The sequence below is a fragment of the Halichoerus grypus genome, chromosome 4 (genome assembly GCF_964656455.1).
Source record: "Halichoerus grypus chromosome 4, mHalGry1.hap1.1, whole genome shotgun sequence".
Classification (NCBI taxonomy): Eukaryota; Metazoa; Chordata; class Mammalia; order Carnivora; family Phocidae; genus Halichoerus; species Halichoerus grypus.
Window position 1 is genome coordinate 60378906 of NC_135715.1, and position 267377 is coordinate 60646282.

A 267377-nucleotide genomic window follows, 5' to 3' on the forward strand; every position below is an offset into this window, starting at 1 on the left:
GCCTTTTCCCAGGTGGTAGGAAGAGGAAAGAGAAGCCAGAGCAGACATTTTTAAGTAGAAACCCAGAAACTGCATACATTATTCCCACTCATATCCTATTGACCCAAACTCAGTCGCATGGCCATGCGTAGCTGCAAAAGAGGCTGACCATTACAATTTTTTTTTTTTAATTTTATTATGTTATGTTAGTCACCATACATTATTAGTTTTTGATGTGGTGATCCACGATCCATTGTTTTCGTATAACACCCAGTGCTCCATGCAGTACGTGCCCTCCTTAATACCCATCACCAGGCTCACCCATCCCCCCACCCCACTCCTCTCTAAAACCCTGTTTGTTTCTCACAGTCCATAGTCTCTCATGGTTCATCTCTCCCTCCAATTCCCCCCCCCAATGTTTCCCTTTCTTCTCCTAATGTCCTCCATGTTATTCCTTATGTTCCACAAATAAGTGAGACCATATGATAATTGTCTGTCTCTGCTTAACTTATTTCACTTAGCATAATCTCCTCCAGTCCCATCCATGTTGATGTAAAAGTTGGGTATTCATCCTTTCTGATGGCTGAGTAATATTCCATTGTATATATGGACCACATCTTCTTTATCCATTCATCTGCTGAAGAGCATCTCGGCTCCTTCCACAGTTTGGCTATTGTGGACATTGCTGCTATGAACATTGGGGTGCATATGGCCCTTCTTTTCACTACATCTGTGTCTTTGGGGTAAATACCCAGTAGCGACCATTACAGTTTAGAGCTGGAGGCCATCTAGTGTAGGACTGGAGCCAAAATTCACCCAGCTCAATTACTAAGAGAAGGCAGCAAAATTGATATCAAAAGACATTTTATTTTAAGAGTATCCACAAGTATAGTTTAAGGTGTTTCTTGAGACTGGGCATCAGATTTCCTTAAAGTTAATCAATCTTTTAAGAAGAACAGACAATGTAAGGCTTTAAGTACTTATTTGAAGTAATTCTCACCTCGTTGAATAATTACTATTATCACTAATTCAACAACATAGATTGACTTGACCTCTGCATGTAAAGCAGGTGTCACGAATAGAAAAAAAAAGTGTGGTTCAGGGTCAGCACCCAAAATAAGAGACAAGAAATGTGAGCAGACCCAGCATCTGATGGTGCTTTCAATCTCTACTAAACCATGACGACATTAAAAAAAAAAAAAAAATGCCAGAAAAAGATGTAACTTAACACTAAGGAAAACAGAGTTCCCCAAATACAACAGAATTCAGAAATGGTGCCTGTGGAAGTGAAATATCCTATGGCAGGCACATCCCTCACCAGGCATCTGACTCATCATGCACTCACTTGTATCTGAAGTGAAAGGCCATTTACCTGAGGCTTAAAAACGAAAAAAGAATAAGAAATTTAGGCAGGAAATCCCAAAGGCAGAGACAGCTTGTGAAAGAGCTATCACTTTAAGCTCTATTCTTCTAGTTGCAAGAAATCATGAGCATATCAAGGGAAAACTTTCAAAGAGCCCATGAGTTGTCTTATATTAGCAAAATAATGCTGTGCTTCCCAGCACAAATCAGTGGTCCTCGGTGAAGTTAAAAGTCTGCTGGTGTCCAGATTTTAAGTAAAGGATCCAATTTAACAGAGGAAGCAATCCTGGTGCTATTAAACCCAATTTAATATTTATTTATACCCCAAGGGAGCAGGAGCACTAAGTAGTTGTCTCTCCTTGAGAGATATATTTGTAAGAGTGTTTTGTAAATTATAAATCATTCAAATGCTATAGAGACGTATGCACACATACCACATACATATTAATGTGCATTAATAGTCCCCAGGAGCACTGAGTAGTTTCCTCTGCTTGAAGGGTCTCTTGGAGATATTATATGTAATGGTGCTTTGTAAATGCTAAAGCCCAACACACATGTAACAAACTGGTAGTATCCTATTTGATTTTTTTTTTAATCAAGAAAGGCAGTATATCCTACATCGGGCCTCTGCACCAAGACCTGCCCATCAGAGGCACCATGCAAGAAAGGGACAGTGAGATGTACTAATGGAAGCCAACGCCCACACACCAAGGACTCTGAGATCCTGATGAAAACCAGGATCTTTTACTACTTTGATAAATAAGGCTCTTAAATATAGCCTAAGAAGCTAGGATTTGTTCCTTTTTGTGCTCTGACGGGCACGAGGAAAGGATAGTAAGGCTTTCTTTACTTCTCTGTTTAATGAGGTGTTACATTTACCCCCAAATTTAAGTGAACAATCAATAAAGCATTTAGCATCTTATAGACTCCTGGAGATCAACAGCAAATTAAATAATCCAAGATAATCATGTTTGATTAAACTGACTTATTGTTTCTAAGTCCAGGAGCTCCCTACCCTGCTACCAAAGCTGTGAAATGTAAGAGAAGGAAAAAAGTCTAGGAGACACATAATGAAGCACTTAAAGCACACTGTCACCAGACTGTCTCAGAAGTGACAGATATTGAGATGAAAAAAGGTTCAGAGTATCCTTGTAAACAGTCTTTCCCACAAAAATAATTACAATGAAAATTTCCAAGTAGTCAAAAAGATCAACACCAGACAGCAGTCCATGCATTTAATATTGCTTGACATGAAATCTGGTTCAGGTGCAACCAAGAGTACAAACCATCCCTTGGAGTTTGCTATGATAGCCCTTGACCCTGAACTCTATCACACTTCACTGTGGCAGGCTCTATATGTAAGGGCTCCACAAAGGCAGCTCCCTTGGGAGGCTCACTGAAGCCAGCTTGCCCCTTCACACTGCCTGACCACATGGGGCCAAATCACCAAACAAAGGGTCTGGCTCCTCAGCCTTCCTTCTGGGATCACTGAGACCCTGCTGGGCCCTCAACTTCTATATGTTTGAATCTTATCCAACTCAAACTCTTTCACACTATAACCTGAGATTCCTAAATCCACTTCCCGGCCTGATTCAGCCTTTGAGTCACACTCGGAGCTTGTACCAGCAGTACTAAGCAGTTCAATCCAGCCAAACATCACCTTGGCTCAACAGAGTGTATAATTATTGGACATGTTATTGCATTCTGCCTTTATCTTATATAAGTTACTGGAAAGTAAGAATTTAAATGTTGATATTGGTGCCATAGGAATGATCTTCACCAATATTGATGTTGGGGACTTTTCCTTCAACACCACTGCCTCTGCTCCCCCCGCCCACCAGTCATTAAGGAACCTAGCTTTCGTTTAGGGGTCCTGACAGTATCCTGGGTCATTAGAAAAGGGGTGGCCACATATGGAAGTCAAAATAGAATATGGATCTCAGGGCCAGAGCAGACATCACATGCACCTCATCCCAAATACTAATGGGAGGGACAATCATTACCTCTCCCTCAGCACAGGAGACATGTAAGGCTCCCTCAAAGGTCAGCGGAGACTGTACATGTATGGGGATAAAAGTGAATTCTCTGTACTTTCTGCCCAGTTTTGCTATAAATCTAAGATGCTCCAAGGAAATAAAATTTGTTGATTTTTTTAAAAAGTCACGGGGAGGGTCTATAGGCATCAGCTTGGCTCATATGGCTTCCCAGTGTGCACAGTGTACCAGTCCTGGGTCATCCCCCAATGCTAGCCACCTCCTCTCCTCTTCACATGGTTCCCTCAGTTTTGGTTCCCTCCATTTAGTCTTCACAGACCCCTAAAAGTATGCCACCACTGATGGTAGGCTGAAAAATGATCCCCAAAGATGTCCTAAACTCTGGACCCACTGAATACGTTGGGTTACATGCAAAAGGGAATTAAGATAGCAGCTGGAGTTAAGGTTGGAAACCAAATGAACTTAATACTGGGGTGGGCCCAATGTAGTCATAACGGGCCTTAAAAGTGGAAGAAGGAGGCAGAAGAGAATCAAAGGAAAAGTTGATGGCAGAAGCAGGGTCAGAGATGTGCTATGTTACTGGCTTTGAAGATGAAGGAAGGGGACCCATGAGTCAAAAAAGGGACAAAGGGACAGCTGGAAAGAAAACATTCTCTCTTAGAGCCTCCAGAGAGGAATACAGTCCCGACAACACCTTGACTTTAGCCCAGTGAGACCCATTTCAGACTTCTGAATTACAGAACTATAAGAAAATAAGTTTGTTGTTTCAAGCTGCTAAGTCTGGGGTGCTACAGCAGCGACAGGACATTAATACACCATCATTCAGTCATTCCTTTGCTCCTTTGCAACCATTTCTTTCCCTTTGATAATAATCCTTCTGAGCAATGTGCATGCTTCTCACCAACTGGTTGGGAGAGGCAAGTGGGTCACAGTGAGTAATACATAAAGAGATTCTCTTGGTTCTCTAGTGATATAAAGTAGAGGCATCATAAGTTTAATATACCTGGAAGGTTTGCCATGCCAAAACTGGTGAATGAAGATTCAATTCAAATCAGAAGTCTCAATCAAATGCTTACTCACTCTAATACACAGCCAGGCTGTATATTTCATCAGTGCTTATTGATATAAAACCTTCATTACTTAAAGAAATAGATGTACACTTCTTTAAGATAATAAAAGAACCCCTCCTTCTCCTTCCTCTTTCTCCCTCCCTCACTCCCTCAGTCTAAAAGCCAGCTTAATTAGGAAATACAAGAAGAATGCTCATAAGGTCAGGAACAAGACAACAAGATCATCCACTATAACCTTAATTATTTATTTAGCATTGTGCTAGGGTACTAGCTAATACAATCAACTAGTAGAAGAAAAATTGGAGGTATAAAAATTAGAATGGAGAAGATAACTATTGCAGATTATAAGACTGTTCACATGAAAAAACAAAAGAACCAAAACTGTTATAAACAAAAATTCAGAGGTTCCAGTCCAAGATGGCAACAGAGAAAGCTCCTGAACTCACCTCCTCCCATGGACACATCAAATCTACAGCTACACATTGAACAATTCCATCTGTAAAAAATCCAGAAACTAGCTCAGTGACTCCTACACATTCAACAAATGAGAAAAACCCAAACTGACATGAGTAGGGAACACTGAGACACACCCTCACCATAAACCCCACTCATGGCACAGCAACCTATAATTAGGAGGGAACACACAACTCCCAGCTTTTTCCTGAGTGAAGGGTTTGGACTCACATTTAGTCCTTTAGCTTTTAAGACTTTCACCTGAGGGATGGGCCCCCAAAACACCTAACTCTAAAAGCCAACACAATTTGCATCCACAGGACCCATAGGACTGCAACAAACAAACAGTTAATATGTTTGAAAGAACTCGCCATGCTTATCTCACACCCCAGGGCTCAGGACAGTGACAATAGACAGAAATGCCCATCTCTCAGTCTTTCCTGGAAATAACACTACTTGTTTACTTTAAAAGCTGCTGCTTGAGGGTCAGGCATATATCCAGGGACAGTCTGCAATACTCCCTGGAAATTGAGGAGGCTGGCAGAAACCATCTTCATACACTCTCTCCCCAGTTCTGGACTGCTGGTGTTAGCGTGAAGGGAACTTGTAAACACACCTGCTGCCCTTTTGTGGCTGCTGCCCAGAAGGTGCACCCTTTTATAGCCTGGCTGTGGTGACCAGTGGGACCGGAGTTCCAGATCCAACAAAATAGTAGCAAATAAACAAATACTTTTTAACCAGTTACACAGTGCTCAGTGCAGAGGAAAAAGACAGATATACCCAACATGCCTTTCCCTAAAAGAGATCTGTTTGCATACTTTAAAAGTTGCTGCTTGAAGGTCTGGCTTCCAATCAGACTGCATCTAAGTGTTAACTGAGATCCTCCTCTTGGAATACTGACAAACCTTGGAATACCCTCAACTATTGGGAGCCACTATTAACAAAGATGCAGCTTGGACAATCACAAAGTTTTGAGGGGTGGGGGGGAAGGAGAGATAAAGCCAGTTCATCTCCTACACAAGACCACTCCATCAAGACTGAGAAATGTGGTTGTTTTATGTAATGCACAGAAACCTATAGCGAGGGTTAAGAAAAATGAAGAAACAGAAGAATAAGTTACAAACAGAAGAAAAAATAAAACTCAAGAAACAAACCTTAAATGAAATGGAGACAAGTGATTTACCTGATAAAGAGTTCAAAATAATGGTCATAAGAGAATGAAGTCAAGAGAACAATGAATGAACAAAGTGAAAATTTCAAGAAAGAGTTAGAAAAAGTAAGCAATATCAACAGAAAATAAAGAGCTGAAGAATACAATAACTGAAGTGAAAAATTCAATGGAGAGGTTCAACAGCACACTAGATCAAGTAGAAAAAAAGAATCAGTGAACTCAAAGATAGGACAGTGGAATCCATCCAATCAGAGGAGCAAAAAGAAAAAAGAATGAAAAAGAATGAAGATATGTTAAGGGATTAGGGACACCATCAAGAGGACCAATATTCTCATTAGAGGGATCCCAAAAGGAGGGAGAGGAAAGAACAAAAAGGGTACTTGAAGAAATAATGGCTAAATCATTCCTGAGCCGGGGAAAGAGACATCCAGATACCAGAAACTCTAAATAAGATGAAACTAAAAGATCCACACAAGAAACATTATAATTCAACTGTCAAAAGTTAAAGACAAAGAAAGAATCTTAAAAGGTGCAAGAGAAAAAAATTTGTTACATGCAACAGAGCCCCCATAAAATTATCAGCAGCAGATCTTTCAGCAGAAATTTTGCATGCCAGAAGAGAGTGGCATGATGTAGTCAAAATGTTGAAAGAAAAACCCTGCCAATCAGTAATACTCCACCCAGCAAAACTGTCCATCAGAATTGAAGGAGAGTTTTCAAGACAAGCAAAAGTTGAAGGAGTCTGTCAGCACTATACCGCCTGACTAGAAATGTTAAAGGGACTTCAAGCTAATACAAAAGAATGCTGATTAGTAACAAAAAAATATATGAAAGTATAAATCTCACTGGCAAAAGTAAATATATGTTAAATTCAGAATACCCTAAGGTTGTAATGGTGGTGGGTAAATCACTTATAAATCTAGTATGAAGGATAAAAGACGAGAGTAGTTAAAATAAGTATAATTACAACAATTAGAGAATACACAAGGTAAAACAATGTAAATTGTGACATCAATAACACAAGGTATGAGGGGTGAAGTAAATATATAGGCTTTAGTATGTATTTGAACTTAAGTTATCACCTTAATATGTACTATTATAAATATGTTAAATGTAAGCTTTATGACAACCACAAAGCAAAGTCCTATGATACACAAAAGAGAAAGAGTAAAGTAGTTAAGCACACCACTACAGAAAATAAAATCACAAAAGCAGATACAAAAGAACAGAGGAAAAATGAAGAAATTATAAAATGGCCAGAAAGCAATTAACAAAATGGCAAAAGTAAGTCCATACCTATCTATTACTTTAATTGTAAAATAGACTAAATTTTCCAACCAAAATATACAGAGTGGCTGACTGGATTAAAACAAAACAAAACAAAACAAAACAAAACCACCACCTAACCATATGCTGCCTACAAGAGACTCACTTCAGATTTAAGACCACATATAGACTGAAAGTGAAGGGATGGAAAAAGATATTCCATGCATATAGAAACCAAAAGAAAGGGTTGGAAATACTTATAGCAGACAAAATAGACTTTAAGACAGAGTGTAATAAGAGACAAAGGTCATTATATAATGATAAAGGGGTCAAAGCAACATGAGGATAACATAAGTAAATATTTAACACTCAAAAGAAGAGCACCTAAATATATAAAGCCAATAGTAACAGACCAGAAGGGAGAAATAAACAGCATGTAATAACAGAGGACTTCAATACCCCATTTTCAACAACAGATAAATCATCCAAAGAAATTAATAAGAAAACACTGGATTTAAACTATACTTTAGACCAGATGGACCTAACAGATGTTTATGAAACATTCCATCCAACAGCAGCAGAATATTCATTCTTCTCAAGCACACATGAAATATTCTCCAGGATAGATCATACGTTAGGCCACAAAACAAGTCTCAATAAATTTAGGAAGACTGAAATCATATCAAACATTTATCCCCAACCACAATGGTATGAAACTAGAAATCAATTACAAGAAGATTGAAAAATTCATAGATTTGTGGAGATTAAATAGCATGCTACTGAACAACCAATAAATCAAAGAAATATTTGAACAGATAATTTAAAAAAATACCTTGAGACAAATGAGAATGGAAATACAACATACCAAAATTATGAAAGACTGCAAAAGCAGTTCTAAGAGGAAAGTTCATAGCAATAAATACCTACCCTAAGTTAAAAAGAAAAAGCTCAGGACACCTGGGTGGCTCAGTCAGTTAAGCATCTGCCTTTGGCTCAGGTCATGATCCCAGGGTCCTGGGATCGAGCCCTGCATTGGGGTCCCTGCTCAGCAGGGAAGCTGCTTCTCCCTCTGCCTTCTGCTCCCCCTGTTTCTGCACACACACACACACACACACTCTCTCTCTGGCAAATAAATAAAATCTTAAAGAAAAAAATAAGAAAAAGCTCAAATAAAAAAACCTAACTTTACACCTAGTTACACCTTTAAAGGACAAACTAACACCAAAGTTAGAAGGAAGAAAATGACAAAGATCAGAGCACAAATAAATGAGATACAGACTAAAAGACAAAAGAAAAAAAAAAAATCACTGAACTAAGAGTTTGTTTTTTAAAAGATAAAAAAATGAGACAAATATTTAACTAAATTTAAAAAGAGAGAGAAGACTCAAACTCAGAAATTAAAGAGGAAACATTACAACTGATACACATGTACAAAGGATAAAAAGATACATAAGAGACATGGAAAAATTATATGCCAACAATTAGGACAACCTAGAAGAAATGGATAAATTCCTAGAAATGTAAAGTTTACCAAGACTGTACCAGAAAGAAACAGAAAATGTAAATAGACCGATTACTAGTAAAGTGATTGAATCAGTAATCAAAAACCTCCCAAAAAATAAAAGTCCAGGACCAGATAGTTTTACTCATGAATTCTACCAAACATTTAAAGCAAAATTTTATACCAATCTTTTCCCAAACTCTTCTAAAAAATAGAAGAGGAGGAAATACTCCCAAACTCATTTTAAGAGGCCAGCATTACCCTGATTCCAAAACCAGAAAAGGACACTACAAAAAAGGAAAATTACAGATTAATATTTCTGATGAACACTCATGCAAACATCTTCAACAAAATATTAGCAAACCAAATAAAAAATACATTAAGAGGATCATACATCATTATCAAGTGGGATTTATTCCAGGAATGCAAGTATGGTTCAACATCCACAAAAATCAATGTGATAGGGCGCCTGGGTGGCTCAGTTGGTTAAGCGACTGCCTTCGGCTCAGGTCGTGATCCTGGAGTCCTTGGATCGAGTCCCGCATCGGGTTCCCTGCTCTGCAGGGAGTCTGCTTCTCCCTCTGACCCTCCCCCCTCTCATGTGCTCTCTCTCATTCTCTCTCTCTCTCAAATAAATAAAATCTTTTAAAAAAAATCAATGTGATACATCCTATTACTAGAACCATATGATTTTCTTTCATCTCATTAGATGTTGAAAAGGCATTAGATAAAATTCAACACATTCATGATGAAAACTCTGAAACTAAGTATAAAGGAATTCACCTCAACATAATAAAGTCCATAAATGGCAAGCCCACAGCTAATAACAGGAAAAAGCTAAAAACATGTCCTCTAAGATCAGGAATAAGACAAGGATGCCTACTCTTACTACTTTTATTTAACATAATACTGAAAGTCTTAGCTGGAGCAATCGGGAAGGAAAAGGACAAAAAGGCATCAGAATTGGAAGGAAAGAAGTAAAATTGTCACTATTTGCAGACGACATGATTTTATATATAGAAAATCTTAAAGACTCTACCAAAAAACTATTAGAGCTAATCAATGAATTCAGTAAAGTTGCAGGATACAAAACTAACATACAAAAACCAGTGGCATTTCTATATACTAACCACAAAGTATCTGAAAAAGAAAATGATCCCATTTATAGTAACATCAAAAAGAATAAAATATTTAGGAATAAATTTAGCCAAGGAGGGGAAAGATAACTATATTTAAAACTATAAAACAATGATGAAAGAAATTTAACAAGACACAAATAAATGGAAAGGTATCCCATATCATGGACTGGAAGAATTTTGTTAAAATGTCAATACTACCAAAAGTCATGTATAGATTTGATGCAATATCTATTAGGTTTCCAAATGCATTTTTTTTTACAGAGGTAGAAAAAATATCATAAAATTTGCATGGAACCACAAAATAACCCAAACAGCCAAAACAATCCTGAGAAACAAGGACAAACCTGGAGGCATCACACTTCCTCATTTCAAGCTAAACTATAAAGCTACAGTAATCAAAACAGTATGTTATTGGCATAAAAGACACACACACACACACACACACACACACACCCCAATAGAACAGAGAGCCCAGAAATTAACCCAAGCATATACAGTCAACTAATATTTGCCAAGGAAGCCAAGAATACTTCATGAAGAAAGGACAGTCTCTTCAATAAATGATGCCAGGAAAATTTGGATATCCACATATAAAAGAATGATACTAGATTCCTATCTTACACCATTCAAAAAAAAAAAAAAGACTCAAATTCGATTAAATTAAATAACTTAAGTGGTAAGACCTAAAATCATAAAACTACCAGAAGAAAACATAAGGAAAAAAAGCCACTTGACATGGCTATTGGCACTGATTTTGGGGGGATCTGAAAATTAAACTACAAGCAACAGAAGCAAAAATAAACCAGTGGGGGGCACCTGGGTGGCTCAGTTGGTTAAATGTCTTCCTTCAGCTCAGGTCATGATCCCAGTGTTCCTGGATTGAGTCCGACATCGGGCTCCCTGTTCAGCAGGGCGTCTGTTTCTCCCTCTACCTCTCCCCGTCAAATAAATAAAATCTTTAAAAAGAAAAATAAACAAGTGGGGCCACATCACACTAAAAAGCTTCTGCATGGTAAAAGAAATGATCAACAAAAATGAAAAGACAACCTATAGAATGGAAAAAAAATATTTGCAAGCCATTTATCTGATAAGGGGTTAATATCCAAAGTATACAGAAAACTCCTACAACTAAATGGCAAAAAAAAAAAAAAAAAAAAAGACCAAAAAACCCCCAAATAATGCAATTTAAAAATGGGCAAAGGGCCTAAATAGAAATCTGTCCAAAGAGGATATATGAATAGCCAACAGGTACATGAAAAGATGCTCAAGATCACCAATCACCACACAAATGCAAATCAAAACCACCATAAGACACCATCTCACACCTGTTAGTACGGCCATCATCGAAAAAACAAGAGATAACAAATCCTGGTGTGGATGTGGAGGAAAGGGAACCCTTGTACACCATTGGTCGGATTTTAAATTTGTATAGACACTATGGAAAACCATATTGAGGTTGCTCAAAAAATTAAAGAAAACTACCATATGATCCAGCAATCCCACTTATAAGAATATATTCAAAGGAGATGAAAACATTATATCAGAGATATCTGCACCTCCATGTTCATGACAGCATTCTTTACAATAGCCAAGGCATGGAAGCAAACTAAGTGCTCATCAATGAATGAATGGATCAAGAAGTTGTGGTATATATTAATATATACACACAATGTAATATTATTCCACCATTTCAAAAAAAGGAAATTCTGCCTTTGCAACAACATAGATGGCTTATTTAATTAAGCGTAATACCCTCAAGATCCATCAGAGAAGACAAAAACTGTATGTTCTCACTTATACATGGAATCTGAATTAAAAATATAACAAAACAAAATTCATAGATATCAGATATTAGGTTACTGGAGGCAGAGGGTGTAGGGAGGGGAAATTGGGTGAAGGTGGTCAAAATTTACAAACTTCCAGTTTTAAGTACTAGGGACGTAATATACAACGTGATGGCTATAGTTAATGCTGCTTATGGTATATATGAAAGTTAAGTGAGTAGATCCTAAGAGTTCTCATCACGAGATAATTTTTTTCTTTTTAATTCATATCTGTATAAGATAGAGGTTAACTAAACTTAACGTGATAATCATTTCATAATATATGTAAATCAAATCATTATGCTGTATACCTTAAACTTCTGCTATATGTCAATTATATCTCATTAAAACTGGGGGGAACCACAGTGAGATCACATTTTTTTTAAAAAGATTTTATTTATTTGACAGAGAGAGACACAGCAAGAGAGGAAACACAAGTTAGAGAGGGAACACAAGCAGGGAGAGTGTGAGAGGGAGAAGCAGGTTTCCCGCCGAGCAAGAAGCCCTATGCGGGCCTGGATCCCAGATTCCCTGGGATCATGACCTGAGCCGAAGGCAGACACTTAACCGACTGAGCCACCCAGGAGCCCCTGAGATATCACCTTATACCTGTTAGAATAACTATTATCAAAAAGACAATAGATAAAAAGCACTAGCAAGGATATGGAGAAATGGGAACCCTTGTGCACTATTGGTGGTAATATAAATTGATGCAGCTACTATGAAAACAGTTGCTGAAAAAATTAAAAATAGGTTCTGGGTTAAGATGGTGAGGTAGGAAGATCCTAAATGCCCTACCCTCACAGACACACCAAATCTATACCTATTTATAAAGTAATTCCTCCTGAAGAACTAAAGACGAACTGAACAGCTCCTACACACCAAAAGACAGACTACATAGAGAGCAGTAAGAGAGTCAGAGACACAGTAATGAAAGGAACCTCCACCCCAAGGCTGTGTACTGAGGGACCATGAACAGATTAGTCTGCCATGGGGCACAGAAAAAAAGCCACAGTATAAAAGAGCAAATATAGGGCGCCTGGGTGGCTCAGTCAGTTAAGCGTCCAACTCTTGATTTTGGCTCAGGTCATGATCTCAGGGTCATGAGATCAAGCCCTAGGTTGGGCCCCGCACTCAGCAGGGAATCTGCTTGAGATTCTCTCTCCCCCTCTGCCCCTCCCTGCTCTCATGCTCTCTTTCTAATAATTTATTTATATTATATATATATAATATTGCATATTTATATATATGCAATTAGACCAGCCCAAGAACCCAGTCAAATGGTGGGAGAGCTGCTTGTACTCTCTCCAGATGTGAGGGGCTGGTAAGTGCCATAATTTATGTTTTCCCTCCACCTTGATAACATGCACAGAAGCAGGGTCTGGGTGTCCTAGTGGGCCTACCACCTCAGTGAGCCCCAGGCCCATAGCCCACACCAATCCCAGCCATCCCACTGAGGTGGCCCCAGTGTAGGGCACACCAGGACACCCCTGATCAGCACTAAGTACAGCTCCAGCCATCTTGCCAACATGACAGGTGCAAAGCAGCTTGCAACACTCCAGGCCCATACCACTTCAGCTCCAGACGACTTGTCAGGGCACCCCCAGTGCAGACTGCCCCAAGACCTCCTGGCCAGCAGCCATCTTGGCTCCAGTTACCTCACCAAGGTGCCCCCTGCGTGGGGTGCCCTAGGACCTCCTTGCCTGCACCCACTCCAGCTTCAGCTGTCCAGCCAGGGTGTCCTCTGTATGGAGAGCCCCAGGACCTCCTCAGTCCATACCCACTTCAGCTTTAGCAGTCCTCCTAGGCCACCCTCTGCATAGAGAGCCCAAGAATTCCCTGCCTTGCACCTACTTCAGCGTCAGTTGTCCTGCCTGGGTGCCCTCTGTGCAGACAGCTCTGGGACCACCCCAGCCCATACCCACTTCAGCTCCAGCCATCCCACCAGGGTAGCCCCAGCACACAATTCCCCAAGGCCCCCAGCCCACACCAGCCACAGCTCCAGCTCCCCACTCAAAGCAACCAGATACACACAGTTTACACAGGGGATGATTATACACAAGACCATTCCTTCCAGTTTAGGAGAAGTAGTTGTTCTGCCTAATTCATAGGAACAAACACAAAGTCAAGCAAAATGAGACAGAGGAATATACTCCAAATGAAAGAATAAGAAAAGAACCTCACAAAAAGAACTAAATGAAACAGAGATAAGCAATATGTCTGATAAAGAATTCAATATAATGGTCATAAAGATGCCTACCAGACTGTAGAGAAGTAGATGAACTCCATGAGAATTTTAACAATGAGGTAGAATATATAAAAAGGAACCAAAGTTGAAGAATATAATAACTGAAATGAAAAATACACTAGAAGGAATCATAGATTAGAAGCCACAGAACAGATTAGCAGTTTATAAGATAGGAAAATGAAAAGCACCCAATCTGAACAGCAAAAATAAAAGACTTTAAAAAATTAGGAATAAAGATAAGGGATATCTTGAACAACATCAAATGGACAAACACTCACATTATAGGGGGTCCCAAAAGGAAAAGAGAGAAAGAAGGGGGCAGAAAGCTTATGTGAAGAAATAATAGCTGAAAACATCACTAACCTGAGAAAGGAATCAGACATCTAAGTTCAAAAAATAGAGTTCCAAACAAGATAAACCCAAGGAGGTCCACACTACAACATACAATAATTAAAATATCAAAAATTAAAGATAGAGAATTTTAAAAGCAACAAGAGAGAAGCAACTAGTTACATATAAGGGAAAACCCATGTCTATCAGCTGCTTTTAGCAAAAAATGTGTGAGCCAGAAGACATTGACATGATATACTCAAAATGCTGAAAGGAAAAAACCTACAACCAAGAACACTCTACCCAGCAAGAGCATCATTCAGAATTGAAGATAAAGAACTTCCCAAACAAAAGTTAAAGGAGTTCATCACCACTAAACAGGCCTCATGAGAAATGTTAAAAGGACTCTTAAGTGGAAAAGAAAGGGCTATACTTAGAAGAAAATTAAGAAAAAATTACATGAGTAAAAGCAATATAAAGGTAGTAGAGAAATCACTTATTAAGCTAGTGTGAAAGTTAAAGACCAAAGTAGTAAAATCAATTATATATTAAAAAATGAGTTAAGTGGGGTGCCTGGGTGGCTGAGTTGATTAAGCATCTGCCTTTGACTCAGGTCCTGACCCCAGGGTCCTGGGATCAAGCCCCACATCAGGCTCCCTGCTCAGTGGGAAGACTGCTTCTTCCTCTCCTGCTCACCCTGTTTGTGCTCTCTCTCTGTCAAATAAATAAAAATCCTTTAAAAAAAAATGTTTTTTAAAGGAGTTAAGCGACTCATAAAAGAAAAGATGTAAAATATGATGGCATATACACAAAATGTGGAGTGGGAAGTAAAATGAAGTGGTTTCAGAATAATAAGTGACCATCAACTTAATATAGACTGCTATATACTTAGGATGTTATACATGAATCTCATAACCACACACATACTACCCAAAAAAATGTATAATAGATACACAAAAATAAAGAGAAAGCCAAGCATAACACTATGGAAAGTCAATCACAAGGAAAGAGACTAAGAACTAAAAAAAAAAAAAAAAAAAAAAAAAACAGAATAACAATATAAACAATTAGCAAATTAGCAATAAGTACATACCTTCAATAATCACTTCAAATGTAAGTGGTCTAAACGCTCCAATAAAAAAACACAAGGTGACAGAATGGATTTAAAAAAAAATTATATATATATATATATATATAGAACTACAGCAGACTCACTTCAGACTTAAAGACATACATAGACTGAAAGTGAGAAGATGGAAAAAAATATTCCATGCATTTGGAAGTGGAAAAAAGAAAAGCCAATACTTGTATCAGACAAAAAAAAGAGTTTAAAACAAAGACTATAAAAAAGACATTACATAATGATAAAGGAATCAATCCAACAAGAGGATATAACAATTATAAATATCTATGCACCCAACATGGGAGCACCTAAATATATAATGCAAATATTAACAGACATAAAGGGAGAAATTGATAGTAACAGATTAATAGTAAGGGACTTTAACACCCCACTTACATCAATGAATAGATTATCCAGGCAAAAAATCAGTAACAAAACGGTGTTTAAATGACACTTTAGACCAGATGGACTTAACAGATACACACAGAACATTCCATCCCAAAACAACAAAATATACATTCTTCTCAAGTACACAGGGAACATTCTCCAGGATCTATCACATGTTAGGCTATGAAACAAGTCTCAATCAATTTAAGACTGAAATTATATCAAGCATATTTTTCAAATACAACAGTATGAAACTAGAAATCAATTACAAGAAAAGAAACAAACTGGGGCGCCTGGGTGGCTCAGTTGTTAAGCGTCTGCCTTCAGCTCAGGTCATGATCCCAGGGTCCTGGGATTGAGCCCCACATCAGACTCCCTGCTCGGCAGGAAGCCTGCTTCTCCCTCTCCCACTCCCCCTGCTTGTGTTCCTGCTCTCACTATCTCTCTCTCTGTCAAATAAATAAATAAAATCTTAAAAAAAAAAAAAACTGGAAAACACACAAACTGGTGGAGCTAAACAGCATGCTACTAAACAACTAATAGGGTCAACAAAGAAATCAAAGGGAATTTTTTAAAAAATACATGGAGACAAATAAAAATGAAAACACAATAGTACAAAATAATTGGGACATAGCAAAAGCAGTTCTAAGAGGGAAGCTTATAGCAATACAGGCCTATTTCAAGAAACAAACTCAATCTAATTTTATACCTAAATGAACTAGAAAAAGAAGAACAAACAAAGCCTAAAGTTAGAAAGAAATAAGATCAGAGCAGAAATAAAATAGAGACTTTAAAAAAAAAAAAAAAGAAAAGATCAATAAATGCAAGAGCTGGTTCTTTGAAAAGATAAAAAAAATTGTTAAACTTTTACCAGACTCATCAAGAAAAACAGAGAAAGGACTCAATATCAGAAATGAAAGAGGAAAAGCAACAAATAGCACAGAAATACAAAGCATATGGAAAAAAAAATGATATGCCAACAAGTTGGACAACCTAGAAGAAATGGATAAATTCCTAGAAACATATACCTTCCAAAACTGAAGCAGGAAGAAATAGAAAACCTGAACAGACCAATTAGTAACAAAATTGAATTTGTAATCAAAACTCACAACAAGCAAAATTCCAGGACGGAGTCTACCAAACTTTAAAGGAAGGGTTAATACCCATCTTCTCAAACTATTCCAAAAAAACAGAAGAGGAAGGAAAACTTCCAAATATATTCTATAAGGCAGCATTACCCTGATACCAACACCAGACAAAAACTACAGAAAATAAAAGGCCAGTATCCCTGGTGAATGTAATACAAAAATCCTCAAGAAAGTATTAGCAAAATGCATTCAACAATATATTAAAAGGATTATTCACCATGATCAAGTGGGATTTATCCCAGGGATGCAAGGATGGTTCAATATCCACAACATCAATTGACATGATTTACCACATTAACAAAACTAAGGATAAAAATCATGATCATCTCAATAGATGCAGAAAAAGCATTTGACAAAGTACAATATCCATTCATGACAAAAACTCTCAACACAGTGGGGTTAGAGAGAATATACCTCAACATAATAAAGGCCATAAATGACAAACCCACAGGTAACATCATACTCAATGGTGAAAAACTGAGTTTTACCTTGGAGATCAGGAACAAGACAATGCAGTCCACTCTCACCACTTTTATTCAACATACTACTGGAAGTCCTAGCCATAGCAATCAGATAAGAAAAAAAAAATGTATCCACATTGGTAAGAAAGAAGTAAAACTGTCACTATTTATAGATGACCTGATGCTATACATAGAAAACCCTAAAGATTTCACCAAAAAAAATTAGAAATAACAAATGGGGGCACCTTGGTGGCTCAGTCGGCTAAGTGTCTGACTTTGGCTCAGGTCATGATCTCCGGGTCCTGGGATTGAGCCTGTATAGGCTCCACCGTCAGTAGGAAGTCTGCTTCCTCCTCCCCCTCTGCCCCTGCCCCCACTCGTGCAGACTCTCTCACTCTAGCTCTCTCAAATAATTTTTAAAAAAAGAAATGAATTCAGTAAAGTTGCAGAATACAAAATTAATATACAGAAGTTGGTTGTGTTTCTATACACTAATAACAAAATAGAAGAGAAATTATGATAAAAACTGCACCAAAAGGAATAAAATACCTAGGAATAAACTCAACCAAGGAGGTAAAAGACTTTTACTTTGAAAACTATAAAACACTGATGAAAGAAATTGAAGAGGACACAAAACAAATGGGAAGCTATTCCATGCTCATGGAATAGAAGAATTAAAATTTCTAAAACGTCCATACTGGGACACCTGGGTGGCTCAGTGGGTTAAGTGTCTGCCTTCAGCTCAGGTCATGATCCCAGGGTCCTGGGTTCGAGCCCCTCATCGGGTTCCCTGCTCAGCAGGGGGCCTGCTTCTCCCTCTCCCTCAGTTGCTCCCCCTGCTTGTGTTCTCTCATGCTCTGTCAAATAATTAAAATCTTTAAAAAAAAATAAAATAAAATGTCCATAATACCCACTGCAATCTACAGATTCAATGCAATCCCTATCAAAATAACAATAGCATTTTTCACAGAACTATAATACTAAAATTTGTATGGAACCACAAAAGACCCTGAATAGTCAAAGCAATCTTGAAAAAGAGCAACAAAGCTGGAGCTAACACAATTCCAGATTTCAAGATATATGACAAAGCTGTGGTAATCAAAACAGTATGGTTCTGGCACAAAAACATAGACACATAGGTCAATGGAACCAAATAGACAGCCCAGAAATAAGCCCATGCTTATATGGTCAATTAATCTATCACAAAGGAAACAAGACTATATAATGGGGGAAAGACCATCTTTTTAACAAATGATGCTTGGACAGCTACATGCAAAAGAATGAACCAGGACCACTTCTTACATCATACACAAAAATAAACTTGAAATGGGTTAAGAACCTAAAGGTGAGACCTGAAACCATAAAACTCCCAGAAGACAATATAGGCAGTAATCTCTTGGACATTGGCCTCAGCAACATTTTTCTAGATATGTCTTCTCAGGCAAGGAAAACAAAGCAAAAACAAAAACAAAAAAAAACAAACTATTGGGACTACACCAAAATAAAAAACTTTTGCACAAAGGAAATCATCAACAAAATGAAAAGGCAACACACTGAATGGGAGAAGATATCGGCAAATGACATATCCAATAAGGGGTTAATAACCACAATATATAAAAACTGAACACACACACACACAAAAATAATAATCTGTTTAAAATATGGGCAGAGGACCTGAATAGACATTTTACCAAAGGAGACATACAAATGGCCAACAGACTCACGAAAAAATGTTCAGCATCACTAGTCATCGAGGAAATGCAAAGCAAAGCCACAGGAGATATCCACTTAACCTGACAGAATGGCTACTATCAGAAAGATAAGAAATAATAAGTGTTAACAAGAATGTAGAGAAAAATGAACCCTTGTGCACTGTTGATAAGAATGTAAACTTGTGTAGCCACTGTATTGAAGGGCCTCAAAAAATTAAAGATAGAAATACCACATGATCTAGTAATTGTACTACTGGGTATTTATCCGAATAAAAAAACACTAATTCAAAAGATACATGCACCTCTATGCTTATTGTAGCATTATTTACGATAGCCAAGATATGAAAGCAACCTGAATGTTCATCAATAGATAAATGGATAAAGAAGGTCTCTCATGCTCATTCTCCATTCTCTCTCCCCCCCGTGTGCGCGTGCGCGCTCTCTCTCTCACACACACATACACACAGGAATATTACTCAGCCATAAAAATGGAGATCTTGTCATTTACAACATGGATGAACCTAGCATAAGAAGGTATTATGCTAAGTGAAATAAGACAGAAAGAGACAAATATTATATAATTTCATTTATATGTGGAATCTACAAAACAAATGAACACACGGGCCAAAAAAAAAAAAAAGCAGAAACAGACCCATAACTACAGAGAACAAACGTGGTTGCGGGGGGGGGGGGGGGGATGGGCAAAAGAGGTGAAGGGGAGTGGGAGATACAGGCTTCTGGTTATTGAATGAGTAAGTCACGGGGATAAAAGGTAGAGAATAGGGAACATAGTCAATGGTACTGTAATGGTGGTGTATGGTGACAGATGGAAGCTACACCTGTGGTGAGCATAATGTATAGAGATGTCGAATCACTATGTTGTACACCTGAAACTAATGTAACATTGTGTGTCAACTATACTTCAATAAAAAGAATTAAAAATTGAACTACCATATGAGCCAGCAGTACCATTTCTAGATATATATATATATATATATATAAAATATAGTATATAAATTACTATCTCAAAGAGGTATCTATACCCCCAAGTTTAGTATAGCATTATTTAAAACAGCCAAGACACTAAAAAAATCCTCAGCTTTCAAACGCATATAAACCAAACTCACAGAAACAAAGAACAGATTAGCGGCTGCCAAAGTGGAAGGGCAGGCAGAGGGTTGGGGGGCGATGGGTAGAGGAATAGGTGAAGGTGGTCAAAAGGTACAAATTTGGGGCTCCTGGGTGGCTCAGTCGGTTAAGCATCTGCTTTCAGCTCAGGTCATAATCCCGGAGTCCTGGGATCAAGCCTCATGTTGGGCTCCCCACTCAGCAGGTAGTCTGCTTCTCCCCCCCACAACTTGTGCTCTCTCAAATGAATAGATACTAAAAAAAAAAAAAAATCTTTTAAAAAAAATAATAAAGGTACAAATTTCTAAGATTAAAAAATTTCTGGGGATATAATGTAAAGCATGGTAATAATACTTTACTATAGTGTATATTGAAAATTGCTAAGAAGAGTAGATCTTAAAAGTTAATACATGAGAAAATTTTAATTATGTTAGGTGATAGATGTATTAACTAATCTTATTCTGGTGATCACTTCACAATATATACATATGTCAAATCATTATGCTGTATACCTTTATACAATGTTTTATGACAATTATAGCTCAATAAAACCAGAAAAAAAGAATTCAGTAATGTGACTGGCTATAATATTTATATATAGGAATTTCTATACATAATGTAGATATAGTAATGAGCAATATTTATAGATAGCCTTCATGCATACAACCAATAATTAGAAGGTAAAATGGAAGAAAAATCCTATTTCCAACAGCAACAATAAAAAATTCCTAGACAAAAAGTTTAACTGAAAGAATTGTAAGATATAAAGAAAACTTTAAATCATAGAAAAGACTTGAACAGATGGAAAAGCCTAATATGTTCTTGGACAGGAAATCTCTAGATCATAAAGGTACCATAAGTTGTCCTGGTGTTAGTCCATAAATTTAACATGATTCCAATTAAATAGCAATAATACTTTTTAAGTGAACAGCTAATTCTAAAATTTATATGGTAAAGCATACCAACAAGAATGACCAGGAAAATAATGAGGGGAGGTCATCCCTATCAGATATTTGAACATAAGGCTACTAAATAATGTGATATTAGTGCATAAATAACCAACAGATCAGGACACTAACATGAAATTAACCCAAATACATAGAATTATTATATAACAAAAGTGAATCTCAAATCAATGTGGAAAAGATGATGGTAAATTAACTGGGTGGTCATCTGGGGAAAAAAGTTGGAGCCATTTATTTTATTTTACACCAAAACAAATTCTAGGTAGTTAAAGTACTTAAATGTAAAAAAAATAAAATATCATAAAAGCAGAAGAAATCACAGGAGAACTCTTTTGTAACCTCAGAACAAGGAAGGCCCAACTATGGCCAAAAACAACAAACCCAGAGCCAAAAAGAAAAAGCAGATAAATTCTATTATATAAAATTTAAGAATTTTCAAGACAAGAATCCTCATAAGTGAAGTCAAATGACAAGCTATGGGAAGGGCAAGAACCATCAGCAATTCGTACCTCAAAGGACTAATTTTCCTAATAAAAAAGAACTCCTACATGTCAACAACAAAAAATCACCAGAGCAAAAGAATACAATGAAACATATCAGGAGGAGTCCAAGTCACAATGGAATCAATGTTGCTTATCAGTGGACCTTAAAATTCGGGTGGGCCCAACTAATCACAAGGATCTTTAAAGGTGGAAGGAGGAGGCAGAAGAGAAAGTGACAATAGAAACAGGGTCAAAAGGATACATTTGTAATAAAAGAGCTACATTCATAGTAAAAGGAATGCACAGGGAAAACCACACTCCAAAACTATTTTTTTTTAAATCAGATTTGTAAAGATCAAAAAGTTAAGACAGACTTTGTTGGCAAGGAAGGGAGCAAAGAGGCATCAATCACATCCAGCAAGCAAGGGGGTACGAGCACAACTTCTGGGAATGACAGCCTGTGGATGACATTTCATAAAGGCCACCTGTATTTAATGCTATTAAATAGCAATTCTGATGCAAAGATGTTATCCTATAGGCATTCTTGCCTATGCATGAAAATAATGTATGCACTAAAACATTGTTTATAACAGAAAAAAATCACAAATGAATCAAGTGTCCATTAATAGGGTAGGAGTTAAATGAATTCTGTGTGAATGAATTCCACAGCGTAATATTCTGCAGCTGTAAGAAGGAATAAGGAAGATTTTACTGATATGGAACAATTCGTGAGATACAGTCTTAAATGAAAAAGCATGGAGCAGAATAATGCCTATCGTAGGCTTGTATTCACTTTTTTTTAAAGGGGGAAGGGGCGCCTGGGTGGCTCATTTGGTTAAGCATCTGACCTCGGCTCAGGCCATGATTTCAGCGTCCTGGGATTGGGTCTCCCTGTAGCCTCCTTGCTCAGTGGGGAGCCTGCTTCTCCCTCTGCCCCTCGTCCCACTCATGCTCGCACTCTGTCTCTCAAATAAATAAAGTCTTAAAAAATAAAAGGGTGGAAGACTATAACATACACACATGTATAGTAAAAAATTTAAAAATACGAGTATGATTTCTTATACATGTAATTGTTGGCTAACTAGAACCGAAACACTAGAGACCAGTACTATCTTGCCTCAGGAAAAATCGCACCTCTGGTTGTCTCAGGAAAGCAGATCTGGGTGTTGGGGACACAGGAATGGGACTGTATTTTGCATGTATTCACTTCTGTGCCGATTTTGCAACCTTATAATACCTTTTCTAAAAATACAATATAAAATTAAACACTGTGCCTAAAAAGAGAACATATCACTTGAGATTTTATTATTTTGGAGTCTAAAATCACCTGCTCTGCCTTTATATCTCCTATGACTACTGTTAATTTTCTCACATTCAATATGTTAGCAAGATTAACAAAGGAACACCTTGTATGAATGGGGAACAGCCCGCACGTTAGTGTCTCAGATTTTAGTCTCATTTCAAAAAAACAGGCATCTCCCTTTTTACAGAGAAATTTCCCTTCAGCCCTCCCCACAAGTGGGTTGCCTGAGAAGCACTCCTCATTTGTACCGGCCCTTTGCCAGCAACCTGTGCCCTGGTCAGATACTTGGATACATTTGCAAAAGAGATCTTAACCACAAGTTGTTAATTAACATGGGTGTCTCTTTCAACAGCAATTTCCCCTCATTCATTCCCCTCACTGGGCAACTGAAGAGGCTCCGAGGGGCGTCTGGGTGGCTCAGTCATTAAACATCTGCCTTCGGCTCAGGTCATGATCCCAGGGTCCTGGGATCGAGCCCCGCATCGGGCTCCCTGCTCCGCGGGAAGCCTGCTTCTCCCTCTCCCACTCCCCCTGCTTGTGTTCCCTCTCTCACTGTGTCTCTCTCTGTCAAATAAATAAATAAAATCTTAAAAAAAAAAAAAAAAAAAAAAAAAAAGAGGCTCCAAGCATTCTGGGGATAACGTTACTGGGGAGTTAAACTGAGGAGACATTTTGTTTGGGTCTCGTGGGATGGACTTGTGTTGTTCTGCAGTTCGTTCCATGTCTAGTTAAGTCCTGGTTGCTATTAACAGTGGTGACAATGGCTTCCAGGAAGGCCCCATCAGCCCACAGAGCCAGGAGTCTTACTGGCATTGGAACAGGTTTTCTTTGACACCCAACACCACAAACACTTGTGAGGTAGGGAGGAAACAAGGTTTGAAAGGGTTCCCAGCCAGAAGCTTGTCTGGGGGAAAATCCTTCCAATCCCCAGACATGTAAATTCTCTGGAAGCAGAGAATTCCGTTCACAGATGCTTCGTCAAAAGAGAAGTTCTCTCATAAGGAATATACTCAATAATATAATATATATAATTATAAATATACCACACTTTTCTTTCCTATGGGATTTATATGAAATAGAATTCATTAGAATGCCTGTGTCCATAACACACACACTTATAGCAATAACACAAATACTTTGTACTTCAGCATAGGAGGTCACATGTTTTATACATCCCAACCATCAATTAAAATTTTATTTGATAGGTCAACATCAATAAAACTAGAAAAAAAACTGATCAAGCATGCTAAAGTCTAGATTATCTTTCTTATGTATAAAAGATAATATGATTTAGTAGATCTTACAAAATCACTGTTACAGGAGGTAGACAAAAGTATGCAACCAAAAAACATGGGATAAAGTATTACAGAAAAAATGTAGGATAAAGTATTATAGAGGGTGTGTCAGGTACTTAGCTCATTAAAACATTAGGTTATTTTTCTGGATTTTGTGATTTGTGTGATTTGTCCGATATTTCCATTTTGCAATTTGTTGTAATTTCTTTCTTTATTCTAAGTATTAATTTGCTCATCTCATTTGTTTTCAATATTTTCTATCCTTTTTCTAAAAGGGGTTCCTACAAATTATGTAAGCTTTGGGCCCCAGAAAACGTGGACTCACACCTGGTATTCACAGTCAATCTAAAATTTTAATTTGCCCATCTGCCACAGGATGGTTAGAATTACGGGACAGCTCCCGTTTTTATCCCAAAGACTCTCACATCCAGATCAGCCAAGCAACCTGAATCTGCAAAAATGCTGGAAACAAAGCCCAGATCTTTAAATCCCCCATGAACTCCCTTCTCCGCCTTGGTCTCTTTGGGGTATAGGAAACAAAATATGTTTCCCCCCCAAAATCTGCATCCGCCTCACTCTGCTAATCCTCAAGTGCTATCACTCTCCCAACATGCTCAAGGCCTCGCTGCACTTCTCACTGCAGATCTTAAAAGCGGAGAATTAATTATAAGGCTTAATTCTCCCAGTGATAGAACTTCCACAGAGTGACACACTTTGCAGTCTCTGCTTCTGCGAGGCAGCCTTCAATTCCCAGGCTGCCGTGCTGCTTTAATTTTCTATGAGAGGCTTTTCCTACCTACTGGCTATTATGCAAAATCGAATCTTTCCTAGCAGGACTTTCCACCAGTTTGTTCTATTCAGCTACTGAAGGTTTGGGTTTAGCTATAACCTGAAATCTGTGAGAAGCCCTCGACCAATTTTTGGAGTTTTTTTTTTCCCCTGTGCATTTGGGGGGGAAAATTTCTCTATACGGCTGACAGTTATGGGAATGCACCATTCAATTTTCCCTTCCAGAAAGCTGTTGTTGCAGGCAACGTACTTGGCTGTCAGCTGCTGCACCTTCAGGATGCAAAGCAGTTCACAGGAAGCTAGACAAAGCCCTGCTCTCAGGGGTCCCCCTCCCCATCGCAGGATCCTCTACTGGGCAGTCATTGCTCTGGGGCTCCCTGTTGCCGGGCCAAGCCTTTCTCAGAGCTGCAGCAAACCCTCAAGCTCTCTTCTCCTCTCCTTCTTCTCCCAGGTGTCAGACCAGAATCCCAGTCCCAGGAGAGCTCCCCAACCTCCACTCGCTCTCTCCTTTATCCTTCATAGCTACTGCCCTCAATGAGTTTCCTGCAAATCCAATCTCATCTTAGCATCTGCTTCTCAAGGACTGATACACTACCCTAGAACACTTACATCAGGTGAGTAAGAGGGAAAGAAATTAATGCCATTTTGCTTTTGCAAAGAAAGAAGGAAAATAATATTTATGGGGCATCAACTAAATATCAGATATTACGAGGCATTTTAAAATACATTGTCTCATTTATTTATAAAGGTATCGTTATTCTCAGGTCTTAAAAAAAACTAAGTGAGATTCTGGTTAGTAAATTGCCTGCTGAAACCCTCAGTATTTAGTGTCAGCTCTGCTTAGGTTTCTAGAAGAATTCTAGATTTGGAGGATGTATATAGGTCACATACAGTTTTCATTAGCCTAGGGTAAGGGGTAATAAATGCCTTATGTCATAGGTTGAATGGAATGATCACTATTACCTGCAGCAGTCTCGCATGTTTCTATCATCTCTGCCCCTATCAGATCTGCCAGTTGGCCTTTCCCTCATCGATATGCCCACCACTCTTATTCTAAGATTCTCTGCCAAAGCTCAGACTGAATCTGAATCTACATGAGGGAGTTTCAATCCTCAAATCAGACAGCAAAAGTCCTACCAAATGGTAACTACGGAATATCATGAATGATTTTTTTAAATTGCTAAAACTCCCTAGACTTTCCATTTAAAAAGAATATACAGAAAAAGTCAAAAACTCTTAACAAAATCAATTGGAAGGAACGTACCTCGGCATAATATAGACCATATATAACAAGCCCACAGTTGACATCACATTCAGGGGTGAAAAGCTGAAAGCTTTTCCTCTAAGATCCAAAACAAGACAAGGATTCCCACTATAGCCACTTTTTTTTTTTTTAATTTTTTTAATAGAGGGAGAGAGGGGTGGGAGGAACAGAGAGACAATCTTAAGCAGGCTCCATGACCAGGGTGGAGCCCAATGTGGGGCTGGATCTCACAACCCCAAGATCATGACCTGAGTGGAAATCAAGAGTCAGATGCTCAAATGACTGAGCTGCCCAGGCGACCCAAGATTCCCACTATTGCCACTTTAATTCAACACAGTATTGGAAGTCCTAGCCAGAGCAATTAAGCAAGAAAAAGAAAAAAGTTACAAAATTGGAAAGGAAGAAGTAAAATTGTCACTGTTTACAGATAATATATTACATACAGAAAATCTTATTAGGACTAATAAATTCAATAAAGTTGCAGGAATCAAAATATGCAAAAAAAACTGTTGCATTTCTATACACCAATAATGAACTATCAGAAAGAGAAATTAAGAAAATAGTCCACTTTATGATTGCATCAAAAAGAATACCCTAGGAATAAATTTAACCAAGGAGGTGAAAGACTTGTATATTGAAATCTATAAAACATTAATGAAAGAAATTGAAGAAGACACAAATAAATGGAAGATACTCTGCTCATGGATTAGAGGAATGGTTAAAATGTCCATATCACTCAAAGCAATCTACAGATTCAATATAATCTATCAAAATCCCAATGACATTTTTAACAGAAATATAACTCACAATCTTAAAATTTGTATGGAACCATAAAAGACCCTGAATAGCCAAAGCAGTCTTGAAAGAAGAACAAAGCTGATGATGACATGCTCCCTGGTTTCAAACTATATTACAAAGCTATAGAAATTAAAACAGTATGGTACTGACATAAAAACAAACACATCAATGGCACAGAAGAGAGAGCCCAGAAATAAACCCATGCATATATGGTCAATTAATTATCAACAGTGGAGCCAAGAATATACAATAGGGAAAACACAGTCTCTTTAATAAATTGTATTGGGAGAGACACAAAACTCTTAACACAGAGAACTGATGGTTACCAGAGGGGAGGTGGTTGGAGGGGATGGGTTAAATAGATGAAAGGGATTAAGAGAACACTTGTCATGATGCACCCAGAGAAATGTATAGAATTGTTGAATCATATTGTACACCTGAAACTAATATAACACTAGGGAATTTAAATAAAATTTAAATAACTGGAATTTAAATAAACGTAAGAATAATAAATTGTGTTCGGAGAATTGGACAGCCACATGCAAAAGAATGAAACTGGACCCCTATCTTTCACCATACACAAAGATAAACTCAAAATGGACTAAAGACATGAACATAAGACCTGAAACCATAAAACTCCTAGAAGAAAGCACAGACAGTAAGCTTCTTGACATAGGTCTAGGCAATGATTTTTTGAATCTGACACCAAAAGCAATAAAAGCAAAAATAAGTAAGTGGGACTACAAACTAAAAAGCTTCTGCACAATTAAGGAAACCATCAACAAAATGAAAAGGCAACTTAGTGAATGGGAGAAAAGATTAGCAAATCATCTATCTGATAAGGGTCTAATATCAAAATATATAAAGAACTCATAAAACTCAATAGAAAAAAAATCTGACTAAAAATGGACAGAAGATCTGAGGAGACATTTTTCCAAAGAAGACATCCAGATGACCAACAGGCACATGAAAAGATGCTCAACTTTAATCATCAGGGAAATGCAAATCAAAACCATCATGAGATACCACCTCACACCTGTCAGAATGGCTATTATCAAAAAGACTAGAAATAAGTGTTGATGAGGATGTGGAAAAAAGGGAACTCTCATGCACCGTTGGCAGAATGCAAATCGATGCAGCCACTATGGAAAACAGTATAGAGTTTCCTCAAAAAATTAAATAGGGGGGAGGAGAAAGGTGGCAGAGGAGTAGGAGACCTGGATTTCATCTGGTCCCAGGAATTCAGCTGGATAGGGATCAAACCATTCTGAACACCTACGAACTCAATAGGAGATTGAAGAAAAGAATAGAAACAACTCGCTGAACAGAAAAGCGACCACTTTCTGGAAGGTAGGACATGCGGAGAAGTGAATCCGAGGTGATATTCGGGAGGATAGACGGCGGGGGAGGAGGCCTCTGTCGGCCACTTCTGGCAAGTGATAGAGCAGCAGAGCACAAAATCGGAACGTTTAGAAGTCTGCTCCGCTGAGGGACGTCGCTCCAGGGGCTAAGCGGGGGGTGGAACCCTCACTGGGACAGTGTGGTCTCAGGACCGTTGGGGTCACAGAAAGACCGGGGTGCCTGAGTGTGGCAGAGCTCCCAGGTATCAGCCGCCATTTTCACCCTCATCCTCCAAAGCTGTACAAAAAGCTTGCATGGAACAAAAGCTCTCAAGAGCAAACCAGAGCAGATTACTGAGCCCAGACCCAGCAAGGGCGGGGCAATTCCGCCTCCGGCAAAGACATTTGGGAACCACAGCAACAGGCCCCTCCCCCAGAAGATCAGCAAGAACAGCCAGCCAAGACCAAGTTTACTGATCAATGAGAACGGCAGAACTCCAGTGCTAGGGGAATACAGCACATAGAATTCATGGCTTTTTTCCCCATGATGCTTTAGTCTTTCAAAGTTTTTTTTTTTTTTTTTTTCTTTTACCCTTTTTCAAACATCTTATCAATCCCTTTTTTAAAAAATCTTTATTTTTCATTTTTAGAGTCATATTCTATCCCTTCATAGTAGTTAACCTTATTTTGGTATATATATCTATATATATATGTGTGTTGTTCTCTCTTTAAAATTTTGGGATACAGTTTCTTCTAACAGACCAAAATATACCCTAAATCTCTAGTGTGTGGCTTTGTTCTAACTCCTGCCTGATCACATTCTCTTCCCCCCGCCTTTTTAAAATCCTCTTCTTTTTTCAACCAACTTATCTTATCAATTCCTTTTATAAAATCTTTTATAATTTTCATCTTTACAGTCATATTCCGTCCCTTCATCGTATTTACCCTTATTTTTGTACATATATAAGTTTTTCCTTCTTTAAAAATTTGGGAGGCACTTTCTTCTAACAGACCAAAATACGCCCAAAATCTAGTGTGTGGCACTGATCTATGCACCAGCCTGATCATATTTTATCATATTCTGGTTTTTTTGTTTGTTTTGTTTTTGTTTGTTTTTATCTTTTTTTTTTTTTCTTTTTTTTTTTCTTTTCCTTTCTTTCCCCCCAGTTTCAGGTCTTTTCTGATTTGTTTAGTGTATATTTTCTGGGGTCATTGTTACCCTGTTAGCATTTTGTTCTCTCATTCATCTATTCTCCTCTGGACAAAATGACAAGACAGAAAAAATCACCTCAACAAAAAGAACAAGAGGCAGTACCGACTGCCAGGGACCTAATCAATACGGACATTAGTAAGATGTCGGAACTAGAGTTCAGAATGACGATTTTAAAGATAGTAGCTGGGCTTGAAAAAAACCATGGAAGATATTAGAGAAACCCTTTCTGGAGAAATAAAAGAACTAATATCTAACCAAGTTGAAATCAAAAAGGCTATTAATGAGGTGCAATCCAAAATGGAGGCTCTAACTGCTAGAATAAATGAGGCAGAAGAGTGAATTAGTGATATAAAGACCAAATGATGGAAAATAAAGAAGCTGAGAAAAAGAGAGATAAACAACTACTGGATCACAAGGGCAGAATTCGAGAGATAAGTGATACCATTAGATGAAACAACATTAGAATAATTGGGATCCCAGAAGAAGAAGAAAGAGAGAGAGGGCAGAAGGTATATTGGAGCAAATTATAGCAGAGAACTTCCCTAATTTGGGGAAGGAAACAGGCATCAAAATCCAGGAGGCACAGAGAACCCCCCCAGAAAATCAATAAAAATAGATCAACACCCCAACATCTAATAGTAAAACTTATGAGTCTCAGAGACAAAGAGAAAATCCTGAAAGCAGCTCAGGAGAAGAGATCTGTAACCTACAATGGTAGAAACATTAGATTGGCAACAGACTTATCCAGAGACCTGGCAGGCCAAAAAGGACTGGCATGATATAATCAGAGCACTAAATAAGAAAAATGTGCAGCCAAGAATACTATATCCAGCTAGGCTGTCACTGAAAATAGAAGGAGAGATAAAAAGCTTCCAGGACAAACAAAAACTAAAGGAATTTGCAAACACAAAACCAGCCCTACAAGAAATCTTGAAAGGGGTCCTCTAAGCAAAGAGAGAGCCTAAAAGTAACATAGACCAGAAAGGAACACAGACAATATACAGTAACAGTCACCTTACAGGCAATACAATGGCACTAAATTCATGTCTTTCAATAGTTACCCTGAATGTAAATGGGCTAAATTCCCCAATCAAAAGACACAGGCTATCAGATTGGATTAAAAAACAAGACCCATCGATATGCTGTCTGCAAGAGACTCATTTTAGACCCAAAGACACCCCCAGATTGAAAGTGAGGGGGTGGAAAACCATTTATCATGCTAATGGACACCAAAAGAAAGCTGGGGTGGCAATCCTTCTATCAGACAAATTAGACTTTAAACCAAAGACTGTAATAAGAGATGAGGAAGGACACTATATCCTACTTAAAGGGTCTATCCAACAAGAAGATCTAACAACTGTAAATATCTATGCCCCTAACATGGGAGCAGCCAATTATATAAGCCAATTAATAACAAAAGCAAAGAAACACATTGACAACAATACAATAATAGTGGGGGGGGGGGGGGGGACTTTAACACCCCCCTCGCTGAAATGGGCAGATCATCTAAGCAAAAGATCAACAAGGAAATAAAGACTTTAAATGACACACTGGACCAAATGGACTTCACAGACATATTCAGAACATTCCATCCCAAAGCAACAGAACACACATTCTTCTCCAGTGCCCATGAAACATTCTCCAGAATAGATCACATCCTAGGTCACAAATCAGGTCTCAACTGGTACCAAAAGATTGGGATCATTCCCTGCATATTTTCAGACCACAATGCTTTGAAACTAGAACTCAATCACAAGAGGAAAGTCGGAAAGAACTCAAATACATGGAGGCTAAAGAGCATCCTACTAAAGAATGAGTGGGCCAACCAGGAAATTAAAGAAGAATTTAAAAAATTCATGGAAACCAATGAAAATGAAAACACAACTGTTCAAAATCTTTGGGATGCAGAAAAGGCAGTCCTAACAGGAAAGTATATAGCAATACAAGCCTTTCTCAAGAAACAAGAAAGGTCTCAAATACACAACCTAACCCTACACCTAAAGGAGCTGGAGAAAGAACAGCAAATAAAGCCTAAACCCAGCAGGAGAAGAGAAATAATAAAGATCAGAGCAGAAATCAATGAAATAGAAACCAAAAGAACAGAACAGATCAACAAAACTAGGAGCTGGTTCTTTGAAAGAATTAACAAGATTGATAAACCCCTGGCCAGACTTATCAAAAAGAAAAGAGAAAGGACCCAAATAAATAAAATCATGAATGAAGGAGGAGAGGTCACAACCAACACCAAAGAAATACAAACAATTCTAAGAACATATTATGAGCAACTATATGCCAGCAAATTAGATTATCTGGAAGAAATGGATGTATTCCTAGAGATGTATCAACTACCAAAACTGAACCAGGAAGAAATAGAAAACCTGAACAGGCCTATAACCACTAAGGAAATTGAAGCAGTAATCAAAAATCTCCCAACAAACAAGAGCCCAAGGCCAGATGGCTTCCCACGGGAATTCAACCAAACATTTAAAGAAGAATTAATACCTATTTTTCTGAAATTGTTCCAAAAAATAGAACTGGAAGGAAAACTTCCAAACTCGTTTTATGAGACCACCATTACCTTGATCCCCAAACCAGACAAAGACCCCATCAAAAAGGAGAATTACAGACCAATATCCTTGATGAACATGGATGCAAAAATTCTTACCAAAATACTAGCCAAGAGGATACAACAGTACATTAAAAAGATTATTCACCACGACCAAGTGGGATTTATCCCTGGGCTGCAAGTTTGTTTCAACGTCTGCAAATCAATGTGATACAAGACATTAATAAAAGAAAGAACAAGAACCATATGATCCTCTCAATAGATGCAGAAAAAGCATTTGACAAAGTACAGCATCCTTTCTTGATCAAAACTCCTCAGAGTATAGGGATAGAGGGTACATACCTCAATATCATAAAAGCCATCTATGAAAAACCCACAGCGAATATCATTCTCAATGGGGAAAAACTGAGAGCTTTCCCCCTAAGGTCAGGAATGCAGCAGGGATGTCCACTATCACCAATGCTATTCAACATAGTACTAGAAGTCCTAGCCACAGCAATCAGACAAGAAGAAGAAATCAAAGGCATCCAAATCGGCAAAGAAGAAATCAAACTCTCACTCTTTGCAGATGATATGATACTTTATGTGGAAAACTCAAAAGACTCCACCCCAAAACTCCTAGAAGTCATAGAGGAATTCAGTAAAGTGGCAGGATATAAAATCAATGCACAGAAATCAGTGGCATTCCTATACACCAACAAGACAGAAGAAAGAGAAATTAAGGAGTCGATCCCATTTACAATTGCACCCAAAACCATAAGATACCTAGGAATAAATCTAACCAAAGAGGCAAAGAATCTGTAGTCAGAAAACTATAAAATACTCATGAAAGAAATTGAGGAAGACACAAAGAAATGGAAAAACATTCCATGCTCATGGATTGGAAGAAAAAATATTGTGAAGATGTCAATGCTACCTAGAGCAATCTACACATTCAATGCAATCCCTATCAAAATACCATCAACTTTTTTCAAAGAAATGGAACAAATAATCCTAAAATTTGTATGGAACCAGAAAAGACCTGAATAGCCAGAGGAATGTTGAAGAAGAAAAGCAAAGCTGGTGGCATCACAATTCCGACTTAAAGCTCTACTACAAAGCTGTAATCATCAAGACAGTATGGCACTGGCACAAAAACATAGATCAATGGAACAGAATAGAGAGCCCAGAAATGGACCCTCAACTCTATGGTCAACTAATCTTCGACAAAGCAGGAAAGAATGTCCAATGGAAAAAAGACAATCTCTTCAACAAATGGTGTTGGGAAAATTGGACAGCCACATGCAGAAGAATGAAACTGGACCATTTCCTTACACCACACACAAAAATAGACTCCAAATGGTTGAAAGACCTCAATGTGAGATAGGAGTCCATCAACATCCTAAAGGAGAACACAGGCAGCAACCTCTTCGACCTCAGCCACAGCAACTTCTTCCTAGAAACATGGCCAAAGACAAGGGAAGCAAGGGCAAAAATGAACTATTGGGACTTCATCAAGATAAAAAGCTTTTGCACAGCAAAAGAAATAGTCAACAAAACCAAAAGACAACCAACAGAATGGGAGAAGATATTTGCAAATGACATATCAGATAAAGGGCTAGTATCCAATATCTGTAAAGAACTTCTTGAACTCAACACCCAAGGAACAAATGATCCAATCAAGAAATGGGCAGAAGACATGAACGGACATTTTTCCAAAGAAGACATCCAAATGGCCAACAGACACATGAAAAAGTGTTCAACATCGCTCGGCATCAGGGAAATCCAAATCAAAACCTCAATGAGATACCACCTCACACCAGTCAGAATGGCTAAAATGAACAAGTCAGGAAACGACAGATGTTGGCAAGGATGCGGAGAAAGGGGACCCCTCCTACACTGTTGGTGGGAATGCAAGCTGGTGCAGCCACTCTGGAAAACAGTATGTTCCTCAGAAAGTTGAGAATAGAGCTACCCTATGACCCAGCAATTGCACTACTGGGTATTTACCCCAAAGATACAAATGTAGGGATCCGAAGGGGTACGTGTGCCCCGATGTTTATAGCAGCAATGTCCACAATAGCCAAACTGTGGAAAGAGCCAAGATGTCCATCAACAGATGAATGGATAAAGAAGATGTGGTGGAATATTATGCAGCCATCAAAAGGAATGAAATCTTGCCATTTGCAATGACGTGGATGGAACTGGAGGGTATTATGCTGAGCGAAATAAGTCAGTCAGAGAAAGACATATCATATGACCTCACTGATATGAGGAATTCTTAATCTCAGGAAACAAACTGAGGGTTGCTGGAGTGGTGGGGGGTGGGAGGGATGGGGTGGCTAGGTGATAGACATCGCAGAGGGTATGTGCTATGGTGAGCGCTGTGAATTGTGTAAGACTGTTGAATCACAGACCTGTACCTCTGAAACAAGTAATACATTATATGTTTAAAAAAAAAAAAAGAAGAAGATAGCAGGAGGGGAAAAATGAAGGGGGGGAATCAGAGGGGGAGACGAACCATGAGAGACTATGGACTCTGAGAAACTGAGGGTTCTAGAGGGGAGGTGGTGGGGGGGATGGGTTGGCCTGGTGATGGGTATTAAAGAGGGCACGTACTGAATGGAGCACTGGGTGTTATACGCAAACAATGAATCATGGAACACTATATCAAAAACTAATGATGTAATGTATGGTGATTAACATAATAAAAAATAAAAAAATAGAACTACCATATGATCCAGCAATTCTACTTATCAAAAAAAAAAAAAAAAGACCATGAAACTCAAAAAGATATATGGAACCCCATGTTTACTGAAGTATTATTTATAGTAGCCAAGATACAGAAACAACCGAAGTGTTCATCAATGAATGAATGGATAAACTGTGGCATATACACATACAATGGAATATTGCTCAGCCATGAAAGAATGAAATCTTGCTATTTGTGACAACATGTATTGACCTCAAGGGCATTATGCTAATTGAAGTCAAACAGGGAAAGACAAAAACTGTATGATCTAATATATGGAATTGAAATAAATAAATAGCCAAGCTCACTGATTGAGATAACAGATTGGAGATTGCCAGAGGCAGGGGGTGGGGATGGGAGAATAGGTAAACCTTTTTTTTTTTTATTGGGGGAGGGGATTATTTTAAGTCCTTTCTAAAAAGAATAAATAAGTAAAATGGTAAAATATATATATATACCTTAAAATGTTGGATAACTATATAAATTATGATAGCACCAATGCTGGAACCATGAAACCTCATTGGCTTAACCCAATAGAAGCTTGTGATCTGCTTATATAAAGTCCCACGGCAGGGGTGGCAAGGTGGGTGGGAGGGGTGTTAGCCACATGCAGTCAATCACTAACCCAGGTCAACAGTGGCTCTGCCATCTTGAATACATGGCATTTCCAAGGTTGCCTTGGGTGTCATCATCCAGGTAATATAAGAGGACAAAGTAGAGAAGCACTTGCTTCTACCTCACTCCTGCTCACATTACAGCCATTGACGAGCAGCAGTCCTGTGGCTGGCCTTGAATGCAAGGGAGGCTGCGGATGTCTTCCTGGCTGGACAAAAATGGGACACAATGGAAGGAAACTGTGAACGTGTGGGAGCAAGCTGGCCCTCTCTGCCCCAGCAAGCATTGCTAGCTAGAGTGACTACCATCTGTTTGTCTGGGACTCTCCCAGTTTTAGCATGAAGAGTCTCATGCCCAGGAAAATTCTCACTCCCACACAACCTGGGACAGCGATCACCCTATTGAAAATTCATTAACCATTTAAAATAATATCAATTTAGAAAATGGGGAAAAATTGCTTTTACACCCATTCAAGAGTTTTATAGATGGTACAAAAACCTGAACAGGGGATCAGAAGCAGTTTTTAACTTTTTTTTTTTTTTTTAGATTGAGAATTCATTAACAGCAAAAATACAAAATGGTAAGAATTCATGAAAACACTGACTAGCAATTAAGAGTCACAATTGCCTGAAAGCAATAACACTGGAAATAAAATAAAAACAAAATCTAAAACTATTGAAAAATCTTCAACATTCTATGAGTGGAATGCTTAGTAACACATAAAATACTGCCCCTCTGGTGAAATAAAATTATCAGTGTCTAGGGAGGAGAAGAAAAAAGGGCAATATTTATTCTTACTAATTCACCATTGCGGCCAATGCCTTGTTCTAAACAAGTTTCAGCCACTGTTTCCACATGTAGGTCTCACACCACATCATGATTCTCTGCAGAGAAACCCTCTCAAACTAACCTACCACAGGTGATCCGTGCCTTAGCTCCTTTAACAGCTCCCTCTGGTCTGCATTACCATTTCCCTCAAGTTCAGAGACAATGGGTTTCCTTCTGCCATACTCACCTCTCCTGTCCTCCATAATCTCTCCATCCAAAGGGCAACTCAAAGCAATGGAAGAAAAAGTCTGAGAAGACCCAGGTCCCCATCCTCCCCAGAAGGGAATGATGCTTCATCTATTGCCCCCACAGACATATCAGAGTTAATCGCTCCCTCCCACACACTTACGTCCTACTTTATTCAGCTGCTCCTGGGAGTGCCTTTCATGGCCACTGGGAACAATGCAACTTCTCCCTTGCTACTCGGACTTCCTTAGGAATTCCACATTGCATCTCATTCCTCTTAGGAGCACAAAAAAGTGTATAGCACTGACGTTTGATTTGAAATATTCCAGGAAGAGGGACACCTGGCTGGCTCAGTTGGTGGAGTGTGCGACTCTTGATCTCGGGGTCATGAGTTGAAGCCCCACAGTGGGTGTTGAGATTACTTAAAAATAAACTCTTTTAAAAAATATTACAGGAAGAATAGATCTGCAAAGTTAGTCTCTTGATAAAGGTGGAATTCTCTAGTGAGACCAGAACACGATAGCATTCGGGTTTAAACAATTTTGAATAGCAATTTCTGAGAAATTTGAGCTCTGGAGGGCTAGACAAACAAAATCAACAGATTCTGGCTTCCAGCTTTAGCTTTGGGGAACCATCAACTTTTCAATTTTGTCCGATCCCTGTCAGTTTTCAGAGCACCGACTCCAGCTAAATTCCCTGGGCGTCGAGGTTAGTTTGTTTAGGTCATTGCTGATTTAAAGAAAGTGAATGGGGCTGAACCAGCTTGTCACAGCTGTGAACCACAGCTGTGAATCCCCAGGGTGCTGAAATAACAGTACCGTGCGCTAATCCAAACTGCGCTTTTCCCAGGGTCTGTCATTACTGCAAAATGAGGTGAACTTGGTGGATGAAAGGCTCCAAGGCGGCTCCAAGGCTGTGGAGTTAGCAGTGATGCAAAAATCTCATCTAGGGCATAATGAGGGGTTGTGATCCAAGAAGAGGGCAACCACAGGGACCCGGCGGCCATACTAATACAGCCACTGTATAGACTACTGAATGTATCATTATATATATATACATACATACACACACACACACACACACACACAATGGCTGCTATATATACTACGATATACATACACTCTACATACGGTGTGTAGATATATGTGTGTAGACACACAAACCACGGCCACTGTAGTGACTCCCTGCTCTCCCGCCCCCTGTCCGGTGCTCAGCCCCCTACTCCCACCACACTGGCCTCTTTCAGCACCCTGGGTGTGTCATGTGTCACCTATTGCACAACCTTAGTACATGCCCTTCCCACTTCTTAATCGCTCTTCCACAAACATCCCTAACTCCTGCTAATCTTAGGGCCCCAGCTCAAATATCACGGCCTTGGAGAAGGCTGACCTCTCAAATTAGGTCAAGTCCCCCATCATAAGCTATTCTCCCCTTGCACAGCAGGTTTCACTGTTTATTCTGTATTGGGCTATTATTTTGAAATCATATATGTCCCCGCCAATAGACTGAGTTCCATAAGGAAAGGGATCTTGTCCAATTTGCTCACCTTTGCATCTCTGGAGCCTAGAATCATACCTAGCCATAGTAGGGGCTCAATTAATTTTGGTTGCATGGATGGATCTGGGTCTCATCATAAACCCAGCAAGACACGGTGTCGGTGGAGGACAGGAGCAGACACCTGCCGTGCAGACTTACTCCAGGTGCCATGGATGTACCTCTTGTCCTCAAGCCTGCAGTAGAATCACCTGGAGAGCTTGTTAAAATGCAGATTGCTGGGTGCCAGCCCCGGAGTTTCTGCTTCAGTAGGTCTGGATTGGAAATTTCCATTTCCAACAGGTTTCCAGGTGATGTTGAGGCTCCTGGTCCTGGGACCACATTTTAGGAACCCCTGTTCTAAGACATTGGGCAGTTTCCATATACACAGCCTGCTAGAAGCAGCCCGACAACTCCCATGCTCTTCTAAAAGGTGCTTCTGGAGTAACCACCACACCAGCTCTTGTCAATCTCACTCCTATTAGATCAGTGGTTCTCGACCTTTACTGGGTGGCCGAATTACCTGTGGGGATCCCCAAGCTCAAACCTCAGAGAGTAAGTGTCCATTGACTTGTGTGGGAACCTAACACCTAGAGTTACACATCTTCTTCAGGTGGTTTTTAAGTATAGCCAAGACTGAGAACCACTGATTGAGATCATGGCTGGCAAATTCAACCAAAAATTACAACTTACAGATGTCTAATAATCACTGAGGTTTTCCCAAGAACTGAATTGTGCCCCCTCACTGGACTAAAGCCCAGTACCAGTCAGCATTACCATGGGTAAAACAGAAGCCTAACTCTTACTCCAAAAACAGTAAGGGAAACTGTGCTTGAAGTCAGACTGGAGACCAGAGGGTAGAAGATCATTCATTCCTTCAGTTCTTTACCAGGGGATGACTATGCCAGGTAATGGATTAGGTGCTGGGAACACAATGATGAATGGAACTTACAGTTTCAGGCTAAGTTGCTGAAAACTTTCCAGGGAAGGGTCCACAAGACAGAGGCTGGGGACTGTGAACATCAGAAGAACAGAGAGACAAAAGAGAACAAGAGCCCATTTGGTCCAGAGAAGCAGTAAGAATGGAGAACACCTCCCTGGTGGTCTCCAGGGCTTGGGGTATCCACTATGATCCCAGCAAAGTGGAGATGCTGAATATAGGAACAGATGCACCGGACGCCTGAATGCAAACCTCGGAAAGGAAAAACACTTGATTGTGCCTGAGTGACCGGGCTTGGAAGTCTGCGATACTGCGTCTCAAGGGTTAGAAGTTTTGATATATTACTATATTACCATTGGATTGCATCTTGGTGGAGAATCAGCTATGCCCTGGGATCCCACCTTGACTAGGGGATTCCGCCCATTAGAGAAAATGGGCATACACGCACAAACATCATGCTAGCAAAATTGGAACAAAAATGTCACCAGTGTGTGGGCAAGCCCCCATACCTTTGACATGCAGGGCCCTCCAGAAGCAGCTGGTTGAGGTACTTAAGGCCAGATTGAAGCCTCCTGTTCCCCTGTCAAGTTATACCTTTGGGCAGCTCTAGATCCTGGACACTCGGAGGTCGGAGAAATGGCCATAGTCCCTGGGGACTCGGTACAATGCGGCTGAGTGGGAATCTGGTGGCCAAGAAGCACCCCAGGGGATTCGCAAGCTGTTGAAATTTGAGGAGCCTGATCTCTCCCACTGCTTCTCAAGCCTAGCCTCATCTGACAATCCCCGGAGGAATGGTTTTCACCACTAGGGAAGCCCAGGCCTCACCTGAGACTGCTTAACCCAAAGCTGTCAGGGTGGGACCACACAGTGGTATTCTGAGCCTGAAGAATGTTCCCAGGCTGGTGCCTCACTCCTTGGGAGAGGGGGCACAGGAGGGCCAGCCCTTTCTATTGTCCCAGGAGGCAGGCAGTCATCCTTCCCTCCAGGAGAAAGTGTACATCTTGGCTCTTAAAATCAACTTACTCATTCCTACTGCTGCAGAGTGGAGAAAGACAGGAGTGTTCGATCCCCACCCTTGCCTTGGGACAAAGCCCCCTCCCCTCCTCTCTGGCAAATGCTGCCCCTTCATATATTTATCCAGCAAACATTTGTGGAAGAAGAAGAACTCTAACATTTACTGAGCCCCTATCTGGGTCAGGCAGTGTTCTGGGGCTGAGACAGCGGAGAACAGGTGGGTGTGCTCATAGAAAACTTATTCTAGAGCTGAGAAACAGACGCAAACATATAAACAAATAAACACATTTCAGAGAAGTACCACAGTGACTCCCCCACGTCATTTGAAGGGGAGGGTTTCTGTGAGTTGGGTGGCCAGTAAAGGCCTTTTTTCTGACAACATGACATTTGAAGAGAAACCTGAATCATAAGACACTGGCTACCCTGGAGCCGAGAGTCCCAGGCAGGGGGACTAGCAAGCCGTGGGAAGACACCCAGGTGGAAATAGCTTGTATCCATGGAGCACGAAGAGGGCGAGGGCAAGGAGAAGGTAGGGGCCCGATCAGCCACCTGTATGTAGTAGGAAGCCACAGGAGAATGGAGGGCATAGGATTTGTGCCTTTTAACCATCACCCTGACTGCTATGCCAAGAATGGAATGCAAAGAGCAAGGGAGAAAGCAGAGGACTTGCGCAACTGTCCAGTCCAGGGCTAGTGGGCAGAGGCCCGCATGCGTGGTATCAGCAGCCTGCTGCTGTGTGCACCCAGTGAGGCCTCATGGGACGCCTCCTTGCAGAGATTTGGGGGCCTTACTCCTGGCTCCGTACCACAGCCTGGTTCTCTGGCCCTCCCAGAGATTTTGCGAGCTACCAAGATCCTTTATATAAATTCTAGTTCTACTCAAAGCAGCCAGGATTGGTTTCCGTTGCTTGCAACAAAGGACTCCAATGTGGCTAAGCGTATCTTGAGGTCAGTAACAAATCAGAAGTTCTTGTGTGGTAAATGCAAGTGATACACGGACATAATTCAATGCAGGATTTTGGAGGGCAGAAAAGTATGGTAACAGGATTTTTTAATAAGTTTGCCAGACAATACTGGTTTATGTCTGTTGATACCATAAAATTATTAAGCTCTCTCTTTCAGTCTCAAAAGCTGTCTGATTTGGAAGATAAGAATCCTCTTACTTATTGAGTCCTAGGGCATAACTTTGATTCTAGGCCCCCAAGTCAAAGTTTATTGAGAGGCCTCTATTTTAGATCCCACTCATGGAAACAAGCTCCTTTTACAAGCAAATGTCAGGGCGACATCTATGATAAGCCCTTTTTGGTAACCATTCCAATGATTTCACTATTGTGGGCTGAATTATGTCCCTCCAAAATGCATATGCCAAAACCCTAACCCCAGGACCCTAGAACGTGACTGTAGTTGGAGGTAATGAAGTTAAAATGAGGTCATTAGGGTAGACCCTAATCCAACCTGACTGGTGCCTTTACTAGAAGAGGAGATAGGACACACTCACAGACACATACAGAGGAGAGACCATTTGAAGACACAGGAAGACCGCCATCTGCAAGCCAAAGAGAAAGGCCTCAGGAGAAATCAACCACCATCTTGATCTCAGACTTCCGGCCTCCACAACCGTGGGAAAAATAAATGTCTGTGGTTTATGTAGTACTTTGGTTATGGCAGTCGGAACAGACGAACACACTCATGTAACGCAACACAGAACAGAATCCTCTCCAGCCCTCTACCTCGCACAGGACTTTCCATTGCCCTGACCTACAGTTAGCTCCACCCAGCTGAGGGACCCTCAGCTGCTCCAACTTGGGCCAGCTAATCTGCCCGGGCAGATAATCCAGACGAGTTAATCTTCAGTACCTGGCAGCCCACTTCTGTGCAATGACCAAGTAGGAAGAGTGAGGGGTTAATTGGGCTCCTTTAATCCATGCTGACTGGCTGTCTGTGTGTACAGGGCATGGAAGGTTAAAAAGTATTAAGAACCTTAACCATGAACTTGACTCATGCTCACTGTTACTGGAAAAGCAGGTTTCCAGGGCTACAGACTTGATGCCCAATCCTGTCCTCAAACATAATACTTGCTTTCATCTCTGTGTCCTGGAGCCAACTCGTGGATATGAAGTTTCTCAAAGAGAAAGGCTTGTCATAAGACCGGTCAGCTGTCTGATATCAAGGCCTTTTATGGGGATCAATCAACGGTTATTTATCAGTGACTCCTGGCACTGTGGGAATTTCAAAGAAATATTACACTTGGTTCCTGCCCTCAAAACAGAGACTGTATCGTTGGGATTGATGTGGCTTAAGAACTTCAAAAGTTAAGTAAAAAAGAAAGAACCGAGGAAGCAGAGACCAGAACAGATTCCTGAGTCTGTCCCCAGTTAGATGCAGGACTGAGACAAATTCTTCAACCAGAGTCTCCGGAGCCTTCTTTGCCAAATGGGAGGAAGAGCCCCTTCCTCACAGGCTTCTTGGAGGAGGACACCAAACAGTGTATGTGGAAAGCGTCCAACCAGCACCAGCGCCCAGCAGGTGCTCCTTTAAATAGAGGAAATCAACAAGTATTGGCCACACTTGCTATGACAGCGAGTAAGGGGATGCTCGTGGAAGCTAACATGAGAAGACTATTTTCTTACATTTGCCCAGTATTTACTGAGCACCTACTACATGCCAGAAACCCCGCTACAAGACCAGTCACAGGATGTCCCCAGCCGGCTGAACAAGCTATAAGCAGACACGTGTGGGATAGGGTGCGGGAGGGTGCGCTCACCTGAGCTTCTGTGAGGCTGACTCGTCAGACCATGCGCTGAAGAGATCCATCAGGCCATGTGTCCTTTCAACACACACACACACGCACAGTTTTTTTTGAAGTCCTCGCTTCGTTTTGAAATTCCACACTTTGCCTGTCATGGCACCAAGAGACCCACGTAGATTTAGATCCATTTTTCAGTTTCTGTAATGAGATGGGTTTTTGCTTTCTATTTCCTCCTCTCCCAAAAATGAAAACACGGAGGTCTAGGAGGATTCAACACAGGAAAACAGTCACAGAGGGGTAGTCTGTTGTTTGCTGAAGTCCTGAGCTTTAATATACCAATGTCCCGAAGCAGTAAGGGGTCACACGGTCTGTCACGGCCCCAGCAGCTGAGCCGGGGGATGAGGACGGTAGGTTTGAACCAGACCCAGCTGGAGTCCAAGCGGACGTCTGCCGCACTCAGCAAAGCAGGGAGAGAGTTGGGTCCCATCACCACTGTCCTGCTTCTGAGCAGTCCAATCTGGACAGACGAAATACCTAAAGTCACAGGGGGGTGACACCATAGCTCTCTGTGATCAGCCTGAGTTCAGGGAGGGCCCCAGGCAGAGACGGGGTGAAGGCTCATCGCTCAGGCCAGGCAGAGGACCCAGACATGGCTCTCGTTTCAGGGGTCCTGGACCAGAAGTCGTAAGCACAGGGGGCACATCACAGGAAGAGGGCAGCTGCTAACAGTAACAGTGGCCACCGTTAGTCCAGGACTTACTCTGTGCCAAGTGCTTTCTGCCAAGCATCTCATGTGAGCCTCACAGCAACCTCGAGGGGTAGTCCTTCCTTAACATTTGTTTTGTAGATGAGGCCCTGGAGGCTTGCAGAGGTTAAGAAGCAGCCCGAGATCTCAGTCAGGAGGCAGAAACCAGCAACCCAGCCCAGGTCTGACTCCAGGGGTACCGGTCTGTAAATCCACAGCCCACTTCCTAGAGGTAAAGCCCCCGGGCTTTCAGGAAATGAGGGGTCATACCCGCAACACCGTCAAGCTCCCAGGAGCAAGATGAACTCCAGGCCACACCCACTTGGAAAAGTGGGGGAGGAGAGAGAGAGAGATTCATCCTATTTATTGGCTCAGCCAACAGCGGCTTAAGGACCAGGTGGGACCACGTTCACCGGCGCCTCACCTTAGTTACTCCAGCTGATGAGGGTTGGGGGAGGCAGGGGTGAAGCACTAACAGCAAAATCAGATAAGAAATGAAAAATTCAGGGCCTACATTTCTTCTACCCCAAATATATAAAATAAACATTAGGATGGCAAGCCAAGTTTGCTACTGTCTCCCTGGATGTTCTGGCAAACAGATTACAAATGATCCCGTTTTTTCGGGGATGGTGTCTGTGAGGGATGCCACCTGGTTCAGGCACATCCGAATGTGATTCCAAAGCCCTCCAGCACTGGGTACCTCCAAGCATAGGGTGATGCTCCTGTGTCTTAGATTCCTGGGACCACAATAACAAAGTACCACAACTGAGTGGATCAGAACAACAGAAATGCATTGTCTCACGGTTATGGAGGCCAGGAGTCTGAGATCAAGCTATAGGCAGGGTGGGTTCCTTCGGAGAGCTGAGAGGGAGAATCTGCTCCACGCCTCTCTCCCAGCTTCTGATGGTTTGCGGGCAATCCTTGGCATTCTGTGGCTTGTAGAAGCCTCAGCCCGATCTCTGCCTTTATCTTCACGTGGCATTCTCCCTGTGCGTGCTGTCCCTAAATTCCGCCCCCTTTTATAAGGATACCAGTCAGATTAGATTAGGGAGCACCATAACAACCTCATTTTTCTTCATGACTTCTGCCAAGACCTTATCTCCAAACGAGTTCACATTCTGAGACACTAGGGGTTAGGACTTCAACATACCTTTTTGAGAGGGACACGGTTCAACCTCTGACACCACTTTTTACCAGAATTTTGAGAAGCCGATGCTTCTTGGACTCAGCTGCCCATTAGGTATTTAAAAATACCAACTACATACCTTGGCTAATTGAAATTGAATTTAAATTTTAAAAAATTTTTTTAAATACCAACATCTGGAGGCGCCTGGGTGGCTCAGTCGGTTGAGCGTCCGACTCTCGGTTTCAGCTCAGGTCATGATCTCAGGGTCCTGGGATCAAGTCCCCGTGTGGGGCTCCCTGCTCAGCGGGGAGTCTCCTTGATTCTCTATCCCTCTCCCTCTGCCTCCCCCCACTCGCTCCTCCTCTCTCTCGCTCTAAAATAAATAAATAAAATCTTTTAAAAAAACCCACATCTGGGCCCCACCCCCAGAGATTCTGATTCACGTGGGCTGGCATGGAGCCCAGGCATCTATTTTCTACAAGTATTTCCAGGTGATCCAAAAGCATGGCCAGGTTAGAGCACTTCTGTCCTGGGGTAAAACCAGGCAAGGAGCCCGAGACACGAGGGCCCTCCTGCACCTGGGTGAGCCGCGCAGCCGTCTCGCTGGTGGGAGCACCGTGCCCACAGCTGTCATGCTGGGGAGTGGCTGATTTGCCCGAGAAGAACACGGGATTGAAAATATCAGCATGCTTTTCAACAACCAAATAAAAAAGACATAACATAATCTTTCTCTTCGTGAGGACATATTTGCCTCAGCCTACCCTAAGGAGAATCCACTACTCGGTATTTACCCAAAGGATACAAAAATGATGATGATTTTTAGAGCAAGAAGATTGCCTGGCTGGCCAAAGAGCCAGGGGTTTTCAGTGAACCTGAATATGATAGAGAAAATTAAGGCTGACTCACTTTGCTGCAAGGTAAAACGGGAGATCACAGCCACATTTCCAGGACAGAGAAAAGCAATGAAATCTAGATTACTGTGACAAGCTCCTGAAACACCTACAGGCCTGATTGTATGCTAGTCAAAATAATTTTGTTCTATTTTTAAACACTGGTGAAATCAAAGCTAAATTAATATGGACTCAAATTTGAAGGGGGGAAGGCACCAACATCCATAATGAACTGACAAGCTAATTAATGTATCTGAATAGAGTAAGGAAACCATAGAAACAGATTGGAAATCATGTGGCTTTCATTCATATGAGGGAGAAGGCAATGAAATATTCTCGGGCAAATTAATTAAATGTATAATGCGCCCAGAATGCACAATGTTCCAGCTTCCTGCTGAGTTCTATGGTAGAGACTTATATTGCCTTCTGACCAATAAGAATTTCTAAAATGCATTCTGCAAATGCGTTTTAGAAGCAAGGCAAGAAAGACAAGCATGCAACTGGATCTTTGTTACTGGGCCTGAGTATATACAAGACCTTCAAATGCATTTGATCCTGGCAGGGTCTAGGTCACACTCACTGAGAGATGGTCACCCTGATGAGGAGCAGGCTTACCCTGACTGCTTCTTTCTCCGGCATGCTCTCCACCCAGCCACTAGCTGTGCAGGCTCATACTAGAGCCTGCCAGTAACCAGGCGCCATTGAGGCTGACGCTAGGACGCCCGGCTCCCGGCCAGGCAGGGGGTGGGCAGAGGCTTCTTTGCTCCCGTTCCATCATGTCTCTGCGGCACCTGCCGGCCTGGCCCAGTCCATTCCGAAAGCTCGCGCATGTCCAAGCTGAGGTTAGCAGATGATCTTGGAAGAACTGCAGATTTTATAAGACCAGGAATCTAGACAGAATTTGGCTAACCCAACTTTTAGACAAAGGTATCTGAAATTGACTTCGAAAAGTATGTTATTTTTGCTTTGCAAATTCACCTTGGCCAGTGAGTACTGACTAGTTAATGTTATTTATTTTGTTTATTTTGTTATAAATAACAAAAACCCACTTTAGGGGAAAAAAGGAATTTTTTGGAAGAATAATCTCAGAGAATTCTAAGGAGAGTTGAATAACTGGGGTTCAGAAAAGAGAACCATGACAGCTCCGGGCCCATAGCAGGAGATTCACAACCTTCACTTTGATGTTCTGCCCCATATGGCGCTCAGCTCCCACCCCGGGCCTTTGAGTCTCTCGGTCCTAATCACAGACAAACAGGTCAGTGTGGGTCAGGTGTGCGCCCTTGGCTGTCACGTGATCCAAACCTGGCTCCCAGAGTCCTGTCTCCAGGGAGCTACGAGGCTGCGGAGGGGGCTCGGCGACTACCCCAGGAGCTGTCTGCTGGCGGGCAGGGCTGCGGGAAGTCAAAGCAGAGTGCACCATAGGTGTTCACGCGGGGGGCGGGGGGGTCATAGGTGACCTCTCCCCCTGCCTGGTGTGTGCGGGCCCACTCCCCCGAATCCCGGCCTTCTCAGCAGCTCCCGCCGGAAGGCTGGGCCCATGCCTCCCAGGCAGAGCCAAGCGCTCCTCCCGCTGGCTCCCCCCGGGGCCTCGCTCCTGCCCCAATTACCCCCCAAACAAGCCTCCTAGGGAGTCACCTGCCGACTGTCTTGGCCCCTCCAGGCCATCCTCCACCCAGCTTCCACAGCACCCAGCTCGCACGCAGGTCTGACCAAGCTACCCCGCCGTGCAGAGGCTCGGGGGATGGACCGTGCTTTTGCCGGAAGGAAACAGGACCTCTGCCCAAACCGCGCCGCGCCTTGTCTAACACCACTTCCCCTCCCAGACCCGGTTCTGCCCGATGCTCTGCAACCCGGCGCTGCGCTGCGGCCCAGGCCTCGCTCTGGCCGTGCACCGGCCGCAGGTCGGAAACGGGCCGCGAGCACTGAGTCCCTCACCCTCGGACTCCATCGGACGCGTACCACATCTGGATTTCCCCGTTCCTCTCCAGCACCTAACCTGGTGCCTTAGCCTCAAATTGATGCTCAAAAGATAAGATTTGGGGAGTAATTAATTGGTAAAGGAGTGGATTTTTGTTACAGTTAACAAATTTCAGGTCTTTCTCTTCCACAAAATGCTAGGTTTTTGAGATAGGAGAGGGTGTCCTGGTCAGCTCATTTTCAGCGGATGGGCGCCGAGGAGTGTGGTGTGGAGCCCTGGAGCTCTGGGGACACACTGGAAGAAACGACACACTCTGACCTGGTGCAGACGGGCCTGCGTCCTTGAGGATGCGTCTTTGGAGCCCCTCGGCTAAGGCCAGCTAGAAGCGACCTACACTCTAGTGTTAAAATTCTACTGCTGTTCAGCTGGGGATTTTCCTGCAGTCACAGTCCTGGCTCCAGGAAACGGTGGCCTCTGCAAATACCTGGTCACAACTCACCTAGGGGGGTGTTTCAATGTCCCCTTTCTCCCTGCCTAGCTGGCAAGACCCAAGACTGGAGAGTCTGGCAAAAGGGGCCTTGATCCTCACCAGCTGGGTGACCTTGGTCAACACCCCATACTGGGCGAGAGCCCCCAGTTAATGCTCTCATTGTATCCTTTACTTTTCCTACCATAATAGTAATTATATTGCTTTTGATGTTCTTTGTGTTCTGACTATCCCCCCCACCCCCACCCCAACTGGGCTGTAAATCCCTCTGCAGACAAGGGCTGTGTATTTCATTGCTAACTCCCAGCACCCAGCACAGCGCCTGGCCTATGGGAGGTGCTCAGTAAATATTTGTTTACTGTAAGAAGTAAAAAGAGGAAGGAAGGAAAGAAAGGTGCGGGGGAGGGGCGGTCGGACAGAGAGAGAAAGCAGGTTAGAAGGGAGGAAGGTGGAAAGGAAGGAAATTTCTCTAACCTCAGTCTCCTTATCTATAAAAATGGGCCAATAATTCCTATCTCCCAAGATTGTTGTGAGGATTAGTAACTCTTTGTTCTCTCATGTGTCTTCCAGTGGTTTTTGTACACAGTCCTATTATAGAACTTAACATGGGTATTTATTTGCAAGTCTGTCTCCCCTTAGGGCACCTGGGTGGCTCAGTCATTAAGCGTCTGCCTTCAGCTCAGGTCCTGATCTCAGGGTCCTGGGATCGAGCCCCACATCGGGCTCCCTGCTCGGCGGGAAGCCTGCTTCTCCCTCTCCCACTCCCCCTGCTTGTGTTCCCTCTCTCGATGTCTCTCTCTCTGTTAAAAAATAAATAAAAAATCTTAAAAAAAAAAAAAAAGTCTGTCTCTCCTTAAACCATGTGCTTCTCCGGGGCACGGGCTGTTCGTGTGATCCCCGCACCAGGCCTGCTGGCGTTTCACACCTGCCCGCGTGCATCCCGCCCCTCGCAGGCAGGCAGGGGCCGTTGCGTACTTACCAGAAGGGGACCCTGGCAGAGATGGCAGCCCACGTGTCCACCCCCATCATCACCCAGTTCTGCAGCCACTTCTGGGCAGCCCCAGCTGCCTCCCTTAACAAGACTGAATGAATGCTCTTGTCAGGCCCACAGAGGGGAGCACATGGGGAGAAACAGAACCAGAGAGGCCAGTGAGGAACCAGGACACTGTTGCTCTCATGGTAGGAAGAAAAGGCCAGGACTCGAGGGCCCGCCTGCTAGTTTGCATAAATTTGCATCCCAGACTGAGCTGGTCCTCTCCTTCAAGTGCATTGCAGGGTCCAAGCTCTCCTATTCAGGGAGTTTGGCTGGCCTTACTCTCCCACAGGCATTTCAGGAGATAGTGTCCTGGCCGCCGCCGCTGGAGCTCAGCCCGCTCAGCCCAAGAGCTGTGGATACAACTGTCCCTAATGAGTGGAGGGACTACCTGTACTGGATAGATTGACTTCCCTATCGATGGCAGGTTTTGCCCTTGTCCAAACTAGTTTAGTTTCCCAGCTTTTACAGTAACTAACAGAGGGTCAATTGGTCCCCTCACAGACATGGGGAAAGATTTGGACATTTCAGAAATTGAGATTTGTTGCCTGTTGCATTTCCTGCAAGCATGTTAATTTTGTGTATCAACTTGACTGGGCCATGGGGTACCCAGATATTTGGTCAGACTTCCCAGATGTGTCTGTTTTGGGTGAGATTAGCATGTGAATGGGTAGACTGAGTAAGGCCATTTGCCCTCCCCAACATGGGTGGGCCTCATCCAATCAGTTGAAGGCCTGAGTAGAAGAAAAAAGCTGAGGAAGAGGGACCTCCTCCTGCCTGGCTGCTTGAGGTGGTCCTTCCTAGCCTTCAGACAAAAACTGAAACATCAGCAGTTTGGGAGTCTCGGGCCTGCCAGCCTTCAGCCTGGAATCTACACTATCAGCTCTCCTTGTTCTCAGGCCTTTGGACTCAGACTGGAACCACACATTGGCTCTCCTGGGTCTCCTGCTTGCCAACTGCAGATCTGGGGACTTGTCAGCCTCCGTAAGTGTGTGAGCCAATTTCTTATAATGATTTTATATATAAACACACACATCCTATTGGTTCTGTTTCTCTGGGAACCCTGGCTCGTGCACCTGCCTGGGACAACATAGTGGAGATTGTGGACAACCGACTTAAGCCCTCCCTCCTGCCTTTCTGCCGGAGAGCCTCCCCTCTTGGAGGCTGCTTGCACCCTCCTGAGTCCCAGTGTCCACATCCCCATGCTTCTCCCCTCCTCTCTCACACCTGCTCTCTGCAAACAGCCTCGTACTCTCTACTTTTGCAGATTTCCTCCTGCCTCTTCTCACTCTAGATGTGCACCTCTTACCATCCTCTGCCATGCTGGGCACCCTGCCAGGAATGCCCTTTTCTCTTCCTCTGAGCCCTGCAGGAATGGCCTTTTTCAGGCCACCCTTCACTCCGCCAGCAGGGTATGTTCCTCCCGTGGGGACCTTTGGCCTCTCTGGTCTCCCAGCTCCCTGCACAGGCCATGTGGTATCACAGTATTTAAAATCTGGTTCTTCAGGGGCGCCTGGGTGGCTCAGTCGGTTAAGCATCTGCCTTCAGCTCAGGTCATGATCTCAGCATCCTGGGATCAAGTCCCACATCGGGCTCCCTGCTCAGTGGGGAGTCTGCGTCTCCCTCTACCTCTCCCTCTGTGCTCGCTCTCTCTCTGTCAAATAAATAAAATCTTTTTAAAAATAAATAAAGTCAAGTTCTTCACTGGCTCTCTGCCCCCAGGCCCAGCTGCGCAAGGGCAGGGATGGTACCTTATTTAACTCTGTAACCCAGGACCTACCACAGTGTGTCGCACAGAGTAGGACCTCAGAATTCACTTGTCGAATCAACGACTGAACTCTTGAACACTGAAGTGAGAACCACGGATAAGACAGTGTACCCCTTCTACCTGGAACATTTCTATCTTGACTGAAGATACAGCAGTTCAGCCAAAGAAATTAACTCACCTGAGCTTTTGGGGGATTCCATAACTCTTAGAAAATAATGGCAATAAAGAATAAACTGAAAACTGCAGAGGCTCTAGCATAAGTGGGGGGTACATGGGTATTGTGGGTTAGACTGCAGATCCCAAAAAGATATGTTGAAGCTCCAGTCCCCAGTACCTGTGAGTGAGACTTCACTTGGAAGTAGGGTCTTTGCAGATGGAATCAAGTTAGAACGAGATTATATTTGATCAGGGTGGGCCCTAAATCTAATATGACTGGTGTCTTTATAAGAAGACCATGTGATGACGAGGCAGAAATCAGAGTGATGTGTCTATAAGCAAAGGAATGCCAAGGAAGCCTGCCGACCACCAGAATCGAGGAGAGAGGGTATGGAGCAGATTCTCCCTCAGAGCGTTTACAAGGAACCAAACCTGCCAACTGCTTGCTTTCCAACTTCCAGCCTCCAAAACTGTGAGACAATAAATTTCTGATATTCTAAGCCACTGAATGTGTGGCATTTTGTTACACCAGCCCTAGGAAATGAATACAGTGTGGGTGGTAATTTTTTGAGCGTGTACATGGAGGGAGGGTGGGTTAATGATTTGTCCACATCTCAAAATAATAGTAATTATTATTATAACTAGCCCTTATTGAGCACATTCTGTGTACTAAGCACTAGACGTACATGACCTCATATAATCCTTCATTTATTCTTCCTACCCGTCTGGGAGGTAGACACCATTATTATCTCCATCTTACACATTGAGGAAACTAAGGCTTAGCAAGGTGAGTAATCTGCCCAAGACGGGAGATCAGGTGACTCCAGCACCTATATCCCACACCCCCTCCTCCCAGTTTTCCAAAATATCCATGCAGTGGTTGACAGCCTTCCCCAGCAGCCAGCCCTGGAAGGCATCCTGTGGGACTGTCTGTATGTTTTGGCTGGCATGAAATAGAAGAAAGCCAGAGAGGTCGCGGGCCGCCACCGGCCACATCGCCCACGGTCCTGAGCTTGCCCTGGAGGTCCATCCAGTCAGCGCTCAAAGAAGCCGACTTCTAAAATTCACCCTCTGTGGACAAAAGTACCTGAAACCACACATCCCAACGAATGGCATTGCTGGAAAGTGAGCAAAGGTACATTATTTACCATTTGTGTGTTCAGGAGCCTCTCCCTGGCTGCCCAGGAAACAGCGATCTACCGGTGGTGTTAGCTCTTTCCTTTTGCCTGCAGACAATCCCCTCCAGACAGAGACCCCTCTTGAAGAGAAGAAATCCCAGCAGACTGGTGGCAAAAGCAGATTTTAATGGGCCCCACTCTTCTTGGGAGACAGAAGGGCTTTCAGAGCCAGGAAGCTATTCCAGTCAGGTTTAAACCTGGGTCCTGATACTTCCTAGAAGTCTCTGAGGGCAAATAACCTCTCTATGCCTCCATCTCTGGTCTGCAAAATGGGAACCAGAGCTGACATCTGCCTTCTAGGTATCGTGAGGATTCATGAGATACAGGCAAGGCTCTTACCCAGGGCCTGGAACATGGTAGGAGCTAAATAAACGGAAACCACTTTTCTTTGTTTTAATACTCCCACTCTCCTGGGCTTGGAGGATGCCAAGTCTGTCTTGACCTTCTTCCTGTTTTGATTGCCGGAGCCTGGCAAACCACGGAGTAGAGGGCATGAGAGCTCCTAGCCCCTGCCACCCCACCTCAACTGCCACTGAGTCAGGGGCCAGCATGCAGGGGCCAGCGTGCGGACCTGGGCACGCCCCTTGCACACACGTCTTCCCCGGGCCCTTCTTCCCGACCTCACCAGCATCAGCATTCCAGAGGAAGGAAGGAAAATCGAAATAACCAACTAACATCACTGGACCAGGGGAATCGCAGGTATTTTTAGTTCCCTTCTTTACATTTTTCTATTTTATTAAAATATTTCCACCATGACCAAGTGGCTGACAAGATGGTTATAAGGATTAAATGGGATAATGCTTGTAAAAGGCTCAGCACAGCACCTGTCAATAAAAGTTGGCTCTCATAAAAAAGTCTAACTCAAAGCAATAGTGTATTTGTATAGGACTTCATGATTTACAGATTCCTTTCATATACTTCATTTCATTTAGACACTCAGACCTCACTTGAGGTAGATTTATTACTCCTGCCTTACAGATTGGGCAACTGAGGCTCAACCACATTAGAAAGACTGGCCCCGAGAGATCTGCTGAGTAGCAGCATGGCAGAGCCAGCATTAAGCTGTGGGACCATGGTAATTATCCGGCTCATGGACTCGGTATGGCGGGCCATAGAGCAAAACTCCTGCTCACGGGGTCGTGGCTCCCATCCCTTTGGCTCACAGATAGCTCCCTGTGTCTCTCAGAGAAAGAAGTCCAACATTGCCCGGCCCTTATTCCTGACGCTGGGCTCCCTGCTCATTCCCGAGTCTATAAACCAGACATCAGCCCCTGACCCCAGCAAGCCCCCCCCTCCCCCGCCCAGCGGAATCAAGATAAGCCACAGGCCTGACAGGAACAGGAGGGAACCCGGTTTCCCCAACGTGACTGGCAGAACGCAGAGCCCTAGGGCTGGCCTGCGACAAGAGTCTGCCCCTGGCAGGCAGGCTGAAGCTCATAGCTTCCCTCCCTGGCCTTGTGTGCTGGCCCCTGGAGCCCGGGATGAGGAGCCAGGAGATCCCACATGACCATGGATCCACCTGGGAAACCAAGGGCAAAGTTTTTGAAGTATTTCTTTTTTCTCATTTGTATAATGGCTAAAACACCTGTTCTTCCTAGCTCATAAGAAAGAAGTTTTTGAGTAAAAGGTAAGATTTATGTAGTATTTGGAACTACTGAATGGTGGGGGGTGGGCAAGGTGTCTGTTAAAAGAGTCATTCTCTCATTCATTCATTCAACAAATATGTATTGAGCACCTTCCACATGCCGGAGGCTATTCTCCAAATCAGGAATATAGTCATGAATAAAAAAGAACTTCCCCCATCCCCACAGAGTACAGTGTCCAGAAAACCCAAACCCAAACCACTAGTACCTAAAACAATCAGATCACCGTTATTCTCCTAAGTATTTTGGGGACCATTTTTTTCACTGACATGTTCCCCAATGAAAGTGGCACCATGCTGCTTCTAGGATGAGAAGCTGGGTGTACTGGAAAATGCAAATGAATGTGTATTAAGGCAAATAATAGGTGGTGAGGGTAATCCACTGTCCAGTCTGGGATATGTGAAATGAATTTTGGTAAAGGATGTCCCATCCTATACTTTAGCAGGCATAGACAGAAACCTGTTTGCTGTGCTTAAAACTGATAAACAAGCTTTTCCACCAAAACATTATTCCTTTGCTTGTAAACACGTTTTTCTCAAAAGTAGTTAGAGTTGTAAACATCCTTCCTCCATTACAAATATATGACTACCTCCTTCAAGGGAGATAAACATCTGTTGTACCCCGAAGTCATAAACATGTGTCAGATAGTACAGAAAAATTATGGACTATACTAGGAAGTTGAATCAGCTTGCAAAGAATGTATACAGCCAATGATACCATGGCTTATGTAATTTGGGGTACGACCAATGCAGCTGATATAACTGCAAACCAACAGACCGCAAAGCGAGCCCAGTGTCCCCAGTCTCCCCAGCTGGCTTACAGTTCCGGCCGCCAAACCATGTGAGTGCTGACAAGTCCCTGCATCTCCTTGGCATGATCTGAGATGGTGGACCGGAGGGGACCATATGGGACTCATGGGACCATAAGAGACTCGTGCCTCAGGGGAAGATAGAGACCAAAACCTCTGATGGAGACCACTGGATGTGCTGGCTGAGATTGAGTGGTGGCCAAAGCAGAGAGTAAGATGGGCCAATCCAGAACATGCCCTCCACCCCCACCTCTCTTACTGGACTGCAGCGGCCCCTGAGCTTAGGGAAGAAAATAAATGCACGAACCCTATTGAAGTGGTGTATGTTTAGGATGGCCCTACTCCTTGACATCCTGAACCTAGGTTCTTGTTTTGACTTGAGGTGTAATTCCTCGGAATAAATCACCAGCCACATTATTATATGTATTGTCAAACCCAAAAAAGAGGTTGTAGGGAACCCACCGTGTGTGAAATCCCCCCACTTCTTCATCAACAACCAGGTTGGAACGCTGTTGGAGAGAGGATATTCCCAGGGACGATGCACGGGGCCTTTAAGGAGCTATATTGTTCCCAAGGTGTGTGACCTTGTGATAGACCTGACTTGTCTACCGACACCCCGACCCCTCACTCCCTCAGCTAAGGGGCCAGCAGGACTGATAGGCCCTCATCATCCTAAAGACTAAGCCACCAGCCTCCCACAAAGGGTCCACCTTGTGTCCGCAGCCCAGCACCCCCAGCCCCACATGCTGACCATAAGGCATTCCTGCCAGTGGCTTGCTGGGATCAGAGCTGGGGGCTGAATCTGTGCTTTTTTTGTCATTGCTATTCATACGAACATTATGTCTCTGGCTTGTGTGTCCAGAAACATTCCAGAACTGTGCCAGCATTTGAAGTTTCTTTGCTCTGCCCCCCTCCCCAGCACTCACAGGCTCTCCGATCCTCTGCTCTGCTGCCAACCAAACCATGTCCCTCTACCACCGTTATCACTGTTGTGTTGGAAATAGAAATAATGCTTTCAAACCTCACTCCCACACCCCACCTCCTCTCACCTCCTGATCTCCTGAAGGGGTGCATTAACTGAATGTGTGTGCTGGGAATTCTGCCTCTGCTTTTAAAATCCGCTCCTGGCATTGTCACTTCAGGGCCCCCGCAGCATCTCCGCAGCAGGCTGGAAGAAGGAGGGTGGCCTCCCGAGTCCCCACAGTGGGGGCTGCTCTGAGAGCTGAGCCCCCAAGTGTAGGACGCACAACCCACACCCCGCCATGCCAAGGGCTGCTTCTGATGGTAGAGCTTTCACAAAATGCTTGAAAACTTTCATTGTTGCTCTCTCCACCCCTCACCCCTACCTCTTCTTCCTTCTCTCCCCATCCCTCCCCAAAAAAGGTGATAATTTGCTTTAATGTGCAATTTGAACATAAAATGATAATTGATTGTGTTGATGGATCCCTGCGGCATCCTCCTCCCGGGCTCCTCCCTGGAGTCCTCGGGGTCTGCCTAGGGACCTCACAGCCCTCTGCTCCAACCCCAATGCCCCCCACCCCCTTTCAGGCAGAATTTGTCTGATGCCACAACTTTAAAGACTTACCAAACTCCCCCAGCCCACCGTTCTCGATCCCGCTCACATACCCTTGCACAGCTTCTGGGTAGCTCCTGATTTTTTTTCTCAGATGGCAGCTTCCGTGTGAGCAGCAGTGGACATTTCTGGACGTGCTGGACGATGTGCTGGGAATGAAGAGATCACAGCTGTGCAGCCTCCACAGCAGCGGCCGGCCAGGGCCCGGTGTCGTCACCCAGGAGCTCCCTCTCCAGGCTCAGGTTTCAGGGCCACCTAAGTGTGCCTGCAACCTGCCAGAGTGTCGTGGGTGTATAGTCATTGTGCGTAGGCAGCTTGCCCACTCGCCTGTCCGGCCGGGCCATCCAGTGGCCAGCGGAGTCCCGAGCTTGGTGGGTAGATCGATGGGAGGTCATGAGAGTTTTCAGAACCGAGCCAGAGGGTCCTTTTGAGACACTCCAGAGGTGACAAATACTTTTTCTCTACCATGGACTGAATGTTTATCCCGCTCAAATGCATACACTGCAGCCTCCATTCCCACTCTGACGGTATCTGGAGGTGGGGCTTTGGGGAGGTAATTAGGCCACGAGGGCGGTGCCTTCATGAATGGGCTGCGCGAAGAGACACTACCTAGATAATCTCTCTCCACCGTGTGAGGGTACGAGGAGAAGGCAAACTAGAATATAACCTCTCACCAGACACCAGATCTGCTGGTACCTTGCTCTTGAACTCTGCAGCCTCCAGAACTATGAGAAAGAAATGTCTGTTGTTGGAGCCACTCAGTGTGTGGTATTCTGTCATAGCAGCCCACGCTAAGACACGGACCAACTATGATAAATTAGAAGTGACTCCATCGAGTCCTTCTCTGAGACTTGTAGGTCAAGGCCAAGTGCATGGAAGGCTGTTGTAATAAGTCAGTGATGCCCGTGGCTCCCTGGGTGAAGGAGGAGAGGCATCTGCCATGGCTTGCAGCCTTTGGGTTGATTTTTCCCACTGACTACAACCTACCAATTCCCAAACAGTCAGTCATGCTGGCTCTGTGAGAAACAGCCTCACCTGTCCAGTGATCCTAGCCTGAGTGCTAGAGAGGAAGACACGGACTGATCCCAGCTCTCCCTTCTTTCCCCTATTCTTTCCCCTATTTCCTAAATCCAACTATACAAAAATTGCCAAAATTCTAATTATACTGAAATGTATGAGAAAGTAACATTAAAAGCAAGATATAAAGAACCAGAACATCCAAACACAGTTTGATGTGTTTTTTTTTTCTATTTTCAACCTTAGTTACTCTCTGCTTAATTTGCTCTGTTTTTAGGATTTTTCTCCAAGCTAAGTAATAATTGCTTTTAGCTTATCCCAAAACCTTATTTGGAACCAGTTTTTGAAGCAGAATTGATATTCACTCTGGTTCTGCTATCAAACTGCACTACATAGCAGCTGGGCTGGGCATTCGAGCTCATCAGTATGAACAGACCTACACATATAGCCCCAGCATTGCTCATGTCCCCAAACCCTCGCCATCCCTTTGTCTTATCACTTAGTCTCTTACTTCTAGTACACAGCATGTGGCTTCTTGTACCATATCTACACTTTGAACTTCTTATAACCACAAATGTCATTCTTTCCAATCAGAACCAAAGTATGGTAAGAAAAAACTCACCATGAAGCCCTCTAACACATGCCCCGTACTACCTCTAATTCAGTGACATCCATCCTCCGTTACATCCTGCGAGACCATGCCAACCACACATTGATCACATCATCTGCTTATTTTTGACCCTCGAACACATTTACCATTTTGCATTCTATAGATTTTTCAAAGAGAAAAAGTTGAAAACCAAGCCACACACTGGGAGAAAATATTTGAAGACCATATCCAAGTAAAGGACTTGTACCTAAGAGATACAAAGAAAGCGTAACCCTCAACGATAAGAAAACGAACAGACACACTGACAACACCAAATGCTGGCAAGGATGTGAAGCAACTGGAACTCTCATGCATTGCTGTTGGGAGTCCATAACGGTGCAGCCACTTTGGAAGACAGCTTGGTGGTTTCTTACAAAACTAAACAGACTCTTACCATACAATCCACGTTCATGCTCTCAAGCATTTACTCAGCTGAGTTGAAAACCTATGTCCACACCAATAACTGCACACGAATGTTTATAGCAACATTTACACAACTGCCAAAATTGGGAGCAATCAGGACATAAGTGAATGGATACATAAACTGTGGTACATTCATATGGTAGGAGATTATTCATCGATAAAAAGAAAAAAGTCATGAAGCCTCAAAAAGACATGGAGGAAGCTTCAACGCATTTTGCTAAGTGAAAGAAGTCAGTCTGAAAAGGTCCTGATTCCACTGTCTGATTCCATGTCCGTGTCCTTCTGGAAAAGGCAAAACAATAGAGACGGTGAAAAGACCAGTGGCTGTCAGGGGTTGGAGGTGGAAGATGTGGAGGGGGGACACATAGGCAGAGCACAGGGGATTTGTAGGGCAATGAAACTATTCTGGGGGCGGGTGCCTGGCTCAGTCAGTACAGCATGCAACTCTTGGCCTCCGGGTCGTGAACTGGAGCCCCACGTTGGGCGTAGAGCTTAGTTTAAAAAAAAAAGAAAAACTATTCTGCATATTACTACAATAGTGGACACACAACATTATACATTTGACAAAAGTCCTAGAACTATACAACACAAAGAGCAAATCTTGAAGTAAACCATGAACTTTAGTTAATAATAATACATCAATGATCACAAATAGATCACACCTATGCAACGTGTTAGTAAGTAGAGAAGCTAGGGCAGGGGGCAGGAAGTCAGTGGTGGGGGGGAGGGGAGAAGGGAGGAGTGGTGTGTTTTGAGGGGACGGTGTGGAGAAGGGGAGCTGTTGGATGAAGAGCTTTATGGGAACTCTTTTTACTTTCCACTCAATTTTTCTGGAAACCTAAACCTGCTTTTAAAAATAGCCTATTAATTTTTTTTTAAGTGGCAAAGTATAAAACCTGGGCATTTAATCAAGAATACATACAAGATCTCTATTTTTAAAACTTTAAAGTTTTATTAAAATAGTCTATTATAAAAGAGAATTTTAATAAATGGAAAAACACTCCATAGTCTTGGATGGGATGATTTAACATTAGTAAGACATTAATTCTTTCCAGATTAATCTATAGATTCAGTGTCATCATGATTAAATTTTAGTTGGATTTTTTTTGAGGTACTTAATAAACTTACTTTAATATTGATTTGGAGGAGGGGCGCCTGGGTGGCTCAGTTGGTTAAGCAACTGCCTTCGGCTCAGGTCATGATCCTGGAGTCTTGGGATCGAGTCCCGCATCAGGCTCCCTGCTCAGCGGGGAGTCTGCTTCTCCCTCTGACCCTCCCCCCTCTCATGCTCTATCTCATTCTCTCTCTCAAATAAATAAATAAAATCTTTAAAAAAAAAATACTGATTTGGAGGAATAAGTCTATGGAAAGCTGAACCAACCTTTAAAAAGAATAGTGAAAAGAAGGACCTTTCCCTATCACATAATAAGATGTATTTTAAAGCCATAGCATTGAAAACAATTTGATAAAGACAAATAGACCAAACAGAATGGAGTAGGGAGCTCAGAGATACACCCACGTGTATCTGGGGATCTAATATATGAGAAAAGGGGCACAACAAACCAATGGGGGAAAATGATTTGAACACATCAAAATTAAGGATTTTGTTTCGACGAAAGACGTCCTGGAGATAGTTAATAGATGCTGGGCAGAAAGGGAGAAGGTATTTACAATACTAACATTGACAAGGGATTTATACTATATATGTAAACGCAAATCAACAAGAAAAAAACCAACCACAATATAGAAAAATGGATAAAGTTATGAGTAGATAATTTCAGAAGAGAAAACAGATGAAAGCAATAAGCATACAACGAGGTACTCAGATCACTGGTGATCGCCCTAATGCAAATTAACAAAATGAGATACAATTTTGCACCTGTTACACTGGGAAACAAGGAGAGCTGGGAAGTATCAAGTATTGGCAGGGATATGGAGGGTGGAGGGGTACGGAGCGGTGTTACCTTCCAGCGCTTGGCCTGGAACTATGAGGCCAAATGAGAGACATGCATATTCTAAGACACGGAAATTCCCTTCCTGGGCATGCTTCCCCAGGAACTTCCCACGCAGCCCACAACAAGAGCACAGGTACAGGCCGTCCAGGGGCTGTCCGTGCTGGCGAGGACTGGAGACACCCGGGATGCTCACCTCCAAGAGATGGATAAAGCAAATGCGGTAGTTACACATGGGCTATTATCAGCAGTTGGAAGCAAGGATCAGATATATGCATAGAACCACGTGGACAGATCTTAAAAACATAGTGTCTGTTGAAATACATAAGGGAACATGAAATATGGAACATATAACCATGTGCATAAATCTAAAACGTATGTACACAAAACAACAATACATATTTCTTGAGAGCACATTCCTAAAAGGAAGCAAAAAAAAGGGGGGGAGACCTTGCGTGGACCAGTGTGATGGTGTGGCAGGAAATAAGGAGAAGGACTAGCTCAACCCTCTGCTTCTGAGGTCACGATACTGAATGACTTACTTTTTACAAGTTAGATAAAAATGAGCTTGGAATTTAAGTCCATTGTCCCCTGTTAAAATCTCCAACCTTTTTCTTACAAGACATCAAAAAAGATATTTTGGGATAAAACAGCATAGATTCACATCCTAGCCAATTACATGGTGATTCTCAAAGCCCCTTCCTGTGCGAGCAAGAATGTCACGTCAACGGTCTTTCTTTAGATGAGATGGGGGTTGGGCACATAATCCAAAGAACCTGATTTTTTCTGCTTATGAGGGACCATGCTGGGTGCTTTAGACACTGTCTCATTTAATGCTCACAGTGAGAGGTAGGTATTATAATGCCATTTGGCAGAATCAGTAACTAAAGTTCAGGGCAGTTCAGTAACATGCTGAAGGTCTATAGTTAGTAAGAAGCAATTCTTTTTTTTTTTTAAGTAGGCTCTACACCCAGCGTGGGGCTTGAACTCACGCCCCCGAAATCAAGAGCCGCAGGCTCTGCCGGCTGAGCCAGCCAGGCGTCCCAAGAAGCAATTACCTGCAGCCAGGCCTTTGTGCTGTCCACGCCGCACCATCCTGAAAGGCACTGGACGGCGGGAAGGTCCAGGGGCTCATTTTGAGTCCATGCACTGGGTACCTGTGAAGAACTTGAGGGCTGGGTGTCAGCTGTCACCTGTGACCTGGGGGAGCCCAGGCAGCCGCCTGCACCGTCTCCTTCCTGGAGGGACAGGTGGGGCCACCGGCCCGGGTTCCCCGGAAGGGCTTGCGTGTTTCGTCCAAGTCTGCAGCAGCGGGTGCGGGGTTCCCTCGCATTGCCCCGGCTGACTCTAGCAGTGCCCGGGGTTTCTTTATTGTGCCCCCGCGTCTCGATTTGGTCAGAGTGCTCTCTCGCCATGGCAAACTCCCTGAGGACAGAGACAAATGGGGACTGTCTCTGTACAACCCCACACAAGCAGCCCACACCACAAAGAGGAGATGTCCTTGTATTAATTATGTTCTCACAGGATTAAAATGCAAAATGCTTCTCTCCATCACGTTACTTTGGTAGACCTCTGGGTTTGAAAGCAATTTGTTTATGCCTGTAAGAAATCAGGTTGGGAAAAATTAAAGATTATAATTAAAGACGCTACACCTCATGCAGTCGCGCTACAGGCGATTCACCATAGCCTTCCTGGGGAATGTGGGCAGAGTGCATAAGGTTAGGAGCCAACAGAGTCTGGGCTGGCCACCCAACGGCCTGCAACCCCCTCGCCAAGAGGGATTTCAAGAGCCCTGACAGACACCAACAAGAGTGTGGCAAAGAGCGTGAACCTTGGAGTCAAGATCCCTGGTTCAAATCCAGCTTGACCTCTAACTGTGGGAATTTGGGCAAGCGTCTTAAGCTCTTTAAGCCTTACTTTTGTTATCTGCAAAATGGGTATAATAATACACTCCTCATAGGATTGTTATAAGGACTCACTGCAACTGTAAATGCGAAGTATATAACAGAATATCTGGAGCGCAGCCAATGCTCAGCAATGTTCACTATTTTTGTTGTTATAATGAATAAATATCTCCAAGGATGGAGGCTCCCTTAGCAGTGTCACCAACATCCTACAAGGTAGAAATGAGCATGATTACCTCTGCTAAAGTGGGCGGGAAACGCAGTGGCTTACCCAGGTTCACAGCTGAGAACACAAAAGAAAAATCCGTTGCAGTTCATCTTTCATTCATTCACACTTTGAAATGTTCAACCCATATAGGAAGTATTTCTTGTATGCTAAGTTTCCCTAGCATTTTTCCTTGAGAATATTTTTTAAAAGCAATTTAGAATGATACAGTCTTAGAGTTAGGAGTGGAATGTTCATGGAAGTCACGCAGACTGACCTTTTTCCAATGGGGGAAATCATATAAGCACCCCCCTAAGCCCACCACTGGTGAATACTGAATCAGCTTACGCTCAGGTAACTCAGCTATGGGGAACTCACGACATTGGGAGACAGTCCCTGCAAGTGACCCCCATCCTCCTTATGATCAGCCCTTTCTTCTTAACTCTTCTTAACTCTTAACTTCTTCTTAACTTAACCTAGGGACAAGCCTCTACGTCCCATGAAAGCTGGTTCACTGCTTCGTCCATAGGACCTAACACAGTGCCTTAGAACCTAGCAGGCAAGCAAGAGATATTTGTGGGATGTAGAAGGAAGGAAGGAAGGAAGGAAGGAAGGAAGGAAGGAAGGAAGGAAGGAAGGAACGAGGGAAGGACTACCGTGCTATGGTTTAGAGTCCAAAACATGCACGATACACTTCATCTAAATTAAACATTTGGGGAGATTTCAAGTAAAACAGTTATAGAACTATAACTATCCTAAGACCTAAAAACTATCCCAGGCTTGAGTGTCAGCAATAAAACTCTGCTTTAAAGTGAATTGCCCACTAGGGGCACCGGGGTGATTGAGTCGGTTAAGCATCTGACTCTAGGTCTTGATCTCAGAGTTGTGAGATCGAGCCCCACATGGGCCTCCACACTGGGCGTGGAGCCTGCTTGGAATTCTCTCTCTTCCTCTTCCTCTGCCCCTACCACCCCTAAAAAAAAAAAAAAAGTAGAAAAAGTAGGAAGGAAAAGAAAAAAAATCGCTTAAAAAAATTAAAGTGAATTGCCCACTAAAATAGATAAAAATAAATAAATAAACTGGCCACTGATTATGATGGTATGAGTAGTGGTCAGATGATAAACAGCCTCACATGCATTTTCAAATAGTAACAATTAATACATGCCTGAGAGATAATTACTAAGAATTTCATTCATTTCCAAATGTCTTTTTCTTTTCTTTAACTTGTAACAATTTATAGCCTATCATCTATTTTGAACTTAATACAATGCCTAAGACCCTAATAGAAATGTATGGAATTCTGAATTGGTCACAAGGACAGACTTTCGACAGAATCTGCTTATGCTTTCCCCCAATGAGCATTTACTCATGGACAACATAGTTTCTTTCTCAAATTAAGTCATCGGATTTATTAACTATTGTATCAAAGAAGAAAAAGACAGTTAATCGTGCCTATATTACGGATAAACAGGTGCCTTCACTTGTATTAGTAATAAATAAGGCACGTCACCCTGTTTCAATCTTATTATGCCATATCTTGGATTGTTTCCTTTTTCTCTTTTGCAGAATGTCCTTTGCTACAAGTTTCAAGTGCCCAATGACTGATGTATTGTTCTCTTCCCAGGAGGAGGGGAGAAGCGTTAGGTACCTGGTACCCAGCAAAAGCCGGGCCGGCAGAGTTATCAGCGGAATTCCTCAAAGTGACAGAGGGCTGGATGAGGGGTCCCTTGCTGGTACAACCAGGTCACAAGCCTAAGAAGGCTTGACGGGTGTGGCTGGCTCCCTCCCCAGGGCCTGCTCTGTTTCCGATCTGGGCTTTGCTGCCCCCGGGCCGTGCTCCTTCCCCTGGCTCTCTGCAGGACCTCAGGCTCCAGGAATTTGGACCGAGTGGTAGAGACATCGCCGGCAGAGACGGCCACTTCCAGCTTCCTCCCTGCGCTGTCTTGTGATTCAAAGCGGACTCTGCTCCACTTTTTAAAAAGGGCAGCCCGTTAATGCTGGAGACCCACATGAAGAGAAGCAAGCAAGGAGACCCAACAGTCTGAGGCAAGAGTCCGTGAGTAAGCAGCTCGTCCGTGGCGGACCATGGCGGGGATGTGGTCGTGGGGAGCCCAGGGGCACAGGAGCCTGATTGCTGAGTGTCCTTGTGGGAGGTCAGAGGAGCTGCATGATCACTGGGACTTGGTCATTTCACAAATGACCTGGGCTAGGACCTGCCTCCTCCAAACACACGGAAAGACACCCCCCCCACACAAACACACACAGTCTACCCCTACTGTACCAAGGCATCCAAACCCTGCATTTGTGCCTGGCTGCAGGGAAGATGCTTTTCCATCTTGCACTTTTATCCAAAGTACACATCGTTGAGCCCAGTGGCCTTATTTGCCAACTCCTCATAGGAAGGGACTTTGGACTGGGCTGCTCTCACGCCAATCCTGTCTGACACCAGAGTTAGATAACTTAGCAGAAATTGCTGAGGGCTGTATGTGTGCCATAGTCATTGAAAACCCCTTGGCCTTTCTCTTCTTTGCATTAATTTCCAGCTAGTGCCCTCTCTTCCTTGGGGGAGTACCATTCTTCGGTAGGAGCGATACTGCTATAATTCTCCTGTCTGTGAAAGCGCTTTTTTTATGACAATAGTTCACATCACAAGAATTCTGCTATTCTAGGCACAATTAGCTCATGTATCACTATTTTCATGTGCATTTATATCCTTAGTGTTTTATGTATCACTCATGGGAGACCAGGGCTTGAGTCATGTGTTTTCTTTCTTCTATATATGTACATAGTGATTCAACACTTCCACTCATCACCTGGTGCTCATCACAAGTGCCCTCCTTGATCCCCATCACCTAGTTCCCCCCTCCCCCCGGCGCCCTCCCCTCTGGGAACCATCAGTTCTCTATAATTAAGAGTCTGTTTCTTGGTTTGTCTTTTTCTCTCCCTTTTTTTCTTTTTGTTTTGTTTTGTTTCTTAAATTCCACATATGAGTGAAATCATACAGTATTTGTCTTTCTCTGACTGACTTATTTCGCTTAGCATTATACTCTCTAGCTCCATCCATGTTGTTGCAAATGGCAAAAATCTCATTCTTTTTATTACTGCATAATATTCCACTGTATATATACACCACCTCTTCTTTATCCATTCATCTGTTGATGGACACTGACCCATGTATTTTCTTTTTTTTTTTAAGATTTTTTATTTATTTATTCGAGAGAGAGAGAGTGAGCACAAGCTGGGGGAGCGGCCGAGGGAGAGGGAGAAGCAGGCTTCCCACTGAGCAGGGAGGTCGACTGTGGGGCTCAATCCCAGGACCCTGGGATCATGACCTGAGTCTAAGGCAGACGCTTAACCCACTGAGCCACCCAGGCCTCCCTAGACCATGTATTTTCTTAAATGATTCACCAAGTGCTTTAAATCTCATCCCCCCCTGTATTGGAAATACAGCTACCTTGTAAGACTATTGCAATGATTAACTGAGAAAATACAAAGTCTTTTGTAAAATACTATATAATTTTTTATTATTATTAATTATTATTATTCATGATAGACACGGCACAGCTCTAAGCTGGCTAAATACCAAGAAATAGGAGTAGGATATACTTCTTACATTTCTTTCCCAACCCAATGGTTTACTTCTGACCAGATGAGAGCCTTGGCCAAAGTCATACGTTTAGCCAGTGACAAAGCGCCTAAAATCCTTCCGGCTCACAGTGTGGCTTCACGGCGCGTGTTTCTAACGCAGACACAACAGATGCAGCGAAGCAGCGGGTGAGGGATGAGGCTGGGGGCAGGTGAGCAGCACTGCCCCGGCACGCCTCCCTCGGCCATTGTGAGCCCCGAACCCAGACCAGTTCTCTGCAGAAGGGGACTGTCTGCCTCACCCTGCATCTCCTCCCTCTGAGCTGCAGGAAGCCTCCCTGCCTCCATGCGGCTGGGCCTGTTCACGCTCTTCCTGCTTCACTCCTGCCTCCATGGAGGACAGGGCGACCTCCGCGAGGACCTGACCTTGCTGAACACCGAGCTCGCGCTTCGCCTCTACCAGGACGCGACAGCCCCTAGAGATGGAACCAACGTCGTCATCTCTCCTGCCGGCGTGTCGCTCCCTCTGGAGATCCTGCAGTTCGGAGCCCAAGGGAACACCGGCCAGCAGCTGGCACGAGCGCTGGGTTACGCTATCCACGGTAAGAGGGCTGCTCGCGCTCCTGTTCCCTCTGCTGCTCCCGCTCCCGCTCAGGCTTCCTCGGGGGGTGGGGGATCTCCGAATGCAGCGGCTGGCACTGGCCGACCGCCAGGAGAGAAGGGTGACCACAGGCAGCCTGCGAACTTCGGATCGTGGTCCCCTGGATGATCGTTCGGTTTCCCTTCCAACCTCAGTTTCATTTCACTAGCCCTTCTGCAGAGCCTACCAGGTGCCAGGAAGTGTCCAAAGCACCTTGTAATTTAAAGTAATTTAATTAATTGTCACAACAACATAATTGCCGTTCTGTCTTCTGATGCTCGGAGAAACCAGACACAATAGCTAGATAGATGATGAAATTATACCTCATCCCTATTTTAGAGATGAGCAAATAGACACCGAGAGTTTGAGCAACTTGCCCAGCGTCACATAGCTAGTAAGTAGCAGACTTGAGACTCAAGCCCAGGTTGTCTAGTTCCAGAGCCCATGGCCTTGAGCCACCTGCTTTCATAAATCTGTGTTTTCTAGCCAGTGCGATCGCTACCAACATAACTCCGTGATTGTGTAGTTTCGAGCAGCTCTGTCAGCAGCGGCCCGAGTCTTGTGAACTCCGGGTCAGCCATACCTAGCCTACACTCGGGGCCTCTGGCTCCATGCCTGGCCCCAGGGCCCACCTACCAGCTCCATGCTACCCCAGACACTCCTGCACATAGCTTTGGCTTCTCAATCTTAGAATAAGATATCAATAAAAAAGGATGGGAGTTGCAACTGTATAAGTTAGTATGTTCTAGAAAGTATAAGAACTGATACCCACACAGCCTCGGTGAGAGCTTCCTTTGAGCTAGAATCTTGAGGTGGCAAGTAAGATGTGGGGCCACTAGACACAGCTGTACATCCCATCCCCCACCACCCATGCCCTGTCCCCTGCCAAAACAGCTCTCATGATCCTGCCGGCCAGCTTCATTTTCCTCAGCAAGAATATCACAGAAACGCACACATCCACGGACGCATTCTTCAGCCACATTAGATTCAGTACAGTGCGATCCATCAAGCACTCCTGAGCTCCTGTTGCACGAGCTGGTGCTGTGCCAGGAGCTCAGCATCCAGAGTGACAAGGAAAGCTCTGAACACAGCAGCTCAGTCTCATAGGAACGATGCACATAGAAATACCGCCCTAATGCGGTGCAGTAAGTGTATTTATTTGGAATAAGCACGGGGAGGGAAGGATTTATCCCACTGGCAGCTCAGGAAGGCTCCCCAGAAGACATGGGATCTGAGCTGAGTTATGAAGAATAAATAGGCGTGTGAAAGAGAGACAGGCATTTCAGTCCTAAAACAGAGTCTCACAAAAGTCAGGATTAAGGGACAGAGAGAAATGCAAGTGTAGCTATACCGCTGCGAAAGGGAACTGATTATAGTCCTTTCTCCGTTGTCAGGTATGGTCATGGTACCTGGCTAACCCAATAGGGTGATTAACAGGGTGCCATAGACCCCATTCGAGAATTATCAAATGTCAAGAATGCTTAATAGTCAAACCCCGTGGAACATAATCCCACCCTTTTTCTTACTCACAGGCTGCTTTATTATCTTACAGAGCCATGGTTAATTTTTATGAACAGGGATGTGCCACTTCTAGAGTTCCAGTTAATAGAGTACCCCTGTACTTTGGTTTGCCCCAACCTAGCTCAGAGAACCATGTGCACTGTTTAAAATAACCCGTCAACGCCCACTACCTGCCCGAACCCAGGCTTCCTTTTAAAAGTCAATGCAGACCAATAAAATGTATAAAAAGCAGCCTCAAGCACATTCCAGGGTCTTGGGGCATTGTTCCGGTTTAATCAACAGAAAGACCTATTCATGTTTGCAGTGGGGCACATCAGCATTGTCTTGTTCTCACTGCGTTTCCAGCCAATACGTGACAACCAGGAGCTTTGCTAGGATTCCTACCTGCTGGTCATATAAGCACAGCATGAGACTCAGAACGGACCCCAGCGGTATCCCTAAAAAGCACCTTTGTTTTCACCACACAAAACACCCAATTTCCTGATGTTCCGAGTTCGAGGGAGTTCTGGTGCTTTTCTAGATAAATTGATAAAGAACACTTCATAGCTTTCTATTAAGCACAAGAATAATGCCAGGAACAGAAGCCTCAGAAATGAAGGTGGCCTGGCTCTTGGGAAAAAACTCTGTTTGATGATGGTATGGATTTCACTTTTCCAGTCATTATATCATTTGATCCTCATAGAAACCACATACATTAATAATCCCCATTTTATAAATGAAACCAGATATTAACGATTTGGCAAGACTCGGCAGGTGGCAGAGCCAGAATTCAAGTCCCAGAGTCTTTGACCCCAAATCCTATGTTCTTTCCACAATTCCTCCACCCCACTCTAAGCCCCTGAGCAGATGCATAAAGATATCAAGTACCTTGCCTTTTTTAATTTTTAATCAGAGCCATCCCCATTATTCCCTTGGCCCAACCAAACCTTTTGACATCATCCTCAACTTAGCCCTCTTGTAATTTTCTGGCAAGTAAAACATTAGCATCACTAAGTTTGTAGTTTGAGAATTTTATATTCCTTAACCTTACGAAGTCAGGTCCCACCAGATTCCGTGTCACATTCGGGAAGTTCAGGTCAGCAAATTGACTCAAAAGGAAGGCCGTCTCCACACGGGTCTCACAAATGAGTTAAAAGCCTCATCTGTAGCAAGGGAAATTCATGAGAAAATGCCATTTCTTCTTCTAGCACTTTCCTCCCTCTCTGTGGCCATCCGAGAGGCCCTCTCTTCAATCACACCGCGCTCACCACATTCCTGATCTAGGGCAGTGCCCAAAACTTTCCTTCCTTCCGCCTTCTTCCCTCTCTCATCGTTCTGTGAGATCTACCTAGCCTGCCCTCCAGCGAGAAAGATGCTCTCCGGAGGGGGAGGGAGAGGAGTTAAGCCAGCAGTGACGCGATTCTCTTTCAAAGAACTGTAAGGGAGGTGCCGTTGTCATGGCTCACATCACCAGTCCTTCTTGCCCCATCACGGCCACGGGCCTGGGACACTCACAGTCATACAGCAGAATGGGCGGCTTTGTGCTCCAGAGCCTCACAAGAGGAAGCGGCTCTCCAGACCAAAGCAGGGTGTCCCGTCCCTTCCCCGACGGGCAGGAGGGCGGTGAAGGGCCACGTCCAACCACCCAGTGACACCGAGCAAGCTTATTAATTTGTCCGAGCCCAGCTCCTTCACCTAGAAATGGGAGTCACAATAGCAGTGAATTCACAGGCTCGTTGAGAGGATTGAATGTGACCGTGAATGTAGCCCAGAGTCTGTGAACACCGTATTTCCTATACTGACACGTATATTCCACAGCATCTAGGAAAGCTCTTCTCCTGTGCAAATGGGCAGGGACACACTAGGCTCAGGTGGAGAAAAGCTTTCTCCAGCCAATTAACTCTGCTACTTTAACATTTCTAGCTAAAAGAACAGCTGGTCCCCTGGCCCAGATTGGGTGAGAGGACAGAGAGGAGGTCACCCTACACTATGGACCAGCGAAATGTCTCACTTTGTCCCAGCAGATGGTCAACATTTTACAGGGACATGATTTTATAAATACATATGACCTTCCTCAGTGAGGAAAATCTGGCAATAAGTATTTTTTTTCATTCATTTCTTTTCTCCTTAAAAGAAAAGCACTGGAGTTAGGCTGCAATTCACGAGGTATACAACCCGAGTCTGTTTTTTGCAGTTGTGGATTCTAAGAAGTAGCTTTGGTCATGAGAGTTTTCTGGGCAAGTGAAATCTGTCTACAGCTGCGATCTGTAGCCCGGTGGCGGGGGCCCTGGCCAGGGTGTATTCTGGGGGCCTGTGCCCCTCCGGAGAACTTTGGCCAAGCAACTTGGGGGTCTGCTGCCATCCCCCGGCCTGGCCTCTGACACATGACGGGTGTTGGAGTGGAGGGACCCCACACCGCGTCAGAGACTCCTTCCAACAGGTGCCCTGGGAGGGCCAGAGAAGGGCAGTGTAGGAGGAAGGGGCAAAACATGTGTCTCCCAGGGCCGATTTGTGGCTAGCCACAGGGCTGTGCCTAGGAGGAAGGGAGGCAAGGAGGACAAGCGAAGGGCCTTGTTCCAGAGGAAGCCTGCACAGGAAGGGGAGCTGACTGCTGGAAAAGCCCAGCTTCCATGTCTCAGGGGCGGCCTGGGATACTCCTAGGGGAGACTAAAGGCCACAGCTTGTAAATAATATCATGAAAAAGAAATCCACTATGGATTATGGAAAGAAGGAAGCAATCTCCCGTGTAAGTAGTAAATAAATAGAAGTCCAGCCGCCATCCAAGAAGGTGGAAACTATGGACTCTCTCAAATGCTTATTATTTCCTCAACATTCTTGCAGGTTTTTGCTGACATTAATAGCATCAGCTGTCCACTGGGTCTTAGGGAGATGGGGGATGGGAGGCGTTCTTACCTTTCCTCTGTGTTTCTCAAATCGAAAGCAGAGTGCTGAAAGAGGCCCCATCTAAATGTCCCTTGGGCTTGCGACCTGCAGTTGTGGGAACGGATCTAAGGCCCTGTACAAGATATATTGACAATTTAACACCGTGACCACCGTCTGTCCTTGTTATTTATGGTGCTTTCCATAAATCCACTTACTTCTTAAATATTTGCAGCCCCATCGCCCTGCACACCTGACCTGCAGTTTTCCCAGCCCTCTGTACTCTCAACATGTCTGCTCCACATGTCTGACTCAAGAAGTTAAGGAGGAATAGCCTCTGGGATGTTGGTAGTGATTTTCTATTTGTCTTAATCACAGCTTGATTTCTCTCAGATCTTGCATGGCTTTCCCCCCAGCTTTTAATCTGTGGATCCAGGCCAATTCCTGAGCAATTTAGTTATGACTTCCCCAAATCGGCTGTAATTGGTCGATGAACCTCTGAGACAAAAGAGTGGTGTGGCTGAGGCCCCATTTCAGTGCACTGCGCAAAGAGAGATGGCGCTAACTCCTTACCTACACTCACCACTGTCAATTTATCCCAACACCTTTTTCACAGACCAAAGGGTGAAAGAGTTCTTACGCACTGTGTACGCCACACTACTCAACTCCGGTCAAGGCACCAAGATGGAGCTGGCCTGCACCCTTTTTGTGCAAGCAGGAACGCCACTCTCCCCCTGCTTTGTGGAGCACATCTCCCAGTGGGCCAACAGCAGCATAGAGCCAGCCCACCTCAGTGAACTGAACGGCACCAGCAGCCAGGCCAATGAATGGGCCTCCGGGAAGATCAAAGGTAAAAGAAACCATTCACCTTGGAGAGGCTAATGTCAGAGGGCTATAGACATAGGTACCAGGCCTTGCTGGTCAGAAGCCACGTGGATGGATACTCAGGTCACCCTCAGTTGCAGCAGAAGTTTGTCCTCTTGGGAGACGCTACCCTTAAATGATGTGCTCTAGAAAGCCTCCTTCTGCCCATCCCCCTACACGCACGCACAGAAGGGGGCTCTTCAGAGCCTCCTACCTCCAGGGGAGCCCTGCAGGCTTTGTTCTAAGCACCTGTTCCCTTAAGGTGAATCTCTGACACCTCCCCCCCGCAGCTCTGCTGTCATCTACAATTACCATCCTGTGACAGCAAAATATAGTAGGAGCCAAAGAAATTCTTGGAATTTAGCTTAAGGAAATAATTCAAGAGAAGAAAAAGTTATACGTAATAAGGCACTTAACCCAGTGTTATTGAAGAGAAAGACTTAGAAATAACCTAACTGCCCAGCAGTTAGGGATGATTCCTTGAGTTATAGGACCTGTGTATCATGCAAGTGGAATTACTAAAGATGGTGAAAATTTATTACATTTACTGAGGTTCCATTTACTGATTTAGCACTTTTCTAAGTACTCCATATTCATTATGTCTGTTCACCTTCACAGCAATCCCAGGAGATAGGTGCTGCTATTGTCCCCAGTTTACAGAGAGAGGAACTGAGGCACAGAGCCAGGATCCCAACCCAGGCAGTCTGCCTCTAGCATTCCGTATAATTACAAAAGTTACACAGAAATAGGGAGAATGTTCACGATATATCAATTTATCAATAACTCCCTCTCTGTCAGTTTTCTCCAGTGTTTCACAATGTCTTTTCAGTGTACTTAAAAGTGTTTAATTCATTGTGCTGTGGGGCGGGGATGGGGCCAGGCCACACAGCTGCGGTCAACCCCCCCGGTGATTGTCCTCCGTGGAAGAGGGGCAGCCAGGGAAGAGCCTGGAGTCTGGGGCCGGGCTGCTTGGGTTCAGATCCAAGGTCTCTGTCTTGAGCAGCTAGGTGGTGGTGGCTTTGCCACTCACAAGTATGCGACCTGGGACAGCTTCTCCAAGCTTTGGTGCCCCCTCTGAAAAACTGGGAATAACAATTGAACTGGTGGGAGGAGTCAGGGAGGGTTAGTTAAAGGATTTCGAACAGAGCACACCATGTGTTTTTATTAATAAAGGGCTGGGGCAACAACCATCCCCGAGCCTGTTGTCTTCTCTCTGGTAATGCATGGAATTTAAAGACCGTGCCCTGGATGTGACTGGCTGAGCAAAGACTCTGCCAGAGATGAGGCCCAGCGGCTGGGGTGGTGGGGTGGGCGGGAAGGGCAGTGGGGAGACCATGCAGCAGCCCGACCACAACACTCAGTGCCTCCCGGGCCGGAGGTGTGCGCGCCGAAGGCCCCTCGGGAAATGCCCCACTGGGACCTACCAGAGCCTCCCAATCCACTTTGCAAAGGATAAAAGCATGGTCTTCAGCAATAGCTAGTTACAAACACCACAGTTCCCCAACTGATGACACCAACAAGCAGGCTACAAGCCCAACCTCAGGGATGCCCGGGAACCCGCTGGGACAGGTGCGCCAGTCTCAGCAACACAGTCGCTCTCCGGCTTGCAGGTGACGACGCAGGTGGCCCTACGTGGGAGCGCGGCGGCGGTGGCGGGGCATTTGCTCAGTTGGCACTAGTGAGCACCATGTCCTTCCAAAGCACTTGGCGACAGAGGTTCTCCTCCACGGACACTCAGCTCCTGCCTTTCACCGGCGCCCAGGGCCTCGTCCTCCAGGTCCCCATGATGTACCAAATGGCCGAGGTCAACTACGGTGAGCTCCTTCCCCACTCGCGGGGCCGTCTTAAGTGAGAGGAACACGGGAGCAATGTGGGCCATGTCTGCTCTAGAAGGACTCGCACTGTTTCTCTGCCTTTCCTCTGCTGTGAGGTGGGTGCGGGGCAAGGAGAGCCCAGGGGGCAGGAAGACCCAGAGGACAATGAGGAAGCAGGGGTAGGGGAGAGAAATCAAATCTCACGCTTGACATTTCCCTCTGCACCTAGTAAGTAAGAGGCGTTAGTGTAAAACCAAAAATGTTTGGACCAGACCACCCCCACCCCCACAGGCACCCCCATAAAATGAACAGCCACTTCACGGTTTGGCGCTGAGAAAGGGCGGAAGATTGAGTCCAGTCTAGAAAGCTTTTGAGAGCGCACCCCCGTGGACCTGACATCCGTCATTGCACCTGCCCGCCCTGCCTGGGTGGTCACTCTTCCCAGCCCACTGGGGTGCAGGTGCGCGGAGTGCCGAGCCAGTGCCAGGAGCCCCCACCCTGCAGGCTGGCCCGCAGCGTGGACGCCTCCATTGAGCCCCAGCAAGGCAAGAGGAGAAGAGGAGAAGAGGAGAAGGGACCCAGCCACCTGTCCCCACACACCTCTCTCGAAGCCCTCATTTGCAGGCTCAGCCCTTCCAGCTGGGGGACTAATTCCAGTGAGACAGTGTTTTAGGAACTCCGGCATTTAGAAAACGTGCTATGATCCTGCTTTGATTCCATGCAGGACGCATTGTGAGTGCTCATCACAATTTAATCATTTGTTTATTCAACCAGTAATTATTAGCTGAGGTCAAGTAAGATGAGAGTGGAAGAACGTCGATTGGATAAGTAAATATGTATTTATGACTATTATAGTTCTTGTTCCCAATGTTTTCCCCGTTGCTGCTGTGACCCATGCTGGTTGATCTGTCAGCTGCATAACATTTCCCAATTTTATGTGAAATCTGGGCTTAAAGCTTTTGTTGAAAGAAAGATCTGGCACAAAGAGCCTGGGTCCCCACATGGCCACAAAAGGCCAGGATTGGAATGGCTTCCCCTCTAAGATGGGCTGCCTGGGTGGCTCAGTTGGTTAAGCGTCTGCCTTCAGCTCAGGTAATGATCTCAGGGTCCTGGGATCGAGCCCCAAGTCGGGCTCCCTCAGCCAGGGAGTCTGTTTCTCTCTCTCCCTTTCCCCCGCTCATGCTCTCTCTTGCTTGTTCTTTCTCTTAAATAAAATCTTTTTTAAAAAAAATGAATTTAAAAACAAACAAACAATAAAGACGATAGATGGCTCTCCCATGTGCCATCATCCCCACCGTGCCTGGCCACTGCAGGCCCTGTGACTCAAGACCTATAAGGGTATCTTAGAAATTCTAGGTCTTAAGATCAGAAAAGGTGAAGTCTTTGGCCTCAACTGCTTCCTGAGGGTGAGGTAGACACCTGTTAATAAAATGTATTGTTTCCAGTTCTGTGAGATGGCCCTTCCCCGGCTCCTGGGACAGAACTAATACCCCACCCTCCTCTCCTAAACCCCCAGGCCAGTTCCAGGACCATGCAGGCCATCAGGTGAGGGTGCTAGAGTTGCCTTACCTGGGAAGTTCAGTGAGTCTGCTCCTGGTTCTGCCACGTGACAAAGACACCCCACTGAGCCTCATTGAGCCACACCTCACAGCCAGCATTCTCCGCATCTGGACCTCCAGCCTCAGGAGAGCCAGAATGGACGTGTTCCTGCCCAGGTGAGTGGCTGCATCGTCCTTATGGGGTGCTCAGCAGCCTAATCCAGTTGGCCAGGCCTGGATTAGAGAACCCAGGTGGTCTCACTCTGGAGTCTGTCCTTAACCACTGGGCCCACTTGTCTAATGGACCCCTAGAGGTTAGGCCAAGGAGGAGTGACCCTAGAGTTGGGGTCCAGGTTAGAGTCTCTACTGACTAGCTCATGATGCAGACGGAACAGAATTAATTTCCTGGGGACTTCTCAAGAGAAGATACTCTGCCTTAACTGGACCAGACTGGAACCCCCAGGCTTTATGCTACAACCAGTTCTCTGAGCAGTGAAAGAACAGTGCAGTTACCTGGGAGGAATGTGCCCCAAATCTGATCACATCCTAACAGTATACAACATTTTTCCAAAACAAAAAAGGCAAGATAGTTTATGTAATTGAGCAAATACCAAAGTAATTCTGATCAGAAGGCAAATTAAGGTATAAAAAATTCAAGACTTTTAGTCTCTGTGCTGAAGGTTCTCATTCTTTCTCAATAGAGTTTAGCTTTTCTTTAAGAAAACCCAATAGGTACAAATACAAATTGTCAAAAAGTTAAGTGATGGTTCTAGATTTTGCTTTTCCAAAGCAAAACTTATTTGCAAAGCTCATTACTTGACAAAGAATTCCTTATTGAACTTCTTTAAATGATAAGCTTCTCTGGTACATTTGAAATCAGAGTAAACTTGTAATTAATTTGTAGACCAGCATTAAACAAGGAATGTTGTCCGAGGGCTCGGGATGTGGATTCTTCGCGCTTCTTCCTGCTGGCCACTTTGGCCTCCTCTGCTGACCAGGCCCTCAGCAGCAAGGAGCCAGTGGTCTTGGCAGTGCTCCTTCGAGGAATTAAAAATAAGCGCAGACACTGAAATAAAAACACACAAAGAGAGACCCCAGTGAGTTAAGGGCCAAGGTCTAAAGTGGGATCTGGCATAACCAGGGCAGAAGGTAACTCTAAGATAAAGACTGTGTCTCTCCAAACCAAATATCTGGACCCCAAATGAAAGCACAAAGACGGGATATTTCAACAGATCTTCTCTAGCATGGAACAGAAGCAGCACTAATCTTTCTGTTATGTTTGAGAGAAGCTCGGGGAAGGAAGAGGAGCTTTCAATGTGAAAAGTAGAGAGAAAGTGCAACCCAGTGCAGGAATTTGCAATCTTTTCAGAATGAGGAGACAGATGGCTGGCCTCATCCTGGAGTGGCTGCTGTGAGGAAGAGGCCCCAGCAAGATGCCCAGCTCCTCTGAGAGCCCTCCACTGTCTCTGAGTCCACCTTCAGAGGAATGATCCGAAAAACCCCGAAGACAGGGACAGGATGGGATGGCAGAGATCATAACAACACAGTCTTAGTCAGCACTTGACCTTATCCTAATAGATTTCTTTTTTACCTCCCTAAGACTATCGAGCCTGCCGTCCAAGAAGGATAGAAGGTTTTAGCAAAATGAGGCTGTTTCACAAGCAAAACTCACCAAGTAAAGAAACAGCTTCAAACCCTTGAAGGAATAAATAGAGAAAGAATTAAAACTAGGTTTTAGGTCTAAATTTGGGTACAAAACTTTGGACCATGGTAGACACAAGTCAAGTTTTGGGCAAGAACTTACCCCTAGTTCTGCAAATCATTCATTCATCATTTAATATGATCTGCTTTACCGCCAGCCTGCGTTTTTCATTTAGCAAGGGCAAAAACTTTTGCACACTGTGAGTAGCAGTGCAAAAATCATGTGGCAGTGAGGTGTGCCTTTGGGTTAAGCATCACCAAAGAGTGTATTAGTAGATTCTGGATAGAATGATGATGTCTAGCTTCCAAAGTAATATTTTATTTATGAAGAAATGAAATAAAATATATAGGGACAATTAGTCTTGGTATGATATTAGCATACCAAAAGAATAATCAAGAAAGCCAATTTATATCCATAATAATGTAATGCCCCACAAGAAAGACTAATAATGTCAAATATATATTTGTTTAATGAATAAGACACTTGGTTATTAGATCGACATAGTAGGAAGCTAAGCATGAGCATTTTTTTCTGATAATAGAAGTGACATAGGATTTTTTTATTGAAGTATAATTAACGTACAGTGTTATAGAGTATCAGGTGTACAGTATAATGAATCAGCAATTCTTAGTGCTCATCATGATAAATGTACTTTTAATCCCCATCACATATTTCACCCATTCACCCATCCTCCACCCACCTCCCCTCTGGCAACCACTAGTTTGTTCTCTGTGTTTAAGAGCCTGTTTTTTGTATGTGTCTCTTTTTCTCTTTGTTTGTTTGTTATAAATATTTTAAAAATCCATCAGATCTCATATCTTCAGAAGTTTTGGCCTTCCTTTCAAAAAGCTACTAATCATCATCTGTGTGGATTGTGTTTTTCTATGGGCATTTTCTTTCTTTTTTAAAAAACTGAGATATAATTCACATAACCATAAAATTCATTCTTTTAAAATGTACAATTCAGAGGTTTTTAATATATTGGCAAAGTTGTGCAACCATCACCACTATTTAATTCCAGAACATTTTCTTTACCTCAAAAGGAAACTCCATGCCCATTAGCAGTCCCTCCACATTCCTTCTCCTCACTAGTGTCCTAGGCAACCACTAATCTACTTTTGCTCTCAATTGACTTATCTATACTGTATATTTCATATAAATGAAATCGTACAACATGTAGCCTTCTGAGTCTGGCGGCTCTCACTTAGCATGTTTTTAAGGTTCATCCTTGTCATAGTATGCATCAGTATTTCATTCTTTTTTATGGCGGAATAATTTTCCATTGTATGGATATACTACATTTTGCTTTATCCATTCATTGGTCTATAGACATTTAAGTGCCTGGAAACTTTCTGGCTTGTTTTCACTTTTTGGCTTCTGAAACACATTCATGTGTACATTTTTGTGTGGGTATAGGTTTTCAGGTATCTTGGTTATATACCCAGGAATGGAAATACTGAGTCATGTGTTAACTCTACTTTTTACATCTTGAGGACCTACCAGACAGTTTTCCAAGGGGCTATACCATTTTACATTCCCACCAGCAATTTTGAGGTTCCAGTTTCTCCACACCCTTGTCAACACTTGTTATTGTCCATCTTTTTTGGTAAGTCCCTCTTCATGTGGGACGTGTGGCAGTGCAGAGTTTCAGTTTGGTATGATGAGAATTTCCAGAGTGGATAGTGGTGGTTGGACAGCAATGTGAATATACTTAACGTTACTGAATAATGCCCTTAAAATGGTAAAATTTTATGTGGTGTATATTTTACCACAGTTCTTTTTAAAGTCCCTCTGAATGGAGGGAAGGGTTAAAAAGTAGGGATGTTATAGAATTTACATTCGGGAACTATATAGTTATTCTTAGTTACGTTAGTTAGGATGCATTCACCTCCTCTGCCCTCCAGCAATGCCCTCCTCTGTGTTTTGGCTTCTCCCTCAGGCTGGAGGCAAGATGGCTGAAACCTGTCTGACCTCACAACAGTGTGTAACAACAGCTATAGGAGAAGAAAACCCCCATCTTTTTATTGTAACCATCCTAGTTGGTGTGAGGTGGTTTCTCATGGTGACTTTCATTTGCATTTCCCTAATAACCGATGACGTCAAGCATATTTTCATGTGCTTTCTGGCCATTTACATATCTTTTCTGAAGAAATACTTATTTGAATCTTTTCTCCACTTTTAAATTGGTTGTCTTTTTATTGCTGAGTTGTAACAGTGCTTTATATATTCCAGATACTGGTCCCTTACCAGATTTATAATTTGCAAATATTTTCTCCCATTTTGTGGGTTATCTTTTCACTTTCTTGATGGTGTCCTTTGAAGCACAAAAGTTTTTAATTTTAACGAAGTTCAGTTAATGTATTTTTTCTTTTATTTCTTATGCTTCTTTTGATGTCATTTCTAAGAAACCATTACCTAACCAAGGTCACAAAGATCTATGTTTGTGCTTTTTCTAGGAATTTTATAGTTTTAGCTCTTATATTTTGAGTTAATTTTTGTATGTATTATGAGGTAGAAGTCCAATTTCATTCTTTGCACGTGGTTATCTAGTTGTCCCAGCACCATTAATTGAAAAGACTATTCTTTCTCCCATTGAATTTTCTCGGTACCTTGGTTGAAATTAATTGACTATAAATGAATGGGTTTATTTCAATGGGTTTACTTTCAATTCTATTCTATAGGCACAAATGTCTATACTTTAACCACTATGACACAATGTCGTGATTACTATAATGTTTAGAAATCAGGAAGTGTTAGCCCTTCAACTTTGTTCTTTTTTCAAGATTGTTTTGGCTATTCTGAGTCCCATACATTTTCGTATGAATTTTAGGATCAGCTTATCAGTTTCTGCAAAAAAGGCAGCTGAGATTTTGATGATGATTGTGTTTAATCTGTACATCAGTTTGAGAATATTGCTAACAATATTAACTGTTCCAATCTGTAAACACTGGACTTTTTTCATTTTATTTATGTCTTCCTTAGTTTCTTTTGATTATATTTTTTAGTTTTCAGTGTACAAGTTTTGCATTTCTTTTGTTAAAATTATTTCTAAGTATTTTATTCCTTTTGATGCTATTATAAATTTTATTTGCAGATTATTCATTGCTAATATAAAAAAACACAGTTGACTTTTGTACCTTGATCTCATATCCTCCCACCCTGATGAACTCATTTATTAATTCTAAGAATTTTTTCATTCTGTGTGTGTATTCCTTAAGATTTTCTGTATACAAGACCAAGTCATCTGTGAATAGAGATAGGTTTATTTCTTCCTTTCTAATCCAGATGCATTTTCTTTTTCTTGCATAATTGCCCTCCACACCCTTCAGGACAATGTTAAATAGAAATGGTGGACATCCTTCTCTTATTTCTGATCTTAGGAGGAAAGCATTCAGTCTTCACCATTAAGTATGATGCTAGCTGGGAGTTTTCTGTAGAGGCTCTTTTTCAGACTGAAAAATTTCCCTTCTATCCCAAGTTTATTAAGTGATTTTTGTTTTCATGAAAGGGTGTTGGATTTTTTTCATATGCTTTTCTGCATTGATTGAGATAATCATGTGGCCTTTGTCCTTTATTCTGTTAACCTGGTGTTTTACACTGATTGATTTTCATATGTTGAACCCACCTTGCATTCCTGGGATAAATCCCACTTGGTCATGGTGGGATTTATATGTTGCTGCATTCAATTTTCTAGTATTTTGTTGAGGATTTTGCATCTATATTCATAAGGGATATTAGTCTGTAGTTTTCTTTACTCATGATATCATTGTCTGGTTTTGGTAAAGGGCAATTTTTTTACTCGAGATATTTTTGTAGCATTTCTTCTGGGCTGGCCTTCATAGCCATACAAGAAAAAAAAATCACTCTCACCTTTTATGGTCATACCTCACTTTTACTATTATCTTTAGTTACTAAAAATGATATTACCCAGTTTTATCACCTACCATAATCACCATATTTGGCTTCAAACATCCCTGAGCTTTTTCTCAATATCCCCGAGAAACAAAAACACCACAGCGGGAACAATAAGTGCATGAGGTGTGCTGGGCATTGTTGAGCACTTTACAAGAATTATTTCACTTAATCTTCACAAAGCTATAACTAAGCACTACTATTATGCTCATATCACAAATAAGGAAATAGAGGCAAAGAGAGGTCAAGTAACTTGCCCCACTTCCCTCAGTTAGTAAGAGGCCACGCCAGGATCCAAATCCTGGCACTGCACTCCCAAGTCCATGCTCTTAACCAATATGTTTCAGCAGTAAGAGTTTTCAAGGTGGATGTGTTTTAAGAATTTAAGAAAATTTCAGAAGAGGTGGTGCAAAATATTTTTTTGAGAATGTCAGCATAGTTGGAGAAGGCGTAAAACCTTTTTGGGAAACTATTCTAAAACATATATTTATGAGAAAACATGATACTTCTGTTTAAAATATTAGTCACATTGTCTTGTATGGCAATGAAGATCTTTGATATTAAATGGTCTTGTCTGGTATTTTTACTTTCCTACAAGTTCTGCATAGTTGATAGAAAAAGATCATCTAAATTCCATTTCAAACTTTTTTATTTTCAAAGAAAAATAGTGTGAGCAATCCTTTAAAAGGATCCTTCAACAGTAAAATTTTAAATGCCTTGCCCTTGAAGAAATATTACAAAGTTGGTGTGTTGATTCTTCCTGCTCACAGGACTTATTAGGAAAACCAAAGCTTTAACTTGCATTCCTTCCCTCCTGTGCATCAAAGACACACACTGCACACAGCAAACACAAAAATATGTCTTATAAAATATGAACATATTAAATGAGACCGTCTATTAATTGTCAATTAATCAACAGCTTCTTTTCTGCACCTACTATGTGAGATGCCTCACGAGATGGGAGGTAGCAAAGAGTAGACGCCAGCCGCACATGCTCTGCACTCAGACAGCCTTGCTTTGTGTTGAGTTCCACCACGTATTCATTACGTCATCTTGGGCAAGTGTCTTAATCTCTTTAGGCTTCAGTTTTCTCATCTGTAAAATGAGGATAATAATAACATAGTTATGTGAAGATGAAATTAGATAATCCACATAAAACACTTGTCATAGTGTCTAGCACTATTAGGAAATAAAACATTGACTGGGATAGCCTCTCTTCTCAAGTAGTTTATAATGTCATAAATAACAGTAATAGGAAGCAGACTATTCCATACACCAAAAGAGCAGGACAAACAAAGTGTTAATGGGGCCTTAGCAACCAAAGGACACAAAACAGCTGGAGAGGAAAGGAGAGGATAACAATTGAATTGAGCTTAGAGGAAATGGTAGTCATGGTAGTAACTCAAAGGCAATCAAAGGAGATGGCGTGGAAAGAACAGCAAAAGCAAAGGTTTAGAGGTGGGAGCGAGCCCTGTGTGGTCAGACTAGTCAGGGGGTAGGGTTTATGAGAAGGAGCAATGAAAAATAAAGCTGGAAATGAGGCTGGAGATCCCTGACTTCCAAGTTAGGGAGTTTGGCAGTCATGTGTTGTATATGAAAATATTTTAAATGAGATTTTTAAATGAAAGTTGATGGTTTGTTTTTGTTTTTTAGATTCAGGATCCAAAATCATTTCAATTTAAAAAGCATTTTAAAGTCTTGGGGAGTCACTGATCTTTTTGATCCATTCAAAGCTAACTTGAAAGGAATTTCAGGTAACACTTCTTTTTTCAAGCTTTTTGGCATTGTGCTTGGGGGCAGCTTTGTCATACTTTGATTAAGGGATTTTCATCTACAGAGGCTTCAATGGTACGGTCAGAGTTAACATTATTTAAAAGAATAAAGAAAACTTTGCTTTATATAAGAATATGTTGCTTCAGAAAACAGCCAAATTTGGGTTGGACTTTATGGGGGAGGAGTGTTTCTTGAGACCTCTAAGCACTGTTTTTGGGGACCACCTTCAGGGTGAGGTCAATGGCCATAGAACACAATATAACTCACTCTCCCTCTGCCTATCATGACTGGGAGCATGCCAGAGAGAGTGGTGCAATAATAGAGCTCTTCATTCTGACCTCCCACTGTCATGCCAGCCTCACAGTCACGCTTTGTTTCTACCTCTTCCCTCTCCCTCCCTCCTTGTACCATTTCTGTCCTCTTCTCATAAACTAACCTTGAAACTTTCCCTCACCCATCCAACTTCCTTTCTTCAAATTACTCATGTACCTGTAATCTTGCCCTAAAGTGTTCTCCTTTCCCAAGTCCGTATTAAATTTCTTTGCCCCTACTAGACACTAATCAATAGGAGCTGTATTTGCTTATGATCTGAGAGGGAACTTACATCAAATATTAAAAAAGAATGGAATGCCAAAACCTTATGTTCCAGAATCTTCTCAGAAGCCATTAGTTAAACTATTGCTAACTCCAAAGGCTCAGGTTTGTTTCTGCTCTGGATAGTAATACATTATCTGTATGAAGATGATACTGTAGCAGGTATTTCAATTGGCCTTGAGGCTTTCTTTGCCTGATGAGCATCAGAATCTCCATTTTAAATGCTAGAACCTCATCACACAGAGTTTTCTAAAGCTTTGCTCAAAATCTTATTAAGCAATCACATACACACACACACACACACACACACACACACACAGAGGAATTTGGTCCATAAAATCAGTCTTGGCTTGTGCTTTAGATGTAACCAGACAAACTAAATGGCAGTTACTTATCAAATAAAGCACAAGAGAAAGGATCTATTCTAGAGTGTTTAAAACCCACCAGCGCTGTACTCATTACCTAAACATGCAAAGAGATAAGCAAAGCAATAGTCACGTTTGGGTACAGCGCCCCCAACAATGCTTGGTGCACAATGGATAGCCAATAAATATTGTTGACTTGGTTGAATGACTCAACCAGAAATTTTCCCTGGTGACACAGGCATAATCTGACACTGTAGGGAAAAGAGGAAGACTAGAGTGAAAGGATCAGAGGTCAAGGAAAGAGGAAGGGATAAAGAACTTGAGTGAGCTCTATCTTTAATAATGTGCAAAATTCAATCACAGTGTCTTTCTTGTGACTCCAGAGCTAGGCTAGAGAATTTCTGTTGTTGATGATGATACTATTCATCCTTTGATCATTCTAGTTCAAAACTTTGGGGCCATTCTTGACCTTTTCTTCCACACCACTACATTCAGTTAATCACTGTGACTCACTGATTGTTCCTTTATAGTTCTTAATCTCTCTGCCTTTGTGTCCTGGAAGTACATCTCAAAATGCCATTAATCCTATGTCCTCAAATAGGACTGAGCTTGACCCACCCACAGCATGCAGCTCCCCCACTGATGAAGACTTCCAAGACCCATAAGCTCTCTTGACAAGCTATAACAAGCAATCTAGTTTAGAAAGAACACTTGTTCATACTTTTTTATAATGCAGTTAAAGTCTATGTAGATTTGTTCAAACCAGCAGAAATACAGGCTCATGGATCTAACTTGTTAAATAATTATCGAGCAGTTAGCATGTGCCAAGTGTGAAGCTTGAATTCATGTCTCTTACTGATAAAACACATCAGCCTTATCTCCCATAAAGTTCTGTTCCTCTACACAGGGCTCACCATGCAATGACCCAATCCTTGTTTTTGTAAATAAAATTTTAATGAAACAGCCACTCCCATTTATTTACAGATCATCTATGGCTGCTTTCTTGCTACAATGGCAGAATTAGGCAGTTGCAACAGACACCATATGGCCTGCAGTTCTAAAATATTTAATATCTTGCCCTTTACCGATAAAGTTTGCCAACTACAGTATTGCTTTCCAATGCCCTTCTTTAAACATCATCAAGAGACTAGTCCTTCTGTGCCTAAGTGGGCTGTTGACTTAATTATGGAGGCATGGTGACTGAATCTAACAAATAGTTTCATCATTCCTAAAATGAGGTAGCTACCACCCACCTCACATCTTACTTATGGAAATAAAATTCTTTTAACATATAGCAAAGCATCAACAGAGAGCTTGCCAGAAAATAAGTCATCAGAAAATGCTGTCTCCCTTCTTACAATTAATAAGAGGTTACCAAGCAGTTTTGTACTATTGATAGAAGCTCAAACCACAGGGAACATTTGGCCTTTTCTTTCCATTTGGTTCCAATGCCCAGAATTATTTTACTCAAGTTCTTCCCCATTTAAAAGTGACTCGTCTCTTCCTTCATGGCATCAAATCCTTTCCTGCTGCCTGAAAAAACTTGTTCAGTATCATCTCAAGGCCCAATTGAGCCCAGGTTATAGTTTTTCTCCCCAGACATCCCTTGACACTACATGTTATAAAGCTTTTAAGAGTAATTCCAGTTTCACTTACACAAAAGTTACCAGCTGGAGATATACTTCTTGAGCAACCAGAAGGATCAGCAGGCTTTGATACAAACTCATGCTTCCTAATCCAAGAAATACTTCTTTTGCATAAAGTTAAAACTTCAAAGAAACTATCTTATTCTGGACTTTTATAAATGAATAATTAGTTTCCAATCTCTGCTCAGTGAGAACTACAAGCTCCGAGTTACTACAACTTAAATGAGCAAACCACACATAGTTGTTTGGTTACATACTGAAGTTAATTTATGCCACACCAGATGACTGATCAGACCTGCAATAGATCATCAAGATGGTGAGATAAGTCATCCCCAACTTCAGTCCCCCTCCTAAGAAGACCAACTAGCCACTGTCCATAGACAAGTCACCACTGTGGAAATCCCAGCACCCAGATGTGAAGCTGAAGCACCCCTCTGAACCACAGAGACTGAGAAGGACCATATTAGAATGGTAAGAGGAGCAGCTACACTTGGACTGCATCACCCCTCCTCCAGGCTGACACAGCACTGCACCAAGAGTATCCTCTCAGGCCTACTATAATTTCTTCAGTGAGAAAAGAAAATCAAGGTGGACGTCCAACTCTTCCAGGGTCGCAGGACACTTTCTGGAAGACCCATTCAGGTCTTGCCTCCTGGGGACAACTTAGGAATCAGATAGAGATGGAGAAGTGGGAGGCAAGGCTTACATTAACCAGCACTCAAACCTTGGCAGACCCAGTTCCTGCCTGTAGCAGTACCCAAGCAAAGACTCCAGCCAGGAGGAATGCCCCTCTGCAAGGCAAGGCTGGTGGCCCCATCTAGCCAGAGAGCTTGGTTGGCAGTTCTGCCCAATTTGGGTCCATAGTCAGTGGACCATACTACCCCTCTACCTTTCAGGAAAGCAAATTCACCGCCCTACCCAACTGCTAGGCATAGTCTCAAGTCCCATCCATTGAGGAAGCCTGACAAGAGAACCCAGCTAGCTGAGAAGCCCATCCTACAGCTCTGCTTGGGCAGAGAGCCTGGCCAGCTGCCCTGCCCAACTGTTGAGCATATACCCTACCTCCACATAACCAATGAGTCTGAAGAATGACCTTGGGCAGCCTTGTAGCCCAGCCCACAGTGCTGCCAAGTCACAGAGCCCAGCCTGTAGCCCCACCCAACTTCAGGGCACAGCTGGCAGCCCCACCTGAACATGGAGCCCAATCAGCAGCACCATCCAGTTGGGAAGCACAGCATAAGACTGCCTGACCAGGAGAGATTGTAGAGTCCCTCTCATAGTTACCCAATCATGGTGTCCAACCAGTGGCACCACCCTGTCAGGGGACACAGCCTACAACCTCATCAACCAAGAGTTGATTGCAGACTTAGGGGCTCAACCTGACAGTGAAAAGGCTGAGTCACTAGCTCTGACATAGCCAGAAGGTCCACCTGAACAGTGAGCCCACCCGAGCAGCCCTGCTTGAATACGGAACCCAACCAGCAGTCCCATCCAGCCATAGAACCCAGGCAGCAGCACCCCACTGCAAACTCAGAGAAAATAGAGAGGCTGGCCCACACAGAGATGATGATAGTAAGCCCAACCTGCCCACAAATTCTACCAGCTGACTGGTAAAGATGTTTCCTTACCAAAGCAAAACTGTAAAGCCTGGAAAAGGAGACTGCTTACTGAAATGCACAGATACCAATACAAAGAAGCAAGGACCATGAAAAATTAGAAAAATATACCATCCAAAGAAATGAATAAAGCTCCAATAGCTACCCTAAAAATATGGAGATGTATGAGCTGCCTGACAAAGAATTCAGAACAATCCTCTTAAAGAAGTTCAGCAGACTACAAGAGCATAGAGACAACTAAACAATATTAGAAAAACAATGCATGAACAAAATAAAAAGTTCAAGAAAGAAATAGAAACCATCAAAACAAAACAAAACCAAGAAACCCAAACAAACAGAGATCCTAAAGCTAAAGAATAAAATGACTGCACTGAAGAATTCAATAGAGAGCTTTAACAAGACTCAGCCAAACAGAGGAAACAATCAACTAGAAGATAAATCATTTCAAATTATCTAGTCAGAGGAACAAAAAGAAAAAAAAAAGAATGAAAAAGTGAAGAAAGCCTGTGGGAATTGGGGACCCACAAAACAAAAAATATACTCATTATGGGAATCCCAAAAGATTAAAGAAAAAAAAGGGAAAGTCTACTTAAAGCAATAATGGCCAAAAACATTCCAAAAATGGGGAGAGAAATGGGCTCCCAGATTCATGAGGCCCAAGGAATCCCAATAGGTTGAACCCAAAAAGGGCTACACCAAGACACATTATAATTAAATTGTCAAAAGTTAAAGAAAGAATTTTAAAAGCAGCAAGAGAAGAAACAAGCAACCTACAAGGGAACCCACATAAGATGAGCAATGGATTTCTCAACAGAAACTACAGGCCAGGACAGAGTGGAACGACATATACAAAATTTTGAAAGAAAAAAACTGCCAATCAAGAATACTATACCTGGCAAAGTTGTCCTTCACAAGTGAAGCAGAGATAAAACTTTTCCAAACCAACAAAAGCTAAGGGAATTTATTACCACTAGACCTGCCTTACAAGATATGCTAAAGGACATTCTTCAAGCTGAAATAAGGATGCTAATTAACACTGAAAAAATGTATGAATATGTAAAAATCTCTAGTAATGGTAAATATATAGTCAAAATCAGATTCTCTAATATTGTAATAGTGGTACATAATTACAACTAATCAACAAATTCAGTAAAGTTGTAGGATAAAAAATGAACATACAAATATGAGTTGTGTTTCTTTACACTAACAACAAACTATCTGAAAAAGAAATAAAGAAAACAACTCCACTTACAACTGTATCAGAAACAATAAAATACTTAGGAATAAATTTAACCAAGTGAGGTGAAATATCTCTACATTGAAAACTACAACACACTGATGAAAGAAATCGAAAAAGACACACATAGATGGGAAAACATCCTCTGTTTATGGATTGGAAGAATTAATATTGGTAAAGGGTCTATACTACTGAAATCAATCCTCAGATTCAATGCACTCCCTATCAAAATTCCAATGGCATTCTCCACAGAAATAGAAAAAAACAACTCTAAAATTTGTATGGAACCACAAAAGACCCCAAATAGCCAAAACAATCCTGAGAAAGAACAAAGCTGGAGGCATCACACTTCCTGAGTTCAAACTCTATTACAAAGCTATAGTAATCAAAACAGTATGGTACTGGCATAAAAACAGACATGTAGGCAAATGGGATAGAATCAAGACCCCAGAACTAAATCCATGCATATACAGTCAACTAATATTTGACAAAGAAGCCAATAATACTCCATGGGGAAAAGATAGTCTTTTCAATGAATGGTGTTGGGGAAACTGGATGGTCACATGCAAAAGAATGAAACTGGACCCATATCTTACAACACTCACAAAAATTAACTCAAAATGGATTAAAGACTTAAAATGTCTGAAGCCATAAAACTCTTAGAAGAAACTTTGGAGAAAAGTTCCTTGAAATTGGTCTTGGCAATCATTTTTTGGATCTGACACCAAAAGTATTAGCAACAAAAGCAAAAATAAACAAGTGGGACTACATCAAACTAAAAGTGTCTTCATAGCAAAAGAAATAACAAAATGAAAAGGAAACCTACAGAATGGGAGAAAATATTTGTAAACCACATATCTAAGGGATTAATATCCAAAATATATAAGGAACTCATACAACCTAATTGCAGATAATAATAACAATCTGATTTTTAAATGGACAGAGGATCTGAATAAACGTTTTTCCAAATAAGATATGCAAATAACCAACAGGTACATGAAAAGGTGCTGATCATCACTAATCATCAGAGAAAAGCAAATCAAAAGCACAGCGAGATATCACGTCATACCTGTTAGAATGGCTATTATCAAAAAGACAAGAGATAACAAATGTTGGCAAGGATGTGGAGAAAAGGAACTTTGTACACTGTTCACGGGAATTTAAATCAGTCCAACCATTATGGAAAGCCCTATGGAGGTTTCTTAAAAAATAAAAGTAGAACTACCACATTATCCAACAATTCTACTTCTGAGTATGTACCCAAAGGAAATTAAATCACTATCAAAGAAATAACTGGACCCCCATGTTGATAGCAGCATTATGTACAATAGCCTAAGATATGAAAAAAAACTAAGTGTCTATCAGCAGATGAATAGATAGAGAAGCTGTGGTATGTATATTTTGATGGAATATTTAGCTATAAAAAAGAAGGAAATCCTGCTATTTGCAACAACATAGAAAAACCTTGAGGGCATTATGCTAAGTGAAATAAATCAGAGAGAAAGACACTGTATGATCTCACTTCATGTGGAATCTAAAAAAATCAAACTCACAGAAACACAGAGTAGACTGATAGTTGCCAGGAGCAGGGAGGGGGCGGAGTTGGGGGGTTGGGTGAAGGTGGTCAAAGGTACAAACTTCCAGTTATAAGTTCTAGGGATGTAATGTACAGCATGGAGACTATAATTAACAATGCTGTATTATATATATGAAAGTTGCGAAGACAATAGATCTTACAATACACACAAAAATTGTAACTATGTGAGGTGATGGAGGTGTTAACTAATCTTATTGTGGTGATCATTTTGCAATATATACATATATCAAATCATCACATTATACACCTTAAACTTACACAATGTTATATCAATTATATCTCAAAAAGCTGGGGTGGCAGGGAGAAGTGGGCTTGAGGAGAAGAATAGAGAAAGCAACTGACCACAGCCTGGCTTCAGAGGCCATTTCAAATTCTTTTTAGCACTCTCTCTATATATCCGGGGCTGGGTGCTATGTGACACACTCCATCTGTTACAACTAAGTGATAAGAAGATGAGAAAGATAAACTAGAAGCAGATTCTGGCAATAACTGTTTTAAAGCCACTAAATTTGCCAATAGTAAGTAATAATAATTGGAAAGACAAATGACACAGCAAATAATGTTTATCCTGCATTTTGAGAAGCTGAGGATTAGATGTTGGGACATTGATTTACATTTTGCAAATCTTGTGTTTACACATTGTCATTATGAAGACTCTTAAACCTTTTGAGAGTATGATCTACCACACACAAAAAATGATGGTCTCCACTAACAAAGGGGAAAGAGGCACTGAAACAATCATTTGGATAAAACTTGCCAAAGACCCATTCTCTGTTGTACCCCTATGATTCTAGAGATACCAACCAACATTTCCTTACAAGTGAAATCAGATTAAAGAACATTAAGGCAGCTCTTTTTAAGGGGAAATGAAACAAAGGTACAATGTGAGGAGTGTCTATTATTCATTCATCCAACATTTACTGAACGCAATTATGTACCAAGCATTATTATGCTAGTTAGGCAAAGTAAAAAATATTTGAAATTAATAAAACAGCTTCTGCCTTCTAGGAGCTAACAATCTAAAAAGAAAGGTTGACACGAATACTTGTAGATATTACGGAAGAGTGGAGAGTATGCCAGGAAGGAGGGTAAGAAGAATCTTAACACTTTGCTTTGGATATTGAAATGTAAGATAGGAGCAAATGGATTTATGATGGGCTACAGTTTTCCAGAATGCTAATCTGGTAAATCTAGAGACAGGAGATGTTGCAGGTCGTTCCATGGTTAAACATTACATATTATAGTCCTACTGTAGAGATTCACTACAAACATTAGCATATAAGCAGCTCTAAGAAGTCCACTACTAAAAACAAAAACACAAAACTATTCAACCTGCATTTCCCGTTTTAATTAATCATGGATCCCTTTTTATAGCATAGCACCTATAAACAATCTTGGGATTGTTGTTGTATGACTCTCAATGGCACTAAGTAGCTGCCAGCACAGCAGAAAATGAACCCAAAGCAGGAGAATCCCTTTGTGCTTGGATTCTTCTACCTCGCTTTCATTAGTTGCATAACATTTCAATAGCCAGTTGACAAAAGTAAGCAAATAGATCTGTAATACAAGATCAAGCAAGAAGAGAAACACAAACCTACAATGACTCCTGAATTCTTATTTTGATCACAAATGTTGGTCTTCTGAAATGTTTAACTCTCCCCAGAGATAAAATTTAAGAGAGGTGTGGATGCTGGGGCAAGACAGGCCGTGGGTCTTGGCTCAATGGCCCTGCATGTAACTATCAATTATTGGACCACTCCTGTAGTGTGATGGAGAAAAGCTGTTTAAATGAAACTCCTCAAGAAATTGTAATAGCCAAGCCTATCTAACTGAAGACTCATTCGTACCATTTGGTCTTATTTTTCACATTGTGTCAAAGTGCCTAGACTCTAACACAACCACATTTCCTGTATCTTAGCTGGTAGAGAGTTTCATAGTGAACCTCTGCTGACTTCACGGACACTGATTTGAAATGTTCAGATACCACACCACAGTAATGAGGTCACAGATAAGTAAAACCTCATGGCCATCAGAGAACCATTATTTATCCACAAAATTCTAATTTGAGCACTGCATCTCATTCAGTTTGCTCAATGAGCTAGTGAAACTATGAATTAGAGAGAAGTTTCTTTTCTAAAAGATCCTACAGAAAAAGACCAACTACTAAAATCAGATCCTTCACTGGTTTTAGGATAAATGATACCAGATGAAAGTTTCCATTGATTTTTCCCTTCCTATGGCCCTTGTCTGGTCCCCTTCAATGATGCTGGAAAATAACTGTTTCTTACAACAAATATAGCCAACTCACAATTTCCTGTGTACCTTATTGCTGCATATCCTATACTTGGCTGGTTTTATTCTCTCACGACATTCATTTGCATCTCCTTGTATGTGCATGAAAAATGCAAAACAATCAGTCTAAGATGAAACAAAGAAGCCCTCTCAAAATACATGTATATTGAAATGATTATTTTAAGACTCATGTCACAGATCCCTTTCCAGTGGCATGCTAGAGTTGACTAAAATACAAGGTGGTGTTTTTTTGTGGCGGGGTGGGGTGGAAATGGGTGCTGCACTGTCAGAAAACCTGCAAATGCCCAATTTCTATTTCTTATCAAGTGTGTGACCTCAGATCACTTAACAGCTCATTCTCAAATGAAAGGGTAGGTATAACTAGCTAAACTTTCTGCTAGTTCTAAAGACTCTTATTTTCCTTTGTTATTAGGTCACGTACCACATCACCGTGGAGAGTAGTTCAAAAATGATTAATGGTTAAATTACAAAGAGCTATCAATTCCTCTAACTTAATCATTCATATTCCCGTTTGCTAAGCTTCTTTGAAACTGTTAGCACACAACTATTACAGTTCTAACCTCTTACCATCTTTGCAGACTTGCCCCCAGGGGGCAAATTAATTGCATGACTGAATGCAGTCATGTAGTATTAGACACATTTTTAGTACATTGAGTTATGCCTTTTAAGGTCCACAGTACAAACCTGTAACTGTCATTTAAAAGTGGCTCTTAAAATGCAGTCCAAGAAAGAATTCAAGGGACATCATCCCAGAAGCTGGCTGAAAAATGCAGATTCTTGGACTCCAGAATCCATTTTGACATGTACACTGACAATTCTTACACCACCAAAGTTTAAAAAAGACTGGCTTAAGGAAAGATTTTGATATTAACTAGAAATTATTTTTGAAAACTACTGAAAAAACAGGGCACAGCTCTATTAATTTGGGGGGGGATTATTTATTAAATTCACCAAATCTGAGGTTTTAAAAGTTACATAAAATATTGCAGCTTAAGAATTTTCCAAATCTCTCCCTAGCTATTGTAAGCAGCATGAGACTGTAATTAAGTTAAGTGCATTCTTTAAAAATACACTCAAATCCTTAAGCTAAATGCATTAAAAATGGAAATAAGCAATTCACATTTTTATTTCCTGGGATTAGGCCAAGATGGCTTTTATGTTTCTGAAGCAATCCACAAAGCCAAGATTGAGGTTTCAGAGGAAGGCACCAAGGCATCTGCAGCCGCAGGTATGTTCATAAAGGGGTCAGCAGCACTCAGTCACACTGCTTGCCCTTATCTGCCTTTGTCAGATTTATCCAGTTCAATCTTCACATTTCTAAACCTTCCCAGTAAAAAACCCCAAGTCCAGATGTGGTATAGCATTTTTTAAAAAAGAAATGTTAACACAGAGCAAAGTTTGAAAACTGATGGGAGAAGAGAAATCCATTTTGAAAAGGATTTGTCCCATCATCCCCATAAACAAGGAATGGAATCCTTCTGAAAATTACCTTTAGTAAGGAATTTATTCCATGAAGTATTTTGAAAATGGGACACAAGGTTGGCTAAATGACATCTTCTTAATTTTCCCATTTGTACCCCCATCATAACACTAAACAATGAAATATCATTAGGATGCTTTTATTTCTTCAAAAATCAAGGGATATAGCTGACTTCATATCCAATTTTAATAGTGACTTTCCTCAAATGAATAGAAAATGCAATGGGATTCTTCTATTCTCTCTCCTGCAGCTCTGTTGTTACTGAAAAGGTCTCGGATTCCTTTTTTTAAAGCAGATCGACCATTCTTCTTTTTGCTGAGAGAACCCGACACAGGTAGGACAGTATTTTTTTGATAGAATTCAGATAAATATGTATCAGCATCTCTCTAGCAACGTGTGTCCACTGTGGCCTAGAACAAGCATTCCTTCTAGCTAGTTTCTATGGCTTCAGAAGCTTCCCAGTTTCTTGTCGCGTATCCTGAGAAAGGGGAGTATTCCATAACTACCAAGGAAACTAATATCCTCCATGTAGTTTTTGACTTCTCCTTCAGCTCATTTTTAGTTGATGTGGATTTTTAAAAATTCAGGCTTCTACTTCTGGGGAGACTTAGAAAGATCATGAAAGTAAAATAAATGATACATCTTGATTTTCCCCCAGTTGTTGCCTTGCTTTCTCATCACTGTAGGACAAAAGATAGTTCCTTCAGGGCACCAGCATATCCAAGTAGTCTTCTGACTCAGCAACCCCCGTATTCTAGTGAATGCACCTGGATTTCTAGTTTTTCTCTTGATCTTTCTCACACTTGCTGAAATGCCACAAAAATCAAGTGTTTGCCCTAGTACTTCTAAGACCCACTATACAATCTCATCAGAATCCAAAGATGGTATGGTACAGGCAAAGCCTGAACACATCAGAAGGACAAGCAGAGGTCCTTTCAGCTTCAACAATGAACAAAGTACTCAAATTATTCCTCTCAATGTTCCCCCTCCCCCCGACAATTATTTATCAGCCTGGGAAGGAAAAGAGATTCTCAGTAAAGAGTTGTTGGCAAGTTGAAACAATGTGTTAAAAAGAAATAGGATGGAACAAGACTAACAAAATCAAGCAAAAGTGGATCTACTTTAACTAAACATCAGGCATTATTTTTATTTATGGAGAGAAAAAAAGTCAAAAGTTAGAATAATGAGAATTACGCATAGGTTTTACACAAATTGTTAAGGAAATACTGTCAACATCATTTTATCTGAGAATCATTTGCATACTGCTGTAACTTGTGCTAGAAATCAAAGGAACACTTTTGTGACAAAAAGGATGAAGATAATCATTCACTAGGAAATAATCTATTTTGGGATTATTTGGGGAGAAAAAGTCCATCAACAGAATATATTCTCCTAGGATTTCACCATGATCATTCCAACCCCATGTTTATTAGATGAAATTGTCACTTATCACTCAGAACAGGCAACAGAGAGCCCTCTCTTGGAAAGGATACATGTCAAAAAAATGAAAGATGAAAAAAACGACAGGTTCTACTTCCTCAAGAAACAGAGACAGGACTATAAACGTGAACAGAAAGGTCATTGTCAAAAGCTGATAGCCAATAAAAGATGATGACAGTTAAAAGAGAACGATTTCTCTTTTGGAATTCAACTGCATAAAAATGACGTAAAACCTTTGAACTAGTAAAGGACACACCACTATTTCAATGATCGGAGTTTTCACAACTGCCTCAATAAACAATGAAAATAAAAGGCTAATCCAAAACCAGTTCCATAATCCGCCACACATCTAAATATAGTCCTTGTGAGTTTACTCTTTCTGGGAGGTATTTGCCCACATGATTCAAGGTGGCTACTCTTCTGGTGAGAGAGTGGTATCAAAGAGATAGAAATCAGTCTCAGCCTTCATTACACCAAATTGACAAATCTTACTGTTTAGGGCAAATAATGAATCCATTGACAAATGGGACACATTTGGGAACATTAAGAAAAACGATCTTAATCTCAAGATTACACTGTTGGAGAATATCACTTGTCCAGCCTAAAGCCACCCAGTGATCTAAAGGACCTAAGAGGCATGATATTCCCCTGAAATATACTCCCTCCCTCCCCTTTGCTTACAAGAATTCTATAGTATTTTACTAATTTACTAATATGCCCAGTTTCTTAAAATGTAAAAAACCTGCAAGATGGGATATTAAGCTTGAGTTTCGATTGGTTTCAAACCTTGTGACTAGGTTTTGGATGAGGCAGGCCATAGAGTATGATGGCAGAGAGATTAAGGACAGAAAGAGGAGACTGAACAAACTGTTTCTCTTCCCAACTCCTTCTAGGGTTCATCCCAAAAAATGTAATAAAGGTGAAGGGTTTAAAGGATCATTACCTCATCAGCAATCTGTAAAAGGGAAATAAGAACTTCCTGATAAGGAAAGCTGCTAAACATTGGAAAAGACTGAATCCCTTTCCTAAATATTCTTGTTAAGTATGAACTTTTATCTGAATAGACTTGTAATCCCTTCTATTAATCACAGAATCAAAATATACATAAAGACAATTTAAGACCAGACAGTATATTCTGGATTTTGTGTAGCTCTTGAATTTAGCAGTGACTGCAGGTAATTACCTTAACAATTCCATCTATTAAATGATATCCTGCTTTAAAGGTATTTGTGGAGGTAAAAAAGGTTTAAAGAATTGCATATGAAAATACTATGTAACATTACATTAAATGCCTCTTTTTCTCAACAGGATTTGTCTTCAGCATTGGGAGAGTTTCAAATCCCCTAGACTAAATTAAGAGATCTCAAGCATGTTCTCCACTTTCATCTATGCTTTTCTTCATAAAAAGTTACAATTGCATTCTGCTATACCCTTGAAATTTTAAAAAGCCTCTGCTAAAGTGTAAAAAGATAAGGGTATGTGATTTTCAAATATTATGAAACTAAAAGTCCATCAATTTTACTATAATTTTATAAATTTATTTTGCCCTCTCTTAATCTAAATGTATTTTAACCTTCATTTCTACCCAAAAGCACTACAAGGCACAGCAGTGATCTATGAAAGGTGAGTGAGTGAGTCTGGTCATAGGGTCATGTCCTCAGTGAAGACACGTGAGGTCATGTTGGACTGAGAGTGGACAGTGAACAGTGTTGGTTGTTCCTTATCCTGGATAAGTCAGGGGAAATGCACAATGAGCGAAGTCATCTTAAATGTTTGCTTTCCATTTAGCCTCTAAACAAAATGGAGTTTATATGTATAAGAATAGCAGAGGAGAACAAAGAGATCCCCTTTGAACCCCCAATTTGTTGTGGGACTTTTGTAAGCATGGCGTCAAGCTGCTAAAGACTAGACATTTCAGAGTATGTGATGCCCCCCAAACTTACAACTCCCTAACTAACAGCTTCAACTTAGTGCCATCCAAAATCCTAGTGAGAAAAGAAAAAAGTGTTGGGATTAAAGAAACCAGTATTAAAGATTTTTGCTTTTAAACAGCTTTTAAAGTGTCTGCCTATTTGCCCCAGATACCGTCATTTCTATTATCTAGGCAGAAATGGGAATATGTTGGTGTGGCCAACAAAATCTAAGAACATAGAGTAAGAAGACAATGCAGGTTATGTAACAGGTAATTACAGTTAGCTTTAACAAATATGAACTTCAAGTGGTGTATTTTTCCAATGCTCAAAAAGCAAGGCCTTTAAAATTCCATTACCCTTAAGATGGTTTTAAATGATTTTAAATGTGATTATTTCCTAAACCACACAAGAGTAAAATAGAGCATTTATTGATGGAATAACAAAAGTGCTTTTCTTAAATATTCTTCAAAATACATTTGTACAACTTACAATAATATATCCAAAATAACTGTATATACAAAACATTACCTAGTTTTAATGTATGTGCTTTTTTCCCCAAAAATTACAAAGTAACTTCTTTTTTATTTTTTTTTGGCAAAGTTCAACCTTAACAGAGGTGACAATTTTAAAGGTTGGTTTAAGAAAATAGAACCTGAGGGAAATTGACACGCAAGAGTCAATGACAAGCAAGAGATCTGGAGGAATATTTTTAGTTTGTTAAATAAAAATGTGTTTTAGAGTGATATTTTTCACATTACAAAAATAAACCAAAATGAAGAAAAGGTCACTGTAAAATGATGGAAAAAGGATCTGTAGACTTGCTCTTAGTATTTCAAATAGCCAACAATGCATGTCAAAAAATGAATGCAAGATCACAACAGTCTTGTATTTACTTTGTATTTGGAGAAGATAGTGAAATAAGTGGCCACATTCTGTTTTCTTTTAATTGCTATTAATATGGTTGATCTGATTGGCTCTTCGATGAATTTCATCCAAGAAGTTCTCCAGTTGTTCTATTAGCATTCGTTTTTTAAACCTGTATAAAAAAAAATAAGTAATAGCGCTCTCAATTTCTTTTTAATGGATATAGATCAGTATAATTTTGTTTCGTTTTGTTTTTCAAAGACAGAAACTGCCTTGGGAAGATTTTTCAAAGGAAAATGAAAATGAAAAAACAACTTTATGATATATAAAATTCACTGGAAAATAAGCAAATTATTTTATCAGTGCAGAATTACAGTTTGTTCCTAAAACAAATAATCCAGGCCCAGGTACAACAGAAGCAAGTTATCTGTTCTACATCCAAAAAGAAAAACAAAAAACCCCTAACATTTACAATGGTTACAAATATTCCAACAAAATTTGGACTCCCAAAGCAATGACTCCAATAGCTTCTGATGCTTTTTAAAAGTTGAATGTTGAAAGGAATGTGAAAAAAGTATGAATATAATCCCCACAAAACAGAAGAAGAAATGAATAGTTGGATGGTAGCATTAAAAAACCCTTGAGTTCTACTATTATAATTTGAAAGCTAGCAAATCAAGGATAATTAGATATCTGTGATATAGGTTATAGCAAACATTTAAAGTTCAAGTGGTGACTTGAAATTTTTTTCACTAATACGTAGAATAAAATTGCATCCATCTACATAAATACTCATACTGCTGATGCTTTTTAGAATATCCAAAAATGCTGTCCAATCTATACCCACTTCCTCTCTACTTGTAAATTCATAGGAATAACCACCACAATATTACACATCTCTCTAAAAGGTGGCAGAAGTAGAGGGCAGGCACCAGGAATATAGCTAAATCCATGATGAAGTTTGAGTTGATAGAATGTTACATAAAGAAAAGAATAGGTTAAATACTCAAAATAAATAACATGAAAAGTTATGGTCTTATCTTGAACCTTCAAAGTGGCCTATGCTCTAGCCACTCCAAAAAAAAGGAAAAAAATTAACTGCTCTATCTAAAAATACCTTTATGCGTAGCATGGAAGAAACTGGGGGACTATTGGAGGGTCGGTATATTTAGAAGGTCAGATAACACTAAGTTTTCTTAGAATACTAAAGAAGTCTTAAAGGAAAAATAAATGTTTCTGTACTCCCTAAACTCATACAACTATGCTTTCCAGTTAATTGCACTTCATAGTTACCCTTCATAATCTTGATCCACATTCTTTGTATTAAAGTACATAATCCTGGGCTACTGAAGCAATCAGAATAAGGCCCATTTGTCCAACTCTGCTCCCCTTAATTACATGTTTTCCTACGTACAAATGAACTGCATCCAAATATTGTCTTTCAAGGTTATTTCTAATCAATGATTAATATTAACTATAGTCCAAATATACAAAGGAGAAAAATTAAAGGCTATTAAATATAAAGACCCCCAAAAAGCCACAGAGTAGGATAAATGAGAATTATGCAAGTATCTGTAATCTGTAGGGAGAAAAGGTCCATAATTGGTGAAGAATCTGTATGGCTGTTTTTTGCGTGAATTCTTTCAATAAACTAAAAAAAAAGAAGAAGAACTTATATACACATGGGTGTGTCATATATATGCATGATACCATAAGTACAAAATAGAGATTATTAAAATACTGACTGTAATCTGGGGACTCATTTCATAATCATTTCAAAATGTGCAATAGATTATTTACCTTGATGCTTCTTTAATGACATTTTGTAAAAATATTAGTCTTGTTTGTAAACTGCCTTGCACATGCTTCAGTAACGTGAAGATTCTTTCATATTCTTAAAACAAGAGAAGCAAAAAGAAAAAATTAAGTGGCTTTTCTACACACTCTTATTCAATATTTTTCTACCGCAGTTTACTATATCAAGATATACTACAGAAACCAAGACATTCTTTGTAAAATTTTCACCACTAAGAATTTTATAATACATATATTTCATCATATATCAGCAAAGATAAAATAACATGTAAAACTGCATTCTTGGTAAAAGTTCCCATGAAGATATCAAACATAAAGCTTAGAAAAATAAGTGAAGAGCTTTCTGATAGTGCCACTGAAAAAGAAGCAAGGCGCCTCCATCCTTGTAATTCAAATTCTAAACTACAGTTCCCATGGTAGGGAGGGGCAGATGGGGGAGGGGGTAGATGGGTACGAGTGCTATTTCAGTTTCAAGTTTTCACCTAAAACCCTGCCAAGGACTATAAGCCCCTAAATGGCAAGGGCTGTCTTACCCACTTCTGAACCACCCGTGGGTCACTGTATCATCACAGCAGGTGATTTGTCAACATCTTTTGAATGAATGCCAATAATATTGAAATTTTATCCCACAAAGTTCTTTAGTATTCACGTAACAGACAGATTTTATAACTTCTGTTTTTTGGCCTAAACACATCCCTGGTCACTATCATAGTTTAAACCTTAAAGGCAGTGGTAGACACTATGCCAGGAACTTCACAGATATGAAGTCATCTAATACTCACTCCATCTTTTTGGGTTTGCTGCTACATTCAATTGCAGTTGCTATGTAGAAAAATACTCAGGACTCCAGGTTCCTGTCATGGTAGGAACTATGTGCAATTTATCTATGTGTTCTTTAAGCTCTGCTCTCAGTCCCTCCTGCTTACCATAACTACACTATAATACTTTGGATGTAGTAGATATTTAGTGTTTGTAGGTTGAATAAAGAACCAAATCTTATATAGCTGTATATATAAGGAATATATAATAGATCAGATGATCTAGAATCAGATCTATGTTTTTAGTTAATTTGACTTCTTTGAGCACACACAGAAGTCAAATACGAGGTGTGCCTCTAATTATACTTACTTCTTCCTGGCTTTCGGATCTCTTTCATTATTTGTGCTTTTAGTTCAGTGTTGACCTCTTCATGGCTTCTGCAATGCATCAATTTCTTTCCTTTGTTGAGTGAAGATGCTGGTATATTCTCTTCAGGACACTGTTCTTTATCTCTTGGTTCCTCATGATTTTCTAAAAATCCACCAACAGTGAGGTCATTAGTTCCTAAATGGTCATGACCAAGAGCCTCTGTATGATTGGTTGGTCGTTCCAGTAAATTGGCTGGGGAAGAAGGTGAAAATTCAGCATCCATAGCATTTGGTGTAATATCTGATGAAAGTTGGTCTGCAACGTGATTTTCAACCACATCATCTATTGTCGAATCATTAGTGGCTTCTGAAACTAAAAACAAAGATAAGAAAAAAAAATGACGTGAGCCAGTTTCAAAGAACACAGTAAAAAAAAAAAGCTACAAATAATATTACAGCAAATCACAACTAATCTCCTTGACAGATGCAAATTAACAAATAATATGATATGATCTTAAGCTCTGCCAAAGAGATGGTGGATTTCAATGTGAAACATTTATAGTATTTACAAAATCTGTACAACTTTTGCCCTTGAGAAAAAAATAAAAGATACTTGCAAGCAACTTTTAGTTCTCTGCTTTATTTTATGGCGATTTTACTGAACAAGTAGATTTCTAATACTTTAGGGAAACATATAGAGAGCCTTAGCTCATTCCAACCAACCTCTGCCTTATACACGTACTATCATTTAGAGGCAAAAGTAAACACAGGAAGTCCAAACTGCTCAATACTCTGCAGGGAACACACCGTCAAACTGGTCACTTGATAGCACACTCTTTTCTTATAACCACCCAGCCAGTCTTTGTTACTTGAGCAACACAGAACAGCCTGGTGCCCACAGCAGCTCATCAGATTACTAGACTTAAAAAAAAAAGCTTGCAAACTCTGGCCCCCCACAGAAAGCAGCTAAATTAGAAGTTCCCAGACTGCTCACCAAACCTCCAGGACACCAGCTAAAGTCATCTCTACTTCCCTCATTTACTGTCCAAAAGGTAAACACATTCCCACAAAAATCCCTTAGACTTCTGACTCCCTCCCTAAATCCCCTTCCATGATTTGCAAATTTTCCTGAATATTCTCTACAACAACTCCTGCTTTAACTGAAACCCAGCTCTCTGGCCAAGAAACTGCTCCTCTTTTCAGACTTGAAGTGAAATTACTTTCTCTCAAACACTCTCCACAGACTTAAAATAAGGATGTGGAGTCACTGACTCCTTCACCTTCTAGTGCCACTTTAAGATACTTTCTCCATGCACTCCTGTAACACTCTTGCTCTTCCGAGGCTCAACTATGCCACTCTGCTCATTCTCTCTCTCCTTATCACTAGCTTTATTGATCTCTAAGGTACACCTCTGTGGTCACACCTGGTTCACAGATTTCCTTATACCCCCATGTCCCTTGGGCATTGTCCTAGTCATTACTACTCAAATACAAGCAGTATTAGCACCACCATCAGAGAGTTTGCTAGAAATGATGATCTTGAGCCCTCCTCCAAACAATGAATTAGAATCTGCAGTTTAACTAGATCCTCTGGTGATTCAATTACACACTAAAGTTTGAGAAGTACTGTAGTATGTGACACTTCAATGTCTATGCAGATCACCTGCCAAATACATGGCCTCTCAATTCTTTAATTTCTCATCTTGTTTGCCTCGCAAATCAAACACAAACCCATGGATAGAGGAGTATAAGCCTTATCTTTGCAGGACCCCCGCTGTTTTTCTTAACTCAGCCAGACTCTTATTCCAGCAACTCCTCCATTTTCTCCCTCCTATTCATCAGATCCTACCTCCTAGATGCCTCTTTTTTATCTATCCAACTTACATCCCATAATGTATTACTTTTTAACAGTGTCCTAAATTCTCTTTATATTGTCCTCCCATGATACCTGCCAGGCAAAACTCCAAATGTGACGACTCTCTATCTGCTTGCTCTAGACACCTGCATTTGGAATGATGAGCACTACTGGAGAAATATGATCCAGCTCTGCAGAGTTATCACCATCACCAGCCAAGTATTCCTGGATCTTAGCACTACCTAGCAATCTTATTACAACCTTCTCTCCCTCTCCCACTAAAGACCATTCTAACCTTCTCCACTCTCTTAACATCTCTGACTTTCCCAAATCTCTCCTTCCCTCTCGGTAGTGTATGTCGCCTACTTCACAGGGGAAAGAAAAGCAGAGCCGTGAAACAGGAACTTCTCTACTTCCCACTGTTAAACTTGTGCCCACATCCATTCTGCTTCAGTGGAAGCCGCACTCTTTCATCTGGGCTCTGGACCATTCCCTTCTGCCTTCCCAGTGATTTTGTGCTGATTATGCTTTCTCTCGTCTTCATTTTCAACCTCTATCTATTGGTTCCATCACACCAGCATTTAAACATGCTCAACTCTGTCATCTTAAAGACAAAGCAAAGTCACCATCTTTAACCCCATGACTTCTTCCAGCTATCATTCTCTTTTCCCATCTCCCCAAGGCAGCTAAACTTCTTTGTTTTTTACAATTATATATACATACACAAAAATTTTATTTTATTTATCTTATTATGTTATGTTAGTCACCATACATCATTAGTTTTTGATGCAGTGTTCCATGATTCACTATTTGCGTATGACACCCAGTGCTCATTACAACTCGTGCCCTCCTTAATATCCATCCCCAGGCTAACCCATCCCCCCACCCCCTCCCCTCTGAAACCCTCAGATTGTTTCCCGGAATCCATAGTCTCTCATGGTTCATCTCCCTCGCTGATTCCCCCCACCTTCAGTTTTACCCTTCCTTCCCCTAATGTCCTCCGTGCTATTCCTTATGTTTCACATATAAGTGAAACCATACGATAACTGTCTTTCTCTGCTTGACTTATTTCACTTAGCATAATCCCCTCCAGTTCCATCCATGTCAATGCAAATGATGGGTATTCATCCTTTCTGATGGCTGAGTAATATTCCATTATATATACGGACCACATCTTCTTTATCCATTCATCTGTTGAAGGGCATCTCGGCTCCTTCCACAGTTTGGCTATTGCGGACATTGCTGCTATAAACATTGGGGTGCATATGGCCCTTCTTTTTACTACATCTGTATCTTTGGGGTAAATACCCAGTAGTGCAATTGCTGGGTCATAGGGTAGCTCTATTTTTAACTTTTTGAGGAACCTCCATACTGTTTTCCAAAGTGGCTGTACCAACTTGCATTCCCACCAACAATGTAAGAGGGTTCCCCTTTCTCCACATCCTCTCCCACATTTGTTGTTTCCTGCCTTGTTAATTTTTGCCATTCTAACTGGTGTAAGGTGGTATCTCAATGTGGTTTTGATTTGAATTTCCCTAATAGTTAATGATGTTGAACATTTTTTCATGTGTCTGTTAGCTATTTGTATGTCTTTGGAGAAGTGTCTGTTCATGTCTTCTGCCCATTTTTTGACTGGGTTATTTGTGTTCTGGGTGTTGAGTTTGAGGAGTTCTTTATAGATCTTGGATACCAGCCCTTTATCTGTAATGTCATTTGCAAATATCTTCTCCCATTCTGTGGGTTGCCTCTTAGTTTTGTTGACTGTTTCCTTTGCCGTGCAGAAGCTTTTTATCTTGAAGTCCCAAAAGCTCATTTTCGCTTTTGTTTCCCTTGCCTTTGGAGACATGTCATGTCCTGTCTCACATTGAGGTCTTTCATCCATTTAGAGTTTATCTTTGTGTATGGTGTAAGAGAATGGTTGAGTTTCATTCTTCTGTATATAGCTGTCCAATTTTCCCCACAGCTGAACTTCTTAAACTGGTTATTTACATTCATTGTCTCCATTTTCTCATCTTTCACTCCTCAACCCACTTCTTTATAGTGTTCTGTCCCCTTTACTCCACCAGAATTGGCTCTTGCTAAGGTAGCCAAAGACCAATAGAACTTTCCAATCCTCTTGACCGATCTGTTTAAGTATCTGAGACTACCAACCACTCAATTCTCTTTCCCTTTAGCTCTCATGACACCAAATTCTTCTCATCTCCTATTTCTTGGATTCTTCTTTCTCAAGTCTCCTTTTTTGAACCTTGTTTCTCTCCTTAACTTTGGCACTTTCAAAGTTCTGTTCTAGGCTGCTGCTTCTCATTGTTTCCCTTGGTGTGATTTAATTCACTCCAATGGAGGTTAAGACTGCCTCCTGCATCTCCCTCTTTTTCCCCCGTCTCTTCTTCGGCGGTCTAAACTAAAATACCCATCTTCTACCCCAGGATCTCCACGTGGCTATTTAATGGGCGCTTCTAAACTCACTCATCCTCTCTTCTTCCACTCCACCCTGTCACCCTTGTCTACCCAGCATCTCTCAACTCCTCTCTTGCCCTGGCTCCAATATCCAGTCCGTCATCACCATGTCTTTACTGGTATTTCCAAGTATTTCTCAAATACACGTTCTCCAAACTCCACTGCCAGGTCATTAGCTCTTCCCTGGGTTTCCTAACTAGTTTCTGTGCATCCATAATAATTACTTAACAACATCAAATATCCTATCAATGTCCACAATGTCTTATACATTTTCTATTTGTAGGGAAAGTTCGATTTTATTTGTTTCAGGGTCCAAATCAGGCCCTGTACAATGTAATTGGTTTATATGTCTTTTAACTACCTTTTTAACCTATAAAATCCTTCTATAACCTCTCTTTTTTTCTATGCATTTTTTTCTGGAAACATATAGACCCCATTTTCTTTGTCCTACAGTTCCCCACAATCCAGATTATGCCAATTGTAGCCTGTTTTGTCATTTAATATGTTTCTCTATCCTTTGCATTTCCTATAAATTGGTAGTTAGATCTAGAGGCTTGATCAGATTAAGGTTCAATTTCTTTCTTTCTTTCTTTTTTTTTTGGCAAGACACTATATAATTCTATCAGGAAGTATAGAATATTTGGTTTCTCTCCAGTTAAGATGTTATAGACTACAAATAATCACTACCTATAATTAATGCAATCATTAATTCACTAAGGGTTCCCCTAAATCCATTCTTGTTCTTCCCTAACAATATTCCACACAATACAGTTGGCCTGGTCTTTATAAAATGCTAATCAGATCAGGTCACTCGCTCTTCAAAACCTTTCAAAGATTCTCATTGTCCTTAAAGTCTAGAATCTTTACAATGGCCTCCAGGGCCCTCCATGATCTGGCCTCAGCCTATCTTTCATTTCTTACCTTATCTCATTCCCAACACCTTTGCTATACTAGGCTTCTTTCAGTTCCCTTAATCCCTTCTCTTTAGTGTATATGTTTGCACATATTCTTCTTTACCACCACTGTAGCATATAGTAGCATGCAGCAAACTGCTTAGCACTACTACTAAATGCACAGCTTTAGTGAAACAACTCCCATTCACCCTTCAAATGTTGGCTTAAACATAACTTCCTCAGTAAAGGGTCTTGACCCCACAAACTAAATAAGTTAAATCCTCTTACCACATGCTTCCAAAACATACTTGACTTCCCCTTTATAACATTCATCACACTTCTAATGAAACATTCAATGACTATCTTTCCTTACTCATTATAAATGAAGGCAGAGATCACTATTGTCTCATTCACTGCTATACTTCAATGCCTAGCACTGTTTACAATAGCATACGTATTTAACAATTAGTTGTTGAATTAACCTGAAATTGAAAAACATCATTCTGTGGATACTGATAATGCCCCTCTAATAACTTATTTTGAAAAACTTAAGACTTGTAAATGATATTTAGATCATGCTAGCTATAATAAAGCATAATAAATATATGAAATGTCCAACAAATGTTCATTAAAAAGACATATAAAATGATTACATGCTAATTAGCAGAAACAAGTATCTTCTCTAAACACTCTTGGGCTTTATCAATCAGTATTTTCTATAGTCTATTAAAAAATCTCTTCCCCCACAAAGAAACAAAAGCAGCAAATAATGTTTTTTTTTTTTTAAACTCTTACTTTTATGAAGAGGAAGGGGTTTAATAAGATCTGGCTGTGCTTGAGTCATAGGTACAGGTGGTCCTTTTCCTCCAATATGATTGTTCACAACTGGATTCTGTTGTCTGCCTCTTAGTAGTGGAGACATACAGCGACGTCTTTTAGGGATCCCTTGCATATTTGGTTCTCCAGGTCGTTTATGTTTATTTTGAGGTCCAGCCACAAATTCATCTGCTTCATCTATCATCATACCCTATAACAAAAAAGAATATAATTTCCCTGGATTTACATACAGTCTTTAAACGGCACAACTAATTCCAATCCCCATTAGAGCAACTATTTTATAAGTATGTTGACATTTATTAGTCTACCAAGAAAAGTAGCTTACTTTAGTTAAATTAAGAACTGTTAAATCCACAAATGAATTATACAATGGAACATTTCAAGTTTACCTTTTTATCTAGCTTAAAAGGGTTGCCAAACGTATGCAACCTCCGAGGCTGATCAGGATCAAGTTCTCTTAGTGGAGAAGGTACTTGCTTGAGGTATTCCTGGTAATTCCCCATTTGTGCTATAGGAACACTGTGCACTTGATCTTTTCAAATAGAAGAGAGTAACAACAAAAGTTAGCCTCACTAAAACAACACTGTTTAATTATCAAGTAATGTCTTCTTACATATGAACGCTACCTGGTGTTATTCTAGGAAGTCTTCCCTTATGATATGTGCTAAATTAGTGTGTTGTCACTATAAATATTGTGACAAAAATGAAGTCTTTTTGAGATTTTTAAAATAAAATTTAAGGGTGCCTGGGTGGCTCAGATGGTTAAGCGTCTGCCTTCGGCTAAGGTCATGATCCCAGGGTCCTAGGATCGAGTCCCACATCGGGCTCCCTGCTCCTTGGGAGCCTGCTTCTCCCTCTGCCTCTCTCTCTCTGTCTCTCATGAATAAATAAATAAAAAATCTTTAAAAAAAAAAAAAAAAAGTAAAAATTTGAAAGAATTGATTTTATCTTCTAAACAAAGCAAAAATATTGCAGTTTATTTGAGTGTGCAAAATAAGCAATATGTGTTAACATTACCATGAAAAGGAATGTCTCTTCTACTCTATTCCAATTAAGCAGAATTTAATTATAGCAAAATTTACAGAAAAGATATATCACACAGATAATCCTCTTTATATAAAGCTATGGTTGGAATGCTTACATCAGAGATGGCCAAGAGTTAAATTCTCATCTGACTTGATATGTAGTATATGCCACGGATACAGCTGAAGGAACAGGACATGTACTGACCAACCAAGTTAAAACACCAGATACCAGGTTATCACAAGAAAATGATTTTGTGTGTGTGTGAATGCATGACCAAAGCCTTTAAAAAAGAAACTAAGCTGCTAACAAAGATTGTCACCTCTGGGGAATAGAATTTGGGACAACAGTGATGATAGAAAAAGTGTCGAGAATGGGGGATGACTCACTTCTTACTTCATTTGTTTGAATTTACAAAGAAAATATAATACTACTATAGTAATTCTTTAAATGCTACATTATCATACCATGCTTTTTTAATATAAAGAAAGAAATTCACCAAAGAAATACCATTATTTAAAACCATGATCTAACCTTCATCCTGTCCTTTAAGAAATCTGCGGGTGCTCTTCAAAAGATTAGATCTCATTCGTGTTAAGTGATCCAAAAGATTCCGCCTTGGTATGTCATACGCATTTCTAAATGTCTGTGGCTTCAAATCCTGTTGAAAAACATTCAAAGACAAAATTTATTTTTATTTTTTTTAATTTTTTTTTATTTAAACTTTTTTTTTTAAATTAATTTATTTGACAGAAAGAGACACAGCAAGCGGGGTAACGCAAGCAGGGGGAGTGGGAGAGGGAGAAGCAGGCTTCCCGCTGAGCAGGGAGCCCGATGCGGGGCTCGATCCCAGGACCCTGGGACCATGACCTGAGCCAAAGGCAGACACTCAACTGACTGAGCCACCCAGGCGCCCCCAAAATTTATTTTTAAATATAGAATTAAAAGAGACTAAAATCTCTAGCCTGAAGTACAGGTTTGGAAATAAGATATACAAGTCTCATTAGCTTTAAAAATAGAATAAAGAATTATGATGCAGTCTTAATGTACTGTTTTGGGAACCCGAAGATTAAAATTGAGTTCAACCAAATAAATTCACATCTTTCAAGATGTTATTATATATTCTGGCCAAGGGAAGTAAGTATCTTATAAAACGAATTTCCAAATTTTAAAGACTCTGAAGGTTTAAAGAAACATAGCTTTGATGTATAATTCACATACAATAAATTAACCCATTTAAGGTATACAGTTTGATGGAGTGTCAGTAAATTTACAGTTGTGAAACCATCACCACAATCCAGTTTAAAAACACTTCGATCATCCCAGAAAAGTTCTTTGTGCCCATTTGTAGTCAATCCATTTTCCTATCCCCAGGCATCCACTGATCTGCTTCCTGTCGCCCTACATTCCATTTTATAAATGGAATTTTGCTATATCAAATCTTTTCTATCTGACTTTTTTCACTAAGGATGATGTTTTGAGATTCATCCATGTTTTTAATGTTATCAGCAGTCTGTTCTTTTTTTACTGCAGAGTAGTATTCCTTCTATGGATATAGCCTATTTTTATCCATTTTCCAGTTGATGAACAATAGTTTTCAGCTTTTGGCGATTATGAATAATGCTGCTATGAACATTTGCATACAAATCCATTATATGGACATATATCCTCATTTCTCTCATGTAGATAATAAATTCATGGTTATATAGTAAGTAGAGCCATTCTAGTGGGTGGGAAGTGGGATCACATTATAGTTTTAATTTGCATTTCCCTAACGGCCATTAAGGTACAGCATCTTTTTACATGTGTTCGAATTTGTGTATCTTATTTGGTGAAGTATCTGTTCAAAGATTTTGCCCATTTTTTATTAGATGTTTATTTTTTTTATCACTGAGCTGTAGTTCTTTATAAATTTTGATACAAATGCTTTGTTCTATATACACTCTTCTCCCAGGCTGTAGCTTGCCTGTTCATTTTACAAAGTTTCTTTTGTAGACAAAAATTTAAATTTTAATGAACTTTAATTTATCAAGTTTTGTGTGTGTGCTTTTTGTGTTATATTTGAAAAATCTCCGATGACCCCTGACCCAATGTCATAAAGACTTTCTCCTGTTTTCTTCTAGTAGTTTATAGTTTTAGGTTTTACATTTAAGACCATGAGTGCTTCAAGTAATGTGAGATAATGGTCAAGTTTATTACTTTGAATATGGGTGTCCAACTGTTCCATCACTATTTCTAAAGACATGTCTTCTTACCCACTGAATTATTTTGGCACCTCTGTTAAAAATTAGTCAATCAGAGAAGACATATATCATGATCTCACTGATATGAGGAATTCTTAATCTCAGGAAACAAACTGAGGGTTGCTGGAGTGGTGGGGGGTGGGAGGGATGGGGTGGCTGGGTAATGGACACTGGGGAGGGTATGTGCTATGGTGAGCGCTGTGAATTGTGTAAGACTGATGAATCACAGACCTGTACCTCTGAAACTAATAATACATTGTATGTTAAAAAAAAAAAAAAAGAAGATAGTAGAAAGGGAAAAATGAGGGGGGGGAATCGGAGGGGGAGACGAACCATGAGAGACTATGGACTCTGAGAAACAGAGGGTTCTAGAGGCAAGGGGGTAGGGGATGGGTTAGTGAAGGGTATTAAAGAGGGCACATACTGAATGGAGCACTGGGTGTTATAAGCAAACAATGAATCATGGAACACTACATCAAAAACTAATGATGTAATGTATGGTGATTAACACAACATAATAAAAAAAATTGACTGCATGTGTGAGGGCCTACTTCTATACTCTCTTCTGTTCTACTGATCTATATGCTTACCCATACGCCAACAACACAACATGCTGATGATCACTACAACTTTACAGTAACTTTCAAAATTAGATAGTACAAGTATTCTAACTTTATTATTTTGTAAAATTGTTTTATCTATTCTAGGACATTGAAATTTCCATATAAATTTTAGATCACCTTGTCTCTACAAAAAAGGCTACTAGGATGAAGATCTTTTTAATAATGAATATTCATAAAGCATTTTAGGATCATGCTATGTACCCAAGGTCATCAGTATAAATACCAAACTGCAGTGAACTCTAAGACTAGCTATGTAACTTCAGGCAATCTTTAAGCCTCTGTTTTCTTTCTTGCCTTTTTTTTTTTTTTAAAGTAATCTCTACACCCAAAATGGGGCTCAAACTCATGACCCCAAGATCCAGAGTCACATGCTCTACCAACTGAGTGAGCCAGGCACCCCATCTGTTTTCTCATCTATAAAATGAATGGGTTGGTTTACTCATCAGTCCACGTATTCATCCATTCAGCATGCACAATGTTTGTTTTAATTCTAAAATTCAATGATTCAAGAATCATTATTCTTCAGAGGCATTCAAGTACTTCTGAAGTTTGGGCAAACTAAGTAACAGTTAATGGAAAATCTGATTTATTTAACAATACAATAGAATATAACTAGAACAGTACTAAATTCACATAACTATTACCTTATTGAGCAAAGCAACTTGGAACCCAGTGTATTCTTTCATATTAAGGTCTAGCAGTCTGTGAGGAACATCCTCTGAAATTCCCTGGAGCAAGTGTTGAAAATCTTTCCTATAAGCCATTGATAAACCATGTGATCGGCTTCGGACTTTAATTCCAGTTTCCTGTACTACTTTTTTGCCTACAGATCCGATGACTCGATCAGATTCTATTTTAGCCTAAAGTAAAAATAAATAAGATTTAGTCTTGACATAATCTAAATTAGTAAATTAAATACTAATAGTTTTGGTCTTCTATAAATTAAGTATGTGTGCAATTATAAACTCAAGTAGCATATAGGTTATGTCAAGTTCTTGGTAAACTGAAGATAGTTTAAATAAAAATGTCTTACAGTTTTAAATCATTACAATTATAACCTTTTGGAGCAGGGCAAACAAAAACAATTTCAATTTATTTTTATGTACTAATACCCACTACACTTAAACCATGAAATATAAATGCATCCTAAATAAAAATATGGATTTCCAATTCAGAGGTCATATAAAATTAGAAAAAAAAAAATCTCATCAGTATTTATCTAAAGACACTATTATTACCACATAACTAAATGTTCATAGGTATAACAAATAATGATGTATTTTTTCACTGGAAAACAAGTAGCAATATTTTGACTCTATCCAACCTACATCTCAATGAGCAGTTAAAGTACAGATGGCAGAAGTACTGGAAAAATAATGTATTTTATATGGTATTAATATCTTGGCAGTCTAACTGTATACTGCTTGACCACCAGAGTATCTATTAATGTGATTTATGCTCAAAATGACAAAATTCAGTGTTTTTTACAAATATTTCAAAAGAAACTCCCATTTTTGAAAGAGAAAAACTACAGGTTTTAAAACATAAAGCAAAAGAAACTGATTTTTGTCTAAGAAAAACAACTTTCTAACATAAATTTCTCAAAAGAAAACATGAATGTTCACAGGTAGAAAGTCTAGGACCACAATAATGAAGCCATTTCCATAAACTAGGAATTATTATTTCAAATTAACATTCCGAAACACAGCATACCATGTACTTGAGACTGAATTATGCTAATATATATGTGGCTTTAAAACGTAATGTATTAAAATACAATGTAATTCCATTAGGACCATCAGAACTAACATCTGGCCTGTTAAGCATCTTAGCCAAAACCATTCAAAATACTTAATGGCTCTATTTCTTAACATTACCTGTTGACTCAATTTTTTGAGGTATGAAATGACACTGTAACTAAGTCCATATTCCATACTGTCTGCTATTAGGTTAGGTGCTCCCATCATTCTAACAGCTTTCTTCAAAGGCTATAGGAAAAGAGAAAACATCACTCAATCCTAAGCTTGTCAAAAATGTAAGACTACATGTATTGTCAGTTTTGAAGATTTCTTCAAAAAAATTTCTCCTTTTTTTCAATAAGAGAGTAACATAATCATATTTGTATTTCAGTAAAATGTTTGCCAGTGGTACGAAAGGTAGCTTGAAATACTTAAAAAGGATTAGAGGCTATACTTTAACAGTACCTGGGACAAGAAAGGGTAAAGTCCTAGACTCCTTAGTACCACTGGAGATACTAAGTTTGGAAGAAATGGGCAGGAGACATATCACAGAGGTAGATTTGATAGAAATTAAGAAGTGAAAAGGAGGCAAGAAAAATGGAAGATTTCTACCTTGGGTAACTGTGTGGGTTATGGCTCAACCATTCACTAGCTTTGTGGCCCTGGACCAGGTTATATAGCCTCTCTAGGTCTAAAGTTTCTCATTTGAAAAGGACAATAGTATCTGCTTCAAAGGGTTGTCATGGGATTAAATGAATTAATACATGTAAAGCACATATAAAAGCACTGAGTACACAGTAGGCATTCAGTAAGTGTTAATCATTACTACTGTTATTATTAGCTGAACTGAAAAAATAGAAACAAGCTCTGAAGGAAAAACCAGTCTAATATTTACTGTGGATGTGGTATAGTGAAATAATTTTCAACTGTAAGGAGATTCCACCATTTGTGCAATGAAAGATGTCACTAGCAGGATAGTCTAGTATGTGTGAGTGGGATGCAGTCAGAAAAGGATGACAGACATTCACTGACATCAGAAAGTGTATAAGCACTGGTGTCAAACTGGAATCAAATCTCAGCTCTGATATTTAAAATCCATATAGCTTTGCCTAAATCCTGCAGGTTGCTATGAAACGTAAATGAGTCAACATGTTTAACAGTACATATTCAGTGTTTCTTCCTTTTCACTCTTACATGGCAGGCACTATGTGCTAGACACACAACTTATCTCTTACAACTAAAAAATATGATTTTCAAAGCTCAATAAATTAATGCTCTTAGTAGAGACCATTTAGAAAGATTAGATACAGTCAAATGCTATAATATTCCTGCATTAAAAGTAAAAGTAATGTTTAAAAATGCTTTTAACATTGGTCTCCTTAAGAAATTACTTTTCATACAATAAATAATGTATTTAATAATATTGGTCTTATCTACTATGATACACGAGGTTTTAAGTGCAGGTGACCTCTGAACAACATGAGGGTTAGAAGTGCCTACCCCACACAATCGAAAATCCACGTGTAACTTTTGTCTCCCCAAAACTTAACTACTAGCCTGCTACTGACTGGAAGCCTAATAACATAATCAATTTTTGTATGTAATATGTATTATATATATACTATATTCTCACAATAATACCTAGGTTTCTCTTAATTTTTTTTTTAACATTTCTAGGCTATATGGCTCATCTGCAAGTTTTTCAAATTGCCACAAATCTCAAAAAAATCCTCCTTTGTATTTATGTGAAAAAATCCACATATAAGTGGACCCATGCACTTCAAACCTGTGTTGTTCAAGGGTCAACTGTAATCACAAACTCATGGTTCTAAAAATATATGATTCTCTGAGAATATATACTTATCTACCTAAAAACATGTTTCTGGAGACCTAGGGAATAATGCAACAAAAACCATTCTGTACCCTTAAAGAAAAATAGTTATAAAAGTGCAATTTAAGACAAACCATAAGAGACTCTTAATCTCAGGAAACAAACTAAGGGTTGCTGGAGTGGAGGGGGGTGGGAGAGATGGGGTGGCTGGGTGATGGACACTGGGGAGGGTATGTGCTATGGGGAGCGCTGTGAACTGTGTAAGACTGATGAATCACAGACCTGTACCCCTGAAACAAATAATACATTGTATGTTAATAAAAAAAAAAAACCCTGCAATTTAACAAGGGAGTACAACAACTGGAGCTATTCTAAAAGCCAGGCTGCCTGGGATTAAATTCCAGTCTCCCACACCTTAGCTATGTAGCCTTGGACAAATTATTTAATCAGTTAGTGCCTTAGTTTCCTCATCTGTGAAATAGGAATGATGATTTCTATCTCATAGGGTTACTATATAAATTAAATGAGGTTAATAGAACATTATATCAAAAACTAATGACTACTATATGTTGGCTAACTGAATTTAAATTAAAAAAGAAAAGAAAAAAGAAGAGAAGAAAAATAAATTAAATGAGGCTAATACATGTAAAATGCTTAGCATAATATCAGGCCTAATGTATACATCATATATACATCATCATGATCATTATCATTGTTATCATCATTACTATACAAATCACTGAAACCTTTCTTTCCCATTACGTCTATACTGGTCATTTGAACACTCAATTTTCATGACATTTGTATATTCTGTACATTCTGTAATAGCAACAAATAGAAGTTTTAATACCTACAGTAAACTATAAGCATAAAGTAAAATTTTAGAACAAGTTCTATTTTTAACAATAACATTCTTACCCCAAGATAGTAGGGAGGCATTGTCTTCAAATAACTTTCAAACGACTGTCTCCATTTCAATGTTGGTTTTGCTTTATGTACTTTAAACAAGTCATCTATAAATGTATAATGTGAACAAACTATCATCATCCATTGTTTCCACACATGAAAATCAAGTCAAATACATTTCATTTTTAAAGTCAGCTTTCTTATTTGTAAGAAAGTAACATCAGACATTAAAAAACAAAATTAAAAGGGGCAGAATTTTTGGTTCTGCCCAAATTTTGAGTAGTAATACCATTTTAAACATAAAAAGATGCCAATCATGTATTTCATGTAATAATATTTCATGTAACAATAAAGGCAGAATCAGAAAATACACTAGAAAATCTATACACTATCTAGACTTAGACATAAAACAGATTTGAGGACAGAAGCAAAGTATGCACAATGTTTTCTATAAAATATACCTAATACTTTGACTATAACTTTTAAATCTGATGTGGTTCCCTGGAGGGAAAGATGTCTTCTCCAATAGTTAAAATTATAACTCAAAATTATAGCCAGAGGGTCCCCAGAAACTAACTTTAGGCTTTTATTATATTGTTTTGGAATAAATTCATTCATTTAGAAAAATATTTGCCAAATGAAAATTAAAGTACAGGTAAATGCTTAGAAAATATACTCAGATTTATAAATATATGCTTCTACAAAATGTCTAGTTTACCAAATACAAAGCCTATATTACCAATTCTAACCATGTAAGAAATCTAACTTGTAGAAAACTTAGAATATTTAAAATTTAAAACACTGTATCTTCAGTAGTTTATACAATCAAAGGTGTTTTGACAATGACTTTTAATTTACCACAGACATACACAGGTTGCTACAAAACCACCTAAGATAGGCTCAATATTTCAGAGTATTAAAAACAGTTCCATTAATTTCCACAAGACATGAGAACTTACAAAGAGATGTTCCCAAACTTTGTTTTTAGGAAAATTTGTACGTATGCTGAGCCACAGAGAATGCAACAAGAATGACTTACCTAAAAGGGGAAGGAGGACTGGGTAATTGTAAGGCATCACAAATAAGTTGACACAGTTCAGTGCTGTACTGGCTTTCAAGTAACCAAAGGGATGACCAAGTTCACTATATTTTGCACTATTGCTCACATATACCTGTTAAAAGGGAGTGGTTAAGACTTCATATTTAATGACCTTTACAAAATGTTTTATAAATCACTGATTTAACTTTTTTAAAAGAATATCCAACTTTTAAGTCACTATAGTTTTTCAGCTCACCTGCCAACATGTTTGAGGAGATTTCCTTTCCAGGATAAACTGAGTCAGTGGTGAAGGTTCCAACTCATATTTGTCAAATGGCAATTTGTCAATAACCATCGGTTCACAGTCTGTACAGGAAAACTTCACTACAGGATGAGACGTACGAGGTGGCTAGAGGGGAAAGTCTTATTATTACTACTTACACAAAATACCAGAAACAAACTCATTTTCAGTATCCCTCACTTCACTATCAAAATTTACTCAGTTCCTCAATTTTGCTAGTAGAGTTTAATTTACTACTGAAAGTGCTATTAAAGCTGAAAGAAAATACTTAAAAATGTAATGCTTAAATTTTACATTCACAAGAAAAAGACAAAACATTTTAAAATGTATACAGAATAAAAATATTTTTAGGTCTTAAAATCAAATTTATCAGAAAAGTGCAAAATTTTGGAATTAAGTACTCATTAATTGTTACATCTAAGAAATAACAAAAGTATAGAAACCTTTCTAAGTTCTCAATTATAGCAATTTAATTTCTTGTATGGAGCAATACCTTCCAAACTGATTAGACACATTGTTCAGTAAAAGTTTTTGAATATATATTAGGACATATATACATTTACTTATAAATTATTTGTAAATTAATTTATAGGTATATAATAAAATATATACAAAAATACTAAAAATAGGACAAAAAGGGGTGCCTGGGTGGCTCAGTCATTAAGCATCTGTCTTCGGCTCAGGTCATGATCCCACGGTCCTGGGATCGAGCCCCTCATCAGGCTCCCTGCTCGGCAGAAAGCCTGCTTCTCCCTCCCCCACTCCCCCTGCTTGTGTTCCTGCTCTCGCTATCTCTCTGTCAAATAAATAAATAAAATCTTAAAAAAAAAAAAATAGAAAAAGATAAACATAAATAGAAGTTCTGTTTTCCTTGGTTATCTCTGTGGTATATACATACTACCTTGGACAAATGATCTAAAGATAGAAAAAACACAATACTTTAAGGGGGAAAAAAAGGCATGTTATTCTATTCCCTGCTCCCCCCCAATAATCTCCTTCCAAAAAATCTCACTGATTGAAGGTTGATGAAAGAAATATGAGCTATGAGGAAATAATTTGAAATTTTACTGCTATAAAAGATTCTTATTACTCCATTACTACCTATACCCTGGTGGCTCCCAAATCCAGTGTCAGGACCAAATCTCCCTCACTTCTCTTATGTTCCAGCTGTCTACTAAACAGAACCAGAACCTTCTATAAGTCCCTCAAACACATTATTATGCAATTCATTATTTCTTCCCCAACTACAAAACCTGTTTTAAAAACCTAGGTGTTGGGGCGCCTGGGTGGCTCAGTCTGCTAAGCATCTGCCTTTGGCTCAGGTCATGATCCCAGAGTCCCGGGATGGAGCCCTGCATTGCGGGGGGGGGGGGGGGGGGGGGGCGGTCCCTGCTCAGCGGGGAGTCTGCTTCTCCCTCTGCCCCTCACCCCACTCGTGCTCTCTCTCTCATACTCTCTCTCAAATAAATAAATTCTTTAAAACAAACAAACAAACAAAAACAACCTAGGTGTTATCCTTAGTATCTCCTCCTTACCCTCATTATTTAACTGTCACAAAGACCTAGATAAAATCTCACAAATTCTTAAGCCACTAGGCAGAACACATAAACTTGGCAGGTGCTTAGTATTTACTTACTGCCTTCTGTCAATAATAAATTCTCATCTCTCTAAAAAGTTCTATCTTCTATTTCTTAGTACTCTAATTGATGCCTTCATCATTTCTCAGACTAGACTAGTACAACTGCTTATTTTTAATTAACCTCTCTAATTAGCTCCCTCCAATCAATCCCATAGCCATGAGATATAAATATGATCATGTAATTTCCCTCTCTAAAATTATTTGGTAAAAGTAGCAACCAATCACCTAAAAATAGGACCCAGACTCTTTTCTTTAAATATCACATACAAAGATCCTTGATGATCTGGTCCCTATCTGCCTTTCAACTAACACACCATGATACACCCTGTGCTCCAGCCATGCCAAACCACTTGCAGTTACCCAAGTAGATCAGCTTCTTTTCATGCCCCTGGTTTCGTGTTATCCCTGGCTGCTCTATTGTTTTCTCCCTTGCATATTACAAAGTTTTGAAGTCTGAACTGGCAAGTAAGACATCTAAGAGATTTCCTTCCTGACACCCTTTCTTGCCCTGTACCCCAAATACATACCAGGCAGTTAGGCACCACCTCCTCTGGGCTCTGCTCCATGCAGCTAGTACAGTTACCACACTGTTTTGTATTATGCTCACAAGTCTGACCCTCCTATGGAATGGTAAGATTCCAGAAGTAAGCACTATGTTTTATCATCTTGTGCTCCTGAATCTCACATGTACCTGACACATATCTTATTGAATCAGTCCATGAAACTCACTTATATTTTTGAATGAAAATATTGAGATCCAAGAGGAAAAACGCGTGCTAGTGGGGGAGGATGTCTTCTAGAACTTGGCAAAGAAAATTTTGCATTTATCACTTCATTTAATCCCCCAAACAATCCCATGAGATAGCTGTTATCTCCATTTAACTGATGGGAAATTGAGGTTTGGAGAAGATAACTGACCAAAACATAGCTAATAACTGGTGGAGCCATGATTGAAATTCAGAACCAGTGTCTAACAAATCACATTTAATTTCAGTATCACTACCTTGTATTTGAATACCATTATTATTAAAAATTCATTTCCCCTCTAATATCCTTTAATTAATTTTGCCAGTTTTCCAATATTGTCTCTTCCTTTATGATTCTCTCTTCCATCATCTTAATTCATTCTCTTAAAATCTCTTAAATGAATCCTAGCAATAGCCCTCTAGATAACCTGCTTACCATCCAACTCATCTCCTAATTTTACTGCAGATGAAAACCACTAGATTAAATTTCCTAAAGCAGCACTCTGTTAAAAACATCTTCACTTATTCTGTGAACCCCATCACAGTGAGAAAAGATCAAATTCCTTAACCTTGCATTTAAAGTCATGAGCAATTGTCCCACACACATATTATGATCCACCTATACTCAGCTGTTTCTCATTCCTCTAAATACACCTTGTTCTTTCTTACTTCCATACTTTTTTCTCATACTGTTTCCTCCCACAACTGAAATCCTACCCACACTTCAAAATCTAACAATTTGCAATAGACCCCTAGAGCAATATTAACAGATAATGCTTGTGACACTGGTTTTGGATTTCTTTCTATTAGGACTCAACAAGTACTATACATACTACTATAGGTGTTAAATACAACAGAATGAATAACCAACAAGACAGTATTTCGTACAAATATGATATCTATTCTATGAAAGTCTCTACTTTCTCAGAAGAGAAAGTAAAACGACTAAAGAAATTAAGCACTTCTCTACAAAGGCCGGATTTTAAAACTATGATGATTCAATCAGAAAAAAAGAAAAGGAATAAAAAAGATACTTCTTATAAGGCCTTAATTTCATGTACTACTTCACTAAATCCCTAAATAGAGGAAATATTGCTTTATAGACCTTGTATAGAGCAAAAGTAAATATTGCCCTGAAAAGTCGATATAGGTTTAAAGTTTAAAGGTTTCAAGTCGTGCACTGCAGGTGGGAATGCAAACTGGTGCAGCCACTGTGGAAAACAGTATGGAGGTTCCTCAAAAAGTTAAAAATAGAACTCCTCTACCATCTAGTAATTGCGTGGGTATTTACCCAAAGAACACAAAAACACTAATTCTAAGGGATACACGTACCCCTATGTTTATAGCAGGGAGCCTGATGGCGGGGCTCAATCTCAGCACCCTGGAATCATGACCTAAGCCGAAGGCAGACGCTTAACGACTGAGCCACGCAGGCGTCCCAACCTCACTATTTCTAAAAATAATTCATATAAACAAGACCAGAAAGTCATTTCTACTTAAAACTTCCAGAATGAAAACACTGGACATAACATAAAACCATGAAAGTCAACATGAATTTCTAAGACTACGTCCTAAAAGATTACAAACAATTGGAATTATTTTCTAAACTTTCATTTAAATTCTAAATTGCGTCCTAGAGACAAATCCTTATGTTACATTAATATTTAGAGACCGAAGAGAAACTCTTGTTACATTATGATTCTGTACCCAGATGCCAATAATAAAAACATAAGCACAGTATTAGATTCTAAAGGAAACTGACACCTTTTTTCTATTACTTCATAATGAACAATACTAAATCACATAATAACTTACCATAGCTCTTTGAACATCTGTCTAATTCCTGTAAATTAGCCACACCTTTGATAGCAGTACTTAAAACTACTATGAAAAGCAGTTAAATGGTTACTATTACAAGGTCACAGTCATTTTGGTACTTACTAGTGTTGGAGAATTCTGATCTGGCCAAAAAGATTCTGGAACAGGCCAATGACCTATAGGAACCCCAGTTTTAGGATTTGGTCTGACATATATGAGTTTGTGACAGCTATGCCAAGGCTGTGATCCAAAAGGTCTTGATATATCTGGCTGCCCATCTGTAGCAAAGAAATTAAGACAAAGAAAGTTAAGTATCATTAAGGAAAAAAACCATAAAAAGTTAAATTATATCCATTGTTACTTAATCTAATAAAAATGTCCGAATACTTGTTCAATTCTGAATTTTCCAATTTCTTTTGAATGGTTCTACTATCATGACTACTTAACATTTAGATTAAAATTCACGAACTAGTAAAGTCTGTAAATTCCAACTATGAATTCAACAGTTGAAAGGAAGTCCCACAGTATCCTTTGCTTGCCCATTCAGAAAAGGTAAAACCTACTTTATGGTAGATACTTGTTTAATGAATGATGTGTTTTCCCTATCAGATGATAAGGGCAAACACCCAATCTCTTCATCATCATACTTGGCTTAGTAAATACTAGGTAAGTATTGCTAAATGAAGATTTCTTTAAAATCATTTTTAACTAAAGCCTAATTAACTAAAATAATTTTAATATGCAAATCCAGATTCGAGGCATCTACCTTCAACCTAAAATAATTCTAGCAAAATAGCAACTGTCTTCAACAGTTCAGTAAACATTTACTTGATACCTAACTCTAAGCCAAATATTAAAATAATTTAAGAATAAATATACATTCCGTGTCTAAGATTCAATTAAAGAAAAAGCTTATTTTTTTAAAACAGACACAGTGACACAATTTATGTAACTTTACCATTTTCTGCTCCTTCCCTATTATCCCCCTCTGAGAGTACCCAGTTTTTTTTATCCTTATGACCTTTCTCTTTTCTCAATTACCCACTCTAGTGGATCACCTCGGCCAACTGTCATTAATGACTTTGTAATTATTGTTATAAGCTATGTCATACTATGCAGAGGATCTCAAATGTAAGCTGTCCAGTGGTTCTAGGGCAACCCCTTATACTCTCTAGCTAATATAAATAGTTCAGGATCACAGAATATTAAAATAAAGTCAGGTGGGACTTAACTATGAGTTAACAGAATCCAACTTAATGGCAAAGGCTGGTTCCTCATTTTTGTAACCACACAAACCATTTATTTGTTTCTGACCAGTTTGATACTTAGAAAAAATGTAGCTAAGGGATTAAACACCTAGGATTGAACACTCTTGTGAATTAAGGGACACATGATAGGCATATATGCTGGAGAGAGGCAAAGTGGCCTTACTAAAAAGGAAATATGAGGCTGCTGATCTGTAAATGCCTAATAAGGTTTTTGGCTCCTATAAAATTTCAGGCTATGACAATCAATATAAAAAAGTGATGCTAGTGAACCACTATCAGTTTATCTCCACTTTCCTGTTTAATCTTCCCTCTTTATCAATAGCCATTTTGTCATCTTAATAATTTGGCCTTGTCAATCTTAAAGCCAAATCATAGTAATTTTTCAGTTCTAGTTCAATGTTAAAGTTTAGAATGTCTATAAGAAAAGTACAATGGGCGCCTGGGTGGCTCAGTTGGTTAAGCGACTGCCTTCGGCTCAGGTCATGGTCCTGGAGTCCCAGGATCGAGTCCCACATCGGGCTCCCTGCTCAGCAGGGAGTCTGCTTCTCCCTCTGACCCTCCTCCCTCTCCTGCTCTCTGTCTCTCATTCTCTCTCTCTCAAATAAATAAATAAAATCTTTAAAAAAAAAAAAAAAAAAGAAAAGAAAAGTACAATAATACCTTCTACAGGTGAAGGATCTGGTCCTGCTTTTTCAAAGTTTATTACCACCCCACTTTGCACTTTCTGCACCAAGGACTCCAGACACTGATTAAGCATTCTTGGAGAACATACAGAGTATGAGCGGCCTGAGACAGAAAGAATAAAGTTAGTTGCAGAAATTTCTACCTTTAGCAAGACAGAACCATAGTTGGGTTTCTGACACTATTAACAAAAGTTCAATGGCAAAGTTTGGCCTTATTTCATTATCTTATGGAAAAATAAACAAAAATAGTTATTTTCAATCAACCAACAATTCCATTTTATGACAGTATGTACATTTTTTCTTCTAAATGTAGATATACAGAAAACAGAAATTTGGTCTGAACAATGAAAAAAACTCACATTACATATATATTTATATATGTATATTATATATGTATATTATGCAAAATATAACTTAAAATATATATATAAAATTATCTCCAACTATTACCCAATATAGTTTATCTTTAATACACATACATAACATCTAATAACTAACCTTCAAAATCTTACTCCTGCTTAACAAAAGTATTATCACTAAGAGTAATGCTAAAGCACATGGCAGATACTCAATTAATTGGCCTACTGGAAATTACTGCATATTTGACATATTTGCACTTTAACACAGATGGTAGCATGTGCCTTTCCTGAATTTCCTTTGGCTTGCATACCTGGGAATTAACCTATCTTAAATGAATTATCCTTTTGTATATTTTAACCTATAGGATTTTTAGTACAGAGCATTAAAATGCTAGTGGTTAAAAAAACATACTAGTGAAAAGATCTCTTTAACAGGGATTTTCCATAAATGTATCTAGACCTGCGCTGTCCCATACTGTAATCACTGGCCACATATGGCTATTGAGAACTTGAAATATGGCTAATCCAAATTGAGATGTGTAACTATAAAATATATAACTGATTTTCTAACGTTAATACAAAAAAATGTAAACTATTTCAGTAATTTTTATATATCAGTTTCATGTTGAAATATTTTGTACTTAATGACTTAAACAAAAGATATTGAAGTTAATTTCACCTTTTTAATGTGATTACTATGATATTTATAATTACATATGTAACTTGTATCATATTTCTGTCATGGGCACTGGTCCAAACCAATGCTGAGAACCTTCACAACTAAAACAGTCTGCTCAAACATCTTACAATGTTACTTGCAATAAGCTCGATATGGAAAATTCCTACACTTTTTTTCCAATTCCACCAGTTATTTCCAAACACAGCTATATCATTATATTTGACATATCAAATTACTCATATCAGTTTATACCTGACATGTGATTTGTTAAAGGCTACTCAGAAAAGAAACCATTAGGCAGTGGTGTGATTCAAGTCATCAGCGTCAGCTATACTTAGAAAAACAAGTATCAAATAACAAACAACTTACCTGTATACAATAATAGTAGTCATAATCATAAAAATACCTACCAATTACTAAGTGTCTACGTGCCTGGCACTATTCTAATTACTTTATCATATTAGTTTATTTAATTTATTTAATCCTAGCAACAAGTATGGGTTACTTTCTCCATGTTATAAATGAGAAACCTAAAGCATGGAGAGGTTAATCTATCCAAGTTAATACAATAGTACACCCAAGACTCAAACCTTTACTGGGTATTAGAAACTTTAATCTGGGTATACTTTGTTCCCTGGAAATCATGATGTTAATTTGAAATCAGAATGTTAATCTGCTGTTAATTTAAAACAGAATGCCTATATGGAATCCCACTTATTTGAAAGAATTGGTAAATTATTTTTTTCTGAGTCAAAACATATACATAAAGCAATACATATAAAGATTAATCATCTCGATACACAAAGTTTAGAAGATTATATAAAGGTTGAATTATCTTATTTCTTGAAATTTAAGCATATTCCTAAGAAGTCATTAAAAAACAAAAATTTAAAAGTGTAAAATTGTAGCAATTCTTTCTGCTCCTCTAACCTGTGTTATCATCAATTAATTAAGAAAATATGAGCGGGACGCCTGGGTGGCTCAGTTGGTTAAGCGACTGCCTTCGGCTCAGGTCATGATCCTGGAGTCCCGGGATCGAGTCCCGCATCAGGCTCCCTGCTCGGCAGGGAGTCTGCTTCTCCCTCTGACCCTCCTCCCTCTCATGCTCTCTGTCTCTCATTCTCTCTCTCTCAAATAAATAAATAAATAAATCTTTAAAAAAAAAAAAAAAAAAGAAAATATGAGCATAGGAGTTATAATCTTAGTATAAAAAAGAATTACAAAGATGCTTTATGAAAATTAAAGAAAAAATAAACTTGAGCCACTTGGCAAATAATAAAAATTAATTCTTTTGAAAATTAAAGAGGAAATAGCAAATTTTGCCATTTTTACAAAGTGAGCCTATATCCTATGTAATATTTCTTTTATCCTCTAGATCAAAACTCGTTCCTTATAATGTCTGACTCTTTGTATTGAAGCACAGTTTCTACAATCACTGCTTGCAAGCACACACCTTCAAGTCAAGAAGCTGGCTCACTTACTGTTATGTAGAGTCCACAAAAAAAATCAAACTAAATATAGTGAGTCTAAAGGCAGAAGTGGAAAAAAAAAAAAATTCCCACAGAAGTCTACTACACCAACATTTTAGTAAAACGGCGAAGAGGCAAAAAGAACATTTCTAATAAGTTGGGCAACAACCCTTATAGAGGCTAAGAAAGTTAAATTTATTTACTCTAGATGTCTTACAATTCTTATAAAATGCTTTCTATCTTCAAGACTTCCACCATCATATCCATTAGGCATTTTTTGCTTTGCTATCCCTGCACCTCCTCCAAACGTGCTTCTCCCCAGTGTCCCCATCTCAGTCCATGTCACAGCTATTCACCTTCAGTTATTCAGGCCAAGTGAGTCATCTAAAAATCATCATTGATTCATTCTGCTCTCACTGCCCTCATCCTTAGTTCTCCCTTGATCAGACCACCTCTCACCACCCCCAAATCCAACACTTAAAACCAAAGTGCTATCATTGCTTACTAGCCTTTTGGCCTCTATTCTTGCTACTTTACAGTATATTCTCATCTAGCACCTGAAGTGATCTTTCAGAAAAAGAAATCAGATGTCACCTCCTATAAAAAGCCCTCCAATGGCTTCTCATCACACTTGGAAAATAAAAAATATTTACTATAGCCTAAAAGGCTATTCAGTATTTGACCTTTGCCTACCACTCTAAACCCACCTATTACCCTCTACTCCTCCCTTATGTAAGCTCCAGCCATATCAGCATTCCTGTTGCTCACAAAAATATAGAGTGTGTTCCTTCCCTTATTATTTTCTTTGCGTAGATCTTTGTATGGTTTACTCCATTATTCAGATCTCTGCTTGTATGTTAAGTAGACTTACTGTGGTGATCATTTCACAGTATATACAAATGTCAAATCATTATGCTATACACCTGCAAGTAATATGCTTTAGGTCAGTTCCACCACAATAAAGACTCAGTAAACACGATGTAACAACAATTTTAGAGGGATTAATATTTTTAAGACACAACTAAGTATGATTAATCCCTAGTAAAACAAGTGGCTTTAACTTCAAGATTAGAGATGTGTAATTTATAAGAGAATAAATGTTTTATTTATTTAAACAAATATAATAATCTCCAAAGATAAGGAATATATTAAATTGAATCAAACTAGTATAAGCATATCTTTTAGGTTTATGGTTTAAAAAAAAAAAGTCACCTCCTGAAAGACCTTCCAAGAACATTCATTCTCTGCCTCAGGTTACTCTCTACACCCTTACCCTACTTCTTCACAGTAAGTAGCACTCTCTAAAATACTATTATTTATTCATTTTATGATTTTATCTGTCACAAAGTCCAAAAAGTAACCTTTGTTTATTGTTCCTGCTACATTCCCAGCATCAAAAACAGTTACATAGAGTGGATACTCATTAATTACCTGATGATGAAAGAAAAATGCTTACAATTACAATTATACAACTTTTTTAGAGTATATATAGAAAACATATTAATGATTTTGGCAACACAGGCACATTTTTTTCCAACTTTTCCTTAGTGAACATGAATTATTCAATAATGGGAAAAATAAATGTACACACACTACTCTTATCATTAAGTTAAAAAATGCACATGAATTGTTAGTAGTGATTACATATTTGGATAGTGCAATACCAATGGATCTTAGCTTTTCTGTTTTTCTAGTGTTTTATCCTCAAAACTTTCTTTAGTAAACATTCTTTTAAAATAATAAAAAAGAACACATATTATTCAGATCTATGAAAAGGTGAGTGGCATTTGAACAGCTTCTCATTATTCCTATAGCAAGAGCAAGAAAAGAGGCAAATAAGCCACTACATCAGGAGAGATTCAGGATGTGTACTGAGGGAGCTTCCTAATTTCTTGACCAAAGTTTCTGGGTCATTGAAAGATATTACCAAGGGTGACTTCAGAATCTTCTCCTCTGGAGATGTTCCTTTCCAAGAATAAACAAAATAGCTTTAGTACATTACTGCCTAAAGGCAAGGATATTAACCACTACATGACGTCTCAGGTTCACTGCAACCCTCTCTGATTATACCACTCACTTCATTTCACACTCTGAATATTCTTGATCCTAGAAGACAAAAGTTATAGTACATACAGTCCCATAACTTTATCAATTCTGAGTTCAAAGTAATGTATAATAAAATTCTGAGTTCAAACTAATTAGTGTATAATAAAAAATTTCCAAGGCAAGAGCGTAAATAAATTACAACTTCAAGGCCTTCAATCTGTTAATTAAAAACCCTAGAGCTAAAAAAAAAAAAAATCAGAATTTAAGCAAGTGGGCCAGTCCAAGGCTGAAAACTAAAATTTTCTGAATACAAATGTCAATCTACCCACAGAAACAATGAGGACTGTCATTGAAAAATATCATCCATGCACAAGGAATTGTTAACAGTGAATTTTCAAATTTAGATAGATGGCTTTTCCCCTTAAAAATGTATGTATATACCTTTTTTTAATAAATTAAACTGTGAAGGAATTACAAGAGTTCACCAGAAAGTACTTCTATAAATAGGAACATTTAATAATGTGAAAAATAACTTCCTAACTTAGTTACTTCACATACCTGTGTAGGGTACCCTTTCTGAGAATTTTAGAAGAAAGGCACCCGAAATTTAATTAAACCTTAGATTTTCCTTTAAGTTACACGGCTGGCTATCATGGAGTCTCAATAGAGACTGTGTCTAGACACTAAGGCCATGGGCCCCTGACACAAGTGAAATAGTGGTATGCCAGATTTGGACATTTTAGTAGAGTCTTAGGTGAGTACTAAAGTAAATTCCTTAGGTAAAAACTAAAATGCTCCATGAAAGCAAGAATACCATTGCCTGTCATATTCACTACTGCAGTCTTAAAGCATGGAACAGTGCTTGGTACACAGTAGACACTCAATACATATCCGTATGAATTTAACCCATCTGCTGACCAATTCTACATTACAGAAGTTCTGAGTCTATTTATATATTCTCTTTCAAGAGTATCCTTATTGTTCACTTAACATAGTGACTACCTGAACTAGCTGGATAAGACCTCACTACCTGTTCCTCTAACCTACTATTCTAGCTTCCTCTTTGCCTCTAGGGAAAATTGTGCTTAACCAAGGAATTAATCATTACACGGTTAATGGGATGATTTTCAAAATTCTGTTCATTTTTCAGAGAAAATAATTTTACTGCATACATGAACCATTGGTAATCTTTATAGATAAGGCAGAAGTTTAACAATTTCAAATACCAGCACTTTCTATATGGGTAGAAAGAAATACCATTCATTTCAGATCCAATAGTATTAAATCCACTCAAATCAGATCATAGATGTTCGTCGATATAGTTTTAAAACCATATATGTCTACTAATTCCTAACATTAACTTGTTGAACAAAAACAAACATGAAGTGTTTGAAATGTACATTTTAGAACATTCGGATAAACTCTGCCTTAAGTCACTGAATTACTGCCAGCAAAGAAACTTACCGCCTGTCACTTCACACATTGGTGTGATCGCAGAGTCATCTAAAGGCACACCTGTCAACTGTTCTGATTCTACTGACATGGTGCCAGGCAACCGCAACACTAGTGCAAAGAGTCTCTGATCCCAACGAAAAGGTTCCTTGGTCAATTCACTTCCAGGCAAAGGAGAATTAAGAGGTAAATGGAGCTGAAAATAAGGGGGGAAAAAATAAGATTCCACATGCTGTTTTTCCCAAAAGGCCACATTAATTACACATATATTAAAACTATATATCATCAGTCTCCTATCACTCAAAAAACAAGCTCAAAAACAAACGCTTATAAAGATACGGCTAAAATAAGCACCTGAGAGGTTGTTACTTCAATTTTCTTAAGCTTTTACTCTAAAGACCTCGATTAAAAACATCTACTTATTGTAATGCTTTTTAGGTTTCTATTCAACTAAGCACCAGGTGCTGGACTGCTTCCAAATAAATCATTTCATTTAATCATTAAAACAAGCCTATAATAAATATCTTATTATTCCTATTTTCTACATTAAAAAAATGTCTCAGAGAGAAAAAGTGATTTGGCCTCCTGGGTCCAAGTCAGTACTTTTTCTGTTACATCACAGCAGCCTCAAACATCTCCAGTTAATAATTTTAATTAGGCTTCATTTTTTGACAAAACATATATTCCCAAAGCATCTGCATAAAAGTAAATTTTGTCACTCTAATTATATATTAAATATATTAAAGATAATGATTCTTACCACATCTGAGTAAAGGTAGAGGGCTTTTTATTTTTCCATGTGTTTTTTAATAGATGTTATTCCCCAAACCCATCAGACCTGCTAAATTAGAATCTTGGATTCTTAAGAATCTTAGAAGACATTGAAGTGATTCTAACGGGCACCTCTGCACCAAGTAAGTAACAGAGGACCAAGAGAATCCACACACGAATCTTAGCATAACTAAATGGGGACAACCAGAAAGATGTGTATGAAGAAGTGATGCAACAGCAGGTGTATAGCACTGAAAGGAAAGAAAAGGGGAAAGGGAAGGAAAGGTTGAACTGAAGCTCATCAAGCCTTTTGTTCTAGCTGCCTAGACACAGGATCAAGTTAAATACCACCACAAGAAGCAGTAAGTCAAATCCAGCAAGTGGGACATCCTACAGGGCGGATGACCTGGCTTCTCCAATAAATCAATGGCATGAAAAAGCAAAGAGTGGGGAGTGGGGAGTGTTGGCGGAACATTACAGAATAAGAGACAAAGAAATCAAAAGCAAAGATTTTTTGAGAAAATTGAGAAAATATGGAATATACGTTACTGGAATTATTAATATTTTAAGTGTGATAATGACATGGTGCCCAGGAAAACAAGAATCTTCATCACTTGTACAATTCTTAAAAATAAGAATAAGGCCCAGGATTACCATATTCAGGGATTTATTTAGAGTTTTCTCTAAGGTACAGAAAATACTTTAAAATCATCACTTCCAAATTAATTGCCAAAGTTTATACTGCTTTGGTCATACAGCAAACATAATTGTATTGCTTATGACCTTTCTATTTCTCACCTCAAAGATTTCTGCACTTGATAAATTAGGGATTAGTCATTCCACACTGACTTAAGACTCAAGTTTCTTTATGAGTTACATTAAACCATTTAAAAAAAAATCAGATTCTACTCTCGGAAGAGAACTCCTAGTGAAGCTCTGCTAAACTGGCACCTCTCTGAGAGATTCATGCCAAGAGAATATGCTGCAAGATCGAAATCAGCCAAGGTTTTGTGACCATGGCCGGGGGTCACGAGCTTTTCCTCTGGCACTGATCCTGCTTAAGGCAGAAGTCAGAGGCAGTAAGGATGGAATGTTGAAGAAATCTGGGCCAGGATATTCTGTGAGGAAGGTTCTCTAACCTCAAAGGCTCCGTGACACTTGGAAAACAGTTCAGGAACTCCAAGCCCTTGCTGGTATTACCACACCCTGCCAGAAGATAAAGAGGAAAACACTGTCTCCATCATCTCCTTTACTCCAGCCCCGCCACCTCTGTACCTGGGAAGCACAACTACCAAGTGTTTGGTCATGTTCTAAGATCACAAAAAAAATGAAAGCATAAGTAAGCACTGGAGGAAGAGGGTTTTGAACTGTTAAAATAGTTACTTTGGGATATAATCAATACATGGAACTGTCTCCAGAACCCACTGGATAACAGCACTGCATAGACCTCATATATAAGCAGTGGATAGGACAAAGACCGACCCCAAACTGTACACACATACACACACAACTAATCAGATAATAATTTCTCTCTCTCTCTTTTCCACTTACAGACAGACAGACACAGACACACACACACACACACACAAATCAGATAATGATAAGCATCTACAAGGGAGACAATATACAACAAAATAGCTGGCCTTTGTGGAATGCCAGATCTGGAAAGTATTTCAAGTAAAATAAACAAAACAACCAAGAATGGTCACAAGCAAATTTTATACATAGTCTTATCATTTTTATAAACTTGTCAAATTTTTATTTATTTTTCTATTTATCATTTCCCCCTCCCCATATCACTACTACCCCCTCTCATCAACAGAAGAGGAAAAAAAAATCCCCTATAGCTGAAATGTGCTAGTAATATTGGAAGGAGCAATGGTAGGCAAACAGGGACAGGAAAAAGATAAAGAGCCTGAAGGAAAAATATTCTTAAGAAGGTTCAATTACTCCAAATCTAAAGTCTACAACTGAAATTCTAGCAGCATGTTAAAGTCACAAATGGAAGTTTTTCTGAATATATGGACTTTGAGAATCAAGACAAACTGCACATAAATCAAGAAATAAATATAAAATTAACCACAGGAAAAATGTGCAAAAATACAAATAGGTAATTCCCGAAAGAGAAAAATGGAAGAAAAAATACCTAAGGAAATCCATATGGCCAGACAATACAAATTAAAATATTAGGGATATATCATTTTGCACCCATCACACTAGCAAAATTTTAAGGGTTGACAAAAGTGGTGACGTGTGTGTGTGTGTGTGTGTGTGTGTGTGTGTGTATAGCAATGGAAACTTTCCATCATTCTTACATAAAATCATTTTAGAAAACAATTTGATAATATCTGATAAGCTGAAGATTAGCATACACTAGGACCCAGTAATGCCATCTCTAGTTATATATCTAAAAGAAACTCTCATATATGTTTACAAGAAACCATGTAAAAGAATACTGTCTACAGCATTATTTGAAACAGGAAAACAGGAAACAACCTAGAACTCCAATAAGGGAATCAATAAATAAACTGTGGTCTCTTTATAAATCAGAGTTGAAATGAATAAACTCAACCTCTAAGATCCAACATGGATAGATTTCAAAACAGTATTTTTTGAATATAACATACAATTCATGCATGCATACATAAAAGAACATAAATCATAAATGTACAGCTTGATGAATTTTCACAAGATGAATGTCCTTGTGTAATTAGCATTTTTATCAAGAAACAGAAACTTACTAATTTATGCCCCTCCAGTCATTATCCCTCTCCAACTGATCAGTTTTTCCTGATTTTGAACTTTACATAAATGGAATTACAGAATATGTTCTCTTTGGCTTATGGCTTCTTCCATTCAATATTACAGGGTTGAGATTCATACTGTTGCATATTTAAGTGTAGATCATTCATTTCCATTGCCATATAGCATGTGAGTGTAAAAAACAGAAAGAGAGGGAGAGAGAGATGGACAAAGGAACAGAGACAGAATATGTACTGCAGTTTATTTTTTTGTTGATAAGCATTTGGGTTGTTTCTAGTTTCCTTCTAGTATGACTAGTACAACTAGGAAATTATGGCATGTCTTTATGAAAAACCTAAATACGCATTTCTGTTGGTATACACTGAGGAGCAAAAGTGCTCTTGTGTGAAGTGCCTGTTAAGTCATCTGCCTACTTTTTAAAAAATTGAGTTACCTTTTTTTATTGATTTGAAAAATTAATAATATATTCTGGATGAGTCCCTTGTTAGATATATGTACTGCAAATGTCTTTTCCCACTTTGTGACCTCTTTTACTATTTTAGTGGTATCTTTTGATAAAGTGAATTTATCTTAATACATTTTTTCTTCCATGGTTAGTACTTTTTGTGCCCTCAAAGATCATGAAAATTTCTTCTAAAAGTTTTATTATCTTACCACTTATATTTAAACCTGAAATTGAGTCTGTTCTATGAGCTAGAAGCAGAGGTAGATTTTTTTCTCAAATGGATACCCAACTGACATACTATTGAAAAAAAAAATTCTTTCTCCACTGTTCTAAAATATCACCTTTTTTCTTATATTGGGGGACACTACAAGTGTGAGTCTATTTGTGAATCAAAACAATATCAGATGAAAAGAAAGCCGAGATGCAAAATGACATACATAGAAAAAAGCAGCTGTATGCACTGTTAAACATTTACTTAATCTAGTTATATATATGTATAACATGTACATGTAGTAAAAGTGAGAAAAATGAACTAAAAAGCTATAGACCGAATTCAGGATGGGGTAGGGTGGGGAAGAGGGAAGAAAGTTAACATTGAGTAGGGGAACAAAGGAAACTACAGCTTAATGATCTGCAGTGTTCCGTTTCATTTACTAAATTTTTAAAAATCTACAACAAAAAAGAACAAAACTCGGCAAATATGTAGAAATTTTGTATCATTTATTCTTATCCAGAATATCTGAATATGTTAATATGAAGATAACTGTCAAAAGCAAATAAAGTGTTCATTCAAGTAGTTAACTATTATGTTTTATACAAAATCAAAGATAAGAAAACTTCATATATGCCTCACCTTTATAAAGTAGATTAGATTATAATCACACACCCCAAAGGTCCCACATTTTTAAGGACTCCAACAAAGAGTTCTCCTTGATCAGCTATTAAAATATACTGGAAGAGGGCAGAATACTCCCTGAAAATTATGCATGCTCCTTTTTTCAGTCATCATTTTTTATTCACCTACCAAATATTAGGCATGTTTAGGTCCTGGGTATTTAAAGATGCATAATAAAATGTGGTCCCACCACTCAAAGAGCTCAAAGGAAAGGGATCATGTTCCTAAAGGAATTTTTTTTAGAGGTGTGTTGGAGGATAAGCTAACCAGAAAACAACAATACTGGCTATGAAGATATTTACTGGCTTATTTCTGAACACTTGGCAGGAAAATAGTTTTATAAAACTTAATTGCAAGAAACTTTAGTACAAGAGTATTCAAAAGTTAAGTATCTAAACTGATGATGCTAAAAAAATTAGTCATTAACAACACTTACATAGTAGTTACTACTATACGGCATTGTTCTAAACCATATATATAATTCATATATATATAATATATATACATATATTAATTCATTATATTATATATTATATATTAATTCATTTAACCCACAAAAATAAACAAATGAGACAAGCACCATACAATCCTATTTACAAATGATAAAAACAGAGGCACAAAGAATTCCAATAACTTTCTGAAAAGTACACAGTAAATAGTAAGGAGACAGAATTCAAACCCAGCTGGTCTGGCCCTTGATTCTGTGCTCTTAACCACTTCATTATACTGCCTAATCATTACTGAAACCATCATCTACATTTTTAAAAATCAAGTATTGAGATAACCATATAAAAAAACTAATTTATTAAATGGAAAAAAGAAAACTTTAATTATGAAAATAATGACTTTTATAAAAAATTTTAAATCATCCCTTTAAAAATCTAGTGATTTTTAAGCCAGTAATTAGTATATTTTACAAATAATTTAGATTGTTTTATAAAACATCCTATGCTTTCCCCCTAGTTACTTCTTTATCCAATGTAAAGAGGTAGTAATATATATTCTCCCTCCTGCTGTTCTCTCCTAATTCCCAAGTACATGAGTAATAACAACAATAAAAATAAGCAAGAATAATAGCTAGGATATTGAGCACTTACTATGTGCCAAGCACAATTCTATGAGCTTTTCATATATTTAATAAACCAACAGGATAGGTACTATTATTATTCCCATTTTAGAGGTAAGTTGTTAGTATAAGATTCCATGTCAGAAGATATAAGTTTGGAGGATATATACTCAAATAATCCCTGCTACATAATCAAGTTTAGACCATGTAAGGACTGCAAATTTTAAGAACTGGCTAAATCATATGCAATTCAATAATACAGTAATTTTCCCATAATCATGACATTATTGGTCTTTATTAGGGTCTTCATAAGACGATACTTGGCAAAACTTCAGTCTAATGGACTTATTAATAAGCAAAGAAAATTATTGTTTATACTAACAAAGTTTTCTTTTTACTTGTATACAATTGAAGTTTTCTATATTATTTAATTTTATTGTATTTTTTTTTAAGATTTTCTTTATTTTAGAGAGAAGAGTGTGAACAGGGGGAGGAGCAGAGGGACAGGGTGAGGGAGATAATCTCCAGCAGACTCCACACTGAGCGCAGAGTCTAACTCGGGGCTTGATCCCACCACCCCAAGATTCATGACCTAAGTTGAAACCAAGAGTCAGACCCTCAACTGACCCACCAGGTGCCCCTCCAAATTATTTTAAATGATTCATTTCATTGATATCACCATTCCAGACATTCTTTGTAATTATCTTGGTAGTTGACAGAAAAGGAAATGTAACTCCAACTTAAATTCAGGAAAACTGTCCTATTTTTCCTTCTTTCTTTTGGAGATCTCTTACTGCCTTTTCACCTTTGAGTCTTTCCTGAACTTCTTATTAAAAAAGAATAAAATTTGGGGCGCCTGGGTGGCTCAGTCGTTAAGCGTCTGCCTTCGGCTCAGGTCATGATCCCAGGGTCCTGGGATCGAGCCCCGCATCGGGCTCCCTGCTCAGCGGGAAGCCTGCTTCTCCCTCTCCCGCTCCCCCTGCTTGTGTTCCCTCTCTCGCTGTGTCTCTCTCTGTCAAATAAATAAAATCTTAAAAAAAAAAAAATTTATAAAAAAAAAAAGAATAAAATTTATTTCTCCATATGTATAAAAAGTAAATGGCAAATTAGGTATGTGATAGTCTATCATTAGGCTTGCTCAAACTTTATATTATAAAAGTGCAATTTCTCCTTCATTCAACTGCTTTGTTTTTGATTATGGTTCAAATCCTAATTAGTTGTGACTGTGCTAAGAATGGACTAAGGCTCAACTTAAATTTTAATTATTCTGTTATTCACTGAGCACCTGTCAAGATTTGGCATTCTGTCAAGATTTAATAAGGACTATACCAAGCCAAATAATATTTGAGATGTTCTACGTAGCTCACTTTAAGAGAAACTATTATAAAACCTTAGATGACCAAAATTCTTACACATTACTACTTATTTTTTAGACCTGCAGAATGCAAAAAATAAAAGTCAGCAAATAGTAAAAAAAAAAAAAAAAAAAAAAAAAAGACAAAAGAAATTTATTTTTAAAACATCTTTAATTCAGGAACTAAGCAGATTTCTCCTGGTACACAACCTAACTGGCTCCTTCCTAAATGATGGCCACACCAGAGCCAACCATGACAGTCAAGACTGACTGATCTGTACCAACACTTACGAGGTTTCCCTTGCACTTGGATGTTCTGCCAACTGGTTCTATTACAGAAGTAATTCAAATAGTAAGTCCTTTAATAATCATACTTCCCACCTTCTGTTTTCATGACCTATTTACACCTGGCACCTATTTACCTATCCCACCAGTTTGAGAGAGGGCAGGAAGAAGGATCTCATTCTTTCCTGTGCCCCACCCCCAACCATAGTATTTGTCAAATGAAATAAATGAGGTCCTTCCCATTCCCACAGCTGAAGAAAAGTACAAGAGTAAGAGTGGCAGAATAAGAGCTGCAGTCAGAGCACCTCTCAGTCCTGCCAATAAGACCTGCGCTCCCCGCAAACACACATACAGATGTGGATGCAAACACACAAACATGGATTCTATGGTAATGTTTGTGGGTGGGTCACAAAACCAGGTAGTCTTATCTTCAAGAGCTGGGAGGATTACTCTCTTACAATGTATGTACTTAATCTCTATGACCCTTGTATGCACCTACATAGAGGACACAAAGACATGAGCTGCAAACCTGACACCCAGAGTAGGGGGTGGCGAAACAACCATTCCATATGCTGAAGGCATAACAAGTACTCGGCCTAGCTCAGTGTACAATACTCATAACAAGAATTTACATATGGACATACTCCCACTGAGGCCTACACAGAATATAACCCCCAAATTCTTGCGTTATTTAGAGATACAAAGAACATAACCATATATTATTTCTTGCAAAATTTTTTATCTCATACACCTAACCATCACTTTTCTTTATAGTTAATACACTGGCCTAGTACCAATGAACTTGGCACAGTATCAAAGTACTTAGGTCATTATTAGTCTCTAATTTTTAATTGTTATCAGGTGAGGCCTTTTTAAAAAAATAAGAATGGAAATCACAAATCAAGCTATAACTCAGAAACCACTTAATGAAAGGCAACACATAAAACACTGTAATGTCCTATCTTCAAGAACATGTAAATAAATAACTGCAATATCTTATGATATGTACAAAGTAACAGTATGTATGACTAGAGAAGGAATAAGTGATTATCTGGGGGATGAGCCAGGGAAGGCTCACCGAAAAGCAGCATCTGAGTAAGTTAGGAAAATGAAAAGTTTACTAAGAATCTAGAACCTTTTGCAGATTGGGGGGTGGCATGTGCAGAGTGAAGATCATAATCAAAAATACAGGAGACAAGAAATAAAAAAACAAGTACTAGGATGAAAAACTAAATTAAAATTCAAAGCTGCTGGAGAGTAAAGTACAAAGAAGGAGAAAAACTGAAGATTTTAAGAAAGCCTTTAAGAATAGGTAAGGTTTTAGGGGCGGCTGGGTGGCTCAGTCGGTTATAAGCATCAGACTCTTCGTTTTGGCTCAGGGTCATGAGAGAGACTGAGAGAGACATGATCTCAGTGTCCTGAGAGAAACTGAGCCCCATTTTGGACTCTGCTCAGCGGGGAGTCTGCCTCCCCTCTCCTTTTCCGTCTGCCCCCACCCTGCTTGTGCACTCCCTTCTCTCTCTCTCAAATAAATAAATCTTAAAAAAAAAAAAAAAAGAATGGGTAAGGTTTTAATATGGGGGAGATAGAGGAACAACATTCAGGAAAAGAGAGATTATGAGGGGAAAAACCAGAAGTGTTCAGGAAATTAGTAGCCTATTTTGGGTCAAGTTTAGAGAAAATATAAAAGAATGATAAGGAATTTTTTCTTCATCTACTAGTCATTCCCTAGTCTTTTCAGTCCATTAAAACAATTCCCACATGAAGTCACCATGATCTTTTTTTGGTCACTGTGGTAAATGACAAGTAAGAGAAGTGTTCCAGGCCTAAGTCTTAATAGGCCTCACAGCTTCACTATCACCCCCTTGGGAGCCAGCCGCCTCATGAAGAAGCTTGAACTTGACCACTGACTGATGAGACATCATATGGAGATAGAAGCCACAGGGACAAGCACCAAAGCGCCCAGGCAACAATGAGCACCAAAGCCCCAGCCTTATAAAAAAGGCCATCTTCAATGTTCCAGACCCAGTTAAGCACCCAGCTGAATGAAGTCAACCCACAGAATCTTGAGAAACAGTAAAATGGTTTCAAGCCTCTAAGATTTATGATGATGTGTTACACAGAAATAGATAATGGTGCCATTAAATCTAGTGGAGATTTTTCACAGTTAGCTTCCCAGCAGCATTCAAAACTATTTACCATTCTTTAGAAAGACACTCCTCCTTTGGCTTTCACACTGGAATATTCTCATGGTTTTCCTCCTCTTCTCTCGCTGTTCAGTCTTCTACCCTCACTCACAACCCAGACTCAACCTTCAATACCATTAACTGCTACAGATCCTCAAGGCTTAGTTTTAAGCCTTGGCCAATCTATATTTTAAACCCTCAACCCCTGCCCACAGCTTCATTTACTATCTATACTCAGATAATATGAAACATTTTTATATGTCCCGCCTAGATCTTTCTTCTGAGCACCAAATATTCTTCTGCCTACTTGACATTTCCCTTGAATGGCTCAAAGGTACCTTAAACTCAACATTCAAAACTGAAGTCATGATTTTCCTCCACCTAAAATGATACTCTTTCAACATTTCCTAGCTCAGTGAATGGTACCATAATCTCTCCAGTATTGCAAGAAGTCATTCTCCCTCTTCCTTATCACACCCCCAAATGTAATATAATGTACGTCAGCAAATTTGGTTGATTTAACCTTACAAATATCTCTTAAAATGACTACTTCTATCTCTTCTACCATCACCAAGCTCCTTGGCCAAGCTATTGGCAGAACTAATGCAACAATGCCTAACTGGTCTTCCAACATCCATTTGTCTTCCCCTCCTCCACCCTGTATCTCCAAATAAAACCCTTGGATGACCTCCTATTGCTTTTATATTAATAACAACATTACTTGGCATTGCTTTAAGACCTTTATGTAGTCAAGCCAACCTTCTTTTCCATTTTATACAATGATCCCTTTTCTTTTATGCACTAAGTCACATTAGCTTTTTTCTAGTCTTGTTCTCAAAACATACTCCCTTTGGGGGGCACCTGGGTGGCTCAGTCAGTTAAATGTCCGCTTTTTGCCCAGGTCATGATCTCGGGGTCCTGGGATCGAGCCCCAGCAGGGAGCCCGCTTCTCCCTCTCCCTCTGCCCCTCCCCCTGCTTTTGTACTTTCTGTCAAATAAATAAATCTTAAAAAAAAAAAATACTCCCTTTGGGAATAGAGTCTTTGCACAGTCCCTCTGCCTGATATGATCATCCTTCCCACTTTTTGTGTAGTAAATCTTACTCATTTCTTCAGATCTTAGCTTTCCCTGACCTCCTTGACTAGATCTAGTGTGCCCTTATTGTAAGCTCTTATAGCAGATATTCCTCCTTCTGCAGGATATATAATTCCTCCTTCTGCAGGATATATAATTTATTTTTATCTATGTGATATTTTTATTAACGTTTGTCTTCTCAACTAGACTAATGGCGGCAGAGCTCCTGTTTGTTTTTACTCACCATTTGATCCTTAGAGCCTAGCACAGTGTCTGGCTCACAGAAGAAACTCAATAAATATGGCTAAATGAATAAATGATGTATGGATAAATAAGGTGACTGGCTAAGTTGTAAAGGGCGCTAAGGAATCTAGTGAACGATAGAAAGCAATGAAACATTTTTAACAATAGAATAACACGCTCAAGTGGTGTGCTTTAGAATCATTACTGCCATGGTATGACAGGCTGAAAAAAACCAAGACAACTTAAGGAACTAATAGTTTAAGAAAAGCACCAGGGTGACTGATGGCAAAAGGAATAGAAATGAGAGGAAGAAACAGGTTAATGAAAGCAAAAAGCAAGGGACTGATACCAAAAACAATTATAGACAAAAAAATATAGAATATGCTATGTCCTAGGCCCTGACACTTTCTCTACCTCTACTATTAAAGTGATGATATAACATACTCAAAATGGTAACAAAGTACTTAATATATGAAGCATAATTTTTTGTAAAAACTAAGTTTCAAATACACACACACCACCAGAAAAGAGTATTTTTCTCAAAAGATGTACAATAACATATAACTACTCACAACTGTTAATATCCCAAATTATAAATTGTTAATAATATCTCAAAGCATAAAGAATCCAACATTAAAACTGTAATAAATTGTAAAGTATTAGATCAGATGTTTAATTTAAAGCATGCTGATAAAGAAACTTTAAAAATAAAAAATAGTGGGACGCCTGGGTGGCTCAATCAGTTAAGCATCTGCCTTTGGCTCAGGTCATGATCTCAGGGTCCTGGGATCAAGTCCCGCATTGGGCTCCTTGCTCAGCAGGGAGCTTGCTTCTCCTTCTGCCTGCAGCTTCCCCTGCTTGTGCTCTCTCTCTGACAAATAAATAAAAAAATAAAAATAAAATAAAATAAAATAGTAAGAGCTTTCTGAATCATTTTGAGAGCTATTATTTTCTAGGTAACTGAGAACACTTAACACTTCAAGTATGAAAACTTATCAAAAAACTTCCCACAGCATGTTACATATGTCCCTATCTTCTGGAAGCAGACTGTACCCTTAAAAATAACAATAACTTTTCTTGATAATTCCAAGAAGCAGAGAAAGACAAAGCTTAAAGACTTCTTGTTCATACCAAATATTGCCTCAAGTCACACAGCAAGTTAACAAGCTGACAATTCATCATTTGCTGAACTCTGAACTAGGGTTTCAATTAAACATCCTGCTTGAATCATCTCATTTAATCTTCCAATACACCTATTACTTATAACTTATGACTCTAAAGCATATTATCAATTTAACATATTTCTTTGGTTCCCCAAAATTTAACATTAAATGTATATAAAAATTTTTCCAACAGCACACAATTAACCATGTAGCTTCATATCCCTTTTTTCTTCCATATCACAGAGTTTGAGTTTGAGTATCACAGACTTTTAAGTCTTCTCCACACTGGGTCTAGAGGTTCTTCTGAATCCCTTTTGTAAGAAGAACATGAGAGTCATATTTTATAGCTTGTGCTTATGAACTTGACCTCACTAGCACCTTCAGTTTGAAAAGTATAATTTCAAGGTATATTAAAGACTAGCAGTGTTTCACTTGCATTTCCATTTGATTAACCTCAGAATATTTTTGTATTCTTTTTATTTCAGTTATAAATTACTAGATGACATAATGCTTTGGTTGACTTTGGCCAAGTGTTTTGATTCCTCAGTAACAATTCTTCATAATCAGGGAAAGTTTTACTTCTCAGAAATTTGGCAATTTCAACTGCCTTTATTCGCACTGCCTTTATACAGTAGGTAATCTATTGTATATATCATATTTTTAAAATTTCATTGTTAATTCACTATACAGCAATAAATTCTTTAAAAATTTTCAAGCAAGCGGGGCGCCTGGGTGGCTCAGTCGTTATGCGTCTGCCTTCGGCTCAGGTCATGATCCCAGAGTCCTGGGATCGAGCCCCGCATCGGGTTCCCTGCTCGGCAGAAAGCCTGCTTCTCCCTCTCCCACTCCCCCTGCTTGTGTTCCCTCTCTCGCTCTGTCTCTCTCTCTCAAATAAAATAAACAAAATCTTTAAAAAAAAAAAATTTCAAGCAAGAACTAGGAATCCAAATTTTTGTTAAATTTCTATGAAACTTCTAGTTAAAAATATGTAGCAATCAGATGTAATGTATGAACCACGTTTGGATTCTGGTTCAAATAACTGTCGACATTTGTGAGACAATTAGGGAAACTGGAATACAAATTAGGTATCAGACTATTATTTATTGGACCCCTTAAAATTTCTGTGAAGCTATAGAGATAAATTAAAAATAAAATTAATTTAACTTAATTATTTAAAAATTAACTATTTTTATTTTTTTTAAACAATTTTATTTATTTGAGAGAGAGGGAAAGAGAGCACAAGCAGAGGGAAGAAGCAGAGGGAGAGGGAAAAGCAGGCTTCCCGCAGAGCAGGGAGCCCCATGCGGGGCTTGATCCCAGGACCCTGGGATCATGACCTGAGCTGAAGTAGACGCTTAACAACTGAGCCACCCAGGTGCCCCCAAAATTAACTATTTTTAAAAATTAAATTTAGCGGCACCTGGCTGACCCAGTGTCAGGGTTGTGAGTTCAAGCCCCACATTGGGCGTAGGGTTTACTTTAAAAAAAAATTAAATTTAAATTCAACAAAATGTTAAAATACATTCAAGTTTCATTAGGCTATAGAACATTGCTGATGTAAACAGATACATATAGATGTCCTTAGATGTCAAAGATGCATACAGAAGTATTTGTGAGTGAAATGATACAGTGTTTGTAATTTGCTTTAAAATATTCCTGGGGCACTAAAATATTCCTGGCTCAGTCAGTTAAGTGTCCAACTCTTGGTTTCGGCTCAGGTCATGAACTCAGGGTTGTAAGATCAAGTGCCATGTGCAACTCTGCACTCCATGAGGAGTCTACTTGAGATTTCTTTTCCCCTCCCTCTCCCTCCCATCTGCTCCTTCCCCTGCTCACACATGTGAGGTCTCTCTCTCTCTGTAGGATAATATATTCCCCCTAAAAATGGTAGTAGGGGCAGAACAGATAAAAACAAGACCAACAAAATCTGTGTAACAACTGAAGCTGGATAAGGGTTCTTGAGGTTTATTATTTTATTTTCCCTACTTTTGTATATATTTGAAAATTCTACAATAGGAGTTTTTAAAAATTGGACATATGTGAGTAAACACAATTAAAAATGCAAGTAATTAAAAGCCTTTGTGAAAAGAAAATGAGAATGGGAAGGAATTCTTGCCTTTATTACTAGCCCTTCTGTAAATGTAATTATTAGTCAAATGTTCACATTTAACTAAAACATTTTAACTCTTTAAAATAGAATATAAAAATTTCACCTGACATGAGGTGCTAGCAAAGTAAACAGTTTGGCCAGAGTGATAGCTAAATGGCCCACACCTATGTCTAAAATTTGCACTGACAGACATTACCAGATACAAGTCCATCACAGGTTACCTCCCTGCTGAGAACTAACACATTTCTCCTGACTTCAGAAAAGCTGAAGAGGGTAGAGAATGGGTAGATAATGTTTCTTAGAATCAAATAAACAGAATAATCATTTGGGAGTAGGAGGAGGGTAAAGAAACCTTGACACAAAGAGATTGATACATTTGTCCAAATTATTGAGGGTTTGGGAAAAACCAAGATTTAAACCCATGTTCTCCCATTTTGCTACATCCTGTTACTTATCTGGATTCCCATTTAATGTTTACACTGTGCCATATTCAGTCACCTTACTGACATCTGTTTTTCTGCTTGACTTTGTAACAAATAGTTCAGATTACTGCTTCCTGGGTTCCTACTGCTTGCTTACTTACATCACAACTTTTGTGTATCAGCTTCCTCATTTACAGACTATATAACAAGGATACACACACAAATATATATACATACACATAAACAATATAACATACATTGTTTATGTGTATGTATATATACATATGTGTATATGTGTATACATATGTATATATGTACATATGACAATGTAACAATGTAAAAAAATTTTATATCAATGTATTTCACTATATTAACAAGATTAAAAAAGAAAAGTCATATGATGATCTGAACATATGCATTAAAAACATCTGACATTTCAATACCCATTCACAATTAAAAAAAAAACACCTCAACAGACTGGGAACAAAAGAAAATTTCCACAATCCGATAAAAAGAGTATACAAAAAACCTACAGTTAACATCACACGTACATGGTGAACATCACACTTACATCACTTCCTACCCCATCCCCCAAGATTAGGAACAAGGCAAAGATGTCCATTCTCAACATTAAGGCAAGAAAAGGAAATAAAAAGCAGACAGATACTGAAAACGTATAAGTAAAACATTCTATATTTACAAACATGATTCTGTATGCAAAAGATTCCCAAAAATCTAGAAAAAGCTATTACAGGATAAGTGAATTTAGGAAAATCAGAGATTATGAGGTCAAAATACAGAAATCAACTCTATTTCTATGTGCAAGCAAAAGTCAGGAATTGAAAGTAAAAAAGACCAATTTACAATAGCATCAAAATATATGTGCAAAACATACAGTAAAATCTACAAACATCACTGAGAAAAGTTAGACTTAAAAAATCTGAGATTACCATCTCCATGGATTAGAATAACTAATAATGTAAGGTGTTGACTTTTCCCAAATTAACTTATAGATTCAGTGTAATTCCAATCAAAATTGCAGTAGGTGGGGTGTCTGGCTAGCTCAGTCAGTAGAGCATGTGACTCTTGATCTTGGGGTCATAAGTTCAAGCCCCTTGTTGGGCTTGGAGCTTGCTTAAACAAAATTGCAGCAGCCTCTCTTGTAAAAAAAATTATCAAGCTAATTCTAAATTGCTATAGCTAAACAAACTCAAAAGACCTAGCATAGACAACACAATTTTGGAAAAGAACAAGTTGGAGACTTAAACTGACTGACTTCAAGACTTACAAAACTTACAGACAGTGCTGTACTGGCAAAAGACAGACATAGAAATCAACAAAACAGAACAGAAAACTCAGAAGTGGCCAACTGACTTTCAACAAAGATGCCACAGCAATGCAATGGGGAAAGGATTATCTTTTTAACAAATAGTGCTGATACGATTAATGATGTATCAAAAAATGAATCTCAATACTTTCCTCCCATGAGACATAAAAATTCTAATGAATCATGACCCTAAAAGTAAGAGCTCACCCTATAAAATTCCTTCTAGAAAATATAGGAGAAAAATCTTAGTAACATTGGGTTAGGCAAAAATTTCTGAAACAAGATACAGAAAGCACAAACCATAAAAGAAAAAAATTAATTTAAAACATTTGCCCTTCAAAAGATATTGTAAAGAAGGAAAAGGCAAACCACAGACTGAGAGAAAATATTTGAAAAACATATATCCAATAAAGGACTTGTATCCAGAATATGTAGAAGATTCTTAAAACTCAGAAATAACAAGACAATCTAATAAAAAATGGGCAACAGATGAGAACATTCAGTTCACCAAAGAAGACATACAGATGGCATATAAATACATGAAAAGATGTTCAACACCATTAGTCATTAGGGAATGCAATCTAAAACCAAAATGAGATAACACCACACACCCACTATGTTGTCTAAAATTTAAAAGACTGAAAAAATTCAAGTGTTGGAAGGATGTAGAGCAACTAGAACTCTCATATATTCCTGGTGGGAATGCAAAACTAGTACAGCCACCCTAGTAAACAGTTTGGCAGTTTCTTATAAAGTTAGATATACACTTATCATATCACCCACCAACTGCACTCCTATGTATATGCCCAAGAGAAATGAAAACTTATGTCCACAAAAGGTCCTGTCTGCCAATGTACACAGTGACTTTATTCATAATGGTTAAAAAAAAGGAAAAAACCTAAATGTTCTATCTGGTGACAGGATAAGCAAACTGTAGTATAGCCGTACGCTGGAATATTACCCAACAATCAAAAGAACAAACCACTGATCTATGCAACAGTGTGGATGAATCTCAAAAGCATTAAGCTAAGTGAAAAAAGCCAGACACAACAGACTACACACTCTATGATTCCATTTATATGACATTCTAGAAAAGACAAAACTAGATAGATAGATAGACACAGTGACAGAAAGCAGACCAGCTGTTTCCAGATGATGACAGAAATTAACTGCAAAGGGGCAAAGCACAAGAAAATTTTTTTGGAGTGATAAATGTAGTTTATATCATGAATGTGCTTTTGACATGATGTTTATTTACTTTTGTCAAAACTCATCAAGTTTTATACTTGAAAGTACTATATTTTATTGTATATACATTATGGTTAAACAAAAAGGACAATAAAAACAACAACAAAGGAAATATAAGCCAATACAAATTGAATACCATATATTCAGTGGCGAAAAAAAAAAAAGGGAAAGAAAGAAAAGGTTCTAGAATACGTACACAATTTAGTTTGCAGTCTGGTGCCTTATACTATACCATTCTGCCTCCTTTCTAAGAGTGCTTCTCTAAATATCCAAGTGAGAATACTCATCCTCCGTCTTTTCCATGGAACAGAAAGGATGTGTGCACATATGCATTCGCGTGCATGTACACACACACACAACTCCTATAGGAGTACTAGACTTATCTCTTAGGTCGATATCCTGTATCCTGTTCTCTCCCACTTAAGACAACATAACAAAATGAAAGCATCAGAGTGTCTTCACTACAAGGAATACCTGAGGTACTTTAAACTCTTATTAACAATAAGATATTGGGTACACATTTCATAAGATGGCTGAGAAATGGATCCAAGCAAACTACAGTACAAGCAAATTCATTCTTTAATTTACTCTTCCAATAAAAATTTATGAAGACTTAATGCTGTCAGTGAATGAATAAGTGGCAAAAATCTGCAGAGAATTAAGTGTTATTAATTTTAATGAAATTAGGTCAATTAGTAGTTCCTAAGCTATAGTAGAGCTAGGGATAACATAACACTTATGACGTAACTGCAGAAAAATAATATATGTACATAATCAAATGCTAAATTTTGTGGTATTTATAAATGCTGTAAAAATTCATTCATGGTATGAGTATCAACTGAGTGACTATTCTCTGCCAGGCGCTGGGGTTACAGTGGTAAGCAGAACATAGGATAGTCCTTCCCCTGGTGGGGCAGGAAGGCTGGTCGACATTAACCAGGTAGGCACAGATTACTATGTAACAGACATTATGCTAAATGCTATGAAGGAAAAAGGGCTTTCTTTCTATTCTTTCTTTTTTTAAAGGTCAAAACAAAATCCTATGCTCCAGTCTTAACTAATGGAGATCACACTCCCCAGCTAGTCTCTTGTCCTGATACTTCTGCAAAAACTTCTATATCACATTAAAATCCCGCCTTTCCGGAAAACACCAGTGTTGCCTTCATGAGCAAGTCTTCTCCGATCCCTACAAGAATTAGTGTTTCTCCTTTCTGTAATGTGACAGAGAATAATAAAAACAGCAAAATTTCTTAAGCACTTATTATCTCATGTAATCATTAAAACAACCATGAGATATAGTTATTATTATCCCCATTTTAAAGTTGAGGCTTCAAACAAGAGAGAATTAGGTTACACCTGTAATTAGCTGCAAAGCCACAAATCCAACTTAGGTCTTTATAACATAAACACATTCTTTAACCAGTACATTTTAAATGCCTACTTTAAATTTTAATTGGAAATACAAGTGTGAATTCATGACCTATTTTCTCTTTTGGGGGGGAAAAATGTATTTCCTAACTCTGTCCACTTTTAAAAGGCCTCAAAACAATGACGAATTCAATAGCCCACCTCTAAAACCATAGGTTATGATCTCCATATACATATACCATTTCCTAATATACAGAACATGATATGATTCCAGGTCTGGGGCAGAAATGCACAAAATAAACTTAGAACAAGCAGCATATTAGAAAGTAGTTTCCAAAGCTTTTAAAATAAAATTAATTTCTTTACATTTTATTTCAGAAACTGCTCACTACTTCTTAAAATCTAATCTCTCTTCTTACCAATCAAAACCCCCAATTTTAGCTAGACACATGGCCACCCAAGAAGAGGTTACATTCCCCCTCTGCTTCACAGTAAGTGTGGACAAGTTCTGGTTGATGGACTCCGACTGGAGCTGCCATATACAAGTTTTAGGTCATGCTCATAATAGGTGGCTGCCGCCTGCCCTCTACATTCTTTACTCCTTCCCACAGGCTGAAATTCAGTTGTAGTGTTGAACTAGGTAGAGTATGTTGTAAAACCAGTATCAACCATTCAGATAAAAGTAAAGTCAAAGCGACAAAGTAGAAGGAACCTGGGGCCCGGGCAACAGTTTGGAGCAGGACCAAGCTACCTCCCAGACCACTAACCAATTCTGTCTCTGATGTGAGAGAAAAGGCTTTCCATCTTTTTAAGCCACTATTACTTTTGTCCAATTACAGCAGCCAAACCAATATCCTAAAAAATAAACTTGCCAGAAGATTTTCAGAATTCTTGAAGGTTCAACTAGATGCTCGTCAATTTGTTTTGCTCTGTGGCAGAAAATATGCATTCAAAGAGGCACTATATATGCATTAAACGCAGGGAAGCACACATTCTAAATCAAACTAATTCTAAATGCCTTTGTAATTTAAGAAATAGAAAGTTGGCACCTCCAGGATCAAGTCCCCACTCTAGTCCCAATTACTCAGATTTGCTTAGATAATGTAGATGGGCAAAAGCTTCAAATAAAATGTTAACATTTCTGGTGAAACTGACTATTTCTTAAATCTCCTTTCTGAAATGTAACACAGCCTTAACTCTTCCTCAGAACAAACAGCAACAACAACAAACCTACATAACTAGGATCAGGCCCTTAGATTCATTTTGGTTTCCTCCTTCCTCCAATAATGTAATAGTTCTAAGACTCAAGATTTAGTCCTTCAACTTCCTTTCTCTCCCTAAGGTTTTACCCTTCAACAATCATAATCCTCAATTATTTTTCTGATTATTTCCAAGTGCAGTTTAAAATCCCAAAATACCGAAACTGAAATTATCTGGTTGAGAAAGAAAGCTGGTATCTGGTATATGAAAGAAAGCTACCTATCCTAGCATTTGCTGCTTGGGATTAAAGAACCAATGCACTCTGTTACAGCATCTTTATATTTCTTCCTAATAGGAGAAGTTTGGTTTTTTTTTTTGAAGATTTTATTTATTTGACAGAGAGAGACATAGCGAGAGAGGGAACACAAGCAGGGAGAGTGGGAGAGGGAGAAGCAGGCTCCTGGCTGTGCAGGGAGCCCAATGTGGGGCTCGATCCAAGGACCCTGGGATCATGACCTGAGCCGAAGGCAGACGCCTAATGACTGAGCCACCCAGGTGCCCCTATGAGAGTTTTGTTAAAAAGGAAAGGTTTACTAAATGCCACTAAATTGGTCATTTTAAAATGATTAATTTTATGTTATGTGAATTTCACCTCAATAAAACAATATACAAACCTTAGCAAAAGCCAAGCCCTTTACCAATCCAGTTAAAGAAAACTCCAAGAAAGAACAACACAGACAAAGATGGAAGTAGGACAGAAAAGAAAAATTAAGAATGATGATGATGATGGTGATTATAATGGATACAATTCAGAAGTCAGAATAGAGACACAGATGTGGGGAAAAAAATTGTTAAAGAAATAACTTAAAGGGTAGAAGTTTCCAAATTGAAGGGCCTGCCAGGAGGCCACCACAACATCTAGTGGAAGTGAGAGAAGTTAACAAGTAAGAGAATGAATATAAACTGGGTAAGAGTGGTAAGAATTAAGCCCTAGAAATACAAAGAAGAAAATGCAACTAAATGCCTAAAAGCTTTACAGAAGGTAGCACTTGACCAGTGTCTTAACAAATACTGAGTAGGTTCTAGGAAGAGAAAGGTGGGAAGAGGTAGGAAGCATCCCAGAATTATGGAACAGGCACCGGTAAATAAGAGTGTGATGGAGTCAATGAACAACGGGGACACTTTCTTGTTGGTGAAGCACTCAGTTGCAGTGTAAACCAAATAAACCATGGTTTTATCATAAAGGGCCTTTTATATGCCCAGAAAGGGGAGTATAGATATCCCGAGGTAGGAAATAAAAGCAAAAGGGAGAATGCCTAAGTAGCATCAAAACTCAATAAGATAAAGGCAGGTGGGAGTGGGCAAAATGGGTGAAGGGGGTCAACAGGTACAAACTTCCAGTTATAAAATAAAGAAGTCATGGGGATGTCATGGACAGCATGGTGACTGCTGTTAATACTGAATTGCATATTTGAAAGTTGCTAAGAGAGTAGATCTTAAAAGTCTCATCGCAGGAAGAAAAATTTTCTGTGTAGTAATCAATGTTAACTAGACTTTATTGCAGGGATCATTTCATACTATATACAAAATATCAAATCATTATGTTGTACATCCAAAACTAATATATGTCAATTATTATCTCAATAAAATATATACACGCCCCCCCCAGCAGCAGTGCTCTAAGAGTGTAACACCATTCGCATGCCTAACAATTACTGAGGACCCTAAAGAGCTTTTGTTTATGTGGGTTATATCTATCTACTGATGCTTACCATATCAAAAATTAAAAGAAAGTTAAAAGATGATGGCTAACAAAACAAATTTTGGAAATCTGTTTACGGGGATGGAAATCTGTATATACTGATGGATGAAGCTGTGGGAATAAATGAAATTGCCTAAAAAGGAACATGGCAAATATACAAGCCAAAAAACAAAAAACAAACAAAAAAAACCCTAAGATTAAACCAGTCACAGGGTTAAGGGGACAGTCATAAAGCAAGATCAAGGATTAAATGGAACCAAAAGCCAAATGAAAGCCAGGAGAGTGTAAACCAGAAGCCACCTTTAAGAAAGAGTGTTCAAGGGGCTCCTGGGTGGCTCAGTCCTTAAGCGTCTGCCTTCGGCTCAGGTCATGGTCCCGGGGTCCTGGGATCGAGCCCCACATCGGGCTCCCCACTCAGCGGGAAGCCTGCTTCTCCTTCTCCCACTCCCCCTGCTTGTGTTCCTTCTCTCTCTGTGTCTCTCGCTGTGTCTCTGTCAAATAAATAAAATCTTAAAAAAAAAAAAGAGTGTTCAATAATGCTGGCAAAAGCTCACAAAAGAAAAAAATTAAAAACCAATGACTGAATCTGGAAGACGATGAAGTCATTGCTGACCTTATTAAGAATGGCACAATCAGAAGCTAGATTGTAATAGATTAAGGAATAAAAAAGGAGGTAGGGAAGTCAAGGAGAATCAAAAATAATTTCTTAAATTTGCTATGAAAGGAATAAAGAAATTTAAGAAAGTCAGTAGAAAAGGAAATAGAAAAAGGGTATGTGAGGGTAAAATAAGAGCTTTTCCATTTCATTTTTTTTTGGAATGGCTGAACCAGGGAGGCAGAGTTACACAACCATCACCGCTAATTTCAGAACATTTCCATCACCCAAAAGAGAAACCCCATTCACACTGGCATCAATTCTCACCCTTAACTCCTAGCAACCACTGTAAGTTTCTGTTTCCATGGATTTGCCTATTCGGAGATTTCATATGAATGGAATTATGCAGTGACTGGCCTTTTGTATCTGGCTTATTTCACTTAGCATGTTTTTCAAGCTTCGGCCATGTTGTAGTGTGTGTCAGAATTTCATTCCCTTTTAAGGCTAAGTAACATTCCATTGTGTGATATACCACATTTTGTTCATTCGTTCATCAGTTTCTACTTTTTAGTTATTATAAATAATGCTGATAAGACATTTTATGTGGATATATTATCATTTCTGTTGGGTATATACCAAGAAGTGGAATTTGGGTGCCATTCGTTAACTCTATGTTCAACTTCATGAGGAAGTACCAAACTATTTCCATAGTAGCTGCATCACTTTACATTCCCACCAGAATGTATGAGGGTTCTAGTTTCTCTACATTCTCACCAACATTTGTTATTATCCATCTTTTTTATTATAACCATTATAGTAGGTATAAAGTTGTATCCCACTATAAAGTGGTTTTGATTTGCATTTCCCTAATGACTCATGATGGTAAACATCTTTTCATGTGCTTAAAGGTCATTTGCATGTCGTCTTTAGAGAAATATCATTTCTAATCCATTGCCTATATTTTAATTGGGTTGTCTTTTTATTTTTGTGTTTTAACAGTTCTTTTTATATTCTGGATACTAGGCCCTTATGAGATATATGATTTACAAATATTTTCTCCTATTCCATTACAGTCTTTTCTTGATAGTATCCTTTAAATCACAAATATTTTTAATTTTGATGAAGTCAAATTTTTCTAATTTTTCTTCGGATGTATTTCTACTGTCATATCTAAGAAACCACTGCCTAATCCAAAGCCATAAGGTTTTAGTCTGTATGCTTTCTTCCAAGAGTTTCAACTCTCACAATTACACTGCCCATCCATTTTTATTTCATTTTTGTATATGGTATCAGGTAAGAGTCCAACTTCACTCTCCTGCATAAGGATATTTAGTTGTCCACTATCACTTGTTGAAAACATCATTTTTTAGGGGCGCCTGGGTGGCTCAGTCGTTATGCGTCTGCCTTCGGCTCAGGTCATGACCCCAGGGTCCTGGGATCAAGCCCCGCATCGGGCTCCCTGCTCCGCGGGAAGCCTGCTTCTCCCTCTCCCACTCCCCCTGCTTGTGTTCCCTCTCTCGCTGTGTCTCTCTCTGTCAAATAAATAAATAAAATCTTAAAAAAAAAAAAAAAGAATGTAAGAGATCTCATTTATAAAAAAAAAAAAAAAAAAAGAAAACATCATTTTTTCCCCCATTAAATTCTTGGCTCCCTTGTTGAACATCAAATGACCATAAATGTATGGGTTTATTTCTGAACTCTCAATTTATCCACTGATCTAGATGTTTATCCTTATGCAGTACTGTACGGTTTTTTGTTTTGTTTTTAAATCCCACACTAGAATGTGAGGAGCAATAAACTTGAAGTAAAAATAAAAAACCAGGGGCGCCTGGGTGGCTCAGTTGGTTAGGCGACTGCCTTTGGCTCAGGTCATGATCCTGGAGTCCCGGGGAGTCTGCTCGGCGGGGAGCTCGGCGGGGAGTCTGCTTCTCCCTCTGACCCTCCCCCCTCTCATGTACACTTTCTCTCTCTCTCATTCTCTCTCTCTCAAATAAATAAATAAATCTTTAAAAAATAAATAAATAAATAAAAAATAAAAAACCAACAGACTAGTCAGGCCATGCCTCTCAATTGAGAATCAGCTAGATTCATTTCTTCACTCTCACAGAATTGGGAATTAAGTGAGATGTGAAATTACCCTGAAACAATAAAAAGTAACAAAATTAAGTCTTATTACTTATCTTCTCAATGCTTACATTCAAACTCATAAATTATTTTGGCAACCAAGAATAAAAGAAACATAGTAAGAATCTGCCTCTAAGAAATAGTGGCTAGCGTATAGTAAGCCCTCAATAAATTATTGTAATTAACCATTTTCCAATTGCTTTGTATTCTTTTCATTCATTCTCAATGACTATTAAGATTATGGAAAACCAACTGATAAATTAAAATCATCATACTTCAAGTTCTTTCTTTAGCAATTGCTTCCTTGAAAAAAAAAAATCAAGTACCTGTCCCTTAGGCTATTTCTAGTTTTTTTATATTATCCAATACAAGCATTTAAGGCAGTTCTCCTCATGATATTGAATAAGGAAAGTAAAATTAAGAAATTATTAAACTCAAAGCAGATTCTATAAAATTTAGTAATAATCTGATTTATTTAGTTGGTAGTCCTTACAGTTCCTTAGTTATATGTATATCCTTTAAATTTTAAAAACGAGGTTTTTTGGTTCTAGTAGTTTAACAGCAAAATCAGTTGAGAAAAGAGCAACTAAATTACTTAGCAGTCAACGATATGAAAATAATTTCTTTCACAAAGTTTTACTCCAATAAATTTCAATGGTGAAGTCTATGTATTGAAAAATAATTATTCACCATAAAATTCACCCATTTTAAAAGTGCCCAATTATTTTTAGTAAATTTACAGAGTTGCACAACCATCACCACCATTTAGTTTTAGAACATTTCCAAACCTCAGAAAGATCCCTCGTGCCCATTTGTAGTCAGTCCCCAGTCCAACCCAGGCAACCACTAATCTACTTTATGGATGATCCATAAAAATGGAATCATATCATACATGGTCTTTTGATCTAGCATAATGTTTTGGAGGTTCATTCATATTAAAGCATGTCAGTAGTCCATTTCCTTTTATTGCTAAATAGTATTCCAAGTTTCTTTATTTTATATCAGGTATTAAACGACCCACAAACCATTTATCCTCTTTTATAAGGTTAAAAAAAAAAAAATTGCCAAAATTACCTACTCCTTGTATATTCCACACTGTCGCTACCATCTTTCTAAAATCCAAATCTGATCACTTTCTCCTATACTAAAATCTCTTCAGTGGTTATTACCATCAACCTCTAATACAGTCTATATCCCCTGGCAGAGCATACACAAGGGGCCATGCCATCCATCCAGTCTCATTTCCTCCTTCTTTACTGAACATTCCGCCAACTAGCAGTACTGAGGTGTAGATGGTTCCCCGACTCTCTTCTTTCACTTTTATGCCTTTGCACTCATCTACTTCCCAACCTGAATTAATCTTTCGAAGTCCAACTTGAGACATTTCCTAGCACCAGCCTCACTTTCTCAGCAGCTTCTGCTGTGATCAGTTTACTTCTTATACCATGCCACAACTGTTTACCTCTCTCTTAGCAAACTCATGCTCCCAGTATCCAACCTTCTGCCTGAACATCACTGGTGTTTAGTAAGTATTTGTTCAATTAAACTGAATATATTCTGACCACTACCATTCTTCTGTTCACTTCATTAAGGAAGATCAACTGCACTCTAATAAAACTCATGGTGAAAAGGGGCTGAAAGTAGTCTAACACAATTCAAGGTCTAGGGCACTGATCTACAAAATAGGGTATACTTCAGGGGTCAGCAAACTATGGCCCAGCAGCCAAATCCAGCACTTGGCTTGTTTTGGTAAATAAAATTTTATTGACAACAGCCACACTCATTCATTTAACACATTGTCCATGGCTGCTTCTGCCCTACAGCAGTGGAACGGAGTAGTTCTAACTGACCAGGTGAGCTGAAAAGCCTACAATATTTACTACCTGGCCCTTTAAGTCTGCAGACTCCTGGTATACATCAGGATGTGAGGGAAGAAAGTTATCAGAACTTCCTTTGTTTAATTTTTTCATCTCTTTTAAAATTTCTATTTTTGTAGATGTTTTCTAATATTAATATACAGGTATGTGTGTGTATATAACTATACATATATAATATCTAAACATAAAAATGGACAAAAATTGGAGATACTGCATGCCCATATTATATTTTTTTTCTAATACAGGAAGCTCAACAACAACAACAACAACAACAAAAACAAAAATAAAACTATTAAGTCTTAGGACAAATTTTAGAATTTACTTAAAAATTTGGCAACCAAAGTTATTACATGAACAACTGGGTTCTGTAAGTGCTTCAAAGCACAGAGAAAGAAGCCTAGAATTAAGCTTTTTCCAAAACAAAATGCTCAAAACATCTCTAAAAACTCTTTTTATTGAGCTAAAAATGTTATTCAAATAATGCAACAGTCCTAATATTCTTCAAGTTGAATGCAATAATAAATAAACTGCTTCAAAGGTGGTTATGTTTTTTAAAAAATTATTATAACAGACAAATCAAATGCAAATTTGTCCTTCAGAATCCTGAAGTCCAATTGCCTGATAAACAATACATGACAAATATATAAACTAAGAGATTACCTCACTAGTTAATTTTTTTTTAATCCATCTGTACTTATAATGCAATTCTGTAACCAAAATGTTCCTTAGCTATGAAAGTAAGCTGTTTCCCTTTAAGACAACCGATCCTAATCTAAGGTTCTGAAGGGCCCAGGAAATACCAAATTCCTCCCCTTACAGATCTTAATGTTAAGAGGTTATTAGTTTCTAATAACTCAAAAGTTGGGGTCTGGTCATCACCATCAACAAATTTATAAACTAATTTACCAAATGAACCTGGATTTGTCAGGTTAGGGTTATCATTCTATGTTGAATTATATTCTCCAACAAATAGTCACAGCCCCCAGAGAGAACTACACTCTACTCTGCTCACCTTTAAGGCTTTTTCTGAGGCCTTCCGAGATGACTAGCATCAGACTTTTGAGGAAGGCTAGCCATTAGACAAGGCTTTTCCCCACGATCTGACTGCTTGAAGTGACATCCAGGATCAGGTCGATCCTGTATCCAGGAATCATGACCCTCCCTGAGGCACCAGTCATCATGAGACAGTCAGTGCACTTTGGCACTTCTTGAAAACCACTGGGCTGCTCCTTTAGCTGAAAGGAAAAAAAACATCAAAACCACAACAAACAAAACAAAGGGGGAAAAATCAGTAATTCAACCTGAAAAGACAGAGCGTGGGGAAAAATAAACCAAAACAGCCTTGTCTAGATCAAAATGTAGCCTTGCCTTGATGTAAAGATCATAGTTCCAGTCACTGCACAAAGTTTATTCCTGTTACACAAATCTAAAAATTTTTAAATCTATTTTATTACATCTGAAAAGAACGATTGAAAATGGAAGTTTACATTAAAAAAAACTATTTATGGAATACAGCTAAATAACTATAATGAAGGTATTTATAAAAGACTAGCAGCCTATGGCTTATGTAAGTGTGCCTCACCAGGAGACGAAGTACTCATTTTTCATGCTCTCAAATTGTAATCTGACTTAGAGAGGCATAAAATATATCTAACAGGCTGACTTTAACTGAGTTTAACTGGCAGAAAACTGCTAATGCAGTTAAAGCTGATCTACAACTATTCTTAAATTACATACTAATGAACAGAAAAGAAATTGGGCTTGCATCCTCCTTAACTGACTTGACGCTAGTATAAAGTGTCCCCACACACACAATGCTCTTGTCCCAGCATTCTGAATTTCAATGTTCATGCTAACTTGAATAATTTTAAATGTTCACATCACTATGACCTTAAATTTAAAAACTTAAAAACCTGATAAATAAGTAATAAGATGACTTAAAGCTTATTTGTTTAATCTGCTTCAAAATAAAACTATCAACATCCAGAGATAAAATTCTGCTTATTTCTGTTTTTAAGTACAAAATACTTTTCCTAGGACATAATGTTAAAAGACAAAAAGTCTTTGAGCTATTGTTTTAAAAGTTGGCTCATAATTCCTTTAAAACACTGGTACCCTAAAGATGATACTTTATCAAAGAATTATTTTATATTCCTTTCTACTATGTATCCAATATCCCCATTTCAGTTAAAACTACCAACATCTACACAGATCTCAGGTTGGAAACTTCGAAATACTACTAAACTGTCTTTCTCTTTTTTTACTTGTTTGAGAATATGATTAAAGCTACAAACCTCCGTCCCCCAGAAGAATGTGCATAATTGCACAAACAGGCAATGTCTAGATTAAGTTTTCAGGGAATTCACAGAACCCTCTGAAGCTCAAGCCTGGACCCTGGTTCAGAAACCCTGTCAAACACTGCTTTTTTTTTTCTCCCACCTTACCATCTCTAAAGACCTGCCTAGTTAGCATATGTTTCAAATCTCTCACATTTCTGCCTTTCTGTCCAGCACTGGCTTAGTTTTAGACATCCCGTGTTTTTCCTGGATTATTCCACGTAGTTTGTGAATTCTTCCCAGTTTACCATCCTTCAACCTATTTTCTTTCGCCTTGCTTGCAGAGTAAGCTTCCTAATGCAAATCTGATCACGTAACTCACCTGATTACCAAGCACCTTCAATACCTCCTCTGCAAATGTTAACAAAATGATGTCCATTCTCCTTAGGGTGGTTATCTTCTGGACGCTACCTACATTTCAAGCAATCACTCCCCCCTGCCTATGCTTTCCATACTCCACTCACATAATTTATAGTCTCCCCATACACTGCTTTTATGACTTCATACTTTTGCACACTATTCCCTCCTGAAATGTCATGGCTCAATTTCTTATTCATCTCTCAAAACTTATCTCCCCTGGTTATGCTCTCTCAAAAACTTCTATTTAGGGCGCCTGGGTGGCTCAGTTGGTTAAGGGACTGCCTTTAGCTCAGGTCATGATCCCGGAGTCCTGGGGCTGAGTCCCACATCAGGCTCCCAGCTCAGCAGGGAACCTGCTTCTCCCTCTGACCCTATCCCCTCTCATGCTGTTTCTCTCTCTCTCTCTCAAATAAATAAATAAATAAATAAATAAAATCTTTAAAAAAAAAAAAAGCTTCTATTTATGTCTGCCATGAGATTTATCTCGTGTATACAAATGCTTATTTACTTGCCTATCTTCAAACACGTTTTCTAGGGGCAAGAGCCTTGCTTAATTTCACCTTTGGTGTCCCCAGTACCTAGAACATAGTAGTACTAAATATAAATGTATTGTGTGCCATTATTCTTGTACACAAACCAAAGTTACTATGCCTCACCAAAAAAAAAAAAAAAAGATTAATGAATTAATCTAAAATATACTTTAAGAATTCAAAATCAAAACAATTCATTACAGAAGGGTATTTCATCGGAACTCTCTAGAAAACAAGAATTAAGTGTAACGATCACCAATTCTTTATAAATTGCCCTCATCTGGGTCAAGTATGTTGTGTGTATGTATATATGTGTGTGTGTAAATACATATAAAAAAATTTTTTTTTAAATAATACTAGTTATGGACATCCAAACCAGGAATTAAGCACAATAAGGGGGCGCCTGGGTGGCTCAGTCAGTTAAGCGTCCGACTTTTGATTTCTGCTCAGGTCATGATCTCAGGGTTGTGAGATTCACCCCACCTTGGGCTCCGCGCTGGGCAAGGAGCCTGCTTAGATTTTCTCTCCCTCTCTCCAGCCATCCCCACCACTCACTCTCTTTCAATCCCTCTCTTTCTCTTCAAAAAAAAACACAATAAGGATAACAGAATATTATGCCATCCTTTGGATAAAAACTTCTTAAGCCAAGGATAGCAAGCACGTGACAAATAGTATGAATTAATTACTTCCCTTTTCTTACCCTCTCCTGCTCTGCCTCATCTCATACTCAGGGCCAAAGAGTCCTCCTCAATTCAGCATACTATAAAAGCAATAAATACAGACTAACTGCAGTTGGCAAGAAGTTAGTATTTCAAGGGTATCCAATAATCGATTCTAAGCCATATCAAACACAATATTCACAGAAGACCTATTGCATATTCCTTGGAAACCCATTCCCAAGTTTAATAATTCCAAAAGTTGTTTTATCTTACACAAAATATTTTGCTGGCATTGAAAGTAAAAAATGGTTGTTTTGCTACAGTTGTTCATTTTCAAATGTATATTTTATAATTTAAAATATATATATTTACAGTCACATTGTGTTCTAAAACTATGGTTTTCAAATCTGTGTATCAAAATAAACTGGGACATTTTCAAAAATACAGATTCCCAGATCCCTGTCCAGATCAACTGAATTCCAGAATTAGAACTGAGCCATATATATTTTATAAAACACCCAAGATGATTTTGATGCAACCATCTGAAAACTAATGTTCTAAACATCATAATAGTCTATACATGGAAGAGCTACAATCAGAAGAATAATAGAAACATCTCCAAATAAAATTTTCCTTTTATGTATAGGGTCTCTGATTGCTTACTGGTTCTGACAGGCTAATAAAGGAAGGGTGAAATTGCTTCAGCCTCTGAATAAAAACTACTTCAATATATCTTACCACAGAATTCTAGATAATAGATTAGTTATTGTAGCCATACAGCTTCATTAAAGAGTGGTCAGCCAGCATTTTTAAAAAATTATTCTATTGCAGTGCTTGGATAGAGGCAATCCTTAAAGAGTTTTTCTTTCCACATGACCTTGAAAAAAGATATATCCAATAATAGTATTGCAAATGTGTTGCTGAAATTCACTATAGGTTATTAAATTGAAACATTTCATCAACTTCTTTATTATAATTTACATATTTTCAATATACTAATAATAGCAGATGTATACATTTCTATAGCACACCAGGAATTATAAATCCAGGTGTTGAGAGAACAGTGCCCCATGAATGGGTATAAAATAGAAAATGCAAATGATCTGCAACCAACAAATTTCTTATTAAATGTTTTGGAAAGCTGAATTGACAGAAACTAACATATACAGTAATGTGGTACATATGTACAGAACATTTTAACCACAAATTAGTAAGACAGGAGCTAATCTTGACATTGCTACTGAGCCCCTGGTAATATCAATATGAAAAGGCACCACTGCTACGGGATAAACATGACAACTCAAAAATGCATTTACACACAGATCTGTCTGATATTCTATCATACTACGATGACATTCCTCAAGATTCCTTAGAGGTCTTTTTAAAAAAGAAAAAAGAAAGAAAAAGTTACTCCAAAATTCTAAGTGTACTGGGAAAAAAACAACTATTTTAAATGTGCATTTAAAAGTCTTGAGTGACACAATTAAAATAGTTTTGACAGCTTTTGACACATATTTTTAGTGACTTTACTAAAACAAAAACATTTTATGGAGGGAGAGATGAGGTTCTGAATTATTTCAGGTACTAGAAACAGAACTCAAAAAATTTTTGGATTGCCTTGATCATACAGATCACAAAGAGTTAAATATAAACTATAATTATAGGTCCTACAGATTATCCTTATAAAAGGTAAAACCATTTACACTGCAAAGAATGATCCAGAAAAATCACTAGTACCAATCCACATCTCAAAGACTGAAGAGACTGCTGCATCAACTTTTGAGAACTGAAAAGTTGAAAGATAAGACCCTAATCTGTAGCCACTTGAACACATAGCTGAGATTACTCCCACACTTTCTTTCTACAAACACATGACCTTTCTGAATTATTTGCCAAGAGAATCGCCTCTCGGCCTTTTGGCTAAGATCAAGTGTGAATATTTGCCAAGAAGTTATAAAAGTAGTTGTCCTAAGTTGTCTTAAAAGGCTGGGAAAGCTCATAAGAAGGCAAAACTTTTATTGTCAAAAGCCAACATTTTATTTTTTACTGCAAATATCTTCTCCAAAATGTTAGCCTCCAGGGCAATCATATCACTGATAAAGAGATGCAGAAACATTCTTCAGCATATAGAAATCTCAATATTTGAAAGATAATACTACTACTAGCACTTTCAAGGAAGAGAAAAATAACTGCTACACTACCCTGGAATGTCATTCATCGCCAAGAAGGTACTGGCAGGATCTCTTCTGGCTACTTTATTGAGCAATATAGTTAGCCATGTGTTCCTGGAATCACAGTAAGAATAGTTTTCCATCGCAAAACAGTGCTAGAGAGGATCTTTGCAGAGAATTAAAACCAGAAAAAAATTTTTTCAGTAACTCTAATTACAATTTTGTAATTCTACCAAAACATCTGATACATCAGTAAGACATGATGAATGGTACTGTGAGTAATTGGCCATAGTGCACTATCAACATCAAGGACTACTACTATGAGGGTAAGCAATATAATTTTCTTGTGTATCAGAATTCAAAGTCCCATCTAACTCCACCTCAAATGTGAAAATATTGCAAACCACCAGTTTTATCAAATAACTACATTTAAAAAGAAAAAAAAGAGGCAAAAATACACACATACTCTTCCAACACAGCAGTCACCAAAAGTCCTACAGTTATCCAAAAATACAACACTAGAAATAAACTCATGACAACTCAGACAATTGCCTGGACTTTCATTAAATGAAGCCAAAAAAGATAATTAAAGTCATGAAATAAGGTAAAAAGATGATATACAGCTCAAGATTTTTGCCTCCAATACAAAGCTATTATTCTCCTACCTCCTCACACACTGCTAAGTGATGAGCTGTCATAGAGGAAATGTTATCCCTATCTTATTTTGACAAATAAGTTATAAGAAATTGGGTCATTCTGTCCTGAACAGACTTAGCCAGGTCAAGAGACAATATGGCACCAAGTTTTTCCATGAACTATTTTCTAGGATCAAAACAATTTTATACCAGGCTTCTTTATAAATTTCACAGATACAGGCTAAGAGCCACATCCTAATACTAAATAAATCATCCACAAGTCCTTGAATTTAATCAAAATTAGAATGACCATAAAAATTCACATTACACAGGATTTGACACATACACAAAACAGATAATATTAACCCTCCCCCTCCCTCTTCAGTGCTCCCATACACTTAGTATATATCTCTATATTATAATTTACAAAATCCATTTAATAGGCAATCTCCCTGTTAAGACTGTGAACTTAAAAACCAGAAATCGGGGCGCCTGGGTGGCTCAGATGGTTAAGCATCTGCCTTCGGCTCAGGTCATGATTCCAGGGTCCTGGGATCGAGCCCCACATCAGGCTCCTGGCTCAGCAGGGAGCCTGCTTCTCCTTCCTCTGCCTCTCTCCCTGCTCATGCTCTCTCTCTCTGTATCTCTGTGTCTCAAATGAATAAATAAAATCTTAAAAATAAATAAATAAATAAATAAATAAATAAAATAAAAACCAGAAATCTACCCTGTTCATCTTTGTTATCCTCATTGACTAGAAATAAATGCCCTGGTCATAACAGTCATTCAGTGAACACTGAGTGAACAAGAATGTAACACCTACATAACAACTGTATAGAAAGCTGAAGTAGACAAACAGGAAATCAGGTAAATAGAAGATAAATTTTAAGACAACAAAAAAACAGAATCAAATACAGAGGCCATGAGATACAACAGGGAAAAAAGCACTGGTCTGGAGGTGTTGGGATCTCTTTGGAATTCACATCAATTCTAACCAAGATTTTGGCAATAAAAAATGCTATAACCTTAAGCAAATCACTTTCCTCCCTGGATTTCAATATCCTCATTTGTAAAATAAAACGTAAGACTACATGAGTTCTATGTTGCCTTATGTGCCAAAAGGATGATTTTAAAACAGCAGAAACATGTATTCCTGAAAAACAGCACCAACACATCAGATATAATACCCCATGTGAGTTAGTATAACTCTTAAGCAAAGGGTATCATTCAGGTAGGATGCACAATTCCATAAATATTAGTAAGAGATCACATCAATAGCAGCCAGGGCCAACCAAAAATTATATACATACACACCTAATGTGGAAATCACTGATACATTCACTCATTCAATAAATCTAAAAAAGAATCAAGTTTTGCCAAAGGCAAAGGTTAAGAGATCTGAAGAGAAAGAGACGAAATGCAAAATTCTGTTTGTTATTCCCTAGAAATAATGACAACATAGAGCATATGTAGCATGCATGTGCACGCATACATACATACAAAAGAGCAAAACAAAAAGGATTTTTACGCTTTTTATTATTTGAAAGGCTCCTTAAAATGAATCACATAATTTATTTGGGCTAGAACAGACCAACAGTTACCCAATATTTTAGCAAAAAGTAAGCTTCAATTATATGCACATCTGGGGTACATTCTCTCTGCCCCACAAGAGAAGTCCCGTTGGGATATTAAGAACCAAATATGCAAAGGATCAAAGACATTCTTAACCTTGAAAACCAAAACAATTCACAGACCTTTCAACTACATTACCATAATAAACTTTTACCTTAAAACAAATGAATCTTCCACCTCAGATAATAATAATCAATTTTCATCTTGAAATCTACCAGACTCAATACAGTAATATCTATAATCAATATTTTTTAATATAAGCTCTGTTCTTAGTACTAGGCTAACTATCATAGAAGACTAAGAGAACTAAAAGGTTAAGATGCTTTCCCCAAGAAAATCCCAATCTTTCTTACTTAATTGCAATCTTACTTAGTTACAGATTACTGTAAGCACATATAGTCCCACTTCCCCAATATCCCTCCCAAAAACCCGGGAAGAAAGGTGAACAATTCCAATATCCATTTACATTTCAAAATATGTTTAAGTTAAAGGAGTTCCTACAAGACAAATATTACAAACAAAACAGATCCAGATATATGGGAAGAAAATATACTGTACCCCAAAGATCATTTCTACAAAGGCAGCAAGACAAAGCACCCTGAATGAATAATCTCACATGTAGGAATATCTTACAACAAAACACAGAGTATTTTTTCAGTCGTCATAACTACAAATTAGAATCATTAAGGATAAAAAAACAAAACAAACCATCAAAAGACTTCATTTATACAAAATAAAGTTGAAGAAATTAATTATTATGTGTTCTAGCAATAATACTTTATCAATACCTCAATCTTCCTGTCAAATTTTTCAAAAGGAAGGTAAAGTGGGAAAAATCAACTTTAAAGTTTCAAATTTAAACTTAAACAACATTTCTACTGCTTGTTCATATATATAATTAATGTCTATCTGTTCCTGACAGTGGCAGGACATAATTGACTATACATATGTCAACCTAGTTCAAGAAAGCCCAGAAACCCCTGAGGTTCAGCTATGTAGCATTCCAATGCTATTAATTATGTATAGACTATTAATTATTTAATTATGAATTTTAATCTACATAAATTTTTCAGCTCTATCTCCATGAATTAAACCCTAAATTCCCTTTAATATCAATTGCTCAAACAAAACAATTCTGGTTCTCTTCCAACAAATCAAGATCAGGTAATTAACAACTCTACTGGTCCCATTGCTTCACGAAAGAACAATATTATGCTCATTTCTTTACAGCCTAGCAAGCACTTTGACACACATTATTTCATTTCAGTCTTCCAACAACCCTATGAGGTAAGGCAAAAATTACCATTTTATTTCATAGAAAAGGAAAGAGATTTGGATAAGTTAGGTAACTGGTACAAAGTTCACTGCTAGAAAGGAGGTGAACAAAGACCAGAACGCACATGTCCTGACTCCATGTCCAAGTAACATTCCACAACATCACACAAATGAAAGCTTTTCTAAAAATCACTGAACTTAAAAACTATACTTTTCCTACTTAATCAAACCCTTTGTAAATATAAGAATTAAGATTCTAAAGCAAATGCAAACAGTAAAAAGGATAGTCTAAACCACCTCCTATCTATATAAACATATTTTGAAAAACAAATACAGTTGATCCTTCAACAACTTGGGTTTGAACTGCACAGGTCCACTTATATGCAGATTTTTTTTTTGATAGAGTATAGTACTATAAATGTATTCTCTTTTCCTTATGATTTTCCTAACAACTTTTCTCTAACTTACTTTATTGTAAGAATACAGTATATAATGCATATAACATACAAAATATGTACTGACTGTTTATGCTATTGGTAAAGCTTCCCATCAATAGCAGCCTAGTTGTAGTTAAGTCTTGCAACAGTCAAAAGCTATACACAAATTTTCAACTGCAACAGCACCCCTAAACCCCACAGAGTTCAAGGGTCAACTGTATAAGGCTCAAAAGCAGTTCAAATACTACAGTAAAAAGAGCCTGAAGTTAAAATAAATCTATTATATTCACCCTATCACACCACACACAACCAACTCTGCATAATGCATACTAGCAGAGAATGGGTGAGGTTAGCTAGATATTATTTACTATAATGACTTGAAAAAAATTGTCTAAAAACCTTCACTTTTCCTAGTCTTAACCTTCTCTTGGCTTTGCTCCAGTCTAGTCTAGGAGTCTCCACAGTAGAGTGACAATCCACTGAAATATGGGAATTATTAGAGCACTGTGCCCATTTTTTTCAACCTAAAAATAAGATTTCCTTTTCACTAAATAATGTACTATATGAACTGATACTACCCCCCTGACATAAACTCAAAAATACACATATAATTGGAAATTGGGGGTAGGCTCAAAAGTTTTTCACAAAAGGGATTCCTATTCAAGAAAATCTGGAGATCACTGCTACAAACAGAGAAGTAGGTAAGTCGTAGAAGACAAGCTCTCGACTGGATCAAATAATCAAATCTATTTAAGGTGTTCAATATCCTACAGTACATACACAAAGAACAATTCTTCATCTGCAACTGCATAATCTATGCTGACAGGGATATAACTTACCTCATCCTGGACTCCACTGGTAGTAGTCAGCTTGCTCCCATCAGTAATCGTAATAATTATTGCTGGCTCCAAGAAAAAAGGGTTTCGTCCCTAAAGTCAAAAAACACATCAATCATATTAAGGTCTAGACATCAGCTCAATTTTTCTGAGTAAAAAGTCAATTCTTAGAACACTGTATAAATCCACCTTTCTTCTCAAGTTTTATGCATAGTATATACTTTTTGTACATTAAAAAAAGGTTCCGAAAGAAACATACACTAAACAGAAGTTAACCTTAAAGGAATGGGGTTAGGTAGTGGAAAAGATTTTTCACTTCTTTCTACATTTTTGTATTGTTTTAATTTTTATGGTGAGCATTTATATTTATGTAACTAACTAAAAGTACTTAATTTTTTAATAGGGACCCTACAGTTCAATTCATATTGAGATATTAAAAATTAAAATAGACACTATTTTTCTGAGAAACTTCTTAGAGATAAAGGCAAAATAGGTGAACATTACAAGGAAATACAATTTATGCTTGTAATCAAAGTGTCTAACCAAGTGACTGGATATATGGATGGAAGAGCTCTAAAATCCATTCCACGGGAACACTAGGGCTACTCTAAGCTTAGCAAAAATTAATGAGAGTCCAATTTGAAAAATTAAAAAGGTTACTTAAACTGCTTGGCAAGAGAAGGTACAAAAACAACAGTAGCAAAGGCAATGGAAGACAGTGGCACAAAACTCACTGCTCTGTATGTAGGGTGAAATAACTTCAGTAACTTCCATTCAAATCTCTGGCTAAGTTACTCTGAGTACTACGGTCAATTCTAGGGGATGCATTTTGTGAGAGAATGAGATAAACATAAGCTTATCTTTTACGTATAAATGGCTCTCATTTAAGATATTAAGCGCATTCATTAAGCACATTTAAGACAAAATTATGACCAAAGGATAAAAGTTCAACAGGGTAAACCTTGTGTTTGTTTGAAATCAAAGGTATCAAACTCTCTGCTACTAACACTGTTCAAGAAAGAAAGGACAGAATGAAGTTTTGCTGAATATGTCACAGAACAGCATATGACAAATTTTAATGTGCATATGGATCACTTGGAAATCTTGTTAAAATGCAGGTTCTAATTCAGCAAGTCTGGGATGAAGACAAAGGTTCCACATTTCTAACAAGATTGTAGTCTAGGAGATGCTAATGTCCATAGACCATATTTGGAATAGCAAAGGTGTAGAAGGGTTATATACATGTAATACTCTATGGTTCAATAAACTTCCCTTACATTTATATAACTCTCAATCACTAGCATATTACAGCACATACTTTGTTAAATGCGTTTACAAACACTTTTCACATACACAAACTGTGATTACAACTAATTTTCATAAAGTGGGAGCGGAGATTTGGTAGTTGAAAACTTCTTGATCAAGTTACACAACTTGTAGGTAGCATATACATTTTTCAAACTGGTGTCCAGGAGCTAACCATCCCAGATGGAGAAAACGTCCTCTGGTCAAATTAAAATATGGTGGATGTAACCTCTAGATTTCAAATGCATAGTAGCATCCAAATGTTACAGAAGACTTGCAGGGGGGAAAAAAAAAACATGAATTTACCCTTCCTCCTTCTCTACAACATTCATGGTAAATGGAACACATTTTGTGAAACATTATACTGTCACATCATTCATCTCCAACATAATAATAAATTCTATGCAGGTCTTCTCACGGACCTAGAGATACGCAATGTTCATTCTAACCTCTGAGCTTCGAGTGGCTCCCTCAAATAAAATGTCTTTTCTTTTCGCTGCCCACAGCCCATCCAATTCCTAATCATTCTTCAAGACCAAATTAAAGTCCTCATCTTTTTCCACGAAGGCTTCCCTGATTAGCCTGCCCTTAAAAAATTAGTTCTTTCTCATCAAATTCTAATAGTGGCAACTTTCAGACTCAATAAAAATACAGATACAGTAGAATATTTCTTCAAATAAAGTTGGATTTGGAGTGGTTTCATGGAGTACATTTTGAATACTACTCCCTACAGCATTTATCCTCTCCAAATTATTTTTAACTTAATACATAACACCTTGCACAATAATGTGAATATACTCAACACTACTGAATACACTCAAAAATGGTTAAGATAGTAAACTGTTATGTGTTTTTACTACGGTTCTTTAAAAATACACCATCTTGTATTGTTTGCTATGGTTTCAGGTGTTTGAATCAACTGAAGGCAAGGATCATGTTATATTTCTTCCTCAGCACTGAGCACAAAATACCTGAGCATTGGGCACTTAAATACTCACTGATTCACCAACTGTAGTTTAATACAAAACTACCGAAGTTCATGGAACCATTTAGAATTAATCAAACTTCAACAAGCTTTGAAAGAAATATAGATATGTTACCTTTACCTCAATACAAATACCTTTTCTAACTTATGAATTTGCTAGGATACAAGGATACACTACCTGCCTTCTATATCTGTTTTGCCATCTGCTAATCATTTATTCCTGTTTGTCATTCAAATAATTACTGAGTGGCTACCATATATCAGGCACTGTGTTAGGTGCATGATACATAATCTCCAACCTCACAAATAATAAATGTACATTTAACAAAAACTTTCTTCTGGTCTCTACAAATTCCACTGCAGATCAAAAATTGGCAAAGGGAGATAAAAAAGACCAAGATGTCCTCATATCTTCAGTATTATTGTATCTTGCTTCCACCCTTAAGCTAAAACTACTCTGTATAACTTGCTGCCTTTCAAAAAACAAATCAGTAAATCTCTTAAAGCCACCACAACATGGACCAAATACTTGCAACAGTGTTTCTGTATCACCTCTACATTTTAACCTAACTAAAATTTTCTTCCATATTTCCTGAATGAAAGTGTGACATCCATCAATTCTTATTCCTATGTAAGCACACTGAGAATTATCCTCCAGAGGCCAGAAAGTTAGTCACATCTATAATTAAAGAACAATGATCTATGATATATTAGGAACTTCATGGATGGGTGGCTTAGTAGGTTGAGTCTGCCTTCGGCTCAGGTCATGATCCCAGGGTCCTGGGATGGCGTCCAACATCAGGGTTCCCTGCTCAGCGGGAAGTTTGCTTCTCCCTCTCCCCTCACCTGCCACTTTCCCTGTTTACACACACACGCACTCTCCTTCTGTCAAATAAATTAATTTAATTTTAAAAGAAAAAAGAACTTTATGATGATGTCCATCCAAAAACTAATACTTTCTTAAGGACCGTAATATCTAAAGATCAAGTTAAAACGAATTAAAATTTAGCCAAGTCTTTGAGGTATTAAAAATTAAGCTAAATTCGAACATCAAAATAAAAGTTACTTTTTCCTTGACAACAAGCTTTTAGTTGAAACTTTACTAGAGTGATACATATAATACTTTCCACAGAGGCTAGGCCTGAAATTACTAGAATAATCAGGTACTTGATAATAACAATAAAACAGTTGTATTATCTCATTTAACCCTAAAAACTTGGTGAGGTAAAATATTCACTGAGATTAAATAATATAATCCAAAGTCAGCCAGCTGGTAACTGACACAGCCAAAACCTTATTCCAACTCTAAATATCATCATCTGAAAGTCCTGTTGGTAGCAACTAAATTCTCTTGGATACAGTTCTACACCAACCTGGACTGTGCCATATTCACACAACAATGAATGGTGTTACAATCAGTTTGGCTTTATTTAATATATTCTGTCTGCAGCAAAATTAACTAGAGGAGAACTATTTCTTTCCTTAGTTTCCTGTTGTTTTGTAATGTCTTACCCACCAATTTTTCTATATATAAATCAGTACACCTCCCCCCAACAAAAACACTGAAGCAAAATGCAATATATATCAACATCTACTTTTGAAAACTAAATAATTTCAGCCAACTTTCAAAAAGCATATATACGAAAGCAAGATAAAACAACATTAAGTTCTTTAATGGCTTTAAATTTTGGAAAATTCAGACAGAGATCAAAGGTAGAGAAAAGTAAAGAAAAATATGACCATCCTCATTTCACCTATTTATTTAACCCTAACATGCCTAAGATCCCTTCCTCTCTGACATAAGTTTAGTCAAGAATCACACTAAGGAAAGCAATAGGGGTATGTTAACTAAAAAAAAAAAATCACACTAAGAAAAGCAATAGGATTAGTCATGATAAAAATTAGAATAATGACTTAATGAGTGTATATACAAAAGGGCGTTTTTTATTTCTTCAGGAACAAATTATCCCTACCTCTATATATAAATGTTAGAATTAATAATTTAAGCGTAAATTTCTAAATCACCTGCAGAAAATGATCCGATGATGTTGCTCCAACAAAGTTTTCTCCTCCCCTGCCTTTGGTAGTGCACTTATTCTTGGCAGAAGCACAAGAAATAATTGACATCTTTCTCTCACAACAGTTTTACCCAAGAAATTAAAACACATTTCTGGCTGTCTACCAGTATCACAAGATTTTTTGCATGTTTTATAAAGAATAATTTAACATTTCAAAGGTCTAAAAGTTGTGATTTAATCATTGCAATATAATGCCATTAGCCATTTGGTGCCAAGTCAACATAGTTTAATAATTCCCAAATCTTTAAGAATAAATATGGTACATTTTTATTCTTAGCAAGTATGTTTATAAAGTCACTCGATTTGGAGATGACTGTCCATATTAGAATATCCCTCAAAATTCACCTTGATCATAAAGTTATAAACAGCCTCTATCTTAGTTATAAAATCTCCCCACAAAATAATATTAAGCTCTGCTACGACAAAGCCAACCAGTAGAGGGACTAAAAGTTTACTTTTGTCATTAGCAGAATTAAAATCAGATGGTTCTCTCAGAGCTGTGGCTCTTTGGCAAAAAGAAATCTAAACATGTCCCTTGAGAATATAGCGCAAGGTATAATATTCTACCTCTAGAGCTATTTACTAATGGAAATCTTGTCATTTAGAAAACTGATTTATAAAAAAAGAAAGAAAAGAAAATTGATTTTAATGCTGGCCAAAAATCTCAAGTAAAATTTTTGCTAAAGATAAAATAAAGCAAAAATGTTCAGTTCTCTCAATAATTTAATATTATCATGGTATTAAACAAAACAATTAAGGTATAAAAATCTCAGTAAGGAAATTTAAAGAATTAAAGTAAGTAGATCTTATCTGCTAGCATCTATTTCATTTTTGCAAAAAAAAAAATAGTTTTTGAAAATTTTTAAATTTTCCGAAAAGTTTTGAAAATATAAAAATAAGGCTAACTTTCCCCCAAATACAAACTAACCTGGTTCTCAGAATCAGTATTTTTACTTTTACCCAATTAATTTAAAATGTAGTAGGGGGAGGGGCACAGGAATTTTACTGTACCCTTAAACGGGTCTTAACTATTCTCTTCTGAAGCAAAAGCAAGCCACCCCCGAGCATTCAGTAATACCTTCTGTGGCCACCTCTGCTGTAGTACCAACGGGCTCATTTTCTTTCGGTGCCATCATGTTACCAGTCCTTAGAACACCCTCATAAGGATAGCCAAGTGCCTGTCAAAGCTACTTTTCCCATGGGCTGAAGGGAAAATGTGCACCCACAGTCAGCCCTCCAGCTCTCCTGTGTTGGGATCTTCAGCTAACCGACAGCTACTCTGGTCTAGTTATTTTGCCATATTCCAGGAAATGTACAGCCAAAAGAAATCAACAGAAGTGATGTTAAGATGTATAACATCTTAAACTAGGCTAAAAGTTATCACCTAGCAAGAAAATAAAAAACTTCCAGAAATAGCCTGTGCTTTTTTACAATAAAACTTCCTTTTCAAGTTAAGTAACATCAACAACAAGCAAATATGTTAGAAGAAGGAAAGAGTTCCCCGGAGAAATAAGTACTACATTAGTAAAGGTTCTCATGCATACACTGGACAAGGACTAACTAGGACTGCTGTTAAAAATTTTTGTAATGATGCTTAAGTTGCTAAACTAGATCTTTAGGTCTCCTATTTACATCTTTGTAAAATCTACATAAATAAAAACATGAAGCTGGAATCATCTATCCTATTTTCCTCTATTACCATATCTAATAAAGAGGTAACAATGCATGAACCTCTAAAATATGACAAACCACTTCATTTTCATTTAGAAATTTTGACACTCCCTATATGTCAAAATTCAGATTCTATAGAGAAAATGGAAAATATAGAAACATTAAGGATAATATTTACCTACTTTAAGCTTCCTTCTAAAAGAAAAGTAGCTTAGAATGGAATTCACACCCAAAGATTTCTTAGTCATAATACTGATAATAAACACAATTACAACTATATACAACTGAGAAGCTTTTAATACATACTTCATAATACAAGTGAACTGGTATAAATTACATTTTGTTCAGTATTGCTCAACTTCAGACAACTGCATACCACAACCAGAATTTTTTCAGTATCTGCTTATTATCTGTACTAATATTTATATACTTATTATTTTTCCTTAAGTCAGTTCCATTTTTTTATTTTTGCCTCAAACTATAGCAATAAGATCTATGAAATCATAGTTTTGATGTGCTAATTATATCTTCTATTCAATAATTATCATTAATATGATTTAGCTTTTTTTAAAAGGTAGGGAGGTTCATTACAGGGATGAATACACAGCTGGTTAAACATTCCAAACAAAATATAATAATTATTTAAGTCAACAAAGGCCTGACAGGCTTACATTTAAATCAATATTCCAAGGCCAGAATTATAATTTTATGTTTGTTTTAGAATTCATTAAGATTATTACGTAAAATGCATAAATGAGTCTTTTGATGAAAAAAGTCTAAAATATTCATCTTAGGAAATTAGTGCTTGTAAAATAGTATCATTGGATACATAGGAAAGATCTCTGAAAGATACATAACAAACTGATTAACCATGGCTACCTCTGAAGAACGGAAGCAACTGTATAACTTTCTTTAATACTTGAACTTTTTAACCATGTGCATTTATTACATATTCAAAACAAGTACTCTTCTTCAAAATTAAAATGTGCTTAGTAACCAAAAATAAAACCTTAAAAATCTGCTACTATATAAAAACCTACCATTTTAGAATATATTAAGGTCTAGAACTATAGAAAAACATGTTAAAATTCCACATTAAAAGATATATATTTTTAGTTTCAAGTAATTCCATTATACAATTGTGTACCGATACAGTTCCTTTATCTAACCATGTAATTCCTTATGTTAAAAATATTAACAGCATTAAAAACAGATGGAGTAAGACTTAGGCAAAAGTGGGGGGGGGGGGGCGTCTGGGTGGCTCAGTCGTTAAGTGTCTGCCATCGGCTCAGGTCATGATCCCAGGGTCCTTGGATCGAGCCCCGCATCAGGCTCCCTGCATCGGGGTCCCTGATCCAGGGAAAGTCTGCTTCTCCCTCCCCCACTCCCCCTGCTTGTGTTCCCTCTCTCGCTGTGTCTCTCTCTGTCAAATAAATAAAATCTTAAAAAAAAAAAAAGTAGAAGGGAATTCCATATATTTATTTTAATAAAATGACTAAGGAGCAATATCCTGGAATTTGATTTAAATAATAAACCGAACAGTTACCATGTAAGAAATATTGTGAGAACTGAAGAATAGCGTGACTTTATGAATATAATTAATGTTAAGGAAACTCAGTAACATAAAGGGCTAAGAATTACTGCATCAAAAATAATATAAATTCAGTATATTTGAAATATTATTTAATAATTTCACAGAATTTGAGTTTTACATTTGAACAGGAGTCTAAAGTTTGAATAAGAGTATCCTAACAAATAAATAATTGGTTTTGGCAATATTTTAAAAAGTAATAGCAGTAGTGTTTATACTGGCATAAACAGAGTAATGAGGATATATCAGAAATATAATCTTAAGAAATACTAACATTCAGAATAAAGAACCCAACATACCCAGAGGAAATGGACTGGGTAATGACAATTTGGGGAAAAATTATTCCAGCAAAGCATGTAATAGTAAACATGTTGCAAACAAGGCAGAAAAAGTAAAAAATGAAAGCCAGGATGAAAACATATTTTCAAAGACAGATGAAGTTATATAACAATAATACTGAAAATTAATTTGACCTCATTAAACACACAGATCTACCTATACCATTTAGACTAATCATCTCCTTGGGGTGTTGATTACCACCAAACCTACAGATTTGGTCTGGTTAAATCATATCTTTAACCATTAGGGCTACTTCCTTCTAAACATCTACATATATGGTCTCAAAAGAATCATTCACACACACAATAGCCCTCCTACAAACCAGATGGACTTCAACCATAGTGTTCTACATAAGTACCTTCACAACTACAACTGAAAATGAAGAGGAACAGCCTAATAAATGTTTCATGTCAGCAAAGTTAGCAATAAAGCATTAAATTTAATAAAGGAAAAAAATTCGTGATAAGCACTTGGAAAAACTGACAGTCTATTTTTTCCCATGTGCTATAGCTGAAGGCCAACTTGAAAATAATTTAATTGGATAAATCATAATTCAAGATTAGTTTTAAGGGGTCCTGCTTTGTAAAATACATGATTTTTCATTTGCTAGGAAAGGTAACCCAATTTCAGAAGTTTTTTTAGAAGGAAACATTAAAATTTCTCCAAATCCATTACACAGGTATTTGTACTTGAGTAAAACAGTTTCTAGAAATCCATTCTTCCTAGACTGTGACAAACATTTATTGATGCTTGTGCTAAGTCCCTTCCCAAGTGTTTACAACAGGTTTTAAATTTTCAAAATAAATGACATTTTTAGGAAACAAAAAACTAACCCCATAATATTTGGGCTTCCTGCCAAAAAGTTTTTTATAAGCCCTTCTAACTATACATACAAATCCACCAAGGTTTTATCTGAATAATGAATCTCATAAAAAAGCAGATGTCATATATGGATGACTGGACAGTTGTTACATATTTTTGATAACTGCTATAAGCTCACTAAAATGGAAGCTCTAAGAATAACTCTTTTTTTATTACATTAAAGATTTACATTGAGTATAATGTTATTTGGGATTAGACATTGTCCATACTGGATTAACAATAAAATTTATATACAAAGACCTTTTACTCTTTCTATTACCTGATTTAGGCCCAATTTTCTGGATGCAATCTCTTGATTTTTCTTTCTAACTTACTGCTTTGAGAAACGGATTGACAACTAAAACTGTACAACAAAAATTCAAAATTTTACATTAGTTGTTACCTGCCGAAGTATATGTATGGCCAGGAACTATCACAACTCAGGCATTATCAGAGGCCACAAAGACATCGTTTTGGATAATCCAAAAGTACCGTATAGCCTATCGTCGGCTTGCAGATGGAGCCTTTGTAACAACACTCACTGGGGTTTGCAGCCTAACCTCTCACAGAACACTGCATACTCAAACATCTTCAATTCCTGTGATTAAAAATAATCTATTGGTTTTTTATAATAATATAATAATTTATTTCAGAGTAATTGCTGGGATACTTCTGGCGTTCAAACTCCAAAATAACCAGAAGACTTTGTTGATGTTTCCTAATATCTAACTAGGTTCACTAGCTTTAAGACAAAGGGAAAGTTTTCCTTTAACATGCCAGCAACAACGCTGCCATTTACTAGTTACAAAGTGCATTACTAATAGCTAACACTACAATTTCTTCTTCTCACATACTCAAAACTGTTTTCATTTCTATAGTAGTTTTTTACATGATATAATCCTTCCAAGGACCTTTACCATGAGTCCCTCAGCTTATCTAGGCAAAACTAATGGGTAGAAAATGTTAAAATGTCATACCCTTTTAAGGCACAGATTAATAAAGCAAGAGTGTGTAGGGACTAGAATAAGTCTTGATAAGATATCACTAGACTGATATAAATTTGTCCTACGGTTACAACTAATCCTCTTAATTATAAGATTCTTAAGTTAAACTATTTTTTTATGTGCAACTATCTCTCACTATACCAATAATCGAATTTCAAATTGCATATGCTCTAAAAAAGAACTATTATCACATAAAAATAATCCTTTCTAGGCTTTTCCTGTTTTTCCCACATAAACCTACATTACAAATAATAAATCGAATCATATATTTCACATTTGACCTTTCTTCTGCACAAGAACATCCTCCTCCAACCTCTATCCCAACCATCACCAACTTAAACTCTAAAATATACAAAGCCCTAGAAATGCACTCATCTAAATTTCCTCAAAGATTAAAACCTTCTTGCTTTGAAAATTAGAACTTGTCTGGTTTATTAAATCATTCATGTTACCAAACTGGTTTTGGACAAGAAACAGAGATTTGGGGGGGCCCTGGGTGGTGCAGTTGGTTAAGCGTCCAACTCTTGGTTTCAGCTCAGGTCCTGATCTCAGGGTCATGATACTGAGCCCCACATCAGCTTGGAGTCTGCTGGAGAGACTCTCCCTCTCTCTCTCTCTGCCCCTCCTGCTCATGCGCTCCCTCCAAATAAATAAATCTTTAAAAAGAAAGAAAGAAAAAGAGATTTTGGAGAAAAGGCTTTTTAAAACCAAGGGAAAATATTTTTGGAGCCATCTATGGAGCTCAATTCAAAGTCAAAACCATTATGTTTCTTAAGGCACAAAATTTTACTTTCGTTAGAACTACTCAATAGCTAATTCTAACTTCTTATACTGCATATATGTTGGGTTGCAGAACTTTTCCCAAAGGTTTCAGATTAGAAAGCTTTTATCCAGTTAAGTGTTTAACATAACATTGGGATGACAATAATCATCATCATCTGAGTTTCTACCATGAGCCAAACAGACATTTTGCTAGATGATTAACAAATATTTCTGGTTCTTATAAAAATTCTCAAGATTGCTATTATCACCATTTTGTGGGTAAGAAATCTGAAGCTCAGGGAAGTTAAGCGGACTTGTCAATACAACCTAAGCTAGGGCGCCTGAATGGCTCAGTTGGTTAAGCGACCGCCTCTGGCTCAGGTCATGATCCTGGAGTCCTAGATCGAGTCCCGCATCAGGCTCCCTGCTCAGCAGGGAGTCTGCTTCTCCCTCTGACCCTCCACCCCCCCTCATGTTCTCTCTCTCATTCTCTCTCAAATAAATAAATAAAATCTTAAAAAAAAAAAAAAAATACAACCTAAGCTAGTAAGTAGCAGGACCAGGCACAGCCAGTTCTAATGAAGTGGTTCTTTCCATATCACCACACTGCCTGTCCTGAAAATAGCTAGATAAAATACTCTTATGTGCCCACAATTCCAATTTTTGAAATTCACAAAAATGGTAATAGGTGTTATAATAAATTATGTTGTGTATCACTTAATCTTCACCATAATCCTGCAGCATAGATCCTTTCATCTCATTTTCCTAATGGCAAAACTGAAGCAGAGAGGTTACATGGAACTCATGGGTAGAGTGGGAACTGATAGAACCAAACCATTTTCTGAATCTTGAAACACAAGGCTTAGAGGTTTTCAAAATTATCTTACATCAAAGGAAACATGATGGTTAACTAATTACAAATCTTACAAACTAGATAAAAAATTATATTGTAACGCTCATACTAGCTGGCATACTACACTGGAAAAGCCAACTAATCAACTGACTAGGTTAATAACTCTGTATGAACCCACTATATCAGAAACTTAATAAACTATGAAATACAAAATTAAGAAGTATCATTAAATATATACATATATTAGTATTTAGGCCTTAAAATAACAGTGGTGTAAAATCTTGTCAACTATCCCCCACATTCATATTCTTACTTTTTTCCAAAGAAGAGAGTGGGAAGAAAATCCAACTGCATGTAACAGTATTTCCATACAGTGTTACAAGGCTAAACATAACACACTGACAAAATGAAACTCCTGGTTTTCACAGAGGAATTGAAAGAAAGCATATTCCATTAAAGAAATACAAACATACCCCCAAAAGGGATTCAGATCTACTGGTTATACTTTCAAATAAAATTTGTTCTTGGGGCGCCTGGGTGGCTCAGTCATTAGGCGTCTGCCTTCAGCTCAGGTCATGATCCCAGGGTCCTGGGATCGAGCCCCGCATCGGGCTCCCTGCTCGGTGGAGAGTCTGCTTCTCCCTCTCCCACCCCCTCTGCTTGTGTTCCCTCTCTCACTGTGACTGTCTCTGTCAATAAATGGAATCTTTAAAAAAAAAAAAAAAAAATTTGTTCTTAAGTAACATATAAGTTACTAATAAAATCTGCATCATAATTGTTCCATAACCAATTTCAATCTTTTAAAATACTTCATAAGTGTGAAGAAACAAAGCCTTTACTTTCTGGCCTTTACTTTATGTATAAAATGAGCCTGGGGCGCCTGGGTGGCTCAGTCGTTAAGCGTCTGCCTTCGGCTTGGGTCATGATCCCAGGGTCCTGGGATCAAACCCCGCGTCGGGCTCTCCGCTGGGCGGAAAGCCTGCTTCCCCCTCTCCCACTCCCCCTGCTTGTGTTCCCTCTCTCGCTGTGTTTCTCTCTGTCAAATAAATAAATAAAATCTTTAAAAAAATAAAAAAATAAAATGAGCCTTTATTTTCTTTATGTAAAAAATGAGGAAGATGGAGTAAACTTCTAGCATGACTTTCAATTCTAAAGTCCCATAAAATAATAGTCACAATAAAATACATATAAAGGTCTAATGAAAACTTCTGTCAGTAGATGCAAAAGTTCAATTTTGTTCTCAAGAGTGTATATAAAAATTCACTAAGCTTCACATTTAGATTTGTGTATCTAAGTTATACCTCAATAAAAAGGCTGGGGGAAGAAGAATCAGGGAATAAAGACAAACTAAAACAGAAATAAAAAAAACTTCAGTATTTTGTTTATGGTCTGGGGACCATGCTTAAATTAAGAAAAGTAATAATAAGGCTAAACAAAATATATAAGGACAATACTTTTTTAAAATGAAAGAAAACAGGTTTGGTATATGTGAGCACTGATCAACCAAACAAAAAAAAAAGGCCACCAAGATGATTTTACATAGATTAAAAACTTGAGTAAAGGGTTGTATTAGTTAAAAATAATTTTAAAATATTTAAGAAATTTCAAGTTATAAAATATTGTACAATCTCTTTGGAGAAATCCATGACATGAACATGGCTAAATAATCCTTTCACTAATTCTAACCACAAATGACCTTAAATCAACTTAAAATACTTGAATAAATGAAATTCTTTCATCCAAATATTACATTTGTTCCTGGCCTTTTAATTTCCAGCTGTACATAATTTAATATATAATTATTAACATTCTCTTGCATGAAGGGAAAATAAAATTCTCTTTGAAGAAGCAAAACCTATTATTTTTTGCCTTTCATACTTATTACTTCTTTTCAATAATTTGTAATTAAGAATGCAATAATGTCCCTTGGATATTTTCTCATTTTCTTTTGAAAGATCATGACAGAGTAGTTTTTTGATACTTTAGAAAACAGAGACTTAGGTTATAAAATTATGAAGAAAAATGATAGCAAGTGTTGTCAAAGAAAATAAAATCTGGGTCTTAAAATTTTTCATTTAAACTACCACCTTTAAAACTAATGCTCAATAGGAAATAAATCATATCCACTTTTACGCTACTTTGAGCTCAAATCTTCTTATTAAAATATCCCTTGATACACCCAACAGATGTGCTCCTCAAAGGTCTCTTGCAAACAAACTTGTGTAAATCTCATCTTAAACACACTAGGGGGAGCTCCCCATTTGAAAGAATCCTAAAACATGTGCTTTTTGTCCTGTGTGAAGGTTCCTTCTCTAACTTGTATTCCTGCAAAAAAATGACTTTGACTTATCTGAATCTTACATCTAGTTTTCATTTAATGCATTTTTAAAAAACACCATCCCTATACTTCGTCATATTTACCGATTGCCATTAAGACAACTCTAGCCAAGTTACGGCATTTACTTTTCACACTGCTTCCTCAGGAAGCAATACAAAGCCCAAGGGAAAAAAATATACACTTAATATGCTGTAAGATTTCAAAGCATGTAATAAAAATCCACTTTAAAAATCTCTAAATTCTTACAATTTCACATTTAAAGCTGAAAAATAATGAACTAGAGGTAAATAAACTAATCTATTGAGGGGAAAAAGTATGCTTTGTGTCTCCTGGGCATGTCACAATTTTGAAAGTATATTTTAATATACCATCCCATTTAAACCTCCAATCAATTCTAGAATAAGAGGACAATGGCTTCATTATTAGGAATCTGGAATATGAAGAAGCAGAGGCACAGGGTGCTCAAGTGACTATCCAATGTTACATAGTAACTTAATATCAAGGTCAGGACTGGGATTTCAATTTTCACATTTCTGGCTATTGCACTTCTTTTACACAGTTAAATACAGATGGAGAAAAAACTTTTAAGCAAGTTTGACTGTAAAGTCCTCTATCTGCCAATAAGAATTATTGGCCAATAAAAATTATTGAATATAATTTTAAGAGGTTTATAAGTTCAAGGGACTAGCCAAGGCCTTTCAATGGGGAAAGGACAGTCTCTTCAACAAATGGTGTTAGGAATACTAGATGTTCATAGACAAAAGAATGAAGTTGGACCCTTACCATACACCACATATAAAAATTAATTCAAAATGGATTAAAGACTTAAACGCAAGACCTAAACTAAAACTCCTAAAAGAAAATAGAGGGGGAAGAAAGCTTCAGAGACATTGGGTTTGGCAATTTCTTGCATATGACACCAAAAGCACAGGCAACAAAAAAAATAAAACTGGACTACATCAATAATTAAAACTCCTGTCATCAAAGTACACAATCAAGAGTGAAAAAACCCATGAAATGGGAGAAAAATTTGCAAATCACATATCTGGTAAGGGGTTAATATCCAAAATACTTAAAAGAACTCCTACAATTCAATAACAAAAACCAAATAACTCAATTAAAAAATGAGCAAAAGACTTAAACAGACATTTCTCCAAAGCCAATATACAAATGGCCAACCAGCATATGAATGGATGCTCAATATAATTAGGCAAATGCAAATAAACCAGTGAGCTATCACCTCACACCTATTATGATGGCCAAAATCAGAAAAACAGAAAACAGCATTGACAAGGATCTAGAGAAATTGGAATTCTTGTTCACTGTTAGTGGGAATATAAAACACTGCAACCACTATGGAAAATAGGAATTTTTCAAAAATTTAAAAATAAAATTACAGGATCCAGCAATTCCACTTCAGGGTATATATTCAAAAGAATTGAAAGCAGGATCTCAAAGAGACATTTGCACACCATGTTCATAGCAGCATTATTCATTCACAATAACCAAGAGGTGGAAGCAACCCAAGTGTCCATTATGGATGAATGGATATGCAAAATGTGGTATACACATAGAATAGAATAGAATATTATTCAGCCTTAAAAAGGAATGAAATCCTGGCATAAGCTAACACAGGAATGAATGGTGAGGACATTTATGTTAAGTGAAATAAGCCAATCACAAAAACAAACACTGTATGATTCTACTTATGTGAGGTATCTCTAAAGTACTCAAATTTGTAGAGATATAAAATAGAATGGTGGTTGCCAGGAGCTGGGGAGAGGAAAAAAAGGAGTTATGCTTAACAGGTTCAAGTTGCAGATATGAAAAAGTTCTGGAGACTGTGAATGTGAATATACTTAATACTACCAAATTGTACACTTAAAAATGGCTAAGATGGGGGTCACCTGGCTGGCTCAGTTGGAAGATCATGCAACTCTTAATCTCTCTGGGTTGTGAGTTTGAGCCCCACCTTGGGTGTAGAGATTACTTAAAAAAATAATTAAAAAAAAAAAAACACAAAGGGTTAAGGTGGTCAATTTGATATTATGTATTCTTTAGCACCATTTAAAAATTAGAAAAAGTTCAGGGCCTTAAAAAATTTACAAAATACCATTTACCATTGTTTCCAGTTAATACTCAGCACAGTAGTATGTCCAAGTATTATAATCTACTTTCTTCTGACAACATGTCTGTAGCTCAATAAATATAAAACTACTGTTAATACATTTGTTAATAACCTAAGGGAAACAAAAAACCCAAACAGGAATCAAGTTTTCAGTACTTTACCTACCAACATTAAAAGAAAGCCTGGGGGCGTCTGGGTGGCTCAGTTGGTTAAGCGACTGCCTTTGGGTCAGGTCATGATCCTGGAGTCCTGGGCTCCCTGCTCAGTGGGGAGTCTGCTTCTCCCTCTGACCCTCCCCCTTTTCATGTGCTCTCTCTCATTCTCTCTCTCTCAAATAAATAAAATCTTTAAGAAATAAAAGAAAAAAAATAAAGCCTGTATTTTGTAGAGTACTAAATAGATACTGCTTGCATAAAAGGAACAAAGTAGCATTATTAAAGCTCTACCTGAATTTGCTAAATTCACAAACACTTCTTTATACTGAAGAATAAAGTTGGTTAAAATTATTCTCCCTAAGATTCATTCAACTTGATCTTGTCTTAAAAGCCACTGTTTTTTTTTTGTTTTGTTTTTTTTTAAAGATTTTATTTATTTATTTCACAGAGAGATAGAGGGAGAGAACAAGCAGGCAGAGAGGCAGGCAGAGGGAGAGGGAGAAGCAGGCTCCCCGGCGAGCAGGGAGCCCGATGCGGGGCTCGATCCCAGGACCCTGGGATCATGACCTGAGCCGAAGGCAGCCGCTTAACCAACTGAGCCACCCAGGCGCCCCAAAAGCCACTGTTTTTTAATGAGGTTAAAACTTGGCATTGAAAATCCTTAAAAAATTAAACACATATTGTATCTCCTTTTAGGAACTGCTCAAGGATTGTCTTCATCAAGGGCTCAGGGTAGTAGGTTAGGAACCGTTCTAAGTCCTTTCAATTCTTTTGAATATATACCCTGGAGTGGCTCTCAAAAGATCAGCATTATTCGAAACCCTGATGAACACATGTGAAAAATACATGTGTCACATTCTGCTGCAATGATACGCAATTTAATGAGGTGTTGCTATAATTTCTAAGGAAAAGATTGACTAGAAGCTACACAATTGTTCCATGATTGTAGAAATATCAGCAAATGGTACTGATTATCAAAATTAAATATCTAGAAGGATTTCTATACACAAGGGCAAGGAAGTTTTTACTGGGATGTCCAAAGTGCTTGAAGAAAACGTTCACCAAGAGTCATTTTTTCTCAGCTACTTTCACCTTACGGCCGTCCTGCAAATTCTGTTAGTATCCTAATTACTAATACCTCAAAGAGGTTTTATTTTTAGTTATACTAACTAAATTAACACATGCAATATAGACATTAAAAATACTCTTGGGATTAGTTATGGAAAATCACATATGTTTATGTATGTTCAGGGAGTAGGTGTGGGGGTATCTGAATAAATATATATGTACCCACATTTAGATATTTAAGAAAATTATTTGGAAACTTACATAAATGTTTTTAGATGCTCTATAAAAACAATACCCTCTGTCCCTTTCATCTAGCTCACCTTATCTCATTTCCTTCAGTAATAAGATTATAATACAAGTATTTAGTACTGTGGGCTCTACATATCCTTGCATAGAATGTGAAAGGGAAGTTACTATGTAAAAACACTGAGGTTACAGAATAAAGGTATTGCACAGAAAAGAGGCAAACACAAAGTACTCTTAGAAAGAAAACACATGAGCTATATTTAGTATTAAATATTTCAGACATCCAAAATTCTTGATAATCTATCCTTTTTTGAGTAAGAAACATTTAATATTTAAGTCAGCAAGATAAAGTCTTAAGAAAAATACCTGTGGGAAGATGTTTTCTTCTAATTAAACACCTTACTCAATCATTTTCATTTGAAAATTGTGGCTTCCTCAATTATTTTAATGCTAGTGTCATTTTTATGTGCCAATTCAGGACATAAGCACTAGTATTACTCCATGCATCCTTAGTTATTCATCAAATAAACTGAGAAGCATTTATCCCTCCCCCTTCTTGAATTAATAAAACCTAACATGCAAAAACAGCCTAATCCCCAGGCTCTTCTCTTGGTCAAAGTGATAACAGCACAGCAGGACCACCTTCAACCTCAAATATTTTGTAAGCTTTACAGACAAAAACTTAACTGGGAAAAGGAAAATACAGGTTTAAATTACAAATGTCCTCAGCCTCTCCATGAAAATCAGCTTTTCTAAGGAAGCATCCTAAGAAATATTTTTAATAGGTGGTAAGAGGTAAATGCCTTGCCCACTCATAAAATGTGATGCAGGGAAACAGGAAATTAATAGTTCTTCTATACACTGACAACCTGACAACCAAATAAGAATAACCAAATAATAGAAAGTTTCAAATTTGTCTTTGAACTCAAAAATACTTAGATCAAAACGTTAACCAATAAGCCTGTATAGCACTACATATAACAAAGGAATATAAAAGGAAAATAAATCCATTTTATAGGAACAAACTGAAAAGTTCATGGCAAACCTACCTAAATTACAAATGTTGCAAAATAAAACAGAGAAGAAAAACAAAGATTTATGTGGTAAGAAAATATATATTTACTGAATTAAGCAATGGAGGTACAATTCAGTAGAAATAGAACAAAGTGAATCTGAACTGCACGTACTTTAAATGCCATGGGATTTATATTCAACCTCCAAAAATGTTTAGGTGCTGAATAGTTAGCACTAAGTAAAACATAAACATTTCTAAAACAAGTGAACAATTCTGCTTCTTCCTATATAATACAACCAAAAGTTGTAGTCACAGGAAGAATTTCCCTGAAATTTGTCAAACTCATGAAAATTGTGGCTCATGGAGCTTGGGAAAAGCACAAAATGTATTCCTAAATGTATCCTTGTGGCAATAATGTTTCTGCACTCACTACAACCTAAACATTGAACTTGGGTTTAACATTCCTTTGTTATGTGTAACATTACACATTTATCAGTATCTTTTATTTTCCTGGCCAGCAATCTCAAAAGTTGTAATGGACTACCTTGCATTATTTCATAGTGAACCATAATGGAGTGGGGGCGGTGGGGGAACAGAGAGAATAAAGAGAATTCTTTTCCAAAAGTCTGGAGTCCAAAAATAATAACCACCTCTGGACCTGCGATTTAATTCAGAAATGAATTCAGAATTCTTTCTGCATAGATGCTTATTGTAGATGCTTCAACTGCTGAGAAATCTTAATGTACTCAGTTATTTGCACTCCAGTGAAAATCTTACCTTTCAGAATAGCTATAAAATATGGTTAAAATAAACCCTGATAAAACAAACAGAAAAATTTCTTCTGACGTTTTTAGTAATATAGAAATGATGACCACTAATCAACTAGTGTCTGTAAGTCACTGCAGTAGTTGCACAACTGCCTGTGGGTAGAGTATCACAGAAACTGAGTGTGGTGAAGCAGGATGTTTTCCCCTTTTAGAACGTGAGTGAACTTCAAGGGATTAACACCAAATTCATGTCAATTCTATAGCACAAAATTCAGACCCATAATTCTGAATACAAATACATTTTAAGGAGAAAAAAAATGAGGGCTTTAAAACCATATACGTAAGGTCAGTTTCACTTTTGTATTATGTGCATATACTGTACTTTAATCTGAAATGTTTCATACTTGTATTTCATGTTATATAGGTTTTGGACTTGACTGTGTTTTTTCCACAGAAAGAAAAATCAACTGTTTTTCCACCTTAATATTCAACCTACCTGCCCATAGTTGTCTATGCCAGTTACTAATCTATTTAAATTTAATAAATCAAAAGCTGTCCTTAAGGATTGGCCAAGAGTCGTAAGTCCTTCAGCCTGAAGGTTTTTCAGTTCATTCATAAACGTTGCATGGTTTTCTTTCCATCCGGCCTGAAAAGAAAAATGTAAGAGTTTTTTTTTCATCCTTTAAAGCCATGTACACACAGACAGCCGTTACAATCTGCCGTTCACCAAGGAGCTGCTTCACTTTACAGTATGGTTTGGTTAAGGTGTTAATACCGTAGTATCACTGCCGAGGAAAACTCTCTTCAAAGGTGGCCAAGAAAAAAACCTGCTTGCTTACAGCTATTGGTGGCTAACAGCCTTAATACTTTCTAACTTCCCTGGGAAATTTACTTCCTAACCTACTACCCAAAATTTGGGCATGCAAAGGTACTAGTGGAAAGCAGAAGTGAGCAGGACTTCTGAAGTTAACCTAGAGCTGGCCCGCTGGCCCGCGGCCCTGGGAGGAAAAATCCGAGCACCTAGCCCCGCAGCCCCCGCAGCCGGCTCGCTCGCCACCCCGGGCAAGAGCGGCGAGCCCCGGGCCGAGTCCCCTTTAATGCAAACCCGGGCTCGGCGCGGCCGGGCCCGGCTGTCACTCGGGCTAACTTGAATAAATATCCCCCACAGTTCATTGCTGCCGCTCACGCCGCGGAGGGGAAATGTCGGCCATGTTGATCGCAGCGCCCGCCGCCGCCGCCGCCGCCACCGCCGGGCCGGGCTGGGGAGGGGACGGCGGTGGCCCAGCGACTCCGCGCCGCGCCAGGACGCTCCGGAGCGGGGGAGGGGGTGGGAGCCCGCAGGGGAAAAGACCTCAGCGCCTGGAGCACAGCGGGTGGGGGAGGGGAGCATAATGAAGGGTGAATGGGGGGGCGGGGAGGGCGAGCGAGGAAGGAACAGGGAAGGGAAGGGGGAGGGCGAGAGCTGTTACCTTGATAGCATAGGGCGGCTCTTCGAAAGTGACCAGCATATACCTGTCTCCTCTGCTGGCAGGGTCCCGGGCACGGAGCTGCGGGAGAACGGGTGGGGGACGGGAGGAGGAACAGGGCGGACGAGAGGAAAGCACAGAGGCGAGGTTACCAGGCGAAGGGGCGCCCAGCGGCCCCGCCGTTCCCCCCCCCCACAGTACCGCACACGCAGCGGCCACCCCTCCACACTGCCCCCCACACACAGATCGGCCCCCACACACCGCCCGGGCCCGGGCCGAGCCCGGCTTGCAGCGCCCGCCCGCTCGCCCGCGCGGTGGGGGAGGGGGACCCCGAGCCCGGCAGCTCCCGCAGTCAGGTCCCCGACACCTCCGCCTCGCCGCCCCCGGCCGCCCTCCCCCCCCCCACCCCTGCCGCCCGCGGGCCGCCGGGCCCCGGTCTCCGCCCGGGCTCGGTCAGTCGGTACCTTCATGAAGGTCTCTACCGCGCCTTTGGCCGTGTCCAGGTAGGTGGTGCCCAGATGGCTGCGCTGGTTCATAGAGGCAGACGTGTCTATCAGGAACAGTAAGATGGGCATAGTGCTGGCCGGGGACACCGGGGCCCGAGGTGGTGGAGAAAGAGGAGATGGTAGAGGTGGAGGCGCCGGTGGCGGCGGCAGCGACCGCCGCTACGCGGGGCGGGGGAGCGCGGCCCCCGGGAGGAAAACACCGTCTGGGTCTTTCCTTCGGCTGCGGGGAGTTTCTCCCCCGATAGTTGAGAGGAAACTCCCCAGACCCAGTCCTCCCCGTCGTACCCCCGCCTCCGCCTCCTCCTGCCTGCCTGCCCGCTGGGGCGGGCGCCCGGCCGTCTGTCTGTCGGTCGGTCGGTCCGTCCCCCCCTCCTCGGGGGTCCCGTCCCCACTCCCGGCCCCTGTGTGTGTCCCAGCGGGAGACGGGCCTGGCTCCCCACCCCACCCCCGGTGCAGGGAGTGGGGACCTGGGAGCTGGCGGAGAGGGGAGTGGGCTGAGGGGAGATTGGCCCTGGGGCTGTTGGGAGAAGTTTCAGGGACTCCCTCCGCACCCCGGCGGTGTCACCACTTTCTCAGCCCCTCTCGCTACTGAAGCGCTTTTCTCTCTCACACTCCGGTTTTAACTCGGGCAGGGTCTGCAGAGGCTCCGCCCCCTGACACGTCCTCGAGCCACGTGACGCACCGCCCCGCTGTTCTATTGGCTAAGCCCAAGCTTCTTATTAGCATATTCAAACAGCTCAGGGGCGGGGGAAGCTTGTAGGCCGGCTCCGGGAACAGTTATTGAGCACGCGCGGAGGCGGGGAGTCGGGTGCGCGCGCGAGCGAGCGCCAGGGACGAGCAGGCGGGCCAGCAGACGCGGAGGCGGGCTCCGGGAAGGGGCGGGGACGCACCGCGGAAAGACCGCGGGGTGGGGGCGGGGGACGCGGCGGCGCGCGCAAGAGCGGCCGCGACTGTGAGTCTGCGCGTCAGTGCCGCTGGCCTCTCCTTGCCTTTTGGAGGTGATAGGGGTCGGGGGGAAAGGAAATGGAGCCTGGCCTGAGATCCCCTTGCGAGTTCGCTTTATCGAACCCCCTCCCCGGTGGGCAAGTGAGGAGGGGATGAGTAAAGTAATCAGATACCCGATCAGAAGGGGTCAGGCCCCGCGCTCTTCCTCCCGCGGAGAGCTCCGGCGCTGCGGTCGCCGGAGGAGGTTCCTTGGGCCTGGGAGGGCCTGCCCCACGGCGGGCGGGCCCGGGGCTGGGGGGAGGGGAAGTGAGAGGTTGTTTGTGACCGGGGACTAATCTCCGCCAGTCCCACCGCTCCGGGTGAGGAGTGGGGACGAGGGTTCAGCTTCGCCCGCAGTCTCCCTCGGCCTTGGGGAGCGACCTAGGGTGAGGGCTGGACCCGGAGCAGACCAGGAGTTCTCCTGGTGGAGGACCCAACAAAAAGAGAACTAACCCTCTATTTTCCTAACTTAGCCCTAAAAGGGCATGAGGGAAGACTCAAATATCGATAAACAGTTTGTTGCCCTTTTTATTCTCAGGGAAAAATAACCGATCCTATCCAAAGAAATACCTCTCTCAAGCCATGTTTTTTCTTAGGGCCCAAGAATGTCAATTTCAGAGCTAAAAGTGACCTTAGAAAACTGAGAACACTTAACTCGTTTTTATATGGAAAAACTGATTGCAGCTTGCCCAGGTGACACACACAGTGGGTTCCCCATAAACCCTGCCAGTGCTCTTTCCTTTCACTACATGCTGTCTCTAAGACTGGTTCCAAATACAGTATGAGGGAGGACGTTCTTGGTTAAAAGAACCCCTGTCACCATGCCCGAAGTAATGAATCCTCTCCTAAATGTCCGAGGAAAACTGTTCACTCAAATATACTAGTTGAAAAACTGAAGACAGTACCTGAACTACAAATTGTGTTCGAGACATAGAACCCTTATAAAGACTATGGAGATCTCTATAGGGCCTCTCCTGCTAGCATTGCATTTTGATTTATTTTTTTTATACTGAAATTCTTAATTATTTGCTGCCTGATAATTTAATGAAATTGTTCCTACTAAGCTTAACACAAAAGAGACATGTTTTATGGCACTTTTTTAAAAATCTTGAGTTTACATTGCATAACTTGGACTTTTCCTAATACTTAGGACAACCTCTGAACTTCTTGTTAATTTATAGTGGGGCTATTTCAGTAATAAACTGTTCTGTGAGTATGTACCATAGAAGAGTGACATATTTTTAAGAGATTTGGACTACAAAATAAGATGGAATACAGGTCTTATATCCAATGTTGCTGAGGATTGGTGGAGTTAAAAAACGATTAAAATGTGTGCCCTGCCTTCAAAGAGCTTATGGTTTTTCTAGAAGAATATTACATATATATTATCAGCTACTACAAGGCAGAGAGTGATTAGATACTAAATAATTCAGAAAAGAGAAAAATGTATTACCCTTGGGTGATGAACATTCTCCAGGGACAGTATATTCATGTTCCTTAAAGCTGTGTTTCTCAAACTGAGATCCTAGATCTGGAGATTAGATCAGAGTTCTTTGATACTTGAAAATTTGTGTTATCATCTTAATGACAATATACAAATTGTTTTACCAGTTATAAAGACAAAATTTTTCTTCCAAAGTTATAATTTGCAACTGAAAGATTTTCATGGAATTGGTCTTCAGTTTTCTGTATCTGTGCTTTTCAAACTGGTCCACAGACCCCTGCCTATCCAAACATGTATTCTCTAGAATGACAAGAATTTCCTTTGCATTACTCAGGTTTGAGAAACACTGCTTCAAAGGATTGGTAGGATTTGGATATGTGAGTAAAGGAAGAGGAAGCTGCTGGTGAAAAAGTCCTTTTAAGACATTGAAAATATAGTGAAGAAAGGAGGTTAGCACAGCATTGCCAATGGCTTCCTGGGGAACAGTGAAGTTCAGCTAGGCTGGAGCACTAGGAATGTGAAGAATAGAGTAAGATCCAGAAAGGTAGGTCAGATCTAGACAGGAGAGGGCCTTTATTCCAGACTACGGATTTTTTTCCCATATAATTACTAAGTACAAAGCAGTGTTTGAAGGGAATCAAACTCGACTACTAAAGTAGAGGACCATGCATTAATAATGACCTTCCCTGTTACAGTTATTTGAAATTTCCAATAGAGACATCATGGCTCTTCCCTGACTCAATGGAGTTGGCAGATTGTCATAAGTGGAGGTGCATGGTAGAGACAGGGTTAGATGCAAAAATCAGGGGAGCCAAGTCCAGTGAGCCAACCTGGAGCATATAACCAGAACCTGTGCTTATTATGGCACCTGAGATTGAAGGCCAGGTTTCCAGTTTAGAAGCCCAGAAGTGCTCCAAGGCATGGCCCTGAGGCAGAACAGGAAAGAAATCAGGACATAAAAAGGCAGCAAATCAAGAGGCAATCAGAAACCAGGAAGCATTGACGAGTGGTCCCTAGACAAAATTGTGAAATAGGCCAAGTTTATTCTTAGTGACTCTGGGTGACAATGAAGCTCTTGGTTGATGATGGCTTAAAGCAGTAGTGGAGATGCACATCAGCATTGCCCGCAGAGTTGAAAAATAATAAGTGTACCAAATCCTCATACCCAGAGGAAAGGGATTCAGTAGAATTGGGATGGGCCTTGGTCATCTCATTTTTTAAAAAGCTCTTCAGGTGAATCTTATAAATAAGAGTGATTAAGAACTATATGCTTCAAGCATAAAAATAATGTATATGTCTACATCTAGTAGTAATAACTTTAAAAATTCACATACCCTTAGAGATACTACATTTCTTAAAAGAACTTCTAAAATAAATCTGCAAACTAAAGCGGAAAAAAACTATAAATGTGACACCGTATAGGTAACTGGATTTGTATCATATGCTTATTTAAATTGCTTGAATTCAACCATTTTTGACGAAAACTAAAAAGAGAAAACTAAATAGTGTCAGAGATTTCCACTGTTCCCTTCAGTGAGTTTAGGCCTCAAAATAAGCATGAAATGGGAAATATGAATCTCTTCTTCACTCAATCTCTGTGATTCTAGAAAGATTCTGGTTATAGGCAGGCTTATTTTTCTGAAACATGGCCCCTAAATGCAAGCCAACTATTTCATCAGACTCAACTGAAAAAACAGTGAGCTCTTGCAATGCTAGAGGGAAAATGAGTTGAAGTAGTGTGTGCTAAACCCTGTGCTGTTGCAGTCTAGGGGATTAGGGAAGATTTCCCTGGGAGGACATTGGTCAGAAGAGGTATGTGGGAGAAAATTTGCTCTTTGTTGCTGTTTTTAAAGGAGCTCTGCCTAAATGCTATGGCTCCCATCTAAAAGGGAATGCATAAATTATATGAAAGCCTCTGAAGGAGTGGTGACTCTGGCTTAAACAATAGCCTAAATTGTGGAAATGGGACTATTTTAACAATTAAGAACTGATGAATTAGATTCATTTGTAGGAGCCAACCAGAGCCCTTTAAATTATTTTAAACCAATTAAGCAGGATAACACGGTTTAAAAATAATTATGTGCCAAGGACTTGGCTTATGGTATCTAGATGTGCCATCTGAACAGAGTAATCAGATGAACCCAATGTTCCTCATATGTAACCTAACAAAAGTTTTTTTTGGCTGTCTTACTATTTCCTCAGCTCTCTGCTTTACTCTGAGATCACAGTAGCCAATGATGTTGACAGGTTGAGAACATTAAAAAAAAAAAGACTAAGCATAAAAATTTAGATATGAAATTATGCAGCAGAATGTATTTGGATATAACATATATAAAGAGATTGAATTTTGGTCATCCTATTATATGATACCAATCCTCAGAAAAAAATGCTACCAAGGGAGTACTATTAAAAGGATATTAGACCTCTCTCCAACAAGCATTATTTCACAGTAATAGTTGAAGTCTCAGATGATTCAAGATCAGTCTTGAAAATGGACACATACAAATTGAGAATTAGAATCACAGTGGAACAGTTTCTCCAGCTAAAGAACATGAACATTGCAGTAATTCGGTAAATGTTAATTGCATACCTAATACGTGACAGGCACTATGGTAGGTCACAGAGAGTTTGTAGTCCAATGGAAAGACAGAAGACAGATAAACATGATGAGACTACATAATTGTGATAAGTCAACAAACACCAGGCTTGATAAGACCAGTCTTAGAGGATGGGTTTGAAAATGCAAGGTTATATACATATTTCATCAATTCTGAGACACCACGAGTTCTAAGAAATGCCATTATTTTTGTACCACTAGAAGGAAAAAAGTGCTAATTAAGCTATGACAATGATTTTTTATCAATTAGAATTTTTCCACAATGTATTGAATTCTACCAACCAGGAGGTTTAATAATGGAACATGTTTTAAAAGAATACTCCACTATTGTCTAGAGTATTTTCTTCCAAACCATTGGCTTTTAATCTACAAGTGTTGTTTTTTTTTTTAAGGGGGGCGGGGCTAAGAGTGAGGGAGTGAGAGAATCCCAAGCAGGCTCCACGCCCAGCCAGTGCTCAGTCTCACAACCCTGAGATCATGACCTGAGCCAAACATTTAACCAACTGAGCCACGCAGGCACCCTAATATACAAGTTTCGATGCTCATGCTTTCTTGATCCATCCAGAAGGTGTCAGGGAAAAAGTTTTTAGACCACAACCAGATTTTATATCCTCTCTTTAAATGGTTGGTTGCCTGAAATGTCTAGGGTTTGCAATTTCCTAGGCATGCTACCAGGAATAACCATGCAGTTTGCACAAGTACAGCTACATCACAACTGCCTTCTGGTGACAGCATTGTAAGATGCCATTATTGCAAGTTGAATTCCAATTTTAGAGATGTTAAAGTAGAAAGAAATGTACATTTTAGAATCAGGAAGATACCCTTTAGTGCTGGTAGCTCTTAAAATAAGTGTCATGAGAATATACAAAGAGCTCTGTGAGCACTGAAGATAGAGCAGCTAATCTCACAAAGTAGGTGATATTGGAGCAGAGAGAACTCATATGGGGCTGGGACGTGTGTGTGGAAGAGTGGTGGGACTGAGGTTGGGCCACATCACAGAGGGTTTCACATGTCCAACTAAGAAATTTTGAATTTTATCTTTGGGTGATAGGGAAACAGTTTTGGGGTAAGGGAGTGATATAATCAGATTCTTATTTTAGATAATTTCAGTAACAATTGGAAAGAATGATTATAATGGGAAGACAGTGGGGAAGGAGACCAATTAGGCAATTTCTGCATTAACTGAGGGAAGAAATAGGAAGTGCTATGGAAGCGGCACCAGGAAAGTAAGGAGAGGGTCCAAAAGACACTGAGGTGCTACTACTAGGTATTTATCCGAAAGATACAAACGTTGTGATCCGAAGGGGTACGTGCACCCTAATGTTTATAGCAGCAATGTCCACAATAGTCAAACTATGGAAAGAGCCCAGATGTCCACCAACAGATGAATGGATAAAGAAGATGTGGTGTATACACACACACACACACACACACACACACACACACACACACATACAATGAAATATTACTCAGCCATCAAAAAAAAAAAAATGAAATCTTGCCATTTGCAATGACATGGATGGAACTAGAGGGTGTTATGCTAAGCGAAATAATCAGAGAAAGACAATTATCATATGATCTCACCCATATGTGGAATTTAAGAAAACAGGATCATAGGGGAAGGGAGGGAAAAATAGACAAGATGAAATCAGGGAGACAAACCATAAGAGACTCTTAACCATAGGAAACAAACTAAGGGTTGCTGGAGGGGAGGGAGGTGGGAGGATGGGGTAACTGGGTGACGGACATTAAGGAAGGCTCGTGATGTAATGATCACTGGGTGTTATATAAGCCTGATGAATCACTGAACTCTACCTCTGAAACTAATAATACACTATATGTTAATTAATTGAATTTAAATCATAAAAAGACATTGAGGTGCTAGAATTGACAGAACTTGGTGAACTGAGTAGATATAGGCAGAAGCATCCCTTGTGAGATTAAATCCATCTTGTGTCATGGAAACTGAATATCCTCAAACTACTGGTAACTAGATTCCATATAAGAACGAATAGTGTTTTTTCAATCATTTGTCCAACAAATATTTCTTGAATCTCTAGTATGTGCAGGAGCTGGGAATTTAGCAGTGAATAAAGCGGAGGAAAATGCCTGTCCTTATGAAGTTTACATTCTAGTGGGAGAGGTAGACAATAAACAAGGTAAATAATCATATGCTATGTTCACTGCAAGTGCTAAGGAAGAAGAATAAAGCAGAGAAAGGAACAAAGTGTTGCAGAGGAAGGAGGGTTGCAGTTTTAGATATGGAGAACAGGAAAGACCTCATTGAGAAAATAACATTTGAGTAGAGACCTGAAAGGAATGAGAGACAGAACTGAAGACAGAATCTAGGGGAAGACAGATTTTCCCATTTACTGAAGTTTAGGAAAACATTTGTGGTTTGAAATGCTGACACATACTAAAGTCTTATCTGTTCGTAAGTATTCTTTGCTGATGCTTAGTATTGTTATTCATAATTATAATAATTTGCTGATACTTAATATATATTCTTATTAATAGCAGTGTTCTAATAAGTATTCTTTGCCAATATAGGTTCAATATTCATGAAATATTATGGAGAGACTTATCTTAAAGTCAATAGGTACTATTTTAGATTCTGGGGATTCAGTGTTAAATGAGATAGACCTAATCCCTACCCCCATAGAGTTGCCACATAATATACAGGACTCACGATTAATTCAGAATCTCAGATAATGCATAATTGTTTAATAATATTATAAATATTATTGCAAATTACATGGAACATGTAATTACAAATATTACAGGGAACATATACTAAAACATTATGTGTTGTCTATCTGAAGTTCAAATTTAACTGGTATCCTGTATTTTTATTTGCTGAATCTGGCAATTCTGTGACTTCACTGAACTTACAACCTAAGTACCAGAGGCAGAGATTAGTAAATACAATTAGCATCCAGTGGACATGTGTAACCTAGGAAGCCATAAAATGGAAGGCACTGTGACTCTAAATGTGTGGAGAAAACCTGCCTATGAACCAAGAATGCCCACCCTTAAGAGCAAGAAATAAACTTGAGTTTGAGCCATGTGTTTGGATCCATTCGTATCATTCTGTCTTTGTTATACCAACCTAGCCTAACTAACTTAATGTGTCGGTCCCTGAAATCTACGATCATGCCCAAATATACTCCAGAATCAAAAGTTTTCATGTAATGTACCAACAACTTTAAAAAAATATGTAAATAAAAGCAACAGAGAGGCCAAACCCTAAAAATGCTTGTACTATATATAGTCCTCATTCTAACATAACTTTAAACCTGAGTGTTTTGAAGGCAGACAGTTTTTTAAAAATTACATAATTTGATGGTTTCCCTAAGCTACTAACACTACATATTATTCCTGGCTATTAAAACATTTTCAATTATTTTCTTCGTTCAGTTACTGAATGTAGAAAGGTGTTGTAGGCATTGAAAATTATAAATAAGACATGCTTTCTGACTTTAGAAAGTGTAGGGCCTAGTAGAGGACATAAAGATATAGTAGGCAAAATATAATCAGTGCCAAAAGATAAGTGCAAATTGTATCTCTAATTGAAGTGAGAAGTTCAGACTAGAGAAGAATAGAATATAGCAACTGACTGAGGAAGCATTTTTTTCTTCAAAGCTTTACTGTTTTCTATCTTCAAATTTTATTTAAAAGAATGTGTCAAAATGTACAAAATACAAACATAACAGAGAAAAATAAAAATCACTTTAATCTCACTACCCAGACATAGCCACCAATAACATTTTAGTATATATCTCCTCCTTTATATTTTAAATAAAATCGGGGTCTTTTTATATATGCTTTTCTGTCCTTTTTTTCTACTTAATATAATGTGAGCATTTTTCATTAAATAAATTTTAAATATGGCTTTTAACAAATGTACAATATTCCATGCCATGGATGGACTTGTTGTCTTGACTTATTTTCCTCTTATTAGTAGATATTTTATTTCCAGATGTTTTACTTTTATCAATAATGATGCATTGAACAGCCCTGTCTCTGAATCTTTGTAATAATTCAACAACTATTATTTGAACACCACCTACTGCTCTGGATGTGGGAGATACATTAGTGACCAAATAGTCCCAAACCCCTGCCCTCATGGTGGGGAAGGAGAGAGAGATGATAAATATGTAAACTATAGGTTATATCAGATAGTGATAAATGCTCTGGAGAAAAATAAAGCAGGGAAGAGGAGTAAGTGGGAAGACTAGATGTTTCCCTTTTAAACCTGTGCTATAGAGATAATTAAAACAGGGAGTGGAATTTGATAAATGCCCAAAAAAAGAAGTTCAAAATGCAATGAGGGGGCACCTGGGTGGCTCAGTCGATTGAGTCCCAAGATGGAGTCCTGCATCCAGCTCCCCGCTGAGCAGGGAGTCTGTTTCTCCCTCTGACCCTACCCCCTCTCATGCTTTCTCTCTCTCACATGCTCTCTCTCAAATAAATAAATAAAATCTTAAAAAAAAAAAAAAAGTGCTATGAGGATCATTTACCTAAGAGGACAGGTCAAGAAAGAGAAACAAACACTTAGCAGGAAACTCGACTTGGCCAAAGTAAAGAGAAAGGAGAATTTCAGAAAGGAGAATACGCTTCTTCAAAAGTTACTGAAACATCAAATAAAGTGGAGACTGAACAAAAACCATTAGATTTGAGAAAGCCATTGTTGACTTTTATAAGGTTCTTGTTAAAGGAATATGGAGACAGAAGAAATAAGGTAAATTAGATCACCAGGGATTTTAGTCAATTGAAGGCAGAAAATATAAACTTCTCTTTTTGCACTGAAAAGGAGGATGGGATGGTAGCTCAAAGGACCAAAGAGAACCTTTATTTTAAGGTAAAGGAAAAACCCAATATGTTTTTAGGTAAAGAGCAGAGGAAAACTGAAGGTGTGAGAGACATATGGTGGGTCTCAGGATCAGGACAGACAGGGTCAGGAGCATAGCTGGGACATTGGGATGTGCAAGAAGGGGCACTGACTTCTCTGAGACCAGAAATAATGACAAGAATATGAACAATGCCTAGCACAGTGCCCAGTGCGATGGTTAATTTTATGTGTCAACTTGACTGGGTCATGGGGTGCCCAGATACTTGGTCAAAGGTTATTCTCAATATGTCTGTGAGGGTGTTTTTGGATGAAATTAACATGCAAATGGGGAGACCAAGTAAAGCAGATGGCCCTCCCTAAAGTATAGGTGGGCCTCATCCAGTGGAAGACATGACTAGAACAGAGACTTACCCTCCCACAAGTTAGAGGGAGCTCCCTCTGCCTGACCGTCCAGCTGGGACATTGGTCCTTTCCTGCCTTCAGTCAGATCAACACTGAAACATTGGCTCTTCTTGGGTCTTGAGCTTGCCATCTTGTGGACTAGAACTACACCAGCAGCTCTCCTGGGTCTCCAGTTTTTTGGCTGCAGATCTCAGGACTTCTCAGCCTCCATAATTATGTGAACCAATTTTTTATTTTCTCTCTCTCTCCTTCTCTTTCTCTGTCTCTCCATCTCTCTCTCTCTCTCTCTCTTCTGTTTCTGTTGGTCCTGTTTCTCTGGAGAACCCTGACTAACACGCCAGTACATAGTACTAAATGTTTAATGTGTATATGTCGAAGGACAGAATCCATTATAGAGAAATTCAGAGGTGAAGAGGATGGATGCTCAGAGTTATGGGAAACGGATGGCCACCAAAGCTGACCAGGGAGACCCAGAGCTAAGCTGAATGCTCCAGGGAAATCCCTTTAGTGCTAATAGGGAACAGTATGGACAAGCAAGCAGGTCATCTGGACTCTTAACAGGCAAAGATCCTGGCTGGCAGGTGATTGACCTCTTACAGATTCAGCAAGCATTCCTGTAAGTGGTCAGAGCTCGGAGTCAGGAAGGTGATGCGAATAGGCAAAGACCAAATGTTCTTGGCATCAAGGAAATGGGAAGAAAACAAACATTTCATTGCCTACTTGTACCAGGCACTCTGCTAGAGCTTCCCATGATTATTTAATCTCCAAACAAACCTGCCAGCTAAGTGTTCTTACTTTTTCAGAGAAGGAATTGGGAGACCAACAAATATTAATGAACAAAGTTCAAAATCACAAAGCAGAAGAAAACTAGAACCTGGATCTGAATTCAGAGGCATAATTCTGGGCAAGTCTGGCAAGAGTTATCGTTGATGCATCTGTGGGAATTGGTGCTTAGGGACAGAGCTCCAATCCCTGTGAAGACCAGAGGAACTGGGATACCGGCAGGAAACCAGGGTGGAGACTCAGGCACGGGAAAACGACAAGGAGACAATCAACCAAATCTCTTATGAGGGAGGAATTTGCTCTTAAGAATAAGATGGAGGGGCACCTGGGTGGCTCAGTCGGTTAAGTATCTGCCTTCGGCTCAGGTCATGATCCCAGAGTCCTGGGATCGAGCCCCGAGTTGGGCTCCCTGTTCAGCGGGGAATCTGCTTCTCCCTCTCCCTCTGCCCCTCCTACCACTCGTGCTCTCTCTCTCTTTCAAAGAAATAAAATCTTTAAAAAAAAAAAGAACAAGATGGAAAGGATAAAGGGGTGAGAGCTTCTAGGATATTAGTGAGAATGTCATTTTAATATTCAGTTCACTGGTCTCCGAAGACCCATATTCTAAAACAGATACCTTAACATCTTATTATGCAATATCTATCATTGATGATGGGCACATAGGAGCTCTCATGACATCCACTTAATTTGCAGATTAAATGATGCTCATTTTCCCTCTTTAAAACATGCCCACAGCATGGTATACGCTCAAAAGTAGTAGAATTCCCTTTAATATAATTGTGAACTTCTGCTCTCCCTGCAAGTTCCATGCTTGTGTAGTTGCCTTCTTCCCTCAAGCCCCTCTACACCAGTTGAACTTGTCATTGTAATCATGTTAATTATTATGTAAACCAATAGAATGTAAACAAGTCACTGCCAAAATTGCTGTCAAATTAGATGTAAGCAAGAAAACTTGCAAAAGCCCAGAAAAAGTAAAAATTTACAAGTATTTTGCACTTCAAAAGATCGACAAAGGAAATGTGGTTCAAATTAAAATAAAAAGTTTAAGGTATGTAGCATCGTTTTCTCTTTTCTGTGCTTTAAGTGACTTTTGCAATTCACCAACACTACCAGTGTTGGATGAGGACGCTTTTACTATACTCTCTATTGTACTTGTATAGCACTTTTGTTCATTCTTTCTAAAAAAAAAAAAATGCACAATCTGTCCAGTAAAGCAAAATTCAAGACCGGAGTCCATGTTCTTTCATTGACTCCATTCAGCACTTTTACGTGAAACCTCAGTACAGAGTATAATACTACCTGTCTGATGAGGCTAGTCCTCTAAATCATAGGGATAGTGTGACTCCTACGTATTCAATTTTGCATTGTGAACGCTTATGGCTTACTACTATTCCGAAGATTACTGGGAATTATGCATTTGGAGGCCAGATTGTTGCTGCTGTTTTATTATAGTCCAACACGTACAGCATTTTAATAGTTCTGTCCATAAGGAATCTTAGAAATAATCTAGTGCAATTCTCTTGTATTAAAGATAAGTAAACTAAGGACTAGGGTTAAAGACACTTGCCCAAGGTAAAAAAAATTATTAAAATGAAATTAAGGGACATGTTTAAATAGCCCCTTACTTTGTATCTTCCCCATGATATACAGCACTTTTAATCCGAAGCTCTCAAAGCACTTTTAAAGCAGATCGTTAATGATTCTGATACCTATGCATCCAATTATTATCCTATTTTCCACCAGCTGGCTACCTCCTCTCAGACACTGAAAAGTCAACATTTTCTTTGCAGATGAATCGGTTGAATGGTTGCATTCATCCATAAATAAGAAACCTGAAAAACAAAGGTCATTTTTATCACATATACCAGTGGTAGGCAGTCCAGGCAGGCCCCATTTGTCCACTCTAAGTTTTGTAATGTCATTAAGAACATGAGGCTTTCTCCATTTTCTTATTCAGCCCATCTTAATGTGTGCTTGTCAACTGGTAATTAGCTATTTCACCTCAAGCATTGTAGGTTTGCACTGGCAGAAGTAAGGGGAAGAAGAAAAGAAAGCATGTCCGCTGAGCTGGACTTGCTTTAAAAAGAGATTTTCTGGCACCACTCCTAATAATTTCCTCTTAGATCTGATTGGCCGACTGTGTTACTTAGTCCTTCTTATCTGCATAGAGGATGCACTCTGTGTTGGGAGAGCAACCAGCAGTTTCTATCACTGCAGGACTGTTGCCAAGATTAAGAAGAAGGTATGTGTGGTACTTAGCATGTGCCTGGCATCTAGTAGATGCTGAAAAACTGGTAGCTCTTATTTTGTTAGAAAAAAATGAAACTAGTGGTGACGTCTCCAAATTTCCTCCATAGTAATTACGAAGTGTTTTAGACTTGCGAAGAATCTAGTGCGGTAATAAAATAATTTTTAGTAGAGAAACAAGTTTTTTACTAAACTTCTGTTTGACACTAAAATATTGGTATAGTAAATAAATAAATAAATAAATAAAATATTGGTAACTTTTAAAAGCTCATTTGATTAACCAGATCATCATCTTGGACAATGGTCAATAGTTTTTAATGTTCACCATAGTCTCAAAAAATTTAAATATAAATGACACTATTTATCTTTGTGTTTTATGAGTTAGAAAATATTATTATGTTTAATTATCATTAAAAGTAGTTTTTATCATAACTGAAACATGCTCAAATTAGTGACATGTTGAGAAAATCTCTGTCAAACCATTAAAACTTGACCACAAATACCCATTTATATTATTCATATATTGTTAAGTAAAGACCTTGACCTTCAAAAGATGTATCTGTGGGGATCACTGGGTCTCTGATTTCAGTTGCAAAATTTCTAGCTTGCAATAAACATTGCCATTAGAATGGTAATACCAGAAGTTTTATGTGAGGTACTTGATTTTGTGAAGCAACAATAAGAAAAAAAAAAAGACAAGTATGTATTTTATAAGAAAATTAACCATTTTAGCATAAAAAATAAAAAATATTAGCAGAATTTCATAGATATAAAAATACCTACAACTAACATGTGCCTCACACATATGATATACCGTGTAGGCACCCAGTCAATCCCATAATAAAACAAAAACCTCAAGCACAATCCATTATTGTGTTATACTACGCTATTACTATTACTATGTAAATTGTTTTGAAATGAGTAGGCAAAAAAAAAAAAGTAGTTCACATAAACCTCTACCTAAATACTTTTCTTAAAAATGAACTAAATATGAGAAGGGTGTGTGTGTGTGGGGGGGGGTGTATAATAAAAGGAAGGCAATCTATCCTTTTTAAAAGTCTATCTAGGGATCATTATGCTTAGGGCTTTACAAATACTTCTATTTCACAATCATTATGACAACTTTGAGTAGTTAATATTCCAGGAAGGGGAATCATGTGGAAAGGAGGCATCAGAGAGAGACTCTAAGTGTCCCAAACAGGGACTCAAGAGCTGCAGTTCAAAGGTGAGTCAGACTCCACAGCGTTTGATTCCTCTACTCCGTGCCCTAAGCACCTAATTGTCCCGTGAATATGATTTAGCCTCTTTGTTGTTCATGTAGCAATTCTGTGACTTTTGATGTCAATAGATGTACTGTGGTTTTAATTCTCAAATCTGTGAAATGTAATTTCAGTTCAGGGTTCCTCTTCAAAATACAACCCAAGACAATACAAAAATGTAGTATAAAGAAATGAATAATTAAACAAATTTAGCCAATTTATGAAGTTTAAGCCCAAACTGCTTGGTTACAAGGTTTGTGGTTTTTTTCTATATTATTACCGAAGTACTTGACTCAGTTATCCAGTTAAGTTTATATATATACATGTTCATGTACATATATCTGCAAATTGCAGTTTTTAATTACCGTAGTTCTACCAGGGAGCATGTACCTGCTTCTTTCGTTTGAGCTTTTCCTTGCATATTTTTCCCTTTGCTTGGATCTATCCCATCATCTGTAGTTAAGCCTGTAGTGTATACAAGTTTTTCTCTTTCTTTATTTCATCTAGCGTTATTCCCCCTCTCCGGGCTCCATGCCAGAACCCTCACCCCCAGTCCAAGTTAGCACATATCCTACTCTTACCTATAGCACTGGCTACAGCATCATCATTTCATTAGCAATATTCTCACTGCTGGAAGTCAGGCTCAGCTGTGAAGGAGGATTTGTTGAGGTATAACGGCATCCATATTGAAAAGATATTTTCGATATCTTTTGAAAAGAACCAAAATCAAATGCAAGTCTCTCTTTAATCCATTGGATCTTTACAGATTAAAAATGAAGTTCACGTGCACTTCTTTTCTCTCACTAATGCATCCAACAAGATCCTTTTATGCTTTAAGGAGTACCATTTTCACTTTCATAAAGAATTCTCAAATCTATTAGCTGCTCAGATCTGATAGTTTGCTCCTTTCTGCAGATCAGGCTAAGCAAACTCCCACGGCAGCAAGCCACCAGGAATTCCAGTTACAGAAGATTGCCATATTCCTTCACAAAAAGGGCCTGGAAAGTCCTAGCACACCTTACTCCTCTTAACCATCCCTAACCCTCACTCGAGGAAAGGACAAAGGTTAAATAAAAATGTCTGGCATGGTAGATTTTTTTAATGAAATAAAAAATGTATACTCATATTATGGATAAGCTACATTTTAAAGTATGTCCTGCCTTCTTTTCTCAGGTATAAAAATATTTCAAGGCAATTTCAGTAAACTGGATTTCAAGAAACTCCTAAAACATTTTTTTGTGAGTTGTTTTCATTTTGTCTGAATTTTAATGTGTATTTCAAACACATTGCTATACCAGAGTATATAGGTTTGGCTGTCATTTCATAGTTGTCAAAGGGAAATTCTTATTTTAAATCTCTACATCATCATTAAAAAGTTCTAATAATAAAAGGCCTAAATTTTAAGTCCTCCGGGACATCAAAGTATCTCATTTACTATGTTGTTGAAGCTCTGGCAGCATGTTGCAAAACTGGTATGTAATAGACAAAGAGGGCAAGAACAAAACTGGACACAGTTACCTGGTTGTTGAGAGTACAAGATTATAAAATATTTTGTTTAAAACTAGTGGGCTATTTTAATAAGTGAACCAAGAAAGGGTGGGGGAGCTCCTAGATGTATCTATTTTAGGACACATCTTATCATTGACCCCTTTTCCTCCTTAAGTAAATGTATTCCTCCTCATACATAGCTCAGAGCATTGTTACAACATCCTTGGGAAAGCAGTCATTTTAAAATGGAGTTAAAAGTCCACACTGCAGCCTTGAAATGTGGTTGAGTCGTGTGATGACCTTGGAGACTTAGCTCCAATTGTGCAAAGTCTCACAAAGTGGACCTAGCGTAGCTTAGAAAATACAAAACCCCTGAATTCTTTTTTATTCTACTAAATATTTTTACTTGTTATGGACTCCTAGAGCAAGTGTTGGCATTGGTAAAAGGGCAACGGGCATTTGCCTAATGGTCTGAAGTTTGATAGCCAAAAATAAACATAAGGGGAAAAAAATCATGACTTTCAGATGCATGACTTTGAGACTTGGCCCAGGCTGAATTCAAGTTTACCTTTGCACTATAAAAAAAAAAAAAAGTTTGCTAGGCAAATGGGTAAACGGTAGAGTTTATCTTACTTAGTAATGAATGTCAAAGTATCCAAGATCATTGAGGCTCAAAATCATTTATTCACGAATAATGAAAGCATGGCAAACACATATAAAAATTACCTAATTTTCATAACCTGATCCTTTTCTTTTACCTATGAGTTGTGTTGGTGTATTTTTAAAGTTACAAAAGTTTGTAAAAGTTACAAACTTATAAAAACCTATGAAACTTTTAGAAAAGTTGTGATTAAATATATATATAGAGAGAGAGAGGAGTATGTGTCTATTTATTTTGATAATTAAATTCAATTGACAATTCTCAACTGGAGATCATTAACTGGGAAGCATTTGGAAATGTATGAGCGCACTTTTGGTTTCTCAATGACAGAAGGCAGATGCCCAGCAGAGAGCTACCGACATTCAGTGCCAGGAGCTAAGAATATGAAACATCCCGCTAAGTAGGGGACTCCCTGAACAACCATGAAATGCCAGTGGCGCTGTCACCCTTGAGAAACACAAGGGACCGAGCCATTACAAGTAAATGAAGCGTTTGTTGTGAAGAAGTACAGAGGCAGAGTGGACTGTGGAACCGCACAGCTAGAGCTCAAATCCAATTTCTGGCTGTATGACCAAGGCCATGTTAATTAAGTGGTCTAAGACTCAGTTGCCCCACCTGTAAAATGGGCATACTAGTATAACTGCCTCACAGAATTTTGTTGTAAGGATTAAACAAGTTAAAATATATAAAGTGCTTGGCATATGGTAAGCTCTCAGTGTTGGCTACTGCTATTACAAAGTCACTCAAGTCCTTCATTTTACGTTAATTGGAGTGGGTGAGAGGATGTAGAAATATATTTTTTAAAACCCGAGGCTTCTAAATTTAAAAATCTTCAGTCTGGAATCCATTATGTGTCCAAAGGTATTTCTTGATGATGACAACCATCATGTAAGCATGCTCTCCATCATTAAATGTATTCAGCTGAAGCAGGAGGAGAAGGTTGAGTGGGAGCAGGAAGCATTCCCAGGTTAAAGAAAATTTGTGTGGGCTGCAAAAAAGGAAAGTGTAAGGTGGACACTTTATAGGGTGGAGGGATGCACAGGAGATCTCAGCAAATTATAATGGTGAGGTTGCACAGTGGTGAGTACAGCTGATGAGATGTAACCGAGGAGAGATTATTACTAACCTAAGACCGGGAGGAAAAACCAAGTCCAGATGACAATCAAGTTGGAGAACATTTGTGGAACACTGTGCACTTCCATGGGGTCTGTAAGCCTTGAGCCTATCAGTGCTGACTGGGAACATTCTGAATAGTTAAATGCTTCTTTCTGTAAGAGAGGAGGCTCCCCGCTCTGCAGTGAAATCGTGGATTTGTTGTTTGCACATAGAAGGCCTTGTTTGTGTAACACTCATTTTTAACTATAATTCAGTCTTTTGAAACCCATAAAGGAAAAGCCAATGAGAACCAGTTTTACTTCTATTAAGAATTTAAAAGCCCAAAAGTGAATACTGAATTAATCTTAGTGTTTTATATATTTAAAAAACAACAACTGAACCCAAACAAGAATGAGGTTAGTGCCTGTGGGAAGAATAGAATAGTTCATCACAGGTGGATGGGACGCATTTTTCGTAAGTACAAATTAAGCAGCCTGAAACAAAAGGAACGAAAAAGAAAAAAGAATACTGGTCGCCCTTCCAATTTTTTAAAGTTCTGTCAACTGTCAGATGTTTTATGTGATGATTCAAATGATCAAATACTTTCATCACAAATAGATTTTAGTAATATCACCATTAGTAGACATCCAAAAATAGCAGTGATAGTACTATGTTGATTCATTCTCTTTCAAAGACTGAGTCACAAAGGACAAAATCTAGTGAATTGGATATGATGACAGCTATCCTACTCCCCCATCTGTCTCTCTTGGCCCCTCTCACCCCCCAAACCTTTGCATCACTCAAGATTCAATATCTTCTATTACATTCTTTAGCTATACACTTGCATCAGGCACACACACTTTCTGGACACTTTCTTAAAGTCATCTTACTACTGGCTTTGTGGTGATTGTTTCTCAAAACTTTGTCTCCAGCATTGGCCCCTTGCTTACGCTCCAGTCATCATAGTTCCAAGAACTCTTAGAAATACCACTTAAGTACAAAAATTCTATCCTAACACGTACACGTTTCCTTCTTACACCTCACATCCAATCAACAAATCTGGTCTATTTTCAGAATATATCCAGAGTCTGATTCCTTCTCTTTGCCTCCGACCTGGCCCACACCACCATCAACTCTTCCCGGATTATTGTAGCCCCCTCCCTGGTGTCCACCCGTACCCTTGACCCACCTCACCCTTCTGAACACAACAGCCACAGCGGTGGTTTTAAAACGAAAGCCACCTCCTAACTCAACTCTGCACAGAATCCTCCAGGGGCATCCCATTTCCTGCAGAATAAAGGCATAAATTTCTTATGCTCTGTAAGGTCCTACCCGATGAGACCTTGACCTTGTCTCTTCCTCTGCGTTTCCTTGTTCACTCTCCTCGTCGTTCCCTCTGGCTGGAATGCACAGCCCCAGACACCTGCATGACACAACCTCCTCTCCTGGAGGTCTTCACCTAAACGAGTTCTCAGTGAGGACTTTTCTGAGTCCTTGAGTGCCCTTCCCCACTTTACTGTTCTCCGCAACACTTATCATTGGCATGAACTGCAGTTTACTTATTTATTGTTTATTTTGTGTCTCTCCACACTGAAAATGTGGGGGCAAGGATCTTTGTTTTGTTCACGGATAAATTCCCAGTGTCTAGAACAATGCCTAGCACACAAACATCATTAAATGAATATTTCTTGAATGAATCCAAAAATCTCCAACTCTTTAAAACCAGCTTCTAATAAGGACTACCCTGTTTTTCCTAAAAGTCCAGTTTTCTCCTGCTAAAAATCCATCTAGACTCAGAATTCTGCAATTATCTTCGTCGTCTGACTAGTTGCTAAATCCTTTCAATTCCACAGTGTTATTGGACTCTGTCCCCCTCCTTTTTATTTCTGCTGCTACCACCCTCATTAATGACAGCAGAGGTTGGAATCAGAAGACTTGGGTTTGAATTCCATCTCCACCATTCCCCAGTTATAAGATTTGGGCAAGTTCATTTGGGGTGGGGTGGGGAGAACGTCTCAGTTATTCATTGGTCAAGTCATACCTATTTTATAGGGTCGTTATGAGTATTAAATAAGAATGTATCTAAAGCAAGTAATTGTACCATATTATCTCTGTGGAACTTGGGAAACAAAACAGATGAACACATGGGGGGGGAAGAAAGAGAAGGAAGCAAAGCATAAGAGACTCTTAACTATAACAAACTGAGGGGTGATGGAGGGAGGTGGGCAGGGGATGGGCTAAGTGGGGGATGGGCATTAAGGAAGGCACTTGTTATGATGAGCCCTGGGTGATGTATGTAAGTGATAAATCACTGACTTCTACTCCTGAAACCAATACTACACTACATGTTAACTGACTAGAATTTAAATAAAAATTTGGCAGAAAAAAAATAAATAGAGCATTTATTTGTGCCTGACCCATAGTAAGTGATTAATCTATTCCCTTGTGCCTGATCCATGGCAATAGATTTCTAACTCATATCCCTTCTCCTTGTCTGATTCCTTTTTAATACTTCATATCATTACTACCAAAAATGTTTTCCATAAGTATTGCTTTGATCATGCTACTCAACATGTTACTCGACAACTTTCAAAATCTTCTTACAGATAAAGGAAATTATAATTTAAGTGCCTGCTGTGCCTCAGATACTATTATACATGTTTCATAATTTGATAATTTAATAAAGCCAAACCAATTCATCTAGCACTCAAAGCTTACCCAAATCTGCCTCTCTTCTTCTTAGCCACTGTGGTTAATTTTATATGTCAGCTTGGCTAGCACAGTACCCAGATATTTGATAAGTACCAGTCTAGATGTCTCTCACTCTTCCTCTTCCTTCCTCCCTCCCTCCACACACACACCCTATTGGTTCTGTTCTTTGGAAAATCTCAATACACTAGCCGTATGAAGACCTATCAGGACTTGTCCTATATATTCCATCTCCTCCCTAATTTGTAATCACTCTAGCCAGGAGTATTTAACTTTTTACTATAGATTCCTTGAGTTTTTCAAAAACCCTTCTTATTGCAGCAATTTGTATTTGTAATAATTTCCTTACAAAGAAGCATGCTATCCCACTTCTGCCACTGAGTTACCTAGTGGAAGTTACTTAACATCTCTGAGCCTCTATTACATCATGGTAAAATAAGGATAGTAATTTTCTTACTGAATTGCTGTATAGGAAATGTATATGCTCATTGTGAAATACATAGCATAGAGTGAAAATTGCATTTAATTCCACTAATCTCCAGGAAGCTTATGTGGAAATGAGCTATATTATGTCCTGGCAGGCTCAGGAATGAAGACAGATCTTCAGGGTTAGGTGGTAATTGATAATCTCAGAGCATAACTGATCTGTGGTTCTAAGATTGAGCACACAAGGTGGTAAGTGTGTAAGGCAGACCTACAACCAAAAGATCAACAACCCAAGGCAAAGACCTGATCGATGAGGCTGAATACTCAAGATTTAGGGCACCCACCCACCTTGGAGAGTGTAAGCAATCACCAATATTTCAAGTAGGAGAAATGCTCAGCACGGGGAGTTCCAACTATTTTCCTTCAGCAAGTAAACCCCAGAACTTTAGCAGGTCTTTATACAGACACTCAGAATTAATTCCATCATGTAGATTCCCTTGCATCTGAGTGTTCCGGGTCTTAGGGTGGGGGCAGAGCAATGTATGCAACTCGAGGGTTGTACCTGTAAAGGGAAAGAACATGTTTTTCTCCCCCCCTTTTTTTTATGTTGCTGCTGAATATAATTAGACATCTTGGATTGTGATGACAAGGACCACACTCTAGGATAGCAGAGCAATAAGAGTAAAAGTCTCTGGGGTTCTTGGGTGGCTCAGTTGGTTAAGCATCTGCCTTCAGCTTAGGTCATGATCCCAGGGTCCTGGGATCAAACCCCACGTCAGGCTCCCTGCTTAGCAGGGAATCTGCTTTCTCCATCTCTCTCTGCCTACCACCTTCCACCCCCAGCTTATGCTCTTGCTCTCTCTCTCTCTCAAATAAATAAATAAAATCTTAAAAAAAAAAAAAAAAAAAAAAGGATAAAAGCCTGGGTCTTGATCATTGTAAAGTTACCATATTGGCCTTGAATTGCCTAAACTTGTACTTTAATATCGTTTGGTGTTAGGACAGCCAAACTAATATATAGCAGATTATAGGAAAGTCTGTTAATCAAACAGTAAGATTTTTCAGATACAGCTTAGGTACAAAGGACATACTAAACCTATACACCCAATCTGTGCTTTCCCTGGGAGGTTCCAGTCTTGGCTCCAAGTTGTGGCCTGAACATGACTCCCTTACCTGACGGCCACAACTGCTGAGCGCCGCCGCAGTCAGAGCTCCCGGGACTGAACTCCCTTCTGTGGTTTGCTCGGGGCTGTGAGAGCCACTTCCGCACTCCTTGACCCTCTCCTAGGCAAACTTGATTATGTGTTGGCATGTAGTCACAGTCATTAGCTTCGTTCCTGGAATTCTCTCCTGGCTTCCAGTGGAAAATAAGAACTGGAGACTTAGACTTCGGAGACCAGTGTAGGGAACGAGGAAGAGCCTGTCTAGCCCTAGAAGCCATTGAGATCCTCACTGAAAACTTCGCAGGTCTTTGTCCAGTGAGTATGAGCTTTAGCCTGAGACCAGCATTGAAGAAATTCGCTATCCAAAAATGGAGAACTCCTAAATCATTAGATATCTTGAAACTCATTCTGGGTTCTATATACACTTTGCAGATTTTCTCCATACTGCAATAACTCCAAAACTGATAAATATATTCTATTCTGCCTCTCATTTTTTGAGTTTTTTTCCTGTGATAAAATATCCATACCATAAATATACTATTGTGACCATTTTTAAGTGTACAATTCAGTGGCATTAACTACATTCTCACCACTGTGCCACTGTCACCACTGTCCTTCATCCCAAACTCAAATGCTGTATGTAGGAGACACTAATTCCCCATTACTCCCTCCTCCCAGCCCTTGGTAACCACTCTTCTACTTTCTGTCTCTATGAATTTGCCTATTCCAGGTACTACATATAAGTATGAGGCACAGAGTCATACAAAATTTGTCCTTTAGTGACTGGCTTATTTCACTTAGCATAATGTCTTCTAGGTTTATCCACACTGTAGCATGTGTCAGAATTCCATTCCCTTGTAATGCTGAATAATAGTCCATTGCATGTATATACATTTTGTTCATCCATTCATCCATTGATGGATACTTGGATTCCTTCCATATTTTGGCTGCAGAGAAACCTTGCAGCTATGAACATCTATTCAAGTCTCTACTTTCCATTTTTTGGGGTATATATCTAAAAGTGGAATTGCTGGATTATATAGTAATTCTATGTTTGATTTTTTTTTTTTGAAAGACACCATACTGTTTTCCACAGCAGCTGCATCATTTACCTTCCCATCAGCAATAAATAAGGATTCCAATATCTCTACATCCATGCCAATATTTGTTATTTTCTGCTTTTTTTCCCTTTATGATAGCTCTCGTATTGGGTGTGAAGTGGTATCTGTCTCTCATTTTTAATGTCCTCGATTAATTAGAATTTTAGAAGCTCCTACCAGTCAGTGCTAGTGTGAATCTTCTAGCGTTGACTGTATTCTTTGATAAAGTGCTTAAAGGAGGAGTTAGATATGGAATGGACTTGTCTGCTAGTTGTCACACCTCATTCCTCAAAAGCTCCTTCCCCAATTTTCAGCCAAACTACTTCTGCCTCTGATTTCATCAGGTTTACATAGTGCATGTCTGAGTAAGATTTTGCTTGATAGGAGTTCTTTGGCTTAAAAGAAAAGTTTGAAAACTTTCAGCCTACTCCATGCTTTCTAAGGTTCAAAGAGCTTACGTGACTTTTCCAAGGTCTTTCAGCCAGGTATTGGCAAAGGTAAGATTTGAACAAAAAGGTATCCAATGAGACAGAGTATGCCTAGTAGCCATCATGGCAGGCAAGCATCCTTTCGATTATGCATTCACTTCTTCAACATACATTACACACACAATTTAACTGCAAAACAGAATTCACTTACAAAATAAACCTGCCTTTGTCTTTCTCTCCTATCAGTTTGACAAGGAGAGTGGTAAGGGAGCAGAGGAATGAAACATGCTCTGGTGAATACCATCATCTTAGTAGATAAGAAACCAATGATAGCAACAAAATTTCATCCCTTCCAAGAGGATTACACGTGAGACACAGTTATGTTGGAGGAGTAGGGGCAGAGTCAGTTGTTTCTACAGAAGAAATGTATCACAGTCAAAATTTAAAAATAGTTACGGAATTAAAAATATTTCTGTGAAATATACTGCATTAACACCATAGGCGATACAAAGTAAAAGAGAGTGGCATCGGCCACGCTTAGAAGAAGCTTATGATATAATAAAGGGCTAAAAGAAGTGTCCACATACCACGAGCAGGGTAATACAAATACTTGAAAGACCTGGGTAAGATAACAGAGCTGAAATTTTTTTTGGAGATTTACAAAAGAGAAAGATCACATTTGGCTGGGGAAAATCCAGAATGGCTTTGTAAAGAACTTTGTAAAAGAGGATGGAAAGGAAGAATGCCGTGGCATATGCTCTGAAAGGTGGGGAGATGTTCAGCAGGTAGAAGGGGACTCGAGGGAGAGAAAGCCAATTCAAGCAGGAGAAGGGATGTGCAAAGACACTAATGAGGACAATCGCAAGTCGTATTCCAGAATTTTGACTTTAGGTAGAGCATAGGCTATCTGTAGGGTAGTTGCAGATAGCTGCATCTAAAAAGATGAGTTGGGAACATGTTGAAGGAATTGCCTGGTATAGCAGGCTACGAAACTTATGCTCTACTAACTGGAAAGGTAAAGAAGAGTCATCAAAGACTTATCAGAACACTGGGATTGAGGGACAAGTTATACGGACTAGCAATTTCTCTGTGCCTCAGGTTGTCACATGCAAAATGAAGGGGATGTGCTACAGGCACTGCTTTGGGAAGATTTCCCTCCCTTCAAATGTCCTATTTCAGAGAGAACAAGGGCAAAAATTATGGCTGAAGCAATGAGGCAACTTGGTGCAAGAAACTTAAATATTTGTGCATTGGAATAGGTACAGAATGGATTGGCACTAGGGTTATATTTAGGACTTTATTACACAGCCTAGGTAAAAAGTAAAGACCCATAACTGGGACAATCATGAGATAGCACACACACTAGAAAAGCACACTGAAAGGAGGTACGGACTTTGCAACAAATGGAAGGGAAGAAGAAGGAGGAGGAGGAAGAGGAGAAGAAGGAGGAGGAGGAGAAAGAGGACGAGAAAGAGGAGGGGGGGAGGGGGAGGATGAGGAAAAGAGTGGGGAAGGGAGAGGGGAGGAGGAGAAAAGGACAGCACAGAAAAGCATGACTGAGGATAGCATAGATAAGCATGACAGAGCTTGGAGTAATTGGTAATTGGGAGAATGACGGTCCTATTAACAGAAGTAGTGTAAGTTACGAGGAGGAGCCAGTTTGGAGCTGTGTAGTGGAAGGTTATGGATTTGGTTCGGGGCCTATTGATTTTATGGTATCAGTGGCCCTCTGGGTCAAGTTATCCAGCAGGCAGTTGAATTAGCTTGAAGCTGGGGCTACATTCCTAGGAACCACGTGCAGTGGTGAGAATTAAATTCGTAGATAAAAGATGGGGACAGCAGGAACTCCAGAGGGAGTCCTTAGAGGTGAAGCCTTGGGAGATCATCATGTTTAAGAAAAACCTAGAGAAGATGAGGCATGGTTAGGTTGATTAGAAGGGTAAGTAGAAGGAAATCCTATTGTGCTTTGGAAATCCAGTGCCAGATAATATATATTGGCTCCTCCAGATTCACTCCCCATCCTTCTCCATTCTGCTTTCAGTCCCAGAGACTGCCCCTGTATGGCTCCATGTCTTTGGCTTCAGGATGGGTTTAGTCAAAGGGGAGTCTGCCAGGAGATCCAAAGGAGGGGGGAGAGGGAGAGGTTTCATTGGGGTGGCTCTGACCCTTATCCAAAGGTTGCTCATGGCTCCTCTCAAGCACCTGCTATGCATGATTCTCTCTCCTTACAGGTTCCATAACTTTCCCTTGCCTTGTCCTTCAGGGCCAAAAATGGTAACTGCCCAGCTTCTGCCATATCTGAATTAATCCGATCCATATCGTTCCCTTAACTCTGCCTGCACTTTTATAATTAGTCCCTTATAAACTTTCCTAAGTTATCCTAATTTGAGTGTTTTGTTTTTCTCTTGTCAGGACCCTGATTGATATATATGCTGAACCCTAACATGAACAGTAAGTATTGACTAGCAGCCTGACTGGAAACATCAAGGTTGTCCTAGCCCCAATCAATATCTCTTTTTATTTACTGGAATCAACAGCAAAATTTAATTTCAGCCATAATTCTACCTAGTTCTTGGACTCCTACCCAGATCCTGCTTGCAATTGATTAAAAGGAACCTTTAGTAATCAAACTAAGCTAGGCCTAAAACCAACACCACACTTTTTGACAAAGATGCTGATCTATGCATAAGAAAATTGAGCACACCCACAGATAAGAGAGTAGCTTCCCTGATTCTCGATCTTCTCGAGATGGGCACAACTGGCAGTCTTGGCCGAATGCTGTAAGCTACAAAAGAATCCCTTCTCCTTGGCCACGTGAAAGAAATCCTTAGCGCTGCCCAGAGGTCAGTGGCCATCCATGGTTGGTGGTCCAGCTTCTCAGGTGCCTCTCGACTTTCAGAGCCATACCTTACACTGGATTTCTAGTTTAAAGAAGACTTCGAGGACAAAAATATCCAACTCCAGAAATCTAACCAAATCAATCCCAGGAGCCCATGGAGACAAACGCAAGATTACTTGTCTTTTTCAGTGAAAATATTTTAGTGATGGGAATTATAGAGGGAAACTCCTGTAATCCTGGGATAAGGAGGGGCATCGTGAGATTGCTTATGTTTCTGATCGTTGGCCTGTCCCCGCAGAATCTCTAAGGACAGGGTTTTGTGGCCTTGGCAGGGATAAGCTTTTAGGTTTCGGGAGAGAAAGAGGTAGTCTTTGATAGTCAAGGAAGCATGTCTAAGTGGTGAATAAACACAGGGCTGAGGTTTCAAGAGCAGCTGGGGAGGGAATATGGAGCTGTTCCTCATCTTATTATCACAAAGAGACAGACTTCTGAGGCCTCTGAGTATTTCTTTAGTCACTGGTCCGACCTGTAGTACGCTTCCCTGATGGCGAAAAAACATTGAGAATGAGCCATCTCGAAGACCGCCAAGCTCTTCAGCATCGAAGGGCCAGGGAGGGAAAGGGGAGCAGATTTCTGATGAGTGACAGGTCCTGCTGTCAGGATTCTGCAGCAAGAGTCATAAGGCTGGCAGATGCTGCTAAAAAGGCAAGTCCCTTCCATTCAAGGCAGTGCTTCTAGCATTTCACAGCTGAAGTAGGGGTATACTCTGGGGGAGAGCCGTGGCTTAGTGTTGGAGATGAGAGCGGCTTGGCGCATAAACCTTGACCCCTCAGCTTAACAGGGAAGCTACGGGGAAGGGATTCTGAACTGTGAAATTGGTTTCTGGGGTTGTTTATATTCTCTTTAGGCTTGTGGTTCCCATAATTATTGACATTCCAAGTCTCACCTTGAGGCTCTAGGAGTGAGAATGTTATCCTAGCCATTGGCAGTTTGATGGCGATGTTTTAAGTTATTTCTTCTATGCATTTAGTACCTTCAACAGAAATGCAGGCCAAGATTTGCTATAAATAATCCTGATCAGGATAATCAAAAGCTGTAGCCATGTGACTTCCTATTTCCCTTTCACTTTGATTTATATCTACTATGTTGTTTGAGATACAGCTACTCTTATTTATTACTACTAATTCCTTGACACCAAATCCTCCTGAACAGTATGTATCATTTTCCTTTTTTCCTGAATGTACATGCATGTTAAAAATCTTTCTTGTAAGTGGAGAAAATTATAGCAAACAGAAAATGCTGCATCAGTTCAAGTTATCAGAGAAATCCTGAAGGAATTGAAGCAAGTACATTTAGCTACGCTGAGCAGCAACAACACAATGATAATTCTGGGGAAGAAGAGGGAAAAGCATGGCTGGGAAAATATAGACTGCAATAACAGGACAGTCTTGAAATGATAGCTCTGTGATATGAATGTGATATAAAATTCATTTTTAATAATCAAAGGTCTCATTTGCATAAGTACTTATTAAGTATCAGACACAGTTCTGAGCGCATTGCATACACCATCTGATTTAATCCTCACACCAACACTCTGAGATAGGTTCTGTCATTATCCATATTTGCTGCATGGTGACACTGTGCCCAAGTCACACTGTTTATAAGAAGATCAAGTATTCAAATTTAGGGGCCACCTTGGAGGCTGGTTACTCCAATGCCCACATGAAAAAGATGGCACTTTCAAATTAGAGAAGGAGTGTGTGCGTGTGTGTGTGTGTGTGTGTGTGTGTGTAGTTGGTTTTCTTAGAAATGGACAATTTACAAAGATGTGTGTAGAGATTAGGGAAAGTGCCCAGAGCTAGAGGCAGTAAAGTGATCACCTCTCCACCCAAAATGACAGGAGGAGAAGTTGGTGGAACTCTAAAGGAAAAAGAATCATGTTATTCTGTAGGGAGATGTCGCCAGCCACATGCTAGGACATGCAGAAGCTAATTGCTAGCATCTTTTCCCAACTCTTTATCAAATGATGTCACACTGGCAGCCATATAGGTTGTAGTGATAATCCTATACTGCAGAAATCGCAAATACTACGAACAAGAACTCTCCCTCCTCCTCCTTCTTTTCAGAGAGCCAGTTGTTAAACATTTATAAGCATACTGTTGGATACAGCGAACCTGAGGCAATCTCTTAATGTGGGAGCTGAGAAAACTCACACCCAGACCTTGTTTTCAAGATGGAAAGAAGACCCAACTCAATAGGGAGCCAGAGAACACTGGAGCCTCTTGATTGGTCTGTTCAAACCATCCTCTGGGGGAGACAGCAGATGGAGGAGAGTGGAGAGGGGAGAGTGGATACCTTCCTATCCATTCTTATCACCCCTGATTTCCCACAGCAATGGAGGTAACTTTGGCTGACAACTGGAAACAGTGGATTTTCTAGTAGGGTCAGCGAATTAGTTCATTTTTTGGTTTGTTTTTATTTCTTATTTTTTTAAACAATAGAAATTGACTCTAAGTTATTTTTTATGTACCTTTATTTTTATTTACTTTTCATATATATTATATGATATATAATATATAGTGATAAATATTATCTTTACTATTATATTATTTAATTTATTAGAAAGTTATCAGATTGCTCAGAAAATCAAGAAAGAACCTGAAGAATGAGGCTCACAAAGGGCAGAACCAGGCAGCTCTGGATTATCTAAGTGGTAGGAAGTAATCAATGATCCCTTCAAAGCATCTCTTGTTGAAATAAATCCCATTCCATTTTTTTCTTTTAACAGACCTTAAGTGACCCTGCTCAAGATGAACTGTCCTAGAATAAAATTTGATTGGCCAACTTCAGTCAGTGATTACTCTTGGCAAGAAGACAGGGTTCCTTGACTGACAGTCCCACGGAGACTCTCATAATAAGGAGCCAGTAATCTCCAACAAGGAATTCAGAGTGCTCTTAAGAACAGGAGGGCGAATGGGTGCTGGGAAGCCAAGGAACAGCAAATGTCCACTTCCATCTGGGACATGACCTTGCTACAGGGCCCCTCCTGAGTTGGGGGGGGGGCAGGGACCATTAACGTGGAAGTAATTGAGAATTAATTGTTCTTTAAAAATCTCCAGGCATAATGTCAATAGTTGAGAATGTAACACTATTTGACATTAACAGAGCTCACACTGAAAAATCACAGGTATGTAAATAAATGTTGGAATGAAAATAAATAAGAAACTGAAAGAAAAGCTGAGATATGCTGATGTTTAAGGAAGATCATATGTCACTGTTTTGCCAAACCTGATGAAAAGATAAGTATGTTCCAGCAGCATTCAGAGTAAGTGGAAAATTTACCGTTAAACATAGAGCCAGGGGCGTGAGAAGAATGGGTTTGTAGGGGACTTTGTGGTCCACTTCAGTTGTAAATGAGTGAAGAGAAAATGCTTGACCTTCCCGGCTGTGGCCCTCTCGACCTACATGGTCCTCTCGCTCTTCTCTCTACTTCTCCAAGCTCTGCTGCCTTCAGGACCCAACACACATATCTTTTCTCTCAGAGCCTTCCGGGACCAGCTCAATCCAGCCCAATCCATAATGAAATACCGCTTCTTGTCCCATGCACGTGGCACTTCCCAAATGTCCCCTTAGGTTGTCACACAGCTCCTGACATGTGCATCCTGACCTTCACTTAGGGTCCTGGAATAATGAAGGCAGGATCTGTCTGATGACGAGAAGTTGGCTGTTGGAGGCTTAACGTGACCTTTACAAAACTTGGTCTTTCTTCCCTTTTCTAGTTCCTCGTTCGCCTAAACCTTGAAATTAGGGACTGTAACCAGGATTTGTCCCTCCTCCTCTCTCTCTCTCTCTCTTTTTTTTACACCACACTGTTCTGGAGAGAATTAATGAGAGGATACATGTAAAAGCCAACACAAGACTTACACTCCGATGTTTTCATTTTGTCGGATGCTCGTTGCCCTATCAGTCAAGATCTCCCAAGCACATAAGAAGATGCTTTTAATGGTTACTAATAATGGTAGTATTGTCTCATGCTGCCTAGTCTTCCTCAATGATCTCATCTATTTGGGCAGTTTCAGTTGTGGTCTTTAAGAGGATGACTTTCCATCTGCCTCCAGCCAACTCATCTCCCAAGCCCCAGGCCCATATTTCCAACCAGATGTTCTGTAGACCTCAGACTCAACAGGTCCTGAATTGAACCCATCCTTCCATACAAACCTAGTCCTTCTTGCTACTGAAGCCATTGACCACAATCAGAACTGGGCTAGATGCCACTTACGCCTGAAATCCCAGAAGTGTTTCAGTTCTAGCATCTCCTTCTCACTGTCTCCCACCCAGTAGCCTGCTGGAGTCTACCAATGTGTTCCTAAGGTTCCATTTTTTCTGCAGCCCCATGTCTGACCTTCATTAAGTCTCAACTCAAATCTTGCAAGAACATCCTGACTAGTCCCTCTATCTCCACCCGCCACCTCAGCCCATGCTCTATGCTGTCACTAGAGTTCTGTCCTTAAAGACACTGGTAAGATCGTATCAGACCCCAGCACCTGCTCCACACACCAAAGCTTCTAGTCTTCCTGCTCTGACATATGAACAATTCCAGCTGTCCACAATATGTAGCCTCATCTCCTCTACAGTCCCCAAACTTCATGGCCTCATCTCCTCTACAATCCCCAAACCTGAAGCCTACTCCCTCCGCATTTCACATTCCCAGAATATGCCCTCCACTGTCACACAATTAACCTTGTTAAGCTGTTTCCTTGTCTCAAATACTCTCTCCACCTGGCCCAGGATCCTCTTAATCTGGCATCTTCCAAGACACTTCACCAATTTTAACAGTTAACATTAATTGTTCCTTCCAGTAATAACTACCATTATAGAGAACTGAGTATGTGCCAGGGATTTACATACATTATCACGGTTAATCTTCACCACCCTTGAGCAAGTTAGGTATTACAGGCCCATGATCCCTTATCCAAAGCCTTGAGGCCAGCTGTGCTTCCAAATTCAGAATGTCTTGTTTTTTGGAAAGGTAATATAGTGAGATGTGTCTCAGTTTCCCCATCTGTAAAATGGGGAGGATGAGTACTAGCAGACTACCTCTCTCATGGGATTGTTGTGAAACAGGCAATGTGTTCCTTCAGAGAAGGGCCTAGGGAAGTGCCCTTATGAAATGCACTGTGAGGTCTATTTACTTGACTGTTATAAACAATACATAATAGCTTATGAACAAGACCTTACTAGGAAAATAAATGGCTCAAACAAATTTGTATCAGGAAAGTAATTTGAATGACGATAAGAGCCCTCATTTTGCTGGATGTTGTGCTTTCTTTTTTTCTTTACTTTCACTTCCTTCTGCTACTTACCACACCCTTTATTCATCATTTCCTATCAAAATCACAGGCCTCCTGCTATTGCAATGAAAAGTCTTTCTTCATTTTTCTGGCCTATTTTACAATTAATTCATAATTTTCTCCGAAAAAAAAAAAAAATATATGCTAGATAATTATTCCCTTCTTCTCTGACAAGAATAATGTATGACAATTAATGCTAGTTTTTAGAAATTCAGTGTAAACATCACCAACAAATTCATTTGCTTTACTCTTTTATGGGCCTGGATGCAGAAGAGACCAAGAATGTAGGGCCTGGAAGGGACCCTAAAGACCAGCCAGTATGCATGACCCGCTCTATCCAACTATCTTTTATACTTGAAGAAACTAAGGAGAAGGGAGCTCCTGCTCAAGTTCACACAGCTAGTTAATGACACAACACTAGCTAGATCCCAACTGTCCCCATTCCCACCTCCCCCCCCATCCCCAAGCAACCACTGATCCACTTTCTGTCAGTATAGATTATTTTCCTAGAATTTCATAAAAATGGAATCATACAATATTTTTTGAATCTGGCTTCTTTCACTCAACATACTGTTTTTGAGATTCATCTACATTGTTGCATGTATTGGAAGAGTGTTCTTTCTTATTGTTGAGTAGTATTTTATTTTAAAGATATATTGCAATGTATTTATTCATTCTTCTGCTGATGGATGTTTGGGTTATTTCCAGGTGTTGACTATTATGAATAAAATTGCTATGAACATCCTTGTATATGGCTGTTTGTGAATATATATTTTCATTCCCCTTGGGTAGATACTTACGAGTAGGTTTGATGTGTCATAGGATAGGTATATATTTCATTTTGTGAGAAATTACATTTGCCTCACATCTCCACCTAAATTTGGGGTTGTCAGCTGCATTAGCCAGGGTTCTTCAGAGAAACAGAGCCAATGGGCTATAAAAAGAGATTTATTATGAGGAATTGGCTTATGTGATTATGGAAGCTGAGAAGTCCCATGATCTGCCATCTGCAAGCGGGAGACCCAGGAAAGCCGATGGTGTAATTCAATCTGAGTCTGAAGGCCTGAGAATCAAGAGAGCCAATGACGTAAATACTAGTCCGGGGGCTGGAGAAGATGAGATGAGATGTCCCCGCTGAAGCAAGGAGGCAGAAAAACGGGGGAGGGGGAGGGAGAATTCCTCCTTCCCCCACCTTTTGTTCTACTTAAGCCTTTAACAGATTAGACGATGCCCACCCACACTGAGGAGAGCCATGTACTTCACATAATCCATCAGTTCAAATACTAATCTCATCTGGAAACATCCTTACAGTCATACTCAGAAATAATGGTTAGCCAAATACCTGTTGAATCCCCTGATCCAGTCAAATTGCCATATAAAATTAACTCTCACATTAGTCTTTTAAATTTTAGTCTTTCTAGTACGTGTGAAGTTGTATTTATTGTGATTTGAATTTACATTTTCCCGATGACTAATTTGTGTTTCCCTGTTGAATTTTTATATGATTATTGGCCATTCCTTATACCTTCTTTGTGAGGTGTCTATTCAAATCTTTTGCCCATTTTTAATCTATTATGTTTGTCCTTTTAAAATTTGTTTTTTAAGATTTTATTTTATTTATTTGACAGAGAGAAAGACAGCGAGAGAGGGAACACAAGCAGGGGGAGTGGGAGAGGGAGAAGCGGGCTTCCCGCAGGGCAGGGAGCCCAATGCGGGGCTCCATCCCAGGACGCTGGGATCATGACCTGAGCCAAAGGCAGACGCCCAACGACTGAGCCACCCAGGTGCCCCATGTTTGTCCTTTTAATATTAAGTTATAAAAGTTCTTTTTTTTTTAAAGATTTTATTTATTTATTCATGAGAGACAGAGACAGAGAGAGAGAGAGGCAGAAGGAGAGGGAGAAACCGGCTCCCTGCAGAGCAGGAAGCCTGATGTGGGACTCGATGCCAGGACCCTGAGATCATGACCTGATCTGAAGGCAGATGCTTAACAAGTGAGCCATCCAGGCACCCCGAGTTATGAAAGTTCTTTATGTATTCTGAATACAAGTCCTTTGTCAGATATGTGTGTTACAAATATATTTTTCCAAGCGGTGACTTGCATTTTCTTATTATTAAAGACGTCATTAGGAGAGCTCATTTCAAAAATTGTAATGAGCTCTAATTCATCATTACTTTCTTTCATGGGTTGTGGTTTTTTTGTATCCTATCAAAAACACCCTTTTTTAACGTACTCCAGCGTCACAGAGATTTTTCTCCTATTTTTTTCCAGAATCTTTATTGTTTTAATTTTTGTATTTATGTCTATGACCCATTTTGATTTATTTTTGTGGATGGTGTGAGGTGAGTTGAGGTTCGTTTTTTTCTGTATAGATTTATAGTTGTTTCAGCACTGTTTGTTGAAAAGATTATACTTTCCCACTGAATTATCTTCCTACTATTGTTGAAAATCAAGGGACCACGAATGTCTATCTCTGTTTCTTTACTCTGTTCTACTTTGTTGATCTATATATCTATTGTTAGGACAAATCGCAGTGTCTTGATTACTGTAGCTTTATAATAAGGCTTTAAGTGGGTAATTTCTCCAAACTTTTTTTTCAAAATTATTTTGGTCATTCTTGGTCATTTTACAATCAGCTTGCCAATTTTTATAAAAAATTCTGTTGGAATTTTTATTGGAATTGCATTGAATCTACACATCAATTTTGGGAGAATTGACAGTCATTCATATTGATAATATGAAATCTTCTAATCCATGAATATGGCATATTTCACCATTTATTTGAATCTTTAAATTCTCTTGGTAGTATTTTGTATTTTTCAGTGTTTAGGCTTTGCACATATTTAATTTTCCATAAGATTACATTTTTATGTTATAAACAGAATTTTAATTTAATTTTTTTCTAACTTTATTTTTTGTTTGTTCCATTGTATAGAAATACAATCGATTTGTATATATTAACCTTATATCTTGAGCACTTATGAGGGCTAGTAGCTTTTTTCTTGGTTCTTCAAAACTTTCTATGAATAAAATAACTTCATTTGTGAATAAAACCAACTTTACTTCTCCATTTTCAGTTTGTATGCCTTCTGTTTCTCCCTTCCTTTCCTTTTGTTGTTTTTTTGTTTGTTTGCTTGTTTTATTGTCTTGCCAGAATCTCTAGCACAATGTTGAACAGAAGTGGTGAGAATGGACAAGCTTGCCATATTGTCAATTCTAAGAAGAAAACATCCAGTCTTTCAACACAAAAGATGATCTTAGCCTTAAGATTTTTTGGTTTTGTTTTGTTTCATAGATGTTCTTTATCAGGTTGAGAAAGTTACTTCCTATACCAAGTTTATTGAGAAACTTTATCAAAATTCACTCTCAATGTGGTGAGTTACATTGATCGATGTTCAAGGGCTAACCAACTTTGCATTCCTGGAATGTTATCATTTTTATATCTTGTTCAAGACGTATTATCCTTGTTATATCTTGCTGAATTTGATCTGCCAAACTTCTGTTAAAGATTTTCGCATCCATGCTCATGAAGAATATTGGTCTATAGTTTTCTTCTCTTGTAACATTTATGCCTATTTTGGTGTCAGGTTAATATTGGCCTCATACAATGATTTGGAAGTTATTCCTTTCTTCTGTGCTTTCTGAGATGGTTTTTGAAGGATATGTATTATTTCTTCCTTAAATGTCTGATAGAATTTACAGGGAAGCCATCTGGGCAAGGTTTTAAATTACTAATTCAATTTCTTTAATAGGTATGAGATTATTTGAATTTTCTATTTCTTCTTATGTCCCATCTGATAAATTCTGTCTTCCAAGGAAGTTGTCTATTTCATCTAAGTTGTCAAATTTATTTACATAAGTTGTTCATAATATCTCCTTATTATCCTTTAATCCCAGTAGGCTCTATATGTTCTTTTATTCCTGATATTGTTAATTTGTACCTTCTCTGTTTTTTCATTGATCTTTTCAAAGAACCAGCTTTTGGTTCCATTAATCTTCTTTGTTTTTATTTGTTTTTTGTTTCATTGACTCTTGCTATTTCTTTCTAGCTGGTTACTTTGAGTATAATTGGCTCTTCTTTTTCTAATTTCTTAAGGTCAAAGCTTATATCATTGACATTAGACCTTTTCTCCTTTTCTAATATAAACATTTAAAACTGTAAGTTTCACTCTAAGCACTGCTTCAGCAAAACAAATTTTGAAATACTGTGTTTTCATTATCATTCATTTCAAAATGTTTTATTTCCCTTGCAATTTCTTTGACTCATGGGTTATTCAGATATGTGCTATTTAATTTCAAAGTATTTGGCACTTTCATTTATTTTATTGTTATTATTTCTCATTTAATTCTATTGTGGTCAGAAAATACGCTATGTAGGATTTCAGTCTTTTGAAAGGGACTTATTTAATGGCCCAGGATATGGTCTGTTTTGATGAACATTTCATATGTGCTTGAAAAGAATGTGTAGTCTGAATTTGTTGAGGGTATTGTTCTATAAATGTCAATTAGGTTATAGCAGTTGATGATGTTGCTCAGATCTTTTTAAATTCTTACTAATTTTTTGGCTATTTGTTCTATTAATTACTGAGAGAAGCATATTAAAATCTCTAACTATGTTATTCATTTGTCTATTTTTCTTTAGTTCTACCAATTTTTGTTTCATGTGTTTTGAAGCTCTACATTTATTTTGTGTTACAACAATAGATACAATTGTTATGTATTGTAACAATTAATAATATATCCTCATAAAATATCCCTCTCTGCCTCTTATTAAACTTTCTTATTTTATCTATTTATCTTTTATTAATATGGACACTCTAGCTTTTTTATGCTTACGGTTTGCCATCTATATCTTTTTTGATACTTTTAACTCTATTTATGTCTCTGCAGTTAAAGTGAGGCTCTTGTAGACAGCAAATGTTTGGGTCTTGCTTTTTTATCCAGTCTGACACAGTCTCACAATCTCTGCTTTTTGATTGGAGTGCTTAGTCAAGGGGCATCTGGGGGGCTCAGTTGGTTAAGGGCCTGCCTTCGGCTCTGGTCATGATCTCAGGGTCCTGGGATCCACTCCTGCATAGGACTCTCTGCTCAGCAGGGAGTCTGCTTCCCTCCCCCCCCCAACCCCCGCTCTCCCTCTGTACTCTCCCTCCCTCTCTCTCTCTCAAATAAATAAATAAAATCTTAGGCGCGCCTGGGTGGCTCAGTCGTTAGGCGTCTGCCTTCGGCTCAGGTCATGATCCCAGGGTCCTGGGATTGAGCCCCGCATCGGGCTCCCTGCGCCACGGGGAGCCTGCTTCTCCCTCTCCCACTCCCCCTGATTGTGTTCCCTCTCTCGCTGTGTCTCTCTCTGTCAAATGGATAAATAAATAAAATCTTTTTTTTTTAAATGGAGTGCTTAGTCAATTTAACATTATTTTTTATCTGATTGGATTTTGGTCTACCATTTTGCTATTTGCTTTCTATTTGTCTTATCTGTTTTTGTTCCTCTGTTCCTCTGTTCTTACCTTCTTTGTGTTAATCAATTATTGGTAGCATTGCATTTTAATTCCTGTATTTATTCTTAGTTGTATCTCTTGGTATTATTTCTTTAGTGATTGCCCTAGGGATTACAATCTCTACTTTATCACAATTTACTTAGAGTTAATGTTGAATTAATGGTAAATTTGAAATACAGGAACCCTGTGACAATATGGTTCTGCTTCACATTCACTCATTGTGCTAGTGTTATATATATATATTACATCTGTATGTTTTATAAACCAAATAATACTAGGTTCCAAGTTTCTGATCTTTTATGCCTGATTCATGATGAGATTTTGAATTTCAAACAACACTCTCAACAGTTATAACTTGACCCAACAAGGTCAAAACCAATTTCTCATTGCACTAAAAAAATTCCGAAAAACATTTCTTGTCTTAATGCCATTATAAAAGCTAGTGATGGGGAAACCTGAGCAGTTCACTGAGGTTTATTCCTTGCCTCTGAAACAAACGTTTGGAATATTTAAATTTCAAAGTTGAAAGAGAATTTAAAATCTTCTTGTCAGCACTCTCATTTTGTACCCAAAGAAGTGGCATCCAGATATGTAAAGGACTGATCTGAGATCACATGCATTCATTCATTTAGTAATTCACTGAAAAACTCACCATTCATTGTAAAAATGTTTATGAAGTGCTTACCATATACCTGTTAATGAAGATACAAAAATGAGTAAGAACTAAAAGGCATTGAATTGTACACTTAAAACTGGTGAGTGTTATGGTGGGTAAATTATTCCTCAGATAAAGCTGTTAACAAATGAGTAAGATCCAGTTCTTTCCATCAAGGAGATCAGAGTGTAATGGAAGTGTAAGACACACATAGACGATTGTACAATACATACTGTAATTACAATGCAACACATATTGTAATTACAATAAAATGTGAACATGCTATAACAGACCTGTATGCTTAGCCACTTAACACTGGAGAACCCTGGGGCTCAGGCTTGGACCTCTTCTATTTTCTTTCCACAGCCACTCCCTTTATGATCTCATTCAGTATCATGGCTTTAAATATCAGTTGTATGCTGACGACTCCAAAATTTCTATCTCCAGCAGATGTCTCTCCCAAATTCCAGACTCATACATCCAACTGACAAACTGATATCTCTCCTTTAAAGGCTAATTAGCATCTCAAACTCAACATCCAAAACCAAATTCCTTATCTTCCCCCTCTAAATCTGCTCCTTCCACAGCCTTCATCATCCCAATTCATTAACAGCTCCATCTTTCTAGTGGCTCAGGCCAAAAAACCTTGAAGTCATCTTTGACTTCTTTCTTTCTGTCATTTAATCCATCATGAAGTCCTGTTGGCTCTACAATCGACATAAATCCAGAATCTGACCACTTCCCACCACCTCCCCTGCTGCAATCCTGGTCCAAACCACCATTTTCTCTTGTCTGGAGTATTGCCTTGTCCCCTAACAGTCCATATTCTATAAAACAGAAGAACCCTTAAAAATGTAACTCAAGTCAGTTCTCTGATCAAGTCCTCCAATGGTTTCCCATCTCCCTACTAGTTAAAGCCAAAGTCCTCACAGGGGCCTCAAAGACCCCATAAAAATCTGGGCTCCCATCTCCACTCTCTTATCTTTCTTATCTAGTCTCCACTACTGTTCTTTCTGCTCACTCTGTTTCATGCACATGAGCTTCCTTGCTCTTCCTCAAATATTACTGGCAAGCTCTTCCTTCAGAGCCTCTGCATTGCCATTCCCTCTACCTGGAGCTCTCTTCATCAGATATCCCCATTGCTCACTCCCTCCCCTGCTTCAAGTCTTTGCTCAGATGTCACCTTCTCCCTGAAGTCTCCCCTGATTACCCAATTTCAATTTGTGAGCTTCTCACTGGTACCCTGGCACTTCCTATTGTTCTCTGGCTCTATTTTCTCCATAAGCACTTATCTCCTTAAATATACCTCATAAACAATTTACTTATTTGGTTCATTTTCTGTTTTTCCCCAATAGGCCAAGAGCCCTATGAAGGCTTGTCTGTGTTCATCACTGTTTTGCAGCATCTAGAACAGTGAGGTATTCGAGAAAACGTTTGCATGAGTGTATCAATGTGCCTAGTGCTGTGAGAGAAGGAAATGGGTGAGTTTTCTTCTGTGACCAGGCCAGGTTTGTTTGCTTGTTTGTTTGTTGGTTGGTTTGCGGGAGGGCCATGATGGAGGAAAGGTTGCTAAATGTCAGGGGAAAGTTAACTGGGCAAGTGACAGTTGAACTTAGCTGTGAAGGATGATCAGGAATTTTCCAGACAGAGAAGATAGTGAAGGGCATTCCAGGTAGAAGGAGTAGCATGTGCAAGAGCAATATTTTACAAAAGCATGGCATGAACATAAAATGCCAATGAGTATGACATGAAGGCAGAGTGGAGTAGGGAAAATGAATTGATGGGTCCAGAGAGGAGGCCTGGAGGGCTAATCAGAGCCAGCCATGAAAGATGGAGCCAGATTAGAGCTGGCTCTTTTAACTCCCTCTCCAGTGCCTTGTTCACTGCTTCAGAAAAACTCTTTTCAGCCTAAAACTTGTTTTTCCTTTGGGGATTATAGGTTGATACCTTTACCACCCATGTTTACTTTTGTAAATAAATTATATTCATAACCCCAGAATGTGAGATTTAAGACAGGTGATTCTAAGAGTATGTACATTTTAAAAAACAAAAAGCTGAAAGTGTTTGTATTTTGAGATAGATTATAGATTTTTTATTATATTCAAATCCAAAAGACTGAAATAATCAAAATTTCCAAAGAAGTGACAGCTGGTGCCTGGTGCAAGCCTATTTTCGCCATCAATTTAGAGTTCAAACTCTGTAGGAAAAAAATGCCAATGATCTAACACACAGAGGACTATGGAAATGGGTGTAAAATTGGGGGGGGGGAGTGAAAAACGTCCTCCACATTTTTTTGGCAGTTGACAACTGACACTGGTATTATATTAGCTATTATATATTTGAATTATTAAATTAAGCAGTGAGGAGTAGGAAATTGTAGGAAGTGAACTGATCATGGACTATAATATTGTTTTATTCTCAAAAGTGATATTTCTTATACTTGAGTTTTTCTTAATTCCACTTGTAAGGCTGAAGATCTTGCACCTTTTAACTTTGTCAGGGTTAAATATTAAACATTAAAAATAAGCAATCAGCAGAACAATTATATTATTCATTCAACAAATATTTGACAGCCTATATCAAAAAGGAATGTAATTTGGTTTTGGATTCCACACGACACAAAAGCAAGTAGTTATTTCTCTTTTCTTAAAATAACCATGAAGAATAACATTGATCTGTAGTGTGGAGATTAACCGTTCAAATTAACTTGTAAACTTAGAGTCTTATGTGGTTTAGATGAAACAGTTGTGAGAATCCCCCGGAAGTCCTATGGAAAGCATATCATTTTCACTGACTTGAATGCACAACAACTGCCTAAAATTTTGTTGGAAGTCGTATCAGCCTATACTTAGCTTCAAACAGAGATATTTCTAAGATTCCTTACATCGGAGTGAACTCATCCTGCACGCAGCACTTGAGAGCCTTGATACTACCATGACAAGACCCATTTTCTCTGTATAAACGTATATATTCAGAGCATTTTTAAATTGCATTCCTTACAACATGTAGCAAGAGCCACACAGATGTTGTCACCTGACCTAGCAATTCTACTCCTGGGAACTTATCCAAAGGAACTAATTCCACAGAAACAAAAATCTAGATGCACAAAGATTTTTTTTATTACAGGGCCATCTATAACAGCCAAAATTGGGATGCAAGCCAAGTTTCTACAAGCAGAAAATGATGTTAAAAAAGTGTAGTGCATCAACAAGATGTCATATTACCTGATCGTTAAAAGTCAGAACCATGAAGAGACTGCAGAAATGACAAAAATATTTTTGGTAAACCTTGAACTAAAAGGTAGTATTTTAAAAATGGCATTTACATTGTGATGATAAAGTGTAAAAAGAGATGAACGTGTGGAGGACCAGAAGATAAAATGGACAAAGGAAAGTAAGTCTCTCAAGATAGAAGAATTAGGAGTTTGTTTTACTTCTTGTAAACATTTTTCAAGTTTTGTTTTACATCAACTTTTCTTTTTTTTTAAAGATTTTATTTTTAAGTCATCTCTACACCGAAGGTGGGGCTTGAACTCACCACCCTGAGATCCCTGTCGAGTGCTGTACCGATGACGAAGCCAGCCAGGCGTCCCTACATCAACTTTTCAACTGAAGATTATGTCATGCACAATCAGCTCACACCATAAGGGTATGTCCGCTGGATCATAAATAAAAGCAGGGTGTTTACAGAATGGACCCACTCGTGCTCTCTGTGAGCCTCCAACTATCGTCATCTCTGTAACTATAGTTATCTCCACCCCCGATGTGACTGTATTGGAGATAAGGCCTTTGAGGAGGTGATTAAGGTGAAATGAGCTCATGAGGGTGGAGCCCTGATCCCACAGAACTGGCTTCTAAGAAGAGGAAGAGACACCAGAGGTCTCTCTCTCTCTCTCTTTCCCCGCCATGAGCAGACACGGTAAGAAGGCAGCCATCTGGCTAACAGACACGTGAAAAAATGTTCATCATCATTAGCCATCAGGGAAATCCAAATCAAAACCACATTGAGATACCACCTTACACCAGTTAGAATGGCAAAAATGGACAGGGAAAGAAACAACAAATGTTGGAGAGGTTGTGGAGAAAGGGGAACCCTCTTACACTATTGGTGGGAATGCAAGCTGGTACAGCCACTTTGGAAAACAGTGTGGAGGTGCCTCAAAAATTTAAAAATAGAGCTACCCTATGACCCAGCAATTGCACTCCTGGGTATTTACCCCAAAGACACAGATGTAGTGAAAAGAAGGGCCATATGCACCCCAATGTTCATAGCAGCAATGTCCACAATAACCATACTGTGGAAAGAGCCAAGATGCCCTTCAACAGATGAATGGATAAAGATGTGGTCCATATATACAATGGAATATTACTCAGCCATCAGAAAAGATGAATACCCAACTTTTATATCAGCATGGATGGGACTGGAGGAGATTATGCTAAGTGAAATAAGTCAAGCAGAGAAAGTCAATTATCATACGGTTTCACTTATTTGTGGAACATAAGGAATAACATGGAGGACATTAGGAGAAGGAAGGGAAAAATGGGGAGGGGGAATTGGAAGGAGAGATGAACCATGAAAGACTATGGACTCTGAGAAACAAACAGGGTTTTAGAGGGGAGGAGGGAGGGGGGATTGGTTAGCCTGGTGATGGGTATTAAGGAGGGCACGTACTGCGTGGAGCACTGGGTGTTATACGAAAACAATGGATCGTGGATCACCACATCAAAAACTAATGATGTATTGTATGTTGACATACATAATAAAATTAAAAAATAAAAAAAGAAGGCAGCCATCTGCAGGCCAGCAAGAGGGCTCTCACTGGAACCTGGCTGCGTTGGCACCCTGATCTCACACTCACAGCCTCCAGAACTGTGACAAATAAATGTCTGTGCCTGAAGCCACCCGGTCTATGGTATCTTGTTATGGCAGCCCAAGTAGACCAAGACACTAACTTCCAAGAACCATGTGGGTTCTGTGGGCACAGCATTCCAGGCAGAGAGCGTGGGCCCCAGGAACACAAGGTGCCCCTGCCCTGACTGCCAAATGTCCAGCTTTGGGGACAGGTCCAGAATCGGTAATAGTAATGTAAGTTCTGTCAGCTGTGGCAGCTCTTCATACGCAAAGTATATTCAGAAATCAGGTGCTTTTATACATAAACCTGACAGCACACCCGTCTACCAATGGATGCATGCACTCATCCAAGAAATAGGTCTCGGACACCAGCTGTGTGTCTGTTGAGCACATCGGTGCGGGGCCGATAACAGTAATCAGAACAGACCAAGTCCCTGTCCTCAGAGAGCTGATCTTCTACTGGGGAACACAGGCGATCAACGAAATGAGTAAGCAAAATGTATGATATGCTAGATGGTGGTAAGTGCTAAGGAGGAAAATAAGGCAGCCAAGAAGGCAACCTTCAATAGAGAGGCTAGGGGACGTCTCGCAAAGAAGGTGACAGGGGAATAAAGACCTGGAGGAGGTGAGGGAGGGAGCCATGTGTATATCAGCAAAAGAACATTCCAGAATGACAGAAAGGCAAAGGGCCTGAGATGTGCTGGAAAATCACCAAGAAGGGCAGTATGGCAAAGAAGAGAAGACATGAGGGGAGAGAGCTGAGGGGTGGTACAGGTCACCATTACGCAGAGCTCCTGGAACATTCTATTGACTTCACCTTCTCCACTTAGCAGAGGCAGGGGTTCTTTACATTGTTACCAAGTCTCTCTGGCTGCTGGGTGGGCAGCATTGCTATGGAGTAACGCATTGGAATACAGGCTGCAGGGGCTTTCCAGGGCTGCCCTCACCAATCACCACAAACTGGTGGCTTAAAACAAGACAAATGTATTCTTCCATGTTTCTGGAGGCTGGAAGTCTGAAATCAAGGTATCTGCAGGGTTGGTTTCTTCTGGAGTCTCTGAGGGAGAATCTGTCCCATGCTTCTCTCAGCTTCTGGTGGCTGCAGCAATCCTTGGCATTCCTTGACTTGGAGCTACATCATTCTAATCTCTGCTTCTGGCTTCATGTGGTCTTCTTCCGTGTGTGTGTGTGTGTGTGTGTGTGTGTGTGTGTGTGTGTGTCTGCCTGTCTGTCTGAACCTCTCTCTCCTTTTTCTTATGAAGATGCCAGTTGTTGGATTTAGGACCCACTTTAATTCAGTATGACCTCATCTTAGCTAATTACATCTACAAAGACCCTATTTCCATTGGCAGATGAATTTGGGGGATAGTATATAACTCACTATGCATACCTATCACTAAAATACCATGTTTAGGCTTATGATCTGAAAAAACGAGGCTTGTTTTTCTAGGTACATTCCTGCAGTTTATAGGAAGGAAAACACCATGTGAAGTGAGAGTTGATTCCTTGGCAAGATGGAATTGGCTGAAAACAAAGTATACATAAGAAGGCTAAAGTTTGGGGCGCCTGGGTGGCTCAGTTGGTTAAGCGTGTGCCTTTGGCTCAGGTCATGATCCTGGGGTCCTGGGATCGGGTCCCGCATCAGGCTCCTTACTCAGCAGTAAGTCTGTTTCTCCCTCTCCCTCTGCCCCTCCACTGCTCACTCACTCTCTTTCTCTCTCAAATAAATAAATTAAATTAAATTAAAAAAAAAGAAGACCAAAGTCCAGGTCCGAGGGACTAATCTGCCGGGTTGTTTTTTTCCCCCCAATAGTAACAGCAAACTTATCTGAACACATACGTTTGAAAAAAAAAAACAAAAAGGCCTCTCCACAAAACTGCCTTCGGTAATGATGGTTTTAGCCCTAGCTCTGGGAAGTGAATGGCGAGGTAGTCTGGCAGGTCTGGGCTGGGGATCTCCAGTAGAAAGGCAGGGTAAAGGCTGCCAAGCTTTGCCTGGTGACTTTTTAAAGAAGATTTTAATTAATTTATTTATTTGTCAGCGACAGAGAGACAGCACAAGCAGGGGGAGCGGCAGGCAGAGGGAGAAGCAGGCTCCCCACTGAGCAGGGAGCCCCACTCGGGGCTCGATCCCAGGACCCTGGGATCATGACCTGAGCCGAAGGCAGACGCTTAACCGACTGAGCCACCCAGGCGTCCCTGCCTGGTGACTTCTTAAAAGAACTTGTTTGTGCTCTATGAAACAAAACTGTGGACTAATTCAACATCTACAAACAATAATCAAATTCTTAAACTGCCACATCGCTTCTCTAGACTCACCCATTGGCCACTCCTCTCCATGGAGCCCTCTGAGCCTGATTCATCAAAGTCCAGGAAGAAATCCCAGGAGAGAAGGTCAACAAGGACAGCAAGGTGCCCTGGCTCGTTTACCAGCCTGGTTGGCTGCTGCCAGCCATGCTCCTCAGGTGGCGCTGTCTTAACCCATTTTTATATGGCTGTGTCTACCTCAGAATAAAGTCATGGAACCATTCTGGAGAAGATATTGAGCACGTGAGGCTACTTCACCACCATGAGCTAGTGATGTTTGGTGATCATAGGGATGCTCTCCATCATTCTCTTTCTGTCTCTCTTTCTCTGCTCTCTCTGTCTTTTACACACACACTCTTTACTGCCTTGCCTCTTCAAAATGCCACCCCTCTACTTCTGGTCCAGCTGTTCTTGTTCTCCAGACCCTCTCCCCACCACATGCACATTTTACACTCAGGGCCTAGCCTTATGGAGGGCCTGCACCTCCATCCCTTCTACCCAAATGCTGCCCACCTGATACCCAACCATATTCCTGCCCCCCTCCTGTTCACTGTGGCATATAGAGCATTAGCTGGGTCACACATGAGATCAAATTGCCCACCTACAACAAAGCTCTGCGCTCAATCTAAGACATGTTGAGAGACTGACCCCAGCAAGCCTCCATGAGCAACATCAGTAGAGAACAGTAGTACAGAAATCTTTGCTTCTTCTTTCCATAGACGAACCCTGCTCCCATGCCCATATTTTTGGCATTCCGACACTAAGGCTAGACTGAGTGCAGAATAAGTGTGAAAGCCCAAATCTAAAGAAAAAAATTTTTGTGTGTAGCATTTCATTATTGTTCAGCCTCTTTTGCCTTTCTTTCTGGTTCCCTGCTTTTTCATTTAAATGGTAGCATTTAAAAACACTGTTGTATCCAAAAGAAAACAAAAACATTAATTTGAAAGAATACGTGCACCCCTATGTTTGTTGCAACATAATTTACAATAGCCAAGGTATGAAAGCAACCTAAGTGTCCATCGATAGATAAAAGGATAAGGAAGATGTGGTGTATGCATGCAATGGAATATTATACAGCCACAAGAAAGGATGAGATCTTGCCATTTGCAACAACATGGATGGACCTACAGGGCATAATACTAAGTGAAATAAGTCAGACTGAGAAAGACAAATATATGATTTCACTCGTGTGTGGAATCTAAAAAACCAAAACAAATGAATAAGCAAAAAAATGCAGAATCAGACCTATAAATACAGAGAACAAACTGATGGTTGCCGAAGGGGAGGCAGGTGGGGGGTAGACAAAATAGGTGAAGGAGAGAGGAAGATCCAGGCTTCCAGCTACGGAATGAACACGTCATGGGGATAAAAGGTACAGCATACAAAGTATAGAGTCAATGGTATTATAATAGCATTGCATGGTGGCCACATTTGCGGCGAGCACAGCATGACAAATACAGAAGTGGAATCCCTCTGTTGTACACCTGAAACTAATGTAACATTGTGTGTCAGTTGTACTCAAATAAAAAAAAATTTTTAAAAAGGCCATAAAAAAGAAACACTGTTGTAACCTTGCTCTTTAATCTCTCTTTACTGATGTGTATTTTACATATCATATAATTCATCCATTTCTCGTGTACAATTCAATAATTTTTTTGGCAAGTTACCAAGTCATGCAGCCATAACCTTGAATCAGTTTTCGAATGTCTCTATCACCCCAATAAGATCCCTCCTGCTCATTTGCAGTTAACCCTTTCCATCTCCACCCCCAACCCCTGGCAACTAATGATAAAGGAAATCTTGGTATTGTCATCATAGGCTAAACAGACTTGGGCAGTTTCTTTCTCAAGTGAGGAAGCGGGCATTTTCACAGCGACTGCCTTTATGATCTAAGCCCAGGGGCAGGTGTAATGGGGAAACTGAAGGTTGGGGGAGGGGAGAAGGAGGCTGTGGTGGCACATTGACCTTGCTGGGATCCGTCAGCCCCCTGCCCCCAAACCACAGCACGCTGACAGCCTCCTAAACCAGCTCCGCCGAGGACAACTTTTTTTAAAAACCTAAAAACGAAATTCACAGTAAAAATGACTATGTGCCTCAGTCTTAAATTTACCGTAACTTTTAAGAAGTAAATTATATTTGTAAATCCTGGGTTTTTCTGACCCGAAAAGTTTTTTGTAACTAAAAAACATAAGTTGAGATCAAATAAGACATCACCATGCTCAGGTACACAGGGAGATGCCTGTCACTGCCAATTTGGAGGTTTTGTTTTAGAGAAAGAAATGTCAGAGTAAACGCAAGAAGCAGAAACCATGGGGGTGCCTGGTGGGCTCAGTCACTAGAGCACTCGACTCTTAATCTCGGGGTCTTGAGTTCGAGCCCCATGTCAGGTGGAAGGGTAGAGTTTACTTAAAAAAAATTTTTTTTTAAAAACACAAAGAGGTATTTCTGCCTCCACTGTCCTCTGTGCTCCATTAGAGGAAGGACATAATAGATCCTCAATTAATATTTGCCTAAAGAATGAATCAGTGAATGAGGGCTATTATGTTCTAAGCACTCTGCTAGAAACTGGGGATCAAAAATGACAAAGGCCTTCATGTCAAGAAATCTAAGTACACTGGAGAGGCAGGTATATAAACAAATAATTTCTCTGTAGTATGATAACCAATACAAGTAATTTCAAAATATAGGGCTAGCTCAGAATGGGCAGTAAATAGGGGGAAGTGATTAGGGAAACTTCGCATATGCTCATATTCTTCGGATAGGCAATGACAAAGGAGGGTATTCTAAGCAGAGGAAATAGGGTATACAAAGGAAAGAAGTAGTTCAGCCCAACTAGAGCATAAAATCTATCAAGATATGTTTGCTCCTGCAGCCATGGGACACAGTGCAAAGATTAACAAAGTCTTGGGTGAGGTCAGATGTGGGAAGCGAGAGACAGTTTGATGGTCAAGTTCAAGAGGGTTGGTGGGAAGCAAGCACTGTGCCCAGTGCAAATGGGCACAATGCAAATGTCTAGAGGACAGACTAGAAGGTGTTAACAGCAGTATGCAGAACAATGGAGCAAATTTCCTGTACCAGTGTATGGTAGGATCTCAATGCTGAGAAGGTAGGAAAGTGGGAATGGTAGAAGTCATAGTTTGTTGTTTGTTTGTTTTTAAAGATTTATTTATTTATTTTAGAGAGTGAGTAGGGAGAGAAAGGCAGAGGGGAGAGAGAGAATCCCAAGCAGACTCCCTGCCTAGCACAGAGCCCGAGGTGGGGCTTGATCTCACCACCCTGACATCATGACCAGAGTCGAAATCAAGAGTCAGATGCTTCACTGACTGAGCCACCCAGGCGCCCCTAGAAGTCATAGTTTTTTTTTTTTTTTCTTTCAAAGATTTTATTTATTTATTTGATAGAGACACAGCGAGAGAGGGAACACAATCAGGGGGAGTGGGAGAGAGAGAGAAGCAGGCTTCCCGCTGAGCGGGGAGCCGGATGTGGGGCTCGATCCCAGGACCCTGGGACCATGACCTGAGCCGAAGGCAGACGCTTAACGACTGAGCCACCCAGGCGCCCCTAGAAGTCATAGTTTTGATGGAATAAGATGGCACATGAAATTGTATGTGAATTCTGCAGTGGGTAGGTAGATGCCCCAGAATGACATAAAAGAATGTAAATGCTCTTCAAATAGTCAATATTCTGTGGAGAGGAGAAAGTAGATGGGTAAATGTGGACTTGGATGAATTTAAAGAGTCCCCCAAACCAGAAGAAAAAAAAATACTTGAATTATAAGTCAGGTATCTGGACTGTTAGGGTGGGCTGGGTCAGGATAAATTAGCATCTTGTCAGATGTACGCAGAGTGACCTTCGTGAATAAAACACACTCCTCTCCCTCTTGAAGAAGTCAACTATAATGGTAAGAAGAGTAGGAAGCACTGCCTCCTGCCACACCCTGGAAAATCTTTAGCTGACTCTGAAGAGGGAGAGAGCGGCTTCTACTCCTAGACTGCTGCATTGTTCAGCACCATACAGCAGTCCTTCGGCTAGAAGGGATGTGGTCCGTACACTCCTATACAGAGTGCTTGACAACCCATTTCTCAGTATTGGCCAGGATTCAATACTATATACAGGAGTCGAGAACTGCCCAGACCACAGCACCATGAATATGTGAATCATTGCTTTCCACTATCACAAGTCATGCAAAATGCTGGTCATTAAGCCATAACAGAAGGAAATACCTTTCTTGCAAGTGGAGAATTCAGTATGACTTGGGTTAGGGTGCAGAGATTAAGAACTGGATGTGGGAGCATGACCTTTAGCGGTGGGGTAACAGAAAAAGGGAAACAAAAATCTCGGACTCCTGCAATAGTGAACTTGGGGAGAAAGGGACAGTCTGAGAGATCAGGTTCAAAGCGGTAGATGGAGAGCCAGAACCAGATTAGAATGGAAGCGCGGACCAGGATGAGTCCCTGAGACTATGGAATGCAGAGAAAGGAGTCTGTTATTCAGACCTGTGGGCTGGTCCAAGCACAACTTTGAGACCTATTTAGAATGCCACTGATTGAAGTCCTCACCCCCACTCCTCCAGCAACAAAAAAAAGCTGGGAGTTTCTCACCACATATTTGAGGCTTGGACAGCAAGCTTTTATATATAGAGAGAGAGAGAGAGAGAGAGATTTTATTTATTTATTTGAGAGAGAGCACAAGCAGGGGGAGGGGCAGAGGGACAAGCAGACTCCCCGCTGAGGAGGAAGCCCCATGCGATGCAGGGCTCCATCTCAGGACCCTGAGACCATGACCTGAGGCGAAGGCAGATGCTAAACCAACTGAGCCACCCAGACACCCTCAAAACATTTTTCAAAAACCATCCTAAGAGATCTCACTAGAAAGATATGGAGAGGGCGCCTGGGTGGCTCAGTCGTTAAGCGTCTGCCTTCGGCTCAGGTCATGATCCCAGGGTCCTGGGATCGAGTCCCACATCGGGCTCCCTGCTCGGCAGGAAGCCTGCTTCTCCCTCTCCCACTCCCCCTGCTTGTGTTCCTGCTCTCGCTGTGTCTCTCTCTGTCAAATAAATAAATAAAATCTTTAAAAAAAAAAAAAAAGAAAGATATGGAGAATGGTATCAGAAACCTTTTAATTTATTTTGGGAAAAAACAGTACAAAACAAATTGTATATTTCTATACAATGTAGTTCTAATTCCAAAGAGTAACTCATTGTCAACAAATCTTTGTGTGGTCTTTATAAGGTTCCAAGTTAATAAATCCCTCTGGCATGATCATTATCATACAGACCTGGCCAAGATACGTTTGAGTCAAGATCTAAGGTTTCCAGAGTAGTCAAATCAAATAAACAGTCCCCTTGCAGATTCTTTCATAAAGGTTTTCTAAATTTATTTTAAAAGGGTTTTGTTTTGTTTTGCTTTGCTTTTGGAGAGGGCAGATCTGGGGATGCCCCTCTCCATCTACGTAACACCAAAAGAACTTGCAGACAAGATAATTGCTTGGTTCCTTTGACTGTGAGAGAACTAATCATGAGCGGTTCTGCTTTTGTGTGGACATACACCCAAGGAAGGAAAGCCATTGAGGACCAGGGGGAAGACAACTCAATGGGTATATCAATGTCTCACTGAAGAAAAGAGAAGCAGGACTTCACTAGGAGGGTGAGGTACAGTGGTTCCAAGAGACGGGGTGAAGGTATTTGCCTTATTTCAGCATTGCTAGAGCACACACCAGCAACGGTATTTCATTTCTGAAATTCCACCCATTCTGGAATTCCAGCAAAGGTTCCCTCTGGATCATTGTGTGCTCCCAGACCCCACAGTGCTGACTGGGGAGGCGTGCTGGACCCCAGATACCACCTTTTATTTGCCTCGTAGATTGTTTAGCAAACTATTCACAAAAGTAAAAAATTATAAAATTCTATGAAAATTATTTTGAGCTCTGACTTAATGTATTCAAATATATACTTTTTTTTTTTTTTTTTTTTTTTTTTACCATATATAGTATTCTTAAAAATGAAAACTCAGGGAAAGCTTCAACTAGTTGATTCTTTGGCATTTTGAGAAGTCATGATTCAGGGGCCTCTGGGTGGCTCGGGTTGTTGAGTGTCTGCCTTTGGCTCAGGTCATGATCCCAGGGTCCTGGGATGGAGCCCCGAATTGAGCTCTCTGCTCAGTGGGGAACATGCTTCTCCCTCTCCCTCTGCCCTCCGCCCCCCTTCCTCCCACCCTCAGCTTGTGGTCTCCCTCGCTCTCTCTCTCTCTCTCAAGTAGAGAAATAAAATCTTTAAAAAAGAAAAAAAGAAGTCATGATTCAGACAGAAGAGAAAGGCCCTTGCTCCACACCACTCACCCCAACACAGCCAAGGCTGATCCCTGGCTGAGGGTTCCTGTGGTCACTCTTTTAGGCTCTAACTGAAGACAAGATGTGCTGCCCCGTGGAAAAGGGGCAACGCCATACTTTGGCACATCTGCCCTTTTAGAATGTTCCCCAAACATTAACAGCTGCAGCTGGGCCTGCCAAGGGGATGCTTTAGAGACACAAAAAGCCTTTCATTACAGTCCTCAATGCTATTTGTGATGTTCGGATTCTTCTGTTGTTACTGTTACTCTTGAAGGTTGCTTTTTGTTTGGAATGCTGGTGAAAACTTGGGGATATCTTTTCCTTAGATCAATGTTATTCTGTGCACACGGACAGTGGTATATAAGTACACTAAACATAGCTTTGGCACACGCCGTCTTCCAGATGGGTTGAGAATTCCTGAGCTATTCAATACAAACCCACATTTTTAATAAGTGACATACAGTGTCTTATATTTTAGTGTTTTATCCTTCTGACTTCAAATCTTCCTCCTACTTTAAATATGAAGATTTTCTTTAATCCTATTTCTTAATGAAAAAAAAGAAACTATTAGGGAGATAAAAAGTTTAGGGTTTTTGAGTGTGTGCTTCAGGGATATTGATTTATTCACTTTGTACCCTTTGGTGATACAAATGAAAAAGGATATCAAGCCAACTTAGAAGTTAGCAGGGTTTTTTTTTCCCTCTTAGGCTTCTGTGCAATTAATTAGGACAACAGGGAAGCCTTTCATGAAAGTAGTATCTTCAGGCTTACTTTCATGTTCTTTTATCTTAACATAACATGTTGGTTTGTAATTTCTTTTTTCCCCCTTCAATCATGTAGGTTAGCAGCCAATCAAAAGGCAAAGAGAATTTCTAATATTAAGATTATAATGATTTTCACATGATAAATCACATTCCTAATTTTAAAATATAGCTTTAATTCGGGGGGGGGGAATGTCACTATATAAGCTCCCCTCTTCAAACCACAGTTAGTATTATAATTAATTTCTCTGATTTTAATCTATCAATAAATATTATTGAGTCCCTGATGGAGTCTTAGCAGTATGCTACATGTGATACTTCTTTTGAGCCTGATGGAAATCAGGGATCTGTCAACAAGGGTCTTGTTAACTAGTGGGAGAAATCAAGTGGACATGTGTGAAAGCATCCTTTACCAAGCTAGCATTCAGGACTGTAGCAGAGGCTGTGCTGTGCCCTTCTTCAGCCTTATGGCTCTCATTTCTCCCAAGGCAGGGAGCAATAGTGACCCACAGCCTCCAGCAAAGTCTTTCTCACAGAATTGCCCTCAGCCAAAGAACGCCATCACCCCAAGGTCATGCTCCCTCCCTGAAAGCAGCCTTCGCGGTGCCTGGGTGGCTTGGTGTTAAGCGTCTGCCTTCAGCTCAGGTCATGATCCCAGGGTCCTGGGATCGAGCCCCACATCGGGCTCCCTGCTCCATGGGGAACCTGCTTCCCCCTCTCCCACTCCCCCTGCTTGTGTTCCCTCTCTCGCTGTGTCTCTCTCTGTCAAATAAATAAAATCTTTAAAAAAAAAAAGAAAGAAAGAAAGCAGCCTTCATCCAAAGACTGGTTGATTAGGGAGAGGGTACTAGAGGCCCCAGGCCCTTGCCTTGAGTCAGGATCACTCAGAAGGACCATCACTACTCCACAACACCCTGTAGGATCACCTGAACGTGTTGCCGTTACATCAGTCCTTTCTCTGGCCAACGTTATGTCCTTCACTCCCCCATAGGTATTAACCCCCAGGGAACTTGCCAGTACATTTCCCAATATCTTTCCTGCATGCAGATCTGTCTCAGTCTGATTTCTGGGGGAACCGGCCACAAGGAGCATCAAACGCTGATATAATGAAATCAGGAGGCTCGGGTTTTGGTCTTGCTCCCACCACCATGAGGAGTCACCTCTCTGAGCTTCCTTTGAAAGGAAGAGTTGCACTAGGTCTCCAAATTAACATATCTCTAAAAGTCTGAGATAACTGTCACAGTAAGCACTCAATCTTGACTGTTCTAAAAATTATAATATCAATTGAAAATATAGAACCAAAAATCAATAGCTAAGAATCACTTTCCTAATTCACTTGCTAATTTGTTTGGCAATACAAAATAGAATCCCCCACAAGTATCCCCAAGTATCCCCAAGTATCCAGCAGATGATACTCTTACAAATCATTTTTTTTAAAGATTTATTTATTTATTTGAGAGAGAGAGCATGCGCAGGAGGAGGGGCAGAGGGAGAGAGAGGATCTCAAGCAGACCACACGCTGAGCACAGAGCCTGTTGCAGGGCTCCATCTCAAGACGCTGAGATCATGACCCAAGCTGAAACCAAGAGTCGGACGTTCAAGTGGCTAAGCCACCCAGGCGCCCCTCTTGTCAACCATTTCTATGCTGAGTTTCATTCCACAGTTTTCATCTCCTCTCTTCTTTCTGTCCAGGTTTGCAGGAACAGAGATAAGTCCACTCAAATATCTCATCTCCTTCTGGAACCAGATCAGTGATTGCAGAGAAGCTTGGTAGAATCCATCTACATCCATCACGTATTTCAGAAGCAAGCAATAAATATTGTGTTAGTATTCTTAAGTGGTGAATTTAAGGAATTTTAAGGAAATGGGGACTCCTTTAAAACAATTTAATAAAGATAATATGGAAAGAATTATAGCCAATTTATTAAATTAAATATATCTACCTAATTAAGATATATGACTTATTACTTAAAGTCCCAAGTCCTTTCTGTCTTGTTTAATCCTCTCAGATTGCTGTTTTGATGTAGATATTATTCAAGTCATTGCAGTACATGTGCTTCCATTAACTGTCCTTCCTGGTGGGTGCCTTAGGAGAACTTAAACTCTCTTGGAAAGAGGCACAGCATCTGTTCCTGCCGCGAGCTCCAGGACATTCTTGACCTTAGGATAAAGGTTTTTTTTATGAATTCACTTTGGCTCTCTATTTCCCCCCTCCTCTCCTGGCCCTTCCCTCCCGTGTACACTTTGCTCTGCATCTCCTACGGTCATGACGATCTTTGTGCCTGCATTTGACTTCTGTTCCTGTTATTATGGCTCCAACTCTCTTCCTGTCTGCTGACTTCACAGCTTGCCCGATGGCTGCCCCACTCACTCTTCCCAGTGCCTGTCTGGGCATTCAGGCTGCCTCCTCCTGGCGGTGGGGGGGGTGGGGGTATGGGGAGGTGTTCTGAGATGAGGTGCAGTGGGGAGGGGAGGGGAGATGTGGGATGGGGAGGGGTGGGGGGTGTGGAGAGATGTTATGAGATGAGGTGTGGTGAGGAGGTGAGGTAAGACGTGGGATGGGGAGGGATGGGGAGGTGTGAGGAGGTATGCTGAGGTGTGGGGAGGCGTCATGAGTTGAGGTGTGTTATGGTGAGATATGGGGAGGTATGCTGAGGTGTGGGAGGGTGTGGTGAGCTGTGTTTCTGTTTTTTTCTAAACTGACTCCATGCACAGTCAGAGGAACGATAACCTCCATGGGAAAATTTATCACTGGCCAAAGAGGCCTAGCTTTCTGGCACTACTGTCCGACTACGGGTTGACCTGGGAAACCAAACACATTCTGTATGTAAGTTGTCTCCCTAACATAGGAAAGTGGCCTGGATCACCTACCACCTGATGTGCGGACCGTCAGTAGAACTTTGCTCTTCTTCACTACTACCCAGGAGGTGTGTGCAGACTTTTCTTAAAAGCTTTTGGAGGGGATCTTTGGGAAAAGTTTTCTACCTCATGATCCCTTGAATAAAACTGCTACATGAAAAGAAAGTAAAGAACCACTTAAAAACTGACATCAAGCTCTACCTATCTCCCCAAGCTTATTTCCACCTCAGGTCTCCTCATTCACAATCACTACCTGCCTTACTCATTTTCTACCACCCGACCCCCAATCCCACACACTCATATGATTTGTATGTCAAGAGGACAAAATTAGTTTTCAAGATGGTTTTTAATTTTTAAAAATTTGAAAGACTTAGTTTTTTTAGAGCAGTTTTAGGTTCACAGGAAAATGGGGGGGTACAGAGATTTCCCTTATATCCCCTGTCCCCCCACACACATAGGCTCTCCCATTATCAACATCTCTCACCAGAGTGGTACGTTTGTTACAACTGATGAACCTATATTAACACATTATCACCCAAAGTCCATAGTTTACCTGAGGGTTCACTCTCGGTGTTGTATGTTATATACAAATGTAGCCAACATAATAGTATCATTCAGAGTCTTTTCGCTGGCCTAAAAATCCTCTGTGCTCTGCCTATTCATCCTTCCCCTCCCTCCTTCCCCTAGCCCCCAGCAACCACTGATCATTTTATGTCTCCATAGTTTTGCCTTTTCCACAATGTCAAGTACTTGGAATCATACAGAACGTAACCTTCTCAGATTGGCTTCTTTCACTTAGTGATGTGCACTTAAGATCTCTCCATGTCTTTTCATGACTTCACAGCTCATTTCTTTTTAGTACTGAATAACAGTCCATTGTCTAGATGTAACACAGTTTATTTATTCACTCACCTACTGAAGGCCATCTTGGTTACTTCCAAGCTTGGGCAATTATAAACAAAGCCACTGTAAATAGCCATGTTCAGGTTTTTGCATGGACATAAATCTGCAACTCCTTTGAATAAGATACCAATAAGCCAGACTGCTGGATTGTATGGTAAGATTATGTTATTTTTGTAAGAAACTGCCAAACTATCTTCCAAAGTAATTGTACCTTTTTGTATTCCTGCCTGCGATAAATAAAAACCCCTGTTTCTCCGCATCTTTGCCCACATTTGGTGTTAGTATTTTGGACTGTGGCCATTCTAATAGGCGTGTAGTGCTGTCTCACTGTTTTACTTTGCATTATATTTAATTTTTAAATTACGTCTTCTTCCAGTTTCTCTATAGATATGTTTTATTTTGCAAAACAAAAATACTTTAAAAGAATCTCTAACATGATTGAATAAAAGGTGGTGTTTGGTGGTTGAAAGCCTGACTCAACACTGGAACAGTAGATATTCATTAACTGTTGAACCATGAAACATCCATCAAGTACTTTGGCATCTGGACCTTAGGCTTTGTCTTCATTCCAGGGCCTGTCATTGACCTAGGTAGCCTCCCTCTCAATATAGTTGACCTACTAGCACCTTAGCCTCACAGCTCAGATAAGGTTATCAAGCTAGTCAACTTTGTGCTCAAATCTAGCTCTGTTCCTGTTGGGTGTATGACCTTAGGCAATTATCTCCCCTAGAGCCTTTAAAGTCTTATGGCTCCATAAAAAATTAAAATAAAGAAAAAAGCCTTTTGGCTCCATTGCCTGGACCAATCCAGTCATAATTCCAGTCTGATCTTTGCCCCCGTGACCAGTCGATTGGCATATATGATGCAAATTAGCACAACTATAAATTTATGACCTTCAACCACAGACAGATCCTCCACAATGCTGTGCAGTCATCCTATGGGTCTTTAAATCACCCCCTCCACCCTAAATTTCTAAATGATGCTTCCAAACCTTTACCACTCTCCTCATGACCCCTTTCCACAAACCATCATTAGATGGGAACTCCCTCAATCTTTTACCCTCCCTCCACCCAACTAGAGACTTATTTTCACTTACACTGATCATTTCCTCCTTCCATCTCACTGGAGAGGGTATTCCAATACCTGATCAAGGCTACCCTGCATGCCATCCGTTTTTATTTTCTTTGATGTTTTCGTCTTCTCACTTATGCATTCTATATTATAACCTCAATCCTCTCTCTACTGCTCTCTTCCCTTAGTCTATGAACATGCTAAAGCTTTTTTATCTTTAAAGAGAAAAAAAGGCCTCTATCTTCTACACCAACACTTTCTTTTTCATTCACAGACAACCTTCTTCAAAGATTATTCTATGAAGCCATCACTGCTTCTTTACTACTCTCTGCATTCACTACTTTATCCACTTGCATCTGGCTTCCATTCCCACTCGAATAGTGAAGCTACTTCAGCAGAAGGCAAAGGTGACATCCATATCACCCAATCCATTATGGAATTCTTAGACTTTGATACACATGCCGTCTGTGTGTCGTTGACCATTGGCCACACCTCCTTCTTAAGTTCCTTCTTCTTTGGCACCTGTGACATCACACTCTGCTGGTTCCCCACCTACCTCTGATGACTTTTTCTCAGTCTTCTCAGTCTTCCCTCTCTAACCATTATATGCTTATATTCTCTTGGGCTCTGCCTTCACCTTTTCTCTTCCTTTCATTCTCACTTTTATTTGGTGATCCCATCTAACTCATAGCTCCAAATTCACCCATAATCCGATGACTTCCTAAAATATTTGCCTAGATATCCCAGACATCCCAGAGCTCTTCTGAGCCCCAGGACAACAGCTCCCTTTTGCACATTTCCACTTGGTGGCCACACAGATGTATCCAATTCAATATGTCCTAATTTAAAGTCTTCATCTTCCCCCCTTCTCCCCCCACCCCTACCTGCCCCTTCTGGGCTCTTGTCTTATTGGGCAATACCACAGAAGCCAGAAATCCGAGTATTGTTCTTAGCTCCTCATTCAAATCCTCTCTTTTCTTCTATTCTCAATTACTAAAATCCTATTCCAGTTGTTTCCTAAATCTCTTGAATTTGTCTCTTTCTCTTCAGTCCCTCAACTACTGCTCCGTCATCTCTAATCTGGACCCATGTACCTGACTCCTGCCTTATCCTTTCCAATCTATCCTTTGTGAAGCTTCTAGCAGCTCCCTTTCCTTGATTTTTTTTTTTTAATTAGCATAGTTCCCTTTCCTTGTTAAGGTAACTTTCTAAATAGCATATCAGTCCTCAGTGTAGAGTCTTTAAGTGAGAGGAATATGGCCAGAGGATAGTAAAGTTATATAAATTAATTTTAATAGCTATTTTAATCTATAATTTCTATGTTAAATTTGTAATTTTTAAAAAGATTTTATTTATTTATCTGACCCTGGGACCATGACCTGAGCTGAAGGCAGACACTTAACCAATGAGCCACCCAGGCGCCCCTAAATTTATAATTTTTAAAAATATTTTAACATTTTACTTATTTATTTTTTAAGATTTTATTTATTTATTGGACAGAGAGAGAGCACAAGCAGGGAGAGTGGCAGAAGGAGAAGATGACTCTGGGATCATGACCTGAGCCGAAGACAGATGCTTAACCGACTGAGCCACCCAGGTGCCCCTATTGAAGTATAGTTGATACAATGCTACATTACTTTCAGGTGTAGTAAATTTATAATTGTAAAGTATCAGGACATTTATTAGAGGAATGTGCAGAACTTCCATTCTAGATCCTCTTTCTCAGAATCAGGCAAGATAACATGGCATTCAAGAACTTGGTTTTTATGGCTAAAATCAAAACCACAAGAAAGAACATGTGTTGGCAAAGTTGTGGAGAAAAAGGAACTGTTTTGCACTGTTAGTGGAAATGGAAACTGACGTAGCCACTGTGGAGAACAGTATGGAGGTTCCTCAAAAAGTTAAAAATAGAGCTACCCTATGATCCAGTAATTGCACGACTGGGTATTTACCCAAAAAATACAAAAACACTAATTCAAAAGGATATATGCACCCCTCTGTTTATTGCAGCATTATTTATAATAGCCAAATTATGGATGCAGCCCAAGTAACCATGGATAGATGAATGGATAAAGAAGATGGGATACACACACACACACACACACAATGAAATATGTGTGTGTGTATAAAAAAAGAATGAAATCTTGTCCTTTGCAACAGCATGGATGGAGCTAGAGAGTCTAATGCTAAGCGAAATAAGTCAGAGGCAGACAAACATTATATGATTTAACTCATATGTAGAATTTAAGAAACAAAACAAACTAGGGGTGCCTGGGTGGCTCAGTCGGTTAAGTGTGTGCCTTCGGCTCAGGTCATGATCCCAGGGTCCTGGGATCGAGCCCTGCATCGGGCTCCCTGCTCCGCGGGAAGCCTGCTTCTCCCTCTCCCGCTTCCCCTGCTTGTGTTCCCTCTCTCTGTGTGTCTCTCTCTGTCTATCTTTAAAAGAAAAGAAAAGAAAAGAAAAGAAACAAAGCAAACTAACAAAGGACAAAAGAGAGAGAGAGGGAAACAAACCAAGTAACAGACTCTTAACTATAGAGAACATACTGATGGTTACCAGAGGGGAGGTGGGTCGGGGGATGGGTGAAATAAGAAATGGGGATTAAGTAGTGTGCTTGGGATGAGCACTGGGTGATGTATGGAATTTACTATATTGTACACCTGAAACTAATATAACACTATATGTTAGCTATACTGGAATTAAAATTAAAAACTTAAAAAAAAGAACTTGGTTTTTAATAGTTTTCAGTTGCCAGTTTGGTAAAACACACACTATATATCTATGAAATTTAGTGCTCAAATCAAATAATAAAAATGTTTATTTCATTTATACAAAATTTTAAAGTTCTCCCCATATTACGGGGGGAAAAAAGGAATCAGTTCGTCAGTACTTTTCTTAAGATAATATCCAGTTCCCTCTCACTTCTGGACCTGATGTGAGAGAGCTGGTTTTATACTTGGAATGCTAGGAAATAGAGTGCAGGGCAGAGCAGCAGATTTTATATTTATTTGTTTGATTCTTTCTCACTGTTCCTCCCAATTCTTAGGTCTAGGGAGAGAAGGAAACTGGCAGCAGAAGTACCTATATACATATATATATATATATATATATATATATATATATATATATGTCTGTGACATTTTTTTTCTAGGTCCAATAACAGTTTTATTCCTTAGGAACAAAGACATGCAGGAAAGAAACTGCAAAAAGAAACATGAGCACGAACAACAAAATGGCACGGAGGCGGGGGCGGGGGGTGCCAGATGGATGGTATGTTCCACGGTGGAGCCTGTCAGGCCCTGGTTTCTCGGATTAATGTCTGCCCCAACCCCAAGTGCCCATTACATAGGTAGAGGGTGGAGGCAATCTTCCCTACCCTGTACAAAGGAGATAAACGTACCTGTCTATTCCCAGGGGCCTCTCAGGGGCACCAAAACCTCCCTATCAAGAATGGAGGTAGTCGGGGTGCCTGGGTGGCTCAGTCGGTTAAGCATCTGCCTTGGGCTCAGGTCACGATCCCAGAGTCCTGGGATCGAGCCCCGCATCGGGCTCCCTGCTCCATGGGGAGCCTGCTTCTCCCTCTCTCTCTGCCACTCCCCCTGCTTGTGCTCTCTCTCTCTCTCTGTCTGCCAAATAAATAAATAAAATCTTAAAAAAAAAAGAATGGAGGTAGATAAGAGTGAGAGGGGCCTGGGGGTCACAGACACACACACACACACACATATACATATTTAATATAGAACGCTTCACGAACTTGTCACCCTTGCTCAGGGGCCATGCTAATCTTCTCTGTATCGCTCCAATCTTAGTCTATGTGCTGCCAAAGTGAGCACTATATATATTTCTCCCTTTTTTGATTGAGATATAACTGACATACAACATTATAGTATTTGTTTCAGATGTACAACATAATGACTCAATATTTGTATATATTAGGAGATGATCACCACAATAAGTCTAGTCAATATCCATCACCACACATAGTTACAAGTATTTTTTCTTGGATGGAGCTTTTAAGATCTACTCTCTTGGCAACTTTCACATATATAATACAGTACCATTAACTATAGTCACCATGCCTCTATTTTTAATCAGTATATTTTTAATACTTTTTGATATCTGATATGACGATTATCTCCTCTTTACCTTTTTAAAGGCCGTATTATCTTTAATTTTAACCCTACTCTTTTTAATTAATTTATTTATTTAGAGAGAGTGCACGAGCAGGGAGAGGGGCAGAGGGAGAGGGAGAAAGAAGGAATCTCCAGCAGATTCTGTGCTGAGCTCAGAGCCTGAAACGGAGCTTGATCCCACAATCTCGAGATCACGACCTGAGCCAAAATCAAGAGTCAGACTCAACTGACTGAGCCACCCAGGTGCCCCAATCCTACTCCGGCTTTTCAAAATGTCTATTATTCTCACATGTTTATGCCAAATAAAATTAAATCTTAGGTTGCTAAAGAGAAAAAGGATCAAGGAAGAATGGATGTTTAGAATTTCTTTTTATTTCATTTTCCAAAAATAAGACTGAAAGGCATCTTGAGATTTTTGAATGGCTAACTGTAGAGATTAGGACTGACTCTGGAAGCCACGATTTCCTGACTTTGAATTCCAGCCCTACTGCTCACAAGCTGGGTAGGCTTGGGTAAGTCCCTTAACCTCTCTGTGTCCTCCGCAGTAACACATTGGGATAATACTGTAATACCTACCACAGGCTTGTTGTGAGGATTGGACAAGTGACCACATAAACCTCTCGGACAGTGCCTGGCAGGTAGGAAGTCCTTAGGAAATGCTGACTCACAGCAATGCCTCGCCTAGCACCACGACAACAGAAACTTCTGTTTTAGCCACTGCCCCATCACCAGCACCTAGAAAACAGCAATAAATGTTTGCAATTCAATTCACTGAAGTTCAACAAATACTCATGAATATTTATGACAGGCCTGACAGGTACCAGAGATCCAGTGATGAGTAAGAATTGGGCCCTGGCCTAGAGAAGTGAAGACAGACAGGAGGATAGTGTTCTCTCTCCATTATTTCTTAGCATATGCTATTCCTCTGCCTGGAACAGCCCCCCCACCCCCACCCCCGCCTCCGTCCCCCGCCCCCACACATACTTCTTCCTCTGGGTAATTCCTACATTATTCACATCCTTAAAACTCTCAGCTCAGGTACTACATTTCCACAGAAAAGCTTTCCTGACGTCCCAGTATGGGTGGGGCACCTTCCGCAGCCCTGTGCAAACTTCTGTCCTCTTCTTAGCAGGTGGTAATTTGTCTGTGTCCTCCCACTGACTAGACTGAGCGATCCGAGGTCAGGACAGTGCATCACAGCTCTGGGGCCTTAGTGCCCAGCCCAGTCTCTGCTACGTAATCTGTGCATAATATGTGGTAAAGAAATGAAAGATGATGAAAAAACTTGGTAATCTTTACAGGACAAGAGGAGTTTGGGGGGTTTTTTTGAACAGCTGTGTCAGAGCTTTAAGAAGAAAGACATATACTATACTGCGAATTATTTTTAAGTGGCATAATAAGCCAAACTTCATAAAAATCTCCTTTTCAACCTTCTTAGGTATTAAATTGTTTTTTTTTTCTAATTTTAACTTTAAAAAATTATTTATTTATTTATTTGACAGAGAGAGACATAGTGAGAGCAGGAACACAAGCAGGGGGAGCGGCAGGCAGAGGGAGAAGCAGGCTCCTCGCTGAGCAAGGAGCCCAATGAGGGACTCGACCCCAGGACCCTGGGATCATGACCTGAGCCGAAGGCAGACGCCTAACCAACTGAGCCACCCAGGTGCCCCGGTACTAAATTGTTTTGAAAGTTACATAAAAGGAAACATCTAAGTTAAGTGGTGAGAAGTGAAAATAAAATATCATGGCTATGTCAGTGAGATAACCATGCAATCAGTAACACCAGTCCAAGGAGCTGACAGACCACTGCAGGACGCGAGTCATTTCCATACAGCCGCAGTGATTTCCCTCCTTTATAACACTGTGCGGGGGAAAGATTCATCGCCCCCACCCCCCCGACGGGTGTCAGAAGTCTTTTATAGAATACCTTTTAAATGGTACATTGGAATAGCTCTGGTCGTTATGGAAAAACAAAAGACATTGGTCAAAGTAAGCAAGCGGTTTGGCTAATGTTGAGGGATTAAGTGCTAGGATAATCCCAACTGGGGTTTAGGGTTGCCTGAGACTCGGGTGGGCGTGCTTTCTCTGGACCATGTTACCATATCAACCTTATATTCCTCCAGTATGCAGGGCAGGGAGGCTGTGGTAGGAATGGGTAAAAATGGTTTTACAGACAGAAAAGCTTTCCCATTGTCTTGCTGTGCTTCCTCACCATCTCGTGATCTTTAGTGGGCTCCTCTGGGGGTGTCTCCCCCTGCAACCCCCTCTCACCCTATAGCCTCATCTCTAAAGGGCCAGGATCCACTCGCTCTCTCCCCACCCAGTTGGGAAAACCTGTTAGATCTGGAGCCAGGGAAGCCATTACCATCAGAGTGAAAATGGCCCAGGGAGTTTCACATAGGATCCTGAGGAAGGCTGTTAGTATTTTAATAGATGAAATCTTAATCCAAGAAAATGAATTCCTGATTTTCAAAGTCTCAGGCATCCACAAGCAAGCGGTGGGAGGGGTTTTTGGGTCTTGCCCACGGCAGCTGTCTACTCCACCTACTTAGATGGCTGATGTGTCTTAAATCTTAGTTTCTGTTAAAAAAAAAAAAAAAAGTTCTCTTCCTTCTTCCTTAAAAATCTCCCTAGGGTTGTGGCCCCTAAAAAAAAATTACAATCACATGTGATGTCTTAAGGAAAACCACAAGTATGAAAACCTCGGGGGAATCTTTCATCCAAATACTTCATACTATCTAGAACTATCAACAAATCAATCCGGTTCTAACCTCCCACTCCCCAAATCAGAGCAGAGGGAGAGGGCTTTTAAATCGCGCAGTCTTCCCCCAGCTAAAATCATTCTGGGAGAAAACCAGCATGCAATCGCATTCAGACAAGACTTGTCGGTAGTTGTTTAAGATTTCTGCATTAGCGTCACGTTAGGCTTTCTCGCCCCTTTCCAAATGGTTTACAATCACCCCTCCCTCCCCAGGGGTTTGGGAATGAATCATCAACCCTGCCTTTTTCAAGCACACTATTAAATTAGTCTACAGCCTGGAACCAAACATTTGTTCTTACAAACATTTCTTTCATGTCATCACTGTAACGGATACCAGCAATCCAGTAGGGCCAGTCTTACCTCCCACAAGGCAGCAGCAGGGACAGCCGGGCCCACACTTCTGCTGTCACGCACCATTTGGACAAATTTAAAAATCTTTTTTTTGGGGGGGGTCGGGAAATTCAGGCTAAAATTAGAAAAGGTCAACTTAAATTTACAGGAAAATTCCGAATTTCTCGTCATTCATACTGAGAAGTTAAAAACAACTTCTTCCTCTGAATCTCCATCTTATGTAAGATGCCTTTAAAGGACAGCCACATGTTAAAATAAACAGTGTTTTTCAGATTCCAGCTTCAAGAACTTCAAAATGCTTTCAGTCCATTTTTAATTTCCAGAAACAGCCATTGTTGAATAGAAAAATATGTGATAATAATAATGGCTACTATTTAGTGATGTCTTATTATGAAAATCAGATCTTTCCCGAAATCTGTAGGTGAGCTGACATATATAAAAGCACCTAGCACAGTTCACGAATTCATTCCTTCATCCCTCAGAGAGTGCTATCACTATGCTAGGGATTCGGATGCAGCAATAAACAAAACATACAGAAACCCTTGAGGTGGCTCTTATATCGCAGGGAGGGTGGGGTAAGACAGATTACAAACAAAATAAATCAGTAAATATAGAGAGAAATGCTAGAGAGAAACGAGGGCAGGAAAGGAAACTAGACAGTGGTGGGGACGGGGAAGACATTACAGTTTTAAGCAGGAGGGTCAGGGAAGGTGGCATTTGAAGAGGGTCTTAAAGGAGATGTGACTTTGAAGAAGAGGACTTCACGTGAAGGAAACCACAAGTGCAAAGGCCCTGAGGCAGGTGTTCCTGGCATGACTAAGGAACAGCAAAGAGTCCAGTGAGGTCTGTGCTGAGTAAGTAAGGGAGAGGGGGTTACATCATAGAGATAGGGTGGGGAAGGGAGTGAGCGGATTATGCAAGGCCTTGTAGGGCAAAGACTTTGGCTTTTACTTCAAATGAATTGGGAAGCCATGTGAAGATGTTGAACAGAGAAATGACATGATCTAACTTAGTCTTTGAAAAAATGATTTTGGGGGTGCCTGGGTGGCTCAGTCTGTTAAGCCCCTGCCTTCAGCTCAGGTCATGATTCCAGAGCTCCCTGCTCAGCAGGATCTGCTTCTCCTTCTCCTTCTGCCCCTCCCCTCCAATTGTGTGTGTGCTCTCTCTCTCAAATAAATAAAATCTTTAAAAACAATTAAAATTTAAAAAAGAAAAATGATTTTGGTTGCTGTGTTGCAAATAGATTTAAGAAAGGCAAGAATAGAAGCAAGCAGAATAACTGGATACGTACTGGGTACTTCAGAGATACTTGTTTATTACAAATTGCCTTTTTACATGAAGTTCCCTCTTTTTTTACTTATTCTCCTTTAAAAAATTTTATTTATTCCCTTCTTCTCCATGTTATTTGAGGTTGTACTGTATTCAATTGGGAAGCAATACAAAGAAATTGCATTTCTTTGAAACATCGAAGGCATTTCAGACTTTTCACAGAATCAAACTGGTCTCATTTGACTTCTCCTTTTCTTTTCCTTCATTTGGGCAAAGAATTCAAGATGGCTTATTCTCTGTGAGCAGAAACAACTACAGATCAGCAGAGGGAGAGGACAGTGGCCTTAATACTAATGGCCAACATTTTTTGAGCGCTCTGCCTATGCTAGGCACCATGTTCAGGGTTCAGCATGAATTAGCTCATATAGTCTTCTCGATGACTTGCTGAACCAAGTACCGTTATTTCCATTTTCCCGGGAGGAGAGAAGTTAAATAACCACGGGAGGTTCCGCAGCTGGCAAATGGCCAGGCCTGGCCTGGAACCGAGGCCATGCAGCTCAGAACCTGTGCAGGTGACCGCCACATTATGTTACTATTATCTCCCAGCCATCCAGAGAAATGCCCACTCTAAGGATTGAGGAGGGAGGGGAGACCACAGAAGACTTTGTCCAGTAGCAAACGCTGTGGAGTAACTCTGGTTTTACTGTGGTTGATCTGAAGGAACGATGTGTTAAAAGAAGAAACTGGAATGAAAAGACAAAAAAAAAAAAGTAGAGACCAAAGGATATTATATATCAGGGTTCACCCAACACTGTGTTAGGGATAGTATTTACTGTATTTACTGGCCAGAGTATCCTGATCCCCGGCAGTAAGTACACTCTATTGCAGAATGAACAGCATGTTAGGTTTCCCTGCAGAATGAATAAAACACTCCTCTAATTCCTTTGTGCTGGTTAATGAACAAATGGCATCTCTGTTGATAAATCAGCCTTTTGTGAGTTTGGTTTGCTTGAATCAGCTCCTCCCCCCCCCCATTGCCTCCCATCCCCTTCCCCTTCCCCATTGCCTTCCATCCCCCCACCTCCTCCCCCATTGCCTCCCATCCCCCTACTCCTGGGGTCCACTCTTCCTCCTACAACCCCGCCCCTACCCACAGCTTTATCAATCCTGGGGCTGCATTAGGGCCACTCTACTCAAGGTGCCCGCCTACACCGAAGAGCCGGCTCGCCCTCTTTACACACCCCGGTTCCAGTGACTGTTCAGTTGTTTACAACACAATACAGATTGATTTGGGGAAAGGCTTTTAAGTTATTTTTGTACCATGATTTTGATTTATTCAAGCTTCTCTCATCTAATTGAAGAAGCTTGGTACATTTTGTGTTTGTCATTTGGTTTGTCATTTTGTACTCCGGATTGGTTGCGCCTCAGGAATGCATGGTTCCTATCCTGTTTGCCATCTGAGGTCTGGGAAGCTGAGGTGGTAGACATTTATATCTAATGCCGTTAATGTGGCGTGGATTCCAGATTTATCTCTTGCCGTAACTTGGTGAGAAAATGAACTCGGAGTTTAAATAAACTAGTAACTAACAATATTGGAAAAACACCAAAAAGTTTTCTCCGTTTCTTCTCTCTTTTTGTGACCCGACTCTTTATCAAGTCTTTGCTTCCCATCTGACTCCTTAGGATGGCTCAGCACATTGTTTTCCTCAGGTAAACATTTGATATATTTTGTATATATTACAGATATTTTGTGTGTGTGTGTGTGTGTGTATTTTTTTATTAAAAAAATCCTGCTTCCTCCTTTCTAATAGAATATACTAATTGCTTTCAGGGAGAAGGACATGCTGGCTAGAGGAGAGGGGTAAAAAAGAGATTTTGTTCTATGGTATGTAGCATATTTTACCTTTTGAAAACTGAACAGTGTTTGTGAATTATCTATTCAAGTACATGAATTGACTTACTTTTAAAATAAAACTACAGTATTTAAAAGAAATTCATTCTCTTCTATGTAAAGTCAAAAACACTTTCATTTATGAAGAAGGCTTTATTTATTTATTTAAATTTTTTCTTTAAATTCAATTTTGTTAACATATAGTATATTTTTAGTTTCAGGGATAGAGTTTAGGGATTCATCAGTTGAATATAATACTCAGTGCTCATTCCTTCAAGTGCCCTCCTTACTGCCCATCACCCAGTTACCCCATCCCCCACCCCCTCCCCTCCAGCAACCCTCAGTTTCTTTCCTAAAGTTAAGAGTCTCTTATGGTTTGCCAGGCCTTATATTTTTTTTAATAGAAAAATAAACTCCTCTGGATAAATATTGTTGTAGAAAAATATTCCTCAAAAATGACTGTTAAAGGCACTCCTCTCCAATAATTATTAAGTCATATGCAAGTAGAAGTTATAACAATATATTCTTAAACATAATTTTAAAGAAATCTTATAGCAACGCCGTGTTTCCTCAGTTTATATCAGTACAGCAAAATACAGATACCATGGTAGATACCGAAAGGCATTTATTACTGAATAAGGACAAAGTACCATAGTTAGTGGTGACAAAATTCTAAAAACACTCCCATTAATGTGAAGAATAATACAAAGATGATGTGATCACCACTATTTTCTAATATCTGAGAAGACAAAATAATAAATACATATATTGTCAAAGAGAAGGCAAATTTATCATTCATACATGATATTATCTACTTGAAAAAAATAGAAGAATCCATTAAATCTATTAGAACTAACGTCAGATGGATAGTTATAAAACATTTAAAAATCAATAGGCTAGGTACTGGGACAACTGGATATCCACATGCAAAAGAATGAAGCTGGACCCCTACCTCACACCATACACAAAACTTAACTGAAAATGGATCATAGATCTAAAAATAACAGCTAAAAGTACAAAACTCTTAGAAGAAAATGTAGAAGTAAATCTTTGTGTCCTTGGCTCAGGCAATGGTTTCTTAAATATAATACCCACAGCACAAATGACAAAATAAAAGAATAGAGAAATGAGACTTCATCAAACTTTAAAACTTCTGTGCTTCAAAGGACACCACCAAGAAAGTGGAAAAAAAAAAAAACAGAATGGAAGAAAGTATCACAAATTATATATCTGATCTATCTGATATATCCGATATTCAGAATATATAAAGAACTCTGGCAAACTCTACGATAAAAAGATAAATAACCCAATTTAAAAATGGGCAAAAGACTTAAGTAGACTTTTCTCCAAAGACAACATACAATTGGTCAAAAACCACATGAAAAGAAGCTTGTTGTGCTTCAACTACAATTGGATGTACTGCAATTGAATGTGGACACTAACCACCTGGAGTTAGTGGACACCCCATAAGGTAAAGGGCACAATCCTCACAAGACTGCCTGTATGACTTTACCTGCACTTTGGAGGTCCCAGGACATCCACAGTTCTGATCAAGTAGCTATTACTCAGGTGTTTCCATGACTCCCTTAGATTAGATAACTCACTAGAATGACACACAGAACTCAGGAAGTTATACTTATGATTACAGTTTTATTATAAAAAAAATACAGATTAGAATCAGCTAATGAAGAGACAGATAGAGCTGGGGGGAGGGGAAATGGGGAGTGACTGCTGATGGGCATGGGGTTTCTATTCAGGATGACAAACAGGTTCTAAAGTAGATAGTGGTGATAGTTGTGAAAGCCTGTGGAAATACTAAAACCCACTGAAATGTACACATTAAAAGTATGAATTTTATCATATGTGAATAATGTGTCAGTGAAGTTGTAATTTAAAATAAGTCAATAGCCATGGGAGGGATGGGGTGGCTGGGTGATGGACATTGGGGAGGGTATGTGTTATGGTAGCACTGTGAATTGTGTAAGACTGATGAATCACAGACCTGTACCCGTGAAACAAATAATACATTATATGTTAATTTAAAAAAAAGGGAAAAAATAAAATAAAATAAGTCAATAGTCTGGGTAAAAATTAAAACGTACAATGAAAAAAATATCCTATTTAACAATAACAACATTAAGAATGAACTTAACATGAGGGGCACCTGGGTGGCTCAGTCGTTAAGCATCTGCCTTTGGCTCAGGTCATGATCCCAGGGTCCTGGGATCGAGCCCCACATCGGGCTCCTTGCTCAGCGGGAAGCCTGCTTCTCCCTCTCCCACTCCCTCTGCTTGTGTTCCCACAAAATATGCTAGGCTAAGAGAATCTACAAATCCTGACTGAGGGTCAAAATCAAAGACCTACATAAATATAAGGATAAACTCTGTTTCTTGATGTTTTTATACTGTAATGTCTTCCTGAATTCACATATAAATTTAGTAGTATCTCAATGAAAGCCCCAAAGGATTTGTTGGGGGGGGGAGGAAGAGGAAAGGTGCCAAAATTAGTATAAAGAACATATGAAAGAATATACTATATGTAACACAGTATAAAAATATATGAAAGAAATATCAGTGTAGGTTCATCAATTGTAACACATGTACCACTGGTGGGGGATGTTGATAATGGGGAGGCTATGCATGGGGGGCCGTGGGCAGGGACCATACGGGAAATCTCTGTAATTTCCCCTTAATTTTGTTGTGAACCTAAAGCTGCCCTAGAAAATAAAGTCGAAAAAATATATAGAAGAATAAATATGTAAGAATAATGGACATTTTGGGCGCCTGGGTGGCTCAGTTGGTTAAGTGACTGCCTTCGGCTCAGGTCATGATCCTGGAGTCCCTGGATCGAGACCCGCATCGGGCTCCCTGCTCAGCAGGGAGTCTGCTTCTCTCTCTGACCCTCCCCCCTCTCATGTACTCGCTCTCTCTCATTCTCTCTCTCTCAAATAAATAAATAAAATCTTTAAAAAAAAAAAAAAAGAATAATGGACATTTTGAAAAAGAAGAGCAGTTAAATATTAAAGATAATATGGTCTTTAAAAAACATAAGGAGGTAAGGGTCACATCAGATGTCAAAATACATTATAAAATGATACTGATTGAAAATATAGTATTGATACGGGACTCAGAGACAGAAGAACCAATCAGAATAAAAAGTCTGGAAACAGATTTAAATTTAAGAATTTGTTATATATTAATAATAGCACTTCAATTGAAGAAAGGATGGATTATTTCATAAATGTTAGTATAACTGCCTAAACAATAGGAAAAAATAAAGTTAGATTCTTACCTCATAGTTGTAATCAAAAGTTTGGTAGGCTAAAGAGTTAAATGTAAACAAGTTTTTAATGAATCTATAAACTGGGAGAAAATAAAGTTTCTCTTGGATTATTTATATAATCTTGGGTACAGAATATTTCTTTTTAGTATTGTAACATAGGCAGAATTATAAATTAAAAAATTGATACATTTGACTACTTTTTTAAAAAAGGTTTTATTTACTTTTTGAGAAGGAGTGAGAGAAAGAGAGAGCACAAGTGGGGGGAGAGAGAGGGAGAAGAAGCAGACTCCCCATTGAGCAGGGAGCCTGAAGACTGGCTCCATCCCAAGACCCTGAGATCGCGACCTGAGCCGAAGGCAGACGCTTAACCGACTGAGCCACCCAGGTGCCCCGGTACATTTAACTACTTAAGATAACCTTTATGCCCAGAAAAGTAAATTTAAAATTAGGACAAACTTCAGAAAAGCAAGTTGGAATATATGTAATTCTGTATGTAGAATAGACATGTATGTATGATAAATACACAGACAAGGCTCTTTTTAAACATTTTTTTACCTAATTTTATTACAAATTTTTAAAATTCTAGTATAATTAACATAGAATGTTACATTAGTTTCGGGTGTACAATATGATTCAACAACTCTATACATTCCTCAGTGTGCATTGTGATAAATGTACTCTAAATCCTCTTTACCTATTTCACCCACCCACTCCCACCTCCTCTCTGGTAACCCTCAGTTTGTTCTCTATATTTAAGAATCTGTTTTTTGGTTTGCCTCTTTTTTCCTTTGTTCATTTTATTTGTTTCTTAAATTTCACATATGTGTGAAATCATATGGTATTTGTCTTTCTCTGATTGACTTATTTCATTTAGCATAATACAATCTAGATCCACCCATGTTGTTGCAAATGGAAAGATTTCATTCTTTTTTATGGCTGAGTAATATTCCATCGTGTGTGTGTGTGCACACACGCACACACGAGCACACGCACGTGCATGCACGTGTGTAAAGAAGATGTGTTATATATGTATATACACACACATCCACATATATATAACACATCTTTATACATTCATCTATCAATGGACACTTGGATTGCTTCCATATCTTGGCTATTGTAAATAATGTTGCAATAAACGTAGGGGTGCACATATCTTTTAGCATTAGTGTTTTTGTATTCTTTAGGCAAATACCTAGTAGTGGCATTGGATCACATGATAGTTCTATTTTTAATTTTTTGAGGAACCTCCTTACTGTTCTCCACAGTGGCTGCACCAGTTTGCATTCCCACCAACAGTTCATGAGGGTTCCTTTTCCTCCACACCCTTGCCAACACTTGTTTCTTGTATTTTTGATTTTAGCCATTCTAACAGGTGTGAGATGATATCTTGTGGCTTTGATTTGCATTTCCCTGATGATGAGTGATGTTGAGCATCTTTTCATGTGTCTGTTGGCCATCTGTATGTCTTCTTTGGAGAAATGTCTGCTCTTGTATAGATAGGCTCTTAAAATTCAGTACGAAAAGTAATAGAACTCAATATTTTACATTCAAAGGCAGTTCACAAAAGAAACAATTATATGTCCAATAAGTACTTTCAAAACTCAGGCTCACTAGAAATCAAAGAAATGCAACTAAAAACAAGATCCCACTTTTCATCTATTAGATTAAGAAAGATGAAAAAGAATGATATACTCAGGGTGACAAAGGTATAGGGAAAGGATATTTTCAACCACTCTTTGTGGGAAATTGATACATTTTAGCAATAAGTGTTCTCAAAAATTTTTAAAAATGAGCCCACTTCTTGATCCAGAAATCCCACCTCTAAGTATTTGTCCTGAGGAAATAACCAGTTATTTATACAAAGACTTATTTACAAGAAGGTCCATTGATTCATTGTTTACAAAAGTTAAAAAATAAGGAAACAATGTAAGTGTTTACTAGCAGGTTATAGATTTAAAAACTTATAGTATGCCCAAACTGTAAAATATTATGCATCTATTAAATAATATTTTAATGGTGTATCTATTGACATGGACAGTATTTATTACATATTGGTAAGCGAAAGTATAAAATGGCATGAATGTATCTCGTAAAAATTGTAAATGCTACATACACTATTTTGGCAAAGGTCTGGATGTAAATAAACCACCATGGTTTATTCTGTTGGCAGGAATATGGATAATTTTTCTTTTTCATGTATCCCATTTTCATTTTTCTATAATTACATAATAAAAAGATTTTCAACAGAGAATAACAAAATTCAAACAGGGGAATAAATGGAGAAATTACCTTTAAGAAATACAAGATTGTGGTGCCTGGGTGGCTCAGTCATTAAGCGTCTGCCTTTGGCTCGGGTCATGATCCCAGGGTCCTCGGATCAAGTCCCACATCAGGCTCCCTGCTCAGCGGGGAGTCTGCTTCTTCTTCACCCTCTGCTTCTCCTTCCCCCACTTGGTGCTCTCTCTGTTTCTCTCAAATAAATAAATAAAATCTTTAAAAAAGTAAAATAAAATAGAAGAGAATCCTGGGGTGCCTGGGTGGCTCAGTGGGTTAAGCATCCCACTCCTGATCTCAGCTCAGGTCTTTTTTTTTTAAGATTTTTATTTATTTATTTGACAGAAAGAGACACAATGAGAGAGGGAACACAAGCAGGGGGAGCGGGAGAGGGAGAAGCAGGCTTCCCGCTGAGCAGGGAGCCCGATGCGGGGCTCGATCCCAGGACCCTGGGGTCATGACCTGAGCCAAAGGCAGACGCTTAACGACTGATCCACCCAGGCGCCCCTCAGCTCAGGTCTTGATCTCAGGGCTGTGAGTTCAAGCCCCGTGTTGGGCTCCACACTGGGCATGGGGCCTACTTAAAAAGAAAATTAATCATAAATAAATAAGTAAATAAATAAATAAGTAAGTAAATCCTGAAGACAAATTTTCTTTGTGACTAAATCTCTGACTATAGATTAGACTACGTTAGTGCCATGTAAAAGACCCTCTGAACTTCAAACACTGAACTATGGCTAACTAAGTGACAAGAGGAGAAAGGAGAGCCTGAATATTCTTTGTGAAATCCTGCCTGCACAGTGCTATTTTAAAAATCTTACTAATGGTCAAAAAGGATCTTGAAAACTGAAGGCTAAATAAATTACAATGATGGAAATGAATGAGCAGAAAATCTATGGTCCGGGAATTTTTTATGTATGATAAATCAACTCAGCATCTAAGTCCTGTTTTCTAGATGGATCCACATAACCCCTGCTGGGGAATTCTTAAGGAGTGCTGCCGGACAGACTATTTTGTTTTATTATTTACTCTTCATTTTTTTCCAAGAATACTCGGACTGAAATTTGGCTTCCTGTTGTTCTACTTCTTTAAGAAACAAAAGTAAATTCTAGCATAATGGGATCAAAACTTGGTTCTCTCTTATTGTAATGCATTCAGAGATCAGTTATAATGAGCAGAGAGACTACTCCCTGTGATAGACAAAACATGTGGTGCCAAACAGACCTAAGGGAGGCTTTTCTCTTCCACAAATGTAGGTATGATATATGCAAAGTGCATAAAGCCAGCCCCGGGAGTGCCCAATAGTGTATTCTGTACTCCACTATGTTTGCCTTTTATGTTGTGCCTTAACCGACACAAAACGTAAGAAATCTGCATGATTTGGTTATTTATTATTATTTGACTATGCTATTTTTTTTTTTAAGATTTTATTTATTTATTCAACAGAGAGAATGAGAGAGTACAAGCAGGGAGGAGTAGTAGAGGGAGAGAGAGAAGCAGGCCTCCCGCCGAGCAGGGAGCCCGATGCGGGGCTCGATCCCAGGACCCTGAGATCATGACCTGAGCCGAAGGCAGATGCTTAACCATCTGAGCCACCCAGGCGCCCCTTGACTATGCTATTAATGAAGCCTATCAGTGTTTTTGATTGGGTCCCCCAGGAAACAGACGCTGAGACCGAGATTATGTGCAGGAGGTGTATTGGAGAATAATGCTTGTCAGAGAGTGAGGGAAGCAAGACAGAGGCTCACTGGCCCTTATGGGAAGCTCATGAAGTGGGGATATTGAGGCCAGAGGGCTGGATCTTTGTATTGTGCCATCCCTCACCTCCCAAGGAGAGGAGAGGGGACCTCAACTTGAAGGAGGCAGCTTCCTTCAGGCAAGTCCTCAGAAGGACTCAGTGGTAAGCCGTCAGCAGCCAATACTTCAGGCACCTGGAGGTATGAGGGTCTCCAAACTGAAAGGGATTCTGGGCTGAGAGCTATAGATTGAATATTTGTATGCCCCCCTTGCCCCCAAATTCATATGTTAAACCCCTAATCCTCAACATGGAGGTGGGACATTGAGACATTTGGGAGGTAATCAGGGTTACATTAGGTCATGAGGGTGGAGCCCCCATGATGGTATTAATGCCCTTATAAGAGGAGAAAGAGATACAAAAGATATCTCTCTCTCTCTCTCTCCCTCTCCCCTCTCCCCTCTCCCCTCTCCCCTCTCTTTCTTCTCTCCTCTCTCCCCCCTCCTCTCTCTGATGCATGTACCAAGGATGGGCCCTGTGAGGACACAGCTAGGAAGAGGGCTCTCACCAGAACCTGGCCATGCTGGCAACCCTGATCTCAGATTTTTAACCTCCAGAACCATGAGAAAGAAATGCTTGTGTAAACCACATGGTAATTTACTTTGGCATACTGAGCTTTCTGAGACATTGGGAGCTACAGCAAACAGCTAGTAACTTCTATTAACATTGGGACATTTCCAAAGTCTGTCCTACTCAGGGTAAATGCACAAAAGACAAATTAATAGTTGAAGGTAGAATTCTTAAGAAAGCAGTTCTTTATTTTTACCAAAAAATATTTATTAACTTCTCGAGTGGTAAAGTAGAAAAAATTGTTACTCTCTACCTCCTGCCCCATTATCAGTCCAAGTTATATTGTAAGTTACTCTGTTAATAAAGATGTGAATTTAGTGTCCAAGAGAAAAAGTTTAAATTATATTTGTTTCCCAAATTATATTTGTTTGCATTTTGTTCAGGACACTGAAAAGGCCACTTAGAGTCGGCCGCTTATATTTCATCCTAAATAGTGAAAAATCTTTGATTCAAACTTCATCTTGAAAAATGAAATGAAAATTGTGAAACAGCATTTATTTTTACTTTATATTTAACAAAATGTAGGCTATCATGATAACTACAGGCTGGCTTTGAGCACTAAGAACAAATCCAGCGATTGATACAGAATTTTTAACCTAGTTTTTTCCCAGCAAAATTCTATACTAGCACAAATGACATTCCTTCCTGTATATTTCATTTGCACAGCACAAAAACAAAGATGGACATTTGTTTGAGAGTTTCATTGATTCTACCAGGGTCTCTCAATCCTTTAATGTGAACTCATGGGAGTTGAACTCACCTTTGGAAAAATCTCTGCCGTCTTCATCCTTCGAGATATTTCTCTTTAGTTGTGGACCTCCGCCTTCAAACATGGTCTCAACAGGTCCAAAATAGAACTCTTGATTCTTGATCTTCCTTGGCGCCCCTCCCCCAACTCCATCTTCTCTCCTCTAGCCCCTCAAGACAACTATCTAGGAATTATCTTTGACTTCTCTTTTCTTCTTTCACATGCTACACCCGATCCCAATCTATTGGTAAGTCCATTAGCTCTGTGCCCCCAAACGGACTACTTCTCACTACCTCCTCTGCTACCTTCCAGTGCCTGCTGCCACCAGCCCTTGCCTGGACTACTTCGGTAGCTTTCTAAATGGACCCCAGCTTCCACTCTTGAGTCCCTACAACCACTCTCCACAAAGCAGCCACAGTGATTCTTAAATGCATATTTCTTTTTATGAGGTATTACATTTACGTGGCTCAAAATTCAGCACACTATGAAAGAAGATATGCCCAGAGAAGTCTTGCACCCATTCCTGCATTCCTCAACCCCAACCCCCTATTGATAATCACTTCCATTGGTGTCTTTGTCTTTTTTTTTTATCTTTCTTGGGTTTTTAAAGCAAATACAAGCATCTACAAATATATCTCCCATCTTATGACACAAAAGGTAGCCTACCATATACACTGTTCTAAACTGTTTTAAATCTTGCTTTCTTTCACTGACCAACATGTCCTAAAACTCTTTCCATATCGGTATATAGAGACCTTCCTGGTTTGTTTCCACAGCTGCATGTCATGCCTTCGTTGTCAAACCAGGCCCCTTTTGCTGCACGTCACAATTGCATCCGTTTGCTGCTCTTACAAATAAGGCAACAATAAATAACCTCATACATGTGTCATTTCATACATGTGGCGATGCATCTATGGGATAGAATCACAGAAATACAGTAGCAAGATATCTATATTTTAGACTATTTGCCAGTGTCCAAATGAAATTTTAGAGATAAATCTGATTGTCACTTCTGTTGCTTAAAGGCCTCCAAAAATTCCCCATCCTGGGCGCCTGGGTGGCTCAGTTGGTTAAGCGACTGCCTTCGGCTCAGGTCATGATCCTGGAGTCCCTGGATCGAGTCCCGCATCAGGCTCCCTGCCCAGCGGGGAGTCTGCTTCTCCCTCTGACCCTCCCCCCTCTCATGCTCTCTGTCTCTCATTCTCTCTCTCTCAAATAAATAAATAAAATCTTTAAAAAAAAAAAGATACAATCCCATTAAAAAAAAAAAACAACAACACAAAAATTCCCCATCCTAATCAAAATGAAAACCACCAAGAACAAGTCCCTTCCCAATCTATCCTTTGCCTACCTCTTCAATATCACCCACATCTTTCCCTCTCTTGCCCTATGCGACTAAGCACACTGGCCTTCTTTCATTAATCTTGAAAAATTCCATAGCTTTGCAAAATGAGCAATTTCACTCTGTAGTTGATTTGCATTGTATTTGTACCGTACTGTCAAATACGTATAAAAATGCAGTCATCAGCTGGAGACTGGACGAAGGAGTTGATCCTTGGAAGGGGAGAATCAATGCTCATGTTTAATGGAGGTGGATATTTGAGTGGGTTTTATAAGCAGTCATTTGATAAGTAAACACTTCTAGGTTACGATGACTCTTACTCTCCTGCACACCTTCAAACTTCAGGAATTCAGATAATGAATGTTGAGATAATGAGGATGCTCTTTCAGTAGCTGTGTGACCATGGATCCCAGACACGTAAAGGTGAAAGCCTAACCTCATAGAGAAATGCAACATGGCTGGGAAAGTTACAAATGCTGTGTTCTGGTGCTGATTCTGCCATGAAATGAGCTGTGAGGCCTTCAGCAAGCCATTCAACCTTTCCCTGCCTCATTTTATTTGTATGAAAAGGAAGAAAATGGAATTCATCATTATTATTCTCAACTCCCCAGGGATTCTTTTTATTAACCCCACCCCTTCATTTTCATAATATATTGAGAAATTTTGTCCACTAAAAATTATTTGTTAGTAATGTATTTATTACTTTATTTATAAAGTCTTACTTTTTAAATTATTTAAACATTTATTTATTTATATGTTACCATGTTCACAGTTCATTATTATCATGTTCATATTCATTATTAATTTATCAAGGATATATATAGCTTCCAATTTTCCTTAGCATTAAGTAATCAACTGACCTTGGTTGAGTTGATATAATACCACCCAAAGCAAAGAAACTTCATATTTTAATTTTCCTGGATGGCTTGACCTTGTTTAATCCCTAAGAATTACGAGGCTGCAGGATGGGAGTCTCTGGTCCCAGCTGACAATAAGTTTCCCTACAAGTCCTGGAGTCAGTAGTATGTATAGGATCGTCTGGTGCAGTGATTTTTTTTAGAAGGCACCTCACAGAGCCCTGGGGCTCAGCAGAGAGGCTCAGAGCAGAAACAAGGGTAGGGAAGGAGAAGGCGAAGCAGGAGGTCTTAGGGCCTCCAAACCTATTTTATCCAGAGTAGCCCCACTTTTTTCTGTTACATGTGGGGTTCTAAGACTTTGTTTGAAGAAAGGATTTAAACTATTAAAAAATAATTTTGAGGGGTGCCTGGGTGGTTCAGATGGTTAAGCATCTGCCTTCGGCTCAGGTCATGCATGATCCCAGGGTTCTGGGATCGAGCCCCACATCAGGCTCCTGGCTCAGCAGGGAGCCTGCTACTCCTTCTCCCTCTGCCTCTCTCCCTGCTCATGCTCTCTCTCTCTCTGTATCTCTGTGTCTCAAATGAATAAATAAAAATCTAAAAAAAAATAAAAAATAAAAATAAAAAATAATTTTGAAAAAATCTGACAATTGAACTTTATTGCATCGAAGAGGATAATGAAGCCTAGAAAATGTAGATAAAAGTTGCCCAAGGTTAGAGAGCTAATTAATGGGCAAAATATTCATTCGGTCAATCCGCAGGTATTTATTGAACACTGTGGAAATAAAAATTATAAATTTGAAATTTTGATTCAGTCTTGGTCTCAAAACAACCTGTGGGTCATCACGGTGTTTGATCAGAAGCATCAGGATGAGAGAATCTTATTTTCATAAACTGATGGAGACATGACATCTCTGTACGTTACAACTACATGTATTATTGCATGTTACTCCTGCTCAGTAAGACAGTAAGACAAGAAGGGGCAGGCAGATATGTGCATTCTGGCGACCGAAGGAGAGCAGTGAAGAAAGAGCCCTCTTAGGGGCGTCTGGCTGGCTCAGTTGGTTAAGCAACTGCCTTCGGCTCAGGTCATGGTCCCAGGGTCCTGTGATGGAGCCCTGCATTGGGCGTTCTGCTCAGCAGGAGCCTGCTTCCCCCTCTCCCGCCCCCCCGCTTGTGCTCTCTCTCTCTTTCCCTCTCTGTCAAATAAATAAATAAAATCTTAAAAAAAAAAAAAAAAAAAAGCCCTCTTAGGAGCCAGGCCAGGTAGGGTAAAGGTCTTATTTCAGTTTGTATCTATGGGGGCTCTGTGCCTGATTGGCACGCTATTGCTCTCTTCGGGGGTTTACACAGGAGGAGTCAAGAGCCCTGCCCCCGCAAGATTACCTGTAAGGTTTTTGTTTTATTTCCCAGATAAACATGTGATTACCACTAAGCTTGGAAGAAACCTGAGACTATGGAAAATGTGTTAATTTAATCTATAAAACACATTTGTAAAGGTCAGCTGGTTGACTATGTCCAATGTAAACGAATTCACTGGCCTTAGGATAACTTACCTGTGACTGGGTATCGGGTATGTTCTCTTTTTAGTCCAAAAGCCACAGACGGTCTGGTTCTAGCTTTCTCCTTGCAGACTCTTTGAAATAAAGGGTGTCTTCAGTAGATTCGAATCCAAACATAACACAAAGCCTCATTCTTAGCACCAATAAAGAGCCAGGCATTCTTCCTGGCATTGAGGATACAGCAATGAACATGTGGGAAAAGTTTCCTGCGTCCTTGGACCAGAACGGGTTCTCTTGATGATTCCAGGTCCAATGCTGTTTCTGCTACACTGTGCAAACTTGAGGATTCATTCTACTGTTTTGCAAATCCTTGTCATAACAGAGTATGCTTAGATCTCCTCCACATTATTTATTCATTTATTTAACAAATATTTATTGAGTGGCTTCTATTACCAGATTCTCTATGCTAAGTGCTGGGCATCCTGATATGAATCAGTTTTTTTTTTTTTTTTTTTTAAGATTCCATTCATTTATCTGACACAGAGAGAGAGAGAGAGAGAGCACAAACAGGGTGAGCGGGAGAGGGAGAAGCAGGCTCCCTGATGAGCAGGGAGCTCGATGCGATGTGGGGCTTGATCCCAGGACTCCGGGATCACAACCGGGGCCAAAGGCAGATGCTTAGCCCACTGAGCCACCCAGGCGCCCCTGAACTGGTTCTCAAGGTGCTCACAG

The 267377-nt window shown here is 39.4% G+C and overlaps 2 protein-coding genes, 3 long non-coding RNA genes and 1 other non-coding gene across 7 annotated transcripts; 3 read left to right on the forward strand and 3 right to left on the reverse strand.

The window, feature by feature from the left end:
- Positions 1-66311: 66311 nt before the first annotated feature.
- On the forward strand, positions 66312-96250 carry SERPINE3 (serpin family E member 3). The gene is made up of 8 exons (XM_078069952.1): positions 66312-66567; positions 71602-71835; positions 73460-73663; positions 75180-75378; positions 82469-82569; positions 93098-93184; positions 93687-93770; positions 96185-96250. Exons 1-8 carry the CDS (start codon positions 66312-66314, stop codon positions 96226-96228), a joined length of 1209 nt encoding a protein of 402 aa, XP_077926078.1. The 3' UTR covers positions 96229-96250.
- LOC144381584 (uncharacterized) lies at positions 75764-81908 on the reverse strand. Its single transcript, XR_013447002.1, has 2 exons — positions 81753-81908; positions 75764-76267 (listed from the first exon to the last, which is right to left on the reverse strand). It is a non-coding gene; the product is annotated as an uncharacterized LOC144381584 (long non-coding RNA).
- INTS6 (integrator complex subunit 6) lies at positions 94558-187389 on the reverse strand. Of its 2 annotated transcripts, XM_036080900.2 has the most exons (18): positions 186747-187389; positions 186286-186363; positions 185313-185462; positions 165654-165743; positions 128514-128697; positions 122474-122599; positions 120669-120823; positions 116298-116450; positions 116042-116174; positions 115015-115109; positions 112404-112514; positions 111171-111386; positions 108195-108321; positions 107027-107169; positions 106596-106827; positions 100597-100968; positions 99454-99547; positions 94558-97825 (listed from the first exon to the last, which is right to left on the reverse strand). In XM_036080900.2, exons 1-18 carry the CDS (start codon positions 186855-186857, stop codon positions 97732-97734), a joined length of 2664 nt encoding a protein of 887 aa, XP_035936793.2. In that variant the 5' UTR covers positions 186858-187389; the 3' UTR covers positions 94558-97731. The 2 variants fall into 2 exon arrangements, with proteins under 2 accessions (XP_035936793.2, XP_077926531.1); XM_078070405.1 differs by lacking the exons at positions 165654-165743; positions 185313-185462; positions 186286-186363; positions 186747-187389 and adding an exon at positions 155792-155931.
- LOC118528476 (uncharacterized) lies at positions 186684-219123 on the forward strand. Its single transcript, XR_004913684.2, has 4 exons — positions 186684-186785; positions 212859-212897; positions 215412-215685; positions 216074-219123. It is a non-coding gene; the product is annotated as an uncharacterized LOC118528476 (long non-coding RNA).
- An 8806-nt stretch (positions 219124-227929) lies between these two features.
- Positions 227930-228478, forward strand: LOC144381480 (uncharacterized). Its single transcript, XR_013446729.1, has 2 exons — positions 227930-228180; positions 228277-228478. It is a non-coding gene; the product is annotated as an uncharacterized LOC144381480 (long non-coding RNA).
- Positions 228479-247597: 19119 nt separating this feature from the next.
- Positions 247598-247700, reverse strand: LOC118528488 (U6 spliceosomal RNA). Its single transcript, XR_004913689.1, has one exon. It is a non-coding gene; the product is annotated as a U6 spliceosomal RNA (small nuclear RNA).
- Between the last annotated feature and the right edge of the window lie 19677 nt (positions 247701-267377).

What these genes read in the sequence shown, in the direction of transcription:
- SERPINE3 (XM_078069952.1), top strand. Translation starts at nt 66,312, where the DNA reads ATGCGGCTGGGCCTGTTCACGCTCTTCCTGCTTCACTCCTGCCTCCAT. An exon ending in CAAGGCATCTGCAGCCGCAG is followed by an intron (nt 93,185 to 93,686) that starts GTATGTTCATAA and finishes TCTCTCCTGCAG; the next exon opens with CTCTGTTGTTACTGAAAAGG. An exon ending in GCTGAGAGAACCCGACACAG is followed by an intron (nt 93,771 to 96,184) that starts GTAGGACAGTAT and finishes TTTTCTCAACAG; the next exon opens with GATTTGTCTTCAGCATTGGG.
- INTS6 (XM_036080900.2), bottom strand. Translation starts at nt 186,857, where the DNA reads ATGCCCATCTTACTGTTCCTGATAGACACGTCTGCCTCTATGAACCAG. An exon ending in TCAAAAAATTGAGTCAACAG is followed by an intron (nt 111,387 to 112,403) that starts GTAATGTTAAGA and finishes TTTTTACTTTAG; the next exon opens with GCTAAAATAGAATCTGATCG. An exon ending in CTTTTAAGCTAGATAAAAAG is followed by an intron (nt 106,828 to 107,026) that starts GTAAACTTGAAA and finishes TTTTTGTTATAG; the next exon opens with GGTATGATGATAGATGAAGC.